Source organism: Acinonyx jubatus, chromosome C1, assembly GCF_027475565.1.
Source record: "Acinonyx jubatus isolate Ajub_Pintada_27869175 chromosome C1, VMU_Ajub_asm_v1.0, whole genome shotgun sequence".
Classification (NCBI taxonomy): Eukaryota; Metazoa; Chordata; class Mammalia; order Carnivora; family Felidae; genus Acinonyx; species Acinonyx jubatus.
Genome location: NC_069381.1, coordinates 147,775,902 through 148,060,728, shown reverse-complemented (window position 1 = coordinate 148,060,728; position 284,827 = coordinate 147,775,902). Strand labels below are relative to the sequence as shown.

Here is a 284,827-nt window from a genome sequence, read left to right as displayed (position 1 = left end):
TTAAATAGCAACACCCATTTAATGGAAAGGACGTTGTTTTGCTGATACTAAATCAAATTTACAACATGAATTTGGAACTGACAATTATGACCCAGGTTCTTTCTAGATTGGTAAGATTACATATCTTGGAGTGGGGTAGTCTGGGAGCAGGGTTAATTTAGTTTTTCTACCACTTTTCTGTTTGAATCATTGTTTGTGCCAGGACAAGGATACTGTCTTTCCTTGACCCCTTCTTTCTTTACTTCTTTTATTCCTGGATCCAGAAGAAAGGCATAGTGATGGAAAGAGACCAAAAGCTGTAGGAGAAAAGAGAGAAGACCAGAGGGCCACAGTCCCAGGTGTCTACCTCGGCGGGCTGGTGTGGACTGAGAGTGACTCAATGGAGAAAAGCATGGATGTGTTATATGCTATTCTCTGCATTCTTCTGATGGGTCTTGAATTAGTCTTTTAAGGTACATACCCTCTCTCCCCAGTCTGAGTTTGGGTAATTAGGGCTTACACTTCCATGAACAGAATTCCATACTTTTTTTTCACCTGCTCTCAGCCCCAGTGTACATTCACACTGCTCTCATCCTACCCCTTTAGACTTTGATGATTAGAGGATTGTGCTATGACACTCCCATGATGGAAAACACAAACATGGCAAGGAAATCACATGGTGGTTGGTCACCCAGATGACCGAGAATGTGTTTATATTCATTATGTCTTTTATTTATTTATTTTTTTAATTGAAGTATAATTAACAAATAATAAACTATTAGTTTCAGGTATGCATCATAGTGATTTGATAGTTTTATATATTATGAAATAATCTCAGTAAATCTAGTTACTATCTGTGACCATACAAAGTTATTACAGTGTAATTAACTATATTCCCTACGTTGCACATTATGATGCATATAAATCATTACATGATTTGTTTATATTATAACTGGAAGTTTGAACTTCTTAATTCCCTTCACCAATTTTGCCTCCTCCAACTTCTCCTCCCTCTGGTAACCGATTGTTTCCTGTGTCTGTGTGTCTGCTTCTGTTTCATTTTGTTTGTTCATTTGTTTTGTTTCTTAGAGTCCACATGTAAGTGAAATCATATAGTATTTGTTTTTTTTTTCTGTTTTTCTATCTCACTCACTTTGCTTAGCATAAAACCTTCTAGTTCCATCCATGTTATTGTAAATGGCAAGATTTCATTTTAAATGGCTGAGTAATATTCCATTGTATGTGTGTGTGTGTGTGTGTGTGTGTGTGTGTGTGTGTATCTTATATCTTCTTTATCCATTCATCTGTCAGTGGACACTTTGGGCGCTTCTGAAGTGCTGTATTGAACATAGGGATACACTTATGTCTTCAAATTGACATTTTTGTTTTGTTTGCATTAATACCCAGGAGAGGAATTGCTGGATTATATAGTAGTTGTATTTTTTATTTTTTGTAGAACCACCATACTGTTTTTCACACTGGCTACACCAATTTACATTATCACCAACAGTGCACAAGAGTTCCCTTTTATCCATGTCCTTGTCTACACTACTTACTCTTTTTCTCTTTTTGTTAATAGCCAGTCTAACAGCTTTGAGGTGATATCTCATTGTGGTTCTGGTTTACATTTTCCTGAACTTGAGCATCTTTTCATGTGCCTATTGGTCATCTGTATGTCTTCTTTGAAAAATGCCCATTTAGAAAAATCAGGCTGTTTGCTTTTTTGATATTAAGTTGTGTAAATTCTTCATATATTTTGGATATTAACCCCATATCTGATGTATGATGTGCAAATATATTCTCCCATCCAGTAGGTTGCTGTTTCATTTAGTTGATGATTTCCTTCACTGTGCAAAAGCTTTTTAGTTTGATATAGTCCTATTTGTTTATTTTAGCTTTTGTTGCCCTTGCCCATGGAGACTGGTCCAAAAAAGTATTGATAAGACCAATGTCAAAAAGTTTACTGCTTATGTTTTCTTCAAGGAGTTTTCTTCAAAGGGTTTCATTCTTTTGCATGTAGTTCTCCAGTTTTCCCAGAACCATATATTAAAAAGACTGTCTTTCCCTGTTGTATATACTTTCCCCCTTTGTCCTAGATGAGTTGGCCACATATATGTGAGTTTATTTCTGGGCTTTCTATTCTATTCTATTGATTTATGTGTCTGTTTTTGTGCCAGTACCATACAGTTTTGACTACTATAGCTTTGTAGTATAATTTGAAACCAAGGAGGGTGATACCTCTAACATTTTTGTTCTTTCTCAAGATCACTTTGGATATTTGGGGTCTTTTGTGGCTCGCTACAAATTTTAGGATTATTTGTTCTAGTTTTATGAAAAATTTCATTGTTATTTTGATAAGGATTGAATTTGTAGATTAATTACTTTGGATAGTATGAAAATTTTAATGATATTAATTCTTTCAATCCTTGAGCATGGTATAGTTTCCCATTTATTTATGTCATCTTCAATTTCTTTTATTAATGTCTTATAATTTTCAGAGTAATGTCTTTGACCTCCTTGGTTAAATGTAAGTATTCTTTTTTTGATGTAAGTGCAAATGGGGTTGTTTTCTTAATTTCTCTTTCCTTTTTTTGTTAATTTGTTTTTCTGATAGCTCATTATTAATAAGTGTACAGAAAGGCATCCGACCTACAGTTTCTTTTTAAGTTTGTTCTAATTGGTTTCTCTCCATTGTACATGCTCCTAGACAGAGCTAATCCTTATGAATAAGGTGTTACCTTCATGGTAGGATGTAATGTTATTGGGAGAGTCCTATCTCTTCCAAAATATTTTAGTTTCTTATTTTATCAGTCTCTATGGCTTAACTCTTCAGAATTGATTTCTTTAGGTCTTCAGAAATGTCCCACTGAAATGTAAATATACTGGGGAAGGTAACATCTTGAGCTTCCAACAGTGGAAACCAGGGTGGGTGGGTAGGGTGAACTTACCTCAGTGGGATAAAACCTGCTTAAATGTAATATATGCTAAGTGTGAGGATAGAAGGGACAACAATGTCCCAAGAAGATAGCTGGTCAGGGAGGTGAGAACTTGTTTTGAAGACAGGGGGAGTTGTAAAACTTGCTATGTAGAGAACTAGTCAGCAGTTCAATATGGCTTCCATTCTAGAATAGAAGCACACACTTGCTGCTTAACATGATTGCTTTGGGGAGCAGGTTGAAGAATTTTCATGTTGTTCACCATCTTACTGAAAGTCATATACAAACAGGCTTACTTTCTATTTTAAAACAAAGAAAACAGAGGGTTGTGACAGAAGCACACTGTACTTGCGACCATGTGTGAAACCCAAATATAGGCCAAAATAACATTTCTACCTGCCCCTGCAGGAGTTAAGACATTTGTTGAACTGCTTTCTAACATGAAAAATAAATTATAAAAAGTTCAGAAAATATAAAGACAAAAATTACATGTAGTTTCATCTTCTGAATATAATTGAGGTAATATTTTAGAATATTTATTTCTAGTTTTTTTCTTTTAAATTAGTAATGCTTTTTATTACTTTATGAAGGAAATAGCCATTGCAGAAAGTTTAGACAATTCAGAAAGTGTAAAGAGAAACATCGACATAAACCCTGCTGGTTAGAAATGGCTACTGTGAACATTTGGGTATATTTCCTCCCTACGTTAAAAAAAAAATTTTTTTTTCAAAGGTCTGTAATGTGATATGGTATGCTACTGGTTGACCTCAAAATTTATTCTGCTCTTCTTCCTGGATACATGACCATTCAACTAAAATCCACATTTCCCAGGTTCCCTTGAGGCTGGGTGTGGCCATGTGGCAAATTTCCTACCAACTACACATGAACAGAAGTCATATGTGCAATTTCTGGTAATTTTCTGTAAGGTGGTTGCAGGGGATTTGTTCCTCTGTTTCCTTCCCATTCACAGGGCCTGATTGCTAAGAGAGCAGAAGTTCCCGGTTGAGCAGGAAATGACACATGCACTCATGCCAGCTTGAATCCTGCCTGTGCTCTTCATCTTAGAGAACCCATGTGCCCTTTGGGGACTTCTGAAGGGGTATTCAGCAGAAGGAAGACTGAGACCTTGTGGCTTTGAAGTTTATAACTAATGATTATTCAGATTTACTGGCCTTTATTAGAAACAAGTTATGGGACCTAGAGGAAATTTGGATTTATATATTCATATTTTTATGAATATTTTATACCTTTATAAATACCCCCCAATTTTTATTTGAAAAAAGTTTTTAACATTTATTTTATTTTTGAGAGACAGCATGAGCAGGGGAGGGACAGAGGGAGAGGAGACAGAGAATCCAAAGCAGGCTCCAGGCTCTGAGCTGTCAGCACAGAGCCTGATGCGGAGCTTGAACCCATGAACTGTGAGATCATGACCTGAGCCGAAGTCGGACGCTCAACCAACTGAACCACTGAGGTGCCCCTCTAAATATTTTAATAAGTACTTCACATTAGTGTTGGTATATGTTTCTATATCACTATTATTTGAAAATATGCTCTTTAATATTTATATAATAATTTATCATGGGGTAAACATTTATTGGACATTTTAGTTTTCAATTTTTATTATTAGAGATAGTTTTTGATATGTAATTTTTTTACTTTCACTCACTGATTTTATACTTTGGATAAAATAGAGGAAGTAGAATTACTAGGTCAAAGGGCATGTGCATTTTAAAGACTCTTGACGTATTTTGGTGTTAATCAACTGTGACCACAACGTGAGGTACTAGGGATGGATCTGTGAGTCTCTTCATAAAAGATAAATTTTACATATGGCAGCAAGGGAAGGGATCATGTAATGTTTGTACGAGGACGATAAAAAGTCCCTCATTATCAAGAAATTATGCTTGTTTACTCTCTAATGTTTCCATTTGAGAATACAGCGGGACTTGCCTATCAGTGCATTGAATAAATAAATGAAGAAATTTGAGATTGATATCACCATGGATCTTGGTTTAAACGATGTAAGACCCCTGGAATCTTCCAACTGACAAAAGGGGAAAGAATCTTTCCCCCACTTGAAGCAATTGTCCACTTACCATCTTGGAGTTTGGCTGGAGTCTGATATCAAATGATTTCCTGGCAGCCATTTCTAAAACCAAGAGTAGTGGCTCAGAAGGAATCTTAGACTCAAAGTGTCCCACCTTCAAAAGAAGCTTAGAAGTTGTGTGATATTATTTGAATGCTGTTTATTGTTGTATGGATGTAGGGATGTAGGGAATAAAGAGAGAATCGAAGCATTTGATTTAAAACTGTTCACTGTGATGAGAAAGCCTAAGTAAAACTTAGCTCCGTGGGGGAAGCAATCGCAGTTCTGATAGCTTATACAACATTAGTGACTGTTTGGAGGTTTCAGGTTTACAGATGAAACCTAAAGCTTGGGGAAGGCATAACTGCTTCCGTTACACAGATGCGCCACTTGCTCCTACTCTGAATTGTCTCCCTATTTTAGATTGCAGTTTGCAGAATGACCTTCAATGCAGATTTCACAATGAGGTTTTTCAAACATACCTCACACAAAAAAGTTTTATATTTTTATTTTTTCTAACAAAAGATCTGGTTAGTAAGACTGTAATATTCCAACTAATGTTGTAACTATTGTTCCAACTATTCCAACTAATGTTCCAACTAGTGCTATCCATACCAGAAAGGAGATACCTTTCTAGCAGGATTTCAAGCCCTGTGAAGTGTACACCAGACCCACATAGTCATGCGAAAGTCAAATTCTCACATCCTCCGCTCCAGCTTGGCTTATACCTTCTGAATCCATAGGCTAGCTTATCCATTTGCAATGACCTTGGTTTCTTGCATTGGAGGTATGACGAGGAACGTATTTTCTTTTTGCCCTATGTTTTTTTAATGGCAAATATAATGATCATTGCCTGTTCCCTCTCTTATCCCATAGTATTACCTACCAGCATTGCAGTGGCAGGAGCAATATACTTAGATTTCCCTGCTGCCTATAGTTTATCTAAGAACTGATTTCAATATAGCCTCCCTGTTTGCTAGCAATTGGAGGAACAATTATATGACATGCTTGGACAGGCCAGTGAATAATTGGCCATGTCCTGTTTTAAGTGCCAGCCAACTATAAGATAAATAAAATTAATTAGAGTTCATGGGTCAAGTCTACAGTCTGTATGACCTCACTATCAAGCACTGACCTCTCATTTTCCATTTCTTGCTGCATTCCTGAGGTCAGACATCATGCAAAATGCTAGTAAAAGTTTGCCTTGGAATAGGGGTAGGGAAGGAACCAGGAAAACTGTAAAACAAAAAAGTAGTAATGGGGGTGGAGCCAGGAGTGAGGAACAGTTCACCAAAAAACATGATAAGGTTATAGCCATTTAAAAACTTTGAAACTAAACAGACCAATGGATAGAAATGGGAGTTCAGAAATGGACCCAAATTTGTCAAGGATTTAATATGCTGGCATTTCAAATTAGAGGAGCAAATACCCATTTTCAGCAAAAATGTTGGGGCTCTGGTTAGCCATCTGAAAAATATAAAGTTGTATCACTTACTCTATAGCTGAAGGAAACTGCAGACAAATAAAATATTCAATGTGAAAAATAAACTTGTAGAAACACTGGACAAAAACATGGGCAATTAAAAGAGTCTTGGAGCAGAGAAGGCTTTTTTCAGCATGGCACAAAATCTAGAAATAATAAAGGAAAATACTTATACATTTGACTAGTAAAAATTTAAGACTTCTGAATAGAAAAAAAGCACACTATTAATAAAGTTAAGAGACAAATACTGGGAAAAAATAACTTCAACAAATATGGCAAATAAAGAATTGGTTCCTTTAATATACAAAGAACACTTACAAATCAATAAGAAAAAGATGAATAACTCAATAGTAGGCAATGGACACGAGCTGCTGAAAGTCACCTGGGATGGTTGAAATGTGAGAAGAGTGGGTGGAAAAGTCTTTTGAAATAGATGGTAGGACCCAAGGTGAGGCTACTGGCCATGCAAGAATCATATGGAGGATAGCAGAGTCACCATCTTCAGACAGCTAAATACTGCCAGTCTCAGGCAGCAGGGACTCCCATGGGAGCCCAGCCAGTTCAGACCATCTGTCACCATCCAGAGAACACCACCCATAGCCTGTGCTGAGAGACTGTTTGGCTGTTTCTGTATTATCGCTCTGGTGAGTGTCTTGCACAGAAAGTTGCCTGCACATGGCTTGTGGATTGTTTAACAGATGTGACCCCCCCCCCAGTTGTGATTTGGCACTTTGTCCAGATCCATTTTATTGTCCAGTGTGGTTTCTTCCCTCCTAGAAATGTAGTGCAAGGTCTTTGACATCCGGGGCACTGAGAGTCAGGAAGGAAAAACCCAGCATGTGTACTTAGGCAGGTCTGGACAATGATACAGCACAGCCTTTTTACATATATGCTTGTTTATACAAATACACTTTCTGGAAGGATACACATAAGGGGCACTAAAGTCGAGGAGTTTTATAACAGTGAATTTATAATGATAAATGTACATTATTTTATAATAAAAATTGTTGAATTAACAAGGAAACTCCCCTGTCACCAATTCCATTGAATACAGTTTAGGAACTGTCATAGAAATGAAAATTACCTGTAATTAGATGGACTTAATTTTTCAGATGTCTTGAAGGTTTGGAGATACTTCAAGGGTCTCAAGGTTGAAGCCACCACACATATTCATAAGATTTAAGCCTCTAAATGTTCTTTACAAAGTTGAAGCCACCATGCATTCTTCAAGATCAGCTACATGGTCAATAGAAGCACCTACTTTGAGTGCCTTGCTTGTGGTCTACCTCCTACTAGTTAAATGATTCTGAAACCTAACCTAACCTTTTGTCAGCCTCAGCTTCCTCATCTGTTAAGGGAGAATAATAATATTAATACTTCTTTCTCTGGACTAAAACGAGGGCTAAAAGAGATAATACATGAAAGCATTCTATAAACTGTGAAGTATACTTAACTACTAATCATTAATAATGGCAAGGCCTTAGGAATCACACAAATGGAAATTTTTGTTATTATTCAAGGTATTAGTATAGGACGTTGTACTCTGGCTCATTATGCAATTTATTGTAAGAATTATTTGAGAGGGAAAAAAAGTTCTCCCTACAAGTGAATGCCTAGTATGAGCCAAGTCATAGCTCTCTAGAGAAATCCCATTGGGTCCAGGTTGAGGTTATGAAATCAAGGATTTGAGGACCAAGATAAGAAACCAGCAAAGTGAAAGCAGATCCTAAGGCAAAGCAGTGGGAGAAGAGGATGGGAGAAGTTTTCTTTCATCAGCAGGAAATTTCCACTGCTAGTCCCAATGGCATAAGACAAAAGCTGCTTCTAAAGGGACTGACTTACACAACCAGAAACTGGTGTCCGAGGCATTTGTGTCTTTAGATCTTTAGGTGTCTTTAGGAGCATGGTGGTGTCAAACCAGGGACTCATGCTGAATGGGCAGTTTGCTAAGCTGAGAGTTTGTATGGATTACGAGTCTTCTAGGTAAAAGGTACCTAAGGAGTACTCACTAGATCCTAAGTGAGGCATTTTATTTTTAGTGATGGCTTGAATGTGCAAACATCAGAGGATGAACCAGTAGAATGATTTGAGGACTCCTGCACCTTTTTTAACTTGAAAAATTGAAATACAATATTAGTTTCATTGGTTCTCAAAAAAAAAAAAAAATCCTGGGTCTGGGTAGCATTTGTTGATTCCATGGTATAAATACTCCTACCACAGGCAAATTCAATGTGACATTACTAAATGTAGGGTTGGGAAGAGATGCATGCAATCGGCTGTTGTGTTTTGAACTATTGCAGACGAACTTTAGCAATCTCTGGACAGATCTTAAGACCGTTATGTTGAGCAAAAGAAGCCAGAGTATACACTGTATTATTCCATTAGATGAAATTCAAGATATCATGTTGCACATAACGGAGGTGTGTTCCTTTCAATCGCTGAGTAATATTTCTTTCTTTCTTTTTTTTTTTTCAGGGATATGTAATTTATTTTTATTTTTTATTTTTTTATGAAATTTATTGTCAAATTGGTTTCCATACAACACCCAGTGCTTATCCCAACAGGTGCCCTCCTCAGTACCCATCACACACCCTCCCCTCCCTCCCACCCCCATCAACCCTCAGTTTGTTCTCAGTTTTTAAGAGTCTCTTATACTTTGGCTCTCTCCCTCTCTAACCTCTTTTTTTTTCTTTCCCTCCCCCATGGGCTTCTGTTAAGGTTCTCAGGATCCACATAAGAGTGAAAACATATGGTATCTGTCTTTCTCTGTATGGCTTATTTCACTTAGCATCACACTCTCCAGTTCCATCCACGTTGCTACAAAAGGCCATATTTCGTTCTTTCTCATTGCCACGTAGTATCCCATTGTGTATATAAACCACAATTTCTTTATCCATTCATCAGTTAGTGGACATTTAGGCTCTTTCCATAATTTGGCTATTGTTGAGAGTGCTGCTATAAACATTGGGGTACAAGTGCCCCTATGCATCAGCACTCCTGTATCCCTTGGGTCAATTCCTAGCAGTACTATTGCTGGGTCATAGGGTAGATCTATTTTTAATTTTTTGAGGAACCTCCACACTGTTTTCCAGAGTGGCTGCACCAGTTTGCATTCCCACCAACAGTGCAAGAGGGTTCCCGTTTCTCCACATCCTCTCCAGCATCTATAGTCTCCTGATTTGTTCATTTTGGCCACTCTGACTGGCATGAGGTGGTATCTCAGTGTGGTTTTGATTTGTATTTCCCTGATGAGGAGTGACATAGAGCATCTTTTCATGTGCCTGTTGGCCATCTGGATGTCTTCTTTAGAGAAGTGTCTATTCATGTTTTCTGCCCATTTCTTCACTGGATTATTTGTTTTTCAGGTGGGGAGTTTGGTGAGCTCTTTATAGATTTTGGATACTAGCCTTTTGTCCAGTATGTCATTTGCAAATATCTTTTCCCATTCTGTCAGTTGCCTTTTAGTTTTGTTGATTGTTTCCTTTGCAGTGCAGAAGCTTTTTATCTTCATGAGGTCCCAATAGTTCATTTTTGCTTTTAATTCCTTTGCCTTTGGGAATGTGTCAAGTAAGAAATTGCTGCAGCTGAGTTCAGAGAGGTTTTTTCCTGCTTTCTCCTCTAGGATTTTGATGGTTTCCTGTTTCACATTCAGGTCCTTTATCCATTTTGAGTTTGTTTTTGTGAATGGTGTAAGAAAGTGGTCTAGTTTCAACCTTCTGCATGTTGCTGTCTAGTTCTCCCAGCACCATTTGTTAAAGAGACTGTCTTTTTTCCATTGGATATTCTTTCCTGCTTTGTCAAACATTAGTTGACAAATGTTTGACCCAAACATTTGGAGTCTAATTTGTGGAGTCTAATTTGTGGGTCTAATTCTGGAGTTTCTATTCTATTCCATTGGTCTATGTGTCTGTTTTTGTGCCAGAGTAATATTTCTTTATACAGATATAGCACCATATGTTTATCCATTTACCTGCTAATGAACATTTGCCTTGTTTTCAGTTTTTGGCTATTTTAAATAAAGTTTCTATGAACATTCTTGCACAAAAACTACTATTAAAATTCTTGTACAAGTCTTTTTATGGACATATATTTTTGTTTATCTCGGATAAATACCTAGGAGTGGAATTGTTGGGCCACACGTATGTATACATTTCACTTAACAAAAAACTTCACATTGTTTTTGAGGCATTAGGTATCCAAACTGAAAAAAGGAAATGTGACACCAAGGATGTTCGGTGTCTTTTTTTTAGATTCTAGTTTCAATGCTACTGGTACACCCTCTACTCGAGATTAGAAGAGAGAAAGTCATGACTGTTTGTTTATTCAATTATTAGTTAGTCCATTAAAAAATATTATTGAACACCTATTATATGCCAGGCACTATGGTATGCATAGAGAATATAATGGAAAATAGCTTCTGGTTCCTGCCCTTAAAAGACTTACAGTCTAGGGAGAATCAAATCTCCTCCGACCTCTTGATTTATACCACATTTTTCATCTATAAAAGGGACAGTTATAAGGCCACTCTATTGGTTAATGGGACTGCATGTTTCATGAAGAGTGACTCCTGACCACAAAATCCAGCCAGGTTTAAACCAATTTGACAAGCCAAATTGTCAAGAATGTTGACTGGGCTTGCCTAAGGGTACTTTTGCTTTGTATTATTATACAACCAGCAAAAAGATGTGTATCTGAAGTTTGGTGGTCTCAGCAGTATGGGCAGAGTGAAGTAGCTAGTTCTTTGCCCTAACTTTAAATCACATTGAAGGATGACTTCAAGGGAGTGTTTATGGTTCCACTCTACTCCCATAGTAAACAAGTCTTGTTCTGCCATAGTTACCTACTTCTGTGTTTTATTTCCTATTTTGTCACTGTGCTTACCGAAATTTTCCAGGAGAAAAATTTCCAGGAGAACCTGTATGCTATTGTTAAATTTTCCAACACAAAGATAATATTTGTTCTTCCAACATTCAACCTCTTGTTGGAGAGAGAGAGTATGGTGGGTGTTATATGCTTCTGCTGGACAGAGGCAAATAAATGGTGAGAAAATATCCTCCAAATACTCATGATGCTGCTACAAAATTATCATCTCCATTTTGAAGATGAGGAAACTGAAGCTGAGACTTATTTGTGCTATATAAATTGAACTTGGGTCTTTATGGTTTCAAGGTTATATACCTTTCTGACTCCTTGTTGGGTAACATGAGAGCTAAGGAGATGGGGAGCTTTATGCTTTATGGGAAACCCAATGGCTAAATGTTAAGTGTTTGCCCCTTTGGAATTCTTGTAACATTAGGCTAAAGTGACTAGATGTGGAGTTAGCCCCCAGAAGTTTTTGTGTCATTAAGGGGCCATTTGCTGAAGGTTTCCCTTTTTCTTTTCTTTTCTTTTCTTTTCTTTTCTTTTCTTTTCTTTTCTTTTCTTTTCTTTTCCCTGTTGTTTTGATCTTCTTTTTTTGTTTTTTAATGTTTATTTATTTTTGAGAGACAGAGAGAGAGAGCCAGCTGGGGAGGGGCAGAGAGAGAGGGAGATAGCGGATCTGAAGCAGGCTTCGTGCTGTCAGCACAGAGCCTAATGTGGGACTCCATTTCATGAACTGTGACATCATGAGCTGAGCTGGAGTCAGAGGCCTAACCAACTAAACCACCCAGGCACCACCACCCCTTCTTTTTTTTTTCTCTCATTTTAGTTCTGCCAGCAAAACAGAGACAAAGCCTGCTTATTTGCCTACTTTACAAAGTTGCTGACAACTGTCCCTTGTTGAGGACTGTCCCTTGTTACGCACTGCCATTTCAGATCCCAACTGATGGGGATACCAAGTTATAAATGGTTGTTAGTTACAAATTAGTCATAAATGGTTATGAATGGTAAACACATTGCCTGGATTTTCTTCTGGAGGAAGCTCTGTGTGGATGTCTGTGTTTGAAGAGAGACTTGAGTAATGTGTACTTGGATAGTGCGTGGAGGAAGGTGCCTTGGTATGAAAACTCTGCTTGGAGGCATAGCTCACCGTGCCAGAGTTTCCTGCCAATGTGTTGCGGAAAAAAGCTGTGTGGTTTCTTTTCTTTCCCCCCTTAAACAAAGCTTCATCTGTAATTACAAACCAGCTGGAGGAAAGAAAAAACCCTGTAGAATTGAACTCAAACACCAGCAGTTATTTTGAAGACAAATGATTGACTGAACTTAAGATTTTCCCCAGCAACAAGTTTTAGTGTGAAGATGGAACCTTAGAGAAGAGACGCAAGTTCAAGCAAAGTAAAGGAGAAAGAAGGCGTACTTTTATTTGGTCAGTTGTCATCGCTCAGTTCAGGTTGCTCTTGTACACAGATTTTTTTGATTCAATATCTTACTTTACATTTAAGGTTACTGTAACCAAAACAAGGATGTGAGGCAGTTTGGAGCTAAAATATGAAATGTGTCAATCTGCATATATAGCCACTGCTAGAAAATGGCTTTTTCTGGCTTTCACCTTTTCTGTGCAGATTCAACTGAACAAGAAAACACAAGGGATGGATTCACCACGTTTAGTCCCATTGCACAAAAGCACCTTCCCTGTTTACTTAGTAGGTCTGCAGCAGTTTCCTGTTTTCCTGACTCATTTCTTCCCTGGTAATTAGCGTATTTTTTTCTTAGAGGAGCATATGGCATCCTTACTTGTAAACAAACCCTGCGAACCTCTTTCCATGTTGTGGAGATCTGAACTGAGCTGTAATTATATTGAGTCATAATCATGGAAGCACAATGCAGTCCCAGAGATAACAAAATGTAACACGTAGGCATAATAGGTAAATTGGGTTTCGTATTGCCAGATGATTCAGAGTATGTACAATGTGTACAATGAACAAACGAAGTGAGGAGATTTAATTGCAGCAACATGAGCCTGCAGACAAAGCTAGGAAAAAGGAAAATGATAGAAATAAAGAGCTGCTGTGTTTGAACTACAAATCTGGGCTCAGTGACTCTCCAAGGAAACTGAAGTTGTTCTTCAAGAAAAACAGATTTTTGCTAGGAAGATTCCTATGGTCTGAGATAAAGACACAAGACTAAACATGATTTTTAACTACCTGCTTTGTCATGACTCAGTAGGAAAGGGGCGGCTATGTATGGTTACACTTTGTAGTCTGTTGTCTGGAATTTCACCTGGAAATTTTCCTTGACAATCATTGTATTCAATATGCTCATCACAATGGCAGCACACAAGCAACATTTACCTTCCTAATGTGTAGGTGTAAATATAGTCATTCTAAGTTAAAACAAAACAAAACGAAAACTACAACACTTCAAAATTCTGGCCTTGAGGTTGGAAGGCCAGTTGCTTAGAAATCATAGTGGATATTCATAAATTGGTCATGAGAAAAATCCTAACAGGATAATTCAAATATATCATTTTTTGTACTGTGACACCTATGGACACCCAAGGAGAAAGCATAGACGACTAAGTGGAGATGTTGAATGGGTGCTTGTCTTTTTGCCAAGGGAATCATTCTAGCACTTTGAAGCTGTGTTCTTATGATACCCTATGTAAGACATATAAGACACGGAAAAAATGTGAATTGTCCATATCAAAGAATAGAGGGAAGAGAGAAGTTGAAATTCAGGAGGATCCAGAGATTTTCCCTTATCCTCCTCTCTTCCCCAATCATCCCTCGAAGCTGGCATGTTCTAGACTTTTTTTTTAATGTTCTAGACTTTTCTAAAGTCTTCATAGAACTAACAGAGCCCAGAAGATTCACATTAATTTACATTCAATCGCCTTAGCTGATTGGGGAGAGCTAATGGGGAGAGAATTCCTTTCAGGAATTCTGAGCTAAGTGGTTTCAGAGTAGGCTGAGAAAAAACCCCAAAATATGTTATGAGGTGTGTTAGAATCCCTGGGGGTAATCTCGGGAATCCCAAGCTGGGGATTGAGGATTCAGGTAGGGATATGTCAAACACCACAGCTGGTACCCCACAAGAAGAGAAGAGCCAAAAGTAGTTGGGTCTCTGGGGTGGGTGGTCTGTGAAAGATTCATTGCATTAATTGTTCTCATATATTCTGGCTCTGTGTTACTCAAACATAATAAGCTCAAGTGTATATAATAATTACCTGAGGTAAATCTTGTGTTGAGGGTCTTAGCCTTGTATTGAGGTTTTTATCTGAGGTAAATTTAGCTGAGGTAAATCTTGTATTGAGAGTACATATTGGAATCACCTGGGAAGCCCTAAAAATATACTCATCCTTGGGTCCTACTTTTAAAAATATTGATTTAATTGGTTATGGGTTTTGGAAATACTTTTCTAGGTCCAAGATGGAGCTGCTCTTGCCCAGGGTGCTATGTGAGTCAGATAACATTTAGATAACTTTCATGTCCCTGGAAATGCTCTTCTTGGCCAGAAACACAGAATACCCAGTCAGCCAATTCCCAAATGCCAAACCATCCTGGGCCTTCTCATTCCAAATAAGGTTGACTGTGTGCCCCCAGCCAATCTGAGATTTAAAAAATTTTCTCTCCCTTGTTTTTTATTCTTTATCCTAAAAAAAGCTGCCTCTAGCCAGTTTTCAGTTCTCTGAAAGGAGACAGTCAGCTTCATGAAGTATTAGATAAAGTTTCTATCACTTAAATATATGTGTGAGTGTACGTATAACGTGCGTATTTTATATTTAGATGAAAACTACTGCCTATAAACTTCATTGATTCTATTTAGGTGAAAACATTGAAATTTACCTTCTCTAAGAAGGTAAAAAAATCAAATTTAATTTTGCACTAGTATTTCAGGCTTCAGTGGGCTACCAAGGTTTAAGAGTTGAGCAGTGTGCATTTGAGACCTGTTTAACAACCAAGGTCAGGTTCCCCCTGAGGTCCATTCTAGGCAGCCTTGGCATGATCACACTTGCTGCCCTTTACTCCAAAGCCTTGCTGTAATCCTGTGTTCTCTCATTGGAGTAACAAGACACTTGGCAATTGCATATCTGTTCAACAAATATAATGTCTCTTAGGATTTAGATATGGATGAACTAAAAGCTTGGAAAATCTGGAAAGAAATGAAATGGCTGGAGAACACTTTTGGTTGCCCCTGGGTAATGGTGAAACAAAGGCAAAGTGACTTTTGGTTGTACTATCAAATTTTCTTCAATGTTTATAGACATTGTCTTGTGATGATTTCTGAAGGATTGTAGTGTGGTTTTATATCATTGGCCCTCACTAGTTTAAATGGCCCCAGGATGCCTACTCCCAGTAGAGGCCTAGCCTCCTAAAGGCTGTGATTATGAGTTTGCTCTTAAGATTATTTATATTATTTATAGATATGAGGAGTAAAGCTGTAATGGTGGAATAAATGAGGTTGGGTGGAGATTTTGGGTTCTATCTATATCCTGAAGGTGGCTGACCAGCCCACTACTTCTGAGTTTGGTCCTATCTAAGCTTCAGAATCTGCTTGCAGAGGAAGGATACTAACTTGTCAAAGAAAGACACATTTACTTAGAGAAGACCATAACGCTATATTCTTAGATTAGATCCTATAACATTATGTACTGAGAACATCAGACTGTTTGCAAAATTCTTGTTGTTTTACCTATAAAATTTGTTAGTGTTATTTTTATTTATTTTTATCCTTTTTATTTTAGAGAGAGAGGGAGAGTGTGAGCAGGGAAGAGGGGCAGAGGGAGAGAGAGAATACCAAGCAGGCTCCATACCCAGTGTGGAGCCCAATGCAGCACTCGATCCCATGACCCCGGGATCATGACCTGAGCCAAAATCAAGAGTTGGATGCTCAACCAAATGAGCCACCCAGGTGCACCATGTTGTTGTTATTATTCTTCCTACGGAAAGGAACTATGGAGATCTTTAATACAGTCTTGTCATTTGGACAGAGAAAACTAAGACCCGAGGAAGTTAGATTGTCAGACTCAACACTGAGTATAGTATGTAAAAGGGCTAAGACTACAGTCTGGTTCTCCAGCCCCAAATCAATGGCTCTTTCCTTCTCCCAGGTGGTTGTAGCTTCAGAGGAAACCTCACTGGTGAACCTCGGAGTATAAGAATGTGGATTAGGAACTATGAAAACATTAAAGAATAGTTGTTCCAATGGTGTTTAGTAGAGAAGGAAACCACAAGTCATTTACTCCGAACTAAATCGTATATAAATGAGTGATGAGAGTATAGATTTGTACAGACTTCCTGAAAATAAGCATTTGACAAAATGCACCAAAAGCTTTAAAAATGGTCTCACTGTTACCTCTGGGTGGTACTACTATGATTCAGTTTTACTTACTCTTCTTTTTTATTAGACAGAGAGAGAGGCAGAGAGAGAGAGAGAGAGAGAGAGAGAGAATCTTAAGCAGGCTTCAAGCCCCGTGCAGAGCCTGATGTAGGGCTTGATCTCACAACCTTGAGATCATGACCTTAGCTGAAATCAAGAGTTGAATCAATGCTTAACCAACTGAGTCACCCAGGTACCCCCAGTTTTACTTTCTTTATACATTTCTCTATTTTTCAAATTTCTACCAAGAAACTGCATAACATGAAATAAGCAAAATTCTACAAAACAAAAATATTATTGAAAATATAGCTTGGATGACTCTTTGAAAGGATTTATGTCCACTTTTTCTTTTACGATAAAAGACCATTTGTTCATGGGGAACAAGACCTAGACTTGCTGCACTGCCGAGACACTTGAAAAGAGGGACAAAGGGCTTTGTTATAAGGGACAAACATGCCAGAAATACTCTGAACCCAATGTAAGTGAGGCTTTTAGGGCCTAACATAGAAGAGTGAACATTTTAAAAGTGCGTAGGGGTAGAAACATCTGAGCCCAATACAGAAAGCAAAGTTGAAAAGGCATTAAGTTTAGATGCTAAGCATTATTTCTAAACTACTAGCCTTGGTGTCTAAGGCTACACGTTTCTGAAGTTTACAGAAAGCCTTTAAATGTCAGCATCATTTTTAGCCCAGAGCTCTTTTCTTACACAACATCTAAAAATATCTATTAGTTTAAATTGTCAGCATGCAAAACATTTGCTATGACTTTTCTCATCATATCACTCAAATCATGTCAGAGCTAGAAATGAAAGAAAATGCCTGAATAATCTGGCAACTACTAATATTATTTGATGAGATTTTCATGGGGGATATTTAATAGCAGTTTAATAATGTCGTATAATGTGTAATCTTAAGAAGCCTAACCAAAGAGTACTATCTACTGCACATTTCCACTTAGATGTCCCATAAGAATTTAAAACTCATAATGTCTGAAATAAACTCATAATCTTTTCCTGCACTTGTTTTACCCTCTTGAGTTTCCTATCTCTGTCTCTAGTAGCAGCATCGATTTAGTTGCCTAAACCAGAAACTCAAATCATCCTCTAATTTCTGGATTTCTGGGCTGGATTACTACAAAAGCATCTAGATGATCTCTAAACATAGGCTTGACTCTTTTCAGTCTATTCTCCACATTGCAGATGAAGTATATGCTCTGAAAGGAGATCAGATTACGTTATTTCTTGTTTTTAATATTTTACTGGCTTCCCAATTTCTGCAGAATCAAATGTAAGCTTCTTAGCATGGCCTTCAAGGCCCTACCTGATCTAGTCTTACATCTTTAGCCTCAACACTTTCTGGTTCCCCAAATATGCCAACCTCTTGATTGCCACAGGACTTCCTCTTCTCCAAATTTAGAATATACTTGGATATTGCCTTCTTAGGCACTTAGGGCTGATGAAGTACACCATCCAAGGAGCTTTTTGGACTCCATGATGTAGCACCCTGTTTTAGTTGCCTGTTTACTTGTGTATCTTCTTTGTTAAAACTGTAAGCTCCTGGAGGAGAAAGTTTAGGTCCTATCTGCTGTTAGAACTTTAGCATCTATCACAATGTCTCTTACTATCTTTAGTTAAAAAAGAATCCTCCCTCATCTCATGTCATTATCAGCAATGGAGGCTTGGAGCATAAAAGATTGCCTACTCAACATTCATGCCACACACTCTACCCTCATCCCACCCCTGTTCCTGCCTCCACTCCGATCTTCCTTTTCCACAGCAGAACCCAGATTGTGTATACATATCCTGTCTTCCTATATTGCCTATGATAATTATGTTAATCCCTTTGCCCTTGCATTAGTTTAAAATTGGCCACATGGCCCAGTTCTGGCCAAGGAAGTTTGAGTAGTGTAATGAGAGCTTCTGTGAAAGGTTTCCTTGCTTCTAAGAAAGAGACATAGGAAGAGGTGGCCTATGTTACTCCTCTTGACATTTTTATGACTAAAGCCATTGTAGCTTTCTTGTTCCCATGAAGGGAACCAGCCTGGGAACTGATACGGTAACAATGCCTGAGTGGAGAAGTGGAATGGGCTTGGGCCCTTTTGATATAACTGAACCACGGATCAGACCACTTCCAGTCCACCTAAACTCCAGACTTATATGGGGTCATACATTTCCTCATTGCTCAAATAAATTTGAGTTAGGAATGTCTATTATGTATAGAAAAATACATATGAAGATGATTCAAAGACAAATTATAAATAAGCCTTTTTCTACTTAGAATTATTATCCTGGTATTAAAAAAAAAATATAGGCTTGGGGCGCCTGGCTGGCTCAGTTGGTTAAGCACCTGATTCTTGATCTCAGTTCAGGTCTTGATCTCAGGGTTGTGAGTTCCAGCCCTCTGTTGAGCTCTGTGCTGGGTACTAAATCTACTTAAAAAAAAAAAAAAAAAATAGGATTTTTCTACTGAGAAGTGTAAAACTAGACTTAATATAATTGTATAACAGATCTGGAACAACAAATTAATATCTTCTTACATTGGCCTATGTATTATTTATATGTTCTTGTCGGGTTTGGTGGTTCATGCAGTAACCAAAAGAAAACATGGCATTGAGTTTTTGGAATTGTGAGCAACAGAGAAATAAGACTGCATTTTAAGTGGCTGAAGTCAGTACCAACAGAGTTGAATAAGCCATAACCTCACTACTAAAATAAAATAAAATAAAATAACCAGATTTTAAAATATTTTATGTATCCCATTCTTTCTTTTATTGAGGTAGAGGTAGACATTACATCTCTTAGATGACAACAGTTACAGGAAAATTGGGAAATACAAAAAAATGTATAAAAGAAAGTAAAAAGTAACATAATTATATTATACACAGTTAACTAATTTTAATACTTTGATGTAATTCCTTTAAATCTTTAAAAAAAATCCAATGTGCGTAATATAAATGAATATGTATTTTTTGTTTATATACACTTAAATATAAGATATATATAAATATATATAAATAGCCTTGGATCATGTGTTTTTCACTGAATATTTTTTCATGAACATTTTCCCGTGCAATTATTTATTTGTTAAAACTATGCTTTTAAATGGTTATGTAATACTTCATCACCTAAAGAGATATGCCATCACTCTTCAATCAGCCTCTTTGGTTGACTATTTTAGGGGTTTCTTACGATTTTTGCTATTTAACAAAGTATTAAAACAAATAATTGGGTACAAATCTTGGATTCTGTCTTTAGGATAAATTTTAACTTATGCTGGTCTGTCTTTGGGCCATGTCTTTTTTTTTTTTTTTCTCTGCCTATTCTTACATTAGTCAGTATCATCTTTTAAAAATTATTGTGGTTTTATAATATATTTCAGTTTCTAGTAGAGCAAGTTACCCAACACCAATCTTTAAAAAGATTTTTTTTTTTTCAATATTTATTTTTGAAGGAGAGAAGACAGGGCGTGAGCAGGGGAGGGGCAGAGAGATAGGGAGACACAAAGTCTGAAGCAGGCTCCAGGCTCTGAGCTGCCAGCACAGAGCCCAATGCAGGGCTTGAACTCACAGCCATGAAATCATGACCTGAGCCAAAGCCAGATGCTTAACTAACTGGCTGAGCCACCCAGGCGCCCCACCTAACACCAATCTTTTAAATGTATCTTGGGGCGCCTGGGTGGCTCAGTCGTTTGGGCTCCGACTTCGGCTCAGGTCGTGGTCTTGCGGTTTGTGAGTTCGAGCCCCGTGGCGAGCGCCGCGTGGGGCTCTGTGCTGACAGCTCGGAGCCTGGAGCCTGCTTCCAATTCCGTGTCTCCCTCTTTCTCTGCCCCTCCCCCTGTTCACACTCTGTCTCTCAATAATAAATAAACGTTAAAAAAAAAATTAAATGTATCTCTTATTCTCGGGGTGCCTGGGTGGATCAGTCGGTGAAGCGTCAGACTCTTGGTGTTGGCTCAGGTCATGATCTCTCTCCGGTTCCTGAGTTTGAGCCCTGCATCCCTGCATTGGGCTTCCTGCCTGCTTGATTCTGTCTCTCCTTCTCTCTCTGCCCCTCCCCTGCTCTCTCTCTCCGTATCTCTTTCAAAATAAATAAATAATTTAAAAAAAAAAAACTAAAAATATGTATCTCTTATCCCCGTTTTTCTTCTAGTTAATTTCTTTAAAAATTGATCCAAATTCCAAAAATCTGATTCAACTTTTAATTATGTTATTTTAAGCATATGTATTGACTTGGTAATGATTAACATCTCTACAATATTAAATCTTCTCATGTCATTTTGTCTCCATTTATTGAGGCTTCTTTTATGTCTCTCAGAAATATTTGAAGTTTTTTCCTGCTTGTTGCTTTTTAAAGCATTTTCCTCTGTTTTTCTATAAAAGTTTTTTGTTGTTGTTGCTGTTACAGCTATGTGGGAAAAATTCTTAAAAATATGTTACTGAAAGATTGGCTCTTATATTGCCAGGCTATTTCTCTCAGGATGTTGGCTTTGGCATTTTCTGGTAACAAAATATAATTTCTACCAAGTATGAGGCTGGAATAGTAGCATGTGCTGAGACCTAATTCTGTCACTAATGTAACACAAAGTGAATTGCTTCTTATCTGAAGCAATTTTATCTTATTTTACATATCTGAGAATAAATATTTAATATGCCTTGAACATATGCCATTTAAAAACTCCAATCATTGTTTTTAAAAAATTAAAATTAAAAAATTAAAACTATACTCTAAAAGAGGTTAAGCTATGAAAGATAATTTTTTTCTATTCTCCTTTATATATTAAGCGATATAAGACAAGTTGCATTTGATTTTAGGGACTTGATGGCTCACATAATTATGTAGAACTAATTAATTCAAAATCTGTTTATCAACAGTAGTCTGTAGCTACAGCATTTTCTCCCAGAGGCATTAACAAAGGCTTATCACCTGCTTTCTTGTTGCAGTTTGTCTCAAAGGCAAATCAATATGAAAAATATAAAAATGCTATTCCCAGAACTAACACTTCCAACAATTTACAAGAACTTTTAGTATCTGATACCAATTAGTTTTCTTAGCTTAAATTAAAACAGTTTTATTTAGCAATGAAACATGTCAAAATAATAAGGATTTTAAAAGCATAATAAGGTTTTCCCCAGGAATTTTTGAAAAATTTAGTAAATACATATATATATACATACATACACACACACACACACACACATATGTATATTTATTCATTTTAATAATGAAATTTTTAATTATTGTGTTTTTTAGGAAAAATAACTGTAACAGATGGTTAAGGACAAAAGGATATAAAAGAAACCTATTTTATGCTTTATAGATTAAATACTATAATGTTCTTTGCACATATTCACATATACTACATGCATACAGAAATAAAAGTATCTACATCATGGGCAATATCTTCCTTTGTGTAAGATCAATAAACAGCAGAAATAAGTTATCAATAAATGTATGTGTCTGATTTTTGATAGGGTTTTCTTTTTTTTTAATTTAAAGTATAATTGACTTATAATATCCTATTAGTTTCAGGTGTATATTTTTATATATGATGACATGATCCCCACAATACATCTAGTTACCATCTGTCACTATCCAAAGTTATTATAATATTATTGACTATATTTCCTATGCTGTACATGACATTCTAATGGCTTATTTATAACTGGAAGTTTGTACCTCTTAATATCCTTCATCTATTTTGTATCCCCCACATCTGCCTGCTCTGGTAACAAACAGTTTGTTTCCTATATCCAGGAGTATGTTTGTTTTGTTTTGTTTTATTCTTTACATTTCACATATAAGTGATACCATGTGATATTCGTCTTTCTCTGTGTGACTTATTTTACTCAGCATAATACCCTCTAGGTCCATCCGTGTTACCACAAATGGCAAGACTTCATTTTTTAATGGTTGAGTAATATTCCATTTTATATATACACACACAAACATCACATCTTTAACCATTCATCTATCAACTTAGGTTGCCTCCATATCTTGGCTGTTGTAAATAATACTGCAATGGATAGAGGGGTGCATGTATCTCTTTGAATTGGTGTTTTTTTATGTTTTTTTTTTCCAGATAAATACCTAGAAGTGGAATTGCTAGATCATATGGTAATTGTATTTTTAATTTTTCGAGTAACCTCTTGATAGGGCTTTCTGATCAATTGGATTCCCCCAAACTTTACTCCAATTACTGTTTCTGGATGTTCTTGTTTGAACACTAGTTAGAGTTAAACTTGTTTTGGGTTAGAGAGCCAATATTTATTTATTTTCAACCTCCGACTTTGATCAGGTCATGATCTGGTGGTTCATGGGTTTGAGCCCCACATCAGGCTCTGTGCTGACAGCTGGGTGCCTGGTGCCTGCTTGGGATTCTGTGTTTCTCACACTCTCTGCCCCTCCCATGCTTGCGCTCTGTCTCTCTCCCTCTTAAAAATAAATAAACGTTAAAAATAAAAAAGGAATTTCAGGAATTGAAATCCTTCTCTTACCCCCCCCCCCCTTTTTTAAAGATGCATTGGTCTTTTGAACAATGAAAAACGCTCCTTATACAGTAAGTGAACTTTTAGGTAATGGAAACTTGTTTTTGTAGTTGGCTTTGCAGGCTCAAGGAAAGGTTCATATCAGGTTCTGGCTCGTTAGCCTCAGTGCGCCTGAGGATTTGATGCTTGATCTTTTCTTTCCTGAAACACAACTAAAGGAACTATTAGGAATTTCCCTATGCCAGATCCAAAATAAATGAGAATCCTATAACATATTCCAAAACAAGTATCTACACCTATGGTTGAGAGAATGGTCATTAATCCTGAACCCCAGAGGCGATTGCATAATTAGCTAAGTATAAAAGCTGAAGGTACCCCCGAAATGATGCTGTCCTTGAGCTGAGAGGGCCTCTGTCCACTCAACATCATTTGTCGTCCTGACTTTGCACTGGACATTGGGAGATGTGCTTGGGAGTTATGACACCTTGACTATACAAAATGTTATTTGTATTTGTTTACTTGTGAATTGTATACTGTGCTGTAACTTGTTCTGATTCTTTCTTAAAACACTTTGGAGATAAAGTCTCTTGTGTCTCATGAATTTGATTATTAGTCTGAACCCAAGTCCAGGAGAGTGGGTGTTGCAAAGGCAAATTTCCATAGCCAGAAATTACTCCCTATATTCTGCTTAGATCCTTCTATTCCCAATCTCTAAAGCCCAAATACAAAGAGGTAAACCTACTTAATTAATGAGTAGGTGGACTCTCATTATGATTTGGTGTTTGTCCCTCCCGACATTAGCTCAGCATCTCAAACACCAAATTAATCAATGACTCTGGTGATTTTCCAAGATGATAGAAAGTTAAGAAGAGGCTAGACCCTCCCCACCACGGTAAACATTCTATAATAAAAAAGCATTCAAATACTAGCCGCTGATTCAGTTTCTCCCAATCTCAGACTACAATGTCTATGAGACATTGACAAAAGACAAAATCTCACATTACCTCATGTTAAAAATAAAAACTGACAGATAATCTATTGCTAAAACCTGTGAACAATTTACCCATTACCACAAGCCAAATGAAAGTAGAATGAGCAAGACAATTTGTGACCTAACCAATTTTTGCCTCCTGAAATAGAATAAGCCAGTTAAGCTGAAAGGAGGTAAAAAGCCATGTATTTCTCCATTGACCCTGGTAAATTGACCCCTTGGGGGGAAAAAAAAGGACAGCATAGGAAGTACCTTTTGAGACATACTGTTTTCCTTTATTCTCACTTTTCATAAACATTCTGGCAGGAATCAATTCATAAACATCTCGAAAGAAATGAGATTGGTGGAATGACATTGCATCTGGGCACATTTGGTCCTCACAAATAAAGTTTTGTAGTTGAGCTGAGTAGTTAAGAGCCAGACAGACTTGTCACTTACCGGCAGGGTGACTCTGGGTAGATTATTTAACATCTCTTTTCTCAATTTCCTCATCTGGGCTTGCTATAATTTTTTTAATGTGTTTTTTTTTTTTTTTTTTTTTTTTTTTGAGAGAGAGACAGTGGGGCTCATTACTAGTGAGTAATGATGGGGCTCCATCGCATGAATTGTGAGATCACAATCTGAGCTGAAGTCACGAGTTAGACGCCCAACTGACTGAGCCACCCAGGTGCTCCTGGGATTGCTGTAAGTGTTAAATGAGATAATAAATATACAGCTCAGTTCACAGACCTGGGTACAATGGGTACAATAAAAGGTGGATATTACTTTTATTATGACAAAGAGTAGAAGATGAGAAAGTTCTAACAGTTCTAGTAGTGTGTGTGTTGTAGAGTCAGCTTTATTTCATGCCCTTCAGAGTATTGGAGAATCGAGCCAGGGGATGAGAGTGGCTTCGCCTTCAGTCTTGCACTGTTACACAAGATGGGTGTCTGTCAGATATAGGGCATGGCCAGGAACTCTGCACATCAACCAGGTCTCCTGCTGCACAGTCAGTGAGAGGATCACACCAATGCCCAAGAGGACGGGATTGTGCCAGCCATACATCCTGTCTTTTGGTAAAAGACAAAAACCAAGACTGTGGCAAAAAACTAAAATGGGTTATGTGTCTCTGAAAAAAAATACTGCACAAAGAAAATGGGTTTCAAATCCTAATATGCAAGCAGACTAGCCTCCATGAAAGGGCAGAAAACTGATTAGTTAGTCCTTCAATCACTAAAGAGTTTAATGTCTCATTCATCCTCTTCATCTCTATCTTGCTTTCTACCATCATTCTGAGTGTCTTCAGCCTCTTTGTGGGTGACCCATCAGTTATGGGCTGAACTGTGTCTTCCCCAAATTCTTATGCTGAAGTCTAAACCTCAAGTCTCACAATATGACTGTAAAATAAGATGATTGAGATGGGCCCTAGTCCAATATGACTGGTATGCTTCCAAGAAGACAGTAGGATCTAGACACAGAAGAAAGACCATGTGAAGGCACAGGAAGAAGCCTGCCAGGTATGGGTTGAGGAGAGACGCCTCAGAAGAAATCAACCCTAATGACACTTGATCTCACATTTCTAGCCTCCAAAATGATGAGGAAATGAATTTCTGTCGTTTAAGCTACCCAGTCTGTAGTGCTTTCTTACGGCAACCTTAGTAACTTGCACACCATCCAATTGCCTGGACTCTCAGGTTCTTTATTTCTCATCTCTAGGGACCTTCACTTTCATTTCCCTCCAATCCTCCTTCTTGCCTCCCTGGGGGGTGCCCTGAAGTTGTCATAATCCAGACCTGCTAACTTTTCAAATACATTCAAATCTGTACTGACCGTAGTTATACTGCCTCGCAACCTTCACACTAGTCTACTCCCAACTTCTTTGCTCTTAATCTCATTTTTCCTGAGACAAACCCCACTTCCTCTCTTCCTATTCTTTTGTCTTCTTCCTTCTCAACTTAATCTAGCTGCTATGATTTATCAGTTCATCCTACATCTTGTCAATATCTTGAAACTTCTATTTTCTTTCCAATGCAACAGCTTTGCAAAAGCCCTGCCCGGGCTGTCTGTCTTCCCTGTGCCCAGGCAGCATTTCTGAGCATGGCTGAAGGAAACCACGCAACCACACCACAGCTGCGGGGCCAGAGTAAAGTTATATAGGCCCTCAGCACTGCCCGTCATGTCCCCTTCTCCACAACTACCATCTCAAACTTCCTCTCTTTTCTTTTTCAAAACCCAGACCTCACTACTTCTGCATCCTCACTCCTGGCAGGTGACTCTCACTTCCTATTTTTGTAGGGAAAAGTGAGGTCACCAGAGAGAAGTTTCCCCACATTCCAGCAACAAACTTGCAAACTTCTCGGTATTCCCAACCCTCACGGCTTTCTCAGATCTGTCACACTGCAGATGAGGATGTGCTCATCTGCCTTCCTACAGTTAATCCTTTAATGGCTGCTTGGAATTCTTTCCTCCAGGGCTTTGCTGTTTTTATCTTTCTTCATTCTTTTTCGCTTTACCCTCTCACTCCCCTCAAGTGTTCTTTCTGCTTATCACTTAGGTAGTCTCAAAACATCTCCATAGCTCCAGGCACTGCTGGGAGTTCCCCTGGTGCCTCAGGGTGCTGGGGAAGGAAAAGGTGGAGATGGGCGCCACTGGTAGGCAAAATTCCCAGGCACAGATGTCCAGTGACCCGACCACTTACATTGAGCTGAATTTTCATTCATGAGTGAAAGAAATGAGATTTTTCTCATGTGTTAGGAGGCTCAGAAAATACATCACGCATAAGAATCATAGTAACAGGGGCCCCTCGCTGGCTCAGTTGGTGGAGCCTGGGACTCTTGATCTCAGGGCTGTGAGTTCGAGCCCCCCACGTTGGGTATATAGATTATTTAAAAATAAAATCTTAAAAAAAAAAGAACAAACAGTGATGATGATATAATAAACAAACAGCATTTTCTCTGTGTAGGGCATTGTTTCACATGCCCATGTTTCAACTCATCTAATACTCAACAAACTTCTGAGGAAGGTACTATTTGTATCCTTATTGGAGAGCTCAGAAAATGGACCATACGTAACAACACCACCAACAAAAGCAAATATTTGCATGGCACTTACTATTATGAGCAATTTACATTAATAAGTCATTTATTCCTTATACTAACCCTGTGAGGTCTGTACTCTGACCATCTCTGCTTTGCAAGTGTGACTTCCAAGGCCATGCGGTTGGTAGGTCGTAGAGCTAGGATTTCAACTTAAGCGAGCTGAACCCTCTCCACATCCTCCTCCCCATGTACTTTTTGAAAAATTGCTTTAAGCAATTAAGAAGCAAATACAAATTAAGAACTGAAGAGGGAGGAAGTCATGGAATAAAAGGATTATGAGTAACTTTTGTTCTATGAGTGAAGACTCTGGACGCAGGCTTTCTTATTCTAAGTACCAGCTCCACCTTACCAGTTTTGTGATCTGAAGCTGATTACTTAGCCTTTGTGTGTCTCAATTTTCTCACTTATAAGAGGGGGAACCATGAGATTATTTACCTCGTTGGTTGTATGATAATGTATGTAGAATGCTTGTATCTATGCTTGAGAATATAAGTGCTAAAGATTACTAGTACTATTTTACTTTCCTTACGTATCTTTAACCATGAACAATTGATGACGAGCTAAAGTGAAAGGGGTCTGGCAAAATATCTTCTGAAGAATTTCCAGAAGTAGGTTAAACCCTTTGGACTGTCCCTCAGCATCACTGCAATGGATCTTTGGCAATACATCTCTTAGCCCAGGCAAAAGGGGCCTCTGACCAGGCCCCACACTTTGAGGGCCCCATGTTTTACACATAAAATAAAGTCATCAAGGAACACACGGGTGCCCCTATCACTTGGTGATTCATTCTTTTTTTTTCTTTTTTAATGTTTATTTATTTTTGAGAGACAGAGAGAGAGAGAAAGAGAGAGAGAGAGAGACAGAGCACAGGTGGGGGAGGAGCAGAGAGAAAGGGAGACACAGGATCCGAAGCAGGCTCCAGGTTCTGAGCTGTCAGCCTGATGCGGGGCTTCAACCCGCGAACTGTGAGATCATGATCTGAGCCGAAGCCGGATGCTTAACTGACTGAGCCATCCAGGTGCCCCAAAATGGATTCTTAAATGATGAGGTATCTCAGTAGTGCCAAATGTCTATTTTCTTGCTTCATTCTTGTTCCAGTTTATGGTTCCAGAAGTGCTCATAAATTAGCAGTATTTGAAAGAGTTGCACTAGGCTGCAGAAATTCTGCAATATTTATATATTTAAATAATTTATATTATGCAAATTTGTATATATGTAGGTATAAACTTAAAATTCACGAAGCATGTAAAGAATATGGATTCTTCACGTTACTGAATGGATCTATGTAGTGCTTCGGGAGAAAATAAAATTTGTAATATACGTGCTAACTATGCATGCAGTAGAAGTCAGAACATTTTGTAACATTTTTTATAACAGTAATTTATCTTAGGTGACTCCATTACAATGTCTGAGCAAGATAAGTATATATTATTCATTATTTATTCCATTGGTAATTTGAAAATTCCTGTTGTGATTACCTCAGCAGAGTAAAGTTTCTTCAGACAGGAACAAACAGAAATCTGCTTCAAAACAAGTGACTCAGGACAGATGATCTCATTTGGCATTACTGTCAATAAAGCATAAATAATGTGAAAACCTTGATTATAACGATAGTATTAGTGATTCTACTGAAATTAAAACAAGTGAGAAATATTTTATAGAACACATACATGATAATTTATGAATTATACATATTTTCATTATATTTCTCACCCAAACATCACAGACCTACCAACAGCACACATGATAAAAGTTAAATTCCATTGTTCCTGGTATTTTCCAAATGTGTTATAAAAAGTCATAGCTTGACATATACTTTAAGCATTTTTGATTGTTACGAAGATGTATTTGTTAAGGTAGAAGAAGAGAACATATTTTAGCTAACTGCTTGTTAGCTTGCTCTCTACTCTAAAATAACTGACAGCACATTATAACTGACACCATGCTGTGGTGTGTGGGCTCCCAAAATGGGTCCTATGATTGTTGGGAGTAAGCTTGGGGGTCATGGTTTGGGATTATGATTTCAGGAATTAAATGTGCATTCTCTTAAGAATAAGAGTTCATTGTACATCTAAAAATAACATCTTTACTTATTCAATACATTTGTTTATTCATTTAACAAACATTAAGCTCCACACTGAAGATAATCACTAATTAGTGGGAAAACCAACACCTGGCAGTGCAGTGACAGGCATGTGCACAGGTATCACTTCTTCCAGGAAGCTTTCCCTGACCATAGGCTGAGATTTCTCTGGGCTTTTTCTCTCCATTTTCCCTATTTCTGCAAGCAGAGTAAAGCAGTGAGAGAATTCCTTGGACTCAGAAAATCTGATTTTGAATCTTGACTCTGAGATCTTGGACAAGTTAATCACTTAGGTAGGCTTGCTGAGCTTCAATTTCCATGACAATAATGCAGAATTAAGAGAACATGTCCTAGAAAATTCAGTGTTGTTGGGTGGACATACACATACAAAGAGAAGACACGTGCAAGATGAAGAAAGCCTGAGAAAGGTCATATAGAAGAAAAGACTTTTCAGATTGTAAAGTGCTATCTATACAGATGTGGGATGCTGATCTTAGATTTGAGTTCTTTTTTTTTTTTTCTTAAGTTATTTATTTATCTTGAGAGACACAGAGTCAGTGTGAGTTGGGGAGGGGCAGAGAGAGGGAGAAAGAGAATCCCAAGCAGGCTTCGTGCTGTCAGCGCAGAGCCTGTGGGGCTCGAACTTATAAAACTGTGAGATCATGACCTGAGCCAAAACCAAGAGTCAGATGCTTAACCAACTGAGCCATCCAGGCGCCTAGAGTTCTGCTTTTTCCAAGACTTTCTCTGCCTGTAATAATTTATTCCAGGGCTGTGTGACCTCTTCTCCTCCACTGGGTCAATTTGTCAAACTAAAGAATTTAGAGTGCCCTGAAATTATGCCAACTTTCCCCATGAATAGGCCATTTTTTTACACAGCACTTTAATAAAAATATATTCCTAGGCTATCCACTTTTCTTTTCTTTTTCTTTCAAGGAGAATTCCTCATCAAACTATGGGAGGGAAGGAGAGAGAGAGAGAGAGAGGGAAAGAAACACTGTGTTTCATTTCCTCAGTTTCCAAATTGAGTAATTCTAACGTTCCAGGGATGTAGTCAAAATTTGTGTTTGGAAAAGGACCTTAGTGAGTGAGTAAAAAGTGTTTAATAAAATTAAAGGGAAGAAAAAAATCAAACTTATCATTTGATAACTCAGCATAATTACTACCTAGCAAACCTAAAGACTATTATTCTGAGTCAGTTAGGTCTGGTTGCAGTGTCTCCCATATGTATCAGTAAGGAGAGGCTGAAGTATATTGTGATAACAAATAACTCCAATTAGTGGCTTAAAATAACAAGGGTTTATTTCTTGCTCACATAGGTTTGTTTCCTTCTCCAGGACCTAGGTGACTGAGCTTCTGTTATTTGGAGGGTTGCTGACCTCCATGACAGAGGGCAACTTAGCTCTGCAGAGTCTCACATTGGCCCAGAGTGTCACACCTCACCTCTTCTCATATCACAATAGTCAGGAATGGTTACATGGTGCCACCTATCAAAGGAGCCAGGAAATAGAATCCCACCTTGGGCCAGAAAGAAGCTTATCAGGAATGTTTGGTGAGCATTATTAATGACCAGTGTGGCATTGCTACCTGCATGAAGTGGTAATGTGAACCCTTACAGCCAATCAAGCATTGGCCAAGAAGGCCAATGGGTGTGAGTGTTAGTCTCAGGCTATCCACCTTCACTCATCCTCCTCAATCTGTTCCACTAAAGCCTGCCACCCCTTCACCAGAACTTACTACTTGAGCCAATTCCAAATAATTTTGTACTTTCTTTTAAAATGCAAATAAACATTAAGTATACTGTAATTTTAGTGTGTTTATCTGATGGTTTTGGAGAGCTGCTTGCTGCTGGGCTCTTGAGGGTGGAAAAGTTGTTTTTGAAAGACTAAAAGCCCTCTCCATGAATGAGAAAGAATGTCTGAAGGTAAGTCATCTGCTTCACTATATTGTCCAGAGTGGATCCTGATCACTTGTGTGGGGATTTATAGGGATGAACACCATGCACGGCTTGGTAGTTGTAAGCCCTGGAACAGTCGTGGTACCTATTCTTGTCCATATGAGGAAATAGGTCTCAGGAATCCCAGTTCGGGGATGCATTCGGCCCCAAATGACAAGGTTCATGGTGAACTATGATGCCCAGTAGAGATAGAATCCTACTTTTCTCTTCTGATAGGTGTCCAGAAGCTAAAACATCTTTTCTCTTAAACATTTAAAAATGCTTCTCATTATCTTTAAAAACATCTTAGAAAAGCGTATTCTAGGTTGCTTTCTAATTATGCAACAAAATCACTCCTAGTTCTGGTATGTTGGTTAAAAGTCAAAACAGCTTGTATTTGAATACAGCTATACACATTCAACATTCAAAAGCTGTTTTCGCCATCATAATTAGACATTAAATTGTGATTTATATTGTTAAATACTGATTTGGAGTTAGCTAAGTAACAGTCTGGAAACTTACGAGTACTTTAGGATATTATGTTACATTAAAGTATGCCCATAGTGCATCACATTTTTTTCTCCCAAATTTAATGGATTATTTTAATTTGCAACTGAAAATATTTTGAATTGGTAAGATGTATATGCAATACAAATAGCTGAAGCTATAAAAGCATTTAAAGTTTTTTTTTTTAATGTTTATTTTTGAGAGAGCGAGACAGAGCACGAGTGGGAGAGGGGTAGAGAGACACAGAACCCCCAATGGGGTTGGGGGGTGGGGGGAGACACAGAATCCGAAGCAGCTCCAGGCTCTAGCTGTCAGCACGGATGTGGGGCTCAAACTCAGGAACTGTGAGATCATGACCCAAGCCGAAATTGAACACTTAACTGACTGAGCCACCCAGACGCCCCACAAAAGTGTTTTTTAATGAACCATAAGTGTTCCTCCGACCCCTGTCTTCTTATCTTTGCATTTCTCCCTCCCCCAGAGTTAACCAGTATTGTCCCTTTATTGTGTTTCCTTCCAAAGATATTCTGTATTGCTATAAATTTTCAAATGGTGTGTGTGCTTACTAATTTGCTTTTACATCTTTTTTGCTTAACATGATATCTTAGTGATAACTTCATAATACTATACACATACCTGCTTTATTCACTTAACGACTTCATAATATTCTTTTGTATTGGTTTGTCATAATTTATTTACCTGGTTCTCTATAAATGGACATTTATGTTGTTTCATATCTTTAGCTCTATGAACAATACTGAAAATGACATTCTTGTACGTAAGTCTTTATATATGTGTGTGACTTTACTGTAGGACATAATTCTAGAAGTGGGATCGCTAGATCAAAGGCAGATTTTCTTAATAGAAATGTCATTAACATGAATTAAATTTTAAACTGGTTACAGCATAAAATTAATTTTTGTTTTTAACCAACTCTGGACTTATGGTCAAATAAGACACGTTCCACCTCAAGGTACTTAAATACTATAGATAAAATGGCAGCTATTTATAAATTATGTATCTTGAAAACCACTCTCACATTATCTTTATAAGATTTGTTTACCAACCATAAGATTGAATCTAAGAAGTATTTAAATGTTCCTATGTACATGCCTGGACTATGAAAATTCCTTAGCTGTGGAGAATTTTTATAGTATTTTCTCCTTAAAAGTAAATGCATTTTCAAATAGATGTTCTTGCAAAATTTTAATCAGGAATAATAATATCAAAGCTGTTAAAAATTTCATAAACAGTTGATAAAGTCAAAACAGTAATGTGTTTCTTTAAGGACCTTACAGAACTTTTAACTAGAAAATTCCCTGCTTTATACTTCCAAGAAGGTACCCAGACTCTTTAGAAAACCTTGCATGATTAAGGTTGATTAAAGAAATCATAAGTAATTTCTCAGGAAAATAATCAAGATCCACTTCCAAATAAGAAGGGTGTGGTTGCCCAGAGCAGCACAAGAAGGGTTAAACTATCATTCTTTCCTGATTATTTCATATCACTTGTATAAGATTGCTAAATGTCAAAAAGTGTTTATTTTTTTGCTAACAGTATAAAACTGAACATACTGTGAGACATAAGGTAGCAGGTGTCTTGGCTCTAAACTATCAAGTCTGTGGGCATTCTGTTATAACAGGTGCTCCAAAAAATTTGAACAGATTTTAACAAGAGCTGTATGGGCTTTTTAATTAGCCTGGTTATTCAGCATGTGTAAAAAGCATTAGGTATATGCTTAAAACATCATAGGGTCTAAAAAACAAATGCTTCACATAGTCACTCTCTCTTTCTGGCTCCACTTAGCTTTCTGCTACTACATTTGACGTATGTGTTTCTTTTATCACAGAATCTCCCCTAGCCCAGGCAGGAGGCCACAAAGAGCGATCATCAGTAATAGTGATAGAATGGGGGATCAAAACACTGTTCCGACTGTTACTCAGATACTCGGTACACTTTTAATAGAATTCAAATTTGACACATATTAAAAAGCAGCCTAACCCTCTTGCAGGAGCCTCTTTTAAAAAAATGTATATGCCTCACAAATGGACTATTTCCAGAAGGATTTTTCACCAATCTCTACAATATGAAAAGATGAGCTGTTACTTGGGATTCATGTTTAGGATTTTAGGAATAAATAATGACAAAAACAAACTCAAGTCTATCTATATTTTAGTTACTTGTCTAGGTCATTATGTTGAACACAGATATTGAGATACCTATTTCTTTTTACTTTTAAGTACTCGTGTTACTTTTAATCTCTGGGATCCAAATGTACAGCATTAGTTTGTTTATCAAATAACAGTTTACTGAAAATTATGTTGAGTTTGTGTGTATGTGTGTGTGTTGCACAGACGAATGGAACAGACTTCCTGTCCTTAAGGCACTTAAAAATCTATATAAATCAGGGGTGCCTGGGTGGCTCAGTCTGTTGGGCGTCTGACTTCGGCTCAGGTCATGATCTCGCGGTCCGTGGGTTCGAGCCCCGCATCGGGCTCTGTGCTGACAGCCTGGAGCTTGCTCCGGATTCTGTGTCTCCCTCTCTCTCTGACCCTCCCCTGTTCATGCTCTGTCTCTCTCTGTCTCAAAAATAAACATTTAAAAAAATCTATATAAATCATAAAGGAGAATGTGGTTGATAGCCAATGGTGTTATAAACAAGTATAGTATGGGACTTGAGAGAATGGGAAGATTTACATTTGGTGCAACTGGGGAAGGTTTCAGGTGACATGTGATGGTGGCCTTGCAGTTGGGTAGAATTTTGAAGTCAGCATTTTGGGTAGGCTACAGTGCCAGCACAAATGAAAGGTCATCAAATCATCATTTACGATTACTGCGCATGTTACTGTCATCAGTGTTTTATTTTTTAGATATAGAGGTAAGGTTTAGATTTGTTTTAAATCAGGCACATGAAAAGGTGCCAATGATTGATTGCTTACAGCGTGCCAGGTGCAGTGCCAAAGGCTTCACCCACTTTGCCTTAGTTGATGTTAGTTGCCTTAGTTGCCCCATACGAGGTGTCATTACACCTGTTTTACACATGGGTGTAAGTGAAATAACTTATTCAGTGTCCTATGATAAGCAAGTAGTGGTGTCAGAATTGGACTCAAACCCATCTAGTGCTTAGGTATATGCATTTCTACAGCATGTTCCACTCCCTCAGTTTTAAAACTAGAAGGAAACTTGTGGATTCTCCTTGGGGATATAATTCATTTATTCTCAGTGGAGGCACAAATTTGATTCTTGGCGGTTGTATTAGTCAGTGTTCCCCAAAGAAAGAGATCCAAATAGGATGGATGGATGGATAGATAAATAGATACTATAAAAAGAGATATAAAAATTGGCTCACATGGTTATGAAGGTCAAGTAGTGTTACAATCGCCTGTTTGTAAGTGGGATAAACAGGAAAGTTAGTGATGCAATTCAGTCTGATTTTGAAGTTTTGAGAACCATGGAGGCTGATGTATGAGGCAGGAGAAAATGGATGTCTCAGCTCAAGTAAAGAACACATTCACACTTTGTTTTTTCCCCCTAGTTAGGTCCTCAGCAAGTTGGATGATGCCCACCCGTACTGGTGAGGACAATCTTCTTTACTTAGTCTGCATATTCCCATGCTAATCTCTTCCAGAAACAGCCTCACAGAGATACCACAAAATAACATTTTACCAGCTATCTGGGCATTCCTTAGCCCAGTCAAGTTGACACATAAAATTAACCATCACAGGGAGCAAAAAAAAAAAAAAAAAAAAGTACTCTTTATGTATAAAGATATACATACAGTTACATACAACATATGCAGTGTGTTTAATTGTAACATTTTATGGTACCCCTTGATAGGGAAGAAGGATCTAAAAAGGCTCCTTGGGGGGGGGTGTGATAATGAAAAAAAGTTTAAGACACATGGCTCTAACTCCGTTTTTTAGGGGACAGATTAGGAAAATCAGAGAGTGAAAATCCTGCCCAGTCCCATAGCTAGTTAGTGCTGTATATGCATCCTGTTAGTGCTGTATATTTCCCCCTGTTTTCAGGGGGAAAAAGGCACAAGAACCATTCATCACATTGCCGAGTTCAGCAATCTCCTTATAAGGTCCTCTTTAACTTGATTTCTCTCTGGGTTTGTAGGTAGGGGTATGTATGTGATCTCACTCTTAAGCCATAAATAACAAATTCCAACTTCATGAAGGTCAACAAGAAAGAGTGAACTGGTCCTGGGGTTAAATCTTGACCCTAGATGGTACATCATTCAAGCTCCTGTGTTTTTGGGGTACTTCATGAGCTGTCTACTTGGGCGCTCTTAGAATAGCACCTAACAGGTAGTAGGGCTCATGATTGTGAATTAATGTGTGAGTACTGGCAGCAGCAGGAGGAAAAGGGCTCTGAAAGACTGAGAATGTTATTTAAAATAACTTAAATAATTTAAGTATTAAGCTCATTTCATATGGAAATGAGTGACACTGACTCATTTGCCTGTTGTTGGACATCTGCTTATGCTAAAAGTGGTTGGAGGTCTTAGAGAAAAAGTTGGCCCTCAGCAGAACTCTTATCTTGGGGTCAGGGGCTCAAATCGGGGTCTCAAATTCTGTTCCTGTTCATGTACGGAGAAGCGGCACCTTAGCTTGTTTGGGATCAGACAAAGGGTCTGTCAGCAGGAAGGAAGTATACGCGCCCCTTAAACAGTTTTACTTACACTCTTCCCACACATCAACATACAATTTATTAAATTTGTTGAAGATAAAAGAAGGGATTTTTTCCCCCTACCCTATTGACATAAATGATTCTATTCCACTTAATTTTTGTATATGTGATAATTTCATATGCACTACCCCCATATGAATACAAGTAAATGTTTTCTTTCCATAATCTGCCTTTTCCATTATCCAATGTTATTACTTTTTTGTGTATTCTCTCGAGTTTCTTTATATTTATAAAGCAAAAATAAAAAAATATTTTCTGTAACAATAAAATGGCATATTATGCACACTTCTGCACCCCTTTTATCTTGGATATTGTTTTATATTGGTATATAGAGAGCTTCCAACTTTTTTAACAGCTGCATAGTGTTTCATTATATGAATATATTTTTGTTTGTTTAACTGTACTCTTTTTTGAGTTTTTAAGATATGTATTGTATATAATATATAATATTGTATCTTCTTTATCCATTTACCATCATTGGGCCCTTAGATTGTTCCCATATCTTGGCTATTGTAAATAATGCTGCAAGGAACGTGGTGGTACAGATGTATTTTCAAGGTAGTATTGTTGTTTTCTTCCAATAAATACCCGGAAGTGGAATTGCTGGATCATATGTTACTTGTATTTTTAATTTGTGGGTGAGTTTCCATATTGTTTTCCATAGTGGCTGCACCAATTTACATTCCCACCAGTGGTGCACAAGAGTTCCCTTTGCTCCACATCTCCACCAACATTTACTTCTTGTCTTTTTGATAATAGCCATTTTAACAAGTGTGAGGTAGTGTCTGTGGTGTTGATTTGTATTTGCCTAATGACTAGCGATATAACTATTCTTCTTAGTTGACTTCTGGTTGTTTGTAATTTTGTACGATCATAAGTACTTCTGCAATTAATAACCTTTTATGTACATTGTGTTATATGTGTGAAAGCATATCTGTAGGCTATATTACCAGACACAAAATTTGCCACAGCCTGGGATATATATATTTGTGATGTTGATAGTTTTTGCTAAATTGTCCTTTGTAGAAAGAGTGCCCCAATTTATACTTATACCAGAAATGTTATAAGAGTGCCAGTTTCTTCACAACCTTGTCTAGAGTATGTTAACAAAGTTTTTAGCTTTTGACAATCTGAGAGGTGAAACTGATATCGTGATGTAGGTTTAATTTTCATTGCTTTGAGTGACATTGAGATTCTTTACATGTGTGTAACACATTTTATTTATTTATTTTTTTCAGTATATGAAATTTATTGTCAAATTGGTTTCCATACAACACCCAGTGCTCATCCCAAAAGGTGCCCTCCTCAATACCCATCACCCACCCTCCTCTCCCTCCCACCCCCTATCAACCCTCAGTTTGTTCTCAGTTTTTAAGAGTCTCTTATGCTTTGGCTCTCTCCCACTCTAACCTCTTTTTTTTTTTTCCTTCCCCTCCCCCATGGGTTTCTGTTAAGTTTCTCAGGATCCACATAAGAGTGAAAACATATGGTATCTGTCTTTCTCTGTATGGCTTATTTCACTTAGCATCACACTCTCCAGTTCCATCCACGTTGCTACAAAGGGCCATATTTCGTTCTTTCTCATTGCCATGTAGTACTTCATTGTGTATATAAACCACAATTTCTTTATCCATTCATCAGTTGATGGACATTTAGGCTCTTTCCATAATTTGGCTATTGTTGAGAGTGCTGCTATAAACATTGGGGTACAAGTGCCCCGATGCATCAGCACTCCTGTATCCCTTGGGTCAATTCCTAGCAGTGCTATTGCTGGGTCATAGGGTAGGTCTATTTTTAATTTTCTGAGGAACCTCCACACTGTTTTCCAGAGTGGCTGCACCAGTTTGCATTCCCACCAACAGTGCAAGAGGGTTCTCATTTCTCCACATCCTCTCCAGCATCGATAGTCTCCTGATTTGTTCATTTTGGCCACTCTGACTGGCGTGAGGTGATATCTGAGTGCGGTTTTGATTTGTATTTCCCTGATGAGGAGCGACGTTGAGCATCTTTTCATGTGCCTGTTGGCCATCCGGATGTCTTCTTTAGAGAAGTGTTTATTCATGTTTTCTGCCCATGTCTTTACTGGGTTATTTGTTTTTCGGGTGTGGAGTTTGGTGAGCTCTTTATAGATTTTGGATACTAGCCCTTTGTCCGATATGTCATTTGCAAATATCTTTTCCCATTCCGTTGGTTGCCTTTTAGTTTCATGTGTATAACACATTTTTAAAAAAATGTGTAAATTGTCTGATCACATTCTTTGCCATACTGAGTTGTTGATTTTTTTTCTCATTGATTTCTGGGACCTCTTTATTTATTATAAAAAGTCTCCAATATGAGGTGACAGAGGCTTATTCCCATTTGACATCAATGTTTTTTAATATTGAATAATTAAACATAACATTTTATTTAAAAATTTTGTTAGCATGATGAATTGCCATTATTGGAAAAGATTCCTTAACATAATTTATCACGCATTACTTAATTTCTCATATTAAAAACAAATAAATGTCGCACTTACAAAAATAATCACATCTATGAGAGAACCCTGACGCCCTATTTAGCATTACTCTGTTTGCTTTGCCTAAGATAAAGAAGCCTGTTCAGAGTACCAGCTACTTGTGCTGGGCTAGAGGTAACTTTGTCACTTATTTGGCAAATGCTCCATAACAAATAAATGACTGATCTAGGAAAGTCCAACTTTCTATGCCTGCTCTTTATAATCAACTTCCAATTGACAAGAAACAGAAGGTTAAGTTCAGGGCTTGCAAAGTACATAGCATTTGGGGCTTGAAAACTATTTATTTGTTGTGTTTAAAGCTCCTCACTGTAGTTACTAGAATAGAAGGATTTCCATCGTTGGCTGGTATTCATAGGGCTCAGCTAAAACCATAGGAGCTGGTAAAAGTTTCCCTGCCTGGCTTATCTTTACATATGACTTTGAACTGTATGAAACTGTCACTTTTACAGGTCAAAAGTAGTTGACTGTCAACAATTCATATGGTTCAATCTACATCTGAAAGCTGGCTGCAGTTATAGAGGATTTAGCTCTCACAGCAAAAGCTTAAAGCTTTTTTTTCCAACTCTGGGCGCACTGGTGTTCCTAGGTTAGTTCACAGCGCTCCGGCGGGAAGCGAGAACTGCAGTATTCAGTAGTGACCACGAGAGGGGGCATTTCTCTTGGAAATGCGAAGATTCTGACCAGTTTTCAGAGTAAGGCAGAGGCAGGCTGAGGAGTGCTGGCAGGGCAGCAATAAACATCGTACGTGAGCAATAAACACTGTACGTGAGGAGGAGGCAGTGACTGCACGTGAGGTCGTTGTCCAGCTTAGAGGAAACCCCAGCAGTTTTCTCTCTGGCAACCTAGAGTTCGTAATGTTGAGAACTGGCGAGCGAAAATGAAGGGGGACCACAGCAAGAGCAGGTCCTGTTCTTCAGTGGCCTAATTGCTGATTTGGTAGCTAGAATCAAAACATCAAAAGTGACAAGCAGAAGGAGTTGAAGGTATATCCCTCACACAATATGAAATACTAGCCGCTTGCAAAAAGCTCCGATGTCATAAGAAATGTGTTGCCTTTGCCTGTTGCACAGCACCTTCCTGTCCGAAAGTCTCGTCGTCTTGCTAAAAAGGCAGTACACGCTGGCGATGGCTTCCCAGGCACTGATGTTACAGACGTCCTGACATTAGGCAGAAGATGCCAAAAAAACCCCATTTTCTTTTGCATTTGCATAGCTGTTAGTATCTTTAACTCAAAAGTTGGAGGGGCCCTCAGTAACAGGAAGCTTGTCCTTCACTGGTCTCAGGAAATTTGCTCTAAATGAGACAGACATTGGGGCACCTGGGTGGCTCTGTGGGTCGAACGTCCGACCTCGGCTCAGGTCAGGATCTCCCGGGTTTGTGAATTCCGGCCCCACATCAGGCTCGCCGCTGTCACCACAGGGCCCGCTTTCAGAGCCTCTGTCCCTCTCTTTCTCTGCCCTTCCCCCACTCACACTTTCTCTCTCAAAAATAAATTCACATTAAAAAACTTAAATGAGAGAGACACTATGCTCATTTTCTTGGGTAATGCCACGTGGCAAATACGTGCAGAATAAGGGGAGTCCCACCTTCCAGGGCTGGCTGTTATAATCCAATTTGCAGTTGTGGAGGAAACTGCAACAGCCAAGCCCCCTGAATGAGAACATTAAGTGACCCTGAAGAAGTTGCTTAACTGGAGGCATCTTTCTTCTTCTTCTTCTTCTTCTTCTTCTTCTTCTTCTTCTTCTTCTTCTTCTTCTTCTTCTCCTCCTCCTCCTCCCCCCCCCCCCCGTCCCCTCCTTCTTCTCCTCCTTCTTCTGCCATTCTTATTAGAAAACTAAGAAACAGGAAAAAGAGAACAAATTTATACAACAAATGATGGCATATTCTTCTGACACTCTGCCTGATGACAGTGCTGTCCAGCCTTCACTGCCCAGCGTTTAGAATTCAGGGTTCTTGCTTTCTGCTAGTGAACTGTTGTAATTTGATAGGGAGATAATAAACAGGAAATGATTTCTTTTCTGTACTTCCTTCTGCCCTAGTCTGCCCAAATATCCATGCTAACTGCGGTGCTTTTTTTCGGTGGTTTGTGGGGATTCTCTCTCCTCCGGCTCAAAAATAAGCCGCTGTGTCTTTCATTTGTTATTCTGAGAGAAGAAACCACGGTTGTTATATTTAAAAATGTGAGCGTCTGCTTATTACTGTGGCCAGGCAGGGAGATGGCTGTATGATCCATCGCAGGAAGTGCAAGCTGCCCTCTCTCATGCTAAAAGGAAGCAATTTACCAGTAACACTGGTGCCAGATTAAGATTCTCGGTGCATCGCAAGTGAATTACCATGTCTATAATTTTCAAGAAGAAAAGAAAACAGCAACACACACACACACACACACACACAAAACAAAGCCAAGAAATGTAAGAAGGGGGATATTGAGCCAAGCTTTGGTAAAAGGCACATAATTCACTTCAGAGATAATGGCTGGCTAGACTGCCCTGTTTCATGTCTAAAACAAAAAGATTTTGCAGGTAAGCTTGTGCGCAAGGAATTGGTGATTGCCCTTGGGGCTGTTTTGAGTTCTTATAGCCCAGAGATGAGTAATATTCAGATAGTGGGTCTTGCATATTTGTCTGTATGTTTTACAAAACCCTACGTGGAGAGAAACATTGTAATGTATTGATTTGGCATAATAAAAACTCCAAAAATGTTTTGTAAAATAATGAATTAAAGGGAATAGTTCTTAGGGAATTCTACTATATGTAGCACGTGAAGTACATCACAGGTAATAAATGCAATTAACAGGGATTGAGATATATAGATGGAAAGAGATGGCCTCTGTTGGACAAAAGTGGGTGGAAAGCAGCTGGTGTGTTTTTCCAGCTCAGAGCCCTTGAAATATGAGCTGTGGCCCCCCCTCACCACAAGTCCCACTTAAATTCCTAGAGCAAAGCAAGGGTGGGGGGGGGGGAAGATAAGGATTGGAAGAAGTGGAAAGGAGAATTTATTAGGGTACAGAGGTGGGGTGGGGGAAGGCAAGGACACCCTTGGAATGGGCCAGAGACTTCGATTTTAATCCTTTTTTGGATATTACTCTGACCACATCTGTTCATGATGCTGCTCTATTAGCGAAGGGGAAGAACCAGTGCTCCTGTGATGGAGGCCCACCTGGGGCCAGAGTGCATGTGAGTTAGAGCACAGGTGGTTTGCATTAACAGGTGTGTTCCCGTTATTGTAATGCAGACCTCACCTGGAGTCAGCACTAGCAAGACGTTCACTACTAGCATGGGGTTGGGGGAGGGGGGGAGGATAGAACATCTGGGCTGCTATTTGTTTTTCCTATCTTGCTCTTACATTTCAAAGTGACCCTTTGTTCCAGTTCCCTTTAAATGGAAACAAATTTGAGTTCAGGGCATTTCTCTATAGTTATTTGTATTTCACAGGAATGTGGGCTTTCTGACAAGGAACTCAACAGTTTTAGAAATTCTAGATCTTCCTGATGAGGATCAGCCCTCTGTGACATTACATGCATTTCCCGAGAGGCCTGGGTTCAGAAAAGGGGAGATGGGTGTGTTCTTCCAGATCATATAACTCATTGTTGGATCACCATAAAACTCAAATTCTTATTAATTTTCTAGGTGGGAGGTGGGAAGTGGGAGGCAGCTCAGGCTGTTTAGCATCTTGTTCATTTATTCTGTAGGGGAGGCAATGATTCTCTTGGATGCTTCTGAAAAATACAGAGGCACTGGATAGAAATGGCATACAGGCCCTAGATAACGTGAAATGTTTGTTTGTTTGTTTTTTAATCTCTAAGAGAATTCCAAGGCCTAACAGTGAATCATGTGGTACCACAGAGCTATCCTTAATGCAATGCTTAGAAACACTAGGCTTCATCCTCAAGGGTCAGGGCAGTGGACTTTCTTCCTGTGGATCTGCACCACTGAGACTGTGCTTGTGTTTTAGGGCTGGATCCTAAAATGAGGACACGCCATCGTGTTATGGTGTCACAGCCACACATGCACGTTGATGGCTGCTGTAGAGAGGACTCTTAGATGGTCAAGAGAGCTCTACTTTCGATCTTTCCCAAACATTCTCATGTTTATCCTGTCAATTGCTTTGCATCAATAAGCCAGGTTTTCAGCATCCTTCCACCATGCACTTTCTAAATACTATTCTAGCCTGAGGTTAAGTTCCTGCCCCAGGAAGAGGAGAGATGGTGGAAAATTTGATTACTCATAAAATTTCTAAGGATGGTGAGATACATGAAGATAAAGTTCTTCTTGAGGCTTTAGTAAGGCTAGAAGATTGTTTTCTCTATTGAGGGGAACCACAGACTCATGGGACAAGAGGATGTTTTCCAATGTCCTAGGGACTATACCTCAAATTCAAAGACTGTAGAACCCTCTAGAGAGTTCCAGGAGGAATCTGAGCTGATGAAACTTCCAGGTCACCTTCTCCAATGAACACCTAGAATAAGAAAAGGATTCTCTCTGCCTGGAGCCCTCCCTGCCTGATGGTCAGTGTCTAAGCTCTGGTTTCTGTCTGCTCTGCCATCAGGTGACTGTAACCTGTGTCTTGCTTGGCCTGGCTAACTCCAGGGCAACTACTTGTCCCAAACTGTGTCTAACTTTTCCTGACCTCTGCTCACCCCCTGTGCCACCCATAGCCAGCCTTGATTACTATCCAACTCCACTGCCTGCCTCAGGCAAGGCTAGCAGCTTGCTTCCCTAAAACATGCTTTTACTTCTTTTGCTGTAGTGCAAACACACATTGTTCAATGTTAGGAAAGATAATACTTGAAAATGGAAATGTAAGGGGCACCTGGGTGGCTCAGTCGGTTAAGCATCCGACTTGGCTCAGGTCATGATCTCAGGGTTTGTGAGTTTGAGCCCTGCGTTGGGCTCTGTGCTGAAAGTTTGGAGTCTGGAGCCTGCTTCAGATTCTGTGTGTGTGTGTGTCTCTCTGCCCCTCCCCCATTCATGTTGAGTCTGTCTGTCTCTCTCTCAAAAATGAGTAAACATTAAAAAAAATTAAAAAAAAGAAAATAGAAACCTAAAATCTGATGGACTAGGCAATGATTCTTGCTTTAGATGGGAGCAATAAGTTTACCAGACCAGTTGAGAATTCAAGGCTTGCAGCAGTCGCCTAATGCTGGAGGCTGGGATGGCAGATGGAGTCAGTATTGGTCACAGTTCAATGCTGACACTGGTCGGAGGGAGCAAGAGTCCTAACAGTCTCAGGGGGGATTGCTGGGAGTTAGGACTTTATCTGGAGTCTGAAGTAGCAGTTGTCCTTTATTCCTGATCACCAGGGTCTCCTCTGGCTTATCCCGAAGGCCTGAGAGAGTCACCAGAACACGCGTACTTCCTTGGGAGAAGGAATCCCCTAGAGCCAAGATTTCTTGGTTTCTGTGTCTAAATAGGGGTCAAGTTTGTTAGCCCTTAGCTGTGCGGAGCTTGTGTGGAGTCTGGTTCCTCTCAGGAGAGTGCCCACACCCTGACCCCTCCTGACAGAGCAGCTAGCGCTTATCCAACCCCGACTAGGATCCAGTCATTTTTGGGTATTTTATATGGGCTGCCCCATTACTTACTTTCAATTCTACAACATTCCATGAGTACGTGTTAGCATCACCATTTACTGCTAAGGAAATTGACACCCCATCGGGTAAAACAACTCACCCAAGATCACATATACAAATAAGTGGAGCTTGGTTTGCATCCAGGTCTGTTGGCCTCCTGTGACTACTCTATAGAACAGGAAGAGAAACGCCTGCATTTGATTTGATATTGATCAGGTAGGATTATTTACACAAGAAAGGGTTTTTTTTTTCCTCATGTACACATCCATTAAACACTGAGTTTTCCTAAATAGTGAAATGTTGTAAATTTCAAGCATGTTTTCCTAAATAGTGAAATGTAAATTTCAAGCATTTCGCTTTGAAAAGCTCAAGGTATGCCACTCTACCGGGAAGTGCCCTATTGCATAAAGTCAGCTGCTACAGCCTGCAACTTTTGTGTCTGTTTTCTTCACAATGCTAAAAAGTGCTTTTTTCTCCGGGGCACCTGGGTGGCTCAGTTGGTTAAGCATCTGACTCCTGATCTCAGCTCAGGTCATGATCTCATGGTTGGTGAGTTCAAGTTCACATTGGGCTGTGCTCTGATAGTGCAGAGCCTGCTTGGAATTCTTTCTCTCCCCTCTCTCTGCCCCTTTCTCCACTTGCACTCTTCTCTCTCTCTCAAAATAAATAAACTTGAAAAGAAAAGAATAGTTTTTCTTCACTTAATGATTTCCTGTCCTTTTATTTGAGTTGCTTTATTCTTCACTTCCTCACATGACCATTTTAAAACCTTTTTTTTTTAGGCAAACAAAACAAGAGAGTTTATTGGCAGAGGACCTACTTCACAAAGAAGTTAAATAAGCTCCCTCAGTCCATGGAATATTATATAGGCTAAGACCTCAGACTTACACAAAGAAATGGGGAATATTTAAAAAATATAACAAATAAAAGGAAAATATAATATTTTAAAAAAGTTTACCTGCTCTAAAATTTCTTTTTAAAGCAATAATAGTAACAGTGTGTTCTCTCACACTACCATCTTAATTAAGCTTTTCAAATGTGATAATTCCTTTTCCTAAGTTCTCAGGAATATGCCGTTTTCACCACTACGATATTTTGTTCTAGAAACACAGAGATAACACAACCAATTTTGGATTCAGGAAGAGACTGAAATACTGGAAAGTGAAAGCCAGGACTCCAAACTGACGCCCCTACAAGCCTCACCCCTCCCCTCCGCTCCCACTCCACAGCAGCCTTTTGTGCTGGTGGCCTTGCTGGCAGGAGCTGGCGCTCCCTGCACCCCCTCGTCTACCCCTCCTCTACTGTGGACCCTAATCGCATTAAGCCCATTAATGATCCATTTGTTTTTTTTTTCCCTCCTGCTTCCACAAAAGGAAATGCATTATTCATTGATAACCTTTCTCCTCCTTTTGTGTTTTATCAATAGTGTAGACCGAGTTTCATGTTGTTGCACAGACTGTGATAGTGGCTCTTTTGGTGGCTCTGATGTGAAATCACTCCATTGTCAGCAGATATTAACAGGACTCAAGACTGCGTCTGGGTAGAAGCTCTTGCTTCTCTTAGAACTCCAGCTGTTGTTTCTTAATGGCTCTCAACTGACCCACTTACGCAGGAAGCTGGCGAACCTCTGTTCCGTTCACTTGGAGATATGCCACTTTCCTCTTGTTTATCTAACAGATATCCTACCAGATACTAAAACCTCCTTTGAAATTACGGGGGGTGTGAGCATGTCTCTTCTCCGTACTGTCTTTGATCATCAGCACCAACAAAGCTGAGTCTTAGGAGCTACAACAGTATCTTTAATTGGCTGGGCCTATTCTACAGTATTTCAGGACCAGGGTCCCTAGGGGATAGGACGCAGCATCTTTTTTGCACCAATGAAACCCTGTTTAAAATGGTTGCTCCTTCCTCTGCAGAGCCACATGCGGCTCTTTGCATTTAAATGAGCAAAAACCCAAAGCCATAATTCCAGTGCTCAATGGCCAGATGTGGCTAGTGACTACTGTGTTGGACAGCATAGTGAATATTTCCATCACCTCAGAAAGTTCTAGGAGGTAGCACTGGTCTAGCTAGTAATAGTAAGAGCTAACATTTTTGAGTATGTATTATGTGCCCGGCACTGTTCTCAGCACTTTACAGGTGTTAATTCTTTTATTCCTCACCATAAACCTGTGAGTTAGGTACTATTACTGGTCCCATTTATAGATGAGCAAACATAGGCACAGGGAGAGTATTTATATTATAAAGCCACTTGCATCACACAGCTACTATGAGGAATAGACAGGACAAACATCAGACACAGTCAGCCTGGCTCCAGAGTGCAAGCCCTGCCCCTTCACACTGAATTGCTTCTCACACAAGATGCATTAGGAAGAGACTGAGCCCCAAATCATCTTCAATTTGAATACATGTTTTTATTTAAAAAGAATGAAAGCCTATTAACCTAGTAATCATCACTTTTCTGCCCTTCCCAGCCCCACCCTGCTCTTGGCAGGTGGTTGACCTGCATTGCCCCAAAAGGAACGAGGCAGAACCCCTGGGTCCCTCAGTCTCTTTCCTTAACCGCCTTCCTTGGCCCTGTTTCTTTATCAGTTTCTGCCTCCTTTTTCTTGTCTCCTCCCGGCAAAGGCAAATTCCTTTGCTGGTCTGTTCACTCTCATCCTTTCCTACCTCATGCAGAACTAAGCTGCTATTATTTACCTTCTGTCTTTCTTATCAACTCCTGTTTTTTTCCCTCCTGTATGATTCTTTGTTTTTGAAGAAAACACAGGCAGTCCTTCTCTCCCCTGCTTTTTATTAAATATGTCAGTCTAAGTCCTTGTCCTTTAAGACTCAATGGGCAGCACCTGCCCAGGAGGTCCCAGGGCACCATCACCTTTCCTTGCCTCAGACCGGCCTAGTGCCCCTCTTTGGGGCCCCCACTGCCTTCTGCCTACCATAATTGCAGTACTTAGCACACTGTGTTGAGCAATGCATTTACATTTCTATTTTATCCAATTTTACTGTTTGTGAGTAAGAATCACACTCTGAATATCTTCAGAGCTCACCAAGTAGCACAATGGCACAATGTAGGCACTAGATGAACATTAATTAGAATATAAGCATTTATTCTAAAAAGAAAAAAAAAAACCACAAACACCTAAACATGTCAACTTTCTTTTGACCTTGTTTTTTCCTTTAATAATGGTTTCTGGTATTTTATCTTTAAACTTCTTTCTTTTCCTTTTCCTTTTCTTTCTTTCTTTCTTTCTTTCTTTCTTTCTTTCTTTCTTTCTTTCTTTTTCTTCCTCTTTTTTTTTTTTTTGAGAGAGAGAGAGGTGGGGGGTGGGGGGGAGAAGGACAGAGGGAGAAAGAGAATCTTAAGCAGGCTCCATGCTCAGCACAGAGCTCAATGTGGAGCTGGATCCCACGACCCTGAGATCACCCTGAGCCGAAATGAACAGTGGGATGCTCAACGGAGTGAACCACCCAGGTGCCCCTATCTTTAAACTTCTTGAAAAATTTATCTGCAATCTTTATTCATTACCAATTAGTCTTTATTCTCTTGCAATTTGGACTCGCTAGCCATCGAACAAAAGACATCCTACACACAAATGCAATGTCTGTGCCTTAATAATACATTTTTGAAATTTTCAGTACTTGATATTCATGACTGGTCTCTGAAATGCTCTTCTACCTTGAATTCTTTTCTCTTCTGCAGTTGGACTCTCATTACTTCTTTGGTGGAACCATTTCTTTTTGGTCTTGTCCATCTTGGCTAGCTTCTGCTCTTCTACTATTCATTAATTATGGACATTCTTTAAGCTTTAGGATATTTTCTTTCTCCCTTTGTAGTGTTATAAATTTCTGACTTCAGTTATGTTCAGATGGGTTTTGCATTTATATTCCAATCATGTCATTGCTTGGCATCTTTGCCTTATGACCTGCCAGTTCTTAAAATTTAACACTTGTAAACTAAGTTAATAATTTTTGCTGTTAAGCTGGTTCCTCTTCCTGACTTTTCAAATTCTTCCACTGACATCGCCATTTTGAATGACTATATTCAGTCTCAAGCTCTATATGCCTCCTATATCTCCAATCACATGTTCCCAATAAGTCATTATGTCCTATTGAGTTTTCCTTTGAAATTGCTCTCACTTCTTCTGTTCCTTTCACAGGGCTGCCTTCCTAATTAAGACCCTTATTTAGCTCTTGGCTGTAGTATTGCAAATATCTTTGAGCATCTCGCCTCCCCCTCCTTCCACATCCTTCACACCACTGCCAGAGTAATCTTCCCAAACAACTCTGATTATGTCTGATTATGTCTTTTCCTTATTCAAAATATCTCTAATGACAGCTCCTTGCCTATTTAATAAAGTCCATATCATTTGCTTGACAGTCAAGGACCACATATAACGAATTTTCTTTTCATTTTTATCTCCTCTTGTTTTACCTCCTGCATATACCCTGAATTTCTTGTTGTTTCCCAATACACTTCAGAGTCTTTTGCCTCCATGCTTTTGTATATATTCTCCCTTCTGCTTAAGTTGCCCTTGCACACTTTATGACCTTCTCCAGCTCCCTTTCTACTGAGTGAAGTATTTTCTTTTCAGTGCCCTATTCTAATGCCATCTGCTTCATGGAGCCTCCCCTGCTGACTTCAGCCAGGAGTGATCTCTCTTGCTCTAAACTTCCACAGCATTCTATCTGGGCTACACATTACCTGTACTTGTCACCTGATCATTTGTCTTCTACAACATGGTAGCTCCTTGAGCTTGAATGCCTGCTTAATTCGTCTTCAACATTCCTCAAAATATTTCACTAAGGGCAGATTCTAAGTAGATATTTGTTGATGATGGAAAGTACCTAGCCTCCCTGGCTGCACTCCTTTTGTCCAGTGTATAGCATTAGCATCTATGCCGTGAAAACTTCAGCTGGAATAAAACAAAGGCAAATTAAAAACTATCACTTAAATAATGGCAAGAAGCTCTGTGGTGTGTCTGTCATTTAATCCCTCTTAAATCCATTTTGGATGGTAAGAGAGTATAGATAATAAATGAAGACTTGAGGAGAGGAGAGTTAAATTTTGATCTTGACCTTTCTGTAATACACACCTATCCATTCCATTCCTCAGTTTCTTCTTTAATGGGATCAGCATCACTGTGCTACCTTAGAGGAACCATGGTGAGAACAGAAAATTACCTTGACACTTTGAAGTGTTAAGGCCATGTGGCCATTACTCCAACCTGTTGTGCACTCTTTCTTCTGAAATTCTATGACTCTTCTTGGGTGATACCCCACTAACTTACACCTATTGTAATGGGAAGGTGGCTCCAAAAACATACGTCCACCTCCTAATCCCTGAAACCTATGGGTATTATGCTATATGATAAAGAGTAAATATTACCTTATATGGCAAATGGTGTGATTAAGTTAAGGACCTTGAGAGAAGAGTTTATCCTGGATTATGCTGGTAGGCCCTCAATTCAAGCACACGTATCCTCATAAGACAAATGCACAGAGAAGACATATTCAGAGGGGAAGACAATGTGACCACGTGGGTGGAGATTGGAGTGATATGGCTACAAGTCAAGGAACACTAAGGATTGCCAGCAAACATCAGAAGCCAGGAGAGAGTCATGGAAAGAATTTCGACTCCAGAGTCCTGAGAGGGAGTGTGGGCCAGTGCCTCGATTTTGGACTTCTGGTCTCCAGAACTGTGAGAGAATACATTTCTGTTCTAAGTCACCACATTTGTGGTAATTTTTATGACAGCTCTAGGAAGCTAATATACTTATCCCATCCTATTCTTATTATGATGTTTAATATTTGCATCCGTGTTTTGGCTTTCTTATGAGCTACTTAAAGAGTTGTTAACAACCACTGTATTTGAAACTTTTTCATTCATCATTTATTTATTGAGAACTTACTATGTGTCAGGTACTTTTGAGGTCCCAAGACTAAAAAAATGATTAAGACTCCATTCCTCCCCTCAAGAAAGCTGTAGTCTTTTGGGATATAGGAACATCTAAGTGAAAGGAGGGGTAAGGAAGACTTCCTGGAGGTGGTGGCATGTAACTGAATTCTATAGTTTGAATTGGGGTTAATTAGGCTGGGAGCTTACGAGATAAAACAATTTTAGGCAAAAGGGACAGCATGAACAAGGCCACAAAGGCCAGACGTCATGATATATATTCATGTGTAAGAATCTACAGAGAGCTGTTGGAGACCCTGGGGTCAGAGAATGATGGGAACCAAAGCTGGAAAGTTAGGGAGGAACCAGATAAAAGAGTGCTTCATATGCTAAAATGAAAGGGAAAACAGTTTTTTGATTTTTTTTTAAAGTTAATTTATTTTGAGAGAGAGAGAGAGAGAGAGAGAGAGAGAGAGAATGAGTGGGGGAGGGGCAGAGAGAGAGAGAGAGGGAGAGAGAGAATCCCAAGCAGGATTCATGCTGTCAGCATGGAGCCTGACGTGGGGCACAAACCCACAGACCATAGATCATGACTTGAGCCGAAACCAAGAGTCAGATGCTTAACCAAGTGAGCCACCCAGACGCCCTGAAAGGCAAAACAGTTTTAATCCCTTAGTCAACCACACACAGTGGGTGGGAGGTTTTAACCACATAGTAGGTAACTCTAAGTCTTCCCTGAATGACTGTGTTAAAATGGGCACAATTTATAATAAAAGCTATTAGCATTAAAGAAAAGAAAAGAAAAGAAAAGAAAAAAAAAGCTGTTGGCATTGTTATGAAAAAAATCATGTTTTCTTACCGAATGGAGGTATGAACTTGGTGGTTATCATCTGAGACTGTGATGATGCTATATGTGAGGTAAACAAAATTTACAGACACATGTTTTTAAGCATGGGATAGTATAATAAATATTTTACAACTTGCTTGCCTTTCAGATTGCTTTTATGAGATTTATAGAGCAAGTCTGAGCGATGTATGTGTACTAATTGAAAACTTCTTAGTATCGAGACACTATCTTCCAATTCTTTTTATTATGAAAAGTGAGAACTTATTCTTGAGAGGAAAGGAGGAGTCATTGTTTCTCTGGTCTATCTACCACAATAGGAGTCAGAGATGTTGTTTAGGCGATGAGACACAATACCGCTCTCACTAAGGTCCCCACATGGTACGATTATGGCTTTCATGCTGTTAGAGCTAAATTCCTTGGAAGCAGGGTGGAGTGGAAAAGTAAGCATCAGGTGAGAACTCTGTCCTGGCAAGGAACATCCAGCTGATAGAAATAAGTGAAAGTAACTGCTTCCTGTCATTGGATTAAATCTGTTAGGATGCTGCATATCTGATCTGTGATACAAGCTGCAATCAACTATGTTGCAAAAAGACAAATATTTTCTAATTCTCTCATGTTAGCAGATTTGAGAATGCACTACAAGTAAAAATCTCCAAGTGGGTATTTTAAAGTGAAGTGAGCAAGTTTCTAGGAAATGTTTACTGTGCATCCATTGTTCTGTGCCTTGCCAGACACAAAGGAGATACGATTTCAGCTTATGAAAGGCTCAGTTTTGTTGGGAAAGAAAATGATAAGACACTTGACAAAATTACATAATTCTATAAAGCATAGTGTGATACTTGGAAGTCCCTAAGTGGAAGGTCCTGTTGGGCAACCAGATTAAAAGGTGAAAGAGGTGGGGTGTGGGTCTGACTCAGGCTTGGAGGACTGGCTTTGAGCTGGCGTGGCAGGAGAAAAGCTTGAATGCAGACAGAGTGTGGGATTAATAACAAACGAGCATGTTTATGGGCTGAAAGGAGACCAGGGTGACTGGAGCAGTGGATTGATTCATGGTTCAGAGCAATGTGATGTTTTGGGTATACAACTTGGATTCAGTTTGCTAAAGGTCTTGAATTAGCTTCCTGTTGTTGCCATAACAAATTACCACAACTTTAGCAGTTTAAACAATCCAAAGTTACCTTACGGTTCTGTAGGTCAGAAATCCAGTGGGCTCGACTGGTTTCTCCGCTTCAAGTTCATAAGGCCAAGGTTAAGGTGTTGGTACAGCTGGGCTCTGGGGTGGAATCCACTTCCAGGCTTATTCAGGTTGTGGCAGAGTTGGCAATGTGGTTATACGACTGAGGTTTCTGTCTCCTTGCTGGCTGTTGGAAGGAGGTAGTTCTCAGCTTCTAGAGGCTGCCTGCATTCTTTGCTTATGGTCCCTTCCCCCAACTTCAAAGCCAACAAATGGCACTTTGAGTCTTTGTTACATCTTGAATCACTCCAAGGCTTCCCTCTTCTGCCATATCTCTCTCATTCTTCTGCTTTTCTCTTCTACTTTTGAGGACTTGTGTGATTACCTTGGGCCCAACTGAAGAATCTCCTGAACTCTCTATTTTAAGGTCTGTAATCTTAATTCTATATGCAAAGTCCTTTGTGCCATGTAAAGTAATATACTTGGCTTCTAGGGGTTGCATGCCAAGGCTGGGGAGTTTGAATGGGACCCAAAAAGTAACTGAGAAGCTCTGCAGGTCCTTGAACAGAGGAGAGGTATGTGGATACACAGAGAAGACTGACGACAGCACTATTTAACTGTTCATGCAACACTGATTCAGAAGAGAGGCTGAGCATGACATGGGGAAGGGAGGGAAGGGAAAACCACTGGTGGCTATTTTGGGCCTTAGTTAGACTCAGGCAATTCTGCTTTGACCCAATGGTGTGAACTCTACTCAGTAGAAGAAAAGCCCTATAGCTAATTGTATTTATCCTTCATAGGGGGTAGTTCATCTAATACCTCCATGTGGGGAGGCTCATCCTTCCTCTGCCCCATGTGGTTCATCAAAGTAATCCTAAACATTGGAAAGATTTCTCATGAGAATTCTAAAATGAATACTCTCCATTGCATTACCATTCCAATGATGTTTGTGTCCCCTTTTATAGACTGACAACTTAGGCAGCCACCCCACCCTTTCCCAGCCCTGAATTGGTTCTGGCGACATTCATTCGTTCATTCATTCATTCATTCATTCATTCATCAGTGCTCGCTTTGTGTGAGTACCACTTTTGGCACTGGGGTTGCTGCAACGAATAAAGGATTAAGAGAAGAAAGTCAAGATCAAATAAATAAATATCACAAGATTCCAATATGTAGAAAATAAATTAAGTGGGTTAGGAGGATAGAGGATGATTTGTGAAGACATAAGGTAACAACATTTGGGCAGACACTTGAGAGAGGTCAGGGTTTAAGTCATGTGGCTATCTGGGGCAGAGGAAAGAGTAAGTGCAATGATCCTAAGACCGAGCAAGAGGGAGCATACTTGGGAAAGTTGTGGAAAGTAAGAGGTTCTGCCTGGCTGGAGCAGTGAGAGGAAGAGTTGGGTTAGAGGTGTGTGGGCAGTGCTGTAATGAAATTAACCTGTCACCAATCTGCACTAAGTGACATTCTGCAATTGGGCCTGTAAGCTCTTATACACTGTTTGCTCCAAGATTTTAGTATGATTACTATACAGAAGGATTTATTTGTCTCAAGAAATTTGGACCAAAGAATAAAATAACATGTTTCAAGCTCTGGGTATGGATTGCTGTGAAAAATTAACTTGTTATATGCATTTATTGACTATTGTTTATGACATAAACAAAGCTGCTCTCCTTCTATAATAAGAAGAGTTGGTAATATTGTACCTTTCTTCCTTTCCATCCTCGACATTATTATACAATAAAGAGCTGAATATATAATATTCTGCCGAGAGGGTAACGAGCAGGATTCAATCACACATTTAAATGAATTAAAAAAAAAAATCTGAATCCTGTCCAAGTTCTTCCATCTAAGCATCACTTAAGAATCTGTTTGTTCAGTTGAGTTGCATGTCTGCAGCTGCCAAGCCACTTTGGTTCTGCCAGCTCGACTCTCTGATTGCAAAATAAAGGGTGGTCACTTAACAGTGGATGTGAAAAATAAGAGTGTTTTGTGAGAAGAACGACATTACAAGAAATCCTGATAATGGAAAGCAGGAGGCTTCCCGCTTGAGCACCCCCTTAGCCTGAGGGCAGTTAATTTTGAAGGGGTGTTCTCACCTTCCCCACATCTAAGCCGTCTTTGGCGGGGTGCATGTGCTTTTGGAGGATGGATGCACTTTGCTGCAGCTTACATTCATAAATATTTTTGTAGTATGATAGGCTGTCAAAACAAATCTGTGTTTTCCATTTTTGTGTGCGTGAGTGTGTCAGGATGCCTCTTAATCTTTTTGTCCACCCAGGGGTAGAGCACAAATAATTTGCTTTCCTCCTTGTGGCTTTCTCCTTACGGTATAGATTTGTGCAGAAGTGAGTCACGAGGAACAGGTAAGTAGGTGGCCACATGATCTGTGGTTACAGCCCCTTTATTTAGTGGTTCTGTGTTTCCGCTGAAAACCTGTAGTGGCTTTTAAGCATTTTCAGTGGAAAATTCCATCTGAAGTTTGGCATTAACTACATCATTGAACTGTGGAGGGACAGTTGAGGAGGTCTTACTGACAACACAACTGTGCGTGCGGGAATGTGGCATTGTGTTTAGAGCACAGGAGCCGTTGCATGGCTTTAGAGTCAGAGAACACGCAGAACTGAGGCGATGTCCCCCCAGCCTCATTACTTGTTAGTGGTGTGACCTTAGACGAGTTCCTTAATGTCACTGAGCCTCAATATCCTGTTCTGTAAAATGAGGGAGGGAATGCCTATTTCCTAAGGTGGCTGTGAGAATTACATGAGATAATATAAGTCTAGTGTCTGCACCTGCTAAGTGCTCTATAGATAGTAGTCATTTTTACTATCATCATTTTTCTTTGCCTTATTTCATTTTGATAGCACAGCAGGTAGACTTGGCATAAAGCAGCAGTCTTTCTGGTGCATGGAAATATAGGCCCCTAGAGGATAGCACATAAAACCCTGAAACCCAACATATACCTTCCTTTGCATATTCACAATATTTTTCTCCCTTCAAGTAAACCTGGAGAAAACATTTTGTTGCTTGCTGCCTGAATTGGCCAGCAATTCTAGTTTCCAAGGAGATTGTAAATGGATGTATTTGTGTATGCTGATTTGCCTCAACTTTAGAAGAATTCCTCAGGGAATTCTTCAAAAGAAACAGAACATAATGGAAATGGTTTTTTTTTTCTTTTTTCATAAGCCATAGAAGTGTGTGTGTGTGTGTGTGTGTGTGTGTGTGTGTGTGTCCTTAGTGATCTAAAAGTTACTTAGAAGTGGTCAGGCAAAATGGAAAGATTTGCTAATGAAATATTTATCTCCCTATGACTGCAATTTTATATGTCCCTTCAAATTAATTTATCTGGGATTTTGCTATTTAGAAAAGCATTTAGTGCAATTTGGAATCGTAATTAGGATATTCTATACCAACTGCAGTGCTTGATGTAATCCTCTAACTTCACTATGGTTACATCACAAGGGAGGGTAGAACTGAAGTCTGTTTTTCTACTCTAGAAAACCCAAAAGCACCTGTTCAGTGTCTATCCTAGAGAGGTATTCAATATTGAGTAAGTGATAATAAAGTTTTTTTCCTGGTGCACAGTTTCATTACTTCTTGGGGAAAAGAATTGTACATTAGTATTTGAAAAAAGTATGGATTACCGAGCAGAGAATGCAACTTTCAAAGACTCGTGGTTCTAATTCTAGATTGACAACAACAGCCCATACGACATTGGCCTCTTTAGTCTGTTTCCATTCAGTCCGTTGCCAGATGGGCTAATAAACTGATATGCCTTCTAGTCTCATAAGGAGAATTGTTGCTGTGCAGTGTTTTACATATTTAAGTGATGAAAATATTCATTTAGACCCAATGTGGGGCGCCTGGGTGGCTCAGGTGCGTAAGCGTCTGACTTCTGCTCAGGTCATGATCTCACAGTCCAAGAGTTCAAGCCCCACGTCTGGCTCTGTCCTGACAGCTCAGAGCCTGGAGCCCACTTCAGATTCTGTGTGTGTCTCTCTCTCTGCCCCTCACCTGCTCACATTCTGTCTCTCTCTCTCAAAAAATAAATAAACATTAAAAAAAATTTAGAACCCAACGTTGTTTTTTCACCCCAGAACTCTCCTATTTTTCAGATCTGTGGTTAAGTGACCACCGTTTATTTTGCAATCAGAGTTGACTGGCAGCACTGAAGTGCGTTGAGTCCAGGACTCACTCACTCACTCACTCACTCATTCATTGATTCATTCATTCATCACTCATCATGCATTTGTTCAGCATTGAGTGGCATGATGCAGTATAAAGAATATATGGTTAAGTTGTAGTGAGACCACAAAAGCTAAATCTCTCATGGCTATTTGCTACCAAGGGGATTTCGTTTAGCTATATGTTAGTCGTGTTGGAATAAGTATTGGTAAAAAGTTTCTTATCTACTCCTAAATAGATTAAATGGCACAATATGTGCTTCTACTTCCATTATCTTTAATATTTCCAGTTCAAAATATATGCAATGGGTTGAGAGTGCTGGGGGATGCACCCAGCCCCCACAAGCAGATTCATTACCACCCCATCTGTCACCCCAAATGCTAAATCCCAGGAACACCACTGTTTTGCAGTATGTTATATTTTACAAGACTTTGAGGAAAGAGAAACACAGAAAGATAGTGACAATCACTGCAGGGCTAGAGAGACAGAGAGCATAAGGTTAGAGCTAAAACTTCTAAAATGCAACTGGAGTGTTGGAAAAAAGGAACAGAGGGAAGAATTGAATACATTTACCAGGGAATTAATGAACAGGCAAAGGTATTTATGTAGGCAGAGAGCATATGGAAAAGGGGGAAATGAATCGTGGAAGAAGGCAGCCACTGTTATTACCATACAATTTATTTTATCCTGAGATGTGTGTTGTGTGTGTGTGTGTATGTGGTGCGCACACACACACACACACGTTCACACTCACAAGTAGTTTTTCATATACACATAATTGGAGGAAGAAAAAGTTATCAAGTCCAGTCCGTACTATATGAGAGAGGAAAACGGCGTCTGCCATGACAGTGTCATGATGGTTAATAAGTTCTGCAGTGCCTTATCTAACCCATATCTTGTAGGGGAATTCTTTAGTAATTATAAAGAGAAAACCATAGAGCAAGGAGAACGGGTGCAGAGAGCTGAGATCTATTTGAATACGTCAACCTCTTTTACTTCCTGGCACTTTTATCGTCCCCCATCCCCACTTCTGGAATTCAAGACCCACTGTCCTGCCAAATGATCAGTGTTGCCCAAGCCCAAGTAGCTTCTGGTGGGGGTGTCTCTTGCAAGGGAGGGGAAGTAGAGGGTAAATGACAGGATTGGGGGGATTGAAGGTTTTTGAAAGAGTGCAGTGTGGCAAGTTTGGAAGCCTCTGCAACTTGGGGCTCTAGAGGAAGGGAGGGGAAAACGAACCTCTTCCTAAATGTTTCTGATAACAAATATCTTTTGTCACTAATGTAATTGTAATGTTGAGAACAGAGCTAAGGGGAACATGTGGAACAAGTGAGGATGGGAAGAGATAAAGAGCACAAGAAGAGCCTGAGAATGAAGGCGACGAAAAAAGTCCCAGGAAGGGCCCAGAACAGTTGAATAAAGGCTAAGCCTGGAAGCTATAAGAAGAGGCTCCGAGAAGGTGGGCCTGCATGAGGCCAGAGGTTGGCTAGGGGCGGAACTGCCCTGATAGCCTACAAATGGAAATCTCTAGAAGCTGGAGCTTAGCAGCCAACACCAGCCCAGGAGTCAGAGCAGTGACACCTGTATTAAGCCTAAGGGCTATAACTGTGCTGTTGCTGCAGGAACAAGTTCTGAAATGGTCCCTTCTGGCAGGGTGTTCTCTGCACAGATATCTGAGCTAGATGTATACCAGCACTGTGTCCCACACAAACTTCGTATATGGAAATCACAATCCAGCACAAAGCCTTGAAAATTCCCCTGGCCATAATGAGTTCATAGCTAAAAAGCTCCAAATATAAAGGGAAAATGCATTAAAAGAAAGAGTTTACATTTGAGTGAGTAAAGAAAATGTAGCAGTTTTACATGATTAAAGATGTAAATATAATTTGATAGCATCAAAGAGATAATAAAGGAGTGCAAGTCTATAAAACAAGAACAGAGCTTACCAAATAAGAGTAAGATGTCATGAATCAAGAATGGGATAGTATAAAAGAGAACCAATTAATGAAAAATATCCTTGTTGAAATAACAAAACTAAACATAATGGACTGGGTATAACAGAAGAGTGAATTAGTGAGGCATAAAATTGACTTGAAGGAATACTAAAATTTTCTAACATTTAAATGAGTGCTTGCTATGGGCTGGTCATTATTCAATCAATTAACGTGTATTTTCTCATTTAATCCTTACAAGAACCATATATATCCCCATTTTATTGATTCAGAAACTAAGGCAAAGAAAGGATAAGTAATTTGTCAGAAGTCACACAACTGGTCTTGAATTCAGGAAAAGCCCTTGTATTTGGCCACTGCACTATAATACTGACTCCCAGCATTCCTCACATTCCTCAAAATGCAGCACAAAGAGATCCAGAGATGGAAGAAATGTTGAGATGTAATAAGTCCCAGACTTCATGAATAAGAATCTGCATTTTGACAAATCCCACGGCGATTCTTATGCACCATAAAGCTTGAGATGAGTCCTTAGAAATTAGTCCAAAGCAGGGATGCTGAAATCAACATACTTGGACTGAGAAAAAAAAATTTTCTTTGTGAAGTTTTAAGAAGTCCAGGAGAAAAATCTGGAAACTGGAGAGCCAAGTGGAACTCTTTACCAAATCATGTGTTAATGTGTTAATCCCTCGTTTCCATATATTCTAGTCAGCCCGAGGTCATGGGGCCTCTTGTTCAGTTAGCTGGTAGCTTTCCGAAGCTAGACTAATACTTGTTGGCAAATAAGAGGGAAGGATGAGGTGCCTCAGGCAGTCCGCTGAGAATGTGTGGAAGTGTGTGTGTGTCTGCATGTGTATGTAAGTCAGGAGATAAGGCTGTGTCTCCTTTTGGCCTTGCTGATTGAGATGTAGCTATCAGAGAATGCATCATGATTTACTGGTCTCTATCTCTTTTTAGACTGTGAGCACATTGAGAGTAAGAACTATGTCTTCCTCTTCTTTTTACCTGTAAAGAATAGCACAGTGTCTGGCATATGGAAGCACACAATATATTTTTGTTGTTGAACGCTTAAATTACTTTCAAGTCTTTTTTCTTATGGTAGTAATGAACAAGGCTCTTCTTTCATCCTCTGTTGGATGTTTCTTTGGATAATGACTCCGATTCTGGGAGGATGGAGACACAAAACCATTTGACGGGGAGATTGGAAACACTGTCCGGTGGCCCCTGGGATAATTTGACAAAACTGATGTCCTTTTGAATGCCAATTCCAAATGATTGGTGGTGGCTGTCCAGAGCTATGCTGAGAAGGATTCTGAGGCTTCCTACAATCAATTGGTGCTGTGTGCCAGGGCGAGGGAGCTGGAGGTAGCATCAAGTGGCCATATATTTGCCCTGGAGAGAACCCCATCCGCCAGCCCCCTCTGGAAGCCAATCAAGGATGGGTTAGAGGGACATGGGTGGTCAGTGAGGGCCAGTCCTCTCACAGACATCTTAAATTCTGGGTGACCAAACCTTCGGAAGAGTACCTTGTCTTGAGATGACACGAGAAAATCATGCTTGTACCAGCATGGACTTGGGACCTTCTTAAACTGAACCCAGTCTGTTTATTCCAGATCCTAGCAATCAAGGGAGCCATGGTGGGATGAGCTGATCAGAGGAACCTGCACCAGTTTATGTGAACTTGATTTCTAAGCTCCCGAGATCTCTGTTGGCAAGACAGGATCTCTGAGAGTTCGCCACCATTCCTTCTAGTGTGTAGAGTGGAGGACTGCTACCTGTGTCAGGGCTCCATATCCCTGCTCACTTCTTCATTTCTTCCCTGCTCTCATCATACAGCCCCCAGCATCTGTGGCTGAGACAGCTTTCATGAAACTGTCCCCAGGGCCTATCACCCTTGTCAGGCCATTGCATGTTGTTCCTTCAAAGATTTTACTTGGCCAGTTATTTTATTGTTTTGTTTGTTTTTCTTTTTGTGTTCTTCTAAAGTCCTTTTAATTCCCAAGATATTTAAAAACCTCTAATGTTTTCTAGTAAGGCAAATATTGGTTTATTGGCAAAGAATTAGAGGGTCTGATGGTGATAGACGAGGAGTGTAAGGAATTGTAAAATAGGCGTTTAATGAAATGATAACATGGCTCTCTTTGGGTAAATTGTTATACTAAAAAAATCATGAATTTTGACTTTCTATTCTAATCTATGAATTTGAGAAAGTCATTGTTTCCTCATCTGTAAAATGGGTACATCCATACCTCCCTCATGGTGCCCAGTGTATACGTGTGTGACAGATTAATAACATCTCAACAGAAAATGTGAGTTTCTCTTTCCTCTATAGTCTGGTTTCATTGCACATGAGGTGATTATTATCAATCTTAATTTTAAAGGAGTCCAGAGGAATACTTTGCCAATGTTTTCATTTTCAAACTCCCAGTTAGGAAACTCTTCCTTACTCTAACTTACTATCTAACCCAAATCTCTCTGGTTTTAATTTATTCTGTAACATGTGAAAAAAACTCACCATCATGCTGATCAGGCTGCCCCCCCCGCCAACCAAAGGCCTAGATGTGGCGACTGGGAGCCTGAGAGTCATAAAGAGAGCAGAGGGCGGCATTTACTTGGTGTACTTTCTTTGCCAGCAAGATAGACTGCACTTGCCTGCAGGGCTGGAGGAGGGAGGAGAATTACTCCTGATCACTCTGTCCTGATTCTGAACCCAGCTGAAACTCCTTCACAAGAAGGGAGTATCGCTAGTGAGGAGAAAATGCACTTGCTGCCATGAACTCAAAGACCAATGTCCTGTATAAAGGATTCTTGCATCTGTAGACACTGTGAAGTTTCTAAGGTAAGATCTTTTCCAGTCTATTTGCCCTGTGAGGAGGTGATGGAAGAAACTGAGGCACACTCAGCTTGTCAGACACGGGCCCAGGAGTTTCTGTGGCTTCCTCTTTCCAAGTCACACCAATCAGTTTGCTTCTTGGTCCCTTCTGACACACCAGTTCAAAGGATTTAGGGGCAAAAACAACAATTCGTGTGGTTTTTTCCAAGGCATCTGGCATGGTACCTGCATCTAGAAAGTGCCATGATGACTGATTCTCATCTCAGAGATTACTGTCTCCCCGCCACCAGTCATCACAATTCAGGGATGTTTGGACTTCAGGTAGAAGTCTGCTTTTCCCTTCTCTCTTGAATTCAGTCTGGTCAATATGAAAGGAAACCTGAGTGTGACGCCTGGTTTAGGAAATGTTCCATAAAAAGACATGCCATGCAGCCTTCAGAGCATGATGGAAATTATTATAGAGGTATCTTCACAAAGTTTATAATAGTTAAGGATACGGGAACTTGCAGAAGGGATAATTGGAGCCAGTTGTTAAGTGTTGAGAATCATTTTGTTTTTGGTGACAGCAAAAGTGCTAGCAGGACTGAGACCAAAGCAGTCACAACTCTTTATGCCAATGGGGTGACGACACAGGCATTTCTATGTCTACTACATTCCAGCAAGTAGCTTAGTGACATTATGGAGACCTAGGAACAAACTCCAGCCTGAGGTCACGGTACATGTTAACAGCTGGTTCATGGTCATGATATCAAAGAAAGAAAATATGTGAAATCAAGAGAGGAGTCTCCATTAGATTAGTGAATGAGGACTATGAACTTCTTTGGGGACCAAAAACAAACAATAAACAAAACAAAACAAAACAAAAACAGGAAAAACACCAGGCCCAGAGAGTAGAAAAAAAACCCAAAAATTAGCATGAGTGTATCAAGGGTATATGAAGCTCTGAAGCTTCCTGGGAAGGAAATGATGTGGAATATTACCAGCTAATTACTGGGCAGAATCTTTTGCCAGAGTTGGAAAGAACAGAACCAAAGGGGAATCAACCTCCCCCTTCGTGAAGTACTCATTTCAAAGCCCAATTAAGCCTCTGTGGCTCTGATTTCTTGGCTGTGGACAAGGTGTGTGGTGTTCTCATGTTTTCCCATGCTGCTGCCAAGCTTACCCCACACTGTGTCCTTGGGTGTCACCTGACGACATCATGAAGCTGAGACACCTGAGTTCATACCTGCTCGGGCAGGACTATAGCCAAATCAGCTCAATTTCAGATTGAATTTTCAATTCTCACTTCAGAGCCTCAGTCCCCTGGATGAGAGGCTGGCAATCTGTGCACCCCTCCCAACTGTCTCGGAACTTCTGTGCTGAGGGGCTTTTATACAACAGTGTGTCTGTCAGTGTCTCTGCTAAGCTAAGCAGTTGTCTCTGCAAGATACCAGGTCAGTCTCTCAGAGTCCCTGTGATCACCCTCCTCCCCAAACATTTGCACCTCAGTGCCACGCCACCACGTGCCAAGATCAAATGGCCTTTCTCCATATTTAGGTATAAAGACACAAGTGGTGTTTATGTGGACAGGAAAGGACAGGAAAGATTCCTTTTCCTTAAGTGTCTCATGATTATGGAGGATTCACACAGGTTCTGGAGTCAGGAAGTCTGCATTCTAGTTCTGGCATTGCTGCTCACTTAGTTGAAAGCTTCCCTTTGTTTAAGTGCAAAGAAGAGGGGGTTGTCCTGGGTAAGTAATAGGATCTGGTCTAGCCTTACCGCTCTTTAATAACCTGTGAAAATGACTTTCAGTTGTGAAGGAGGCTTTGGAATTGTGTTCTGTCCTGCCATTTGCCTTTCTTGAGTCCCTTGTTCTTTCCCTGCACTGAATCCTCATGCACTTGGTGCAGCCCTTAGGGCATCTATTATGTTCTATCTATCTACAGCAGTTTGAATTCTTGATGTCTCATTTCCTATAGATTATAAGTCTGGGGGGCATTAGGGATGACATTTTATGTACTTTGATTTGTCATCAAAGTACCAAGAAAAGTGCCTGGCATGTAAGTGTTTGGTGAGTTCTCAGAGTCTAGCATGGGAACCATGAAAGGCAGGTGCCTGGTGTCTGGGAATGATTCCCAACCGCTTATTAAGTCACATGTCTCAGTTAGTATTACAGCCTTGGCTGGTATGATGAGTGACAGTTGAAATCTTTCATTTCAAGTTGTTCGGGGTCAACTTGTATGTTTTGTATTCTTCAGCTTTTCTTTGGATTATGATCCTTGGGATTTTTTATGATCGTTTCTGTTGTGTTTTTTGCTCAGCACTGATACTAAAGATGGCATACCCTGATGCCTGTTGCTTCAGTAGTCTTGAATCAGGAGGATCTGGTGGGAAAGATTTGAGGTTTAATTGAACATGACTATTAAGGTGTCAAGTGTTCTACTGGGAAGCAGTCATTTAATTAATGGATACAGAGACACATTTTCCCTTCTATTACTTTTTTCTTACTTTGCTTTAAAGGAAAGAGACCAAAGCAATTTACAGTAGGTATAGTTATCTCCTTTTTTCTGAGTTTATCAGGAAATTTGTAGACTACTTTGAACTTCTGTATTGCTAGAGGCAATTAATTAATTAATTAATTAAATTGGTCCCCATGGCATCACATTCGTAATTTATAATGTCAGTGATAATTTATGATGTCAGCAACTTCAGGGTTTGATGGTGCTCAGTTCTGAGAAGGATATGAAAGAAATGCAAGCCATAGCTATAGAAGACATTTGTCATGATTTTTGAGTGTCCAGTGCTTAACTCTCTACCTATGTGTGGGGAGTTTTCATCTTATGAAGCAACATCTTCCTATCGCCAAAGAATGTGAAGATGCCAATTGCTTGTTTTCCTGGCCTTTTCTACAACTGGAGCATGGGCATATGACTTGGTGCTATGGACTGAACAATTGGGTCTCCTCAAAATTCATATATTGAAGCCCTAACCCCCAATGTAATGATATTTGGAGGTGGGGCCTTTGGGAGATAATTAGGTTTGGAAGAGGTCATGAAGGTGGGAACCCATGATGGGCTTAGTGTCTTTGTAAGAGACCAGAGAGCTTGTTCTCTCTCTCTCTTGCTCTCTCTCTCTCCCTCTCTCTCTGCCATGTGATCACACAGCAAGAAGGGAGCTCTCTGCAAGCTAGGAAGAGGGCTGTCACCAGAAACCAAATCTGCTAGTTCCTAGACCTGCGAGAAGTAAATGTTTGATGTTTAAGCCACCCAGTCCACGGTATTTTCTTACAGCAGCCCGAGCAGACCAAGATCTCTCGATTCTACCATCTGGGCGCAGTGACCCCTTTTTTGGAAGCCAGTTGAAACAAAGAAACCTAGAACACTTGAATTTTACCCTAGGGAGGGTGGTGGTCACAGCGGCTGCAACACAGAGGTTTCTGAGGTGGTTGTGGCAACAGTTCTATTTGCAGTGTCCAGTGTCCAGCAATGGGGCTGTTGGAGGTGTGCATTGGGAGGGCTGTGTCCATTGATGCTGGGAATTTGTCTTCACAAGACCGACCAGTTCTGTGGTGGGATCTGTGGCCTCATTTTTGGCTGTATAGCCTCTAAGCCTAATTTTCCAGACCTCCTGAAGATTCTGTGCCCTACATAATACATTTTAATAAGTTCCTTTTTCTGCTTTAATTAGTCAGAGTTGGTTCCTATTGCTTCTATCTGAGAACTGTGATTGATCCATTTGCCTGTGACCTCGGAGTTCAGAGTATTGCATTGGAGGTGACTAACATATAGGAAACATCTGGAATCTATATTTAGTGCATACATTTTGTCTAATACATTGTGCTTCTTACTAAAAATGCTACTGGAATAGGGAATAGGAAGAGCAAGTTAGTGTAAATAAAGTAAATAAATGCAAAAAGGGGAGGTTTGGGAAAAATTAAACAAGATGATGTTTATAAAGCACAGCACATTGTTGATAGTAAATGCACAGAAATGGATAACAGCAACAATCAGGGCTAAACCAATATAAATAGCTAGTACTTACTCAGCGCTTACTGTGAGCCAGACTCTGTTCTGGTGCTTTATTTTTAGGTGACTATACGGCCAGTTTACCTGAAGGGAGCCCTGGGGTATTCTGGTCAGTGTAGCATTGATCTCGGATTTTTCATCTTTTAACAGTATTTTTATTGATAGCTGCATTAACATAAGTCAGAATAACTTTCTAGCATTGCTTTGCTAACCTATGACAGAATCAACCAATGATGATCCCATCTCGTTTTTTCCAGCATCTTCCAGACACCACATAAGTAGCGCTTACTTTTCATGGTCTGCGTTCAGAACGCTCACTGTTAAAATGAAGTGCTCCCAGGCAGGAGCACGTAGGGACAGCTGACTCTTTCCAGGCTGGGTGGAGTTAGGGGACAGGATACCATTTGTTGTTCCTACTGGCCGCTTGGTGACTAGGCAGACATGCCAAGACCTGGGAGAGAAGCTACTAGCCTACGGGGACTGGCGACAAATATGGTTAAGAAACTGTTTAAAATACGTGACTCTGTGCCAGGAATGAGTATTCTGCTTCTATCATTTTTCTAAATGTTCAGAAAATCGACATAAAGAAGTTCAAAAAAATGTTTTTTGGTTTTAATGTGTACAGATATGTGTTATTTTATTTTCTTTGAAAAAATTTATTTCTGAAATCATTTTGAATAGCACTATTTTATAGATCCACCACTAAATAAAAAAAGGTTGTTGATCAGTAAATAAATATTTCAGAAATAACATGTATTTTACTTATTTTTAGTGCTCCTTTTCACTTTTGGAAGTATTTTATTTTAGACAATGTATTATAAGGTCACCTTATTTATTTTTATTTACTCAATTAATCCTCACAACAACCCTGTCAACCAGATTTTTCTTTTCAAATTTCTATTTACAGTTCAGGAGACTGAGGGCTGGTGATGTATAAAATATGCTGCTTAAAACACTCAGGTAGTCAATAGCAAGCTAAGATTTCAAACTTGATAATTTGGCTTCAGAGTCTTTGTTCACAACGATTACTCAAAAGTAGGTTTCACATGGGGCACCTGGGTGGCTCAGTTAGTTAAGCAACTGACTGGCTCAGATCATGATCTCACGGTCCGGGAGTTAGAGCCCCGTGTCAGGCTCTGTGCTGACAGCTCAGAGCCTGGAGCCTGCTTCAGATTCTGTGTCTCCTATTCTCTCTGCCCCTCCCCTGCCCATATTCTGTCTCTCTCTCGCTCTCTCAAAAATAAATAAGCATTAAAAAAATTTTTTTAAAAGTAGGTTTCATAGAAGATATAGGACTCTCACCCAAAGACCTGTCCTCCCTGACCAGTGACTTACTAGCACATAACCCAGGGCAATTCACTTCCCCTTCCTGAGCTTCTGATTCTTTATAAATGGGGATGCTACTGCCTATCTCATAGAGTTGCTGGAAAGATTCAATGAATTAACATATCAGAAAGTGCTTTTGTAAGCTGAAGATACTGTATATATTTAACACCACCATATGTAGAATTTTCCCATAAATCTAAGGCAATGTTGTGTGGGCTGATGCCCCAAACTGAAATCAGGGATAGGCAATGACTCTTCATTGCTCCTGTTTCTATTTCCAGTTGAATAAATTGGAGGATAACTCTTCAGATGCTTGTAAAGAAACACACTGTATCCTTAAATATAAGGACCCTTATACTGGTAACAGGAAGCATAAGCATGTGTGGTTGAGTTGTCCTGAATCCATATAGAGTCATAGAGTCAAGGCAGCTGATGGATTTGAAATCTGGCCTATTCCTTTAGAGGTGTCTGCCAGCAAAGAACCATTCCTGACTTGTATCTCTGATATCTTAGACTCCTGCTGCCTAAAATCTAGGTGGAAACTGGAAAAAAAAATCCATGTCATTGTGGCTGGCTGATAGATTTTTTAATGATTCCATGAAGGGAAGATGATTTCCTGTCCTCATGGCCATTGCTCAGGTCTAACCACTATCCCTTGGACAACTATAGGAGCTCTAATTGCCTTGAATTTGAATTCCTCTGACCCATTTGCTTTATAGTGCTACATAGATTTTTCTGAAATGAAAACCTCATCGTTCCACTGTCCTGTTTGCAATCCTTCAGTGACTGCCCTTGTCCTTAGGATAAAGTTTAAAGTCCTTTGCATGGTCAGCTAAACACCTATGATTTTTTCATGCCCCACTCTCAATCCACATAGTTTGGATGGATTTGACTAAATTCCATGTAACTGAGTGGGCATCTGACCCAGGCCTGACCAGTAATACTATTAGAGATTAGTTGAGGGATGGGCATAAGATCTAAGCCAACGGGAGTTAGGTTGGGAGTTGAAAAGAGATTCCTTATGAGTCCTGTAACCAGCTGTACTGGAAAAATAATTTACCTCTTGAACTCCCTAGTAACTGGCGTCACTGCATTCCAAATTTTGTTATTTAAGCTATTTGAATTGTTTTTCCTAAGACCTAAAACCAAAAGATTCTTGACTCACACACTAATATACAGAGTTATTCATGCTCTGGCAAGGCTTACCTCTATCTCCTTGTTTTCCTGATATGCTATGTTGAGTTTCCTAATGCACCATGCTGCTTTCTGCCTTTGGGCCTTTGCACAGCCTGTTCTCTCTACCTAGAAGACCCTTTACTGTCCTGCTCTTCTTCTTCATCCTCCAAACTTATCTATTCACCCTTCAAAATATCACTTGAGAAGGATGTCTACCAGAAGACTTCCCTGGAACCTCGGTGTGATCGAGTTTCCCCTTCCTGTGTTTGCTTTCGGAGAACACTTACCACTCCACAATGTAACCACTAGTCTATTTCTCTGTCTTCCCTTTTATATTATAAATTCCTTGGGAAAAATGGCTGTATCTTATTTTACTGTGCATCTCTACCCTTTAGGAGACAATGTTATGAAGCTCAATAGATGCTTGTTGAATGGAGATATAGTTCATACTCGGCTAGAATTTTCTCTAGTCCAGATAATTTTTGGCACACTAAAGAAACTTATCTGACTTAACAAGAGTTCTGTATCCTTTCAAGTTGGATTCTATTTAGACTAAATTACTATTTACAGCAAATGTCACTTCATACTCTAATATATTAAAATTACTCCCTCTCCAAGAGAGAGACAGTCTTCTGCTCAGTGAGACTTGGAATGGGAGTCTCCTTTAACCTCCAAACAAGCCTAGGCTAGGCAGGACTCAGAATGAGTTGCTGGCAAGAAATCTCAGAATGGACCCTGACCAGTGACTTGTGAGTGATTGGATGTGATGAGCTCAGGAAGATGGTGTTGTAACTGTCAAAGTACTTCTAAAGAGTTACTCACCTTCCACTCATTTCTCAGTTCACCCTTCCTGGCTCCTGCCACTTCCACAGAAACAGCTCTTGCTCAAGCTCTTGCTCAGTACACGATTGTCACAAATCCGTTGACGCATTTTGGTCCTTGTTTGACTTGAATTCTCATCAGCATTTCAATGCGCACCATGCTGCTTATCTCAAACACTGGCTTCTCTGCTTCTGTGACTCCAGCTTTACACTTATCTTTCCAGGTGCCTTGTTTCAGTCTCTCTTTCAGGCTCATCTTCCTCCCCACAGACAACTGGACCCTTAAGCTTCAGTCCTGGCTTTCCTCTGCTGACATTCTCCATTCTCTTCCTACAAGATCTCATCCACATCCAAGGCTTCAATTTTCCCCACCATGTACATGATTCACAAATTTGTATCCCTAGCCTAACTTTTCACTTACGCATCAGACTTGTATGTGTAATTGCCCCTGAACAGCTCCACTTAGAGGACACTTCACACTCAACATATCTAAAACCAAACTCTAGATCTTTGGTCCCAAATGTAGTGCTCAATCTGTGTTTCCAGTCTCAATAGAGGAGCAACATCTTATATCCATTTACTCAAGTTAGAAACCCAGGTGTCATCTGTGGTATCTTGTTTCTCCTTTTATTCAATCCATCTCTAAGGCCAGGTGAATTTATGGAAACACCTTTTGAATACTTTCACCTATCCATATTTACCACCACTGCCAAATCAAAGTTTCTGCTCCATTACAATAATCTCCTGAATGATTTTCCACCTTATACTCTTTCCCTCCTTCAATATATTTTCAAGCCTGTAATGATAATCATCTTTTTAAAACATACATTTGTTTTGTGTCACCACACTGTTTAAAAACCTTAATGGTATCCCACTGCTCTTGGACAAAGATAAATTCCTTCTCTTGACCTTCAAGGCCCTACATGGTCTAGTCTCCACTTATATTTCCTGCCTCATCTTTTACCTGTATCTTTGGTTTCTTTAGCATTGTCTTCTTCGGGTCACACTGGCTCTCATTCAACCCTTCCTTTTGCCATACTCCCTCCCAGTATTTTTACATGTTCCTTTCATTCCCTTCTTGATCTGGTTAAGTCCTACTCATTCTTTAGATCTTAGTCCAATGGTCATTTCTTCAGAAGAACCTTCCATGACATTCCACTTCAGGTCTCCTGTGTGCTCTCAGCCTGCTGAAGACCTCTCCTTCATAGCACTAACCAAAGTTTTGGCTATGCCTTCATTTGTATAATTATTCGGTTTATAGTCTGTCACTATTACTAGACTGTTTGCCTCATGAGGGCATGGCATTCTGATTTTGCTTACCTGTTTCCCCCCCCCCCCATTAGTTAGGTAATGCTACATAATAAACCACTCTAAAATTTCACTGTCATATGAGGAGATGGTCAATATTTTTAGCCATTAGGGAGATAAAAATCAAGATCATAATGAAGTACCACTTCATACCCATTAGCATGGCTATGATAATAATAATAAAAAGGAAAACAGGTGTTGGCAAGCATGTGGAAAAACTGGAATGTTCATACATTGTTTGTGGGAATGTAAAGCAGTTCAGCTGCTGTGAGGAGCAGTCTGATGTCTCCTCAAAAAGTTAAGCATAGAATATAGATGATCTTACAATTCCACTCCTAGGAATATACCCCAAGTAACAGGAACAGGTACTCAAACAAGTGTATGGACATGCACATTCAAAGGTGGAAACATCCCATATGTCCAACAGCTGGATAATGGGTAAAAAAAAAATTGTGGTATATACATACAATGGAGTAATATTCAGCCACAAGGAAGAATGAAGTATGGATATGGGCTACAATGTGGATGAGCCCCCAAAATACTATGCTAGGTATAAAATGGCACATACTGTATGATCCCATTTATGTGAAATACCCAGGAGAGGTAAATCCATAGAGATGGAATGCAGATTAGTGATTGCCAGGGGCTACAAGGAGGGGAAAAATGGGGGAGAAAATGCTCAATGGATGCAGAGTTTCCTTTTGGGTGGCAAAAATGCTTTGGAACTAGATAGAGGTGATAGAACATTGTGAATGTTCTAAATACTACTGAATTGTTCATTTTAAAACAGTTACTTTTGAATTATGTAAATTTCACCTCAATAAATTATTTAAAGGAACAACATTTATCATTTATGATTTCACAAGAATCTCCAAGATTGGCCAGACTCAGTTCTGTTGTTCTGGGTGAAGCTCATTGATCTCAGATGGGCTTATTCTTATGTTTTCAGTTAGCTCTAGGGTTGATTGGGGGTTGGACAATCTAGAATAAATTTGGCTTGGATGACTTGGCTGTGTGCATTCTGTATCTCAAGGCAAAGACAAGGGTGAGGGGGATAAGACCTCTTGAGACTAAGTTCAGACTTAGCATACTCATTTCCTCTGTATTCAGTTGGCCAAAGCAAATTTCAAGACTAGATCAGATTCAAGGGGTGGAGAAATAAACTTTGCCCCCTTGTAGAGAGACTGAAAAGTCAAATTACAAAGGGTTTGGATATAGGGGGAGCGGAGAATTGGGGCTCTTTTGCAAATGATACACTATAGTTTTTACCCTCATGCCTGGCATGTGGTGAGCACTCAACAAATATTTGTTCAGTTAAAAAACAAGCCATTAAATTTAGGCCCGAAGGGAGGCTGGGTTCTCAATTCAACATTTGAAATTATGAGCTCTTGTGGACTGAAAGAGAAAGAAAACCAGGATTCTTGGGATATTTGAGAACTTTCTAGATGATTTTAACTTCCCCAGTGATAAATCAGAAGACTTTTCATCACTTGTAAGGAGGGTGGGAAGGCCCTTCATCTTCATCGTCTCTGGTCCAGTTTTACCCTTCTTTTACCCCTTGTTTTGGTCAGGGTTCGGAGGACTGTCTCATGTTAGAATTCTGAGGTAACACAAGTTTAGTAGTTATATAAGCCAGTGGCGTGCCAGAAAAATGGCTGTCTTCAGAAAAAGAAAAAAGGCTGATTTGTGCTGCTTTCCCTTCCACCAGGGCCAATTTCAAGCTGCCAGCTCAAAGTCACTGAATGCAGAGTTGGGAAAAGGTACACTCAGGTGGCTCCCAAGGGTCAGTGGGAGGCAGCTCCAGTATAGCTCTCGTGCATCTCTGTCGCTCAGGGCTCAGCAACACCTTGCCGGCTTTACCTCCAGCTCTTCTGGAACTGTCAGAGTCAATGATCCACTGTGGTTTGTTGCCCTGCCATTTAAGTGGTTCCTTTCATTCATTCACTTAACAGGAAATTTTTGAGCAACTCCTATGTACTATTTTTTTTAAATTTAAATTCAAGTTAGTTAACATACAGTGTAGTCTTGGTGTTAGGAGTAGAACCCAGTGATTCATCTCCTACATATGACATCCAGTGCTCATCCTGAAAAAGAGCCCTTCTTAATGCCCATCACCTACTTAATCCTATAAACTATTATGTTAGACTCTGGGGATAAAATGACGAACAACACAAACATGGTTTTCACCTTCCTAGAGCTCCCATTCCCCCTAAGAGAAATAATACTTCCAGGTCTTTTCAAGGGACTTTTATACCTCTGACATTTTGCTCAGAGATGCCCTGAGAGGGTGTTAGTGTGTTACATCTCTGCCTAGAGGAATAAGATCCCAAATTTCTCTTTACTCACACACAATTGTCATTTAGAGCTGTCTTTCTGGACTACTTCTTTCTAGGCTGGAACCAAATATTCAATTATAGCTCAACTATATAATTCAATTTTAATAACATTGCTTCATCACAATCTGAAAACTGAGAGGTTATTTTAGAACCAAAGAGAACCAGAAGAAACCAGAATGCATTTAATGGTTACTGTATCACATAATATTCAACATAATGTAATCAATACATAGTACTCTGTATAAATAAACCATTTAGATTCTCACACATCTGAAGGAGAAAGAGGGCACCATTCCCAGAAGTTCTTTCCTTTTGTTAAACCATAGTTCACACCTTTGGGGAATCAAATATTCATTTAAAGCCAAATACCAAGGCTTGTGTTATCTTTTTTTTCTTCCTTTTCAGATGTACATAGTTCTCTTTTGGTATACCATTAACCATGAACATCTGTTTTTCATTTTACTATGTTACTGACACAGTGTCTTATTTTTCTTCTAAGGCAGGGGAGGGTTGTGTTGGTGGGGATAATCAATATATAAAATATAACAGCTATTGCAATATGTATATATATTTTTAGATGATTGACTGAAATTCCTAACACAGATTATGCCTTAGTGAACAAAAGAAAAATTTGTGATTTATTTAGTGTCTAGGACCCAAGCATAAAGCTTAGTACAATCAGTCATCTATAACACTCGTGGCTTTAATATTAATTGCACTTAGAAAAGCAGCGGGATAGCAATCTTTGGATGAGACAGAGCAGCCAGGAAGTGTATTTTCAGAATACAAAGCTGCTGGTTACCCTTGATGCATGTCGGGAGATGGAGCTGAGAAATAGGAACTCATCTCAGGAAAAGAATGCACTTCATCCACCAGCCAAAGTCACAAAGTCGGGAATCCTGGAAAAGAGGAAAAAGAGACTACCGCTGGGGCAATTTGGTTTAACAGACTGTTATTTCCTCATGCAAAATACATTGCCTTCCTGCCAATTCTCATGAGTATTTAAAGAAAAATAACCACTTGCACAATTACTTTGGGCACCAATATCATTGTGGGCTGTGAATGATGGGTTGTAGCAAAGTCCTGTGGAGGCCCCCCCCCTCAGAGATGCAGAGTAGAAAGACCTGCTGAATTTCATCAGATCTGGTGTGTGTCTTCAAACCAGCCCGGTGGCCAGAGGATGAAGAGGATTATGGAGAAGTGATTGAATGTTTCTATTTGACCTGTAACTGAAGGTTGGAAATTTCAACGTTAACTCGTAGTATCAGAATGAATTTGTCTTTGCTCTTTGTTTCCATGCCACAGATTCCACATTTAGTGGAGCATACCTTCCATCCAAACTGAACTGAGGTCCCTCGAGAGTAGAGACCATCCTGGTTCATCTTAATATTCTCTCTGTTCTTGATAAGTATGGGGTGAATATCTGTTCAATGAACGTCAGAGGGAATTAAGTTATTTCACAAACTTCAGCCTCCCCAGTTGATCACACATTTTCTGTTGCATTAATGGAGACTTGGTGGATCTACTCTCTTGGCCACCCCTGGTACAGTCGTGCCTCCTAGGTCTTGGTCTCTCTTTCTGTATGGGAATAATCAAACCTTATCTATTTGACAGGGGGTTCTGTGACATCAAACGTGTAGAATTCTGAAGATTCGGCAAAGGACTTCCAGCACTTGTCTTAATCTCCCCTCGAGCTGAAGCCGCTACATCATTTCTATCCAGTGGTCATTTGGCTTCTACTTAGAGGCTGTTATTGACTCCAGTAGCTAAGATGTTTCAAAGCCATATAAGTAGGTCTGCAAACAATATAGTTTTCTTTGTTTCTCAACAACTGGACAGGACTGTCTCTCTTTTGTTGCCATTATACCTAGTGACAGAAAAGTTAATCTGGTCAATTCCAGGCTTCTTAATTATTTCAGGTTGTAAACTCAGCATTTCAGTCAAATCCATCTCTCTGGTGGCAGGTTTTAATGCCATGCATGTTTACATAGTATCAGGGCATCTGAGAGACATCTGGTCCTGGAGAATGTAGTATGTTGGCACTCACTGCAATACACAATCCTGCCTGGTTCCTGGGCATAGAGTCTTCTCATATTGGGAACGACTACACCATCCGAGTCCCCATTTATCTCAAATTATTGACCTGGACTAGCCATTCTCAAACAGGAACCATTGGTCTCAGAAGTCATTTATACACTTAAAAGTTATTAAAGGCCCAATAGTTTTGTTTCTGTGGATTATGCCTATCAATATTTATCATATTGGTTACTGGGATGAGCACTGGGTGTTGTATGGAGACCAATTTGACAATAAATTTCATGTTAAAAAAAAAGCAACTACTACATAAAAATTAGAGGTAAATATAGGGAGAAGAGGATACTTTCAATAAAGGCATACATAACTTCAAAAAATAAAAAATAAACAACACTGGGAGTGTATGGTGAGGAAGAATACAAAGACAACTAAGATTAGTTTGGTGTTAAGGCACCAGCAATTCACTCACTACTGCTTTTTCATCATTAGTGCAAATGTCAACACAGTAAAAAGGCAAACAATACCTTGGTATTATTATGAAAATAGTTTTAACCTCATGGATGCCCAGAAAGGGCCTCAGTGACCTCCAGGAATCTGTGGGCCACAGCTTGACACACAGGCTCTGAATACAGAGTTTCTTCACTTTAACTGTAAGGCTCCTATGGTTTTTCCAGCCCTCACTGAGCTGTGTTCAAACAGTTGTCCTTAAGGGAAAGCATTCGTTTGTTCCCCATGTTTTGAGGGGTCACTAGGAATCTGTAAGGCTGCCCCAGGCCCCTCGTGGTGCTGTTGCAGTGCAGGGGGTCCGTGAAGGTAAGTGATCGAAAGGCAGTTTTATCTGCTCAGATCCCCAGCTTTGTATTCGAGTCGGTTTTTTTTTAAAAATAATTTTCAATTTTTGAACATCAATTTCAGAGCTTGGTGGGCACAGTGTACCCTCTCAGGGACACTCATCAACATTCTTTTAACATTGAACCCAGGTCTGCCTCTTCTTATATTCACACATTGGTTATAAATCCCATCTTTTGGACTTACAAAGAACAATTCTATTCTCTTTTCTACATGATAATCCTTTAGATTTTTTCAAAAAGGGTATCAAAACCTCCCTGTCATTTCTATTCTCTAACAGTGATGTAATGGAAATGACCTGGGTATAAGATAAACCTGGGTATAAGAGTTTTCACTGTCACTTATGAAGTGTGACCTTGGGCAAGTCATGTCATTTCTTTGATTTCAGGTTCATCATCTGTAAAATGGGAATAATAATTCAAACTTTATAAAGTGTTATGGTGATTTAAATGAGATAAGTGTTTAAGGACTCAAATTCAGTGCTGGTCCATGGTAGGCATGCAATTAATGTTATGTTTCTTCCCTTCTTGGGAATGTAATAATTGAAAAAAAATATAAATGTGATTTGAAAATGTAATAATATTAAGGTATTCTTAGTCATAATGGCACATGATGCCAGTAATCTTACTAAGAATCGTTGCTATCCTTCCACCTTGGTTTTTAAAATCTGTGAATTTGATCCTCTGGACTACCAATTGTGGCTGCAGAATGGTGAACTGTTGTGATATCTATAATAATAACTGTCAGTTTGGGGCTCTTTTTTTTTTCTTTTGAATGAGAGAATAAGGAGTTGGAAAAATAAATGTTCAAGGATCTGACATTGAAAACTCAATATCTACTCATAAAGTAGAGGTTTCCATAAGCAAAAGCAAGATGGATGCCTCATATTTCACAGAGGAAATTTAAGTTAAGGGGCAGATGTGGGAAAAAAATCCCTTATTGTATTACCAAAAAGAATAAAATGGATCCAATGGCTTTCTATTTTTCTAACAAGCAATGGACCAGTGACATGAAAGTATAGAACAATGATCTAATTATTGAGCTCTTGTAAACTTGAAGTTCATAAAAATGAAGTTGAGAGATGTGGAATATCACATGAAGTCCTAGGAGATGTAAAGATCATTAATCTCTTCCAGGGCCAGTCTATGCTGTAATAGGGTGGTAATTGGCAAAGACCTATTTATAGCTTTATGAATTCCAGGATGCCTCATTTATCTGGAATTATGTTTCACAAGAATAAAAAAAATTCTGATAATTAAATTACACCCCTCCTGGAAGTAAAATTGTTTTTTTTTTAAATCTTAAAATAGTGGTTTAAATCCCAGTGTTCATGAATCAATTCTAGGGACTGAACAACCTAAAATTATATGGAAGATTTTGTGGTGTTTCCTCACATGCATTTTCTTCCAAAGAGAGAATCCATATTTTTTACAGGTGTTTCAAAATGGACTATACTCCAAAAACCCTAAGAACAACTATTTAAGCAATTTTCGAAGTAAATTTTTTTGGAATTGATTGAACTCCTCTATTTTATTTATTTCTTATTGGGAAAATGACACACTTAGGGATTTTTATCTTCCTATTAATTTGTCCTAGCTTCCTATGATTTTGAAACCTTGTGTTACCTTTTTATGGTATTTCTGTCTCCTCCTTCTGTGATGCAGTTACCTTTTACCTTGTTACCAGCAAGTTTACATCTAGCAATTTCGCCTTGCCTACTGTAAAGTAGCTGGGAAATGAGATAACAGGGCCTGTTAGGATAATAGTAAATAGGCTTTTACTGGGACTCTGTCCTATGAATAAGCATGAAGGTGTCAGTGAACAGATAGGGCCAGGGGATTGAGCACAGAAATGTGATGTCTCTCACTGCGTAGGCTTGCACCTGGCATATTCTGACACCCACCTTCCTCTGGCCATAGCAAATCACATGGTCAAGGAAAACCACCAGGAAGGGAAGTAAGGATGTTTCTCCCAAAGACAGCAAGTAAATATTTGCTGAACAATTACTTCATTGACCACTGTCTGCTTCTTCGCATAACTGAATTCATATTTTTTAAAAAGAAAAATAACTGTGGATCACCTGGCTATGACTTTTTAAAAGGCAGATTAAACATTCTTATAAGATTCAGAAACTTCCAGAAGCAACAATTATTTGTTGTTGTTCATCCTGAGTGTAGGTAATGGACCAAAACAAAACAAAAGAAAGCAAAAAAAAAAAAAAAAAAAAACAACACCCAAAATACAAAAAAACCAAAAAAAGAAAAAACAAACAAAAAACAACAAAAGAACAAAAAGGCAAAAAAGAAAACAAAGAAAAACCAACTACTCAGTTTAATAACCGAAGGAAAAAATATTGCCAATATTCCCTCAGCCGTGAAATTTCAAATCCAATTCTGAATCACAATTTATGGATATTGTTGTTTGAGCAGCTCTTTGAGCTCCCATGATACAATAATCCCACAAGGGGCAGTTTGTTTGTTGTTTCAGATAATGCCATCTGCTCTTAGCAATGTCTATCTGAAGCCCCCTTCTTTTGCATTATGACAATGTCTTTGTGTAAGTAGAGAAATTTCACCTTCATAACTTATTCACGACTGGGGAAAAGGGTGCAGCCTCAATGAGACTCCCTGAAGAGAGGCATTACCAATACTTCTCACTTGCTTAGGGACAGCTCCCATTCATTCTTCCCCCAAATCAACAAGAGTAGCTTTTCTTAATTTAGAACATCTGACTGACCTTAACAGAGAAATGCTGACATTTGTGTGCACCTCCTGGCTTTTTAGCCTTCCTTGATGTAATTTTCTCTCTTAAGTAAGGACAGTATGGCCTATGCCTTTAAGATTTAGTAAACAACAAGCCGAAGCAGGATGTAGAACAATCTTGATGAGAAAGAGCACAGGGCTTGGCCTCAACTGGTTAGGGTTTGAATTCTGATGGCTATTAATGAGCTGTGTATCCTTGGGAAAGTGACCCAACTTCTCTGAGCCAAGTCTCATTAACTCTAAAGAGAGTATACTGATACCTCTGCCATAGCATTGTTGTGAGTTTCACCCAAATTAGTCCTCACCACCTACAAAATGGAGGATATTCATCAGTGTACATGAGTAGAAGAAACTAAAAGAACTTTGATTCTAAAGAGCTTAAAATCCATGGAAGAATCACCAAAATAAAATGAAGAACACCCTTTGATTCTAATCTTGGATGGCATCTGTACAAAATTAGACAGCAGAAGAGCAAAGCAGAGTGTTTCCAAACACCCAGATGTTATAACAATTGTTCACAGTCACTGATTTTTTTAATCTTTAAGTCTTAAAAGTTTCAAAAAGGTTAGTTCAGGCAACATAGTATCGTTTCTACTGATGTTAGATAGATGGGAGTACTGGGAGAGGGGGAAACAATAACAAAGAAGGTCAAATTGGCCACTTTTTTAAAGTTTCTCAACACTAGCTTTTAATGGAGAGTCTATGTTTAACCTTGTCATGAAAACTATTTCATCTCTGTACAGCAATGTAGAAATAATCCATAAACAAAACATTAACCGTATTCTTGTTTAGCATTCAAAGTAACTTTTGTCTTAACTGGATAATTTTGTAGTAACGAGTTAAGGCTTGTAAGGCACTATGTAGAATGCTTCATCTGAATTATTTCCAAGACCTGCATGAGGACAAATGTTAGACTTCAATTAAAAATAGAGGTGGGGCGCCTGGGTGGCTCAGTCAGTTAAGTGTCCGACTCTTGACTTTGGCTCAGGTCATGATCTCATGGCTCGGTTTGTGAGTTCAAGCCCTGAATCCAGCTCTGTGCTGACAGCTCAGAGCCTGGAGACTGCTTCGGATTCCGTGTCTCCCTTTCTCTCTGCCCCTCCCCTGCTCGTGCTCTGTCTCTCTGTCTCTCAAAAATAAATAAACATTGAAAAATTAAAAAAAAATAGAGGCATTGACCACTAAAGTATTTAGAATATGGATACAGTCACCTTCTAAAGGCAAAAATCATTTACTTTACGTAGCTACCCTCGATTGGAAAGAATACCATGAGATAGCCAAATGAAATAAGTAGAAATGGAAATACACATACAGCTCACTGTCAAAACAACAAGGAAAGGGCACTGGTCATCATCTTTCACTTTGTTTCATGAAGATGTTTTTGTTTATATTTCAGAATGTTTTATTTATATTATGTTTTTGTATTTATCTTGTATGTATATTTTAAAATCAGAGACATCTTGAAATATCAAAGAAAACTTTACAGAACACCGAGACGTACCAAAAATAGGCTGGGGAAGTTGAAAGGAAAGCAACATCTGATTGATGGTTAAATTACACAACGCTGTCACATCCCTGGCAACTGAAGGACATTTCTCCTTTGTGTCAAGAAACCTCTGCAGTGTTTGCAACAATAAATTTGTAGGCTGAATGTGTAGCTGAAAATTTTCACTAGGGGGCAGCCTCTCACCGAAATGTGAGAGGATACTTTCTGCATCATCTGATTTCAATAAGAAACTGGCCCAGGGAGGTGCACATTCTCGGCACAGCTTCTAAAGGAAAATTTATGCATCTATAAAATGTTGAATCAGCATGGTCACTAAGTGGTGAATAAAGGAAGGAAAAGTCTTGCATAACATTAAAAGCCCAGCATAAATAGATGGTCAGCCATACGAATGTTGTGTGCTTTGAACACAAAACCTTTGCAGTGTGTATGCTGGGCTCTGAAACACTGCTCTGTCGAGATTTTTTTTTAAGAGAGTCATAGTTTAGCCTCTTTTATAGACACACACACACGGACACACACACACATACACACACACACACACACATGCTGAATTAAAAGCCACTGTGCAAGTAAACATTGTATAGTTGGGAAGGGATTCAAACAAATAAGAATTAATTCCTTAGGTTCTTAAACCCTAGGTTCAAAGTGAGCAGAACGCTGTGCTGGGCTCTTCCTCCTCTGCTCTGTGACTTTTGTGTGACCCTATCTATCCACCTATTGTTTTTCCTTTTTGCCACTCTTTCTCTTGCGTTTTATATTCCTCAAGTGATCTCACCTAACAAAATCAACAGCCCCAGCCTCGAGGAGAGTTGTGACTGTGTTTTTTTAACCGGGCTCTGAATGGTCTCAAAGCATTAGGCAGAGGCAAGACTTGAAATATGATACTACCCAGTTCTCCTGCCAGCAGGCAGGGCTGTCGGGTCCTATTGTGTCTGTGATTGTAACCGAGAGCTCCAACATCCCGGAGCAACTGGTGTGACCTTGTGTGGTCTGGGAACCCGGGTAGAGCCGAGTGAGCGAGCGAGCGTGGCTGGGTGTACTGTCACCTGGGATTCATCTGCAGTGCAAGGTGGCAGTAGGATGCCGGTGGAAACTTGGGGGGAGGGCTAGTCCCAGCAGCCTGTCGTGTAAATCGAGCTTTAAAAGAGGAAAGAAAAGAAATCCATTAGACTGGAGAGGCGCATCCACGGAAACTCAGGCCCTCCTGATCACTAATTCCTCAGTAAGGCAGAGTCCAGAACTTGTGATAGTAGAGAGCCTGATGGATGTGGGCTCTCTGGGCAGGCTGGAACTTGAATCCTGGCTCTCTCTACTTACTGCTGGTTGGCTGGCTTTGGAAAGGCTACTAAGCTTTTTTGGGCCTCAGGTTCCTCTTCTCTAAAACGAGTGCTTTGAATAGTACCTGGCACATAACGAGTTCAATTAAAGTTAGCTATTATTATTATTATTATTATTATTATTACTACTACTACTGCTTTTGCTATTATTGTTATTAAGGATGTGGAAATGAGGGGAAAGGAGTTCATGGGAAGTCTCAGTTTCCTCATCTGTAAAATGAAGGTAATAGTAGAACCCACTTTAGCTATAGAGGTGTTGTAAGATATAAATGAGCTTCTCTATGCGAAGTGCTTAGAATAAATTTGGCAAATAGTAAATGCTCGATAAATTATTGTTATTAGGAACATAAATAGCGATAATGCTACTTTCCACTGTAAGGAGCTGAAGAGTTGTTGTGAGAAATGAATATGTGTTCACTGCATCATAATCACCCAGGATGCTCAATAAATGTTGATTCATTTTATTAGCTTGAGAATTCTGTTGCTTAGGTTGCTTTGTATCCATGCATGTATTGATTCCATGGGGAAACTAATTTCAACAATGGGGACCTAGGGTTTACATATAATCAGTTCCATAAAGCAGTGGGTTGACTATTTTATGTCTTGGAGCTCCTTTGATAATCTGAAGATATCTATGGAATCTTACCCCAGAAAAAAACATACCCTTGCATACAATTCTGCGTATATGTTCAGGGGATTTTGTCTTGAAGTCCATCCAGGGGTTTTGTAGAAATCCAAGGGCCTTGGGGCTAGTAATTCCTGCAACATAGAAAACAACGTAACTAGCAGGGAGGATTCTTTTTTTTTTTTTTTTTTGAGAAACAGAGAGAGGGCGCAAGTGAACAAGGGGCAGAGAGAGAGAGAGAGAATCCCAGGAAGGGCAGAGGGAGAGAGAGAGAGAAAGGGAGAGAAGTGGGGTTCACCTGAAGCAGGGCTCATGTTTTACCCAAAGCAGGGCTCATGTTTTACCCAATGTGGGGCTCATGCTCACCAGATGTGGGACTCAAAATCATGAACCATGAGATCACAATTTGAGCCAAAGTCAGATGCTTACCAACTGAGCCACCCAGGTGCCCCCGAGCCAGGATGATTCTTAATATAGATTTAATTGGTAAGAATAAGGTTAGGAAGATGCCAAAAAAAATAAACAAAGCCCCTTAACACAGGTTATCAAACTGTTGGTGGTAGAGGCATAACAACCTGAGATACTTATTAAAATTAAGATTCTTGAGCTATTCTACCAGTTTAGTAGGTCTTAGAGGTTAGTACAGTCCAGAAAACTTAATTTTAACATGTACCTAGTTGATTTTGATGTAAGAGACCCTTAAAATATGCTTTGAAAACTATTTCCTTAGGTCTGGAGGAACTTGCATTGGATTGTGAGTAAGGTAGAATTAGTTTTTTAAAAAGATAGAAATCATGTCCATCTTAAAGCTCCATAAGCCATTTCTGTAAACTGAGCATCCCAGACAGCTTAGTTCCTCCTGAAGAAAAGGAGTAAAATTGCAGCTCTGGAGGGATCTGGTAGGACAGTTGGGATTTGCCTGAGAGACAGGTTATACTACCAAACAGCTAGATGGGAAGCATTTTGATCATCTCAAGCTCATTCTTGTTACTGACACGGTTGTCTACCTTAGCTCCAAAGGAGTCTACCCCTACTCCAAACAATCAACCTGTTTGGGCATGAACTTATTTCTCCTCAACCATATTAATCTGATTATGATTGCTTTTCCCAGCCAGGTAGTAATCTTAAGATCAGGAATGATATTTGATATTTTTTTTTTAAGTTTATTTATTTATTTTTGAGAGAAAGAGAGGGAAAGAGAGAGAATCCCAAATAGGCTCCACAGTCAGCATAAGCCTGATGTGGGGCTCAAACTCATGAACCATGAGATCAGGACCTGAGCCAAAATCAAGAGTCAGAAGCTTAACCGACTAAGCCACCCAGGGGCCCCTCCATCCCTGCCCCCCCCCCATATTTGATTATCTGTATTCCTGTAAGCCTCTATGCAGGTATCTGGTAGAGTGCTTGGTAGATACAGTTTTATAGGTTCGATAACTGCTTAATTAGCTTAAATATAATGTGCTCAAAAGGCAATGATATGGACTCCAGTGACTAATTAACATGCTTCTAGCCATGACAATGTAGAAGGGCTTTGTGGTAAAGTGAATTCAAATTCATTTTGATCAGCCCTTCTCCTAAACATACAGTACAGAGGGTCAAAATAAACTTCTTTAGGCTGCATTCCTGTTTGGCCATTCTAATAGTGCTGGGGAACATTCTCTTCATATGGACCTAGCTTTAGTGGGCTTACTTTGCCTGGTGGGCTTACTTTGCCTGGTGTGCTTGGGCTTCTTAGATGTCCCCAAGGGCAGGGGTGTTGCTCTTTCTTCCTTCCCTCTTGTTATGCTAACGAGTTTAATGGCAAATTCTAGACAGAACAAAGGGTAAGTTAATATTGTCTTCTGACCCTCTGAGGTGGGTGGGGGACATTAGCCTCCACGAATGCCATAGAAACCCAGAAAATACCTGCTGACTGAAAGCCATCAGACTCTAAAAAATCAGGTTTTCAGGGACCCACCACTGAGAATAACTATTCATCTCAATAACACCAGGGTCTGTGTCTCTGAATACGGCTGATGTTGTAGATATTATTTATATACGAAACAGTTGTTTTAATACAATGAGAAGGGTATTTATACGAAGCAATTCTCAGGCATATAGTACTGGGCCATGTTTGGGATTCCTGTAAGCATCCTTACTTATGAGCCTCAAATTAAATTCTTCGCTCCTACCTGAATGCAATTGCCGAAGGACTTAAATTTTTTGTTGTTGTTGTTGGTGGTGGTGATTTTTAAAATGGGCTTTAGAATGTCTGGAGTCTTAAGAACATTGCACAGAAATGTAGGCAAATAGAAAGCCAAAGTTACATAATATTTTAGGCAAATATATGGTAACATAAGGAAAGCTTAAAAATGAACATTGGTGCTACCCGACAATGCACATTCTGTGTTCCATTAAACCGCAAACATCTGAAAAACAATTTTTGGCATTCATCATCTTTAACTCCCAGAAGAGTCTGCCTTTCTAGAGAAAAGCACTTGGAAGTATCACTTAGAAGTGACAGACAACACCATCCTTATGCCTGAGGGATCTACTCTAAGCATCCAGCACCTGGAAAGGGAGGGGTGCAAGTAATGATGAAACTCAATCCATTTTGAAAAATGGTCAGAGAACAGGTGAGCTGCTTTTCTGTCAAGAATTAAAGAATCTTTTTGAAAATGTGGTTCTGCATCAGTAATAATCCCAAGGGAATCCAAAGTGTTATTAAACAAAAGAACACAAGTAAAATCTGACACAGATAACACATGGCCACAAGAACCTTCCTAGATATTCACTCTCTCTCTTTTTTTTTTTTTTTTATTGACACTGAGGAACCAGTAAGGATGCTTACAGCAGGTTTACTGAAGTGAAAGGAAGTGAGCCATGGTTGTGCATGAAGAGGTCAGTTGTGGCAGTAAGGAGAGGTGCAGCTTCAGACATTTGTCCCTGGTGGGGTCAGATTGTCCGTGTTCAAAACAGTTGCCAGGAGGAACTATCTATTGTTCTACCAAAGCTTGTGATCTTTCTGAAATGGGCAAAAATCAATGGGCTTATACACATGTTTTTCCAGTTGTGGGCAGGCGACTATTCTATCAGTCAGGCTTTCTCCAGGAAACAGAAGGCAGCACCACCAGGAAAAGGATTACAAGTCTGGGGAGAGCTAGGGCGTGGAAGAGGAGCTGTCATGGAGCCCCTAAGGCAGGGGAAATAGACTGCAGTCTCTCTCTGCTCTGTGATCTTGGCTGGTGATTCCCAGAGGGCAATGATGCATCAATCCTGGGCAGCCTCCTAGGACAGAGAGCAAGACACAGAAGGGTAGGAAATGGATAAGGAGTGGCAAGGAAAAAACTAAGCCATGCAACCTGGCTTCCAGGCACAACAGAACATGCTAGAAGAGCGCAGTGTATATATGCTATCATAAACCCAAACTTGTAACAAATCAGATATTTATTTCCTCCCTTCTCTATCCATCCTCATAATACACCTTCACCAGAAAGTCTGCTGAAAAATCTTAAAGCATGCAGGGTAGTATTTATTTTGTGTAGTTGTCTTATCTTTCTTCTACCACCGTGGGTAGAGCAGAGCATACGTGAACTTATATTTAGATGTCTTGGTCTACTTTTTGGTCTTTGATATAAATTCACTGGTAGCCAAGACTGTAAGGTCGTACATTCTGGCTTTTGTTAGGCAACCTGCATGTTCCCCATGACCACAATTAATGATGCTGTTAAGATCTTGCAGCCAAAACTTAGTTCCCTATGTTAGTATCTCAAAGAGGATTATAATCTGGGACCTTGTGTAAGGAAATAAGACCTGAGATTTCAAGGCTATGGTGGAGGTAGATAGCTGGCTGGTGAGAGGGGGAATGGGAGATTCACTAACTGTTCAAAAAACATTTATGAGCCTCTGCTCAATGCTGGACAGTTTGCTGAGTTCAAGGAACACAAAGCTATAAGACATGGGAAACAGGCAAGTATGCCAAGATTTTGCAATTCAATGTGGTAAGTGCTTTAATAGGGAAATGAACAAAGATCTATGACACCAGGAAGTGGAGCATCTGGGGAATGAAAGGATTCACAGAAGAGATGGTAAGTGAACTGAGTCCTGAAGAAAGAGTAGGAATTTGCTAGGGATATGGCCTGGGTAAAGACATGTTTCAGGCCAGTGTGGCTGTGATTGGTTGGGTTGGTTGGGTTGGGATGTTAACTTCCAATCTCTCCTCATGCAGGAAATCTACATCTTTCATCTCCTTCGGTCATTCTACTCCATCGTTCTTCCCTGCTCTGTGCCAGGTTGCATAAGAATTTACTATTAATTTTGTGGACAGTTGGTAATGGCTCAATGTTTAGAGTTGGATCTAAACTTAGACTTAGCCTTCATGCATCATCTGTCCCTCGCTCAGGCTATCACTGTCCTTAATTTACTCTTGCACGGATTCAAGCACAACTACAATTTAAGAAACTTGGCTTTACTTCAGAATCTTCTGTGCAGATTGTAAAGTGCTGTTGCCCAGGAAAGAGTTGTGTCTAGGTGTTTTTCACTTTCTTCTCTCTAGTTATGCTTTGCTTTGTTGGTAAGGACAGTCTGAGGGAAGAGGGAAGCAATAAAAGCAGCTCTTAATTTTGATGGAAAAGAGAACAGCTTTCAGACTATTGCGAATTGAAAGTAGAAGACAATATTTCTGCTATTTGAAGAAGTGGTCATCCCCTACTTTATCAAGTTTTTGTGACTCACGTGGCCTGAAACTTTTTCCTAGACCATTTCATGCCCCTAAAATTGGTTATGACAAGAATAACTTTATTTACATTGGATTTGTTATTTATTTCATAGCAAGCAAATACAAAAGGAGCCTAAAGTAACCACTTAATGATTGCCTTTATTTATCCATTTTACTATTGTTATGGGCTAGCCATTAACAGCAAAGAAAAAAATTGTAGACGATGGCTGAGAAAGGTGGTCAATCTTAATTGACTCTAGGTTTTTATGATGAATAGACAGGTTAAAATGACCCTTAAGTCATCACTAGTGGGAGTCCTGAAATGGGGTCATGAATATATCAGGGCAAGAATGACATTTTTAAAAACATAGCTCATTGGAAAGTATAAGGCAATCTTTCCTCAATAAAGCTTAAAATCAACTTCATTCTCTAAAGAATTTACTCCAGTCTCAAGCTAGGGAGTGATTTATTGTGGATTTTGGTTATACTGTCAGATCTGGGTAGGAGTTTAAACAGCTTTCATTGTGTCATGAACATGGGCGTAACTGCCCCTCAGCATCCTGTTTCCTAACATGCAGTCACAGATCAGGTACCAGGATAGCAGGATCAGGCAGACCCTCCAGCTTATCCCTATTACCTACGTTATTCATGTATGTGGGACAGAAACTCCCCAGGACATGACTATTTCTAAGAATAAGTCTCAAGAATGCTATTTTAGAGACAAGGAAGATGAATACATAATCATTTGTATTTCTTTACTGTGTTAGAATTTTTATTTAGTTATATGTATTCAATAAAAAATTGCTGACCCTGACTGGGAAGGTGGTCAATTTTGGTTGACTCTAAATTCCTCTTATGAATGGACTTGAAAAGTGTTGAGGGCTATAAAATTTAGAAAATAGAATCTATGCGAATACATTGATTTCATTTTAATCCTCAAGTGATTCTGTGAATAAGACAGGGCAGTTATTTTTAATCCCCATTTTATAGATGAGGAAAATGAATCGCATAGGGCATAGGTGACCTGGCCAAGGTTGTACAAGTGAATGGTGCAACAAGAACTTGGATTTTATGCCTTTGACTTCAAGGTCCTCGTGTCCTTCCCCTTGTGTTCATTGAATAAAGATGGCATTACTGATCCACCAGAAAAAGGGCATGAATGCTGGGATGTTTCTTCAGAGGTCATGTGTCTATGAGGATCTACACTCTCTGAGGCTCCTGGTGACCAGTGGCCCACGATGGTGAGGACACTTGACTGTATTAGACTATAGTCTAAGGTGAAGAAACAGAAGTTAGGTTCAAAAAGCATGCCAGAGAAAATTGATCAATTCAACACTTCACGAGCATGTGCTGTGTGCCAGGACTACTGCCAGGAGATATTTCTGGCACAATTTCTGCTCTTGAGAACCTCACAGTTTGGAGGAGGAGATAATTAGAAGACAGTGTGACAACTGTAGTGTGCAAAGGGTGTTGTAGGATCCTACTGTTAAAGCTATACTCCAGCTGGAGCTAGGGAGTAAGATTGGGGGGGCGGGGGGCAGGGAATGCTCTCCAGAGAGGGTAAATCTGAGCAGAACCTTGAAGAAGTAGGAGTTAGTCAAGCAAAGTAGGGAGGAGAAAGAAAGGATATTTCATGTGCAATGGTGTGGAGGTGAGTGAGGGCATAAAAGATTCACACATTTGCCAGTACATCTCTGATGAGTTTGGGATATGGAAGGAGACAAAGCTGGAAAGAGACAGAGTGAGATAATGGAAAGTGTAGAATGCCAGAGTAAGTGAAGAGTTTGTACTTTATTGTGTAGACAAGGGAAAGGGGCTTCAGGTTTTGCTTTTTTAAATTGTGGTAAAATTCACATAACATAAAATTAACAATTTTAAAATGAACAATTCAGGGGCACTTACAATTTTGTGCAGCTATCACCTCTATCTGGTTCCAAAATATGTCATCACCTAAAAAGAACCCCTGTGCCCATTGAACGGTCACTCATTACTCTGCTTCCCCACTAGTCGCTGGCAGCAACTGAATCTACTGTCTGTCTCTAAGGATTTACCTATTCTGGATATTTCATTTAATGGAATCATACAACCTGTGACCTTATGTGTCCGGCTTCTTTCACCGACTGTAATGATTTTGATGCTTATCCATGTCGTATGTAGGATGTATCAGTATTTCATTCCTTCTCATGGTTGAGTAATATTCCAGTGTTTGGATATACCAACATTCTTATCCATTCATGATTTCATGGACATTTGGGTTATTTCCACCTTTTGGCTAGTGTCGTGTGAATAATTCTGTGATGAACATTTATGTACAAGATTTTGAGTGCCTCTTTTCAATTCTTTGAGGATATAATTAAGATTGGAAGTGTTGGGTCATATGGTAATTTTATACTTAATTTTTTGAGAAACTGTCAAACTGTTTTCCACAACAACTGCACTATTTTACATTCCCACTAGTAAAGTACTTGAATTCCAATTTGTCTACAGTCACGCTAACACTTACTATTTCCATTAGAAAAAATTATAACCCTTTTAGTGAGTATAAAGTGGAATGTCATTGTGGTTTTGATTTGCATTTCCCTAATTTTTAGTAATGTTGAACATATTTTCATGTGCTTGTTGGCCATTGGTATATTTTCTTTGGAAGAATGCCTATTTAAGTCCTTTATCCATTTTATTTTATTTTATTTTACTGTCTTCCTGGGGTTGGTGTCAGAGTTCTTTACATATTCTGGATGCTGGATTCTAATCAGAGATATAATGTGCAAATATTTTCTCCCATTCTCTGGTTATATTTTCACTCTTTTGACAGTGTCCTTTGGTGCACAAACATTTTTCATTTTGATTAATTCCAATTTATCTTTTTTATTGTTGTTGTTCCTTGCACTTTTGGTGTCATGTCTAAGATCCACTGCCAAATCATGGTCACTGAGATTTTCCTCAACGTTTTCTTCAAAGAATTGTACAGGTTTAACACTTAAATTTTGGTCTTCAATCCATGTTGGGTGGATTTTTTGTGGTGGGAAGTAGGGTCCAACATCATCGTTTTGCATGGGGACATCCAGTTCTGCCAGCATCATATGTTGAAGAGACTATTCTTTCTCCACTGGATGATTTTTGCAGCCTTGTTGGAAATTTTTCTTTTTTCAAGATGATTTGGCTATTGCAAACCTATATGGATTTTAGGATCAACTTTTCCATGTCTGTAAAAAATACTGTTGGGGTTTTGATAAGGATGGCACTGAATGCGTAGATCATTTTTGTGAGACATCACTCTCTTGGTTTCCTTTGATTCTGTCTGTGGTGTCCTTAATCTCTTATAGCATCTTTAAGACAGTTGATATAAAGTCTTTGTCTAGTAAATCCAATGCCTGTGTTTCCTCGGGGACAGTTTCCATTACTTTCTTTTTCTCTTCCTGTCAGTGAACCATACTTTCCTGTTTCCTTGTATAACTCACAATATTTTGTTGAAAACTGAACATTTTTAATATTATAATGTGCAGCTTTGAAGATCAGATTCTCTCCACTTCCTGAGTTTTGTTAATGAGGCTTCTTTTGAGTTGTTGCTGGCTTGTTTAGTGGCCTTTCTAAACAATTTTAATAAAATCTGTATTCTTTGTTGTGTGTGGCTACAGAAATCTGTGTTCTATTAGCTTAATGGTCATCTAGTATTTTGACAGAATTTCCTTAAATGCCTAAAGGCAAAAAAGAAAAATGAAAAACACTCTTCCAAGTCTGAAAATTGGCTCTGTGTGGGAATACTTCTTAAACAGTTAGGCAGGCCATTTACAACTCTGCCTTTTCCTGTTTGCTCAGAGCCTGAAGGTCAGTCGGGAGTAAAAGCTTCAAGTCTTTTCAGGACTTTTCTGACCATATATCCAGCTCTGGGAATGTTCCTGGTCTTATCAATTCCCTAGTACTGTGTAGGAGCTTTTAAAAGCCCTATCCTCCATGTATCACTTTTCCCTATGTTTTTTTTTTTCCCCTTGGGGTTTTCTCATTTGTCTATTGCTTGTCCTGACTGCTATCCCTTGCTCCAGGTTCCCATGGCCAATGCTTGTGCTTTTAAATACTTTCTGCAAATGCTGCCTGGGAAGTCACCCCAGACCTGGGAATGCTCGGAGTCAAGCAAAACAAAGACAGGCCCTTGGCTGGTCCTTTAGGGAGCTACCAAAGAAGTTGAAACACACTACCACAGTTTTTTTGAGACTCATATCCATATCACTCCCTCCAACACTGCCAACCTATACCAGGAATGCATGCTACTAACGTCTTAGGCATTACTACTCTGGGGATGGGCCACAGTAGATGGGCAACCTGAAATACCACAACGCTTTTACTAAAGTGTGGTAGCTTCTGTCATCATTAGGTTTTCCCTGGTTGCTGTTAATTTTTGACTAGATTCCAGAGTTCTGCAAAAGTTGATTGACAATTTTGTTAAGCAATTTTATTAAGTTGATTTTGTCTCATGCATAATTCAATTTTTTTCTTATAGTAAATGTATATAAATGCACATAAAATTTGACATTTTAACAATTTTTAGTAGTTCAGTGACATTAATTACATTCACACTGTTGTGCAACCATCACCACTCTTAATTGCTTTTATGAAGGGATGAAGCCATAGAATTTCCTTCTCTGCCATTTTCCATATCACTTCTGACTTCAGCTTTTTGAAGAGGGAAATAATGTGGCATGATGTGTGTTAGAAAAGTTAGAGACTTTCTTTGCTACTTTTTGTGAACCTACAATTATGTCAAAGTAAAAAGTTAAAAATATATAGTGGATAATGTATTTTAGGATCTTTCAACAATTTTTTTTAATGTTTATTTTTGAGAGACAGAGACAGAGCATCAGTGGGGGAGGGACAGAGAATCCGAAGCAGGCTCCAGGCTCTGAGCCGTCAGCACAGAGCCCAATGCAGGGCTCGAACCCACAGAGCAGGAGATCATGACCTGAACTGAAGTTGAACGTTCAACTGACTGAGCCACAAGGTACCCCCCTGTTTTTCAGGATCTTATATATATATTAATTCAGATATCTGAAGGAGAAAAGTCTGAACTCAAAATAGCAGATCAAACCAGAGGCAAAGAAATGCAGAAAGAAACATTGTAAATAGTTTCCAAAGAAAATCCCTAGGTCATTATGTGCCATGGCACAGAGATAATCACACTGAGTGCTGAATAAGTTTGGAAGAACATTTGACTTGATTCAAAGGGAAAAAAAAGGAAAAACAAGTCCTTGCAATGGGTATTATAAAAGGTCTCATAGGACCAATTTGATTACATTTTTCACTTGTCAAACCAGGTTTGCATCATGTAAACAACTTATACATGGACAAATAAAACTTAGCAAGAACCAGGAAAGAAGAAACTAGAACCTGAAAATAAATTAGGCTAGAAGAAAGAGATCAAAAACGACTCCAGGTATTGTAGGGTTAAAAAAACCCAACTTTTTCCTGTATCTTGTAACAGTTCATTGACCGAAATCCTGCAAATTAAACTGACAAAAGACAGGCAAAAAGGCACATAAATTTTATTTGATGTTAGTATTAATTTTTTTAAATTTTATGTATTTATTTTTGAGAGAGAGAGGGAGAGACTGAGACACACACACACACACACACACACACACACACACACAGTGAGAGAGAGAGAGAGAGAGTGAGAGAGAATCCTAAGCAAGCTCCATGCCATCAGTACAGAGCCCAACGTGGGGGCTCAATCCCATGAACCGTGAGATCATGATCCAAGCTGAGGTTAAGAGTTGGACGCTTAACCAACTGAGCCAACCAGGTGCCCCTTGATGTTAATATTTTAATTTTTATGTGTATATGGGGGGTCTCACAGAAAAGGAAGTGAAAACCCAAAGATATGTTTAGGCCTGAGAGCTTACATACCATTTTAACAATAAAGTGATAAATCTGTGAAGTGGTAAGACAAAGACAAAGTTTTTGGGCTTCTAGGGGTGGCAATTTGTGGGAAAGTGAATATATGAGGGGAGACTAATGGAAGTTAAGGTTATTTTAGTAAGACTTGTTTTTGTAGACTCAAGTTGGTGTTGCATTTGACAGCCTCAAAGAGTTGTCTCTTTTTCCTGGTATTGGAGAGGGGGGAGGAGACACCTTCTCAAAGGGAAATTTATACCCTGCTTTTAAGCATAAGGGAAGAGAGTAGAGAGTTTTTCTGTGTCTGCTATTTCTCAATTGCCTTCCATTCAAAATAATGCTTATGCTAACATAGAATATTTTGGGGTAAAATATTTTGATCCCCTTCAGTAGTTTAAGGAAAAAGGAATTCAATACAGGGAGCTGGTTACTCACAAAACCATTAGGAGAATGGAGAATCAGGCTATAACAGGAGACAAGCAATGCTTGTAGAACATCACGGATATGACCTTCTCAAGGTGCTATAATCTCAATCACAAAATATAAGATGGGTGCTAAGAAAGCCAGGCCTGGGAAGCCACGAACACTGCTTTCACAAATGTTTCTTGACAACCCTCAGTGGAAGGTAGTGATTAGGTCTAGAGCATGGAGTGCGACATCTACCCCCCTTACAGCTGCCTCCTGCTCCAGGAAGCTGGAGACAGGATACTAGCCGCTCCACGAGATTGTTTCCCAACAGCAACCAAAAGCACCAAGATAGTTCCTCTTTCATTTCCACCTTTAAAATCTCATGCAAATGCATCTAGCTGTCCTCATTTGTATCCAGGACCCTAGCTGCGAGACTGGATAATGTAATTTTTAGTTTTGCAGCCTCTGCAGTACAGAAATGCACACTGGAAGGAAGTGGGAATGAATGTTAAGTGCCGACTGAGTATATTCAGCCCTGTGGCTGTTTAGATATTTCCTCGATTTTTATCTGTTCCATTGACTGGCAATTCTAGCACCCCAAGATCGGAATAAGAAAAAAAAACCCTTAGAGATCATTTTGTGCTAACCCTATAATTCTGCAGATGAGAAAACTGAGACTCAGAACTTTTGAGTGACCTGTTCCAGATTCTACAGGTAACAGTGGCACATCTTAGTTCCTGGGTCTAGGATCCTTTCCAGACATTTAATTTCTTTATATATACCCTGCTTTGTTCCAAAGAGAATTTAAAGTGGCTTACTGACATAAAAACAATACAGCAGAATAAAATTCTTAAAAAATAACTATGTAATATGAGACACACAGGAAGTGAGGGGCATCATTTGAAGGAGCCAGGACTCCAGCATGTAGGAGTAGGTAATTCAGCGTTCTGAAGAGTAAGCAAAGATGCAATCTGCGATTGAATCTAATTTTTAGGCACTTGATTAATGAATTTGACCTCAGGTTTGGTATGTGAAAAAGAGTTCTTTTAGGGGTGCCTGGGTGGTTTAGTCCATTAAGTGTCTGATTCTTGATTTTGGCTCAGGTCATGATCTCACGGTCGAGAGATGGAGCCACACATGGGGCTCTGCGCTAGGCGTGGAGCCTGCGTTAAGATTCCCTGTCTCTCCCTCTCCCTCTGCCCCTCCTCCACTCACATTCTCCCTCTCTCTCTCAAAAATAAGTATTTTTAAAAGGGTTCCTTTATAGTTTACTACACAAAAAAAGAAGTTTCTTACTCAAAAATGCCTTAAAAAGAATAGTGATTTCTTAAAAAGCTATTTCTTTAAAACAGAGAAAGCCTAAAAGGCTGAAGAGGCCCCACAGAAAGTTTAGGTGGCTAAGACAGCAGTGATTTGTTTTGCAGAAGGGCTAACAGCGTCCTAAAGGGTCAGAAAGGGGCTGTCAACGTCTTAGCGTAGGTGAGCAGGTCACAGTCAGGAGCTATCTGCGCATGTCAGAACTGTCAGCTGGAGGCAGCCGAGATGATTTGGGGAAGAAGCAGACATGCCAAGCAACAGTTTAATTTAATAATTAATTTGGAAAGAGGTAAATAAAATTGCCTGTCAAGAGCCAAATAACAAAAATAGAAAGAACTCTAAGTGTAAGTTATTAGCTTTGTGTTTATGTTAAATGTATTTTTGACATTAATAATTTCTTCCTTCTTACCACCTAGCTCCTTTCCTCCACATTAAAAATTTTTTTTTCCCAGAATGCATTTTGATGTTCTCTCCAACCTGTTCCTCTAATTGCAATTAAACCCTGAGGGAGTAATTTTTCCAAATGCCAGAAAATAAGTTAGTGCCCAAGGGAATGGCAAAGCTAGAAATGTGATGTGAGTAATCACCAGACCCGCTTTTTCTGCTTTAGAACAAAAGAAGGGCTGGGAAGAAGGGATCACCCACAATTCTCAAATAGGAAGCCCTGGTGTTCATTTCCCCCAAGAAAATCATTGTTCTGCAATCTTAGGATCATCTGACAAACTGCTTCCTGGTGTATTGATTTGCTGCCACACTAAAAAAGTAATAAATCAATAACCAGCTTTGTTGAGAAAGGAGGGAAAAGTAGTGTTAGCTTGAGGAACCAGAGAAGACTTCAGAAAAAGAATTACGTTTTTGAGGGAAAAACAGTAATGCATTTGGGAGGAATTTTGAGGACCTAAGAGATGGCCACACAATAGCAATTTGAGAGGAACTTGTGTATGGTTAGTCCCATGCCAGTCTCACTTTGCGTAGGTTAGTACTGCAGGCAGGAAGCTGAGTCATGGGTTACACAGGAGCAATGGTGCATGAATCAGATAAGATGGTCAGGCATGGGTGCCCTGGTGGGAATGACACCATGGCATAAAGACAGAAGTTGCACTGGCATCAGAGAGACCTGAATTTGAACTCCAGCTGGCACTAGCTGAGCTTGCCTGGGCACGTTACTTGAATTCCTAAGCTTTAGTTTCCTCATCTGTAAAACTGGAAGAACAGTTTTTCCCCCATGGTGAGGATAAGTTATAACATCTCAGAAGGGGTTAGTACGTTGTAGTTGACAAATAGTTGCTATTATTGTTAACTAGAAGACTTTGGGGCTATGGAGAATAGATTAGGAAGCAAGAACATCAGGAAGTTGGTTTAGAATTTTTTAAGTCGATAGAATGGTTTCTAAATTACAGAGAGACCGGCAAGTTAGGAAAAGCACATGATAAGTAGCAAGAGTCATTGAAAGGAATTTGATGCTATGTCATTGGAGGGAAGTCAATGATTTATTTGAGGAAAATGGTATCCAATTTATCAGTAGAAAGCTATTTGACATTTGTGGGAAATGGGAGAAAAGTCAGGTCAAAATATAAAAATGCGGAAACCATTAACTGGATGAAATGGAATGCTTGGTGATATGTGAGGGAGGGGCCGGTGTGAAACAAGTGGTCTTGAGATAATTGGAGAAAGATGGGTAACAAATGGTGTATCTAGACTGGAGTTCAGGGAATTCTATCAGTCTTTGTGAGGGAAAAATGCCATTAGAAATGACATCAAAATTTTTCTATGCAAGTATTCTCTGTGTAATCTCTGCCAGCATAAATTCCATAATTATAATTTTTTTTTAATAATAAAAAAGTAGAAAAAAAGTGCCTGACCAGGGTACTGACAATCAGTTTCCCAGTGAAACTGGTGAAGTTGAAATGTTAGGTCGGGTAAGAAATTAAAAATTTCAATTATCTACCTGTCAGTTGTCAGGCTACCTAATTCAAGATGAAATAAAGAGATGAGATTTTAGGATGAGACAAATGACTAATTCTAGCAAGGTAGAATGGCCCCACATGGCATAGAGTGTGTGTAGAATGAACAGAAACTGGTTTAGTCAGGGGTGTATGAGTGATCTTTTGGATAATCATGGCACAATCAAACCTGACATTTTATTAGGTGGGGTAAAGCCAAGAACACCCATTTAGATAAAATTCAAACACTGATCCCAGACAAACTTGGCCAAAATAGATTTTAAAACAACTTTTTAAAAAGTCTGAAGGCTAACTAAAGACATTGTTGTAAATAAGCGAACACTGTTTGCCACAGATAAATCAAAATGTCCACGTATGAAGGATAAATAGAAATCAAATGACTAAATAATCCTAGAAGCACATTACAAGATTTTCTGAAATTATTGATGACAAGATTGCTTTTAAGTACATCAAATCAGCAAGCTATGTAGATATGGAAAAGTGATGCATGTAGATGCAAAGGAAATATAAAATCCAATGAATTCATTTATTCTTCTTTCCTGAGTAGAAATGTGAACAGCCTCTAAAAAGGAAAAACAAACAAACAAACAAACAAAACAACCACAATTAACTTAGGAAAGACAGATTAAAAACAAAAAAAAGAAAAGACATATTTTCTTCCTTCGATGTCTGACTTTTTATTACCTGAAAATATCAGAAAGATTCCAAATTTTTGATGAAATCCAGTTTTAGGGAAAACTACTTGAAAAAAGTTCTGTAGCCTTTTTTATTTCAAAGAAAGCTCTTATGGAAGGATGTTAAGGCTGAATTCATTTCCAAATTAGCTTTGGAAGCAGACAGTTGAGATTTACAAAGGAAAAAGTCAGGGTACAGCAAAATTACTGGGAGTGGCTGATCCCCACCCAGAGTCTGAATGCACTTCATATATGGATGTTGCTTAAGATATATTATCAGCTGTTAATTGAGCTGGGACATTGACCTTGTGATACTAAATGCCATGGGGCAATCATTGGAACCCCCTGGGAAGCCTGTGGAATCTGTGAAGAAAGGCAGAATTCTAAACACCTCAGAGGCATAGCCTTCTTGAGGTTAAAGAAAACAGAGTTAATATAAAGAAAATTGTCTTTGATTAATCTGGTAATTGTTTCTAGAACTAGTCTTATTGGATTTTTTTTCAATCATAAAAGCGATACACTCTAACTGAAAAAAAAACCCTAGAAAATGCAGAAAAGAAGAAAATATAAATCAATTATCACCCCACACTCAACAAACCTATGATAATATCTTAAAATGTACTTTATGCATTTTTCTGCCATATATATGGTTTCTGTCTTTTTGTAAATTTTGTATAAAATGAGATAGTACTATTTTGTAGTCTGCAGTTTTTACTTAGAAACGTATGAAATGTAAGTCTTTTATGTCAATAAATACTGATACATTTTCTTAAAAGTTTATTTTATTTTTGAGACAGAGGGAGACAGAGCATGAATGAGGGAGGGTTATAGAGAGAAGGAGACACAGAATCTGAAACAGGCTCCAGGCTCTGAGCTGTCAGCACAGAGCCTGACGTGGGGCTCGAACTCGCTGGCTGTGAGATCATGACCTGAGCCAAAGTCGGACGCTTAACTGACTGAGCCACCCAGGCGCCCCCAGATACATTTTTTAAAATGTCTGGACATTACGTAGTTTACTTTTTTGATATATAGATAAGTTACATAATTTAAATAAATAATTTATTTACTTTTAAAAAAATGTTTATTTTTGAGACAGTGTGCAGGCACAGTGGGGAGGGGCAGAGGGAGAAGGGAACGGAAGATCAGATACTGTCTCTGTGCTGAAAGCAGCGAACTCTGATGTGTGGCTCTAATTCAGGACCCCTGAGATCATGATCTGAGCCAAAGTCTGTCGCTCAACCGACTTAACCACCCAGGCGTCTCTATTTACTTTTAAAATCAATTCATTATTTGGCTCTCAGTATGTTCTTTATGCACATTAATCCATGTATATTTCTGATCATATTATACTCTCAGACTGTAATATTATGCTCTGTGCAGCATCTAGCACAGCAGAGAATGACAAAGTATCTTTACCCATTCACTGGAAAGGATTTTAGAGCCCTGGCACTCGATATTTCACTATTAACACAATGCTAAGCTGAGCATCCTTGCTTGATTCTTTCTTAGGATGAATTCCAAGAAGTTGAATTGCTATCCCAGAGGTGATGCTCATTTTTTTGGTATATATATTTATTTATTTTGGGGACTGCACAAGCAGGAGAAGGGCAGAGACAGGGGAACAGAGGGTTGGGAGCGGGATCTATGCTGACAGGCTGTGCACAGCGATAGAAAAGTGGTAACTAACCATCAAAGTTCACTGGTAAAGTATTATAGTAGTGGCTGGGACACATTTACTTTACTAATCAGACTTTCAAAAACTTTTCACTTCTGCTCTAAGTTTAAAAATGAGCTAACCATTTAATGTTTTAAAGGTTGGGGTTTAAAAAAAATAATTAGCACACAGTAATATTATTGACTTTTTGGGTGTGTGATTCTATGAATTTTAACACATGGGTAGATTTGTATATCCACCACCACAATCAGAATGTGGACCGGTTATAGTCCTACGAGTTTAGTAGTCTTAGTACTACTGGTTAAGTATAGTACTAAACATCTTTGTACTACCCCCATGTACTCAAACCCTGGCCACCACTGATTTGCTGTCACTTTAGTTTCTGTCTTTTTAAAGTGTCGTATAAATGCAATCATACAGCATGAAATTTTTGAGACTGGCTTCTTTCACTCAGCATGATGCCTTTCAGATTCATCCAAATTGTTGTATATTTCAGTAGTTTGCTCCTTTTTATTTCTGAGTAAATTTCATTGGGTGGATGTACCACCCAATGTTTGTTTACTCACTTATTGAAAGGTATTTGCGCTGTTTCTAATTTCTGACAATTATGAATAGAGCTGCTATATAAGCACTCTTGTACAGATTATTGTATGGATGTAAGTTTTTGTTTCTCTAGGGTAAATATATAGAAGTGGAATTGCTAAGGCATATGGTAAATGTATGTTTAACTTTATAAGAAACTGCCAAAAACAGTTTTCTGAAGTCTGTATCATTTTTATATTTCGACCAGCAAATATACGAATGATTCAGTTTCTTCACATCTTTGTTAGCACTTGGTGTTTTCGGTATTTTTTATTTTAGCCATTGTAATAGGTGTGTGGTGCTATCGCGGGTTTAACCTGCATTTCACTAGGAGCTAATGTTGAACATCTTTTGATTTGCTTACTTGCCATCCATGTCTCCTCTCTGGCTAGGTTACCTGCTAGTCTTTTGCCTGCTTTAAATTTTGTTTGTTTGTTTTTACCATTGACTTTTGAGAATCCTTTATATATTGTGGGTACAAGTCCTTTGTCATACACATGGTTTGCAAATATTTTCTCCTAGTCTTTAGCTTGTCTTTTCATTGTCTTGACAATGTCTTTCACAGAGAAAGAGATTTTAATACTGGTGAAGTCTCGGGATCGGTCTTTTTTTTTTTTTTTAATTTTTAAAAATGTTTTTATTTATTTTTGAGACAGAGAGAGACAGAGCATGAGCAGGGGAGGGGCAGAGAGAGAGGGAGACACAGATTCTGAAGCAGGCTCCAGGCTCTGAGCTGTCAGCACAGAGCCCAACACGGGGGCTCAAACTCACGGAGTGTGAGATCATGACCTGAGCCAAAGTCAGAGGCTTAACCGACTGAGCCACCCAGGCATCCTATCTTGGGGTCAGTCTTGAATACTCTATGTGGATGCTGGTTGATTGCCCAATCTCCCAACCTCCCTTTCATCTAATTCCCACATATTTGGTCTCCATGTCCAATTCCCAGGTCTGTCCCCTCACCGCACCTACTCACAAAAGTCAATTCAATTAAATATGTTATATATGTGTATGTATAAATATAAATTATATAATGTAAATAAATACTTGATTTGCTTTTAAAATCAATTCAACATTTGGCGTGTTTGTTATGCATTTTTATCCACACACATTGCCGAGTCATATGGCCCTGGAAGGTAAGCACTTGTCCTTTTCTTACCTTGTTTTGACCTGCACCTCGCATATGAGAAGATGATAGAATATCATCATTGGAAGGGATATTTTGTCCCGATAGTAAATGTGTGGTCTGTGCCTCAGCACCATCAGCATTACGTGGGAGTCTGTAAGAAATTCAGACTCTCAGACCCTAACCCAGGCCTGTGAGTTAGAATCTACATTCTAATGAGACCTCCAGGTGCACATTAAAGTTTTTGAAGCACAACTGTCTAGTCATCAGGCTCTCTCTCTCTTTTTTAAAAATGTTTATTTTTGAGGGGGGGGAGGGGCAGAGAGAGAGGCAGATACAGAATCCAAAGCAACTCCAGGCTTTGAGCTGTCAGCACAGAGCCCCACATGGGGCTTAAGCTTACCAACTGCGAGATTACTTGAGCTGAAGTTGGGTACTTAACCAACTAAGCCACCCAGGTGCCCAGGCTCTCACTCTTATTTTCCAAACAAAGAAACTGAGGTTGGGAGGGAGCAAAGATGGCCTCAAGGCTGGAGGCAGCTAATGCTAGAGCCAGGTGGAGAACCTGGCCTTCTCACTCCAAGGCCAGTGTGTTCAGCCAGCTGCCACCTGCCTCCAGCGTTTTGGATGACAATGACGATGTCAACTTCTCCAATCTCATACCAGGCCATGCATGGAGCATCAGCACTTGTCCTGATGTGGTCTTTTTCCAAAAAGACTCCCCTCACTCCTTATTCCCAATATCCTCTAGGGATATCAAACTTTGAAAATGCAGGCTTTCAAATTTTCCTAATGAAGTGAACTACATACTCTTCGGGGAATAAAGTGATTTTTTTCCCCTTGCATTTGTTTACTTCTCTGTAAGCTCCTGAGATGGCTAACATACTAGTTGTTAATCACACCATCTGCTCAAACAGCACTTCTAAATCATTTGATTCATACTTTTCTTTTTAAGGAATTTTTTTTGCAGAACAATATGTTTGTGTCTGTGTTACTCCCATCATTTGGCAATGCAGTATGAGCTATTTAAACTTTCCTATTTATTGTAAATGGCTTTTCAATCAGCAAATATTTTTTTAAATGTGCATACACCACAAAAAAGCTGTGTCTACTGACTTTTCAAACATTGGAAACAGTAGAAAAATCTGTTCCAGTCTGTCTGCTGTCAAATTTTTAACCATCTGATTATATTTAAATGAAGCGTTTAGGAAGATGATTTATCTGACTGACCCTGAGAAAATGTTCTCCACTGGTCCTGGAGATGGCGGTGCTGTGCAATTTAGTACAACCCTTCCTCCACTACACCCCCATCCCACCCCCGCAAAAGGAATTTCTGGAATGGCAGAAACTGGGAGAGGATTCGCTACATGTGAACCTTCTAACACTTAGCATAAACCTCTTCTGAACCCTGGAACAATTTGGTTTATCTTTGGGTTCTTTTGTTTTTGTTTAAAGCTGTACCCCATGCGCTTCCTGTTTCCAGCTGGGATCTGAAATGGAAATAGTTTAAAGGTTATTCTCATATCATGGGTAACCAGGAAGTGCCTATATAGTTTACTAAGAAGCTGGTTTTCACAAGACTGCTTGGCTTTAAAAAAAAAAAAAAATCCTAACAAAGGCTCAACCAAGATAAGTGGAGCTAAGAATACTAGAAGTTTTGAATGCCTACTGGGACCACATCTCTGGGAGCTGCCTCTCCGGGTTTCCTTTCCTTAACAACAGAGGCCTGCTGCCTGACATTCTTTAAATTTCATTAGCAGGATCTGGAACAGTGGGTTTAAAGCGAAACGTGCTCAAGCCCTAGGCAGTATAACCCAGAGGACAATTTCTTGGTCCTGTCATTGCTAAGGTGTAGGCAGGGAAACAGGGGAGATGGGGCGGGCGGGGGGGGGGGGGGGTAGGGGTGGATACAGATACACAATCTTTATTTTTGAGATTGTCAAAACTTGGTGACAATTCAGCTAGCCAGAAAACATTTATTGAAGGTTTCATTATGTGAAAGGCATTATATCAAGCATTGTTACAAATAATAACCGGCACTATTTATGTGCTGTGAGCCAGCCCCTTGCCAAATGCTTCAGCAACATTTCATTTAATCTTCACCAGAACTGTGTGAGGTAGGCACTGTACCCCCCACCCCCCACCCTTTTTAAGTGGGCTTCACGCCCAGTACAGAGCCTAACGTGGGGCTTAAACTCATAACCCTGAGATCAAGACCTGAGCTGAGATCAAGAGTCAGACGCTCAACCAACTGAGCCATCCAAGTACCTGCCATTTTTTTTTAACATAAGGAAAATGGAGGGCAGAGAGGTTATGAAATGTGCCTAAGATCGTGCAACTCATAAGTGCAATTGTTGAGATTCTAAGTCAAGCCTTGTAACCCTAGAGCCTGCTCAGTCAGTTGTTGCCTTGTGTTTTGATTCATAGATGAGATAGCACGGATATCAAACTCTCAAGTCGGAATTAGACATATTTGGTGCCCATTTAAGAATGACAGAGACCCAGAGACTTAGATCTCAGTACTTTCCTTCTGCTAAGTGTTATCTAGTTGGAAAGAAGCCAGGCCCTCAGTGAACATGCATGTCATTTGGGCTGGGGAATTCCACTTGGAATAGCACACCTAAGTGACCTAAGATGTCTTTCTCCAATGTGATCTCATCAGAGAATTTCTGGGACTAAGATTTGCTAATGAAGTTAGGGACACCAAGGATATCCAGTTGAGGCTGTAGTTTTGGATACCTAGGGGTAAAACACACCAACATTTTCAAACTGTTTTTTCCAGTGTATTGTACTATTGCCCAAACTCAGAGAGTATCTCAAACTGATTCTGTTTAATTCCTCAAATTTGAATGTGGGGTCTTCTTTTTCATCTTTGTCACTAAAATAAAGATATATAGAATCCCATTTCTTCTCTTTGCTTATGAATGCCTTACAACATTGCCTAGGGCAGTGATTCTCAAAGTGTGGTCTCCAGACTTATGGCATCAGCATCAGTTGGGAACTTGATACAAATTCTCAGTTTAGAAACCTCTTTCATTCTGCCTCGTTTGATTTTCTGTTTCAAGTCAGAATACTTCACTTGGAGACACATTTTTGTCTCCTCTAAAACATACTCCTGCAGGGGATGGGAGCCACTTCTATTTGTGAGGAAACTGCTTCCTCTGCATCCCTTCACTGTTACGGGAATGCTGAGGCTATTATTTTGTAGGAGGATGGCATTTTACCGTGGTCCTATATTTGGTTCAGGCCACACCCACAACAGGGACCTAGTTGCAGCTGAAAGGTAAGCTCACAGCCAGTGTCTGTCCCTTGTGGAAGGAACATGTAGTAGACCAGCACTGACGGTGCAGGAGAAGAACGGGGTGCTATCATGGTCTTGATGTTGAAGGAGGGGTTGGGATGTTAGAAATGTGTGTGTGTTTTGGCGGGGGTGTTGCGATCACAAGGTGTGTGAAGGATGTGATTCTGTCACATGAAAGTGTCTACTTAAGGTTGTTTTTGAATGATGGTCAGAGACTTCTTAAGGTTCCAGAGAGGAGCCTTCACGTCAGTAGCAGTACGAGCCAGGAGGACTGTCCCTCCTCTGTACTTACTAAAGCAGCTCCAGGGGTCTCTGTGTTATCTATTAGGGCTTTGTATAAGATTCTGTTTGAAATATAGGATTTCCTGATGGAAAAATATTAGGGGGGAAAATCCATCTTGTTTGTGGTATAGGTTATTTTGATCACTACATTTTCAATGTTTCTTTCTCTTTATTGATTCTTGGGATCTTGCAAAACTTGGTTGAAAATATCTCAGCTGATCTATGGGAAAAGGTTTTCTTACATTGAGATCTCCTCCAGAGATGACCATGGGAGTAATGGAGAAAACCAGAGGAAGTGGCCTCTGAGGTGAAGGTAAAACCTGAGAGAGGGGGCAGAAATCAGGTCACCAAGCTCCTTCTCCCCACCGTTCTCCTTGTCCCGATTTCTTATTCCACTGGTAAAGGGAGTTTATTATAAAGATGCTTTTTTTTCCTTTTTTAAAAGTGAATTCTCTTCTTTAAATATCTAGTGCAGTGCTGGGCACTCAGGAGGTGCTTAATAAATACTTCTTGAATTAAATTAAGAACCTTAGAGCTGTTAAAGAGATGCTGCACATTGGGGGGAGAATACAAAAAAGGAAAGATTGTGGAAGATGAACTTGTCTTTCTTTACAGATGGTTTCAAGGAACTACCAAGGTCAGAAATGAAAACCTATCCTCCCCCAGCTGGCTACATATGGCATTCGACTTATTAAGACTGTTATTTTCTAGAATCATAACACAAAAGCTGACAGTGTCTCAACAACCCAGGGCAGCCCACATATGATGCCAAACTGGGTCCCTGAATTCTGATTTTTGGCTCATTTTCAGGGAGTCAATGGGTGTGTGTGATTTCATTTCAGACTCTTTGATTGTCTCTCAGACTGTTCTAGAAAACAGCCTTTGGGCTGTAATTTTATTTTATTTCTTTATGCTTTAGGAAAATCTCCCTGGCTTTTCTCAGTAAAGAAAAGGAAAAAAAAAATGATAGGAAAGGCACTTTGCAGCCAGGGCAGGAGCAGTGGTGGTGGCGGTGGCAGCAGCCACTGCCCCAGCTGCCGCCATGCTTCATAAAACCATCCCAAATGGGATGAGCGCATTTAGCAGAATGATCAATCCACTGCTGCCATATCACTTCTATTTATAATCTTGGCAGAGCTACAAATTTCAAGGGTTTTCGGAGACGGGGGAACTCTGTTACATGAAGTGATTTTAGCTCTCATCTTTTTCAGAGCTTGAATTCAAGGGAGTGGAGATCTTCCAGCCTTTAAAGGAATTGATGTTCCCACAGAACCCAACTAGCTGCCTGCTCACAGGTGATGGCTTTTAATACAGGCAAGGAAAAGGCTCAGAAGGGTCTTTTTTTCTAAGGCATCTTTTTTATTTTTTAAGGAGTTTATAAGATAGAAACCTATTTCATGTATTTTTTGTGTTTATCTGCAGATAATAGCCTTAAATCACCTAAGGGTTTACTCACACATCTCTGCCTCGCCTCAAATTATTCATTTCCAATACTGGCCTCTCTGTTAATTAAATGGTATGTCTATGGGGGCATTTCCACTTGAATGATAATTAATGTGTTTTTTCCCAATCCAGCTGCCCATGAACTCTTGGTAGATAAATTGTTTTGTAGCACATATTTGCGGCTGGGCTTGGATAATGATTTCCTGCTCAGTTGAAAAAAAAAAAAGTAAACATCTTCCAAAGCACAATATCTCTTCCTTACCTTTTTACAGCTTGGGAACGTGGGGAGAGGAAGAAAGGTACCCCCTAATTTGCAAATAAGATGACCAAAGTAACACAGTAACTGTGGTGGAAGCTACACTGACCTTTCGGTTAATTTTCATAATTATTTGATATCCTTGCCTGTGTCCCTGGTGGTTCATAAGGCATATGGTTTCTGAGACATGTATAAATTAAGGTTACTTAAATGTTTTTGATTCCAGAGATATGTTAAAATGTGACTAAGTTGCTTTTTAATGCACAAAGTCTTCTTTTTCGTTTTGGTATGCTACTAACAGTGTTCTGTGAGAGGCAGAATGTCGTAATGGTTCCAGGCATAGGCTCTGGAACGAGAGCTGCATTTGAATCCTGATTTCACCATTTGGCAACTATGAGACCATAGGCAAGTTCTTAGCCTCTTTATATCTTACTTTGCTCATCTATGAAGTGGCAATAATACTAATGAATATCCTCCTCTTAGGGCTATTGTGTGGATTAATAGCATTTTTTTAAATGTAAAACAAAACAGAATGGTGTCTGGCACACACTGATTGTTGTATTAACTATTAATCAATATTTTAAAAATATTTTGGGGCGCCTGGGTGTCTCAGTCGGTTGAGTGTCCGACTTCAGCTCGGGTCATGATCTCGCGGTCTGTGAGTTCGAGCCCCGTGTCGGGCTCTGTGCTGACTGCTCAGAGCCTGGGGCCTGCTTCAGATTCTGTGTCTCCCTCTCTCTCTGCCCCTCCCCCCGTTCATGCTCTGTCTCTCTCTGTCCCAAAAATAAATAAACGTTAAAAAAAGTAAAAAAAAAATACTTTAACATTAAAGTAGATTTACTGGAAAAATTGTAAAAATTTGTCTGCTTTTATACCACACTCTTAATTAATTGACAAAAGTCTCTGAAAGTGCAATTCTAGCTCCAGAATACTAAAACGTCAGCAGAAGGATAGTGTGGGCATGAAATTTATAGTTTTGATGAATGTGAGCCTCAAAAAGAGGAGGTATAGACTGGAATATCAAGATGGGGAGAATTTTCTACCCAGAAAGGTGAATGTCTAGAGGTGAACAGCACTCTCACAGAAAAGGGAGGAGGAGGAAATGCCTTGGGCTGAAACTCCTATCTAAGCATCTTGCTTACATAAACCCAGTTATTTCATTTGTTCAGTCCAGACTTGGCCTTCCTTACCCTGAGCAAAAGTGTTATTAAAAAACCATATAGTCAGGAAAAAGAATATTAAAAAATCTTCGGCCTCGCAATGCCTCCTCCTGATTCAGAATGAAAAGATTAGGGCAAGTGGCATATCAGAACTGGGTCACTCCACCAGCTGATGTCAATTACGTGTAGAGCACTCTAATCTGACTTGGTTCTTGGTAATAGGATCTGAGCAGGGAGTTGTCCAACCAAAACGTTAGCACAGTTGCATAGTAAGTGTCTAGAATGGAAGTCGACATCATCACATGTCAATGCTCCCAAATTTGTCTGGAGGAATTAGGAACCTACAGATGACCCAACTGTGATGTTTATGAAATACTTCTGAGTTCTGGGCACTGTGTTAAGCACCCTGTATGTGACTTTGTGCAATCCTGTTTGCAACTTTAATATTTTTCCATACTTTCCTAGTGGAGGAAGCTGAGGTTCAGACATACAGCTGGTAGACAGTAAAGCTGGGATTCAAATCCAGGTAGTCTGGCTTCAGTCCATGTGCTGCTAGTTTTGTCTGTTTGTTTGTTTGTTTTGATGCTGTTAGTTGTAACCACTAAATTCCCTTCTATGATCCCACAAAAAGTGTTAAAAATGCAAGAGTTGAGAAGTATCAGTATAGCTTCATCATATCAATTCTAAGACCTAAAAAATAATTACCCTGTGAGGTTTCCATACATATTAACAATGGTGCTGACAATTAGACTAAAATGTCAAACAGCAAATATTGCAGTGTTGGAAAATAATGGTCTCCTTCCACAATTACTGAGATCACTTTTTTTTTTCTGTTGAAGAAATGAACACATCCCACAGACAAAGCTGGGCCTACACGGAGGCATTTCATTGATATGATGGCTCAATAGTAGCACCTGGAGAAATATCACAGTGAAACCACTGTCGATGCTGGGCATTGCACTGACCTGATATCTGAAACGGTGAGCTTCACATTCTGCCTAATAATTAAAGCAATTTATCTTCAGACGGATCTAGGCCATTTTGTTGTTCAACATGAAACTCTTGGGGGATGAAGATGACTGTAGGCAATCTCTGTTGTGCAAATACTAATATGAAAAGTACACGGGTAACTCGTTGAGATGCCATCACCTATGTGGTCATCTCAACTTTGACTGCTAGATTGATGCCACTACACATGGCTAGAAGAGACTTACTCAGAAATGAGCAGTAAAATAACTGAAGCGTTACCACCATCTTGCGTGACCTAAAATGCAGACCAAATGACAATGCTTAAACAAGTCTTTATCCTGTCCCAAAGGCCAAATTAAGAAACAAATATGAGAAAAGAATGCCTGCAAAGGCCAAAGAACTCTGATATTATATGGCATGCCATTTGAGTACAGGTTTGTCCTGCCTGCTTCAATAGCCATTGGACAGTAGTGTGTGGCTACTGAGCAACTGATGTGTGGCTAGTCTGAATTGACACGTGCTGCAGGTATAAAATAAGACCCAGATTTAAAGACTTAGTATGGAGAGAGAATGTAATCCATCTCAATAATTTTCAAAGAGTGATTACATGTTGCAATGATAGTTCTGATACATATGCTTAGGTAAAATATATTTTAATATTAATTTTGCCTGTTTCTTGTTACTTTTTAAAATGTGGCTACCATAAAATTTAAATTGCAAATGTGGCTTACATTGTGTGTCTATCAGGGAGTTCTGGTAGGTACTCTATACGCAGCCGAGGAATGAGACAGCTTGGTTTTCATTGTGGATGCTGAGGGACTACGTAGGGGCCAAATGGAATATTTTTGATGGCCTCGTCATCTCCAGTGATTTTTGTTTGTTTGTGTCCAAGTTAATTGCTTTCTGCTCTTTGTTACATCCTTTCTTATATTTTCTTTGGGTGTTCTTCTCGCCCCCCTCCCCCCATTCTTCAATACAATCTGTAGCTCATTTATTTTTAGGATTTCTTGTTTCTCAGTAAGTTAACTCTAAAGTATTTATTGATTTAGAAACGTCCCCAAATTTTGGCATATGACACTTATTGTTGTGTAGTTTAAATTTTTTTATAATATCCTCTTGTGGTTTCCTCTTTGGCTACTAGGTTATTTTTATGATACAGATATGTGATATAGATTCTTTGGCATGTCTTGAAATTTCCTCTGTGACTTGCTATGTAGTTTCTCTGACAGTTCTGTTTGTGCTTGAAAAGAATGTGTATTTTATGCTTTTTACTCATTATGTGCAGGCTTCTACATTATAGTCTTTTGGGTTAGGTCTTTGTGTTGTTCAAATATATATTATAATTATAAATCCTTAAATTACAAGAATTATAACATTATAATTATAAATCTTTAATACTATTTCTCTCTGCCTCATGTATTGGTTTGAGAGAGGTGTATGAAAATTTCCCACTGTGATTATAGATTTGTCAATTCCTCCTTACAATTCTCTTATTACTTTATGTATTTTGAGGCTCTATTGCTAAGTACATAAAATTTCATGATGATTTTATTTTCCTGTTGAGTTGTTCTTTTTATCTTACTTATCTATGATTCTATCAGTGCTTCTCGGCTTAAAATTCTATGTTGTTTGATTTGAATGTAGTAATACCAACCATCTCTTGATCGGTATTTGCCTGGCTCATATTTGTCCATCTCCTTCTGTATCAACATGTTTTTGTGTATTACTCTTAAAAAAATAGCTGGATGGTATTCTTTTTTTTTTTTGAAAATTTAATTAGAGGCGATTAAAATTTTTTTGTATTTAATATGATTACTAATACATTAATTCCTATTTACACTATCTGGTTTTATGTTTTTGTGTTTTTCCCCCCTCTTTTCTGGGTTTTTATTGAATTGACCATATGTTCTTTATTCTCTTTATATCCTCTCAACTCATTTGGTAATTATACATTTGATATTTATTCCTTTTACAGGTTTTCCTTCTGACTTAATGAATTGTGGAGTTAACCAAATCCTTATCTCCCTCCTGAACAGTATAAGAAGTTAGAATGACTATTCCTTCCTGTATTCCAAATTATCATGTACGATTTTAGTTTTTTCTTTCATCTAAGCCACAAAATTAGTTAATGTTATTATTATTTTGCATCTGAAGTTCAGTTAGATCTATCAGCATGCTTACCTAAAGCTTCTTCATCTCATTATTTCCTCCACTCTTATTTCATTATTTCATTATTCATTATTCCCGTGGATTTCATTATTCATTATTTCCATCTCATTATTTCATCCACTCTTCCTCCAGATTTACCATTATTCTTGCTGAATGATGTTATTTAGTAATTTTTTTTTCAGTAAACTGCTATAAATAGTAGACCCTTTCAGTCTTTTTATTTATTTACCTTCCCTTGATATAGTTTAACTGGTGGATAGTAACTTTGCTTAACCACATTGAAAATTTACTCTATTGCATTCTGGCATCTTTTGTTACCAATGGAGGGTATGTTTTCTGTCAGTCTATTTTGTGTCTCTGCACGCAGAGAATGACATATTTTAAAAACATTTATTTATCTTTGAGAGCGCAAGCCGGGGAGGGACAAAGAGAGGGAGACAGAGGATTCGAAGCAAGCTCTGTACTGACAGGCTGATAGCAGTTATCCTGATGTAGGGTTTGAAATCACGAATCAAGAGATCATAACTGGAGTTGAAGTCAGATGCTCAACTGACTGAGCCACCCAGGGACCCTGGGAATGACATGTTGAAACCCTCTGTTTGTGATGGCTCCAAAGCCCCTATTAAGTTCTATACCCATTAAAGGTGTAAACTATGAACTGATTTGGTTTAAGCTCCTGTTCACTTTTCTGATTTTGGCTCCATTTTTCACTCAGGGATTTCACATTCTGCATTTGAAATTTGCTAGGTATCCAAATTCTGTTTCTGTAGAGTTTAATTTTTTTTTCCAGGAGAGAGAGTCATTCCCTGTCAGTTCAGTCTGCAATATTGACTTGACATTCTCAATGGTCTCATTACTGCTACATCCCACAGTCTCTGGAGGTGCCAATATGACAGTATGGTCTTGACTCTAATGTCTGCAAGTTAGAGTCATGGAGCATTTATGATAAAGTTTTAAGACTCTTAGCACATTTACTTGCTGAGACCCCCCGCCCCCCACCCCATGACATCCCCACATTCTGCTCTCACCTCTACTCCTGTGGTCCCTTCACCTTGGCAGTCTGCTCTCCTAGGCAGAATTCCATTGCGCATGCCCTCTGCCTGTCATTCCTATCATGGCTCTACAGCTGGTCCCTGGGATATGCCTCTTTGACTTGACATGGGAGAGAAGTACATTTACATCTCGGCTGCAACCCTTTCTGTGTCCCATGGGTTACTTGAAGTTTATCAGGTGAGTCTGGTTCTAGTCCACCAAGCCTTTCAAATTCAGGGAACATACATCCCCCTCCTCCCCCCCTCCCTGGCTCTAGTCTGGGAGAGAAGAGTCAGCAACCCCCTCTGTTGGGGAAGGGGAGAAGGATGGGGATACAAGGCTCAGCCTGTGCCAGAGAAAACCCCCTCACACGCTTCCCTCTCTCAACTCTTCGCCCTCTCATAATGCCCTTCCTACAGATCAATAATTGAAACTTTCCACAGCACAAATTTTAACATTTTTCATGATTTCATTTCTTTATTCTCTTTACTTATACTAACCAACACTTTGGTATTTATATCTGAACTCAGACATGTATCAGATTTTGATGCCTATTTACTCTAGTAGTGGCAACTAGTGAGTTATTAAGGATTTCTAAAGTGTATTATTTTTTTCTTGAGATTTTTCTTCAGTCTTTGTTATTATGGGACTTTTTTTTCTCTTCTGAAAAGGGGTCTGCGATCTGTAGTCACCTATGTTAGCTATGATTAAAAAGTTTGAGTGAGGAGTCTTCTGTGAATGCAAGTTACTTTAGTAATGGTTAAAAGTATTAATCCTAACTTTGATGGATTATCTTTCACATAGTAGGCATTATGTAAATATTATTGAATACATGAGTGAGAAAGAAGCAATCCAAAATCCATAACACCTGTTCTTAAATTATAGAAGTACTGGAAGGTGTTGAAGGAATTGTTTTCTCAAATTTCAAAGAAGAACAAGAATTTTGGTGCGCCTTTTCTGATTCCAGACACGTTCCCTTTGGCGTATTTAAAACATTTAACCTATAGTTGCCGTGGTGGTGTGTCTGCCATTAGCCTTCCTGAATTTGTGATATTATCTTACTTTAATAAAATGCTTTTCAAGGATTCTTGCAGGTTACTTCATAACATGGGATGGGGAGTGGGACTAGATGAAATTTAAGGTCTTTTCCAATCTAAGATTCTGTGATTCCCTTCAGAAAAATCTGGCATCGTCTCTTCTCTTCCCACTAGTGGTCCAGCAGAAGTGAGTTATGCAGGGCAGAGCTTGGGAGCCTGTGGAACAATTACTTTTCCAAATGTCTTCATTGGCAATAGTATGCTGCCATATGGCTAAGTATAGCATGCAGGTGTCACAGATGAAATCTTCCAGAAGCTTTCATGGCCTTACAAAGCCAAACAACTTGCTTTGGGAACACTATGTACTTAATAAGGAAAGTTAGATTTTGGTCCACATGTGTCTTAAGGAGCATGAGTTATTTAGAATGAAAAAGGATATATCTACATAAAGGAACATTTTGTTTTCTTTTTAGCATTAAGCACAGCTGTATATGGAACAAAGTATCAGATGTAGGCTTTTACCTTTTAAAAATTATTCTCCTTGAAAGTTCACATTTTTGACCCACGTTTGCTATAGCTTTCCATGGTCTACTATGGAGAAAACGTATAACAGTAATAGGACTTTTGAGTTCTACCTGTTATCTTATCAATGACTGTATAACAACTTGCTTGAGTTCTTTGTGACTCATTTTCTCCATAAGAAGGGGATACTTTCTGTTCCAAAAAGCTCTAAGTATATTTGGTGATGAAATGGATTCTAGAAGGACCAGGTGTTTAAGAATTCTAAAAGGTATTATTTTCTCCCTTAGTTTCTATACATGTTTAAATTCCTGTGATTGAATTTAGTAAATAGGAAACAGGAACATGTACACCCACAATCTAAATGACTGAGAAAGAAGTTGATAAACAAGACCATATTTAGCAAGCATTTTAATTTGGGGAAGAGACTGGACAAAGAGAAGAAAAAGAACATCAATAACGCTGAACTTCAGTGAACTGTATTTATTAGCATCCATATTGTTCTCTAGTTAATAGACATATAACATTTTGTATTCTACAGAATAACTGTCATCTATGTTCCCATTTATGAAAACATTCTAAAAATAGCACTCTGAATTCTTCAAAGCAGAGACCATTGGTGCCAGATAATTGAGTGCACTAATTTTAGCGGATCCGTATGTATGTATGCACATATATGTATGAATGTACATAGTGGTAGCATCTCTAGAGCTTTTTGTTTGCTGGGGGTCAACAGTGAGTTGTAAACACATACACATTTGAGTGTAACTACTAGAAATAAGATGGTTTGAAGCAAAAACTATTAAAAAAGGAAGTCTCCTGAAATGAATTATGCTGTGTAGTCCCACAGAGGCAATTGAATGGATTGTGGCTTCTGAGGACAATACGACAGAAAAATTTCAAGGAAATCTCACCAAAAGTATTTTAGTGACTTATGGCATGGAACAGCTCATCATAGACAGAACTTCAAGTAGTCTCTTCAACTTATGGTTCACATTTTCGTAAGAAAGAACCGGCTAGCTAGTCAAGAAAGGGTGGCAGTAATTGCTTTCTCAGTCAGTGGGAAAATAAGAAAATGAAAAACAGGATAACTTAAGAAAGGCAAACTCATTTTGTACCTTCTGGAACCTCTCAGTTTGAAGTCAAAACTAAACATCATGTTTCCTTCAGAAGCAACAAACAAATTGTTTTCTTCATAATGGAGCATTATCTCCTATAAAGAAAAATAAAACAATGTTATTTACATGTTTAATGTTTAAAAAAGAAATAAAGACTAGCAGTCGCCAGAGTGATGGGACAATGGATAAAGAACAGACCCAAAGATTCTCTTCCCTCTTCCAAACCTCCACCCTGCAAGGCCCCCCAGAGAGGAGAATGCAGAAGCAGATCAGAGCTGGGAGGCTAGAGCTCTTGGAAACTTAATCTCCCACTCTTTCAGAGTTTGAATCCTGGGAGGTTGACTGGCAGCCTCACTCTGGCCTTCTGGCTATTTCTGGAAAGACTCAAAGAACTTCTTTAAGTCATATGATTTGGCTGTTAAAGATCTTGACACAAAATCCTTCTTTGACCTGGGACAAGGTGAAGAATCAAGGAATGAATTATCTAAAGGAGCATGAACATTTCTGCTTGCCCCAGTGTCCTTTTCCTGAGAGGTGCTGTGCTTGGAATCTCAGGTGCATTTTTGGGCCAAACCTGGTGATTCACCTTCACTACCTCTGTGGAAGAACATAGCCTAGTCTCCTCCCATCTCTGCCTGTTCATTCCAAGCAGAGCCACTATGTAGGGCCCGGTTCAGCCAACCTTCCCTTTGTACAAATCTACAAATTTGTTCTGTTTTGAGTAAGACATTCTAGGCAGGCAATGGACAAGAAAAATCACTGTGGTGCTTGCTTCTCTGTCTCTGCATGAGACTAAATTCTTTAACTGGCTTCTGGAGAAGTACAGCTCTCTGCCCAAAGGGTTTGCTCAGGTTGATTATCATACACCTTGTTGAGAAATAAAATCATCAGGTTGATTATCATATACCTGGATGAGAAATAAAATCATCTTGAATGGTTTAAAAATTGCAATAAACTTTGTTATTTAAATATTAACAATGTTACTTCATCTTTATCTAAGTAGAGTGACTGTAGCTGGGATTGTTAACTATCCCCATAAATACAGGGCTTAAGTATCTATCTTGGATGGATGAGGAAGGAAATGGGTTTCAATTCCCAGGGGGAAGACAGAGATATAGTGTGGGGCAGTATGAACAGCAATGGCCTTGAAGATTAACTGGTTCAAGTTGAGGACAGACTCAGTCACACCTGGGCTGTTTGACTTTGGCTAACTTACTTTCTGAGAAAACTTTTTGAACTTCCATCCCTTCCTCTATAAACTGGGGATAATAATACCAGTGCCATTGGGTTGTTGTGAGACTTGAGTAAATAAATCAACTAGAACAAGACCTGGTACATGGTAAATGATCAAGAAATGGTGACTATATTTATAGTATTAAGATGGAAGACATAAAACCATTAAAAATAGAAAGATTTAAATATCAGCAAGTGTTATCAGGGCTATGAGATTATGGGAAACTTTATTTTCTCCTTCATTTTTCTTTTTATTAAATAACAAGCATGATGAGTGAAGTTTATGATTGATTTTCTATATATTGCATGTCTGTATTTCTATCTATCCCTCTATGTCCTTCCTATGCATACATATAGAGATTTGAATGCATGCAGTATTTTGGGCTGAAATGAGTGCTTGCTCTGGAGAAAAAACTAAGACCCCAGCAATGACACTCTGGAGTGGGGTGGAGACTCTGGTACGGGCTTCAGAGATCTTGAGGCTAGTTCAGTATTTCCTCCAAGTTAACCGGGGAGCTTTTGCCTTAGCTCCATTTTTTTTCCTTCATAAAATGCGATCAGAGGGTGTGATTATGAAAGTCTCTTTGTGCTCTGAAGTGACACAATTCTATGTGGATCACAAAGAGAGAAAACAACCATTTCTACCTCTCCAAGTCTTACTTGGGAATCCCTAAATGGAAGGTAGAATGTATACGTTGAATTGAGTTTCACATGGAGAAGATTATTCCCAATAAATTTCCTATCTCCAGGCTTATGGGAAGAGAAGAGGAAGATCTTGTGGTGTTATTCTGAAGTTTCTGATTCTCTTGGTCATTCATAATCACATAGATGTAACTATAGGCTTTTTTTTTTTTTGGTCAGAGTCTCCACATAGACATCCACCTAGTGAAGGTCGGTTCTGCCCGCTTTGTTAAGTGGGTGCCTGGTCTGCTCTGCTCTATTTCACTGAACTAATAAATCATGAATATTTTTCTTAGCCATTTAAAAGTCATTTCCTCTCATTTTCCCTGGGCACCAGAGGCAATCTTATACATAAAGGCTGGTGTGTGTGTGTGTGTGTGTGTGTGTGTGTGTTGTGTTGTGTTTGTATGTTTTGATTGCTGCCTTCAAAAATAGTATACAATAGCAAACAACTGCATAGAGATTTTTCAAACCAAAATTTATCAATGACCTAAACTCTAGCAGTGTATTCATCAAAAAGCAAAGATATATGACTTGTATTACTTAACCTTTCCACACCACCTGCTTCTTATTATATTTTTTATTTCATATTCAACTTCTTATTTGAAATTCAAACAACTTATTATAATCATGTGTCCGCTTTCTGAACAGAGGTGGAACGTTCTAAAATCCGGTGTTTTATGTATAGAAATTGCTTTTAGGGATGCCTGGGTGGCTCAGTTGGTTAAGTATCCAACTCCTGATTTTGACTCAGGTCATGATCTTGTGGTTTGTGAAATTGAGCCCCACATTGAGCTCCACACTGAGCATGGGGACTGCTTGGGATTCTTTCTCTCCCTCTCTCTCTCTGTCCCTCCCCTGCTCACACATTTTCTCTCTCTCTATTGAAAATAAAAAGTTAAAAAATGCCTTTACAGTAATTCATCTATTCAACAATAAGTAAATATTTATTTATTGAATGCCAATATTTCTACAGATTTCTAGATATCAGGGATATGTCAGTGAGCAGAGGAGAGTGTAATGTCTTCCTTCATGGAGCTTAGACTTCTAGTATGTCTGGGGGTGGGGAGGAAGAGACACAGGCAGCAAATACTAATATTGTATATTAGACTGTGAGGAGTGGTGTAGAGAAGAAGCAGAGCAGGAAGATAGCAAGTTCCAAGAGTGTGTGTGTGTGTGTGTGTGTGTGTGTGTGTGCTGTAGGCAAGGGGGGAGGAGTTCAAATTTAAATAAGAGTATGGGGAAAGACTCTGCTGTCAAGGTGACTTTGGAACAAAGATCTGCAGGAGGTAAGGGAGAGGGTGGGGGTGGAGGGTGGGTAACTAGTGGGAAAGCCTCCTGCTGAGAAGCGACAGTCGAGTGCAAAGGCCCCAAGGCAGGAGCTGCCTGGCCTGTTTGGGGAACAATGAAGAGGTCCATGTGGCTGGAATGGAGTAAGGGAGGTAGGAGATAAAAGTAGAAGAGAAAAGGTGCCCAGATCAGAAATACAGAAGTATTTAGGGGTGCCTGGGTGGCTCAATTGGTGAAGCATCCAACTTCAGCTCAGGTCATGATCTCACGGTTTGTGAGTTTGAGCCCCGCGTCACGCTCTGTGCTGACAGCTCAGAGCCTGAAGCCTGCTTTGGATTCCATGTCTCTCTCTCTCTGCCCCTCCCCTGCTCGTACTCTGTCTCTCTCTCTGTCTCAAAAAAAAAAAAAAAAAAAAGAAATATGAAACTCCACACCCGAAAAACAAATAACCCAGTGACGAAATGGGCAGAAAACATGAATAGACACTTCTCTAAAGAAGACATCCAGATGACCAACAGGCACATGAAAAGATGCTCAACGTCGCTCCTTATCAGGGAAATACAAATCAAAACCACACTCAGATATCACCTCACACCAGAGTGGCCAAAATGAACAAATCAGGAGACTATAGATGCTGGAGAGGATGTGGAGAAACGGGAACCCTCTTGCACTGTTGGTAGGAATGCAAACTGGTACAGCCACTCTGGAAAACAGTGTGGAGGTTCCTCAGAAAATTAAAAATAGACCTACCCCATGACCCAGCAATAGCACTGCTAGGAATTGACCCAAGGGATACAGGAGTACTGATGCATAGGGGCACCTGTACCCCAATGTTTATAGCAGCACTCTCAACAATAGCCAAATTATGGAAAGAGCCTAAATGTCCATCAACTGATGAATGGATAAAGAAATTGTGGTTTATATACACGATGGAGTACTACATGGCAATAAAAAGAACGAAATATGGCCCTTTGTAGCAACGTGGATGGAACTGGAGAGTGTGATGCTAAGTGAAATAAGCCATACAGAGAAAGACAGATACCATATGTTTTCACTCTTATGTGGATCCTGAGAAATTTAACAGAAACCCATGGGGGAGGGGAAGGAAAAAAAAAAAAGAGGTTAGAGTGGGAGAGAGCCAAAGCATAAGAGACTCTTAAAAACTGAGAACAAACTGAGGGTTGATGGGGGGTGGGAGGGAGGGGAGGGTGGGTGATGGGTATTGAGGAGGGCACCTTTTGGGATGAGCACTGGGTGTTGTATGGAAACCAATTTGACAATAAATTTCATATATTGAAAAAAAAAAAGAAAAAGAAATGACCAATTAGTATAATTACTAGACACAGGGGCAATATCCATAAACAAAACAGATGAAAAACTCCTATTCCTGGAGTTGATATTCTTTTTGTTTTAATTTTTCAATGTTTATTTTTTTCTTTTTCTTTAAAAAAATATTTTTTAATGTTTATTTATTTTTGACAGAGAGAGACAGAGCATGAGTGGGGGAGGGGCAGAGAGAGAGGGAGACACAGAATCCAAAGCAGGCTCCAGGCTCTGAGCTGTCAGCACAGAGCCTGACGCAGGGCTCAAACTCACAGACTGCGAGATCATGACCTGAGCCGAAGTCGGATTTTCAACCGACTGTGCCAACCAGGTGCCCTTATTTTTTCTTTTTCTAAATATAATTTGTCAAGTTAGGTAACATACAATGTATACAGTGTACTCTTGGCTTGGGGGAATAGATTCCCATGATTCATCGCTTACATACAACACCCAGTGCTCATCCCAACAAGTGTCATCCTCAATGCCCATCACCCATTTTCCCCTCCCTCCCACTTCCTCATCAACCCTCAGTTTGTTCTCTGTATTTAGGAGTCTTTTATGGTTTGCCTCCCTCTCTGTTTGAAACTGTTTTTTCCCCTTCTCTTTCCCCCATGGGCACTATCAGCAATAGCCAAATTATGGAAAGAGCCCAAATGTCCATCAACTGATGAATGGATAAAAAAGATGTGGTTTACATATACAGTAGAATACTACGTGGCAATGAGAAAGAATGAAATCTTGCCATTTGCAACAATGTGGATAGAACTGGAGGGTATTATGCTAAGTGAAATAAGTCAGTCAGAGAAAGACAGATATCATATGTTTTCATTCATATGTGGAATTTTTAATGTTTATTTTTGAGAGAGAAAGAGAGAAAGAGCATGCGAGCACAAACAGGGGAGGGGCAAAGAGAAAGGAAGACAGAATCTGAAGCAGGCTGCAAGTTCTGAGCTGTCAGCAGAGAGCCTGACTTGGGGTTTGAACTCACAAGTGAGATCATGACCTGAGCCGAAATCAGAGGTTCAACCGACTGAGCCACCCAGGAACCCCTAGAGTTGATATTCTAATGAGGGGAGACAGTAAACAAAACAAAACCCAAAAAGTGACAGTATAATATGCCAGGAGGGATAAATGCAAAGGGAGAGAAATAGAGGATGCTGGGGCAGGGTGTGTGGGTGCTTAGTAGTTCACTGTTACCTAGAATGATCTTGGAAGAAAACTTCCTGAGACTAAAGCCTAAACTCTTGGTTCCTTATGTATTATTCAGTTCTTAGCATCAGTATGAGTAACTAATATTAAATCGTTGAAAATGATCTGGCTAAATATTCTTTCAACAAATATGTTTTATTTATGTTTTGCGTACCAAGGACTGTAATAGTTGAAATCTGTCTAAACGGTAATAGCTTCTAGGGTGTAGTTTGAACCGTATACAAAAGAGGATGTTCTAATCTAAAGCCGAGTGTGCTCAACGCATGATGGGCAAAAGGCCATGGTATCTTGGGTGTTCTTTAGGTTGAGGCTTTGCATAGATTCTGGGATGGAGGTAAGATATTAGTCTATGTTCTAATTTTTTTTTTTTTTATGAGACCAGCAAGTCTGACTCCAACTCAATAACTCACTTTAGATAAACCTATTTTCAGCTTTGTTTGGAAGATGTAAGTCTTGGTCATTCTTTACTGTCCATTACTTTAGATGACTAGTGGTATGGTCCAACAATTGAACCAGAGATATATATATATTCAGTCACTAGCAGCAGTTGACGTATATTTCTGCATTATGCCTGTCCTTGGCAAAGGATGCTTCAGATGCTCCCTTTGCTGCCGTGGTGTCAATTTGATAAACGGACAGGCTTCCTTCCCAGCAGGGCTGGTGTGGCTCCAGGTTGCAGCACTGCCCACTTCAGTAGTCTGCAGGCCGTTCGTTGTTCCTGCCTCCTGTGAGCGCACAGAATCCATTCCGAGTGCACCAGGGCATTCCAAAAGATGCTCAGGCTGACAGCATCACACCAGTACAAGGAGAAAATAAAGTTTTGTTCTGTTCTGTTAAACGTCTCTGCAGGCTCTACAGAGACATATTGCCAGAAGAGTAAAAGGAAAGTTAATTCTGTCCATGGCAGAGTTATCTTGAAAATTTACTGCCAGCACCTTGCAACAGATATATTTGTATAGTTTAGCTTTTCTTTCAAGCAATATTTCGGACTCAGTGGTCATTCATTCCTGTGTTGGATGTTTAAAAGGGAGAAACAAGGAAAATAGTGTATTAATGAGCACAGTTTTTAAAGGTAAAGAGAGTGAAAGAGGACATGCCAAATCATGGAGACTAAAGGAAGGGTAGCCAGAGAAAACCAGTTGGTTGAGCATCTGACTTTGGCTCAGGTCAAGATCTTATGGTTTGTGAGTTCAAGCCCCGCATCAGGCTCCGTGTTGACAGCTCGGAGCCCGGAGCCTGCTTCGGCTTCTGTGTCTCCCTCTCTCTCTCTGTCCCTCCTCTGCTCTTGCTTTGTCTCTCGCTCTCTCTCTCACTCTCTGTCAAAAATAAACATTACAAAATTAAAAAAATTTTTTTCTTAAATATTATAAAAATTAATGAACATCATCATTATACTAGACTTACCTATGCATTTTACTGGTTTTAATATTTACCACTGTGTTTTGTATACCATGTATTCCATCACCTTGAGTTCTTTTTGCAGTTTCCTCTGATTAGAGAGTTCCTCAAGCAATGCTACTGGACAGTCTATGCTGTTGTGGGACTTTTGGAAATCCTTACATACCTGAAAATGTCTGTCACTTGCTGTCACACCAGGGTAGTTTGGCTACAGACTCATAGAGTCACATTCTTCTCGCTTGCGTCCTTTGCAAACAGTACTGTTTTCTAGTTTTTAGTGTAACAGATGAGATTTTTCAGTGCTGGCCTGATTTTTTTTCCTTTCCAGGTGAACTGCTATTATTATTATAGTTATTTTCTGCTTGGAAGCTTGAAGGGTTTTATCTTTATCCCTGAGACTCAGAAATTTTACCAGGATGCATTTAAATACTTGTACTTTTTTTTCAGTATTCTACCCCAGCTGTAGGCTATTTCGTCAGATAGTCTCAATACTACTTTTGGAGATGTCTTAGCTTAGGTTCTTTCAAAAAAGCAGAGCCTGAGACATTGACTTGGTGTCATTTATTTTGGGGAAATTATCACAGAGAATAAGATGAGGGGACTTGGAAGAGTAAAATGTTCCTTCCCTGGAAGGAAAGCCAGTCTCAGTGTGCCTTATTAGTTGGATACCAACAGGGCAACTAGGGCTTAATCCCCCTGAGGCTGTGCCTCAGAATTATCCACCTAAGGTAGGAGAAGAAAAGTATTTATCCACCAGTTTCCATGCCCCCATTGGCCAAAGGTTGCGTCATATTGTCCTCATACGTCTGGGTTTGCACATTTATCCCCAGGCTTTGGGTCTCTTAGTTAGTTGTTTTACCTTCGTTAGGCCGTGCTTGCTGAAATTGCATGAAAGCACTGACAGAAGCCCCGGTGACTTTTGTGGGTTTAGAGCTTTATTCCTTCAAACCACTACTGTGTAGCAAATACTTAATTTCTGAATGCTCATCAGGGTCAGTGTGTCAACTCCCTTCTTAGTTGGTGCATCTATTTGAGAAGCCCTAAATGACAAAATAGTAGTCATAGCTTTAAATTCCGTGGAATTTAAAGTGGAAGCCCTTCTGCCTTTCTGTGTTCTCTGGTGGAATCCTCCTCCCCTACCCTCCATCTTCACCCCCAGTACCAGGACTCAGAACTTTTAACCCAGCAGAGCCTAAGGCTATAGGGATGGGAAGCCCACATTCTGAAAGTGGGTCACTAGGAATGATGACGAGACGAGCTAATATTACTTCCATCCCTTGGTTTTTGGACTCATGTACTCTAGTTACGCTTCACCATGTATTGGCTAGAGGTTCACTAAATATACAGAGTCCTGGAGGACAGAATTCAATCTTCCCTAATGTGGTCCCCGAGGAGGCTCCTTCACTGGGCTTAACATAGGGATATTTCATCATTCTGCTAGGCTGGCTTCTTCCTGGTGATGTGGTGTAAGGTGGGATCTGAGGATTCTCTAGTCATGCACTCTTTTCATTTGCTTTTGCTATAAAATATGTCCCTTGGTCTGAGTCAATTTTGTTGGGATCCTAAGATGGTATATCATATACTCTTCAAGCCTCAGATGATGCTAGCTGAGGCAGCAGGGATAGGAAACACAAAGTCATGATGAAAGTAGGTGTAAACTCTGGCAAGGATATATTGCTGCCCTTCTAAGATGTCAATTATTTGTCACCCAAGTGATTGGCCATCTTGAGGGATGTTTCTATATTGAGGCACCATATTGTATCTCTGCTGCAGAAATTCAGCGATAGCTCTCTCTTAGTGAGAGAGAGCCCATGCTGTGACCTATGCATGGCCTCCATTTCTGTCATCAAGGCTGCTTCATTCATAAGACTATAGTGCAACCACTGGGGTGTCTAGTCAGAGGCTGACTGATAGCCACTGGACAAGTCAGCCTATTCTCCTAATTTCCCAGTACCTCTATGAATGCTCTGGAATGCTCTCCAGTAGGCATTAACATAAGACACAAATACCCATACATGCTTTGGGCCTTCTGCCAAAGAATCATCCACAAGCCTGTTCCTCAGACTTCCTTGTGTGTTTTCAAGCCTCTGATTGTGTTTCTTTCAAAGTCCTGACCAATCAGCAAAGCCCTCTGACAGCCCCAAGGTCTGTGTGTATCTGTGCTTTAGGCAGTTTCTCCCTGCAGACAGGTGTATAGCCAAGCGTGTGGCTTAGAGTTATACCAATTGGGAAAACTTGTCTTTTTTGCTGCCTTTCAGGGCACCTTTGACTGGGGTTTGATTGTGGTGGCAGTCTATTATCACTTATCGTAAGTATTTTGGGCTAATCCATCTGTGTACCAGGCTCAAATATTTTCTCCTTTATGAATTAGTCATAGGGAAGCCTCCATGACAGCATGTAAAGTCACATGACAGTTGAAGCCACCTGCTTATGCAACTTCGTTGTGCTCTCTGGCCCTGCTCAGCACAATCCTCAATGTATTACTTACAATATACAGTGATTGTTTCTGTCCCTGGATGACCTGATGACTGTGGGTCTCATAATCCCAACTTCTCATAGGCAGCTCCAGCTGCATAGTCACATTGGATGTCCTAGCCTCTACTAGGGCCCAAAAGCATGCCAGGTAAGTAGTTCTCTCCCTTTGAATGTTTGGCTTTGCTCATTAACAGAGATTCTGCACAGCATCCTAGGATACCTCTAGCACCATCCATCTTCTAGGTCATACTGTCTGAGCATCAGGGCAGCTTGTACTATGGTCTGGACCTGCTACAGGATCTTCTCTTGCTCTGGGCAGTATATATCACACCTAAAAATGGCAGCTTTCCAAGACACCAATAAATGGTCCACAGTGTATTACCATGTGTGGTATGAGCTGACACTGGCATCTGAACAAGTTTACTGTGCAGTGCCTCTTTCTTAGTGGTGGGAGGTATAGGTGCACCAATTTGTCATTTGTATTAAACAAGATTTTTCTCACATGTTCCGATTCACTGGATCTTCAAAAACATCACCCATGTAGTAGGTCCTCGAAACCTTGAAGGCTTTATTATCTAAGCTATGGCACGTACATGTCTGACCACGGCACCCTAAATACTTACCACTTCCGCCTCACCAGGTCCGATTACTGTGATACCACCAGTGTGGTCACCCAGAATCATGCTGATTCTGTGGAATATCAAGGCCATTAAGGTCCTTGTGGACTATATTGTGACAGACAGCAGGAGATTTAACCTAGTCCTAAGGTAAGATAGCAGTGTACTCTACTGTCTTTTTGACATGACCACAAAGTGCTTTTGTTCCTTATTATTCATGGGGATTGAGAAAATGCATTCGTCTGCTCAAAAGCTGTGTGTTACGTGCCAAAGTTGTGATAATCAGTTGTAGTAAAGACCATATCTACTATAGCACTTGTGATTGTAGCCACCACCTGGTTTTATTTTGGGCCAGTCATTCACCATGATCCTTCTAGCTTTTGAAGAGGCCAAATAGGTGGGTTGAATGGTAACATGCCTTCATCCTTCGAATCTTTGTTAGTGGTGCTAATTTCTGGAGTTCCACCTGTGATGTAGCACTGCGGTTTTAGGGACTTTTCCTTATCCTTTTCAAACACAGTAGCTTTTATTCCATTGGCCAAGGAACTAATCTTGATTACACTATGGTAATGGGCAATAACTGCACAGATGGTCTGTGGACCCATGGGGCCACTAGGAGATGGATGTGGGCCAGGATTCCATTCATTGTCTGGCTTATATAAGCCTTGCTCTAATGAAGGGCAATGGCACTTCAGATTCCTTGCTATCAGAGTCAGCTCAGACCCTGTGCCCAATAGCCCTTGAATAGTCTGAGTATTCTTTCCCCAGTACATACTTATTCTGATAACTAGTTTCAGGTCCTTTGGGGAAACATTAGGGGATATTTATTGTATACATTTGCAGTGGTGGTGCAGGCTACTTCCTCAAGGGGACCCAGCCTCTTTATTAGTCAATGAGCTCTGGATCTGAGACTGAGCTCTGAGTCTGAGAATTGACTTAGATCTAGAGAATGAGTGAGTGAGTGTGATTTTCCATTTGGTGGCTGATACCAGTTTTTTGTTTTTTGTTTTTTTTGCTTGCCAGATTGCACCTTCTGGTTATACAGCTAAAACTCTAGTTGGCTGCCCTTCCCTCTTGGTTCCATGATCTATTAATAATTGCCACAGATCCCTATGGGTCAAGGCACTCTGTCCCTCTGACCATCCTGCCCATTTCAATAATTATATCCACTCTCTTTCTGCAAAGACAAAACAGCCTCAGCCATTTTAGAATTCTACCAATTCTAGCAATACCAGGGAAACCAGTTCCAATGCAGTACCTTCTAGAGTCAACAGCTACAACCAAGCTTCTCTACAATGTTGGCACTTCCCTTCATCATGCGCTCTTTATTGACTGAGTGGAAGAGTGTCCTTTGTACCTCCTCAGGGAGCATAGTCAGGTGGTGGTTTCTTTGTCTAACATTAATACACTACAACATTTCCTGAGCCTTTCAGTCTCTTCCCCAATTCTTTGCCTAAGCAGTGCTACACCTGATTTACTTTTGTAAGGTCCAAGCTTCAAGGAACAATTCCAGCAGTGTATCAGAACCAACTTTTTTCTTGCTAAGACATTGAACACTGTATCACAGAAGAATGTTCCAATGTCGGTAAACTCTCCCCTTCGTCTGCCTTAGACTCTAACCTCATATATGAGCACCCTCAAAATCTGTCACCGTATTGGTTCCCCTGATTTCTGCCTTGCAATTCTTTAGCTGTGCTGTTTTCTGGCAGAGCGGAGAGTATATATCCCCTGTGTTGGTGCTATGACCTAAACATTCCTATCATACATTCCTATCATTATAGCTCTTACTCCACAGGATAGGAACCAAGGCATGCTTCTGCTAGCTGTTTAGTATATAGCACTTAGAGAGTGGAGGAATACACTTCAGATGAGTCCAGTTTGGAGCTGTGAAAGCGATGTGTTTGAATACAAGAAGAAGAGCATATCTTATGAGGTGTTATCCTCAGATAAAGCTTTTGCAGTGTCTCTTCATCAGGGTTTCTCAACAGCAGCACTATTGGCATTTAGGCTGGATAATTCTTTATTTGGGGGGCCATCCTGTGTATTGTAAGATGTTAGCAGCCTGACCTCTATCTGCCAGATGCCAATAACACTTCTCTCCCTCAGTTGTGATAACCAAATCTCCTTGGTGAGAATCGCCGCTTGGGTGACAGGATCCAGGTTCCGTGAGGTGATGGCAGGATTCTTCAGGGTGCTGCTAAGGTGAAGTGTCATCAGGCATTCCTGTGCACATGGGGTAGCTACAGCAATGGCTGCAGAAAAAAAAAGGGGGTAGGCTAAGAAGATATGAGCCAGGGCATAAAATGTGTGTGATACAGAGGTAGACAATATGCACTCATTGCACTGAAGGGAACACTGAGCCTCAGGGAGGTTAAACAACTTAAGTTGATGCATTTAAGTTGGGTGCACTGGGCATGAAGATGAATAAGACACAATACCTCCCCTCAGGGAATTTTCAGTCCAGCAAAATGTGAAGTATTATATAATAAATAATTGCACATAGGTGTTGATGAAGTCATACAACCAGCAAACGACAGAGCTAAAAATGGAATGAGATTTATTTGACTTCCAAATGTATATTCATTTTAGCACATAGCTAATGCCTCAAGATTTTATTATGTTTATGGCATGCTAGAACTTTGGCTAAATTATTTGCATACCTGGTGTCATTTAACGTTCCTAGAAATCTAATTAAGTAGGCAGTCTCATCTCCATTTTTCAGATAACGGGGTGGCCCTTTCTTGTACACCTTCATATGACCTACACACATTATGCTTAAAGAGATGCTGCTTTGTGGAGGAGGATGACCTCAGACTGATGAAACCACTGTGCGCAAGCATGGAGACGCAGGCACAAGACAGCGGGATACGTGGCTACCCACCACAGAGCCCAGTGACCACCCGCATAGGCTCTATTTTCATCCCTCCACAGTGCAACTGATTAAGACATGGGCTGGTACCGACCGGCTCAACTCTTTTTAACAGTGGCTTGTGGAACTGTGGAAACTATCTAAAAATATATAACGAATGTGAGAGAAGTAATGTTGTTGCAAGGGAATTGATAACCGAGGATAATGGGAAGGGGAAGAAATAGCAAGTTGGAGCTAATTACCAGGGAAGCCCCCTGACACTGAGAATGGTGAGCCAGGGTAATGGTCTCCTGAGGGGAGTGGCAGAATCACCATCAGCTAGTACATTTAAAAATAGGCAACAGAGCACTGGAAACAGGACTAGTGGGAATAATCTTGCATTAGGCAGGAAAGGAGGTAATTGACTAAGTGACCTAATATTAAGAGCTTTTGCTCATGAATTTCTAAAATTCTAAAAAAATAAAACCTGATAGGCTGTATACAGAAATATGGGTACCTAATGACTGGAGATGCCTAAATATAGCCCCAAATTATTCATAAATGGAAAATGAGAGCAGCCGTGCCCCAGATGGAGCATAATATGAGGGTCAGAGGAAATGCAGGAGATGGACAGGGGAAGCGGAAGTTCTGTCAGGAGTCAGATTTCTCTGATGCAGGCAGATGGGGCTGTGCCCAAGTGTACTTGAGCTGGAAGAAGCCTGTGTTAGCTGATTGCCTAGGACTCTCTTTTTCTTTCCTCCTTTAGCTCTCCTCTACCACATGTAAGGCAGGGTTTACAAAGACCATCTTTTGTGGACTCCTACATCATCCCTGTCTTCCAAGTTTGCGCTCTCCTTTTTTAAAATTGCCGCGTGACATGATCTTGCAGTACTGCTTCCTAGTTCCTGTCCAAAGCTTGATCCAGAGCCCCAGGAAGCTTGTTAACAATGCAGGTTGCAGGATCCCACTGCATAACCATGGGATCTGGATATCTCAATATCAGATCTACGCATCTGCAATTTTAAGAAATTCCTGAGTAAGTCTGACGCACACCAGTAAGTTGGAGAAACTCTGCCTGGGGAAAAGCAAGCTGGCTAAACCAAATGAAAGCACAGGGGAGAGGAGTGCAACCCAACCCTCCTCCCCTCCTTCCTCATTTGCTCCCCCTAATTTTCCTTTACCCCTAACCAAATGAGATGTCCTTTCACTTGCACATCCCTCTTGCACATAGAAGTATGTATACACACATACTTTCATAAAGATTCTAATTTTCTCATATGTCGAGTATGCTAGCAATTAGTCCTCTTCTCTGTGTTTGTAGGTCAGGGGTTAGGTAATTACCATGTTTCTATCCTTCAGAATTGTGTGGTAAAGAATGGATTTTGTTTTTGACTATGAGTTAAGTCAAGTGTATAAAAAGTAATAAAAACAAGGCATGCAATAGAAACTTAGGTTTGTCAGCTTTGCCAGAGTGAGAAAGCACAGTCTGGAAGCAGAACGTTGAGCTTGGTGTCAAGACCTGGCTTTTGTTTCCAGCTCTACCAATAATCACATAGGAGACTTTCAGCAAGTCATGTGGCCTCCAGTTTATCTCCCCGTAAGCAGGGATAACAATCGCTTTCTTACTTCTCTCACAAAGCAGCTGAGAGAGTAAGCATGATAATATCACTCTTTAATATCAGTTTTCACTTAGGAAAGCTAAAAATGACATCAACCCTATCAACATCATCATTTCACAATCTACAAACCATTGAACAGGAGTTCAGTCTGGATTCCCCAGAGATAATTATTTTTCCTCCCACCAGGACATACAAGAAAAGATAAACCAGGGAAAAACAAAGATGCTAGGAATTAGGGCTAGTTAAAATGTATATCCGTAGTCGGTCTTCTAATTCCCCAGATAATGCTAGATCTCAAGATCAGGAAAATAACTGGCATTCTTTAGTTTTTGACATGCTACCTAATGAACAGCTAAACCATTTTCATAGAAGGCAAAATTAGAGTGCTGCTGCAGGAACGTGGCTTCTATATCTAAAGTTAATTGGATTTTCCATTGTGATGAGGCTTGTTTTCAGAATTTAATCTCTTAGTCTCCCGATTGCTCTGGGTTGATGGTAAGACAGAAGATAAATAGGGCATGTGGAGTGAATCATGGGTTGGGGAGGAGCCTATTAGGTCAAAGGATCTGCAGGTATATTGAGACATTACAATGTGCAAGCAGGAACTAGGATTTGGGTAGAATACGTGTCTTCTCAAAATGGAGTTTTTCAGAAGGGAAAACTGACTTCATGTTATTGTAGTTTCTCTCTCTCTCTCTCTCCACCTGTCTCTCTCCTAGACAATAATGTGCTCTACTTCCATTAGGATGTTGAGGGTGATCCGTGCAGACTGGAACAAAATAGCAGTACTAACTTTTTTTTTTTTTCCCAGTCAGACAGATTGCTCTAGAGTCTACCCAATTTAGCAACAGTTTGCACTCGCTGGTGTTTTGAACATGAAAAGAGCTTTCAAAGTGAAAGAACCAATTTGAAAAGAGCTTCAGCATCGCTGATGGGCCAGGAGAAAATGGGACTTTCCCAGTTGTGGAATGGCAACGCGCTCCATCGCCTTGAGGGCAGCAATGAACAAGGTATGGCTGCACATGTGCCTGGCACCCTTGCTGGCCCAGCTAGCGGGTGCCTGGGGGGGGCGAGCTGCCAGACCAGTGAGCTCAGGACTCACTGGAGGGAAGGGGGTCAGGACTGCTGCTTGGCCTTGGTTTCCACACAGGGGGAGAATGCCAGAGTTTTGACATTCTCTGTGAGAAAAGAATATTCATGAAGTACTTTGTGGTTGTATGACCCTATCAACACTTGCGTGCAACGATTTCTCATATAACATTTCACAGTTTGCTGGACTGAGAATTCCTTGAGGAGGAGTATCGTGTCTTATTCATCTTTATGCCCAGTGTATCAAATTTAAATGCATCAACTTAAGTTGTTGATGGATCTATTCATGTGTTCTGAGGGAATTCATTTAAGTGTAAACACATAAAATATGCCATAATTTTGTTAAACCTATTATGGTACTCCTTAATTTTATAAGTCTGTAAGAATCTAAAAATAAAGTGGCCACGGGCCTCTCTAGACTTCTAACGGCCTTGACCATGCATGGAGCCTGCTGGCGCAACTCAAATCAGTGAGGAGTGTTTCTCTAAGCCTCCTTGGAGATGTGAGAGGAAGCTGAGGGTGACAAATAGGGGGACAGCTGGGGAGAGCCATGGAATTAGCCAGATACCAAAATCTGTTAAAAGTATTTCCCCAAATATCTGCCCTTTAATGCCCTACAAACAAAAATATTGTCTCTGTCTGTGTCAGCTTTTATGTTAAACTTAGTCAAGGATCCGTGCTAACCCACTGAATAAAGAACACAAGAATATTGCCCGGCACTTGGATGGTTTAAAACAATTAAATAGCAAATTGATGACACTGTAAACCTAATTGAAAGTGGGCTCTAGACACGGAGAAGTGTGGCACAATCACACTTCTATGTTCATTGCAAGCTCAGTTTAACCATGCAATAGCCACAAAACTTATGTTTAGACAGCACTTTACAGTTTGTGAAGCACACTCACATATATTATCTCAAGTACTTCCAAGAGAAGAATATTTCATAATGCCTAGAATGACCTATGTGGGCTTTGTTTTAAAGGGCAAAATTGTCTTAGCCATATCTTTGGAGATTATTTCATACCATAGATGGAAATCTGAAGGTAGAGACCAGAACTCCAAATCCTGTGGAATCTGGAAAAACAGCAAGCTGAGTTTACAGATGTCAAGGTATACTCTGGTACTGGGTGTGTATGCACACATCTAATCCCAGGGAGTCCAAATAACAATTTGCTAGGGGCTGCCTGCATTCTGTAACTGTAATCAAGAAGTCAAACTCAAAGCAAGGGAGGCAGGTTTTCACTCTCCCCACGTATCTCTCAGGTAGGGGGAGCCATGACGTACCACACCGTGTGCCCTCTCCTCCCCACTTCAGGGTCCATTGCCCACCACACAATTACAAAGCCTTCTTGTCAACTTTTAGAGAAACCAAATAGTTTAGCCTTTTCTGCATTGGCAACACACTACTAGAAAAATGTTTGCTGTTGCTTACAGTCTAGCAAGTTAAAAGATACTCCCTCACCCTCTAGCATTGCATGTTGGGAAACTTTCTCACTTCCGATTTGGAAAATGACCAGGAGACCTCAATTGTTTCCCAAAGTCTCAACAATAAGTTGTTGCAGCATTAGGGCCTCCATGTTGTCTTCTGCACTGTTAGAGGCACAGCTACCAAAAAGGACGTAATGATTGTATCTTAATACTCTGTTCCTTTTGGTCTCTAACAGGAAATTAACTTAAGGATATTTATCACCTCCAAGTGCTCAAAATTCTGAGAAGTAAATTCAAGATGGTAGCATTAATGAGGATTGCCTTTCTCAGCCCTACTTCTACTTCTAGGTCATCAGACTCTCTCAAATCTCATTAAAATGGCATTAATAATTTAACCACTTCCAGAAAGCCTTTCAGCTAATCAAAGGGGAGTTATTTTGCTCAAACCACACACTTTAACAAATATGCACCTACCACTTTTCTTGTCTACTTTGTTTTGGTGTCATGGAAATATTTGTGCATAGAAGTTTCGTTCAATTACCACGGCTTTTCCCACATTCAGTTGGTCTACAATGAAGTAAACAACTTTTTGCTGTTTTCCTGAGGGAATCTTAGTCTTCCGGTAAAATATTCAACTTCTTATTCAAACCCCTAGATAACCACCATGTCATGACAGGCAATGTGTGGTGATTCACTGTCAATACATATCAAATATAATTATCATACATACTTGTTAGCAACCCTCTACATTGCACAAGCGTCATGTAGCATTCTTATCCATGCCTAAACCAATCTCAGCTAACAGTAATATGTGGTGACCAAAAGCAAGGTCCCAAACCAGTCTTCTCAAGTGTTTGCCACTCAACACAATTCCCACTCAACAAAACTACAGAAGACAATACGAAAGTGATATAACAAGAGCTCAAGTGAATAGTCAGAAAATAGTTTGGTAGAGAGAAATGCTTTAAAAATACTTGGAAATAAGGGAAGGGAAGCAAAAATAATATAAAAACAGGGAGGGGGACAAAACACAAGTCTCTTAAATACAGAGAACAAACTGAGGGTTGCTGGAGGGGTTGTGGGTGGGGGGATGGCTAAATGGGCAAGGGGCATTAAGGAGGACACTTGATGGAATGAGCACTGGGTGTTACATGTAGGGGATGAATCACTGGCATCTACTCCTGAAATCATTATTGCACTACATGCTAACTAACTTGGATGTAAATTAAAAAAAATACTTGGGGACAAGCATTAATTGATGTGACATGGATATTTCATTACCTCGACCTGCCAACGTTTATTGAGCACCCAGGGATAAAGGTGAAAATGGTAAAATTCCTGCCCTCGAGGATATCATATTTTAATGGAGAAAACTGACATTGGAAACAGATATCTAGAAACTTCTAAGGCATTTCAGAAAACTATCGTTCTTATTTTGCCTGGAAAGAAACCAGCTAAATCTTAGAAAGAGTAAAAAAGACTGTCCAGGGTTACAAGACTAAAAATGGCAAGCTGGTCAAGATCCACACTAAAAGAAGAGAGAGGGAGGGGAAGTGGTTTTCGAAGTACTTAACAAGGAGAAATTAGTCACAGACTTCCTTTTATTCACAGAAGCTTCTCACAAGTTCTGGCAATATTTTTTTAATAAAGTTGAATTTTGGTCAGACAAGTGAAAAATAATAATTTCTTCTTGACCAGCTGAGTATTTTCCCTGAAAAATTAATATGGAGGGAACATAACACAGTCCCCAATCATGAAAGTGGTGATAAAAAACTAAAGGCAGGTGTGGTGGTGGTTTGTGTATGTGTGCCTGTGCCGGTGTGCACGCAGATGTGATCAATCCACATTCCATCTGTTCTGAACATATTTCCATCTTGTCCCTATATCACATGTCATAGAAACTCAGACTCTTGGTCAAAGGTCTTGGTTTAACAAGATAGTTAAACATAAAGAACTCAACATAAGTGCAACAAAAAAGCATCATTTTTTTTTTTTTTTCCGGAACACAACTTGATACTCCCTGGAGAAATGCATAGTCCCCAGGTGAGGCTCTCTGCTTTCTCAGGAGATTTCTCTAAATCAAAGACTTATTTATCAAAAAAACAGTATGTTGGCACATTCTAGAATTAGGGGTTTAAGTACACCAGCATGAAAGCATTTGCACTTAATGTACTAAATTAAATAGATTATAAGCTTAGAATACTGTTTTTCTTCCTTTATTTTCCAGTTCTTCCCCTTGAGCACAGTTAGCATTCGCTTAGTCTTATGAATGACAATGCCTAGCAGTGTGTGGCAAAGATTGAATGTGATATCATGTAAACAAGAGTCATATGTCATGCCTACAATATATACACTGTTTACCTGATGAAGTCATGTCTTGCCTGGAATATGTATTTGGAGAAAATCACCAGTACTCATCCTCCTCCTCCACATGTATCACCATTCATTCATTGGCTTACTCCCTCTTTCAAATATTTATTGAATTCCTACTATGTTCCAGATACTCTTTCTGCCTACCCAACAATAACTTTCTCCTCCTTCCATGTGGCATAGCCCAAATTGAATTCTCGCATCTACTCTGGCTCCATATGGCTCAGCTAAAACCCAATTGGTTTAAACCAGTCTTGATTTCATATTCCTTGCAAGGGACTGATTTCATGAAGAGTGTGAGTCCCAGAACTGGCCAACGGAGATTGAGAAGAAGTATGTTGAGGTGCTTCAGGGAAAGACTCCTTTGCTCTTAAGAGTTGCCCTTAAGAGTTGCTGAAAAAGTTGATCTTTGGGTCTTAAGAGCAAACTGTTTCCCTGAGGAAGAAGAAATTCTGCCTCAAGACTGCACTACCAGCTTCTGTCCAAGGTTTCCTGCCTGTTGTCCTTTCCCACAGATTTTTAAAATTTATTTTTATTTATTTTATTTATTTTTTTCAATATATGAAATTTATTGTCAAATTGGTTTCCATACAACACCCAGTGCTCATCCCAAAAGGTGCCCTCCTCAATACCCATCACCCACCCTCCCCTCCCTCCCACCCCCCATCAACCCTCAGTTTGTTCTCAGTTTTTAAGAGTCTCTTATGCTTTCCCACAGATTTTAGATTCACCAGCTTCCACCCACAACTACATAGGCCAATTACTTGAAATTTCCCTAGATAAGTCATTAGATAGATTGATAGATTGATCAATAGGTCAAAGAATAGATAGATAGGTAGATAGATAGATAGATAGATAGATAGATAGATAGCTATCCTTCTTGTTCTTTTTCTCAGACAATCCTAACTGATTCACTGCTTTCTTTTTTTGGTATGGAAATTTAGATGAATGAGTAAAAACATGGAAAGAACCTGGGTCTTTGAGAATGTGATTAAACTTCTGAATTAGTCAGTTCTGGAGCCTCCCTTATTTGGAATTCCTTGTAATGAGAGACAATAAATCCTTTTATTCTTTAAGCCATTTTAAACTGGGTCTTCTGTTACTTGAAGCTGAAAACAACCATAACATTAAAAAAGTCAGAAAACAGTACCATAAATAATCACAATTAGTCAACCACAAAAGGTTTAAGATGATGACAGATTGGTATTTTGATCATTTTCTTTCAGATAACAAAGAACTTATTTTCACTGGCTAGAAGGTCCAACTAAATGAGTACATTTAAGACTTTAGACACTACTTATTATCTCTCTATAGGATTGATATACAAATAGGAAAAGAGGAGCCATAAAGAGATCTCCTGTGGTGATAGCCTGTTTCATTTTATGGAAGGAAATCTTGAAAATCTTATTAATATTCAGAAAATAGTGAAACTATGCTCAATATTTTTGTAAATTATTGAATAACTATCTTTTTCTTTATTTTGCACTTTTGAGGCTCTACCAACAAAGGATCATCTGCATGGTTCTTTTTTTTAATGTCTCATAACTGACTATTTTAGTTCTGTTTCACACTCTGGATTAGAGTTACAGTTAAATTAAAAACAGCTGTGATTCCTGCCCCAACAATGTATGTAGGTGTGCACAAAATGTTTAATATCTTCTGCAGGGAACAGGTGTTGTATGGGCAGTGTGTGCTGAGAAAAAAAAAATTCATTTTAGGCTGAAGCTGTGTAATCTAGTTGTGAGGATTTTTTTTTTTTTTGAGTTACACATGTAGGAAAACAGATACATGACAAAACGTTGAATGACTCTTAAAAAGAGAAACCTGCATTTCTACTGTGGCATTATCTTCACAAGTTTATCATTTATAAAAAAAATTTGAGAGTAGTGGACACATAATGTGACGTTAGTTTCAGGTGTACAATATAGCAATTCAGTAAGTGCAATGCTATGCTCACCACAAATGTAGCTACCACCCATCTCCATACAATGCTACTACCCAGGAAAATGAAAACATTTGCAATGGCCGGATAGGGAAGCAGCCCAAGTGTCTGTTGATAAATGAATGGATAAAAAAGATGCGATACATATATGTACAATGGAATATTACTTAGCCATAAAAAGAACAAGATCTTGCCATTTGCAAAAAGTTTATACTTTCTAAAAAATTTCAATTACTTTGAATAACAACAAAACAGAAGTGCAAAAACAGTAGGTGGGAGCCTAAGAGGATGGAAGACTGCAATTTTCAGGGTTCTCTTTCCCAGGGGCTCACTCAGTATGCTTGATGAACACTGCAATTGCATATGATCTTAAAAACTTGTTTGAATTTTGTTGGATTTGGTTTAAAAAATTTTTTTTTTACATTTATTCATTTTTGAGAGACAGAGAGAGACAGAGCGTGAGCAGGGGAGGGACAGAGAGAGAGGGAGACACAGATTCTGAATCAGGCTTCAGGCTCTGAGCTGTCAGCAGAGACCTGAACGCAGGACTCGAACTCACGAACCGTTGAGATCATGACCTGAGCCAAAGTCAGACGCTTAACCAACTGAGCCACCCAAGCACCCCTGTTGGATTTGGTTTTAAATGAAAGTTCCAAAGAAAGTCTTTTTTTTTGTTTTTGTTTTTGTTTTTGTTTTTGTTTTTTGCTTTTTAAAAGAAACACATAATAGAATTTACAACATCCATTTAAACTGCATTCAGTTTTCCTTTGTGTCCAGTAATGAAATGGTGGCTTTTGATGTGCTTATGATCCACTCAGTGTACCAGTAGTGGGGATACAAATAGTAAACACAGTGAGTTCCAGTGTGATAGGGTGTTGTAAAAAATTAAAAACTCTTCCCTGTGGGAGTGACATTCTATACAATTGGTTTAAACAAATGCATGAGGAAACAGTATTGTGGCCAGAGTCTCTTTGGGCTGATTTGGGTCCTACTAGCAGCAAAGGAAGGTGTTAGAACCATGCTAGGTGGTAAGTCCTAGCAAAATCTTAAAACCCCATGGCTCACACACCAGTCTCCAATACTAGTCATTTGGGAAGAGGAGCACATGCCTTCTTTCCTGGTGGGTTAGTCTGACCTTACTCCTAAGATACCCCCATGATAAAGGGAAAAGAACTTGATTAAAAATGACTTATTAACCTATCTACTTCAGTGTTCTCAAAATGCGACCATCGACCATGTGCGTGAGAATCTTTGGGCTGCTCAGTGAACACCACATTACTGGGTGCATAGCACTTTCATTTCTAACAAGCTCCCACTGATGATCCTTATATCCATTGAAGATTAATAGATAATTACTGATGTTGGGTCAGATATCTTCTCCACTCAACTCACTGACCCCACAGCCTGACCTAGACAGATTACAGATCTCTGCCTTCTGGTTGGCTCTGACCAGTGGGCCCTGGAAGCTGATTAGAGGAAAGGAAGAGCATGACAGAGGTATTTATAATCTGGGCTTCCTCTTTCCTATGCTGCCCGCGGACGGACTTCTCTGATTGATACCACTTTTTCTTTCCCTATTCCTACAAGGACTCAGCCTCTCAGCCCTTTAGTCCCAGATGTGGTAACAGCTGCTTTGATGTACCTGCGCTGGAGTACTTACTATTCCCAGAACCCCGCCTATACTTTGTAAGCAGTCTCTTTGTCAAACTCTCCTTTAATGTAATGTGAGTGTGTCATTTGCTTTCAGTGGGAATCTGAAAGAACTATATGTAGCAATATTTTATAACTAATAATATTTTATGTTTTGTCAATTGCTTTTATATGTATTTTTTGACCTTTATAATACAATGTGATATAAGTAAAGCGGCTTTTTTTTTAAAGGAAATCACCATTTTATGAATAAGAAAACTGAGGCCAAGAGAAGTTTTTATACGTGTTCAAGTTCACCCTGTTGGTCAGTGGGAGAGCCAGAAAACAAGTCCGGTCTAATGACTGAATTTAGAGCTCTTTGCACTGCATCAGCCTGCCAGTCGTCTTAATTCCCTACCACATGCGACATCACCTGATACTGTTACCTAACACAAGTGCAATAGAAATGACATTTTTTTTGGATAACAATGAACAATAAAAGAAAGAATTTAGTGTAATCTTTGTATTTATTTCAATTGAAGCTGAGACGCAGGCACCCACGGAGCTGGAAAGGAATGTTCTCAGGGGAGGCGGACTTCTCTGCAGTTGCGCATACGATCATATGCAGCCGGCCTTACACAATCTGGTTTCTGAGAACCTTTCCATCCAACAGTGACTTAACCAACCCTTCCTGGGGCTCCTTCTGTATTCTGAGCCAGCTTCTTTCATAGTATCTCCAACACCTTTTCCATGTATCTAGCTCTTTTGGGTTGGCAGCTCCCTCATGGCAGGAGTCTTTTTTTTTTTTTTTTTTTCATTTGCTACTGTATTTCCAGTTTTTTGCCTAGCACTGGTCACACAGTAAGTGCTCAAGAAGTATTTGTTGATGGATAAAAAAAGCAGCTGTCTGTCTGGTGCATCTTTATACCAACGTTATTATGAAAACTTGGAGTCATTTTCTCCCCTTCTAATCCAGTCAGTTGCCAATCTCTGTTGATTCTACATTTGGACTCTTTGATATGTTTCATCCTTCTCCTTCCCACAGTCATTGCTCTAGTTCAGGTTCTTGATGATTATTATTTTTTTTTCCCTTGGAGTTGGTTGTAATGGTTTCCTAAAACTTCTTGCTTCTTGTTTTCACCTATACCAATGCCAGCTTACTCTTCTAGAGTCCAGCTCTGATCATCTGACTCCTCATCACAAGCTTTAAATGGTTTCAAAACCACGGTTTATACACCTTAGCATATCATTCCACTGCTGTGCACCAGGCTCCATAGTTATTTTCCCAAATATCCTTTTCTACCCTCCATGTTCTAGCCAGCCTAAATTTTGTCCTGTCTGTTAATCCTGGTTTCCTTCCCACTCCATGCTTTTGCTGGTATAGGCTTAACACCTGAAATACCTTTCTATATCTGAAATATCTGTCTACAGGCTACACTAAGAAGCTACCTCTACCATGAAATCTTCCTGATTTTGCTCATGTTCTTCTTTTTTGGAACTAATTTTCCCTGATTTTGAACTACCATATCACCTTGTCAGTATCATTCTAGTTTCATTTAATATTCTCTGTGTATTAGAATGATTTATGTTTTCCCTCTGCATCTTACTGCTCTACAGATGGTAAGGTCCTCAAGTTCAGGATGCGTATTGCAATTATTTTTGTACTTTCCTTATTATATATGGTACTTTGTACATAAAAGATTATCAATAAATATTTATTGAATTAATGTGTGTAATGGCACAAGGAAAGCATGGACAAGAAATGGGGCATTAGGCTCCGTTTAGGTTTAGTAGATGAAGTGATCCTGAATACATGAGAAAAGTTTTAGAGGGATGTGTGATTGTAGCAAAGACATAAAGGTGAAAGAAAGACACGTGGGCTACTGGATGGTTTGCTTGTCTGAGTAAGAGACGAGAAAAGCAATAGTAGACATCAGGGGAGCAGACCCTGAAACTTCAGGGAAAAAGTGACTTGGACCAGAGGGTGATGGGCAGGCAGTAAAGGTATTTTTCCTGCTAAGACAACAGAAATTTTTTCAGGAGATCAAAGGACAGACATGAAGGAAAGGAGTGTTGAAGAAGTAGTTTACAAAGTACTATAGTTGGGTCTGGAATAAGACCGAAAAGGGATGTGTCAACAAAAACTGGCTAGACTTGGGGGCCAACAACGAGCTGACATGTTAGAATATTGGTGGGCTGTGGAAAGAGAGGAATCAGAGGCAGACAGAGTTACATCAAAGTCAGATCACTAGGCTGACCTTGGGGAGAAGGCTTTGATATCCAAGGTGCTTTCAGGCCATTCACATTGGATGTTTAGTAGCAGCACTGACTTGGGGGGTTGAGGTTACCTCAGAACTAGAGAAGAGGTCAGGGCAGATGTTCAGTTCTGTGCAAGGATTCTGAAAACACTCAGGGACTTCCCAGAAGCCTCTCCTTATAGATGTGACATGTATTGGCCAGCTGTTCCAAATGTGGAAGGGTGATACTCTGAGTAATTGTCTAGGTTAGCTTTCTAGTCGTATCTGGGTCACAGATGCTGTTCCCTATATATGTTGCATATCTGATTCCATATCTGAGAGTACTTCAACATGGAGAATGAGGCACTGGGAATTCCTGGATTCTTTCTCTAGACTTTTACATGCTTTACTGAATAAGTCCAATTGCTCAATTTCTCTGCTGGAGTCTCAGCACTAGTTAAATGAATTCAGTAGTATTCACTTCAAAGTGATATTGTGAAACTTCATTAATGAATGTCTTATTTATAAATCCTTACAAAGAATTATTTTACTTCAAACCTTCAGGATGAAACCAAATTGAACTTGAGTGTTTTTCTGCCAATGGCTTTTCAAAGAAATAGTCTCTTTTTCTCCCTGTGGGGAAATCAGCATAAATACTATTGAAATTTATCTAAACAAAAGAATGGGGTATTTTCATCATTCCACAATAAAATGGCATTTTTGTTTGTGGAAAGGAGGTCCTTTTCTATTCAGTGTTGATTTTACCTTTTCCCACTTCTTGTCAATTACCTAGGACTAGGGAACACTTAGATTTAAGTGGTGAGCAGAGCTTATCTAGGGAGACAGAATCAGGGCAAAATTGCATATTACATTCATCTTTAAATTTCTGCACCCTTGGCTGTCTGTGGCTTGTAACTATAGCTACATGGTCAAATATTGTTTTTTCATATTTACCTCTCATGGGGTATGTGGATAAATGCCAAAGAGCAAAATAGCTGGAGTAATAGTTCTGAGAAATCTCTCCACATTTTTAAAACTCATTCATTGTATGGGAGAGATGACAAATCTATGTAGAAACCTTGTTTGGTGCCCATACAAAAATAACCCCACAGTTCTCTGTGGTATTTGGACATCTCCCGTTTTTTGTTGTGGGGTGAAACAGGGTTACACAAATCACAAGTGCCATTCTACTGGTGTCAACATTACAGCAAAGAAAGAAAAAAATTGGTAAGGGTTGAGGTCAGTAGAAAACAGAAAGTTTGGTGAGCTTTAAAAATGGTAGCTCGGTTTTGGCAAAATTCGGAAGCAGATAAATACTGACTTCATTATTCTCCCCGTTTTCATTTCCCCACACATCTGTGCTTCCTTCTCTACCTACACCCCATTCTCCATACAGTCATCTGGGCTTCTGTGTCCTTAGGCTTCAATGGAACCTGAAGTTCTGTTGCTGAAGTGTTGGCTGATGCTTGAGAGGGAGGTGTGGGGGTAACAATGGCCTTGGCCCATACAGAGTCAACTCTGAGGTCCCTTATATAAGTAAAAAGGGAGAAATAGCTTTGGCCCAGTGACAACAGAGTTGGGTGGGGGTAGAGATCCTTACTGGAAGTGGGATGAAGAATGACTTTAATGCTTCTATGGTAAAACTTACAGGCACTGTACAAACTATAAAAGACCTGCCTTTGAACCCCTTAAATCACAGGTTGTAGAGTTGCCTCTCCTACTTCTGAAGGCACAGAACAAAAGATTACTATTGCTGGGAGGAAAGTATCACTTGGTTGACTCTACCAATGGCCTTTGTAGCCAGCCCCCAGACACTACATTTGATTTTCAGAATTAAACCACATGTTTTTTGGGATTCAGAATCAACCTCATGTTTTCCATATCTAATTTCCAGCTGGAACAAGATTCAAAGTACCAGAATTCTCATAAGAAAACTACATTTTACACATATCCAACCCAATTCTGCAGATGCCAAAAGTTTGGATGACTATTATTAATAGTCTTGATAAACTTTGTAAAAGCATCCATCCACAATTTTGGCTTCGTGTCCTGTTAGAATTATAACTCCTTTTTATTTTCTATCTCTAGAACTTTTTAAAAGAATAATAGAGTGGAAAATGTTTTTAAATTAAACTACTTACATTCCATAAACTTATTCTGTGTGTAACTTATTGGCTCATTTTGTAAGGAAAAAAAGCTTTTTATTTCTTTTTCAGAGGACATATGTGGCCATGTCATTATCACACTGTGAAGAATCATAGATTGAGAAAAGCTTGAAAGAAAATAAGAAAAAATAAATTTCTGTTTTTATCTTACAGGGCAAATAAATATTGGATTTCTCACAGGAGGCCTATGAAGTATTTTACAAGCAATAAATCCTTAATCTCTTGAGGAGGCAGCATGCTATGTTAGAATAAGAATCAGAGAGCAGTGTTTCCTCTAACTAGCTCTGTAATATTAGGTAAGTGTGGCAAACACTGCAGTTTGTCTATCCAATGCCACTCTTCCAGGCTAATAGCTCCCCTCTTCCACATGTTGACAGACCTCCACTTCCAGGGAAGCTGGGGTGTTCCTTATCCCCAGGGATAGAATCATAATTCACCTAAGCCAGTGAGAGGACACACTTCTCCTTTGTCAATGAGTGGGTTAGTGGTGACCATGTTATCTGTTCTGGCCAATGAGATGAGAGGGGGAGTCAGCTGGGGCCTCTCTCGAAAACATTTCTTGGCACTTAAAAAAAGAACACCATAACCAAGTGATCCAACCCAGCATCACCAAAAAAGGAGCAAAGTGATATCATGAGTCTCCTGATGTACTCCAATGTGAAGTACATAATTAGTGACTGGGAAGTGTTCTTGATAAAAATAGGTAACTCGAATCTATTGATGAAGAAGCAATCAAACGCAGGTTATGGGACATTTTATCAGGCAGCTGGCCTGCACTCTTCAAGAATAGCAATTTCATAAAAGACATTTCAAGAAAAGGTAAAGCAGCTATTTTAGACTATCGGGTAGCAGAGATGCATAATCCTTGATTGAATCCTAGATCAAAATGGAAGAAACTGCTCTGAAAGATATTTTTTGAGACAAATGAGGAAATTTTAATACGGACTATATTTTAGATGAGGCCGTTTTTATAAATTAAGTTTCTGGCATATATAATAGTATCCTGATTTTATGGAAGAATGTTCTTTTTCTTAGCAGAGTTATGTCGAAGGACCTAGTGGTAAACTATCATGATGTGTACAACTTGTTTTTTTTTTTTATCTTCATTTTTTTTAATATATGAAATTTATTGTCAAATTGGTTTCCATACAACACCCAGTGCTCATCCCAAAAGGTGCCCTCCTCAATACCCATCACCCACCCTCCCCTCCCTCCCACCCCCCATACAACTTGTTTTTAAGTGACTTAAGATAACGAGAGAGAGGGAGAGCATGAGAAAGAGAGTGAGCAAATGGTAAGGATTAGTTTAGTGGTCCACAGCCACAGAGACATCCATCACCCGGGAACTTTTTAGAAATGCAAACTCAGGTACCAGCACAAAACTACTGAATTTGAATCTGTCTTATAAAAAAATGTTCATGTGATTTCCGTGTATATTAAAGCTTAAGAAGCAGTCTGTAGGGCTTATAGTCTGGCTGAACAGCCATATTGTTTTATGTACCTGAACAAATGCATGAGCTTGGTCTACAGACAGAAAGAGGAGAATAAAGCAGATGTGCAGAGCTCTAGACAAACAGAGAGATTAGTTCAATTACTATTGCTGCATGGGGGTGTAAAAGCAACAATAATCAATTATTAATGTCTCTCTTTGTTCTGGATTTAGTTCCACAGGGAATCCCTCATGTGGTTGCAGTCAGACTGTATCCTTGGAAACATTTTGAGGGCTTCCTTACTCACATCTTTGGTTCCTGGAGTAGGGAGACTCAAATAGCTAGGTAGGGACTGGAACACATTGGGCTCTTTGGGCATTTCTTTCTATCTCCATGTGGCCTTTCCAAGTGGTCTCTCCCACATGGCAGTTCTGGAAAGCTGGACTTCTGACATTGAGGCTCAGGATTATAGGGGAACATTCTAAGAGAGAGAGCCAGGTGGAAGCCGTGTCACCTTTTATGGCATAGTTTTGCTTCACAAGTCATGTAGCACTCTTCCATCATGGTCTTCTATTAGATGAGGTAGTCACAAAGACCTGCACATTTTCAAGAGAGGGGGGCATAGACGCCCAACTCTTGGAGTAAGAGTGGCAAAGTCCAGAAGGAGCATTTGTGGCCATTTGCTACAAAATATTGTTATGGCCATTTTGAGATAATACAATCTGCTAGATAAATGACTTCAATTCTGGACCATTAGGAGATGAGATCCAACTGTACTTCCTTCCCTTATATTTTATTAGGTATCTTTTTATCTTTCTAGAAAACTTGTCTTTTCATTTTGTGTGTTTGTGTGTGTGAGCACACGTGCTAGAGAGGGCTTCTGTTACTTAACATCACAATAGCCTTGACTAATGGGTATAAATAATGATTGCAGACATTCTTCTCCAAACTTGACATCTGTCTCAAAGTGAATCCATTTCAATCTTTATCTTACTCTAGTAGGTCATAATTAGATTGCTGGGAAGCACACACAATCTTTTTGTCTGATACATAGAAAAAAATAAGTACAATGTGATTGCTTGGTTGGTAGGATCCTTGCTAGATAGAGCAAGACAACTAGCAAGGCTGGCCAGACTCAATGTTGTATACTCTGTAGGAAACACTATTACCGATTCTACAGCTAATCACCTGCTGCAGCAACCCTCTCGAGCAGTGTTTTCTAGGTGTGCTTCAAGAATTGCATGTATCCAAATGACATGGGGGAGCTTATTAAAATGTAGATTCTGGGGCTGTATCAGAATGTCCAGTGTATGGAGCCCAGGAAACTCCATTTTAAAAGATCCCTTTACAAAGCTCTTCCCTAAACCTGTGCTTCTCATTTAATGTAAATGTGAGGTGAGGTATGAGATTTTGCATTTTTAAGATGATGCGGTATGGATGGCCAGCAGATCACACTTTGACTGGCAAGACCTTTAAACAAGACCTCAAAGTGTGGTCCCTGCATCAGAAGCATCAGTAGCCCCTGGAAACTTGTCAGGAATGAAAATTCTTGGGCCCCACTCTAGACCTACTGAATCAGAAATTTCGGGGGTGAGACTCAGCGATCTATCCAGGTGGTTCTGACACACACTCCAGTTTGAGACCCACTGCTCGAGGGATTGACAGAGAGTGGGGACTCCCAAACCGCTGATCAGAATCAGAGGGTGAGCATGAGCTTCCTATGGAGTTTTAGACCCACTCAGAAGCTTCTAATTCCATAGAATTAGAATTAGGCTCGTCTCAGTGATTCTGAAGTCAGCTGTGGTAGGGAGCCTCTGGACTAGAGTGATTGGGAGGACAGTGGTCCTGAGGACAGGCTGATGCAGTCTGGGAGAGAAAGCTAGAAAGGAAGAAAAAGAGGGATCAGTCTGTGGGATTCACAGTTACGTAAGTAATTACTGTGTGACCAACCCTGGGTGATGGATTTTATACAATGTCACTTAATTCCCTAGACTACCCTATTGCTATGACTTACCTCCATTTGATAAATCAAAGATTAAAGATAAAAATCGGTAAATAATTTGTCTGAAGTCACACAGCTAGTAGTGGAACAGAAAATTAAAATCAAACCTCTTTTACTTTAAATGTTTTTTCCATTTTACTCTCTAATTAAAAAAAGACTTTGTAAGGTGGCTGAAAGGAAATCTGGAGATTGTGAAGAGGGGGTGAAAAGAAACCACCATGGACAGTGCAGTATTGAATTAATGGCCTACCTGGCAATTTCCCCACCTAGACAGTGAAAATATGGAATGTTGTCATTTCTTTAATCCATCTATCACCTTAAATATTTATTGGGACTCAGCAATGTACTCGATACTATCCTAGGTGCTGAGGGTAGATACAGTAGTAAAAAAAAAATGCCTCCTGGGAGGTAATAGTCTTAATTTGTTTTTGTTTCTCAGTACCTACTAAAGCAGATGTCACACAATAAATGGTCTCTAATTATTGCCTTATGCATTATCTGTAGATGGGTAATCTAGAATTAACTGTAGAATTAGTCATAGCCGAGCTATTTAGCCAATGTATTAGCTAGAGTCTAATTACATAAGGCTCTACTTTCTCTTCCTATTCTGTTTTATTATTTTTTTGGGTGGGGGGATACTGTTGATAATTAATACCATACCTAGCAGACTAAGAAAGGAAGTGTGTTACTTAGCAGCTGTGAGAAAAGTTTTCTAGGAAGAAAGTTGAAGTGAAGTCAACTAACTTGCTGTAAATGTGTCATGGGAATCAACTCAAATGTCATTGATCTGAGTTTTCTTATTGTCTCTAGTTATGTGGATAATAGATTGCTGAACATCTTTCAAGTGTTTCCCTCAAATGTGCTTTCCTGAAACTCTTCAGAAAATGTTTAATTGCTCCTAGAGTGAAAATACACATAGTAGTCAAGAACTTTTAAAATGAAGATGTAATTAGGAGTCATGAAATAATAAACATATTAAATACATTTAATTTTTAAAATAATCCATGAAAAATTTCATTTGCCTTACTAATGTTATCAGTGGAGTGCCTAAAGAATACTATTGGTTACAAAAATATACATTGTCAGTTAATACTTGTTGATGTGGTTATGGATAATGTTAAGATTCTCTTTATTTGAAGAATGGTAAACAATTGATATTTCAGGTGGATGTTTTTTAGTGTCACTCAATGCCTCCCTCAGGAAGCTCTTGAAAAAGAAATAGTGTTGCTCCTCTTTACATTTGAGAAGATTAAGAGGCAAACTATGAGCAATCTAAGAATCTTCACTGCATTTGCTTTCATGTGAAGGTTACCAACCATTCTAATGGTTAAGTAGGTTATTTACAAACACCTCAATATGCCAAGTGTATCTTCAAGTGGGGTATGGTAAAAGTGGGGATGGCATTCATGGACACTTGACATATACTATCTCCATTTGATGGTTAAGGGACCACCACATATAATAAATATTGTTCTTAAGGCCCCTCAACTAATAAGCATCAGTCTACAGTTGCCTGACTCTTTAGTATGAGGCTTATCTCACAATATCTGAAAGAAGATTTCTTCAACAAAAGAACTTGTTACATTTGAATGAGATACATAGGGAGATTATGGTAGTTTCTATTATTCACAACTAGAAGAGATTCTAATATATCTGGAGTAATCCTTCCTTTCCAACGTGTCAATCTATCCCTCTTCCTGAAAATGAAGGAAATGTTAGAGATCAGACATTGGCATTGTTTTCTTTGATATTTGGGATTGTAGAATGCAAAGTCTGCTTTGCCAAGATCATCTTCTATGTCAAAACTTTCCTAATTTCTCTCTGGGTGATCAGTGTGCTCTCTTCACAATACTCTTGTACATATGCTTTTCTCCTTAAACTGTGGCTTTCCGGGAGTGGGACGGTACTTCCTTTATTCCTGTGTCCCTGGCTGTTGGAAGAATGAATCAATAGTATGTTTTTTGGGGGTACTTTGATGATTAAAAAGCTCAACCTTCTGGTGGCAGACTAGCAATTTTTTCAACAAAATTTATTGGGCACCTAATATATAATGGTAGGCAGTGCGTTAGGCACAAAAGACAGATCATCCCCAGCTTTTTTGCTGGGGAATTGGGGCACACCAATTCCACCCTAAGTCCATGTGCTCAGTACAGCCTGGACTTGGGCCACACAGCCTGCATGGCCATCCATGGGGGCCCTCATGTGCCCCTTAGCTCAAACTGCCACAAATCATGACTTTATGTACCACAATAAATAAATGTGCTGTGTCTATGTGTGCAACTTGAAGGGTGGGCATGTGTTTGACATTACCCCATCCATCTATCTGTAGATTCTGAGCCATCTGACTTGACAAAATGCAGTGGAGAGTTTAGTGGAGACATAGGGGAAGGACAGGAGGACACGTCCTTTCAAAGACTCACATTCAACCCCTCCCCCACCCAAAACATTGTCATCTCAGACAGGATAACTCGGTAACTTTGTAATATCTAAACTTGCAGCTGTTTGTGCATAGTTTTTCTTCTTTCTCCACACTATTCTAGAAAAAAGAGGACACATTGCACAGACCCCATGTCCATGGTGATGCTGGCTGACTGCTGGAGACCTGCGCACCTTACCCTGCTCTTCCTTCTCATTCTTGTTTGCTGTTCCTTTCAATAATCTCTCGCAAATTGTTTTGAACAACATTGTAGGAGGCTCCTAGTGGATCCATATACTGGTGCTTTCAAAACAACATTTTATCTCCCTGACTCACAGGCAGAATGGAAAAAAAAAACATACCAAAACAAACCCCTACACATTCGAAATAATCCACAAGGAAAGCCTGCATTGGAAATCATATTGCCATATAATTATCCTGTTTACAATCTCTCGTGCATCTTTTCTCATAGAAAAACGCAGATTTGGAAACAAAGAAGGAAAAAGATGCCAGAAAACCCTGGCAAGGCTCTGACCATCGCTTGCTTAGGAATGGCCACAGGAGAGAAATGTGTTTGCAATTAGGACTGCCCAGAGCAGGTCAGATTACATCTGCACGTAGCCAAACTGAAGAGATTTCCAGAGTGAACTTGTGGTGTGGGCCTAAGTGGATAAAAGGCAACTTAGGCTGGAGCCATTACGAGGAAATAAATGGGGCCTCCCACCTCCCACTCTGCTTGTTACCCTTTCCTGGGCTTATTCCCACCTCTTGAATGAAGAGGAACAAAATCACCATCATTTTAGATCCTCTCATGTTATAGTTCACAAGGTTTTCTTGCATTTTTTTAGCAATAGGCACAAAAGGAGAAATAAAACGGCTATTGTAAAGTGGTTTCCACGATAGTTGTGATTTACAGAATGACTAGGGGATGTGAAAGAGATCCCAGCAAGACTCTGAAACAGGCTCACCATCTCACCTCTCTGCTTCCAGGAGCAGCGTTCCTGCTTGCTTCTGGGCTCTGAAGCACCACCATTGACTCTTCGATCCCACATTGATCTGGTAGTTTAGCTGTCTGATCTGCTATCAGTTTAGCCCACTCTCCAGGGCAAAGCAGAACATCCTTTGCAAAGAACGAAAAGCTGTTAAGGTTTCTCCCCTTGCCACAATTTTCATAATGTCCCACTAAACCTGCTGCCACCCCCTCAATTAAAAAACAAAGACACTAAACAAAATGTTTACTTTCTCATTGTTCCCTGATACACCTGTGGGGTTTTGGTTAATTGTGGGTGTATGTATATGCCCGGGTGTTCGGTCCCACACAGAGCAGTTCTATATTCTCTGTCAGACAGAAGAGATGTCTGACAGCCATTTACAAACTTACCTCCTCCCCCCATTTCGCTGACTAGCTCTTTGCTTGGGAATTTTTCAAATGAACTTATATTATTGCTTTTTAATTCTTTTTAATCAATTGTGACAAGTTGTAATAATACTACCTTGCATGAAATCTTTACTTATAGGGCCTTAAGGCCTTTCAAGAGGCGTTAATAATTACACACACACACACACACACACACACACACACACCGCCACATGCACACATGCTCATACCACACCTCCCCCCACTACTACCATTACTGCCCACACAAAGATGAAGAAATTAAGATAGAACTTTTAAAAGGGTCAACATTTCTCTAATACCCTACGTTTTATTACCAATTTATGAGAGCTGATTCTTTACTGAAGAGAACCTATTTTAGCTATCTATATTTTTTGCTTACATTTTTTTCAGCCAGAAGGTAATTTTTGTAAATGGCGTCTCTAATAGCATGCCCAGATAATATAGAACCCAAATTGGATATTTAAGGGTAATGAGGCACTATTTACAATTATTCTAGGATATAAGCTATAAATTGGCACTGTCCTGGGCAGATCAGTTTGTATGTTCTCCATATTCTTTTTTTTTTTTCTTTTAGTTTCTTTATTTATTTTGAGAGAGAGAATGAGCAAGGGAGGGGCAGAGAGACAAAGAGAGACAGAGAGGGAGGGAGAGAGAGAAAGAGAGAGAGAGAGAGAGAGAGAGAGAGAGAGAATCCTGAGCAGGCTTTGTGCTATCAGCTTGGAGCCTGACTCAGGGCTTGAACTCACAAACCACGAGATCATGACCTGAGCCAAAGTCAGACACTTAACCAATGAGCCATCCAGGCTAGCCCTGTTCTCCTTATTCTTAAGTGACCTGTCTGCTTTTGTGGATTCATGGTCAACAGAGCTCTCTGAATTTGCAAACCCTATTTTTTACATAGCCTTGCCTTCCCCTTTTATTCCCTATCTGACATGGTTGCCCAAAGCTTTTGCCCAAACCTGCAAGAAGGCCATGAAAAAGAGGGGCCCTGAGATTTGGGGCCTGAAGCCCCTGTATTTGTTTGAAGTGCCCTCATGGTTCATGGTGGTCTGGAGAGGGTATCCCGGATAGTCCAGAAAAAATAATGACATGTTGACGCTATGAGAGTTTTGTTATATTCTCATTACAACGGGGATGTTTACAGGGTAGCAAAAACCCTTTGTAAGTTACCTTTGGCCCTTCCTGGAGCCTCATCCAGGAGTCTATCTTAAATGGGAAGACAAAGGACTATTCTTCTTTGCTGTGGACTAATCCAGGCTGCCTGGCTTGCCAATTAAATACTCGAGGTCCTTTACTTGTGGTGATTCTTAGGAAGTCAGTCCTGTAGACTGAACTCTCCTGACCTGCAGACCAGCTGGCTCAGATGCCATGGCCTGGTTTCTCCCTGGACATTTGGTCTCCATCCCCCCTTTTATTTGAGTTGTCAGCACAAATCCTCTCCCTATACAGCCGAACATGTGGCAATTTTTCTCTCAATCATTTATTCTTTAAACATAATTAACCATCTTTGAGGCTAGTTTCATTCTCATACAAATTCTGAATTCTACCAGTGTTGATTTTGCTGGAATTCAGATTAATTTTTTTTCCCTGAATTTATAATTCATATACCATTGGTTTAAAAATTGTCTTCCCTGGAAGTGGGATTATTTGAGAGAATCTCCATTCTCCCTGCCCCAATAAAAGATTTCAAGATAGTTTTTGTCCATCATTTAGTCCTTTTTTTATGTTTTTGCAAATGAAATGATCTGCAAGACCTTATATCTTGATTTTGGCAGACACATTTTGCTGATGGAATGAGAATTCCCAGTAGTATAGCTGAGGGACGGGGATTACTGTGCCCCTCTATATTTCTTGAGTACTATTACAGCAATGCTGGTAATAACGAAGAATGCTGCCTCTTGCTGATGATTTTCAGGGACTGATTAAATATTTGCATGATGTGGCCGTAGTCCTGAATAACGCCTAGGAGGTCAATGAAAAGCAACCCAGCCCTCTCCCTTGCTTTCTGTGGCTGATGAAAAGATATTCAGCATTAAGCTCAGTAACACTGTAATACCAAGACACACTATCTTTGCTCAAGTGACTCATTGCTATCTATTTTAAAATGTAAGTACATTTATATAAAATGATAATGCCACGATGTACCTAGGCTTTTCACATGATTGCTTCCTTTTCTCTTGTCACATTGCCATGCATTAATTTTTAATGGAGATTTAAAAATCAAAACATCACCAATTTAATTGCCCTGGGGTAGCTCTGGATATTTGATTCAGCTCTTGCAGCAATTGTAAAGAAGGCAGAACAAGAAGGTCTTCTGGAATGCTAGCAGAAGTGTGATGAAATGTGGTGGGTCCAACTCTCTTTGATGTTATGCATCATTGCTTCTTGTAATGACACATCATTTGGTTGACATTGCTGGGGAATGAAGTGTTCCACGTAAACACGTTTTCCAGATAACTGGAGCCAACTCGTTTTCATGCCAACACTTTTACATTTTAAGGTAAAAGTGTAGATGAAAATCTTTCTAAAATATACAATAGTTTCTTGCCTTCTTAAGTACAGCAAAGAAAGTACAAGGAATATTTTCTTTTTGATCCAGGGATATCTAATCATGCTGTCAGTCCTAGAGCAGGAGGGTTTTGGTTGTTTGTTTGTTTGTTTTTAAGTTTGTGTTATTTATAATTTATATCTTAGTTACTGCTGACAAGAACTCAAAGTAAAATACAATAAAATGACACACAATGGGCCAGGTAAAGCTCTCTGACAAGTGTCTAGAGTGTAGATATATTTTGTATTGAAGCCATATACATGTACTTTCAATATCAGGCAGCAAAAGGGACACCTTGTTTTGAAAACCAAAGAAGTTGGCTTGATTTTTCTCCCTCAACTGGAGTTCTGTCTCACATCAGTATGAAGGTGGCCTAGGAGAAAGTTTGCTATAGCTGTGAAATGATCTGTGGCTCATTCTATTTGGAACACCAGTGTCAGCCAATCCCAAACCCTCCTTGCTAACAACAGGTCACAGCCCAGAATTCCCTGTCCCCATCACTGACTGTGCCTCCCATCTTCCTCTCAACACTTGGCCTCTCTCATTCATCTTCCTCAGTCTCCAAACCCTTCTATTCTTATTACCTCTTCCGTGCTTGCAGCCTTTCCCCCATTTTCCTAAAGCATTCTTTGGGTAAACACCTCTACTCCCTCAATCTTTTCTTCTGCTCAGAAGCTGTATAACCAAATGCATTCTTGCTTCTAATAAATAAGAGGACTAGAGACAAGTTATTGAAAAGATTTGATTTAGTTAAATAGATTAGTGGATTAGTTGAGTGGATTTAGTCAAATTAATGGGTCATAATACACAAGAGAAAGAAAGTATTGGTGCAGCTCATGGGTTTTAAGGTTTATTTAGTAGTCTCTTTTGACAAGAAAAAAATTAACTGTTGATTATCCTAATTATCTGAGAGAGAATATGTACATCACAGGTTTGCATAATGGTGAAGGGTCTTTATCACACCCACCTGTTGTCAGAAAGTATGTGAAGCCCCCAAACAACAATAGCAAAAACAACAAAATGGAAGATGGAGATTCATCCATGAGTAGTTAAAGCAAAAAAGGGTAATTTTCCATTCACAGTTGCTTAACCCTCTCTCTGGATATTATAATGTTTGTTGGTTTGGTTCCCTTCAAGTGGGTCACTCTCCTGTTTGTTTTAGAGTGACTCTAAAATTAAGTTTTCTAGTTCAGTTATGACTATTTAATGCTTATTACTAAGAACAACAACTTGCTTGAATTAGCCCATACATAAAGCGGCATATACTTCTGAGAAAGGTGTTTTGCATGACTCAAATCTTGTGTCAAGAATATTTTCAAGCTTGTCTGTATAACTTTGGGAAATTCCATGAGGATTGTGAAGGCTTTCAGAGATCCATGCCATCTTGCTTCTGGGGCCTCCCTTCTTTTTGTGAAGTCAGAAGTAGGAAAGTAAGCTCCCAGCTCAGTGCTTGGGTCCTAAATAATTGAAAACACTTCAGGGAAATGACAAAGTATTATTTTTCAGGAAAATCCTGGAGATTCCTGATATATGAGATATTTACATACTCTGTTCCTTATTATTTACTCAATCTCCACAATGGCTAGTTGAAAAGTAAGGCATTCTATAAATTAGAATAGTGTTGTGTGGTGGGAGGGAACTGGGGAGCAGGGGGAGTATCAAGAGGGGGCCTTAACCCTCACACTTCAGTCTTTCTAATATTCATTAGATTAAATCATTCAAACAACATAGCACTTTCCCTCTGATGATGATTAATACAGCTGATGTAATTGCTTGAGTGAAGTCTTTTAAAACTAGGTTATCATTTCATTACTATTTTATTAGGTGCTAGTGCCATTGATTGATGGATGTAAACAACATTAATTGAATCTTGTGCTCTATGCTAGGCCAGGGCTTACAAAGATGAAAAAACCATACAGGTCTTGCTGTCAGGTTGCTTATGGTCTAGCGAGAAGGTATGTGGCCAGGCAGACATTGAAACAGTAGGATAGTTGCTGTTAAGGGCCCTTGGTGTTTGCAAGACCCTGGATAACTTACCTCTTCTTCTCTCTGAATTTGTGGTAGATGAGTAAATAAAAGAGGTCAGACAGGAATAAAAAATAGGCTTTCTCGCCAGTAATGGACTGGAGAATGTGACTCAAACATGAAGCCATGTTACCTCCCCCCGAATTGACCGTGTCTGCTGGTGGGCAGAGCGGCAGCTCTGGTTAGCGTCGACAAGGAAGCAGGAAGCAAAAGGGAGAATGTGGGTTGTGTGTGGGCAGTCAGGTCCAGAAAACTTCAAACAGGCTGGATCTCTAGTAAGCAGTATGGCCTTGTTTCCAATCTCACCAATCGGCTAAGTTGCTCCTCTTCCCTTGGGAGTAGAGAGAAGGGATGGAAGCCATTTCCCCTAGAACTATTCCCAAGGTTTTAAAATTCCCTTTGATTTGAAAAGCTTGCCTTTTGGGTGGTAGGTGAATAGTTCTTTGCTTACTGAGTGCGAAGGAGGGGCAGAGAAGCTGGTGTGCAGGAAATACAAAGGCAGAGGAAGAGTCCTTGCAAGTATCTCCCAGCTGATGCTCACTAAGCCTTGGGAGAGCAGTTGCGGGATGAAGTGGGTACCTGATGCATTTTCCAAATAGAAACCTCTATAAATTCTAGGCCCCGAGTTGTACAGCAAATAGGAAGCATTTGTTTGCCTATACCCTCAGTGGATGTTGCTCTGCATCTGTGCCCTCAAATAAAGAAAGCATGCATACTATTATCATAGCAGTGACTCCAATAACTGATCGCACATTTATGCACACACAGTGTGATGCTTATTTCCTTTGTGGGGAACCCTCATGATCCTTTTGTGATAACTGTGTAAAGAATTTTCTTCTAAAGAATGAAATCCTTTTTATGTAATTTTAGATTGAAATGCAGTAATTTATCTGCAAAAGACTTTTGCATATGTGATAGAGGCTGCTCCAAAATAAGTAACAGATGTGTAGGGCTCCATTGAAACACAAATATGTGCCAGGCATTCTTTAAATATGAAAATTTGCCATTATAAGAGATGTGTCAGGAATTTAGCCTTTTATGTCTGTCTAGTTTTATTTAGTCATGAGCAAAATATGATAGAGAAAGCCCCAACGAATGCCTCAGCTCAAGTTTGGAGGGCAGTGGTCCAGATTGTCTTTTGGAAAATGCCAAATGTGAACTCCAAAGCAAATGTAGGCTAGAAATAAATGATGATGGCCAAATACTAAGTAAAATACTGCCCCCGATGCCCATGACCCATTCTTATTCTCTGCTGCCTGGTCACTGAGATTGTTTAGTAGTGTTAGGAACTTGGGATGCTTACGTGCTGAAGTCGTGAATGTACAGTCCCAATGCATATTGGCAAGAACAAATATAACTGGTGTTAGAATCAGACCTCCAAACACAGACCAATCTTGGAAATAAGATTGTTAGAAATGTTTAATACAGACCCATTCCATAACCTAGAAACAAGACTTTAGAACCCTTTGCCTTTATAAAACTAAGTTTCTTTAATTTGCCATTTCCAAAATTGTATAATGTATTGGTACATCTACTTTTGAACACAAGCATATTTAGAGAGTATGAAAATCTTACTATATTTTATTGAAACAACCATTTAGTTTGCACAGATGTGCACTCGAATTAGTACTTTTCAAAATGAATCGAGAAAGCACAGTTTTTGGAAGGAGTCAGCAAAACTTTGTTTGCTCAAAATACCTGTAATAGGCATTTTACTTCCTCATTAAAATGTCTCTCCTCAGTCTTGTTTCATGAAATGATCTACTATATCGCCTGCCCTGAAAAACTGAATGATAAATAAGCAAATTAGAATTGTTTTTCCTTGTTTATGTGAGAAAGAAACATCGGCGGCACCTCCACTAAAAGTCATCCGGAAAAGTAAGAGAAAGTTTGAGAGATGTGGCAGTGGCAGAATTAATTGTGTAATGTCTTTTCACTAAATCTTCAGACTGTTCCTGCTTCCACTGTGGGTCAATTTAGCGGCAATGCGACTCAGATGATAAGGCTTAATTTTTTGTGACCTATTTTCTTTAACCTTTATATGACCCTAAAGCTTTTCTTTTTCTGTTTTTCCTCCTTCCTGCTTTCTTTCTTTCTTTCTTTCTTTCTTTCTTTCTTTCTTTCATTCTCGTTCTTTCGTTCTTTCTCTCTTGTCTATCTTTTCCCCTTATGCTGCCTGCCTTCTACCTTGCCCAGCCATGGGTAACTTCAAAGCACTTCTGTCGGATGCTAGGTTTTATTGCATGGCGATTCATTCCACTACATAAAACACCACTTGCTTATAAACGTTCTGCCCAAAAATAGGGGCAACAAAAGTCATTAAAATTTTCTTCCCATGTTTTTCTTAGCAGGGAAGTGTTTGGAAGAGGAAAAATGTGGATTCTTTACATGCAGTGGCATATTTTCTCTTGGCTATTTATAATTCACATTTCTCCCCATGTACTTGAGGTAAAAGTCACTTTTAAAAATAGAAGCTATCATTTTTAAAACTGAAATCAATCGTCAGAAATACCTGCAAAGAAATTAGTGCAGACATTTCATTGCTCCTTGTTCAAATTCTCTCTCCGTGACCCTTTTTTTATTTTTAATGAGTGCTCCAGGATACTTTTCACAAGTCTTTCATTCTTTCAGAGATTATTCTTTTTAACACTATACGCGTGTCCACTGTAAGTGTAATGATGACACACACATAATCTACACACAGGTCATACGAACAAGCCCTACCAACATGCTTAAAGGTAACTTTAAATTAAATACCTACATACTTGTAGGTTAGTATGTTGAAAAAAGAATGGAGCACTTATAAACACTGAAAATAACACAAAGACATAGCCAGACTGAATTTTGGACATGGATAATCAGAACAATCTGTAGCCCGTCTGTGGCTAATGGGATGTTTCTCCCAGCTTTGTCACCATGGCAAATACTTCATAATACACAAACATTTGTAGCGCTAAAAATCCACCCACTCTTGTTGAAAGATGGCCAGGTTTTGTAAAATTACATTCCAGCTAGTGCTACCCTGCTGATTTTTCAGATAAGTTCTTTCTGTTTGCCATTCATGTGCTTGACAAGGGATCGAAGGGGGAAAATATGTAGAGTTTGTAAACAGTCTTTGCATTTTCCTAGTTCAAGCACCTTATAAACACATGTCGCTAAATTTTTGTGCAGGCCAAATCTGGGGTTGAGGGAATCTATTTTGCAGTGGTGGGGTGGAGAGGGGAAACCTCTAGGTCTTTAACTCCCCCTCCCCCCACAAACCTCATCATTCTTCTAAATAAACATACAATCAAAGTAAAAAAGCCCACTTGTGGAACAAATACAACTTCAAGGCAAGTCCCTTTGTCCCCTCAACAATTAAATTGCTGCCCTTAAGCACTTATGGAGAGTTTGGGGTGCGTGTCTTTATAATGAATGCCACCAGGGCCAGTATTCCATTGAAGTGGTAGCCTAGTCCAACTTCCTATTTAGCTTCTGGAAGCAAGGCCGGGAGTGCCACATGCCTGGGTAAAGAACATCCTGGTTCCTTTCTGACCCTCCTGCTCTCTTGCCAACACAGCAAAGTATAGCACACACTCCAACTCATTCCTCTACTTAGAGGGAGGGGGGAAGGAAGCCTTGGTAACACTCCATTGCAGAGCCAAATTAGAGCAAACTGTTGTGCGGCAATGCCAAAAAAATTCAGAATACGTGTGACTGGGGGGAAAATGTAGGCAAAACAGTCTTTTCCACAAGTGGGTGGAAGAGGACGAGTCACAGTTTTAAAAGCATAACATAGGTGTATAGTGCCAGAAAGGGCCAGTCCAAATATTTACATGCAATAGTGATATATGAGGAAAAGCTTAACAGAATGCTTGTGGGGGGGGCGGGGGGAAGAGAGAACATGAGTGTTACTGGAAGCTCTAGGCACAACACCGGTCTGTTGGCGACCTGTTTGAGTTTTACAAGCCTGTTTATACTGTCTGTTACCCCAGCATCATCTTGCTACATCATATGGTCTTTCCCAGAATCTCATAGCATCAGGCAGGAAGGCAGGAGAAGACATGGGCACCAATACACCACAATTATGAATGCCTCCTCAAGGAGATTATTCCTCCTAACAATTGTTGTTAATTTTAATGATTATTAACCTTCAATAGGACCATGAACATTTATTTTTAAAACTCAGGCTTTGTGGAAACAAAAGATGCCTTTAGATGTGGCAATTCAGAGCAGCAATTATTTGCTTTAGTTTTACTTTGGAAAGCATTTGGATGCTAATTCAGAATTTGCATTATTCAGTCATTGCTACTGCTTAAGAGAGTGGATGCAAAAGACTACCAACCAAACTTGCAATCACGTTTTCCCTGTATAAAATGCTGCATGTAAAATATCAACCCCAAAGGGTTTTGACTGGCAGTAGCTTTTTAACAAAAGAAGAAAATTACCTTATTTGATTTCACACTTATGGGCAAAGTTTTATACTAATAGTCATTAGCATAATGAAGACTTCTTAGGAGAGATGATTCAGGAGCTGGGTTTTTTTTTTCTTTTTTTCTGTTTTCTTTCCAGAAAAGATATTACAGTAAAATAGGAAGTAAGTCTTGGTAAATAGCAAGCATTTTGCTGTGAGTTTAAATATTTATTTTATTGCCCAGGGCAAAATATCTATGATCTTGATATTTCTAATAAGTTAAACACATACCCAAACTAGGTTCTATGCAAGCAACACCTGGCGGTTGACGTTGCCTTTTTAAATAGCAATTTTAACAACTCTTAAACACAGATAGAAATACTACCTTCTATTTTGTTTAAAGTTCATTTCCTGTCTCTAGGATATTCACTGACCTTTCAATGTTGGCTATTTTGCTTTTTCACTTTTTCCTGTGAGTCTTATTCCCCTTCTCATTGGCTTCATTCCATTCCTGACCTCTCTTCCCCTCAAGAAAATTAAATGCAGCCCAAAACATATTGGACCCCAATTAGTTTTACAGCTCCTCTTAGCTTCCTTCTACTTCATTCTTTAGTTTGTTCCAAGTCATTTGGCCGAACACATTCAGGCTTCACAGACCTGCGCATTCACATAGGAAACAACCTCTATCTTTCATAGATTGATTTTTCTACATTTCCTATTTACAAAATTTGAAATCCCCGTAAGCTCGTATCAGAAATTTCTTGGTAACCCTTAATTATATCAGTTTTATTCAATATCATTCAGTTCCTGGAAGCAATATCTGTTCTTATGGATATTTTTCTATCTATCACATTTTTATTAAAACCCACAATAGACTCTATTTTATCTTCTCCTTAGATAAGTGCATTAAAGAAAAATAATGCAAGTAAAAGGATAGCTTTATGGGACATGTCCTGGGATCACACGGTGAATGACTATAAATAAATCACAGATGATTCTGTTTCACCTAAAGTGTTGAAGAGGACAGAGCACTCTAATCTGTATGATGAGATAATTTGTAATCTTCTCTTCTTCCTTAGGGCAACTAAGTGCATGTGTAAGCTTGTTTGTGCTTCTAGAAATGTCTTTAATATTTCCCTGAACTCCACCACAACATTTTCAGTGAAAAATGGCTCTGCAGTTTGTTTCATCATGCTAATTGAAATGAATTATTATGCCATACAGAAAAAACCTTCTTCTCTTCCAAATTCGACTTTGCAGATATCTCTGATTTACCTGCAATTGGATTACAAGAGCAAACTAATGCTTCGGAATTATCTAGTTAGAAAAGGACTATGCATCTTAGCAAAAAAGAAGTGAATGAAGAAAGGAAGCCTTACGAAGATGGTATAAGTTCACTCTTACATTTGGACAGATCAATTAGGTATTAATTTGAAACAATTGTATGATTCATATTTTCAGCATTTGGTGACATTGAGGTAGTAGTTGATGAAATTAAGATACATCCCTCACGCATTCTACATTCACAAGCCTCTGGCCAAGGAATAAGCCTTTCCTTCCTCTGTATTTTTCTTTTGATTTATATTACCCCGAGAAAAATGAGGCTGTACAGTTCTGTGGTTGGCACAGTACTGCTGCTCTGTTATAATGCCCGACAAGTTAAATACATAAAATTGCCTCCTGGATTCCTTCAGTCTGAATTTGGGGCTAATAATCATGGCAAGTCCTGACCCCCTTCTCCCAGGCTTGCCTTTGTTTAAGTATTTCCCACTCTGGATGCTCTAGAGCCCCCGAAGATTCTCTCTCTCTCTCCAAACATCTTCAAATCCTCTTGGGCTCTGTGTTTACACTGCATTACCACAGATTTTAAAAAACACATTCAAATGAAAACAAAAACAAAACTCTTAATGGGCTCCACTCTGAAAGGCTGGAAGTGTCAAGAGACAAAAATTTGGACCGCCAGTGGATACTGGTGTTTCTTATTTCCCCTGCATTTGTGGGCTACCCCCTCGCACTGTGATACTTTATCTGTGTCCCCCTCCACCTAACAGGCCCCTCAGAAAACCTCTTCCCAGTCTCCTCCTTTCCTCTTCACATTCCACTCATGCTCTAGATTCACAGGAAGTTGCAAAGAAATTCACAGAGAGGCCCCACGGACCCTTTACGGTGTTTAATGCTGACATCTCGCGTGACTAGTACAATGTCAAAACCAGGGTCTTGACATAGGACAATGTTCAGAGTTATTCAGATTGCGTGACATTACAGATTTTACAATACATGAACCTATTTGAATGTGTATATGTATAGATGTATGCAATTTTATCGCATTGTGTAGGTTCATGTAACCACCGACTAAACCAGGGGTATTTCCAGAAATAAAATTAGTTTCACAAATGTCACAGCTAGTAAAGGTAAGAATTGTTCCACAAAGCTGCTGTTTCTGTTTTTCATCCATTTATATCCATTTTCAGACTATAACATGCATGTATATAAAGTTATGGCATAAGATGCATAAATATAATGTATAACATAAAACATATTTCTTACTGTTGGTCATGATCAAAAAATTTTAAGAGCCACTGTCCTAGACTCTTGCTGCTCAAGGTATGGTCTATGCCCTAACAGCATCAGCTTTCTGGTATCTTGGTAGACATGCAAAATTTCAGGTCCATCCCCCAAGCCTATTGAACCAGAATCTGTATTTTTAAGCAGGATCCGCAAATGATTTAATGTGTACATTGAGGCCTGAGAAGCACTTTCCTGGCAGACGGCTTCACTGAATCTGCAAGAGGATAAAATACAATCTCTGCATTTCATTGAGAGCCGGAATGAGGGCAATGACCTTTGCAAAGTTTGAATAGAGACCTGGCATCACGATTGTTTTTCCTTGCCTGCTTTAATAAGAGGTGACCCTTGTCAGAGTCCATAGGGCATGGCTGCTGCGGAAACGGTGATAGAGTTTACATCGGCAAGTTCTTTATTCTTTCAGGATTTTGTAATGTTTTCCATCAGCAGCCAGGGTACAAAAAAATGTGTGGTCCTTTCTAGTTTCCACAAAATTGTGATGTCTGGGGAGTGAGTTTAGCCCACAGTATTTTCTGCTTCAATAAAGTTGGTTGAAATCTCACTGTCCCCAGCCTGCTTGGTGCTATCACCACACAGAGTGTTATTTTTTCTTCCCTTTTCCAGGTAGGTGACCCTGAGAATACACATGGGGAGAAAATAAGAGAACAGTGTGGCCTTGCTCATTAAGATTAGAATCCTGTATAATGTGTCCATGATTCCTGAGGAGCTCTCATCCTGTGAGCTTCATCATTCTTTATGAGATTAATAAAATTATTGAATATTGTTCCTGTAGTGTCTGCGCTTTCAACTCAAAAATAACACGCATGAGAGCCATTCCAAGTGAGTAGGGCTTTCCAATATCCTGGTGATTTTGTAGGGAAAGCTGGGGCAGGGTGGGAGTAGGGGAACGGGGAAAGGAGGTTTTCGAATGACAGTGATCCAGCTTAGACTCATTCCACCAACTCCTAGCTACTGTTCTTGAAGTAAGGCTAATTAATGTAATTAACACACTTCAGGCAAAATAACCCACCCAAATATTAACAGAATGTCTTTCATAAGAAAAAACACAAAATGTGGTTCTGTCGTTTTATTTCTGCTTGAGGAGGCAATATTGTGAAGGAATGTGAAATCCTTTAATTAGACACAATTTAAAACCCAGACAGAAAATTGAGATGCTGAGAATTCTACCTTGAGAAGCAATATTCATACTCAGGAGCATCAGACAATGCACCACACACAGATGTTTTACAGTGAATTAAGGTGATCTCATCACACCAGAATATTACTCCGTTATAATAACCACATTAAGATAAACTTCGATCACAGCCAGTTATGGCTTCATAATGAGATTAAAAGTCTACCCAGGTAGATGCCTGAAGACAGATTTAGAGAAGAAATTCTGATTCCTCTCCCCGCCCCCCTCTAGGTACTTCTTTTATGCATATACATTTTCCAGTTAGGAGAGAAATCAGGAGGAAGATACTGGCACTGGACTCCGGGAGTGCTCTGAACAGGAAGCTGCACGTGCTTCCATCCCTATTGTGCATGACTGGGAAGAACACAGGCCTTGGAACCACCAGCTAGTCTCTAGGCCTGACCCTGCAGTACTACCAAAGGTGCCCTGGGTTAGTTGGTTCACATTCTTGGCCCTGGTCTCTTTATTTCAAAATGAAAAGGTTGGACCCTACAGGCTCCAAATCTCTTTCCACCGTTCATATGTTGTTATTTTAGGATTCTGCATTGTTCCAAATAATGAAAAGAATATAGAATTTTAGGATTTCAAGGTCATCTAGGACTCAAAGACCCTCAGACCATGCCATCCTTCAGTGCTGCTTGAAGACATCAAGCACTCACACCCTGATTACCAGCCCATCAATGAACAGAACTCCTATCCTGCAAAACCACACCCTGCTGAGGCCCACATTTAAGGCCTGGACCCCCCCCCCCCCCCCAGTTAATGATTCAAAAGACTTCCTATAGCCTTGGTAAATATCAAATCAACCTCTTGAGTGTCTACTTGTCTGCACTGTACCCCCCCCCCACCCCCCGCCAAGCGTACAAGTTACCTGGAGGTACTTAAACCCTGGTCCTTTTCCTCATCTCCCATGTTAAAAAGACTTATTAAGTAAAATGGCTTTAGGCTTTAAACCTTTAACTGCTGGGGCACTTGGGCGGCTCAGTCATTATAGGTCAGACTCTCGATTTCAGCTCAGGTGATAATCTCACAGTTCATGGGATTGAGCCCCATGTAGGATTTGCCTACTTGGGATTCTCTCTCTCTCTCTCTCTCTCTCTCTCTACCCCTCCCCTACATGTGCACACATGTGTGCTTGCTCTCTCTGTCTCTCAAAATAAAAAGTAAGCTTTAAAAAACAAATTAAAAAAATAAACCTGTAACTGCTGGCAGAATTAACCAATTTCTAACTAGTCTCAAATGAAAGTTTAATAACCCTTTAAAAGTAAATGTGGAACTTGATTTATTCTCAACTGTTGATTTCTTCTTTTTAGGCAGATTTTTTCATGTTGTCCCCACCACATTCTCACCCCCTCCAAACACATATACTACACCTACAAATTAAGGTAGAATTTATGAGATTTCACTTGACTTAAAAGTGGCATCCTTACGGGGAACCTGGGTGGCTCAGTTGACTAAGTGGTTAAGTGACTGACTCTTGATTTCAGCTCAGGTCATGATTTCACAGTTCATGAGTTCAAGCCCTGTATCAGGCTCTGCACTGACAGTGGGGAGCCTGCTTGAGATTCTCTCTCTCCTTCTCTCTCTGCCCTTCCACTGCTCTCTTTCTCTCAAATAATAAATAAACTATTAAAAAAAGTGGCACCCACTTTTCCCTAAGAGACTGCATCTTGTAAATCACCCTTTAAAAGCTGACAGGATTTATTGTCTTTTGCCTAAGACCCTGTGCTAGGCTCTATTGTACAATATTATGAACTCTGGGTGTTCAATAAATAGCTGACAATGATGAATGAGAATGAGTCCATGAAATAGTTGGTGGCATCTTCAAGTGCCAATTATTACACTTTCATAAGGCTGGGACCTTAACTCACATTCAAGGAAAACCTGTTATACCAGATATTTATAGCCCATTTAAAAAACTACAGATTATTCCCCAAGATAATTATGTGGTTACCAAAGAAACTCACAAGTAAGCAGGATATAACGGGACTCAATGTACCTACGGTGTAATTTATGAACTAGCAAAGAAAGATGACAAAAATATCTGGTTACTAACATAAAAGAGTGAGCTGGGAAAACAAAAGTCAGTGTTGCTGGCCATTCTGGAAGTTGGGGAAAATGTAAATATTAAAATGCTTCCTGCCTTCCCATCCTAAACATACATACTCACCCCACAATGTTGTGCAGGATAAGGAAGAGGGGCATCCGAAGGGAAGAAGAAAGAGAAGCAAAAGAGAGCAACAAACCAGAGGGCAGATGGCAGGAAGGAGGATTTTTCCATTTTAAAGAGCAAAGGCCACAGTGTGTGTCTTAAAGGGAGAGAAAGAATGAAGCATTCCTTTTCCCCACTGTACCTCAACTCTCTTCTCTTAGTCGGCCTGGGCTGCTACAACAAAATACTACAGTCTGCCTGCCTTATTTCTCACAGTTCCGGAGTCTGGGAAGCTCCAAATCAAGGTGTTGGCTGATCTGTTCTTGGTGAGGGCCTGCTTCCTGCCGGGCAGGTGGCTGCCTCCTTCCTGTGCGTGTATGATCTCTTCTTTGTGCTCACACGGGAAGAGAGAGAGAGAGAGAGAGCTCTCTTCCTCTTCTTCTGAGGGCACTAATTCAATCATGGTGTCCCCACCATCATGACCTCATTAAACCTACTTACCTCTCAAAGGTCCCTCACGGGGGTTAGGGCTTCAACATATGAATCTTGGGGGAGCACAAACATTCAGCCTGTAATAGCCCTTTCTCTCCCCAGGTAAACAGCTCCATCCAGGGGAACACAGCACATTTGTGGGAAAAAAGATGCCAGTTATATGGAACTCAAAGTTAGAAATAATTATTGTGATTTTCTGATATGTCCATTAAAAGAAAAAGTGAAATTGGGAAGAATATTAGTTTCTTATGAATGGCTGTGATACTGATTATAAGGATGAATCATTTTGCTTTGTTACTAATAGTTTCTACTTAGCTATTTGATCAAAATGTGTTTGACTGAACACTGAAATATTTATAAGTATAAAATATTCCAAGTATACAAGCATATTGAAAAGCAGAGAAAATAATTTAATGGACTCCAATGAGTCTTGATTTCAGTAATGAAATGAGTCAATCAGTAAATCTAAGAGCAGTTTGCCTTAGTTTGCCTTTGTTAGCAGTTTGCCTTTGTTAGCAGTTTGCCATATTTGCTCTAGATCACTTTCTAGTCTTTTCTTTCTTTAAAAGAAATGTCCAATTAATGTTCCACATCTCTCCATCCCTTTTCCTACAGCTCAAGGTAAACACTAACCAGAAGCTGATGTGTGCGGTGAACACTGTGATACCTAATCCAGATGCAATACCCCATTCTGATCAGGAAGGGATTTGTCTCCAAGCTGTTGAAAAGTCGGTGGAAGAAGCCTCCCAACTGACAGCCTTCCTTGGGGAGAGACGACACTGGGAGGTAGGCAGATCATGTAGGGTCTTGGAGGCTATGGTAAGAAGTTTGGATTTTTTTTACCGATTGCGTTAATCATATCCTGTTGTTTTATTAAGGGACTTGTTTTAGTTGTGAAACTCACTTGAAAATTTCATATGCTCACTCGCAGAATAAAGTCTCACCTTTTAGCTTGAAATATGGAGCCCTTTTTGAGTCGTACACTCTTAACCTTTCCTACCCTACACTCGCTATTCCTCCCTTTCTTGCCCCACACATATATCTGTCAGACTGATCTGCTGATTTTCCTCAGAAGACAACATTTTCATCCTGCCTTTGTCCCCAACTTTCCCCCTCTATTTCCCATGGCCTGGAATGCCCTCCCCTTGCCTGTCAAAACCACTTACCCATACAAGACCCAACCGAAACCTCCATTCCATGAAGCCTTCTCGGACTACCCAGCTCTCAGCAATTTTCCCTCTTCTGGATCAACATTCTTATTTTCTATCTGTCCTATTGATTCTTAGTAATTTCTAGTCCCCATGGAATGAGGAAGGGACTAGATTCTCCAAAAGAGTCCAAGTGGAAGCAGCTTGGGCAGACATGCCCCTTGTAGTAAGTGACTTCTATCACTGCTGGAGAAACTGGTAGCTGTAAAAATGAGGTGGATTGAGACAGGTCAAGGTAAGGACAGAGGCAGATAAGGCTTTATATCCTTAGAATGTAGGAGCAGTATTTGGTGTTCCTTCTTTGAGGAGATTATCTGCTAAGAGAGTGTTAAAGGTGGAAAAACTAACACAGAATCCAGTTGGAACCATTAGAGCTCAGGATAACTGGATGTTGTGCTGTAGCTGGGGCTGCCCTTCCTGACAGGGGATGCCTCATCTACAGTGTATAGTTGCCTGGCTGGACACTGAAACCACTGATGTTGCTGATGCCAAGTGCCAGTGTTGGGCCATGACATCAGGAACCTCAAACAAATAGAAAGAAGGAAGTCCCTTTCTCTGCTTTCCTTTTCCTGCTTTCCAATCTCCCTCTGGTGCAGTAGATCTGATACCTGTTGGGGTGTTAGAATGACCTGTGAAAGAGGTTAAATGGTGATAGCTAGGCTCCCCAGACCACTTGAAAACTATTGTCAAGGTATGGGCCCAGTCATCTATAGCTTGCAAAGGTTCCCAAGGTATTCTGACACAGACTGATGGTTGCAATCCACTGCTTAGTGCCTCTTGTTGGCAAAACTAGGTGGCAAAGTTGTTTGGGGAAAGTGTTTTTCTGAATCAGAATCCCAGCATCCCAAAGAAGAATGCAGAAGAATGGATTTGAATCTGAGAGACAGTAGTTAAATACATGGCACAATATCCTTCTAGATATGAATAAGGTTATGTTTTAGTGAAAAACCCAACTTCCACTAAGATCTGGAAGATCTGGAATTAGGGGCAGTGGATATGACACTGAAAGAGAACCTAGGTTCCCATGAGAGGAAGGGAGCATTGAAGGAACCTTTCTCTAGGCTTCACTCATAAGAGAATTATGTGTTACTTAAAAGAACACATGCTAGAATCACATGGCTTTCCATGTCAGCCCCATCCACTTATTATTCTGAGCTCTTGACATTATTTAACCTCCCCCCCGCCCCCACTTTCCTTATCAGTAAAGGAAATCAACAATAGAAACAATTTCAAAGGGGTTGTGAGACTCCAATGAGATGCAGAATGGACAGCATTTAGCCTAGTTTACAGCATCCAGGAGAGTACCAGCCTCTCACTAAATTTTACAGAAGGGTCAGTCTTTGAGAGGAAAGCAACTGCCTGATGGGCACACTTCTGTGCTCCTAACCTGGGGCAACTCTTCCACTTCCTGTTGGAAAACTTCATCTGTGGGTGGATTCTGTGACTGGGAGGGTAGGTGTCATGGAAAAGATTCCTGGAAGCCGGTGGAGCACTAATGAGCTTTGGCTGGAGACAGTGCTGGGTGCTGGGTGCATGTAGAGGAATGGTGGTGCATGTAGAGGAATGGTAGTGCAGTCAGAGGCATTTTAGAAGGCTGCTTCCATCCCAGGCCTTGGTGCTACCCAATCTCTCATCTGAGATACATTTCCATGGATGTCTCCTCACCATTCACATGGCACCAGCTTAAGGAGGACTCTCTAACCACCTTATTTAGTGTTATTCTTTATTTTATTCCACGTGTTATTCTCTATCCTTTCTAAGTTTTTTTCATGGGATTTGTCATTAACTGATATTATCTTATCTAATTATCCCACTACACAAGATTGCAAATGCCTTAGAAACAGCCTAGAACAGTGCCTGGCACCCAGATGGCACTCAATAAAAAACTTACACTAGGAGAAACCAATGCCTTCAGGAAGGTGAGGGAGAATAGCAAGTACTCAAGAGTGGTATGACTTGCACCTCAATGGGAATGATAGCAACAATTATGTCCCAACTACCCATACACACACACACACACACACACACACATACATATACTCCTTATGGGAGGGTGCCTTACTCACTGCTGCCAAGGCCAACACTGAAATTTCAGAATGACTCAACTATAGCAGTAGAAGTTTAGCCAGAGTCCAGAATGTTCCTACAGCCTTACTCATGAATCACTTAGTTGTGCTAACTCACCCCAACCAATTGGTCCTCCAGGATTCTCTGTGGCTTTCCTAGAACAATACTATCAATCCAAGATCCTTCTGGTCCTGGTCCTGGTCTAGTAATGAGGGATCAATGATGGGTTACTTGTTCCTGGAAGAGTAGGTGTATGGTGAAGTTTACTTTATCACTAAGAATGAGGCTACCAAACATGTAGCCTAAGAAAGGTAAGGAATTTAGAATAATCTCTCTTGAGAAACAAGCTACCCCTTGGGCCGTATGTTCAGGCTCATTCATTCATTCATTCATTCATTCAGCTGGCGCTTGTTAAGTACCTACCGTGACCCAGCCACTATACTAGGTTTTAGGAACCAAGAGGAATATTATAATTCCATGCACTTCCTGAACTGAAGATTATTGTTAAAAGGGCTATTCTTTCTTCAAACATTCTGCAAATGTGTCTGTACATATGCTGCTGGGACTCAGGTCTAGCCTCTCTTTCTGCTTGAGAGATTCTGTCTTTGGCAACATCTATTTTGCTGTGCTGAGCTTTCCGTGGTCCTGGGCAAGTTGCCTTTTTGCTCTAAACTTAAGTTAGTCCCTTTACTCTGGCTGCCACTGTGGAAAAATTGTATAAATCCTTTCCTTTTCACAGAAAAAATAGCTTCCACTTTGGGATATAAAATGAAAAGTGGGCCTTCCTCTTTTCTACTGGGCAGACATGATTATCATGATACTTCTTTGTAATGCTATCAAACACCACCTGCTCAGTGAGTGCATTAGCATTTTAAGTATATTTTCTGTTAGAAGGATATTAAGTCTGAGCTATGATACAGATTTTTGTTTCAGTTATCTCTAGCACATTTAGATAGCCCTTAATTGTAATCATAAAGAAGAAAAACTTTATACTTAAAAAAATCATACTCCACAAAACTGGACCATCAAAAGGATGAATTCTCACTCATAGAACCTTCTAGAAACTGATGAAAACTAAATGACAAAGTATTTCATTGAGAGTATCAGCGGGAACAGTAATTTCATTACTTCCATTTAGGGTAAGTAGAATGAAGCAGTTTCAGCCTGAAGAGGAAGAATATGGGCTCTCTGATCACAAGGAAATGCCTCCTAGAAAAAGGTACTGGGAAAAACAAAGAAAAAACTTACTTTGACATTCAAAATATACAGACCTGCACTATTTACTGTCATGCCGAGTGGTCTTGGTTATATACAACCAGCAATGCACAGAACAGATATAGAACTGTGTTCATGGGGAGAAAAAATTTAAAAACAGAGAAGTAGCAAAAGCATGCAGCCCTGACCTCTCAATTATTCCACAGAACATTCCTGGCATAAATATTCTGTATCTACCATGGACAAGATCCCAGCAGAGAAGGGCCTGCCTTGGCTGGCAGTCAAAAAGCACTCTAAGAACAATAATGAGTCCTATCCCCACACCATAGTACCTACTTGTAAGTTAGCCTAGGAAGGGTTGGGAACATCTAAGTTCTCTAAGTTGCAGTAAATGTATCTTTCAAGGAACCTCTAGGAACAAAAAAAGCTCTAGGGAGTGTGCATATTGGACACTAGGAACAACCTTGTCTACCAAGAATGTTGACATCAACCAAAGGCTTTGCTATCCTTCTGATGGCTCAGTCCGGCTAGGCCAGCTCTCAGCTAAGCTATTGAAAGAAATCAGATGAACCTCCAAAGGCCACCTACATTCATTGCACATCAGTGGGGAAAAGGATTAGGAAAACTAACTGGAGAAAAACAAATCTTTATTTATGATTTTTATAAAGATCTCTAGCATCTTACAGATGATTATTTTGCTAACTGAACTGAAATCTCAGTAATTAATAATTAATAATTAATAATCACTCTGAGGAAATCAGGAAACATCATTGCATTTAAAGTTTGAAAGACAAACATGACTTGGAAGTAACAGACAGTGTATTGCTCTGGAGAAATTATAGACTCGCCTCCACTGGCACCATTTTTTTTAAAAAACTTTTCTTGGCACCATTTTTTTTTTTAAACTCCAGGATAGTGAAGAAAAGGTAGAGACCTTTCTCTCTCCTCTCCAGAGAAGATTTGTTTACATTCCAGAGTAAAGGTCTCACTCCCTCTCTGGAGGGGAAGTGAACAAATGTGTGAGCAACCTATGAAAGCTCCGAGTTTCATAATTTAAGGGTTCCTTTCCTGTGATGAAATTCCGCTGCATGTTCGGGGTGATATCAGGCCCGCATTGAATTGCTCAATGGGGATTGAAGCTCATGGCTGAGATGCTCAGTGAATGATAAATGGTTTGTTCTCGGATCCAGAGATCTTGTGTTTCCTGTAAAAAACTGTAGCTATGTATATGTGCATTATGTTATGTATTATAGGCACATAACCTTGTATGCATACAAGCACATATTACCCAAATAGGACGTCACCACCAGCTCTTAGATTGGAAAGAATAACAATTCTCACAGATAAAGTGCCTCATGAATTAAAATGAGCAGCTGGCCTATTCCTTGTCGTGATAGTTAATTGTATGTTTCATCTGGACTGGTCCATAGGGAGCCCAGATATTTGGTCAAACATTCTGGGTATTACTGTAAGGATGTTTTTGGATGAGATTAACATTTAAATCAGTAGACTGAGTAAAACAAATTGCTCTTCCTGATACGAGTGGGCTCTATCCAATCAGTGGAAGGCTTGAATAGAATAAATAGACTGATCTCCAAGCAAGAGAGAATTCTTCCTGCCTATTGGCCTTCAAACGGGAACATTGGCTTTCTTTCTGTCTCTGTACTCAAACTGAAACATTTGTTCTTTTTGGGTCTTGAGTTTGCCAGTCTTTGGACTGGAACTACACTACTGATTCTCCAAGTTCTCAGGCCCTTGGACTCAGACTGGAACAAAAGCATAAAGTGACTCCAACCTGCAGACTCACCCAGCAGATCTTGGGATTTGTCAGCCTCCATAACTGTGTGAGCTCATTCCTAATAATAAATCTCTCCATATACATACATATCCTATTGGTTCTGTTTCTCTAGAGAACCCTGACTAATAAAACTGCCTTGATATAAAAGAAATCCAGTCAACAGAAGGCTTACTTGTTCTATGTTTATGATGTCCCTGTTTCCACATACATCTAGGAATACAAATACTATAATCCTGACAAAAGTTGCCTGTTCCCCTAAACCTGTCCACACCTCTGTGAATAGTCCTTCATTAAAGTCTCTTTATTTAAACCATTTGGGATAAACTCATTTGGACCATGATACATATTATTCTAGAATTCAATGCCACAATGAAAAAGAATAATATGTATATGAATGTTCTACCCAATTCTCAGTTTTACATTTAACATGTAAAAGTCACAAGAAAATTTCACTTCCTGCCTAGCAATGAATAAAAGCCTAAAAAGGTCAAATGATCTATTCAATCATAACGTTTCTAGAAGCTATCACAGGGCTGAAGTCTCAGAGGCAGCACACATGAATACACATGAATTATTTCACCTTTGGCAGAATGTGGGAGGAAGAAGTAGCCACCAGAGAAGAGAAGAAGGAAAAATTGGCTACAATTTTTACAAATTCCTAAAGGCAAATGTAGGACGACAGATCAATTTAAAATACCTGGAAGGCCCAGACATAAGAGGAGTTCACACTCGGTTTCAAGGTCTTTCCCCCAGGTCTCTTCTAGGAGCTCATGAGAAAAACCAAGGGTAGGGAAAGAAACTGGAGAGATTCCCCCCTCGGGGGCATCAATTTGCAGGATGTGATTGGTTACCAGCTGTGCAGCACTGCTCATTTTCCTGTGCCCTCTTTCATGTGAAACAAAAGCCTAAGTTGCTGGGTATAGACAGTGAAACTTCTCACCTCTAAGGCCTCTGGGGGACAGATAACAAAGAAAAGCCATTTGCTTCTGGACAACGTGTCTTCGAGTGAAGAAAACTTGAACAATACAATAATGTTTCCGTGAAAAAAGAAAATCCAGCACAATCCCAGAGCAAAACTATATTTCTGTAGGTCTTTCTATATGTATATAATATGCACACAAATGGAAGTGGCAATTATAGTTACCTTGATGGAGGAATGTGGAATTGGTAGTGAAAGGGGACTTGAGTTGTACCAGTGAAAGCCAAATAAAGTCTGTAGTTTGGTAAATAACATTTTACCAATGTTAATTTCTTGTTTTTGACAAATGGAACATGTTTATATAAGATGGGAAACTGGGTGAAGGGTGTATGAGATCTGTACTAGCTTTGCAACTATCCTGCAAATCAAAAATTATTCCAAACTAAAAACTTAATTTAAAAGAAAAAACTGAGAAAGTACAGATGTTGAATGGAATTTTTAAAAAGTGAGTTTGAAGTGATAATTATGATAATCTGTGATTATGTTCCTAGTTATTGCAAAACCTTTATCTACCAAAATGAAACAACTTTCTGGAAAGCTTATAAATCAGGGCATTGAAGTTACAACAATAATTAATGAAACATTAACTGTTTCTTATAGAACTATTTTAAAAACATACTTAAAATGTAAAAATTTGAGGCTGTGAGACTCAGCCCCATGGGCAATAACCTTAATATTAAGAAAAAATCTCGGGGTGCCTGGATGGCTCAGTTGGTTAAGTGTCAGACTGTTGGTTTTAGCTCAGGTCATGATCTAATTGTTTACGAGTTCGAGCCCCACATCAGGCTCTGTGCTGCCAGTATGGAGCCTGCTTGGGATTCTCTCTCTCCCTCTCTCTCTCTCTCTCTCTCAATCTGTCTCTGCCCCCTCTCTGTCTCAAAATAAATAACTAAACTTTAAAAAAATACAAAGAAAAAATCTCTTTTTTCCTGAGACTTAATGGCAATCTACTTAATGGAGAAGCCATTGGAGGAGTTTGATGAAGTTTTTTAAGTCAAATTATGGCTCAGCTGAGGTTGTCATATAGCTAGTGACAGCCACGGTCAAGCAAGCAAGCTCACGGTTTGTGAGTTTGAGCCCCGTGTAGGGCTCCTTGCTGACACCATAGAGCTTGCTTGGGATTCTCTCTCTTTCTCAAAATAAATAAATAAACTTAAAAAATTAGTTTTACTGTAAATATGGCAACATTTGAAAAAAATAAGTGGGATTCTCTTTTTAATTGTATTATTTTTATATTATAGAGCTGGTTTCTAAGTATTTTGAATATCAACTCTGTTTACAACCTTTACATCCATTTATCTCTAAGACAGTTGGAAATTGGATTTCTAACCCTGACCACATGACACCTTTGTTTGGCCCCCGAACCTCAAGGGCTGCACGGAAAATTGCAAAAATATTCTTTTTAAAAAAAATTTTTTTAATGTTTATTTATTTTTGAGAGAGAGAGAGAGAGAGAGAGAGAGCATGCAAGCATGAGCAGGAGAGGGGCAGAGAGAGAAGGAGACACAGAATCCGAAGCAGGCTCCAGGCTCTGAGCTGTTGGCCCAGAGCCTTACTCAGGGCTCTAACTCATGAGCAGTGAGATCATGACCTGAGCCAAAGTCAGACACTTAACCAACTTAATCCAGGCACCCCTGCAAAAATATTCTGATATAAAAATTGATTAAAAACTTAAACCTGTATTAGACAGCAATTTTAGCAAGGGCAACTACCATAAAGTAAAATAATAAGTATTAGAATCAACTTCCAAACTTTGGAAATTGGAGATTAAGAGAGAGAGTGGAAGCTCTTTGGTAAGCATTGCACAGCAGGAGAAATTCTTCAGCTCTAAGACCAAAGGAAGGAAGCATACGGAAATAATAACTATAGTGTGGCAAAACCAATTTAAATTTCTTTAAATAAAAGTTTGTACCACTTCACGGCCAGCCTTTAGAAATGGCTCTGGAAAATTCCAAGATAACAAAGCAACGTGAAAAAAGTATATAATTCAACTAAGACATTGTTTTTCAGCAAGAAGCAGATTCCAAGAATGCAATAAAAAAAAAAAAAGTCAAGGAAGAAAAATACTGGAAAAATCTGAAATTATTACGCTGTAACTTACCAGTCTTTTTGAATGGAAAGAAAGGAACACTCTGGTTGGCTGGAGTTGTCTACAGGAGACCATCTTCTTTATACAAACTCCAAAATAGTAACTTCCGTTTTTGTAGGAACTCTACAGACCCTTAGAACTGATTTGAGAAATTAGTTAATTGTACAAGGCGTCATAGCTAACAAATACAGAGCCTTGGGTTTCAGGTCAACTTGGGAAGACTCAAAAGTTTGTGTTCCTTCCTCTACCCAATGTTTTCAAACCGGCTTCTTGTTAAATCAGACAATTCCTAAAACATACTGATGTTCATGCTTTATCTCAAGGTTCTAATTCCAATCTAAATTGGTCTGGGAGGGGTGCCTTTTCTTATTTGTTTTTGTTTTATTTATTCTTTTTAATTTTTTTTAATGTTTATTTTTGAGAGAGATAGAGACAGAGCATGAGTGGGGGAAGGGCAGAGAGAGAGAGGGAGACACAAAATCCGAAGCAGGCTCCAGGCTCTGAGCGGTCAGCACAGAGCCTGATGCGGGGCTTGAACTCATGAACCATGAGATCATGACCTGAGCCAAAGTCGGACGCTCAACTGACCGAGCCACTCAGGTGCCCCTGTTTTTACTTTTTTAAAAAGCCCTGCAGATGATGCTTCTGTCCAGCCAGGGTAAGAGCCACTGTGCTACATGTGCTGAGTCTTGAAACCCAAGAGCTGTCAAAAAATTCACAGTAATATTATGATCATGCAGAATTTATGTTTGGATATAGTGTTATTGAAGAATCAATGAAATAGCTCATTTTGATCAATACAAATATCTATATTGAGTTGAAGGATTTTCTTCATTTAGAGCTCATTCATTAGAGAAGGTTTTTCTTGTTAGTAATTATGGGCTTGTAGCTTAACTAGCAGAAAGTGTAATCATTGGACTAGAATGGCTTTTTTGCCCTAATAGGATGATAATGATTAGGGCCAGTCTAACACTTGCTCTGGATTTTTTATCAGAGGTTGTCAATGAATACCATTAAGTCCACAATGAGAACAGGCTTCTTGTGTAATAATCAGTTCAGATTAAGAATTTGACCCTCACAAAAGTTTTTTATAACACGTAGGCACTATTTACTGAGATCTTACTCTATGGCAGACACGATATTAAAAATTTTAGACATTACTTGTTTACTCCTGCCCACATCCCTGTGAAGTGGTATTAATACCTTTGTTTCACAAATGAGGGACTTGAATTCAGGGAGTTCACACAACTCAAAGTCTCACAGTTGGAAGGTGTAGCCAGGATTCAAAGCTGGGTCAGTTTGACTTGAAAGCCAGTGCTTTTAATCTTGATTTTTTTTTTTTTTTTACTGGTGAAATATCAAACACGATATGAGCATAATAATAATAATCCCTCACTGAAATTTAAAATGTGAGAACACAATAAAGGGTAACTATAGCTTTTAGGTGTTTCTTGTGGGGGGAGGCATCCAGCCTTAGTTTCCTTAACTCTGACAAACTCTGATGACCCCTCTCTCCCACAGGTCTGTTAGAAAATCCCAGCATGGGGGTGCCTGGGTGGCTCAGTTAGTTAAGCCTCCAACTCAAGATATGGGCTCAGGTCATGATGTCACAGTTCATGGGATCAGGCCTCACGTCACGCTCTGTGCTGACAGCTTGGAACCAGCGTGGAATTCTCTCTCTCTCTCCCCTCTCTCTCTCTCTCTCTCTTTCTCTCTCTCTCTCCCTCTGCCCCTCGCCCCCACACATTCTTTCTCTATTTCAAAATAAATAAACATTAAAAAAATAAAGAAAATCCCAGCATGTTTAGGTTTGGCAGAGAAAATAGAAGTTGCCTAGTTAAATTTGAATTTCACATAAACAGAATGATTTTTTTAGTTTAAGTATGTCCCAAATGTTGCATGGGACACACCTGTACTAAAAATTATTTATTTACCTGATGTTCTAGTTGAGCTGGGTGTCCTGTATGTTTATTTGCTAAATCTGGCCACCTGAGTGCATGTGGTCACCAAGATTAGGCAGGTACGAGCCAAGGTGGGAAAAAGGAGATGAAAAATCCATTCTTGTCATAGCAGAACACATACAGTAAAGGTTTTAACACAAAACTTGACTCTAAGAGAGTTTTCTTATTTCAGTGGCAAACTTTTATAAGCATCAGTGAAAATTGGCTTAATTATCTTGAAGTGATAAAACATGCCACAATTTGTCTCTCTCCTTTGTACCTTGATGACACTCATAGAAAAATTGCTTTACTACGTCTAAAATGCTTTTCTTGTGCTTTTCTCTCTGACTGCAACCTCAGATGAGTTTTTCTTTTCTTTTCTTTTTTTAAATGCCTACATACCTAAAACGAGAGGGTAAAGAATAAAAGTCCCTGACAGTGCTGTTACCAAAATAAAACATAGAATTTATGATAATGTAAAAATAATAGTGGTGGAATTTGTTGTCTAGAAGTGCTAAGGAATTTTAGAGTAGTTTACCAATTCTTGCAACATTCCTTTGAAGGGATTATCATTGTCTGGATGTTCCAGATAGAAAAATATAAGTAGAGATAATTACCTTCTTTGTCCAAACAAGAAATTGGGGACACCATGTGTTAGCCATAAACTCACTGAGACCTCCTCTGTCCCAGTGACTTAACTCATGGCTTCCCAGCCACCTGAATCCTTGTCCAATTGTCTAGAATTACTAAATAGCTAATGTAGCAAGAAATTAAAAACAAACAAAAATTCTAGTAAATGATTTTAGAAACATGTCAAGGAATATCACAACTATTTTGTAACTCATCAAGTTCCCAAGGGGAGGAGGGAGAGAGTGAGAAGAGCAAATTCAGCACTTCCTTGAAGCTCAAATATAAAATGTGTCTTGCCCTCAAGTGACTCGTGACAAATAAAATTAAATCTGATATATGTAAACTAGCACTGGATTTTCAGGCTGGATAAATTGTGACTTGTTTTTCCTGACACTGTTTCTCTAGGTTATATAGTGCTTGGCCTTCATTCTGCTTGGCTAGGTGACAAGTGGTTTGAGCATCCACACTGTGTTTGATAATGTGGTCATGTGACTCTTTCTACTGTTCTAAAGTGCAAATGTCCAAGTCCATAAGTGGCACATAATGTTTCACAGTGAATCGGGGCTTTCATCAAGGAGCAAATGACCCAGATTGGCGTGTTTGTGACCATATTCCATCTACACAAGCCCTTTGATAAAGGAAGCCTTTGGAGGTGCTGGGAGAGGATGGTTGATGGTGCAGGAAAGAAGTACACCACAGACAATTTACTGGGTAAGCAGGAGCCTTTTCAGCAGGATTCCTGCACGAGAATTACCCTTAGACTGAGTAAATCTAGAGATTAGTCTGTGGTGTCTTTTGTGTACGAAAATGCAGCACATTTTTTCCATGCCTAAGCCCTTTCCTGAAAATGGGTTTCTAATATTATGTCTAAATTCCTTGTTCACTGAACCTACAAGGAACTTATGGAGCAATGGAATTAAAAGATTAAACCTCGAGCCACTTGTGCTAAGTCTTTAAATGCCTTATGGAGCACAGTTTACATAGCAACCCAGTCCACAATGGAAGTTGCACGACTCAATTGCTTTTGGAGAGTCTTAGAGACTCAGGTGTTAGGGGAATTTTTCCTTCACTGTTTTCCTACTGCAGCAACAGGCCCAGTGGCATTACGATTCTTCCGTGTGCACGCCGTTAAGTTTTCACATATGGTTGCATATACTGAAGGTGTGTATGGGTTTCATTTTAAATATTACCCAGTGACCACATGTGATCTCGGCGTGGAGATTAGGTCCTCGTCAGACATCATGTACAGCTTCTTGAGTAATTTCATCTCACAGCCTGTTAGAACTGAGTAGCCCTTTAGAAATATATGCCAGCTTCTTTTTATAGATGAGAAAAATGAGACGTAGAAAAATTAATGATAATAAAAACAACAACAACAATAATGATAAATAGCAGTAATGGCTAACATTTGTCCAGCGTTTTCTACATGCTGGAAACCACTATTCTTCATGAATTATTTCTTTTACTCCTTGCTGCAGGCCTGTGAGTTCTGGGCTAATATTTTCCTTAATATGTGCTTTCATATGATAGTCTTCCCTTCTAATATCATCAATTATTAGTTGTCTATTAGATCACGCCCATTAGAAGGCACACATGCTGTTAGTTCTTCCCTTTTAAAGGACAAACCAGGAGCACCTGGGTGGCTCAGTCAGTTGAGTGCCTGGCTCCATTTAGGCTCAGGTCATGATCCCAGGGTAGTGGGATGGAGCCCTGCCTTGGGCTCTGCACTGAGATTGGAGTCTGCTTGAGAGTCTTTGTTTCTCTGTCTCTCTACCTCTGCCCCTCCCCTGCTCACACGTGCTCTCTCTCTTAAAAAAAAAAAGTAAAAGACAAAACAACAACAAAAAAACAAAGCCTTCTCCTTATCCTACTTCCCTTACTGCCTGCCATTCTTTCTCGTATTCCATTTTTGCAGAAAAAAATACCTTGAGTTGGCATTCAGCTCAGCCGATTCATCTCAACCCATTTCTCCCAGCCAGTTGTTTGCCACCACTCCTCTAAACAAACTGCTCCTGTGTAGGTGACCACTGGCCTCCATGCTGCCAAGTCCACTGACCAAATTTCAGTCCTCATCTTCCCTGACAATACCAGTAGCTTTTGACAAAATTGTTGCCTCCTGCCTGAATCATTGCTTTACCAGATGGGTATATTGCCCCTATTCAAAACAGAGCTTGGCTCCTGGTATCAACCCAAAAAATATTTGTTATAGCAGCCTCCCACAAATTCTGACATGTTTTGGTTTCGTTTTCATTCAATTCAAAATATTTCCTAATTTTCGCTGTGTCTTTTTCTTTGACCTGGAGTTGTGTACAAGTGTATAGTGTTAATTTCCAAGTATTTAGGGATTTCTAGATAGCTTTCTGTTGTTGATTTCCAATTAAATTCTGTTGGGGTCAGAGAATATACTGGGTATAATTCTAATTCTTTTCCTTTTTTTCGAGATTTGTTTTATGGCCCAGGTATGGTCTGTCTTGGTGAATGTTCCATGTGCACTTGAAATGAATGTGTATTCTGCTGTTATTAGGTGGAGGGTCTTATAAATAGCAATTATGTTGAGCTGATTGATACTGTTGTTCTAGATCTTTATTGATTTTTTTAATCTGTTTGTTTTATTGATTACTGAGAGAGGAGTGTTAAAGTCTCCAATTATCATTGTTTATTTGTTTATTTTTCCTTTCAATTCTATCTGTTATTGCCTCATGTATTTTGGCTCTTTGTTGATACATACACAAATATTTAGAGGTTATGGCTTCTTGATAATTGACCCCTTCATCATCATATACTGTCCCTCAACCTTGATAGTATTACTTGTTCTAAAATTGACCTTGTCTGATATTAATATAGCCAGTTCAGTGTTTAAAAAATTAGATTTGCATAGTATATCTTTTTTCATTATACTTTTAACCTACCTATGTCTTTATATTTAATGTGAATTTCTTATATAACATATAGCATATAAATGGATACTGCTAATTTAATTTAATGATCTTTGCCTCTTAATAGTTAAGGGCATTTAGACAATTCATATTTAATATAATTATTGACATTATTGTAATTAAATCTGCAATCTTTTCATTTCTTTATCTGTTCTTTGTTCTTTTTTAATATTTAAATATTTTTTCATAATTTCATTTTGTATTCATTTTCAAATATTTTCTGTGATTGCTTTAGGGTTTACAATATACATCTTTAACTTATCATAGTCTACCTTCCATCATTATACAACTTTTTTTTAAGTTTATTTATTAGTTTTTTGAGAAAGAGAGAAAGAGAGAGAGAGTGGGGGAAGGGCAGAGAGAGAAGAAGAGACAGAATCCCGAGCAGGCTCCACACTGGCAGCTCAGAGCCCAATGCGGGACTCTAACTCACGAACGGTGAGATCAGGACCTGAGCCAAAACTAAGAGTCCGATGCTTAATGGGACTGATCCACCCTGGTGCCCCCATTATACAACTTCTAAAGTGGAAGAGCCTCACAACATTGTATATCCTTTTCTCCCTCTCATCTATTTCATCCTCTCATATTATTGTTGCCATACATTGTACTTCTACACATGACTCACTATAGTTACTATTTTGATTTCTCTCAGGGGGACAGCAAAATATGGTCTGCAGTCCAAATCCTGCCCATGGCCTGGTTTTATACAGCTTGTGAGTTAAGAATGGTTTTTATATTTGTAGTGGGTTATGCAAATGATAACAACCAGAAAGTGGGTTATGTAACAGAAAACCTATATGGTCTGCAAGCCTAAAGTACTATTTTGTCTTTCACAGAAAAAAAATTGCCCATTCTTGTTTTAATTACCTTTTAAAATATTAAAATTAAGGAAAATATTTTTTATGTATACTCTTATTTTTACTATTTATGATTCTCTTCTTTTTGGGGGCAGGTGGTTTGGTAGATCTAAATTTCCATTTGATATCATTTTTCCTTGCATGTGAAGAACTTTCTGTAATGTTTCTTTTTGTACAGATATGCTGACAGTGAATTCTTTCAGCCTTTGCTTATTTGAAAAAAATACCTTCAGCTCACTCTCATTGTTGAAAGGTATTTTCAGTGGGTATAGATTTCTGGGTCAGCAATTTCTTTTTCTTTTATCATGGTGCATTGTTCTCTAACTTGAAGTTTCTAATGAGTAGTGTCCTATCATTCTTTGTTCTTCTGTGTGTAATGTTTCTTTTTACTTTTGTTGCCTACAAAATTTTCTCTCTGTCTTTGGTTCATAGCAGTTTGATTAGTGGTGTGAACATTTTGTGTTTGTTGGTGTTCACCCTGCTTGTGGTTCTCTGGGCATCTTAGATCTATGACCTGTTGTCTTTTACAAATTTTAGAAAATTTGAAGTAATTTCTTCAAATATTTCTTCTGCTCCATTTTGTTTCCTCTTTCTGGGACTCCATTTTCATGTATGTTAGAAATTTAATATTGTGTTCAGCTTTTGGATGCTCTGTTCTTTTTTTTATTATTATTATTCTTTTTTCCTCTTTGTGTTTAATTTTGAGTAATTTCTATTGATCTACCTTTAAGTTTACTGATTTCTTATTTCTTTCCAGACTGCTGATAAGCCTGTCATTGGAATTCTCTATCTTTGATATTTTTTTATTTGTAGCATTTTAATTTGTATATATTTTTTAGTAATTTCTGTCCCCCTGTTTGAATTCCTTGTATGTTCATGAAAGTTGCTACCTATTCCATCAGATCCTTTAGCATATTAATTATAGTTATTTCAATGTTTTTGGCTGATGGTTTCAAAATTTGGGTCATCTCTGAATCTGGTTGTATTGACTGCTTTATCCCTTAATTTTCCTTCTTTCTTTTTCTTTTTAAAAATTAATTACCAGGTATTGTGTATATAATAGAAGAGATTGAGTTAAATAGTATCCACACCCAGAAATTTGCTTGCCTCTTTTGTCAGGCCCATAGTGTGTGGGATTAAGTCAACTAGTCAGGAGTCAAACTGGGTTTGGGTTTTTTTGTTGCTATTTTCACCTGTTCACCACAGGCTTCAAATTTCTCCAGAGTTTAGTTGCTCCTATTTTGTACTCAGAGTAGAGCCTAGTGTACTCCAGGGTTTTCCTCTGTGTTCCTGCTCCATCTTCAGCTTTAGCAATCCCTTTGCCTGTGCCAAAGATGGCGTCTTTCGCCATGCTCTTGCATGTGGTTGACTGCTTTTGCTTGCTACTCCCGGCTAGTATCGTAGCAGATATGGAAATCTGAATCAAGATTTGAAGCAGATATGGAAAGCCTGAATCAAGCAGGCTTTTTATACCTTGTCTGCTTTTTCAACATTCCTGCCTGCCTTCCCTCTTGCTCCCAAGCTCTGCCTTGTATCTGTGCTTGGTCGTGGGTGGGGTGGAGTTTTCTGCCCCACCCTCATGGTAGCTAGTTTCTGCTTAATGGTGCAGGATCCTGCACCCAAGATGTTTTTCCTGCCCTACTCTCAGGAGCAGAGGGTTTTTACTGATATACTTCCTCTAGGAGCAAATTGATCTGTGCCTGTGTTCCACACCCCAGGCAGACACAGGTTTTGTTTCTACTTTCCCCCAGAAGCAATGGTCTTTTACTTGGGCCCCAGGGATGAGAAGATTTGCTGTCCTCACTCAAAGGCTTAAGCTGTTTTCTTCATAGAAAGACGCTGAGGAGCAAAAGATAGTGTTATTTATCTACCAATTACTATGATTTGTTGAGATTTCTATTCCAGAGAGCATTAACTCCTTGGTAATTTTGGCCTACCCCAAATGTGAGTCAAGTATCTGCCTGAGGTTGAAGAGAGCCATCTGGGAGACAGTTCCACGTATTTTCAGTAGGAGTCATCAGAGTGTAAGGAACAGTGAGTGCTCAAATGATATGGTGAAGGCACACACACACACACACACACACACACACACACACACAAGACATTGACTACTACACAAGATTCACCAGGTGACAGAAATTCCCGTTCTGTTTGCCTCTCCCAAACCTCAACTCTTGGTCTGGGAATCTGTGAATTATATGTGATCATGGTTTGCTCAAGTGGCCCAAGTGAACTAAAGTGAGCCAAAATAAAAAATTATGGGCAGAAAAAACACTCTAAGATGAAAGGCCATCAAGCATCAAAGCCTTCCTGACAGAAAACAATAAGAAACTATGACATTTTTTCCCTTTGATCAGGCCTCAGAGGATGAGATTGAGAAATAGTTCAAGTTTTTCTAGAGAAAAACTGGAGCCACTAATAGAAAAATATCAGTTTTCATCCCATAGTAGGGAACATGTTGTTGGTTTGTAGGAGGGCTATAAAACCACACCTGCAAAGGAATGGCTAATACTGCTTATAACACCAACTTCTAATTCTAAAAATGAATTAAAGAGTAGACATGGGAAGGGGAAAATGTGGCTGGCATCAAGGAAGGTTTACCAGCATTCCTAGGGCAGGTAAACTATAGTATATCCTGACACTATGGTGAGTGAGTTACAGGTGGACATAAGAAAGGCATAGAAGAAGCATGGCTACCTCCCTCTCTATAGAAAAGTACTGGTTATGAGCCAGGGATGGAGGTCTGGAAAAGCAGCCTAGTTTAAGGGAAATGCACTGTAGGAAAGGTAGATGTCTGTTCTTTTTGCTTTCCTATGTCCATTCAGTCAGCTCCTTGTAACAATGCTTGCCTTTCCCTTTGAGAAACAACTATCAGCTCATGAACATCCAGGGGAGTTAACTCTGCTCTCACTTGAGGAGTGGACTTGTGTCTCAAGTCTGATAATCAAAACATTGCATTTTCTAGTTATAGTGAATTAAATTTGCTCCAACTTTTGGAAAGAGGGACATAGTCTCTTTTCTGGTGAACTTGAATCCAGAGGGTGTAAACCCAGGGTTTCAAAGAGTCATGATAAAGGGCTCCAGGATGCAGCCACAGAGCAAAATGCAGGGCTAAGCGATTAGGAAAAACTAGTGACAATACTCCTTTTTTCTCTAGAGCCAGTAGAACCATGGATTTTCACTTGTATGAACTGAGAAATTCCCATTTTTGTTTGTGGATTGAAATTGAAATTTCTGTCACTTGCAGCCAAAAGATTCCTTTCTGACTGAAATATTGACTCAGGACAGACCCTCTTAGGGCTACAAGGTAGTACAAAACAAAAGTCTTCACCTGGAACTTTGTTAGATGTCCAAAGCATATTAATAAGTTGCTTGACTGAAGAAGCTGAATTAGGCAGGATATCCAGGAAGTTAATTTTATCACAATTAAAAAAATTTTGTTTTACTTTAAATAATTTTTTTATTTTCAAGTAATTACATATTTACAAAAAATTACAAAGACATTATAGAGAATTCCCATATTTTTTTGCCTGTTTTCTTCTACTATTAATGTCTCACACAACCATGGCACATTTGCCAAAATAGTGATACATTGTTATTACCTAAACTATAGAGTTTATTTGAATTTCACATGTGTTCCTACTAATGTCCTTTTTCTGTTCCAGGATCCCATCTAGGATACCACATTGCATTTAGTTGTCATATTTTCTTAATCTCCTCTGGCCTATGGCAGTGTTTCCATTTACCCTTGGTTTTCATGACCTCAACAGTTTCAAGGAATACTGGTTTTATATTTTGTGGAATGTCCTTCAGTTTGAGTTTTCTGACATTTTTTTCATGATTAGAATAAGATGATGGATTTGGGGGGAAAATACCAGAGAGGTGAAGTTGGGTAAAATCCTAACAGAGTTGATTAGATGATGAGAAAGTGAATGTACTGTGCATACCATTGAGTCAAGGAGGCCTCTGAGTATGAAATATGGTGATCCTCCCAGGGTTGACTGTCATTCAGAATCATATTGCATTGAATACTAAGCATGGAGCTCTTTGTATTTCAAGGAGACAAAAGTGCATAGTGATTTTCTGGGAGTTTTTTTATAATCATGGTAAATGTGAGTGAGTTTTTACTTTCTGGAAATTTAAGATACAGAGTTACTAATTCCTTTCAATAAGTAAAAAGCCCTGTCTTTCCAAACCAAAACTGGAAGGAAAGGCCCGTTACTAACTATGAGAAAGGCACCTTCATTTTGCAGAGACCTCTCTGCTACAAGAGTTCTCTGAGTGGATTTATGCCTGTGCCTCCAAATGATTTTCATAAAATGGTTCAATAGTGCTACAGACTGAATGTTTGTCTGCCCCCCCTACCCCCACCAATTCATATGTTGAAATCCCAACCTCTAAGGAGATAGCAGTTGGAGGTGGAAACTTTGGGATGTGATTAGGTCATAAGGTGGAGCCCTCATGAATGGCATTAGTACCCTTAAAAGAGGCCTCAGAGAGCTCATTGCTTTTCATTGTGTCAGGACACAAAGAGAAGGTGATCATCTATGAATCTGGAAGCAGGTTTTCACCAGACACTATCTGCCAGCACTTTGATTTTGGACTTCCCAGCCTCCAAACTTGTGAGAAATAAATTTCTGTTGTTTATAAGGCACCTAGTCTAAGGTAGTTAGACTGAACAGCAGCCCAAACAGACCAAGACAAGTAGTCTTGACCAAATATTTTCATACATAGACACACACACACAGACACACACACACCCACACACACACACACACACACACACCACACACACAATTATCAAGGGCTATATAGTTTCAAACAGAAGTGTATTATTGAATTATCTTGCTGTAATACCAGGAAATAGTAAGTGGATCATCTACTTCCTTCTTTTTATGAATCAGTCGATTATTGGAATAGTTATCAAACTCACTGGGCAAACCACTAGGAAAAAATCAGTAGAAGAGAAACCAAAGATTCAGTGCTAATCCAAATGCCTTATGTTCTAACACAGATATTTATCATTCACATGTCCAAATTAGGTCATGTATATGAAGCATTGTAAAAGTAATGTAACAATATTGAATATTGTACTTTCAATGAGTTCTCCTGCTGAAGACACATTAGAAAAAAAAAGAAACTGATTTTCTGCATCTTTTCACCCACTGTTGTTTCTGAAGTGTGGTCAATTTCCCCTAACTCCAGTTAGGAGTAATTACCTTTTGTTTTTAAATTCTAGGATTAGAGGGGCACCTAGGTGGCTCAGTTGGTTAAGCGTCTGACTTCAGCTCAGGTCATGATCTCATGGTTCATGAGTTCGAGCCCTGCATCAGGCTCTGTGCTGACAGTTCAGAGCCTGGAGTCTGCTTTGAATTCTGTGACTCCCTCTCTCTGTCCCTCCCCTGCTCTTGCTCTCTTTCTCAAAAATAAATAAACATTAGAAAAAAAGTTAAATTCTAGGATTAGGAAGTAGAATCTTCCAGAAAGAATTTGTGTTTACTAAACAAATATGTGAATTCAGAAGATCTTTTTAAAAGGTTTCAAAATCATTGCCCATTGATTACAGATTTTTCTTTTGGTTTGGTATGAAAGGCATTTTAAATTATTTTAAAATAGTCACTAACTTTTGAAACTTGAGAGAATTCTCCTAAGAGATGTCTTCTTGGTTTCTCTTGTTGAACCAAAAGACTTGGTATGGTTGGGTATGCTGTACCCTATAGACAGGGTATGTGGTCCCTACCTTGTCAGCCTTATACCTGGACAGCTTTACTCACTTGCTTTCAAATTCTGGTCCACAGAAGTTAGAATTCCTGGTCTACATCTATCCAAATAATCTAGACAATTATCTGGAAGGGCAAAGGGAACAGAAGTTTGTACTTTGAAGATAAAGAAAGGAATAATTTAACTTCAATGGAGTTGCATATCCCAGGAATGGAAAAGAGACAAGAGAGATGGTGGTAAAGAGCCTTCTGGCAGGTACTTGACTGAAATGTCCAGATGCAGAAGAGGCAGGAGCCTTTGAATCCTGTGAACCAACTTCTCTGCCTTGGTAAAGGTCTCTAGTAACTGAGTTTGCCACAAAGGACTAGAGCCGCTGAATAGCTGTCATCTTTTTTCAGCCTCCAAGGGCATCTGCAAAGCCCAATGGCAGCAGTAATCTCAAAACCCAAGAGCTGGCTTTACTCCCGTTTTGTAGGACCTAATATGCCCCAGAGAGAGAGAGAGAGAGAGAGAGAGAGAGAGAATCCCAAAAAACCACTGACACTGGAACCGAACTGCCAATTTCAGTGGGCAGAGAATTAGAGTTAGATTTTATTAGATTTAGAAAAATAAAGAAATGTAATGTTACCTTCATCCCAGGGTTTAGAACAACTTATTCCTGTGAATCACAATAAGTGTTGTTTTTTTTAAAAAAAGAACTTACTTTTTAAAAATAAGAAACAAGAAAGCATAGTAAAATAATAGCAATTAAATTGATTAGGTTCAACTGCATCCACAATTAAGTTCATATTCAAGAATAAGTGATTGGTCTCCAAACTCTTTCTTGATTCTAAAACACAAAGTATTGGTAATCTAAGGGAATATTCAGAATATAGTTGATAAATAGAGGTTGAATTATCCAGGCTGGCAGGTAGAATAATTTAACAACCAGATATACAAGGATGGTGATGCAGATATCTATCTTCATTTTGAAGCCACTGTCACTCAACAGACAAATACATTGCATGCAAAAATTTAAATTTAATGGAAATGATGGCTCTTAAACCAAAGTTGACAGTCTAACAAGTTAGAATTTACTATAGGTCACTTTACAACTGTGAGAAATTGTATTTCTTTCTGTCCTGATAAAGAGGTTTTAGTTTTGAGCTCAGGACTTAGGTGTACAACTGCCTTCTAGACATTTCCCCTGATAAGTGCCACAGACACTCCAGGCTCATGTAATCACAATGTTCCAAAATCTCTGGTCCTCCCAAAGTGCCCCTCTGCTCCATTTCCATTTACTAAGTTATCCGAACTAGACACCGGGGAGCTACAATACATCATCAATATCCCATATCCAATTAGTGGCAAGATCCTGTGGACTCTATGTCCTTAACTCTCCAAGGCCATGACACTGCCCTCTATTGTCCCAGCTGCTCTTTTCCCAGACATTCATTATCTCTGGCCAGAACCATTGTAGCAGTCTCTTGACTAAATTTAACATCCAACTTTTAATCCTATTAACACCTGCATGCTGCCACCAGAATGAGCTCTTCATAATTCATTGAAAAATGCATAGAAGCATAGACACTTTGGAAGACAGTTTAGCTGTTTCTTACAAAACTAAATACAGTCTTACCACACAAGCCAGAAATGATGCAATTAGGTGTTTACCCAGCTGATTTGAAATTTTATGTCAACATAAAAATCTGCAAAAGAATGTTTACGACACCCATATTTATGATTAGCAAAAAAATTGGAAGAAATCAAGATGTCCCTCAACAGGTGAATAGATAAACAAACTGTGGTACATCCATACAATGGAACACTAGTCAGAGATAAAAGGGAATGAGTTTTCTAACCTTGCAAAGACATGGATGAATCTTAGATGTGTTTGCTAAGTGAAAAAAAGCTACTCTAAAAAAAAGCTATTTTGAAAAAGCTAACTAAAAAGGTTACATAGTAAATTATTTCATTTATATGACATTCTGGGAAAGGCAAAACTATAGAGATGATAGTGTTTGTTGGGAGTTCAAAAGTTGGGAAGAAGGAAGAGTTGAACAGGCAAAGCACAGAAGATATTTTAGGATGGTGAAACCATTTTGTTCAATAACATAATGGTGGACACATGACATCATGCATTTGCCAAAACCCATAGAACTTTACAGTGAGTAACTATTAATGGATGCAAATTTTAAAATCCTTCAGGAGGTCAGGGAGGTCCCAGGGTGAATGCAGACTATGGCAAAAGAATCCAACTTACAAATAAATGAAACAGCCTCACTAAAGCAGGTGAAGGAAAAGGTGCTGACAATCATTTTGGAAATGATTGGAATCTGTAAGATTAAGGGAACTGTATATAAGCACTGTAATGTAGTTAATGAAGTTGTTCCCCATGAGTCAATGGGTTAACAATTCTGAAACCACTATACATGTATGATGGTACTGAACAGCTAAGAGAATGTATGGCAGATGGAGTGACCTGGGTTTCTCACTGTTGCAGTGGGAAGTTACAGAAAACAAGGGTGGAAGGAGACTAGAACAATTCTGTGGTAATGGATCAGAGTTGGAAATATGACTTTTAACTCATGTTTAACTCCATATGGATACATATGGTCACACATAGAAATATTCATGGAAATACATATAAAAGTGGGTTAGTATACAAATGTACTTCCTTGCTCTGTCAGTTGAGAGGGCCTAGAAGCAATGACCCCCTGGTAGTGATGAGCATACCTAGTGCCAAGACCTTAGTTTCTAACCTGGTTCTTCAATAAAAGGAACCAGGGCTCTTTGGAACATGGCCAATTCTAGGACTGGGGCAGGATATATACATCATGAACTTCAAGCATCTTTTCATGCCAGAAAGTAACTAAAAAGGTTTCCAATGGCCAAAGCTGAAACAATTTGAACAAAAAGATAAATAAAGTAGTATCGGATTATAGCACAAAGTGTAAAATAAGCAATCCTGAATCAATACTGATATAAATGATTGAATAAATAAATAAACAGATGAGATTAGACAAGTTTCTCATGCAACAAAAAAAATCCATATAATTTGTGTAGGTACTCCAGCTTCAAGAAGGTAAAGCATAAATCGCTACTCCTTATATGTTGGCTGTTCATAGTGACTTCATTCCAAAAATATAATATGCACAGGGTGAAAAAAGAGAATAACTTTACAGTTGAGAAACCTACAAACACTACCTTAGTTAGGTGATCAAGGTTAATATCAGTAGTGGTAAGTCATGTATGCACCTTTGAAATGATGTGATAAAAATGACACTTTACTTTTGTGGTCTTCCTCCCCCAAACCCATAACCCCAGTTTAATCATGGGGATAAGATCAGGCAAATCCCATTGAGAGATATTTTATAAAATATTTGACAAGTACTCCTCAAAACTCTCAAGATTATTCACTGGAAGACAAGTCTGAGAAATAGTCACAGCCAAAAGGAGACTAAGGAGACATGATAACAAAATGTAATGTGATATCCTAGATGGGATCCTGAAATAGAAAAACAGCAGTATATAAAAATGGAAAATTTGAATAAAGTATGGGCTTTAGTTAATAATAGTGTATCAATATTTATTCAATTATTGTGAGAAATGAGCCATACAAATGTTAAGGTATTAATAATAGAAGAAACTGGCTATTGGGTATATGATAAATTTATCTTCATAATTTTTCTGTAAACTAAAACTTTTAAAATAAAAAAAATTATTTTAAAAAACTCAGTGTCTACTATGTGCCAAGAATTGAGCTAGACATTGGCAATAGAAATAATAGCTCCCGCACCCATGGAAATTAGTGACTGGTCAGTGAGAGAGGCGTTAGTAAATAATCACATAAATAACTATAGAATACGTATAGAGTGTAGAAGAAAATTAATGAATGATATTATATTGTAATGAAAGATTTATTCTAGTTTGAGGATCATATAAATACTCCCAATAAAGTAACATTCAAACCAAGAAAGAGTTATCCAGGTGTGTGTGGAGAAGGGGCTGGGAGAAGGAAAACACCAAAAAACCCCAAAAGGAATAGCATATGGCAAGAACCCAAGGCAGGAGGAAATTCACATTTTGATAGAACAGAGAAAAGGCCATTATTTTTGGAGTTTTGAGCTCAAGATGGAGGGGGAGAGAGAGCAAGAGTGAGAGAGAGAAACAGAACCCAGATCCTTGGTTGGTTTGTAACCTGGGATCCATGGATTCCCAATGGGCTGATGAGTAGAACTTTTTATTTAAATAAAACTCATTATCTTTGGAACCTTATGTACTTTATGTATTTAAAATTGTTATTCTGAGAAGGGGTGTATGGGCTTTAACAGACTGCCAAAGGGGACCAATATGGCACCATGTTAAGGATTTTAAACTTTATCCCAAGTACAAAGATAATACATTGAAGCATTTTAACGTTGCTTAAAATGCTTCATTGGTTAAACTTGCCTATAAGACAAAGTCTAAACTCCTTAGCAAATCCTACAAGACTCTCCATGAAATGGTCACCACCGGCTTTTTCAGAATTTTTATTGTTCAGCACTTGCTCCCCAGTTTTACCTATCTTGTTCCACATTCAAATCCTAACAAGCCTCTTGAAGTCATCAGACAGGATCTGCTCTTTCCTGTCTTCTTACTTATGCTCATGTTGTTTCCTGTGCCAATAAAAGTCTTTCTTTTTTTAAAAAAATGTTTATTTATTTATTTTTGAGAGAGAGGGAGAGAGGGAGAGAGAGAGAACGCAAACAGGGGGAGGGACAGATTGAGATGGAGACAGAAAATCCCACGCAGACCCCGTGCTGTCAATGCAGAGCCCCACTCCGAATCCAACAAGAACTGTGAGATCATCACCTGAGCTGATATTGAGCTGACACTTAACCAACTGAGCCACCCAGGCACCCAAAGTCTTTCTTTTTGTATCTGCTCATGTTCCTAGACTTAGGTCAACAATAATCTCTATAAACCTTTTCCTGTGTGCCCAGATTGAAATGAAGTGTCCTTCTTCTGTGGCACATTATACCTAGGTATGGTAAAAAGAATAAGTGCCCCCCAACCCCCACATCAGTGCCCACAGCCTAATCTTGGGACCTTTGAAATACGTTACTTTATATGGTGAAATGCGACTTTGCAGATGCGATTAATTAAAAATTTTTGAAATAGCAAGACTATCTTGAATTATCTGGTATGCTCAGTGTAAACATAAGAGGTCATTAAAACAAGGAAGCAGGAGTGTCAAAGTGGGAGAGGGAGAGGAGGAAAATGTGGAACTGCAAGGAGGAGGAGGGAGAAGAGATTTGAAATTGCTACACTGCTGGCTTTGAAGATGAAGGAAGGGGCCACAAGCAAAGAATGTGGGTGGCCTCTAGAGGCTGAGAAAGGCAAGGAAACATTGTCCTTTAGAGCCTCCAGAAAGAATCCCTGTCAACACCTTGATTTCAGGACTTCTGAGCTCCAGAACTGTAAGGCAACAAATTTGTGTTGTTTTAAGCCACTAACTTTGTGGTAATTTGTCATACCAGCAATACTAAACTGATATAGTAGATACACCTCTATTTGGTTTCTCTTATAGGTTACTGTATTTACTTATGCCCCCCAGTTAGGTGTTATGTATTATATTACCAATTCAACAACACCACGTATGTATTGAGAGTCTTGTCTGGGCTTGGTACTGTTCACCATGCTGGAAATTCAATGGTGGACAAAAGACATGAAGTCTCTGATCTTATGAAAAATACAACCCAATGTCTGGCACAAAATGGGTTTTTAAAAACTTTTTTTGAGCAATTCAATCAAGGTGGTTTTATTATTATGACCATTATTTGTATCACTTTTATTCAAATAACAATTCTACAAAAAATTGGTGTTAAAGTTCATCAGAGATGGTAAGGCCACACCCAAATTTTACACCAAAATAAATCTTATACTGTTATTTCTGAACAAGGAGAAATTCATAGAGAGTTGGAATTCTTATTATTAGTTGTTGAGGGTTTTTTTTGTTTTTTGTTTTTTGGTTTTTTTTTTTTTAGCTTCTGAAAAACCAAATGTACACATTAGGGTGAACACTATATGTTTTACACATGCATTTGATCCAAGGTGATGATACTTGGGCTGATGAGATAGAACTTTGTACTATTAGGTTAACTTTATACACCAGTAATAACTTGAAAACAAATTCTAAACAAGTAAACAGTTGGGTGAGCCCTCACAGATTTTTATAAGCCTGTTTAGGGGTTGACACATTTCATAGAGGCCAAGAAATAAAACCAGTGTTACAGTAAACACAAAAAATTAATGTCGTTTCTTTTCAATTTTCAGTGAAAAACCTACGAACTTTTCAGATACCATCCAGAATCGCTTCTGAGCTTCAGAATGACCTTCCCCTTTCTTCTCAATGTTGTGTCTTCCAAAGGCTAAAAATCTAACTAATGACTAATTGCTTAGTAGACATTGATCTTCTGGTTTTCTGCAAGGGTCAGGCTCCCAAAGCTGAGATTTAGAGGTGTCTGTTTCTATTTTAAGGTAAAGATCAGCCTGTATGAGCTGTAGGCAATTTGTTGTAAAGCAGATACAGTAAGAGGACAAACCACCATGGGAAATGAGCAGGGAAATAACATAGATCTGGCCATGGAGGGTATATCTGATTACTGAATGAGAGACTCTTAAAAGAGTGAAGAACCAGTCTATGGACTTCTTAGATTTTCAAGCAGAAATTTCTATTGGGAAAGACTGAGTCAAACACCATTTAGCACAAATTCTTCTGTGACCAGAATGAAGAAGAAAACATGGCTTTGGAAACTTAGAAAGCTACTCGGACTCAAGGAGAAAGATTTTTAGGGCCCAGGTAAAGGTAATTTCCTTTCCTTTCCATGCCTCTGTAAAATGATAAAAAAATAAGAAAAGCATGAATCCATAAGAACAAGAGAAAGGAAGGCGTAACATTAGAAAATATATGTTTTTTGTGTTTTTTAATGTTTATTTATTTCTGAGAGACAGAGAGACAGAAAGTGAGTAGAGGAGGGGCAGGAAGAGGGAGACACAGAATCCGAAGCAGGCTCCAGGCCCTGAGCTGTCAGCACAGAGCCCGACGTGAGGCTCTAACTCACGAACTGCAAGGTCATGACCTGAACTAAAGTCAGATGGTTAACTTACTGAGCTAGCCAGGCGCCCCTAGAAGGTTTTTGTGTTTTTAATTTACTTTGCAATGGGAATGGGCTTAGTATTTGGGATACTACATTCCATCACTCTCTTTCCTCTAGTTCACATACACTCACCTAATTCATATGTCTATTCATAATGGAACAAAAATGCTGACTCCAAATGTTAAGCTATAAACAATTCTGCTTGGTCATACTGGAATCAAAAGTCCTATTAGAACAACATATCATCTGCTGAGGCATCCAGGGTGCCTGTGAGATTTAAAACAGTCGAAGAGCAGATGGAGCTGTGTGGTAACTGAGCAGGTGAAGCGGCCATGATTTATAGTGCTTACAGAGAGAAAGGCTGGCCGAAGAGAACGGATTAGCACAGCAGAACCAGTGGGAAGCTCAGCATTTGGAGGCAGAGGTGAAGCCCTAGATGAAGCAAATGGGAGCTGAGTTAAAGACTATATAAGAAAACTGTTACCCCCAACACCAGCCCTTCCACACAGAGCACCAGACTGATGCTCACCTCCTACACACTCCTACCCTCTCCACACAGGAAGAAGCCAGAGCTTTATTCTATAGAGCAAAGGCAGATTTGCTGGGCAGGTAATAAAGCTTTAACTTCAAAGTCCCTCATCGGACCCCTTTAAGAGAGAGAGAGCCCGGGACAGGACTGACAATATATTCATATGGCCATAGACGGTTTTTAAACGTTGCAAAAGCAAATATTTTAACTATAATTATTTAAGACTGCTATCTCTTTCCAATTCAAGTTCCTTTCCATCATATTCCCTCTCCTTTCAGATATCTTTGGAGTGGCTATGTGCATTTTATAATATGTCTATGGGAAAGTTGAACTGGAGATGCATTTACTGTGGACTTACTAGGATATGTTTATGTGGTTTGCAGGCACTTCTGTGTATAATGTTGTTAGCCATCCCAATGCAGAAGGGGTTAACTGTTGTATCAACTATCCCTCATTCTATAAACTAAGTCTGCACTATGGCCCAAAGGTGCAGAGATAAAAGTCAAACAATAGCATGAATGTGTCCTATGGTGGTGCCCAGCTCAGGGAAAAAGTAGATAATGGAAAACAAACAAGCTAGTCCATGAAAAATTCTACCAATCATTAGATTTATGAATATGAAGCAAAGGGTTTCATTCCCATCAATATCTAGTTAACATGAAAATTCTCTCTTGTCAGAAACATACTTGATATGTAGTGTGTACAATTATTGCACCATACAATATTTTTTTATTGGGAATTGCACAAAATAGAATAAGCCAGAATTTCTCTGTGTAGGAACACAAACACATACATACAAATGTGTATGTGTGAAAACATATGATTTAGGTATCCTAATGAACCAGATTATCTTCAAGGCAAATGTCCTAAAACAGTAAGGTGGTTCTAGTGTCAAAACTCTTGGACTGCCTGGGTGGCTCAGTCAGTTAAGCATTTGACTTTGGCTCAGGTCATGATCTCACATTTTGTGAGTTCGAGCCCCGCGTTGGGTGCTGTGCTGACAGCTCAGAGTCTCGAGCCTGCTTCAGATTCTGTGTCTCCCTCTCTCTCTGCCCCTCCCCTGCTCATGCTCTGTCTCTCTTTCTTTCAAAAATAAATAAATATTAAAAAACTCTTATATATATTGGGCTTCAGTGTGGAGCCCAATACAGTGCTTGAACTCATGACCCTGAGGTCAGGACATGAGCTGAGATTAAGAGTTGGATACTTAACTGACTGAGCTACCCAGATACTCCAAAACTGGCATATATTAAAGAATAAAACAAAATATATAATATAAGTGTTCTTTAGATAAACATTTAAAAGAATATGAAACTAGAGTGATCACAGTGAAATTGGTAGAAATTATTCTGAGATGAAGAAACAACTCCAAAGAAGCAATTTTCAGTTTAGACTAAGGCAACGATTCATTAAGAGAGAAAATTTTTAAATAGAAATAATAGTTTTTGGATAATTGATAACCCAATTAATGAAAACATGAGAATCATGTGAACACATTGACAAAAAAATTGTTTTCTGGCTGTTTTACATGAAATATTGACATTGTAAAGATAACATGAAACTCACAATATACTACCACGATGAAGACATGATGACAAGCTGGTTAATGAATGTCATCAATTTAAAGATTTTTTAAGGTTAGTCATCACACAAGGCATCTTGAAATGCCCTGAAATCTCTCAGCTTGTAATGGAAGAAATATAATACATGGTTCTCCAAACTGGGCAGCAATCTTAATTTATATGACATTACCAATGAATTGTGAAACTCAAAGAAACACCTCCAAATTACCAACATTTGTTTTAAATCAATAAAGCTGGAGGAATTATTTTCCTAGTTTCTGTACAGAAATGACAATAAACTATTGTTATATAAATAGGCCAAGACCCTATAGAAAAAAAATTGAATAAAAAGTATCATACAGTGAATTAATAAAAACTGTTATTTTCCTGGATTTTGTGACATTTGTGGAATTTGGCAGCTTTTTAGAATGTGCTATTTGTTGTAACCTTTCTTTTTTATTATAAATAGTCACTTTTGTACTAAATTTGGATTCATGGTTTGGTATCATTTTCATTTATGACAGTCCCATATTGTAAAACTTCAGGTTCCACGAAACCTGTATCTGTCCCTACTCAAGCCATCCTGAAAGGGACAGACTTGGGGCTCACGAGGGGATGCCAGCCTGGGCAGAGGATCAGCTGAAGCCTGCAGACCTGCCTGTGCAGTCACCCAACTGGGAAGTTACTAGTCTGTAGGCCTTATCCACAAACGTGGAGCTCTACTGAGGTCTTTAGTATCATGATTAAAAAGGGAAAAAGTGAAATATGTCAGAGAACTGCAGAGAATACTGTGAACACATGCAACCCAGACTCTCTTCGGATATGTTTTTTAAAGAAATAAAAGATCATACTTACCATTGAGGGCCCCCCCTTGAAATCCTTCTTTTTCCCTCATATACTGCAGGCTAATTTTAGGAGTTCTTGTTGGATTTGTTTCTCAAATATATGCCAGATCCGCTCACTGCTCATACCTCCCCAGCTACCACCACCGCCCAGGCCACCGTCACCTGTCATGGAGACTAGAACAACAACTACCCTCAAAACTGGCCCCATTCCTTCTACTCTTACAGTCAGTTTTCCACACAGCGTGATCTTTCGAAAACTTACATCAGATTGTTTCATTACCTCGTTTAAAACCTCCCGGCGGCTTTCTGTTTTAATGAAGAAGAGCATCCATGTTCTGTAAAAATCAACTCCCCTCTCATCGCTGCTCCACTAGGCTCCAGTCACACGGCTGCTTCAGACAAGCCGAGAGAATTCCACCACTGACCCCCCACACCTTGTGCTGCTTTTCCCTCCAGATCACCCCCGCCCCGGATCCTTTGGGCATTGTCCAGGTTTGGGCATCAATGACACATCCCTAGCACAATCTGCCCTGACCACTGTCCTAAAGCAGCACCTTCAAACCCACCCCTTTACATTGTTTTATTTTCTTCACGGACTTTTTGTAATCTGTAATTATCTCATTTATTTATTACTTGTTTTTTCTTTTCTGTCTGTTTTCAATATTGAAAATGCAAACTCCATGAAGGTGGGAGATATGCTACTTTTTATATTGCTATATTTTGAGCAGTGCCTATTACATTGCAGGCAGTCAATACATCTTTGTGGAATAAATTCATATTAGACTCTTCAACACCACCACTGGATGTTAGCCAATAATGGAGAAATGACTTCAAAAATCTGAGAGAACATGATTTTCAACTTGGAATATAATAGGCAGCCAAATTATTAATCAAGTGTGAGGGCTGAAAAGGACATTTATTAACATGTTGGGAGTCAGAAAGTTTACATCCCATACTCTTCTCTTGCGAAGCTGGATAGGTTCCAATGAAAAGAAGTACTAAACTAGGCAAGAGGTAGACATGGGATCCAGAAAGCAATGTATCAAACCCAAAGCACAGGAAAGAGATGTCTCAGGATACCAGCTAAACAACAGGCTTACTGAGCAATTGGTCCAGAGGACAGAGGATGCTAGGAGGAGGCCACCGGGAAAAGGACCATCTGATAAAAAAGGTCGCTTGGAAAAACAAAAGAAAACAAAGCAAAAACAAGGTCAGTGGTTGGAAGATATTATGGTGCTTTGGGGAAAAAATTAAGAAATAATATTTGCATAGTCATAAAATGTAAACTGAAAATAGCTCTATCATTTTTATTTAGGAAATAAGAGAGTTAAATCCTATTTATAATAGGAGGAAGTTAATGTCTAAAATCAACAAATTGAGGAATATGCAATTATTTGGAAATAAGAAGGTAACTTCCTGATGGAGTAGCCAAGAGAATAAAAAGTAGCTGTCACTGGTAAATAAGCTGGGAAGTTAGGAAGTGTGGGGACTGCAAGGGAACATTGTCTTCCTTGTCAGTCTTTTAGTGCTACCTGACATATGACTTCGGTAAAAATTAAAATATCTAAAAATTTGAGAACTATAACTTCTTATAATAACAACAATGATGACCACAGAAAAAGCAAATAAACAATTCAGGCTTATACCAGCCATTGTCTATGAATTTGGAAAAGATGTATACTGTCCTGAAAATCCTTCTGTCACACTTGTGAACTATATCCATTCACTGCTTTGGGTAAGACAACCTTACACATTTTAAAACCAAATTGTGCAAAGCATTTTTCAATGCTGTATAGTTTCTAAACTATATAGCTATGTCAGGTGTCTGTGTGTGTGTGTGTGTATGTGTGTGTGTGATGTTTTTGAGAAATGTCAGTAGATACAGCCCAGAACAAGAGAAACTTGAATTCTTCCAATAGAATTCCCAATTGGCCTGCAGTGGTAATGCTTATGGGAAGATCAAAACTGTGCATGTGGTAATGTCTAAGACTTTGGAAAAAACCTTTTAAATATTAGACAAACTCTTTGAAGTGAATTCAAAATACCGAAAAATAATTTACAAAGAATGTTTTTTGGGAAGTGAGGGGTTGGACAAGAGCAGGAATGGCTTTCATTTTCATGACTGTTTTTGGAGATAAATAAGCAGATTTTACAATAAAACACAGAAAGATTATAGTTGGAGTTTTTGTGCATCTAATAGTAATGGGGAATACAATAAAACTTTTTAAAAAGTGGCAACTTTCAACTTGACTTTTGTCCAAACCAAATAGAACCTAAAATGTAAACGTTTTGACATTTGTAAAATGAAAAGTCTTTATACTTTTGCATGGTCCTGAATAGTTCCCCATTCGTAACTCAATAGTTGTTAGTAACAGAATATGAGCTTGCATCATTTTCACTGGTATTGGGCAATGCAGCCTGGGTACATTCAACTATTTGTTGACTAGTTTTCACCCACAGGGGTAGATTGAACTACCCCTTGGTGGGGGAGGGAACCTGACAAAAAATACCAAAAAACAAAAACAAAAACAAAAACAAAAACAGGCAGCCTCTGCCAAGGGTCACTTCCTTTCTGAGTCATTTTGTATGCAAATATCCTTGGCTTCATTGGATGAAGAGAGTATGAGAAATCTATTTGGGAGATGAAACATTGCAACCACTATTTTGTAATAAGATGGGAAAATTGAGCATTACCTTAGTTTTCTGGCTTTTTGGGTGAGGAAAAGAGAATGAGAAAAGAGTTCTAGATGGGCAGGGAGGTGATTTCAAGGGCTCTATTGGCAGTGTTACCTACTTCATAAGGCTGTTCTGGAAAAGGAATCCATGTCTGGTCCCACAGCCAGTAAAAGCAAAACAAAACAAAACAAAACAAAACAAAACAAAACAAAACAAATCACAACAGTTTTTATATCTTACAAGAGTTTGAGATTCAGGCTGGTACAAGACAATATCCTGAAGTAGAAAATTCATTGTATATGGCTCTTCACTTGGACTCACTCTCCCCTTACTTCTACCTTCTTGGGTATACAGTGTAGAATTTTCAGGTACTACTCTGCCAATCACAGTGAACCTGCTCACTCATTAGAATTAGCCTGGAATCCAAGCTGGGTTTTGGGGGATTTTTTTGATCTGGAGTTATGGAAAAACTCCCTTTTTTCTTTGGCTATGAAACCTTAAGCTAGAGCTGACTGGGACCATTGTTCTGCCTCTTGGGGACAGCCAGTTTGAGAAAATTAAGCCAAATAAGAACATTCCAGAAATTTAAAGAAGAAGGTGAGAGAGAGCAAGCAATGGGAGAGTTAGGGGAGAATGAGTCAGTAAGTGTCTGCAATCGAATGCATGGGTGTGCTACTGAGGTTATTTCCAGGTAAAATCCCTCTTGTAATTTAACTTAATTCAAGTTGGGTTTCAATTTGAGGCTAAAAGATGCAAACGGCAGTCCTGTTTTGAATGACAGTAATGATCTCAAAGGGAATGAAAAAATCAATGGTGGGTTTTTAGATATTATAACACTTGGACAGAGGACATCTTGATCGGGGACACTTCATCTTCCCCCCTTCGATATTACTGATGCTACTGAAGAGAGAAAAGTAGCAGTGGCTAGATATTTTAAAATACATTTTTGAGACATAATTGATGTAAAATAACCTCCATACACTTAAATGTACAATTTGATGAATTTTGATATAATATACACCTGTGAAACCATTAACAACATAAAAATTATGAATCCATTGCTCTCAGAAGTTTGTATGTGGATGCTTTGTAATCTCTCCATTCACCTCCTAACCTTTTACCCTCATCCCAGCGAAACAATGACTTGCTTTCATATAAAAGGAGTTATACTCTTTGTACTCTTTTATTATTAATTAATTAATTAATTTATTTATTTTGAGTCTGGAATCTTTCACTCAGTATAATTATTTTGTGATTTATCCAGGTTGTTGTGTGCTTCCATAGGCATTTCTTTCGTTTTCACTGCTGAGAGTATTCCATTGTATGGATGTACCACAAACAAACACCTGTTCCCATGAGAATCAGATCATTGGACCATAACACTCTTTACCAAACTCTTCATTTCTGTATCCTTCTATATCCTTATCCATTGAATACCCAGGAATCAGTCTGCCTCTCCTCAGAGATTCCCTTCATATAGGCAACCCACTCAACTGCCTTGCTTCCTAATACCTTGAACTCCTCATCTCCAATGCTTGTCTCCTCCACTCCACTCCAGCCAACTTTTTCTAAGTCATACTTTGAAACTTGTCACCACTACTGCTCCACCTCTGAGATTACTGATTTGAACACTTTCCTTTCTGACAACAACTTCCTAAATTTCCAACTTGTTTGGTAAAGTGCCCCCTCTGGAAGATTCTTTTATCTCATCAGGACTTCCAAACATTGATAACTGGACTCTTAATCTATCAAACTCCTCTTGTCTTCACTTCCCTCTTTACTGCTCAGAATCCATGTTCCATTTCAAACACTCTTTTTTATGTACTATAATTCCCCATACTTTGTCCTTCCTTCACACTCACCTTTAAAAAGAAAGCAATTTGAGAACTCCACCATACATTCTCTTCACACATATGCACAGGCAACTGAGGGCACAGGTCTCACTGTGTATTCATCACCTCTCACCTAAACTGGGAGCCCAGTTTAGTGCCTGGCAACACTTCTCACTACTCTCTTTAGCAATCACCTGAAAGCTTTTCTACTGCCCTCAAACCTTTGACCACTCCCCAACATGTGCTTCCCTACTGTCACCCTGTGACTTTGCCTCCTGGATCATAGAGAAAGTAGAAGCCTTTAGATACTGAGTTGTTGAATTTTCTATCTTCCATGTTTACAGCAACACCTGTAAGGTTTTTTCATCCCTTGTCTTCCCTTCTATTACAATGCAAGAAACATCCTTTCTTTTGTATTTCTTTGTGTTTTCTGGACCTTACACGTGGCCACTTTCTCAGGAACTTTTTTTTTCTTAAGTAGGTTTCATGTCCAGTGTGGAGCCCAGCATGGGGCTTGAACTCATGACCCTGAGATCAAGACCTGAGCTGAGATCAAGAGTCAGATGCTTAACTGACTGAGCCACCCAGATGCCCCTCAGGAACTCTTAATTTGTCCTATTTTTCACTTGTGTTTTTTTATCTTTAAATTTTTCTTTTTACTGGATTCTTCCCAGTATCACTTAAAAATATTGTATACTCTTCAATATTAAGGGAAATTGTCTGTCTTTTATCCCCTTAACAAAAACCTTTCTATAAACCTCCCTGGACCCCACATCCTCCTCCAACTGCTGACCTCTCTCTTCCTTTATCTTCAGAGCCAACGTCTTTAAAGAGCTGGCTGTCTTTAATTGTATATTCTAGCTTCTGTACCTCACCATGTCACTAAAACTGAGTTTACTAAGGTCACTAAGAAACTCCTCATGGCTAAATATAATGGATCCTTGAAGCCTTTTCTTATTTGACCATTTAATTCATTTGATGTGTTGTTCATACCCTCATTCTTGAAACAAATTAGGCTGGCCAAGAGACAGAGTGCATAGCAAAGAAATTCATTACAATTGGGCAACTGGAGACCTAGGTTCTAGGTATCTTTCTCTGACATCGACCTTTCTGCTATCAGGTCTCTTATACTCTGGGCTTTAGGTGCTTCATTTTTAAACTGAAGAGAAGACTTCAAGTACGTGAAATTGGAAGTCAGGGAGACCAAATGGCTTCTTGAGATTCTTTTTAGCCCCTGGAATCTATGGTTGCTGATTCTGAGTGACACACGAGTTAGCAGTCACATTTGTACGCATGGCTCAGCATTCCCATCTTTGAAGTGAGACATTTTCTCTTGCTGCCTAAATTACTTCTAGGTTATAAATTCACCTTTGGAAGCAATATTAACTCTTTCAGGTCTCCAACCTGCTTTTTACTAATGACTAGATTTTTTAGAGAGGAGTAACTAGTCAATTGAAATATCAAGTTGGCTATTTCAGTATGCTAAGAATCCTAAGCCTTTTAAATTCGTAGAAACAAAAGTTTGGTCATTGGTCAAAGCACTAGGGGGTAACATTTTTTCTGCCCCACAGATTAGAGCTATCAGGAAGATCTATACAACGTTTATACCAGCCTCGGTACTGCGATCACTATTTTTTTTTTTTGACATTCAATGTGGTGTGGTAGAAAGACAATGGACCAACAGCTAGAACTGCATTTAGACTTGGTACAATCAACAGTGTGCTCTGTAAAAGTGGGCAAGCCATCCCAAGTTGCTCGTCTATTAAAATGGGGAAGTAACATACTTATTGAATGCTCCAGCATGACTGTGAAAATCAAGTGCGCCAAGGAATAGAAAATACTTTAAAGAGTAGAAAGAGCTTTATAACTCAAGACATTTACTAACAGAGAAATAACAATATCCTAGTAAGAAAAGTCTATTGGAAGAAGGAATCTCTGAATCTATTTGTAGTAGATAGGGCATTGATTAATACTTCAGTATTCCTAGGTAGCAGAATATTGATTGGGGCAGTTTTTGTCAGGGAGAAGCACCTGAGAATTGTTGGTTCTAATGTTGATCTTTTAGCTTACAGAAGTTGAGCTATACACCTGAGGAAATGACTTTATGACTTTTCAGCTATAGAGATTTCATTTCCAGAGGTTTTTCAAAAAGGATTATTGCTTGAAAAAGAACAGCTCAGAAAGAACTACAGGTCTTAATGGAGCAAAAAATAGGTAATTTAGATATGTTAATTTCTTCAGAGGTTTGTTTAATGATTTGGCAGAATATGGGCCTGTGTTTCACTAATGATTGTCAGGGAAAATGTTCTTTTCTCCATACCTTAAGTTTCTCTCCCTGGAAGATACAATGTAGAAAGAGGTACAAGATCTCTCAGTCTTTCTTATTTGGACTCATCTCAAATATACTAATGTGAAAGACAGCCGAGGTACATTAGATTGTGTGAATTTTCCACTTTCTTTTCATGTGTTTGTCCCTTGTCATAGAGTTCCACACAAGTATAGTTGTAATCTTACCTTTTCTTTATAAATTTAACAAGGAAAACCCAATAGCTGAATTATTTTGTACATAGAAATTTACCTTTAATTTACCTTTCTCCCTCCACTATCTATGATTTTGAAGAGGGCCACATACAGGATTTTTTTTTAACATGTTTTCCTCCCCACTCCCTTTCATTTTCGTAAACTTGCTACTTACTCCATAGATGGTTAAAGTTCACCATCAGTTCACAAGTGGCTTTATGAAAAAATTATTTAATGATTTCATGAGTCATCTCTATTCCATCCAATTGAAGGAATTATCTAGTAATATTTGGTCTCAAGGATTAATATGCTTTTCGGCATTATAGAGTAGAAGAAGAGAAAGCTTTTTATAAATTCACGGGATATGCGACTCTACTTACTTATATCTGCAAGATTCTTACTTGCAATAACAGAATCCATTATAGCTGGTTTAAGCAGAAGGGATCAATTAAGGATTATCAGATCACTGATAGAATTCTCTGGGATAGTCAAAGAGAGAACCATTTTAGCAAAACAACCGCAGTAGGCAAAAATCTACCATTTGGCGCTTTCAAAGCTGGTGGTTTGTGTGGGGGAGCTGACGTCTCACTACAATCAGTACTCTTTTTGTCTGGTATTCTTTGAAAATGTGGAGGAGGAACACAAAATGGATTTATGTCTTTTTTTTTTATTCCAGTATACTTAACATACAGTGTAATATTAGCTTCAGGGGTGCAGTAAGAGTGATTCAACAATTCTACACATTACTCAGAGCTCATCAGGATGAGTGTACTCTTCATCCCCTTCACCTGTTTCACCCATTCCCCCTCCCCCCTCCCCTCTGATAATCATCAACTTGTTCTCTATCATTAAGAGTCTGTTTTCTGCTTTGTCTCTTTTTCCCTTTGTTTGTTTTCTTTCTGGGTGAAAGAATATAGTATTTGTCTTTCTTTCACTGACTTACGTCACTTAGCAGTATACTCTCTGGATTCATCATATTGTTGCAAGTGGCAAGGTTTCATTTTTTTATGGCTGAGTAATATTGCTTTATATTCAGATACCACATCTTCCTGATCCATTCACCTGTCAGTGGACACTTGGGCTGCTTCCATAAGTTGACTACTGTAAATGACGCTGCGACAAATACGGGGGGTGCATACATCTTCTTGAATTCGTGTTTTTGTATTCTTGGGGTAAATTCCCAAAAGTGGAGTTACTGGATCACACGGTGATTCTATTTTTAATTTTTTGAGAACCTCCATACTGCTCTCCGCAGGGGCTACACCAGTTTGCAGTCCCACCAATTGTACACAAGGGTTCCTTTTCCTCCACGTCCTCGCCAACACTTGTTTCTCATGGGTTTTTTTTTGGTTGTTGTTGTTTTTTAAATTTTAGACATTCTGACAGGTGTGAGGTGATATCTCACTGCGGTTTTGATTTGCATTTCCCTGATGATGACTGATGTTGAGCATCTTTTTGTGTGTCTGTTGGTCATCTGTATGTCTTCTTTAGAGAAATATCTGTTCATGTCTTTGGCCCACTTTTAATTGGACTATTTGTGGTGGGTTTTTTTTGGGGGGGTTGAGTTGTATAAGTTCTTTATATATTTTGGATACTAACCCTTTCATGGATATGTCATTGGCAAATATCTTCTCCCATTCATCAGGTCGTCTTTCTGTCTTTTAGATTGTTTCCTTTGCTGTGCACAAGCTTTTAATTTTGATGTAGTCCCAGTAGTTCACTTTTTCTTTTGTTTCCCTTGCCTCAGGAGACATATCTAGAAAAATGTTGCTATGGCCAATGTCAGAGGAATTACTGCCTGTGCTCTCTTCTAGAATTTTTATGGTTTCAGGTATGACATCTAAGACTTTAATCCATTTGAGATTATTTTTGTGTATGGTGTAAGAAAGTGGCCCAGTTTCATTCTTTTGCATTAGCTGTCCAAGTTTCCGAGCACCGTTTGTTGAAGAGACTGTCTTTTTCCCATTGCATATTCTTGCTTCCTCTGTTAAAGATTAATTGGCCACACAATTGTGGGTTTATTTCTGGCCTCTGTATTCTGGTCTATTGATCTATGTGTCTACTTCTGTGCCGGTACCATACTGTTTTGATTTCTTCAGCTTTGTAGTGTACCTTGACATCAGGGATTGTGATTCCTCCAGTTTTGTTCTTCTTTGCCAGGATTTCTTTGGCTATTCAGGGTCTTTAGTGGTCCCATACAAAGTTTAGGACTATGTGCTCTAGTTCTGTGGAAAATGCTCTTGGTTATTTTGATAGGGTTTGCATTCAACCTGTAGACTGCTTTGGGTAGTACAGAATGGACATTTTAACAACATTTCTTCTTCTAATCCGTGAGCATGAGATCTCTTTCCATTTGTTTGTGTCATCCTCAATTTCTTTCACTGAGGTTTTATAGTCGTCAGAGTGTAGGTCTTTCGCCTCCTTGGTTACGTTTATTCCTAGGTATTTTACTATTTTGGGCACAATTGTAAATGGCATTGTTTTCTTAACTCCTCTTTGGGCCACTTCCTTATTAGTGTATAGAAATGCAATGGAGTTCTGTATATCGACTTTGTATCTAGTGATCTTACTGAATTCATTTATCAGTTCAAGTACATGTTTGGTAGAGCTGTTAGGGTTTTCTATATCTAGTATCATATCATCTTCAAATAGTGATAGTTGAGCTCCTTCCTTGCCAATTGGGGTGCCCTTTATTTCTTTTTCTTGTCTGATTGCTGTGGCTAGGACTTCCAGTACCATGTTGAGTAAAAGTGGTGAGAGTGGACATCTTCGTCTTGTTCCTGATCTTAGGGGAAAAGCTCTCAGTTTTCCCCATTAAGTAGGAGGCTCGCTGTGGGATTTTCAGGTAAGTTGAGGTAAGTTCCCTCTAAACCTGCTTTGCTCAGGGTTTTCATCATGAACGGATGTGGTACTTTGTCAAGTGCATTTTCTGCATCTATTGAAATGATTGTGTGGTTTTTATCCTTCCTCTCGTTGATGCAATGTATCACGTTGATTGATTTGCAAATAATGAACCACGCTTGCATCCTGGGGATAAATCCCTTGTTGAGGATTTTTGCATCCGTGTTCATCAGAGATATTGGCCTGTAGTTCTCTTTTTGGTGGCGTCTTTATCTGGTTTTTGTATCAGGGTAATGCTGGCCTCATGGAATGAATTTGGGAGTTTTCCTTCCTCCGCAATTTTTTGTAACAGTTGGAGAAGAATAGGTGTTAACTTTTCTCTAAACGTTTGGTAGAATTCACCCAGATTTGGGGGGTTTTCAGCGGGGCTCACAGTGCCAGTAAGGTCTGAGCTGGTCCACTGCAGGGGGGGACTTGCAGGAGCCTGGGATGCCTCCCGCTGAGGCCTGCCAACATTGAGGGGGCAGAGCCACAGAACTGCCTGAAGGCGGGGCGCTCTGTTAGCAAGCTAGATGGAGAGTGTTTTGCTGTGCTGGTTCCCACAGGTGTCCATATAGCTAGGCTGAGGGGTGGGGGAAGGAAGTGGCACCTGCCAGCTCTTTGGTTTGGAGAGGTCTCCCAGAGATCCCTGCCTCTCCAACCCAGGGTCGGAGATTAGTAAATAAATCTCCTTCCCATATAGCCCACGCGATTTTTAAACCGCTGTTTGTGTGCTGTATCTTAGTGAAGCTGCCTGTTGTGCTGGCCCTTTAAGGGTAGGTATTAGGCATTCATTTTACAGATGAGAAAGTTCAGAATAGGAGAAATTATGTGACTGGTATAAATTAAATAGCATACTGTGGTTGCAGTCAATTATTGAGCATCGATTTAAAATTTCAAAGCCACATTTTATCACATCTCTGATAAAATGATAGCTAGGAAGGTATACACCAAGATTTTGACTCCATTTCTGATTTGGTAGCACCTTTTAATACATTGCAGGTTACCTCAGGTAGACAGACATCAGTTTGTTGCTGCTATGTATGTAAAATTGATTCTTGAGAGATCCTTTTGAATTTGTTCACTTTTGCCACTATGGAGTATAGTTATCACCTAAGTCCTTTTGGTGACAAAGGAGCTGAATGAGAGGGCACAACAATGAAAATAATCTTCACTAGTGGAAAACAAAAGTGTAAGTAAGAGCTATGTCTTTTTTTCTTTTTTCTTTTTTGTCCCCCTCTGGTAGCAGAGCCAGAGAGCCCCTTAGGAGTATTGATTTAGGAATAGTTGTGCACACAGGAGTCAAGAGACTAGACATCAGAACAAGGATCAGAGTAAGAGTAACCTTACCCCAAATTATTATTATCTCGCAAGGCACCATGCCATGCAGTCTCTCTGACAAAGCCAGGTTGGTATACAAAACTGAGCTTACCTTCTCTTGATAAATGCAGATCTGGCAGTCTCAAAATGTGAAATTATGTTATTTTTCTGGCATTTCTGGATTAAGAAATAATCTGTTTCATTTGAAAATAACTCCTCAGAACAGATTCAAGATCAGACCATGAATCAGTGGGGAAAACAAATAAGAGGAGCACCTGGGTGGCTCGGTTGGTTGAGAGACCGACTTCATTTCAGGTCATGATCCCATGGTTCGTGAGTTCGAGCCCCACGTCTGGCTCTGTGCTGACACCTCAGAGCCTGTAGCCTGCTTCGGATTCTGTGTCTCCCTCTCTCTCTGCCCCTCCCCTGCTCACACTCTGTCTCTCTCTCTCTCTCAAAATTAAAACTAAAAAAATTAATAAAAAAAATAAACTTTAAAAAATAATAAACTTAAAAATGTTTTTAAAAAAGAAATAAATTTAGAAGCTTGAAGACCTTGACCTCTTGCATCTGCAGTCTTGGGCACTGCCACATCTTCCTTCTCTACACATGTAGTCATTATGGTCTGGACTTTGTTTACTCAATAATTACATTCACTTGCTTTCCTAAGTGACAGCAGTACCTTATTATGCTATTTATCGCCATGTATACAAAGTTCATTTTTCAGTTAATGGATTTTTTTCAATCCTTAAAATGAAATTGTGATTGTGTTTGTGTCACATGTTTCTTGAGCAATTCAATACCAACTCACGCCATGCATGGGGTGTCATGGGGTGACTGTGCAGTTGTATGAAAGTATTGGTCATGACAATTCCACATGGAAGTTCCAAAAGATGAAAGTCTGAAAGCCACAAGATGTCATCAGTATAAGTAGTTACAATTACCTGCAAGGGTAAAGATTAAATCTATTTTTGACCACCATATCTGTACTTTCTGGATTGCCTTTTCTGTAATTTGTGATCTGATTTCTTGACAAATTAGACACATAAACAGGAAATGATTCTACTGAAAAACAGTGGTAATGTATTTGCCCAAAACTGTCTGAGATTGTTTAAAATGTAAGATGTCTCTCTATGAGGAACACATGGTTGTGGTAGTGGGCTAGGATTCCCATGAAATGATTAATCTACTAAGGAAGCTAAGACATTTGGTAAATACGGGGGTTTCAATGTTAAGAGTAAGGAGAGGTGGCAAGTCGCCAAGGAGAGATGGAACAGGTTCATAGAGATGTTTGTTGCACGCATCTTGATTTGTGGCAAACTCATTTGCCTCAGGAAATCTCTGACAGTGGGGGAGGGAATGGAGTAGACTCTGAAGCCACGTCCAGCACTGATTTAGACAAAGCCATAATCAAAATCCTGGCCATTTACGGTGCACCTAGCTGACACTCAAAATATCTTAAAGAAGGCAGAATATTAATTTCCCAAGCAAGGAAATAGAAAACTGCAATGTCTGAATGTTTTGATCTAAGCTCATATTGGAGCAGTAATGGCATTAAAATAGAATGGGTTTAATAATAAATCTTGGCAATATAACTGTGATCTACAGAGTAGTAAATTTTTCAAGTTCATTTGCTCTACCTCTTTTTCAGCAGTATACAAGTGTACTATGTATGCATATACAATGATGCCATTATATTGTGGCAGTAGTGGAAGAAATGGCTATGGCATGATTAATTGTAGAACAGAATTCCTTGACAGGAGTGCTGTCAAATATCAAAACACTTGCCAGGATTTTAAATTGAACAAGTTGAGGAATGTATATTGTTGTTGCTATAAGAGGAATCAACCCGCAATCTGAGTAAAAATTAACTCTTTATAGCGCTTTCCTCCTTATCTGCGCGGCATCAAAAAAAATGCCTACATGTAGACAGGCATTCAAGATTAATGACTGATAAAAAAAAATAAAGGAGCAGCGTTTGTAAGGCCCTTTGAAGTTTGCAAAGAGCTTTCATGTATATCATTTGTTTAATCCTCGTAACAACACTATGAGATTGATTGGGCAGGCCTTTCAATTCAATTTTCAGTGAAGCCTACTCTGGGTCAGGTTTTATGCCAGACACTTAAGATAAAAAGATAGATGAAATCCCTGTAGCCACGAAATTTAACAAATAAACAAATAAGGAAATAAGTCTCAGAGGTAGAGATGGTCTAGGAGGTTTTTACTTGAAACCCCCCAAATCTGTATCTTTGTGTTCAAAATCTTATGATTTTATTCTTTTATCACGTGCCTCTAAACATAATGGAGCCAAATTAGTCAAGAGAAACACATTTTTATTGAGAGCTGGTTTCCAAGGCACTCTAAATTTCATACAGTGAAACAAGCTTAGCAGAAAATTCACTTCAAAGATTACTTGCCTGTTAAAGCAAAGGTTTTAGACCACTAATTTTATTTCCTTTAGGATCATTGCTGAATAAACTTGCATAAAAACAGAGTGAACTCTTCAGCTTTGACATGTAAAGACTTTGGAAGACATCACTCCTAGCCTTACAATAAGAAAAATTAAATAAACTGAAAAAAGGAATGACTTTTCTTGAACCCATCAGAGATCTAAGTCACCCTGAAACTTGGAGAGGCAGGTGAATCCAGAAAGAGGGAGTCATGATTTACTTACCTGGAGCTGAAGCCACAGAACCATAAACTAGTAGAAACACTTAATGGTGTGGACCAACCAGACTTAAAACTCCTGGAATCCCAGTATTAGGATTGGAGGGAACCACACTTTCACGGGTTTTACCTCTAGGAAACCCAGCAGATTCTCTATGAAGATTAGAGAACAATCCCTTTGAGTTTGGGGCAAGGGGAAGGCAAATGTAACCACCTGGAAATATACCAAGGAGAAGTCACCGTATGTCATGTTGTTAATATTTAGCCTTGATATGGTGTGACGAGAGTGGCACTTCGCCCCTGTGCTTTTCCTCCACAAAACCCATAACCCCAGTCTAATCTTGAGAAAAACAAACACTAGATAGACCCCAATTGAGAGACATCTACAAAATACCTGACCAGTACTCCTCAAAACAAAGTCATCAAAACAAACAAAGCCTGAGAAACTGTCACAGTCGAAAGGAGCCTAAGGAATATGATGACTCACTGTAATGTGGCATCCTGGATGGGATGCTGGAACAGAAAAAATTACTAGGTAAATGCTAAGGAATCTGAATAAACTATAAACTATGGTTAATAGTGATGCATCAATATCGGTTTATTTTTTGGATAATAAGTACCTTACTAACTCTAGGAGAAATTAAGTGTGAGGTATATGGGACTTTTTGGGGTGGCTATATTTGCCACTTTTCTGATCATCTAAAACTGTTTTAAAACATGGAGGAATGATACAAACAAACAGAATGAACTGAGTTTTGAAATACCTTCTTAAGCTCCTTAAGAAATAGCTATGTCAGGAAATAGAGTTGGCTATGACCATAGTACAGTCTAGAAAAGCCTCCTGATTTCTGTTTTGGGTAAGACACATGGGGAGTTGTGAGGGAGAAAGTGGAACCCACTTAGTCAACTGGATTGATGAATTGCTCCTTCGTCTCCTGGAGTGACAGATTTTGAAGGAGAAAATGACTATTGGTAATAAAATTTCTCACAAAGGAAACCAACTTCTCTCAACTTATAGAATATGAACACCCGAAAGAAGTTCAAAGGCACTCAAGTTCAGTTCTCTCCCTTAACAGATGAATATATTGAGAAGCAGGAGGGGAACTCCATGTTGCATCCAGGATTCGAATTCAGTTTCCTTTGCCACTGATGCAAATTTCAAACATAATAGACCAATGGTGCAATGAACACTCTATACCCATCAATATTTAAAGATTACATTTTGTTGAAGGTGGCAGAATAGAGGGAAGAAATGACAGAGTAGGAGATCCTAAACTCACCTTATGCCATGGATACAACAGAAAACACCCATATCAGTGTAAAAAAAACCCCACAAAATGACCCAAAGTCTGGCAGAACAGGATCTCAACAGCTAAATGTAGAGAAGCCACCTTCAAGAGGGTAGGAAGGGCAATGACACAATCGGGAGCCAAATGGATCTATGGGACTGAACACCAGTCCACAGGAGGGAGGGAGGCTACAGACATGGACAGGGGAGAGAAACAGACACCAACACCAGGAACCCTAGGCAGTGGGACTAACACTGGGAAGATTAATCACCATAACAACTGGATTTGAAAAACACAGGGCCAACCTTCAGGAGTTCTTACAATCACTGGGGCTTAACACCTGAAACTTTAAAAATGTGCAGACTCAGCTATGGGAGAGCTGGAGGGTGAAAGGAAACCAAGTACCAACCCATAAAGAATCAGCACAACAGGCAGCTTCACTAAGATACAGGACATAAACAGCAGTTTAAAAATCGCGTGGGCTATATGGGAAGGAGATTTATTTACTAATCTCCGACCCTGGGTTGGAGAGGCAGGGATCTCTGGGAGACCTCTCCAAACCAAAGAGCTGGCAGGTGCCACTTCCTTCCCCCACCCCTCAGCCTAGCTATATGGACACCTGTGGGAACCAGCACAGCAAAACACTCTCCATCTAGCTTGCTAACAGAGCGCCCCGCCTTCAGGCAGTTCTGTGGCTCTGCCCCCTCAATGTTGGCAGGCCTCAGCGGGAGGCATCCCAGGCTCCTGCAAGTCCCCCCCTGCAGTGGACCAGCTCAGACCTTACTGGCACTGTGAGCCCCGCTGAAAACCCCCCAAATCTGGGTGAATTCTACCAAACGTTTAGAGAAAAGTTAACACCTATTCTTCTCCAACTGTTACAAAAAATTGCGGAGGAAGGAAAACTCCCAAATTCATTCCATGAGGCCAGCATTACCCTGATACAAAAACCAGATAAAGACGCCACCAAAAAGAGAACTACAGGCCAATATCTCTGATGAACACGGATGCAAAAATCCTCAACAAGGGATTTATTCCCAGGATGCAAGCGTGGTTCATTATTTGCAAATCAATCAACGTGATACATTGCATCAACGAGAGGAAGGATAAAAACCACACAATCATTTCAATAGATGCAGAAAATGCACTTGACAAAGTACCACATCCGTTCATGATGAAAACCCTGAGCAAAGCAGGTTTAGAGGGAACTTACCTCAACTTACCTGAAAATCCCACAGCGAGCCTCCTACTTAATGGGGAAAACTGAGAGCTTTTCCCCTAAGATCAGGAACAAGACGAAGATGTCCACTCTCACCACTTTTACTCAACATGGTACTGGAAGTCCTAGCCACAGCAATCAGACAAGAAAAAGAAATAAAGGGCACCCCAATTGGCAAGGAAGGAGCTCAACTATCACTATTTGAAGATGATATGATACTAGATATAGAAAACCCTAACAGCTCTACCAAACATGTACTTGAACTGATAAATGAATTCAGTAAGATCACTAGATACAAAGTCGATATACAGAACTCCATTGCATTTCTATACACTAATAAGGAAGTGGCCCAAAGAGGAGTTAAGAAAACAATGCCATTTACAATTGTGCCCAAAATAGTAAAATACCTAGGAATAAACGTAACCAAGGAGGCGAAAGACCTACACTCTGACGACTATAAAACCTCAGTGAAAGAAATTGAGGATGACACAAACAAATGGAAAGAGATCTCATGCTCACGGATTAGAAGAAGAAATGTTGTTAAAATGTCCATTCTGTACTACCCAAAGCAGTCTACAGGTTGAATGCAAACCCTATCAAAATAACCAAGAGCATTTTCCACAGAACTAGAGCACATAGTCCTAAACTTTGTATGGGACCACTAAAGACCCTGAATAGCCAAAGAAATCCTGGCAAAGAAGAACAAAACTGGAGGAATCACAATCCCTGATGTCAAGGTACACTACAAAGCTGAAGAAATCAAAACAGTATGGTACCGGCACAGAAGTAGACACATAGATCAATAGACCAGAATACAGAGGCCAGAAATAAACCCACAATTGTGTGGCCAATTAATCTTTAACAGAGGAAGCAAGAATATGCAATGGGAAAAAGACAGTCTCTTCAACAAACGGTGCTCGGAAACTTGGACAGCTAATGCAAAAGAATGAAACTGGGCCACTTTCTTACACCATACACAAAAATAATCTCAAATGGATTAAAGTCTTAGATGTCATACCTGAAACCATAAAAATTCTAGAAGAGAGCACAGGCAGTAATTCCTCTGACATTGGCCATAGCAACATTTTTCTAGATATGTCTCCTGAGGCAAGGGAAACAAAAGAAAAAGTGAACTACTGGGACTACATCAAAATTAAAAGCTTGTGCACAGCAAAGGAAACAATCTAAAAGACAGAAAGACGACCTGATGAATGGGAGAAGATATTTGCCAATGACATATCCATGAAAGGGTTAGTATCCAAAATATATAAAGAACTTATACAACTCAACCCCCCCCAAAAAAAACCCACCACAAATAGTCCAATTAAAAGTGGGCCAAAGACATGAACAGATATTTCTCTAAAGAAGACATACAGATGACCAACAGACACACAAAAAGATGCTCAACATCAGTCATCATCAGGGAAATGCAAATCAAAACCGCAGTGAGATATCACCTCACACCTGTCAGAATGTCTAAAATTTAAAAAACAACAACAACCAAAAAAAAACCCATGAGAAACAAGTGTTGGCGAGGACGTGGAGGAAAAGGAACCCTTGTGTACAATTGGTGGGACTGCAAACTGGTGTAGCCCCTGCGGAGAGCAGTATGGAGGTTCTCAAAAAATTAAAAATAGAATCACCGTGTGATCCAGTAACTCCACTTTTGGGAATTTACCCCAAGAATACAAAAACACGAATTCAAGAAGATGTATGCACCCCCCGTATTTGTCGCAGCGTCATTTACAGTAGTCAACTTATGGAAGCAGCCCAAGTGTCCACTGACAGGTGAATGGATCAGGAAGATGTGGTATCTGAATATAAAGCAATATTACTCAGCCATAAAAAAATGAAACCTTGCCACTTGCAACAATATGATGAATCCAGAGAGTATACTGCTAAGTGACGTAAGTCAGTGAAAGAAAGACAAATACTATATTCTTTCACCCAGAAAGAAAACAAACAAAGGGAAAAAGAGACAAAGCAGAAAACAGACTCTTAATGATAGAGAACAAGTTGATGATTATCAGAGGGGAGGGGGGAGGGGGGATGGGTGAAACAGGTGAAGGGGATGAAGAGTACACTTATCTTTTTATTTTTTATTTTTTATTTTTTTAATTTACACCCAACTTAGCACATAGTCAACAATGATTTCAGGAGTAGATTCCTTAGTGCCCCTTATCCATTTAGCCCATCCCCCCTCCCACAACCCCTCCAGTAACCTTCTGTTTGTTCTCCATTCTTAAGAGCAAGAGTACACTTATCTTGATGAGCATTGAGTAGTGTGTAGAACTGTAGAATCACTCTATTGCACACCTGAAACTAATGTCTTCTGTGATATATACCAGAATTTTTAAAAAATAGTAATTAAAGTAAACATTTTTTCATAATTGCTTCCTATATTTGCATACCATGTAAAGTAATTTTTATGCTTATAACACTTCATCTCTAAATATTTCAGTACATATTTCCTAAGTGTAAAGAGTTTTCTGCATATCTACAATATCATATTAATAATAATTAGAAATAATTTCTTAATATATTTAATAGCTGCCTCACTTTCTTATTTTTCCAGGTGTCTCCAAAATGTCTTTTATAAATTTGTTTTCCAAATCAAGATGCAATCAAGGTAGCTTATGCATTTGGTTTTATGGGTTTAATTCGTATAATTTCTTTCATCTGGAATGTTACCCAAACATTTCTTTTCTTGACTTTTTGTAAAATGCCCCACAATCTGGAGATACCTGATTATTTTCTCTTTGAGTCTTTTAATTTGTTTCTTTTCCACTATATTTTTTATAAAAAAAATTTTTGGGTGTGAAGGTTTAACTAGACTCACATAAAATTGTTTTGGTGAAAATGCTTTATACTTGATGCTGTGTCCTTACTGCATCATCAGAAAGCTCATCCTGTGAGACTCTTTCCCTCTGAATAATGGGACGTTTGATGACTGAGTTAAGGTGGTGACCTGAGGCTCTCCCCAGTGTTAGAAACATTGTATTTTCCCATGGTCTAGCAAGGAATGTGTGGGGTATTTCTTGGAACTAAGCGCATATCCTGTTTCTTAACAACCTGACACCTAATGGTTTTAACATCCAATGATATTCCTTACTTGAATCCATTATCCCACTGCAGTTGCAAAATAGTGATATTTCTAGTTTATCATTCCTTCTACATGTGTGTGCTGAGATTCTTCAGTACCTAAGAGCTTTTCTTAATCAACTGTGGGTGAATGACTGTTAATACTGCAAAAAAAAAAAAAAGGCCTGACAAAGGTTTAATTCCTTTTAGTTACTAAGTAAATTTTGAGTAATAAGTTGATATAAAATTATATCCAAAAACGGCAAAAGAATGAAAAAAATTCTCTCTCTTCTGTATTTCTTTTTTTTAAAATTTTAATGTTTATTTTTGAAAGAGAGAGAAAGAGTGCGAGAAGGGGAGAGGCAGAGAGAGAGAGAGAGAGAGAGAGAGAGAGAGAAACAGAATCTGAGGCAGGCTCCAGGCTCTGAGCTGTCAGCACCAAGCCTGGCGTGGGGCTCAAACTCACAAGCCGTGAGATCATGACCTGAGCTGAAGTTGGAGGCTTATCCAACTGAGCCACCCAGGCACCCCTCTCTTCTTTATTTCTCTATCTAGTTCTCAATCTCTCTGTTTTGGTGAGTCACTGGAGAGTCATAGGTTGTTATATGTTTTCATTCTTCTTTCTATGACTCCCCAGTGATCAAATTTGGTCAGTGGAAGTTTCTTCAAGTTGTCCTATTGTCATGTCCCCACTAGTATGTTAAAGCCTCCTCATTTTCTAGCAAAATATATCCCAGGATCATTTATATCTTGTCTCTGACCTCTTTCTCCATGGGCTTGGATACTTTTTGAGGGAAATGATATTTAGAAACTGAAGCCTGGACACTAAGGTGTGCTCATTTCTGGAGTCCTTTCAGTGAATAAACAGGAACTATATTTTATAAAAGGGCTTATTTGAAGGTGAGCTGAGAATACCTATGTAGGCTCAGAGCACAGTAGACAATGCATTGTGACATAGTATCATTATCATTTTCCAGATGAAAAAATGAGGCTCAGAGAAGATCATTTTCTTCAGCTTACATAGCTCATAAGTAACCAAGCTGGGTTTTGTACCTGTCTGTAATTCTAACGCTGTCTCTAAAGGAGCATTATATCATGTTTATGTCCATCCAGAGTCCTTACATATTTTGGAATTTTCCATATTTTGTTTCCCATTTCCCCAACTCTGGAGCAAGGTTATACTTTTTCGTTCTCCCTTTCAGCGAGGGTGAAGGTACTGCTAATTAAACGCATGCACTAAGATTTCCATTTGATGAATAGTGTGAATTTTCAGGTACTACACACAACCCATTTTGGTAAAGGTGGTAGAGAAGGCGTCTGGTTTTGGTGGCTTCAGGGGAAGAGTTACTGGCATCTACGGTCCAGTGTCCAGGGTACAAGCAGTATGATCCCTCAGTGGCAAAAAGAGTGGGATCTTTGTGAGAGCAACCCTGTAGCATAGCTTGGCCATCATGCCTGGTTGTTGCACTTCTGGAATTTCAATAAATTCAATTTCTGCTTAAACTAGCTATGGTGAGTTCTGTTTAAAACTAAAACCCTTGACTATGCACTATGCCACTTTCCCAAACAGTGTGCCATAGCTGGTGAAGATGAGCAACAGGTGTGTTATGAGTTTGCATTTTTTTTTCTGAAACAGCTCACATCTCATGATCCAAATGCCCCTACCCTAAGTGGGTTGCTCTCCTCATTCTGAACCCTGGTATCTTACCTTCATACTCAAATTAGATCTGACCTTGACCTTCCTTTAATAATATCAAGGAGAGTGATGCCAGAGGGACAGTACAACAAGAGAGGAGATTTCAGACACCATCAGGAAGTCACTGTTGCCCAGTGGTGGAGACAAAGATGCATTGATCCCAGATGAAGATGTTCCCATTTGAGCATTGTTGACCACTTGCAGCTACATACACTTTCTTAATCTTCCCAACCATTCTGTGAGGTGGTTTTTAAATAACCATTTTATGGCTAAACAGTTGAGAGTTCAGAGAGAATAAGTGACATACTGAAGGATAAATTACTTAGTCACTTATTTTATTTTACTTATTTTTATTTTTTTAATGTTTATATATTTTTGAGAGAGAGACAGACAGACAGAAAGAGACAGAGAACAAGCAAGGAAGGAGCAGAGAGAAAGACACAGAATCTGAAGTGGACCCTAGGCTCCAAGCTGACAGCACAGAGCCTGATGCGGGGCTCGAACTCACAAACCACAAGATCGTGACCTGAGCCGAAGTCAGATGCTTAACTGACTGAGCCACCCAAGTGCCCCGAACTTAGTCATTTATTTTAAATATGGATGTTGCATGATGTGGTTTGTTGTTGAGCAAATACCTTGGCAGCGATGAAGATAATGGAGATGCATCTAGTTATAAGGCTACTGCAAAGCTCCAGGGAAGAAGAGACTAACGCTAATAAGCTCCCAGCCTATAATTCTCTTATGGATTTAAATGTGTCTTTTAAAGAACTAAGGATTTCTGCTACACTGGCCTTCCAATTTCAGAAGACCATTAGTTACCGTACATTTTAGACATACCCCTATCTGTGCTGTAGTGATGTCCAACTAATGTTGCAGTGGGTGACTTCACAACCTCCTCTTCTGTTGGCAATAGGATCACATGTTTATCTCAGCCAACAGTTGGATAGCAGGAGCAATTTCCATTCATTCAACAAATCCTTATTAATGCCTACAATGTACCATGTGCTAGGAAAAGGGTGATAAAACAAGAACAGCCTCTGTCCTCAGAGACAGATAGACACAGACAGACAGAAACCTAAACACATGCACATAGGCAGAAAAGAAATGATAACATAGCACATTTTTGTCCCTGAAAATAAGTATCACGTTAGACATAAATTCCTAAGTCCCATTCTAAACTCACTGACGATGAATCTCTAGAGAGTTTTGAGAGCCTGAGTGTTTAATAAATGCCCCAGGTGAGTCTTATCACCAGGGAAGTTTATGTGCATTAGGTAAAGTGGAAGGTGCTGTGGGAACTCCTAGAAGGGGCATTCAGCAAGCTTGCTTGTTTATTTTTATTTATTTATTTACTTATTTATTTATTTATGAAGTATAATTAACATACAGTGTTATAATAATATACTATTATATTACTAATATATATACTACTATTATATTGCTATTATACCTTAAAAGGGAAGGAAATTCTGACACATTCAACGACATTGATGAATCTTGAAGATACTATGCTAAATGAAATAACCCAGTCAACAAAAGGACATGTGTTGTATGATTCCACTTATATGAAGATATGAAGTACCTGGAGCGGTGAAATTATATAGCTAGAAAATGGAATGGTGGTTGCCAAAGGCTGTGGGGAAGGGAGAACAGGGACTTAGTGTCTAATGGGGATAGAGTGTTAACTGGGGAAGATGAAAAAGTTCTGGAGATGGATCGTGTTGATGGTTGCACAACAATGTGAATGTACTTAATGTCATAGAACTGTGCCCTTAAAAATTGTCAAAATGGTAAATTTTATGTGATGTATATTTTACCTCAATAAAGAAGCATTAAAGTAATCACGAGGAAGAAATCAGAAATGTGTTGGACTTCCTGACACTTATTTTATATTGTGGTATTATTTTCACATATTTTCTTTATCCATTCTTCCATTGTTGGAATTTGGGTTGTTTCTAGCTCCCATATTATGAGTAATGCTGCTATGAAAATTAGTGTATAAATATCTTTTCAAGCACCTGCTTTCAATAGTTTTGGGTATATACCCAGAGGTGGAATTGCTGGATACTATGATAATTCTATGTTCAATTTTTTGAGAAACCACCATACCATTTCCATAGCAGCTACACCATTTTACATTCCCACAAGTAATGCGCAAGAGGTCAAATTTCTCTACATCTTTATTACACTTGTTATTTCTGTCTTTTATAATAGCCATCCTAATGGATATGAAGTGGTATCTCGTGTGTGTGTGTGTGTGGGTGTGTGTGTGTTTAATAGACTTTATTTTATAGAGCAGTTTTAAATTCAAAGCAAAATTGAGCAAAAAGCACCAAAAGTTTCCTTATGTCCGCTGCTCCCACACACGCATACCCTCCCCACTACTAACATATTAACTATTAGCATCCCTCACTAGAGGGTACATTTATTAACATTGATGAACCTACACTGACACATCAATACCACCCAAAGTCCATAGTTTACCTCAGGTTTCATACTTGGAATTGTATATTCTAAGGGTTTTGACAAATGTATAATGTCATGTATTCACCATTATGATACCATATGGAATAGTTTCACTGCTCTAAAAATCCTCTGTGAAATATCTCTCCAGCTATTTATTCTTTTCTTTCATTCATCAGAGTTTTACAGTTTTCCTCATACAGTCGTATACAGTTTTTGTTAGATTTATACCTAAGTATTTCATTTTGGGGTGCTTACGTAAATGGTATTGTGTTTTTAACTTCAAATTCTGCTTATTCATCACTGATTATAAGAAAGAATTGACTTTTGTATATTAACTTTGTAATCTGCAACCTCGCTATAATCTCTTATTAGTTCCAGATGTTTTTGTTTTTTATTTCAGATTTCCAACATAGATAATCATGTTGTCTGTGAACAAAGACAGTTTTATTTCTTCTTTCAAATTTTTTATACGTTTTATTTCCTTTTCTTGTTTTACTGCATTAGCGAGAGCTTCCAGTACAATGTTGAAAAGAAGTGGTGAGAGGCGACATCCTTACCTTATACCCGATCTTAATAGAAAAAGCTCAAATTTCCTGCCATTAAGAATTATTTTAACTGTAGGGTTTTTTTGTATATATTCTTTATCAAGTTGATGAAGTTCCATTTTGTTCCTAGTTTTTTGAAACTTTTAAAAATGATTGGGTGCTGGATTTTGTCAAATGCTTTTCTGCATCTGTTGAGATAATCGTATGATTTTTCTTCTTTAGCCTGTTGGTATGATAGGTTGGTTTTTAATTGCTTTATGAATGTTTAATTAGCCTTGCATACCTAGAATAAACACCACCTGGTCGTGGTATATGATTCTTCTCATGCGTTACTGAATTTGGTTTGCTAACTTTTTGGAGGATTTTTGCATGTATGTTCATGGGAGATGTAGGTTTATAGTTTTCTTGTAATGGCTTCGTCTGTTTGATAATTCCAGCCTCATAGAATGATTTAGGAAGTGTTCCTTCTGCTTCTTTCCTGTGAAAGATATGCCATAGAATTAGTGCAATTTATTCATTAAATGTTTGGTAATAATCACTAATGAACCCATCTCTGCCTGGTGATTTCTGTTTTGGAAGGCTATCAATTATTGATTCAATTTCTTTAATAGAGGCAGGCCTCTTCAGATTGTTTATTTCTTTTTGTGTAAGTTTTGTCAGATTGTGTCTTTCAAGGAATTTGTCCATTTCATTTAGGCCATTAAATTTGACAGTATAGGGGTTTCTAGTATTTTTTCATTATCTTTTCATGTTCATGGGATCTGTAGGATTTCATTGTGGTTTTGATATTCATATCTCTAGTAATTAGTGATGTTAAGCATTTTTTCATGTGTTTATTGGCCTTTAATGCTTTTAAAATTATATCAAATACCTGAATCTGGCCAAGAATATTGCTCTTGCTATTGTGTGACTGAAACACATCTTTATTGTTTTCTTGAGGCCATCCAACATTGATTTTACTTCTAGGGAAGGGAGAGAAATGGACACATTACCATACTGGCAAATACTTTACTTCCATAGTCCGGGTACTTACCATTTCATGATGATGACTGACCTATTGGGTTTAAATACCTCTTTGAAGATAAATGTTTAATAAATTAAAAACAATGCAAACATTATATTAATAAATTTTGCTGTCACACTGAAGAAAGACTTGGAAAGTGCATCAGGTTAGTCCATCACCAGAAAGAACGTCTTTGCTGGAGCTGATAATGAATATATTCTGAGTCTATACAGTGATTAAGAACAGTTCTTCCTACTAACCTCAAGTAGTCTTTTCGTCACCAGAAAAATCCATGTGCTTCTTTATTTCAGGGGGTTATTCATCTTTAATCTTCACCTGTGACTTGTGGTCAAGTCAGCAGGTCCCCCTATGCCCCAATCTCTCCTCTCCTCTCTTCCTCTTCTCCCTTATTCCCTCTCTCTTGCTCTGTTTTTCCTCTCAATCAAATCCATTCATTGCTGCAGGCTATTACTCTCAAAGCTAAAAGAGAATAGACAAAAAAACCCACCTGGCCACATTTAACTTATTTTAAAATAAATGTGCTCAGAAGAGAATAAGGGAGAAAATTTTCTTGCGATATTGATTCTGGGTTTCAGAGAACTACTTTTCCCCCATAGAACTATATTTAAATAACTAGAATTATGCAATAAAAGAAAGGCACTCCCCATCCTGGATATACGCAAAGTTTAAGGAACATCATCTATGAAATGACTGCTTTTGCAAAAAATTGCATTTAAAAGATGAGATTGAGGGAAGACAGCTAAAATTTTTTCTCCTCCCACTTCATCCACATATAGAGCTTCAAGTGTTCCTAGATTCATGTGCAAAAAAGGACATGTTCTTTCCTGTTTATTCACAAGGCAGAGAACCTATACTCTGATAAGAGCTGCCCCTCCTGTTACTAATGTGTCTTTTACTTCCTTCAGAAGCCTCACAACTAAGGAGATGATTGTTTTCTAGCATGGCCTCATATTTGACATATGACTTTACATCAAGTGATTCTAACTCAGCTCAAAGTCAATGAATATTTACCTTCTTTGAACCCATAATCTTTATTCAAAATCTTCCAACATCCTACAATAATTTGTAAACATCTGCAAAAATACAAGAAAAGATGAGACGGTTACCCAAAAGCCGAGCATACAGTTTAACACAGAGGTTTCTGGAAACTGCTGGCTTCAGATGAGATGACAACAATGGATTTTTTTTTGTATTATGTTGCAGGGTAAACCTGGTTTCAGAAGCAGCAAAGGGAAATGGGAGAAAATCTAGAGAGGGCTCATAACATCTGTCTGAGTCCCTTGGCAGCTATTGGTCTTGGTCACGTGACTTAACTAACTTGGTCTTAACTAACTTCTCTGAGTCTGAGTTTCCTCAACCGAATTGGAGATAGCATGGGTTAAATGACATGATTTACATTATAGTGATTATGTTTTAAGTTCCACAGTGCTACATGAATACGAAACAAAGGTTGGGTTAATATATGTTGTCATTTCCCCCACTTTCTCCTCTCTTCCTGCTTCACTATAATTCTACAAATTAGTAAATTTGTAGTAAATTCTACTAATTTGTAGAATTGAAAAGACATTTCTACAACAGCCTGTAAGAATGTCATTCCCTACCCTGTTAGTTTGCTCATTGGCTTGTTTTTTCTATTTGATAATTATGAGGATTGTATTAGTACATACATACCTACTTGCTCTTTATAACACTGGCTCACATGTGTTAAATAAATAGCTGATGCTCATGTGTTAGATATAGGCTCATCAAGGGAGAGAGGTCTCAGGCTTGTCTTTATTAATAGTGTTCTGTGTTAGCCTAGCTACATTCCTGCTAGTGTACCAGTCAAATCAGCTGTTTTATTAAGATGCTGAGGTTCACAAAAACATCATTTTTCTCTTTGATTGCACTTTTCTTGTACTGTGTAGACAATGACAATGGGAACAAGGAGTCAGATAATACTCATCATGTTTCTCCAACAGAAGCAGCCAAATGGAGCCGGCTTGTCTTGTAGTGCCTTGGTGCTCAGACAAGTCTACCATTTTAGCACAAAATAGCAAGGCACAATATCGCCTTTGTGCTCAAATCTAGTGTGCTCTGGGTCCAAACCTTTGAAAATGCATACAATATTCTCAAGGCTGTTGAAAAGCCCCCCACAAAGAGATGGCTCTTATATATTGTTATGAATGGCTTGGTGTATACAACTGTCCTGAAAAGCCAATGGAAATTCTGAGCCTCTAATTCCTGGCTGAGAAAAGCCTTCATCCAGTCTGAGACTGTTTGTTAAATATGACTAAAACGTGGATTGTGAAGCACTTTATCAAGCACTCAGAAATCACATATGCAAGAACTTGACAAAATAGTTCAGTACCTATGCTATGTAACGTGTTTGTGTGTGTGTGTGTGTGTTTGTATGAGTGTGTGTGTGAATCATGACCTCTGGGGTCTTATTTTGTACAAGGGGAGAAAAATATTTTTCTCTTTTGCCTACTGGTAGGGAAGGAGTCCTGCCTACAAGTTCAATTATATTAGAATAGAAACTGAAATTTCAATATTTCTGCTGGTTCTTTAGGCTGATGAAGGCTACAAATGATCACTCTGTGTTTACTAGAGTTTTCCAAAAGTTTTTGGAGATGTAAAAGTATACTGAAAACATATTGGAGGTGGAATGAGCATAGAGATAGTTAAATTCCTCTGTTCAAAATATAAGTATATAGGAAAACTATGAGCTAGCAGCTGGAATATCTCAGTAGGAAAAATGGAGACCAGAAAAGGAGACAAGCTCTGGACTAATAAATTCTGGCTAGGAAGGAATTCCTTTGGCAGGAAAAGATGCTGACATTTTATGACAGTGATGTCTAATATTAATTTTTACGTTATTGCTTGGAATATGCTACACTATTTCCCTTAAACTTTAGTAAAAACTGGTTTACATACAAGTCTGTGCTAGTAGTTCCCTAGATAAATTAAAAATTCTGGGCCATACCAACAAAAGAAGGGGTGTGTGGGGTTAAAGGAGAGAGGACAAGGGATTCAAAAGGTGGGTTTGAAACCAGAGATCAAAATGCAACACGACCAATTAAAATCAGTTAATCAGGAAAAACATCAGGCACCCAAGAATCCTTAAAGATATGGGGGGGGGGGGAAGGAGGCTATTTGAACCACTTTGAGTATTAAAGATAAAAATGACTGCTAAAGGTGAGGAACTTGGGGATACCCACGTAGTTACCTCTGGGAGATACTCTGAACACTGAACACTGAAATACATACATTCATAAACATTTTTCCCTATACATTTTTGCATCTGAAACAAAATATATGAGGTAAAAATCTGATCATATCCAACCCTATCAGTACCCTCTGATTTGTGATGTTATACCCAAGGAAGAGCCAACATACTTCCGAGAGAGCATTTCCAGATCCTCTGGCCTATTCTTCAAACATTTTCTGCCCTGAATCAGATCATTTAAGGAATGTGATATTAAATTATGTGGTTGCTGTAGTATGTTTCTGCCAGTGGGTCATGTTTCATGTTCTGTAGCAATGGGTCCCACAGAGATAACACTTGAAAACATAGTGGGCATTGGAATAAGACCATTTCAGTTTCCAAAGAATTCACAGTGTAGTGGGAGGGAAAGCCAAACACATACTTTATCACAATAAAGTGTGATATTATAATAGAGATATATATTAGGTGCTGTGGGTATACAGAGAACGTAGTTTTTTCCTTTGCCTGGGGAGGGCATGGGAAGGCACACTGTAGGAAGCATTCTTCCACAAGGTAATGTTTGAGCTGTGATTTGAGAGCATTCTACTCAGAAGAAAAGGAGGAGGGAGGCATCCAAGGCTGAAGGAACAGTATGTACAAGGACTCAAGAGGGAAAGAGCTTGAGGACACATAGCCTGCACGGGATAGCTGAGAGGGGAAAATGGTGGAAAATAGGTAGCAATCATCTCATAAAATAGGTAGTAATTATATCACAAAATATTAGTCGTGACAGGTTAAGAATTTGGACTTTAAATAAAACCAATTTTATTATGTCAAGACATCCACAGGGACTGGGGACAATAACCAGGGTCCTGTTTTGAGAGAGGAGGAGGGAGGACAGGTCTGTAATAGCTGGAAGGCTGCTGTCAGCCTATATTACTTCCAAACTTCACCTTGATTTTTTGCCTTCTGACAGCATGTTAACCTTGACTGTAATTCTTTTTTACATCACCAATACTACTAATTGATGTTTTAAGCTCTACATTTATCTTGATCCATAACTTTTAACCAGATACCATCTGGGTAAAAATGTTACTTCAGGCAAGGACATGTAAACAGAATGGCTTGTTCTAGAACCTTCTACTCACTCCAAACTACATTCATTCTCACCACCATTTTTTGAAAATTTAATTTTGTTAGAGAAGTGTTAGATTTGCAGAAAAATTGAACAGAAGATATAGATATTTCCCATGTACCTCCTGCCTCAAGGAGGTATTCCAATACAACACATACATATCAAACTCCCTCACCAAAGGGTATTTTGTTATAATTGATGAATCTACATTGACATGGCTCAATAACCCAAATTCCATAGTTTACGACGGGGCTCATTCCTGGTGTTGTACCTTCTACTCATTTAGACAAATGTGTAATGATATGCATCCATCATTATAGTATCATACAGAGTATTTTCACTCCCCTAAAAATCCTCTGTGTTCTGCCTAATCATTCTTCCCCACTTTCTCCAACTCCTGGCAACCATTGATCTTTTTATTGTCTCTATAATTTTTCCTTTTCCAAGATGTCATATAGTTGGAATCATACAGTACATAGCCTTTTCAGATTGACTTCTTCCACATAATAATATGCATTTAAAATTTCTCCATGCCTTTTATGGATTGGTAACTCATGTCTTCTTTTTTTTAAGTTTATTTATTTATTTTGAGAGAGATAGAAAGTAAGGAAGGGGCAAAGAGAGAGGGAGAGAGAGAATCCTAAGTAGGCTCCACACTGTCAGCACAGAGACCCATGTGGGGCTTGAACTCACAAACTGTGAGATCATGACCTGAGCCAAAACCAAGAATTGGACACTTAACTGACTGAGCCACCCAGGCACCCAAACTCATGTCTTTTTAGTGTTGAAGAATATTTCATTGTTTAATGGTTCAATATCTACAAATCAATGTGATATACCATATAAACAGAATGAAGGATAAAAATCATATCAGAAAAAGCAGTTGGCAAAATTCAACATCCTTTCATATTAAAAACCCTAAGCAAATGGATATAGAAGGAAGTACCTCAACATAACAAATGCCATATATGACACGCCTAGATCTAGCATCATACTTGATGTCAAAAAACTGAGAGCTTTTCCTCTAAGATCAAGAATGGGACATGATTACCCACTCTCATTACTTTTATTCAACATAGTACAGAAAGTTTTAGCTGGAACAATTTGGCAAGAAAAAGAAATACAAGGCATCCAAATCAGAAAGAAGAATGTAAAACTGCCATTATTTGTAGATGACATGATATTATATACAGAAAAACTCTAAAAACTCCACCAAAAAAACTGTTAGAACTAATACACTAATAAAGTTACAGGATACAAAATCAGTATATAAGTATCTGTTGTGTTTCTATATGCTAACAACAAACTATTAGAAAGGCAAAGTGGGAAAACGGTTACATTTACAATATCATCAAAAAATAATAATGAAGTGTTTAGGGATATATTTAACCAAGGAGTTGAAAGATATTTTCACTGAAAACTATAAAATATTGATAAATGAAAATGAAGAAGACACAAAGAAATGAGAAGATATTTTGTGCTTATAGATTGGAAAAATTAATACTGTTCAAATTTCCATACTATCCAAAGCAATCTACAGATTTAATAAAATCCCTATGAAAATTCCAATGACATTTGTCACAGAAATTGAAAAAACAATTCTAAAAATTTGTATGATATCCTTGACATTCGTTCTGGCAAAGAATTTTGGGATTTGACACCAAAAGCAAAGTCAATAAAAGCAAAAATAAACAAATGAGACTACATCAAACTACATCAAACTAAAAAGTTTCTGAACAGCAAAGAAAACCATCAACAAAATTAAAAAACAAGCTATGGAATGGGAGAAAATATCTTTAAATTGTATATCTGATATGGGGTTAATATAAAATATATAACTAGCTCACACAACTCAATAGCAAAAAACAAACCATTCAATTAAAAAGTGGTCAGAGAAACTGAGTAGATATTTTTCCAAAGAGAAGATTCAAATGGTCAAGAGATACATAAAAAAAGTGCTCACCATCACTAATAATCAGGGAAATGCAAATCAAAATCACAATGAGACATCAATTCACACCTGATATGATATCTATTATCAAAAGTCAAGAGATAACAAATGCTGGTGAGGATGTGGAGAAAAAGGAATCCTTGTACACTGTTGGTGGGAATATAAAATGGTGCAGTCATTATGGAAAACAGTATGAAGTGTCCTCAGTAAATTGAACATAGAACTACCATATGACCCAGCAATCCCACTTCTGAGTATATAGCCAAAGGAAGCAAAATCATTATCTTGAAGGGGTATCTATACTTCCATGTTCATTGCAGCATTATTCACAAGAGTAAGGTATGGAAACAACCTTAGTGTCTGTTGATGGATGAATGGATAAAGAAAATATAGTATATTATTCAGCCTTAAAAAAAGAAGGGAGTTCTGTCCCTTGCAACAACATAGATGAACCCGGAGGACATTATGCTAAGTAAAATAAACCAGAGAAAGACAAATACTGCATAGTATCACTTATTTGTGAAATCTGAAAAAAAATCAAGCTCATAACAACTGAAACGGTCTTTTGCCTCTCCATATAAACTTTAGAATGAATTTGTTGATATTTATAAGATAACTTGCTGAGATTTTGATTGGGACAGAATTAAATCTATAAATTGAATTGGGAAAAATAGACATCTTGATGATATTGGGTCTACCTATCCATGAGCATGAAATATCTTTCCATTTACTTAAGTTTTTGGTTTTATTCTTCAGAGTTTTATAGTTTTCCCCATTATAGATATTGTACATATTTTGTCAGATTATACCTAAGTATTTCTCTCCTTACATATGTACATACACAGACATATGCTATATGCTTAAGCATACATAGTTGAATACACAGTTGCTTTTATTAGTTTGAAAAAACTGTTATCTGTTAGATCAATTAAGAATAAGAAAAAGAAGTCTTTATTTTACCTTCATTTATTCCTTCCTTGATGCTCTTCCTTTCTTTATATATAACCAAGTTTCTGACCTATCATTTCCTTTCTCTTTAAAGAACTTCTTTTAGCATTTTCTGTAAGGCAGGTCTACTGGCAAAAAATTCCCTCAATATTTGTTTGTCTGAGAAAATATTTATCCTTTACTTTTGAAGGATAAGTTTGCTGGATACAAAATTCTAAGCTGGTGATTTTTTTCTCTAAATATGTTAAATATTTCACTCCACTCTCTTGCTTGATTTTGAGAAGGTGAATGTGATTTTCATATTTGTTCTGTTGTAGGTAAAGTGTTTTTCCTCTAGCTTCTTGCAGGAATGTTTTTTATCTTTGATTTTTTGTAGTTTGAAAATGATTTGGCTAGGTGTAGTTTTTTGTCATTTATCTTGCTTGGTGCTTTCTGGTCTACCTGGATTCGTGGTTTGTTGTCTAAAATTAATTTGGGGGAATTCTCAGACATTATTGTTTCAAATATTTCCTTTGCTCCTTTCTCTTTCTTCTCCTTCTGGTATTTCCTTTACATGTATGTTACACTTTTTATAGTTGTCCCACAGGCCTTGGATATTCTGTTCTATTTTTCTTTCTTTCTTTTTTTTTTTTTAGTCTTTGTTCCCTTTGCTTTTCAGTTTTGGAGGTTTCTATTAAGATATCCTGAAACTCAGAGATTCCTTCCTCAGCTACGTCCCATCTACTGAGAAGCCCATCAATGGCATTCTACATTTCTGTTGTGGTGTCCTTTATCTCTAGCATTTCTTTTTGGTGATTTCTTAGGATTTCCATTTTTCTGCTTACCTTGCTCATCTGTTCTGGCATGCCTTCTACTTTATCCATTAGAGTCCCTGGTATATTAGTTATAGTTCTTTTAAATTCCTAGTATGATGATTCCAGCATCCCTGCCACGTCTGGTTCTGATGCTTGCTCTGTCTCTTCAAATTATGTTCTTTGCCTTTGATATGCCTCATAACTTTTTTTCTTGATAGCCAGGCATGACGTATCAAACAAAAAGAGCTGCTGTAAAGTTTTGTAATGTGGTGTTGAAATGTGGGAAGACAGAAGTGTTCTATAGTCCTAGGACTAGCTCTCAGTCTTTTAGTGACCTACGCCTCTAGACTGCGAACTTCATCTATTTTTCAGTTTTTTTTAATTTTTTTTTATTTTTTAAAATTTACATCCAAATTAGTTAGCATGTAGTGCAACAATGATTTCAGGAGTAGATTCCTTAGTGCCCCTTACCCATTTATCCCATCCCCCCCTCCCACAACCCCTCAAGTAACCCTCAGATCGTTCTCCATATTTAAGAGTCTCTTCTGTTTTGTCCCCTCCCTGTTTTTATATTATTTTTGTTTCCCTTCCCTTATGTTCATCTGTTTTGTCTGTTAGAGTCCTTATATGAGTGAAGTCATATGATTTTTGTCTTTCTCTGATTAATTTCACTTAGCATAATACCCTCCAGTTCCATCCACGTAGTTGCAAATGGCAAGATTTCATTCTTTTTGATTGCCTAGTAATACTCCCTTGTATATATACACCACACCTTCTCTATCCATTCATCCATCAATGGACATTTGGGCTCTTTCCATACTTTGACTATTGTTGATAGTGCTGCTATAAACATGGGGGCACATGTGTCCCTTGAAAACGGCACACCTGTATCCCTTGGATAAATGCCTGGTAGTGCAACTGCTGGGTTGTAGGGTAGTTCTATCTTTAGTTTTTTGAGGAACCTCCATACTGTTTTTCAGAGTGGCTGCACTAGCTTGCATTCCTATTTTTTTCAGTTTTTTATTTTCTTCCATCTCAATTGTAAGGGGATAGCTAGAGTGGACTACAGTGGGCTGGAGTTGAGTATTTCCCTTCTTCAAGTTCTACTTGACTCTGATAACATCCAGCAGGTTAGGCTTTGGTTAGCTAGTTTCTCATGAAGGAAAACTTTTTAACAAAAATAGCATAATATGGCACATTTCAAAATGGTTTCTTTTCCTCTCCCCCTGCTAGAAGATCAAGGGGATTTTTCTCTGGTATTTACTGTGGGAACCCATTAAAAATTCTTGAGATAAATCTCATAATGTTGTGTGACTCCCCCTATGACTGGGACCTCAGAGTATTTAACTCTTAGAGTTGTCCACACTGAGTCTCCAGCAATTTATCAATTACAGTTCAGGGTAGCTTTTCTACCCTGGCACTGATAGCCACAATGATTTCTGGTGTGCTTCTGTCCTGTTAAGCTGTGACTCTCTGTATTTACCTTTCTCTTCAACATCAGGAAAAGCAGTTTGTCCTGTGTCCTCGCATCTTTTATGGATTTAAGAAGGGTTGTTGACTTTTCAACCTGTTCAGCTTTTTTACTTGATATTATGATGCAGTGGTGACTTCCATGCTTTTTACATATAGGATTGGAAACCACACCATCATTTTTGGAATGTTTCAAAAAATAATACAGGCACAGAATTGAACTACAAAGTTAGGGTTAGGTATTATTAGATCCATAATGATCACAGGTACCAGTGTGGTCATCCTTAAATTGATAGTGACATTTCAGAAAATGGAAGAATTGATTATGTGTCAAGATTATTTTGAGGGTGAAAATTCATATACAAATACATTTGGATTACAGGATGCACAAATTTTCTTTTTGGTGCATGAAGATAAAAAAGACTGACATTTGAAATATTTGTTGACCTTTTTACTTGCAAATTACAGTAATTGAAATACATAATTGTTATAATAAATACCTTTGAGAGAAATATTTCTAATAAAGATGAGTAATACTAAATACACTAGTTAGAAGTAGGTTTGGCTGCAAGTAACAAGCACCCAAAAAACAGTAGTTGAAACAATGTAGAAGTTGATTTTTCTTTATGTAGAATTCCAGAAGAAGGCAGTTCAAAGAAGAAATCTTCAGGGAAACAGGTACCATTACCAATCTTTTTTCTTGGCTGTATCAGGTCCAACCATCACATCTGCATTCTATCCAGAAGATAGTAACAGATAACAAAGAGCAAAACGTGCACATTAGCTTCTTTTAAGGAAGATTCTCAGATGCTGCCACATAACATTTATACATACCTCTCACTGACCAGAATGTAGTTACACAGCCACATTAAAAATTTTTTTAATGTTTATTTATTTTTGAGAGATAGAGAGACAGAGACAGAGAGACAGAGACACAGTATGAGCAGGGGAAGGGCAGAGAGAGAGGGAAACACAGAATCCAAAGCAGGCTCCAGGCTCCAAGCTGTCAGCACAGAGCCCGAGGTGGGGCTCGAACTCACAAACTGTGAGATCATGACCTGAGCCGAAGTTGGACACTTAACAAACTGAGCCACCCAGGTGCCCTGACACAGCCATATTTAGATGAAAGCAAGTCTGGGGAAGTATTTATTCTGAGTAACCGTGTTCTTAGATTAAAACCAAAGACTCTGCTACCATGGAAAAAGAGGAAATTTTGTATTGGTGGAACATTAACTGCCTTTGATACACTGTTCTATGCTTTAGACTATATTTTCTTCTGGAACTCCTACCAATTCTGTGGGTTTGCTTGTTTGTGTTCCTATATTGGAAGAAAGGGGAGTAGGAATGGAAAAAAAAAAGTCTTGAAAGGAGGATATAGGAATAAAAAAATGGTGTGATTATTAGGGTCTTACTTTGACAGTCTCTCTTTTTTCTCCTAAAAACCTTTTAACGCAAGAATGCCATTTTATTGGTTTTTGTGAAGAGTGCTAAAAGTCTGGGTTTGAGAAGGACCGACACAAGAAAATGTATCAATCTTACAAATATGCATTTTGGGATACCCATCACTCTTAAAAAGAGGAGAGCATACGAAAGGAATATAAAGGCTTTTATTAAGATCTCGGTCAGTGAAGCCCTTAAAGGCAAATGGTAACCCAATCATCGCTACTGTCGTAGCTCTAAAAAAAGAACTCATTGGCTCCCTCAACTTTGTGGTGTATCATTGACCAGCTGCTTCTTTCTTAGGTCTTGAGTTCTGAGCTAGCAAAATATGCTGTGAAAGTAAGTTCCAAGGGTCCCTCCAAATCAGACTTAAACTCACTAAAACTATATGTGGGTATTCAAAAATAATGTAAATTCTATTGTCCAACATGGTAGAATGCAAGAAAATGCCACTGGTGGCATAGTCACTGCACTACTCTTTTATGCACAGAAACATGATTACATTTCAGCCAGGGTGATAAGCTTTCATTTTTCAATGGCTCCATCCTCTCCTAGAGAGAACCTAATCTCTTCAAAAGCATAATAATATTTAATCTGTTCAATGTGCAATGATTTTCAGCCTATCAGGACTAAAGTAATTATGAAGATATTCTAGAATCTAAGGAATATAAAACTGGAACCACCTAAAAGTTGAAATCCTGTTTAAGCTAATCTGTAGCATATATAACCATGATTGAGATCAATCAAATCTAATGAAGTGTAAAACACCATTTTTTCGTAGAATTATGCTCTCTTTACAAATCAGATTTAGTGACTGTGAGGTTAACTGAATTTTATGGCGCTGATATTAAGCCAATCCAACTCATTACAGTTCAGTCAACTTTAAAATATTCTGGAAAATATATTTGAAAACAATATATACCCTTTTTCAAAAGCTTTTGCAATTGGCTGCCGCTTTAGTAAATTAAAATACTAAGACACAAAGAGATTAAGCAAATGCCCAAAGTCAAGTTGGAAAACCTAAGCAAAATGAAAGTAAGATTATACAGCTCTGAAATGTCTGCAACTAAAAAAATTCTTTTACACTAGAACCATAATCTTTCTTTATCAGATTCTGTTATTAAATGATACAGAATACATGCAATTATAGATAAAATTCTGTGAAACAAGCAGCCATTAGGGAATGGAAGAAAGCCCTCAGGTGGTTCCCTTGGTAATATTATATCTGATCTGTCCCAACCAAGAATGGCAAAAGGGAGATTTTTTTTCTTCAAAAGATGCATTGCTGGCTTGTTGCAGTGCTGGAGCAGGAGAACTATTCTTAGAGTAATCTGCACCCTGTCCAAATGTGTGTTCCCTACACTGCTTCCTGGACCAAAATAGTGAGATACCAGCCAAAACTGTATGTCAGTACAGTTTCTAGAGTTCAGTATCCTAACCCCATACAGACACTAAGCATAAGAAAGTTGATAGGGAAAGGAAAAAAAAAGCTGATGGGGCTATATTAATATCAGGCAAAAGTCATCTTCAATATAAGGCATATTAGCAGAGATAAAGAGATATATTTCATAATGATAAAATGGCCAATTCCAAACAAAAGATATAACATTCCTAAAGGTATATGTATTTAATAATAGAACTCCCAAATATATGATGTAAAAAGTAACAGAATTAATGGAGAATATGGACATATCTACAATCATAAGCAGATATTTGACTCCACCTTATCAGTAATTGAGCATGTATGTTGACAAAAAAAATCTGTAAGGATACAGAAGATTTTAATAACTTTCAACCAATATGTCCTCACTGACATTTATAAAATACAATACCCAATCATTGTTGAACATAGATTCTTCTCAAACGTTTATGGGATTATCACCAAAATAGACTTCATAAATCAGCAAAAGAGTATAAGAGGCCAACAAGTATATGAAACTGTACTTCAGAGAAATGCAAAAAAAAAAAAAAACCCATAAGATACCACATCACACCTATTAGGATGGCAAAAATAAGAAAGGCTGACAATATCAGATGCTGGTGAGGAGGAACTGAAACCCTCATATGTTGTCGGTGGGAAGCAGTTTGGCAGTCTGTTTTAATTGTAATCGTGACCCTAAGAGAAATAAAAACATTTTTTCAAAAAGTCCTGTACAAGAATGTTCACAGTAGATTTTTAGAAAAAATTCCCCAAACAGGAAACAGTCTATTGAGCATCAAACTGAGAATGGATAAGCAAATTGTGGTATATTTAATCAATGAAATTCACTCAACAGCAACAGCAAAAAAGTGAATTTCTGATCCTGTAACGACATAGATGAATCACAAAAACATTACATTGGGCAAAAGCCAATCAGTAAAAGAGTATATATTGTATCATCACATCCATATAAAGTTCTGAATAAACAACAAAAAATTATGATCCGAACAATGGTTGCCTCTTGGAAAAGTATTGAACTGGAAAGGAGTATGAGGTAACTTTCTGGGTTATGGATTGCACAGGTGTGATGATTTCAAATATAATTTAATTAGACACTTAAAAGCTGTGCTTTGTATTACATGTAGATCATATCTCAATAAAAAGGAATATGAATGAGAGGAAAAGATTTTCTCACTTTACTAGAAAAGAAAAATGCACCCCCCCATTATCCCAACAGTTTGACAAAAAGCTTAAGCCATTTTCAAGTACTTTGTTTTGTTTTTTTACTTTGTTTTTTTACAGAAAAGAAATTAGAACAAATTATCTGACGGATACAGTGTTGAGAGGGTTTTTGTTGATGCTGATATCAAGTTAGGACTTTGAAAATAAAATGCTCAAAGAAATTGATTTGAGAATTTGATCTCAATTCACATGAAGATGCAGCTTTGAATTTTTAAAAAGAAAAAAAAAGGATGGAGCATAAATATTTTCTATACATATTGCAAAAATACAGATAGACAGCATTATTTCATGAAAGTGCTCTTAATTTCCAGCTTAATTTCTGCTCCTAACTTCTTATGCCTTTGATTTTTCTTGGAAAACCTATTGAGAAAGGAATTCTAAGTCAAATTCCCCTATCCAGTGGAATGTTAAGAAAATTCTTGGCTTGGCACAGGGCAACCAATCTAGAAAAAAGAAAGCGGGATTCCTGCTATTGATTATAAACCTCCCCCTTGGCCTTTAATCTTGTTCTAACTCATTTGTTCATTCATTCATTCATTCATCCATCCATGCATTCATTCAAGTTCAAGAGGCTTTTACCCAAAATCCTTTTACTAAATCATACATCAATTAATTCAGCAAACATTTTTATCTAATACCAAGGAAAAGTAATTATTTTTGAAACATGCTATTTCAATCAAATTCCTCGAACCTGGAAAATCTGACAGCCATGTTTTAGAGAATTTGATGACTCTTTTAAAATCCTTTAGAAAGGAGGCTGCCAGATGTATTGCTGTGTTCACATATGTCCATGCATGAGTGAATAAAGTAATTAAATGATCCTTAGGTAGTTTGCTAAACCCTCACAGAGAGACTTTGTTAGGAAACTTGGCATCTTCACCTAGGCTACTGATCTTGTTTCCCTGTTTGCACCAAAGCATTTCATTTCTAAAAATTATGCTTAGGAATTAATTTACCTTATGCCAACTGATGAGTGAGATTTATCTTAATTTGAATAAACCATAAATGTCCATTCATCAGTTACGATCCTTCTTAAGGCAGACTGCCAAGAAACGCCAGGTGTCTGGGCCAGAGTTTACTCAAATATAAGATGAACCCTTTTGCTATGTTTGAAAGCTATGAATCCTCCATTTGACTTTGGTCCAAATATTTAATGGCTCTAAGTCTTGGTTTTCTTGTCTGTGAAGTAAAAAAAGTTGATTATATGGGATGTAAGTTTCAGTTCTACAATTCTGTGAACATAAGATTGATAGCAAAGGTAGGGGTTATTGATACCATTAGCACAGAACCTGACTCAAAACTCGGTGAACACATAAAGTTAAAGCCCAACTACGCCTTGATGATGTATCGGAGTCTGACGTTATACTAAAGAAGTACTAAAGAAAGTGGTCCTTATCTTCAAGAAACTTATCTTCTAGTTTGGGCCCTAAGACAAACATAAAATAACAAAAACAAATGGCAATATATAATGAAGTGTAAGAATAAAATTCACTAAATTCTAAGGGTCAGAAGAGTGCACTCAGATTGTAACTGACAGCTAACAGTTACAACTAACAATGCCATCATGTGCCCTATGTCTCTTTCTTTTTCCATAAGACTTTGGTATAATGTGAACAACAGAATCTCAGTAACTAAGTAGGATTATGGCGAGTAGAAAATATTGCGACCTAGTATTCAATGATGATTCAAACTTTAGTGTATTAGAAGGAAAAACAGTGGAAAATAAGGAAGGATTATATTATGTAATACCAATATTTTCTTTTTTTCCTCCACGTAGTTTTCATACATTAAAAATTATGGCTTATAAACACTGCTTTACCTTGTTGGCTTTGTTCTACAGCTGAGTGAAAAGAGAAGCCATTAAAACATATTTGGTATAATATGACATATTTATGACCTGTGTGATTATGTGGCACAAGTAGCTGATGGCTTTTACAGAAGGCTCACAATCCTAGTGAAGAAGGGTGCCTTAATTCTACTACTGGTGTCCTTTTGGTTAGTATAGGTCATAAAAATGCTTTCCTTCTTTTTGTTAATGTAAAACAACAGGAAGCATCCTCGTTTTCAGTCACTTCAGAAAACTCCTTTGTCCAACGTATCCTATATTTTGCTGCTCTTTTGCGGGCATTTTTTAAAATGATTTCCTTTGACCTTTTTACTAGCATGTGTGTACTGAAATAACTGCCTCTTGCTACACTTTAAAAAAACATTTTATTTGATCATCTTTTAAAATTTGTTAAATTTGGAGTGCATGCTAGTATACTTCAAATAGATCTTCATCCATCATGAAAATCACCAAAAGAAAACAAAGAAGTCAAAAGTATCTTTCTGATTTGTGCTTGGAGTAGATTCTGCCTATACAATTTATGCTTTCTGAATCTTTAGCTTTATATTTAAGATATTTTTCTTTTCAAGTTGATTTGAATTACTAGGCTAGTGGTCAAAACATGAGAGAAGGCAAATTGAAAAAAAAAAGCAAAGGTAAATAGAAAAAAAGAAAACTCACAAGTGTCTTGGTTCTCTGGAAAAGCAAGTTCAAAAAGTGAAGGCGTCATTTGTCTTATTTTTTTCTTTTTTAAAATTTAGTGCAGTACCCAAAGTCTAGCACTATTTTTGATCTTGCACTGTATTAAGAATGCACTTAGCTCAGAAGTACCTCTAATACAATAGATCCCAAATGCTTTCTTTTAAAATTCAGCCCAGGTTTTCTGAAATTGAAATGCACATGCAACTCATTTGTAGGATTGAACATACATCTTACAGTACATACTGGCATTAAATTGAAACCTGAACGATGAGAAGTCATTTGTGTGGGCAGGATGCCAAATCGTTCCTGGAGTTCTACATGCGGGCAATAATTTACATCGACAGGTAGAAAACATGTTATGTGCTTTTGGTACGATGATGCCGAAGAGCTTGGCAATGACTCATAACTCAGCTATCATTTTAAAATGCTCAAAAACATTGGAGAATGAATGAAAACTTGTTCCTGTCTAGCCAAAGGCAAAGGAGTCCTTGGGATCTGACAAGGTAAATCATGAAACAGGACCAAAATAAATAGATGATAGATAGATAGGTAGGTAGGTAGGCAGGTAGATAGATTGATGGATGGATGAATGGATAGATAGATAGATAGATATGGATAGATATACAGACATACAATATTATGTCTTGAGTTTCATCTCCCTCTTATTTCTTATAACCATGAAGGAGCTGAAAGGAGAGTTAGTAACATCTGTTTTTTCTACTATTTTCTCATTTAAGATAAATTGACTATCTACCCTTCTCATTTTTATCATTGTAATTATCTCCATTATTTTCCATTATCTCCTCCCTTTTTCCCCATGGAATTGTCAATCATGAACTTAAAGAATATAAGCCATTTCTCTTAAAATTACTTATATTTATGTTTTATGAACCAGCTAGTGGGAGCAGGATAGACAGATTGAATAAAGGAACAAACCCCATCTGTGGCTCCTCCTATGCCAGAACAGTCAGAATTCCAAAGGCAGTCCGCATGCCATGATCACTGTAGATTTATGGTGAATTCCACTTTTCTAGGGTCAAACTACCAAATTTTCCTGAATAACAGGGAGTGGCCATTGTACTTTTTCCTTGAACTTGTCTTGCCCAGAAAATGTCCTATACACATAACTCTTTTTTAAAGAAAAAGATATTTCAACCCTCACTGTAGTTAACCAACTAGCTAGGAACTGAACAAAAGCAATCAGTGAAAGCATCTAGAATGACCACATCTAACAGTGGCTTCAAATCTGACAGCTGTTTCCCATCCAAGCACCCTGCAAGGTTGCCGCCATTACTCCCAAGTAACTCTGCACGTTAAACAGTCATCCTGCCGGGGTTTGGGTTCCAGGGTACACTGTAAAGTGAAATCAGGCACGTTCCATCTGGTTGACACAACGTTCCTCAGCTGCTGGTGTGGAAAGCTGTTCTCCCTGAAGCTCCCAGAAATGTCTGGCTTACAGGGACAGAGGATCTTGTCATTATTTTCTTGGCAGTGCTCACAACAGCTCTCATGCGACTAGAGGAAAGTTTAAATCTTGAATTCTGAAGCATCCCAAGCAATAGTATTACAAGTTTCAACAGGTGGTACTGTTCAGATATTCACACAAAGTGCTTCCTTTGTCATTAAAACCTAACCTGTAATCTCTCTGCAGTAAAATGGTATATTTTTTTTAATACGAGATTTATTGTCAAATTGGTTTCCATACAACACCCAGTGCTCATCCCAACAGGTGCCCTCCTCAATGCCCATCACCCACTTTCCCCTCCCTCCCACCCCCCATGAACCCTCAGTTTGTTCTCAGTTTTTAAGAGTCTCTTATGGTTTGGCTCCTTCCCTCTCTAATCTCTTTTTTTTTTCCTTCCCCTCCCCCATGGTCTTCTGTTAAGTTTCTCAGGATCCACATAAGAGTGAAAACATATGGTATCTGTCTTTCTCTGTATGACTTATTTCACTTAGCATAACACTCTCCAGTTCCATCCACGTTGCTACAAAAGGCCATTTTCGTTCTTTCTCATTGCCACATAGTATTCCATTGTATATATAAACCACAACTTCTTTATCAAAATGGTGTATTGTTTTTAAAATGCTAGAGCAAATCACTATTTTAACTAGGACAAAGAGTGTTTTAGTCAGGTTGGGCATGGGATGGTCATTGAATAAATTTGGTAAACAGTGACTTGTGAATAAGTAAACACATGAACAACAGATGTTACTGAATTTGCATTGCTAGGTGAGTTTAGCTGTCCCCTAAAAGGTGTCTGCGAATGGGAAAAGTGCAAAGAGAAAATTAGAGTAAAACCTTGGTTTGTGAGCATAATTCATTTCAGAAACATGCTTGTAATCCAAAGCACTTGTATATCAAAGCAAATTTCCCCATAAGAAATAATGGAAACACAGATTATTTTTTTAAACATTTATTTATTATTAAGAGACAGAGAGAGATAGAGCATGAGCATGGGAGGGGCAGATAGAGGAGGAGACACAGAATCCGAAGCAGGCTCCAGGCTCTGAGCTGTCATCACAGAGTCCGACACGGGGCTCGAACTCACAAACCGCGAGATCATGACCTGAGCCAAAGTCGGATGCTTAATCGACTGAGCCACCCAGGTGCCCTGAAACTCATGATTTGTTCCACAACCCAAAAATATTCATGTAAAAATGATTATACTACTGTAATGTAATACAAAATAATAAAGAAAATACAAAGTATAAAGAAAAGTAAACAAATTAACCTGCACTTGCCTTTGAAAACCCTTGTGGCTGGTTTGAGGGAGACCAGAGAAAGGAGGGTTATTGTGTAGGATGACTTTCACTATCACTAACAGAATCACTGCTATCTGTTGGCTCAATGGAATCTTTTTCTTTTCCCGCAACTTTAACAATGAATCTACCCAATGACCTAGGATGAAGCAAAGCATTCCTAAGCTTACTCTTGTGTGGAAAAGCAAAGGACTGACCATAGGTGCTTTGAAGTGACCAAAAATACACTAATGCCACTTGTGGACACCTTCCAACGTTCTGAAAAATTATTGATTTCTGCCAAACACCACGGCCTGAGACCAAGCATCTGAGCATGGGAGATGATCACCTACAATCCTGCAGCAAGAGCGAGAGAGAGAGACAGACAGACAGTGAGTGAGAGAGAGAGAGAGAAAAGAACCGTTGACTCAGTTGTGATCATGTGACATTCAGCATCACATACTACTTGTATTGCAAGACATTGCTCGTTTATCAAGTTAAAATTTATTAGAAATGTTTGTTCATCTTGCAGAACACTTGCAGTATATGTTATTTGCAATTCAAGGTTTTACTGTATTTTCATCATCTGGCATGCATGAAAGTCAATGAACCATATTTCTGTTTCAGTATATCTCTCGGGGCCTAGACTCTTTCCAGATACAGAACAGGCTCTCGAATATTTGGTAAAAAAACAGATGAAGTGCAGAATGAATCCTTTTGTGCTAGAATCAGAGCTCTTAGATATTAAGTATTCTGGTAACATGTATTAGTTCTCTGAAAGTTATACAAGCCCTTACTTCATTCACAAATGCAGTATACCAAGAAACAAGACCTGGGGACTTCCTTAATCTCACCTATCAAAGGAAATATTTCACAATGTGTCTGAAACTGCCTTCTAAAGCAAGAAACTCACTTGTTATTGTCTACTTATGTTGCCAAGTAGTTAAAAATGAGATTGATCACATTTACAACAGTGTTTTAGGTAAATTTATTTTAAAGTGACACTCTTGCACTTGCATAACAATATACATTCCCTTCTTTTCCCTTCTCTTCCTTGAACCCTGGAATTTCAGTTTACGCTTTTTTCATGATTTTACATTAACATTTATGATAATAGTTCTAGTCGTATTATCACATTATTGATATTCTGTTTTATAATAAATATATATTTTTTAATTTTGTTGTTATAAGGTAAGATAATTAAAGCAACAGACTTACCTCAGCGTCTTTTTGATTGGTATTCCTAGCTAATTCACTTTGTAAGACCACTCTAACTAGTCACTTTCCAGACAGCAAAATTAACTTGCTTGATTTGAACCCTACACAGCAATAAAACTCATCAGTTGGGGTTGTAGGAAAAAGGGAGTCGAGAGAAGGTAAAAACCCTCTTTGTAAATCTTAAGGTTGAGCCCTATGCATAGCTTTTGCTTACATCTGTCCCCTGCCTCATCTGCCACCAAAGAGCTACCAGGAGACCCAAGAAGAAAGTGTACCTTGGAGAATAGCTGGTAAATAGCCTTACTGACACTTTCACAGCCCTTTGTATGTTCCATTGAGGGCTATATACACTAAAAATACCATTTTCTCTTCTACGTCAAGTCTCTCAAAACATATTATCTAGGTATCTATACCCAAGATTAGTGACGAGTTGTAGGGGTATAGGAAGACACTGAGTCCATCTTTAAGACACTGTCAACAATCAAGGTGAGGAAATAAGAGTAGTGAACAAAAGATTGGAGAAAATAGTTTCAAAGCAGAGATGATGCAGTGTAATCCAATGATGTAATTAGGGTAACCTAAATCATTTGTTGGGTCCAGTGCAAAATGAAAATAAAAGTCCCCTGTTAAAAAATTAACAATTCCAGGGCACCTGGGTGGCTCAGTCGAAGTCGACCTCACAGTTTATGAGTTGAAGCCCTGAATCAGGCTGTTTGGGATTCTCTCTCTCCCTCTGTCTTTGCCCCTCTCTTGCTTTCTCTCTTTCTCAAAATAAATACACTTAAAAAAAAATTAAGAATACCAAGATGGCTACATCTCGAATGTAGCAGAGCATTAAGTCAAGTCACTTGGAGAGGGGCATGGGAGGGGGACAATGGGTGGTGGGCATTGAGGAGGGCGCTTGTTAGGATGAGCACTGGGTGTTGTATGTAAGCGACGAATCACAGGAATCTACCCCCAAAACCAAGAACACAGTGTATATACACTGTATGTTAGCTAAATTGACAATAAATAATATAAAAAAATAAAAAAGTAAAAAAATAAAAAGTAAAAAAAAATCAAGTCACTCAGTGGTGTTCAACTGGAGAATGAACCTGTCTGGAAAGCCAAAGAATCCTTCACTCACTTGTCTGGTGCCTTGGTGGGATGGTTGGAAAACTGGGCTCAGCTAGGTCTGTAATCTAGAGCACCTATTCAGGGCATCTCCAGCATGACAACCCAGGGTAGATGATCTTCTACATGGTGCCTCGTGGCTCTAAGAGGAAGGAAGCTGTATGTCATTTCATTAGCAATGGGGCCATTTGGAAGAATGACAATAAATTCTCAATGAAGCACTGTTTAGTTCAAGATGCGTCTTGAATGCCGGGTGTTAAAAAAGAGTACTTTGGATTAATAAAGCACCACTTTGGAAAGAATGCAAGAGCTAATACATTGCCAAGGATAGAAAATGGCCTAAACAATTCATTTTCTTTGGATTTTTCTGGGCCCTGGGCACCCAAATACCAATGAGGCACAGCCTTACTTTCACAGAGAACACAGACAACAATGAAATAGACTCCCAAACACTAACTTAATACTATGTGATGGACATATATGAGTGCTATTAAGAGGGAGCATTGCATAGCGGTACAGGTGCAACCTCCTGGATCCATACTGCTGCCTTGGCACTTTACTCACTGTGTGAGCCTGGACAACATATATAACCTCTCCGTACCTCATTTTCCTCATATGTAAAATGGACATAATAGCAACACCTGCCCCATATAGTTTTGTGAGCATTAAATTACTTACTTCTTAAAACAGTTTTTGGCACATAGAAGGTACTGGGCAACTGTGAACTATTATTAGAAATATTATTATTATAAACACAAAGCTGAAGGAGGAATTAATCCTCCTGCATAGAGGCAAAGGAGAAAATCAGGGCAAGTGACAAAAACCTGAGCCTTGAAGGTTGATTAGAAGTTTGCCACATGGACAAAGGTCTTATTTAGGAACAGAACAGAACTGTCATAACTGAAACTTTACGGACCTAATTTATTCAAAGGAACTTTGTAAGTGACGTATAAACACGTTCATATAGTTTTTATATGTTATGTTATAGATAAAAACTTCAAATTAATTCCAAAGTCAAAAAATTTTTAGAGAAAGCACTTCATTACCTTTTATGAGCTGTGGCTTTATGATATGCAAAATGTTGAGCCTTTCAAGAGGCAAGAACCATGTATTGGTCATCTTTATTTTCACCTATACCTGTTGAATAAAAGCAATGTGAACTTCACATTCATATTGTTTTTTTAACTTTTTTAGTGTTTATTTATTTTTGAGAGAGAGAGAGAGAGAGCCAGTGGGAGAGGGGCAGAGAGAGGGACACACAGAATCCAAAGCAGGCTCTAGGCTCTGAGCCGTCAGCACAGAGCCTGACGCAGGGTTTGAACCCATGAACTGTAAGATCATGACATGAGCTGAAGTTGGACACCTAACCAACTGAGCCACCCAGGGACCCCTCATGTTCATATTGTTGTAGCCATTTTTCCACAACATGCTTTCTTTATTTTTTTTATAATTTTTAAAAAATGTTTATTTGTTATTGAGAAACAGAGAGAGACAGAGCATGAGCATGGGAGGAGCAGAGAGAAGGGGAGACACAGAATCCGAAGCAGACTCCAGGCTCCGAGCTGTCAGCACAGAGCCTGACACGGGGCTCCAACTCACAAACCGTGAGATCATGACCTGAGCCGAACTGAGCCACCCAGGAGCCCCTCCACCACATGCTTTCTGCCAGAAGCAAGCAGGAACCACCTGCTTGCAGCTGGAGACACAATTCATCTTTCCGTAACTCTCTACTTCTTATCTAATAATCCCAAATGAACGTGTTGGGACAATCATTCACTGTTGTTCAGGGAACAATCTCTACACTCTTATTTACTGCACAATCCTGACTGATGACATTTTTGACTGAGTCAGGCAAATCTGCATATTCAAGGGAATGGACTCAGGAAGCTACAGGGGAAATTCTTTAGAGGCTAGAAATTGGCTGGCTTTGTAAAGCACTGTGCAATACAGGAATTTACCATAAGTTACAAGCATTTCTTTTGCCCAAATAGCCAGAACCAAGGCATATTTCATTATTCCAAAGGGGATTTTTGGCCTTAAAAAGATGAGTTTATAAAATCAAACTTTACTTGGTGGGCAGCACACTCTCATACAGTGAATACCATGAGATAATGGATTATGACACATTCACTTGCTTCTGCTTCAGCATTTAGCTCTTCCCAGCCTCCCAACTATCTTGTCATACGGGGGTTGGTATACTAGGATAAATGCAGAGAAGTTTCACACACTCCAAGTCTGAAAACAACTCAATTCATTTTAGGTGCTAGAAGTTTTCTTAATAATGTATCCATTCAAATATTAGAAAATCACTTCTCTAATATCATGGAACCTCTTTGAAGTATTTTTGAAATATTAGCACTTTTGTTAATCCTAATCTGTCTGAGAGCAAAGTTGAATTTTTAAATTGTCATAAATCATCTTTATACCTCGTATTTAAAGTTTTAAAACAATTTCTGATGTCTACAAGAGACTTTTCTAGAAGTCAACACATTGACTCCAAGGAATTAAAGTGGTTGAGAAAAATAAAGCTGAGAAGGAATCTGTTTCTTTCATATAACTCCTCGATGGCTACTCATTTAATAAGTATGTACCACTGGGGAGAAATTGACCTTTATGGGATCTTAAGTAATAGATATCTAAGTAATAGAGTCTTCTCTTTTAACTAATAATGAGTCACAGATAAACACTCTTCGGGTGTGTCCTATAAGAACGTGTGTGTCCTTTGTATTTCTTATCCCTCTCATGACAACACTAAGACCCAAATCGAATTTTCTTTGTTGAAATAATTCAAGGCAGAGAAAACAAAAACCAAGGCAAGATCTAAAGAAAAGAAACCTCCAGCGGTCAAAAACAGCCAGATGCTAGATAAAAAACCAACACATATGTCTCTGTAAATTTATTTAAATTTAAAAATCAGGAGATTTCATACAGGAATCTGGATTTCTGTTTCATCTCATTCAATTCTAAAGGCAGAGCAACAATGAGCCTGCAGTCCTAACTTTAAACCATCAGAAGGGACTGAGTTTTGCTGCTCCCTTTTGGATAGAACATGGGATTGCCTAGTTCCTACTATTCAGAGGATGTGTGAAAATTTGGTTACACCTGGCTCTGCTTCCCTGGTAAACATTCACTTCTCCACATCACCAATTATTTGACTGGGACACGGAATCAAAATTAAAAGTTCTATAGCTAGTGAGGCCATCAATTTACTATGTGCTATTAGGCATTTTGCTGCCTAGATTTTAGATTCCTCATGTGAAATATCCCTGGTTATAAAGATTCTCTCCAAATTTCCTTCCTGCCCTAACATTCTATAATTCTGTGACCACCCATTTCCAGTGTGTCCTCTCATTCAAAGGTTTTGTAGTTTCTATTGAAGGAAATAAAGTAGGTGCAATTTTTAGTCTACAGACTATAATTCTGTCTGGTTAGGCTATTTGATGATTTTTATTCTCTAATTTCCCTTGTTTATATCAAAACAATTATTTTCAGTCTTGAGATAAAAAATTATGATGACATCTGACACTTAACTTCAAAGAAAGTGGACTTTTTCAATTTGTGTCCTAAATGCAAAAGGTAATATCCATTGCTTTTTAAAAAACAGCTATGAGATACAGTAAATTTATACATTTAAAGTATACAACTCAGTGGATTTTACTATATTCACAGGTATATGCATCTATCACCATGGTCAATTTTAGAAAATTTTCATCACTTCGAAAAGAAAAACTTCAGGGGAGCCTGGGTGGCTCAGTCGGTTGAGCGTCCGACCGGCTCAGGTCATGATCTCACGGTCTGTGAGTTCAAGCCCCGCATCAGGCTCTGTGCTGACAGCTCAGAGCCTGGAGCCTGCTTTGGATTCTGTGTCTCCCTCTTTCTCTGCCCCTCCCCCACTCATGCTCTGTCTCTCTGTCAAAAATAAAACAAACATTAAAAAAATTTTTTTTAATAAAAAAAAATAAAAACTTCAGCCTCTAGCTATCACCCACCTGTCTTCCCATCCCCACCCCAGTCCTAAGCGCTAACTAATCTACTTTCTGTCTCTATAGATTTGCCTATTCTGCACATTTCACATAAATGGGATAATACACAATGTGGCCTTTTGTAACTGACTTTTTCCACTTAGTATAATGTTTGGAAGGTTCATCCATTTTTTGGCATGTGTCAGTTCTTCATTCCTTTTTATGACTAAATAATATTCCACTGCGTAGATATACCATATCGGTTTATCCATTCATCAAGTGATGGACATTTGGGATATTTCCACCTTTGAGCCATTATAAATAGTGCTGTTATCAACGTTCATGTACAAGTGTTTGTATGGATATATGTTTTCATTTCTCTTGCGTATGTACTAAGGTGTGAAATTACTGGGTCATGCTGTAACTCTTTATTTAACCACTGGAGGTACTGTCCTGTTTTCCAAAGTGGATGCACCATTTTACAATCCTATCAATAGTGTATGGGGGTTCTGGTTTTTCCATATTTGTGCAACACTTGCTATTAGCTGACTTTTTGACTCTGGCCATCCTAGTGTGTGTGAAGTGGTATCTCATTGTGGTTTTGATTTGCATTTCTCTGATAATAATGTTGAACATTTTTCAAGTGACTTTTCTGGCCATTTGTATATCTTCTTTGGAGAAAAGTCTACTCAGATCATTTGCCTATTTTTTAATTGAGTTGTCTTTTTATTATTGCAGTTGTAAGAGTTCTTTATGTATCCTAAGATACAGTGCCTTATCAAGATATATGACTGGGAAATACTTTCTTCCATTCTTGGGTTCTGGTGATTTATCTTGTTCTTTTATTTGAAACATATTTCCCTGTTTCTTAATTTTCCTTGATTCTCTATGTCAGTGTCTGCACATTAAACAAAACACTCCCCTTTCCTAGTCCACACCTATCACATCCAGATTTTACTGATTTTTCTCTGGTTTGAAAAAACTCCCTGGGGAAAAAATTGCCTCACACCCTACACCAATAAAATCTGAGCTTCTTTGAAGAGATTGTTCCTGAGTCAGTGTTTGAGATTTGGAGTTCAGACCCCAGACAACTCCCTCCAGCTGTCTCTTTCCCCACTTACATTAGGCAAACTAACTGGACTATAGTTAATCTATATATGTCCAATAAATATGCCAATTTCCTTTTAATTTCTTTTTACCACAACCTCCACTGTTTTTAAGAGTATCCTTAGGCTTGAGCTTCTTCATACTCTATTTCAAATGGAGGTCAATTCCTTATGAAAGAACTTGAGAACTATCTCTTTTACAGCTTCTTCTCTATCCAGGCAAAATTTTGGCACTAGGGATGAGGACAATAGAATGTTTCTCCGTGAGTCAGCTTTAGTAGCTGAAAGCTAGGTGTAAGGGGTCAAGGAGCTCATATCTTCCTAGCTTACCTGTCCCAACACAGAATCACCACTTCATGAGCTGCGCCAAGGATAATTGGGGTCCCAGAATTCTCAACAGTACCATGCCCAAGCTAGAGCATGGTATTAGCAGGGGCTGGACTGAAAAAGGAAGTCCCATCTCTCACCATGTTCACCCTGAATTTAGCCTCAGCAACATGTATCTGGGGGCAGAATGAGCACTAGAAATGTAAGGGACGATATAGTAGAGATGATCTGATTGTGATGATCAAAAGAAAGTGGCTTTAGATGAGTTCCTTGTAAGTAGAAAATTATAAATAAAAACAACTATTTAAAATATTAGACATTACGTCTAATATTAGACATTAATGTCTTGCCTTCTTGGAAGATCATCCTCTAAATGGTAGTTAGTGGTAGAAAAAGCCCAGATCCAGTTTGAAGTGGAGTTTCTATCTTGTTGAGTTAGGAGGTGAGAGGTAGTGTGCAGGTCTCGTTTTTGCTGAATTTTAGATTTTGTTGAATCAATGTTTTGTCATCTAGTGTATGTTCTTGGGTCCATCTTGAGATATTTTAAATAGTTGTTTTTATTTATAAATTTCTACTTACAAGGAACTCATCTAAAGCCACTTTCTTTTGATCATCACTATTAGATCATCTCTACTATACCGTCCCTTACATTTCTCTAGCTAGTATGCTAATATAATGGAAGATAGTAACACACATCTCTCTCCACTTTTCTAGACTGTTACCTACTAGTATCTACAGAAGTGTGTATGTGAAAAAAATATTATTTTGAACAATTTATATGTGTCATTGGGTTTTTACTCATCATATAGGAAAATCGTCTCAATTATGAAATACATCTATCATTTGATCTTTCCTAGATCTCTCCTTATTCTTTCCCTTTGCATATATGGCTTTGTAGTTCAGGTCTGACACTCACATTTAATATAACCTTTTGCTATTTCTAAATATAACAGTGCAGTTTAAAAGCATGAGATTAACTGATAGCATCGGCAAACCATTTAATAACGAGTTTCAGAAACTTCAAAGCATGGAAAACTTGTTGCAACAATATGGCCTAAGTAAGCAATCAGAACTTTTGCCTTCCACCTATCGAGGTGATATGTAGTACAATCAACCTCTAATTATCTAAGCATTTTCCACATGAAAATTTGAATGTCATAGTCCAGTGCATCCTCTCTTGCCCCTAATTTAAAAAAATATAAATTTTGATAATAATCTTAAAATATAAAATTCTGATGATTTGTTCTCCCATTCCTGAAATAGTCCATAATACATTGCATAAACATATCAAAACAGTTTTTGGATTAGAGCTTATCATTTAAAAACTATACTGCTATACTTGCTACCGATTGGGGTCATGAGAGTGTATGTCTGTCAATGTAATGTGAAAAAAAAAGACTGGTCAAATATTTGTAGAACATGAAGATATTTTTACAACCCACAAATTAAAATTTATAAAGTTTATTGTTATATATTCCAGATTTATATATTCTGGATATAGACCCTTGGATAGATACCTACATTTCAGAGATATCCTCCAAATCTTTGGCTTACCTTTTCATATGGTTAGTGCTTGTGTCCTAATACATCTTTGCCTACCCCATAGTCACAGAGATATTTTATGCTTTTTTTTAAAGAAATGATACCGTGTTAGCATTTATATTGGTTTTTTTATCATCTTAAATTAATTTGATGGTATATTATTAGATCATGTTCCTTAGGAAACTGACTCTGAAATGGAGATTTCCATGTAAAAGGCTTCTCAGCGTGTGAATATTTCAGCAAGCTATATAGTCTACCTCTTATAGAGCTTGGATCCACTGACTTCATATAATAAGGAATAACAGTTGTAACCCTTTGGATACTGGTGCCTGCATATAAGAAGGACAAATCTAGGAATATCAATTTGTCGCCAAGTGGCTGTTCAGTCTTCTCAAGAGATAGTGTTATATCAGGGGCTCAGTACTGGTTTCTGTTGCTGAAAGGTGGATATTCTATAGTGGCAGGGGCTATATTGGCCTTGGTAAGTGGGGGCTCATGTACTTGATACAAAGATCTTTATACTTTATACCCACTTTCAGAAGTCTATACACAAGTCTCTTTCCCAGAATTCCTTATCCCCAAGTTTCTAACCTTCCTAGTTTCCAGCAATTGACAAACTAAACAAGACATTCACGTTGGCACATCAGTTTATACATATTCTTACCTTGGCCACTTCTCCTTTCTCACAAAGCAATTGTCCAGGTTCACTACCCAAACTTTACCCACTGGGAAGATTTCCCTTCATTGCTGTCCACCCCTCATCTTGAATAGAGCTGAAGTTGAGCTCTTGTTCACCTTTGGTTTATATCTATATACCAAGCTGATCTACTTACAAACCAAGCTTGGTGTTTTTCTTCATTTGTCTGCTGGTCATAAGGAATCCCCAAAATAGTTAGAGGTGTGAGCAGAGGGGAAAATGACAATATGACATCATGACCTGTCCCAAATGTTTGTGCAGCTAACATGTGCTGCACTGATTCTACTTGTGCTCAATGCCAATGTTCCACTTGCCTCTACAATGGATTACTGTGGGACCTACCCAATCTAATGACTTGGAGACTCTGACAGAACCCAGCACAGGGTGGGTAGTTCTGACTACGTAGTCACTCAATATTTCATGATCAAGTGTCCCATTTCTAGCAAACCCCAATCAATAACATGCAAGGAACTATTTTTGTAATGGTATAAACTTACCTACTGTATATGGGATAACTTTAGACATATAAGTGTCTACATCTGTGATTCTCAATAGGGGTCTTGCCATAAACTCTTCATGATGCTTTTTCCCATAATAGACAATTCCAGTACTATATGATTTGCTTGCACTGCAGCCTAAACCTACTGCAGGAATTTTTTGTTTTTGTTTTTGTTTTTCTGTGAGCCCCATTCAAAGCTACTAATTTTCCAAGTCACTGAGTTGAGTTGGAGGAGTAGTCTCAAGCATAGAATATGCTGCCTCCAGACATCTGAGAGGGCTAGTAGGTGTCACACTTTCTTCTTAGTGGTACTAGAGACAAGATACAATAATTTGTTCTTTATTTGGAAAGAATCTCATAATATACCACAAACCACAGGAGCCCTAAAAATGTCATCGATGTGGTGGTCAAAGTGGTGGTCACTTGAAATCATATAAAGTTTATAATCAATCATTTGCAGCACATGGGAATTACCATGGCCTCCAATATACTTGCCACTTCTCGTTCATTTGGTCTGATTAATGTGATATAATCCACATAGTAAATCAACGTGATATTCTGCAGAAAGTCCAGATGGTCCAGAACCTTTAGTACTATAATATGACAGATGGCAGGAGAGTTAAAATAGCCCTGGAGAAAGTCTGTGAAGAATACTGTTGTCCACCCTACAAGAATGCCAACTGTTTCTGGTCTTCCTTGTGATAGGAATGGAAAACTATGTATTTGCCAAACCAATGGTTCCATGAAATGTACGTGAGTCCATAGTAACCTTTTCTAGAAAGTAACTTTATCTAGTACGGCAACGGCAATTGAGGCTATTACTTGATGAAGTTTGTTTAATCCACTCTTATCTTCCGGTTTCATCTGATTTGGGTAGGGGCAAGATTGCTGAGCTAAATGGAAGTAGAATGGGACTACTGCATGCTCCTGAATTAGTTAAGTCTTTCATGTGGCACTGATGTCTGCCATTATCCCTGTGAGATAGATATATATAGATATATAGATAGATAGATAGATATATAAATATATATATATATAAATTTACTATTTTGGTAGCTTCAGTGGTTTCCTCTTGGCTTCCTGCACTACTATAGTTCATACTCAACAAACCAAGGAATTAACATGGTGTTCAGTCAACTACCAAAGGTCTTCATTTCAATTATACAGGCTAGGACAGAGGCCTGTGGACCCAGAAGATCCACTGCGACCCAGACCTGGATCATGGTTCCTATTTCTCACCCACGTGTCTTCACTATAACAGGACTATGATGATGCTTTGAGCGCTGAGTATCGCTGTCAACTAAAACTCTGTGTCTCATAACCTTGAAAATGTCAGGAATGTATGATTATCCCCCTTTCCCTAATACAGTTACTGGAGGAAATGGTCCTCTGGGAAAGAATTAGGGAAATCATTATTTTATACGTTGTTTTGATGTTGCTGAGCCCTTCCTTCCAGAGACATAATCCCTCCTTTACTCAATAGAATCTGGATCTAAAGCTGGCTAAGATCAGGAAAGGAATTGTAATGTTAAAAAAATTGGAAGAGCTATCTTAGCTGTTAAAAATGTTTTATATCTAGGGGCACCTGGGTGGCTCAGTTGGTTAAGCGTCCTACTTCTGCTTGGATCATGATCTTGCAGTTGGTGGGTTCGACCCGCGTCGGGCTCTGTGCTGACAGCTCAAAGCCTGGACCCTGCTTCGGATTCTGTGTCTCCCTCTCTCTCTGCCCCTCCCTTGCTAACACTCTATCTTTCTCTCTCTCCCTCTCTCTCTCTCTCTCTCTCAAAAATAAGTAAACATCAAAAAATGTTTTATATCTATACTGTCCAATATAGCTCATTAACCACATGCAGTCACTGATACTTAAAATGTGGATAGTGAACTGAGGAACTAATTTTTTAATTTTATTTAAGTTTAATAGATTTAAATTCAAATAGCCATGCGACTAGTGGTTATTGTATTGGACAGTGTAGGTATAGGCTTGAGCAATATCCTTATTGCCTGGCTATCTATCTCACCCTTTGGTGCACCATATTCTATTAAATATTTCCATAATTGTCACTACAATAATTATGCCTACTTTGTTTCTGAAGTTTAAATGCCACTATCTTGGCTTTATTTTTTCTGAATCCTATCTTCCTTGCTGATATCAAGAATTCTATTTCTATAACATTATTTCCTTGGTTAGCCCTGGCCAACAGAGAGTAGCTACCACTGACTTTCTCAATGATGCTGGTATCTCTTTAGGTAAATGGAGTGTCTTCCTCTGACCTAGCAGTCAGATGGCAGTTTCATGGCCCGAAATAGAGTATTTCCATTTTAGCATGCTTACTTCTCTAAGCCTTTTGATCCCTTCCCCACCATCTGCCAAAGTAGTTCTGGCATTTCTATATTACTTAATGTCCTACATCACTTTTTTTAAGCTTCTAAGAGCTGACCTATAATAGCACTGTCTTCCAGGATCTTGCCAAGATGTCAAATACTGTATCATGAGAAAGTGCTCCCATGTCAATAAACTCTTCCTTTTCAAAATTTATATTGTCTCCCTTGATCCAACACATTTAGGGCCAGTCCCATTCATACTCTCCATGTTCATGCTGGTACATGTGGGCTAAATGTTGCAATCACTTCAACATATTGTCTCCCTCCTTTCTTAGTGGATTCAACACTTTCTTAGCTGGGTTATGTTGCTAATAACTCTAGTTATTAGCCTCTGAACCAGGAGAGAAGATGGGAAGTAACTGGGGAGGCAAAGTATCTTATCTTACAAAAGAGAGGCTCTTGCATTGCCCAGAGCCAAGTACAGAGCACCAACCTCTAATAAGATGGAGGATCCCCTTTTGCAGACCCAGAGAGTTTGGGGAACCTAGTGATCCAAGGTGCTTGAGTATATTGAGCTGAATGTTGTATTCCAAGTCTCAAAGTTCCACTCCTTCTCAACAATAATTCCATGAGCTTAACAAAACAGTCCTGTCTGGGCTGAGAAGTCAATGTTCTCTATAATTCCGTCCTGGCCTGTTCCTCAACATTTCTGATCTCCGGTGCAGGAAAATAAGAGTTTTTTTTACATGCTTCCAAGTAGGCCTTCCGTTTTTTAAATTAGTGATTAATGGCACTCAACCATTCATTCTCTTTCTGCAGTGCATTAATAGTCTACAGCAACATCCATCAAACCCTATTGTCCTTATAATTACTACTTCCCTCCAACCTCTCAAATGCCTAAAATATTATACCCCTGCTCCCTGCCCAGTGCATTCCTTTCTAATAGTATCACAGTGCAATTTACAACCAGAAGTAGAATTGCACTGCTGCAGGATGCCAAGGTACATCCATACTTCATCTATGATTAGTACTGGGCTATTCATGACCATTCTGCTGGTGGGTGGCCCAGCTTCAAAATTCCATTTTAGGATTCACTTAAACTAGTGACATTCAAACCACTTTGAGATGGAGAATTCCAAATGGAAACGTGGGGACAAGGCTTGTACTGTCACACCATCCAGCCCTTGGAAGTAGGCTGCTTTCTGAGCAGGAACATAAACTTAAGTGGGGAAGTAACTCTTCAACTGAATGCAATTTCTGGGGATGAGCTTAGCTGTAAACCATCAATAGGCAACTAATAAACTAATAACAAAGTACTACAGTACTATTTTTTTTTCATTTAGTCTGTTAAACACTCTAAGAGCTCCAGTATAAAGCTGGATAGAAATGGTGAGAGAAGATACTCTTACATCGTTTCTGATATTAAGGAAGAAATGTTCAATTCTTTTATCATTGCATATAATGTTAAGTGTAGCTTTTTTGTAGATGCCTTTTATCAGATTGATGACATTCCTTTCAATTCCCAGTTTTCTGAGCTTTTATTAGGAATGGATGTTGAATTTTTAAAAATGTCTTCTTTTCATGTTTATTAAAATGATCATATGTTTCATAGTCATATTTTTTCTGTACATGTGGTAAATTACACTGACTGATTGTCAAATGTTATACCAACCTTGCATTCCTGGAATAAAGTCCACTTGATCATGATGTATTATCTTTTAAAATTATTACTGTATTTAATTTGCAGATATTTTACAAAGGTTAATACATGTGTGTTCATAAGGGATATTAGTTTGTAGATTTCTTGTAATTACTTATTAGGTTTTGATATCAGTGTTATTCTGACCTTATAAAACAAATTGGGAAGTTTCCCTACACCTCTCTTGTATGAAAGAGCTTGTGTCAGATTTATTAAATTGATGGTTTGCAAACATTTTGCCTTCAAATCTATTTAAATTTCTAAAAATCCCCGAGTCCCCAAAGAGCTTTTGTTTATGTGAGTTACATATATCTAGAAGCTGCATTCAAAATTAAAAAAAAAGTTTTATGAGCTTATTCCAAAATAATAAATTATAATAACATATTTTTATGAAAAATACTTTCAAAAACATTTTGGGGGGAGAGAAACATTGTTTTACATTTTCACTAGTCTTTTTAATGTATAGCTTAACAGACTCCCCCTAGTTCACACATCTGCTTCCATGTTCAGTCTATTGCAATATCATGCATTATGTAGCCTATGGAAAAGTCTACTTGTGAGAGACTAAAAGTGGAAAAGGCTAAGAAGTTTCTAGTACTATTATAGAAATAATTTTGCCTTTGTTTCTTCTTATGTCCATCTTTGTAAGTTGTGTTATTTAAAAATTTTTTCATTTACGTAAGTTGACAAATGTATTAGGATGAGTTTGTTTATAAAGCTCCCCAATAACCTTTCTAACATCAGTGGGATCTCTAAGTTATCTCCCATTTTATTCCTCCTATTGGTAATTTGGGTTTTTTGCTTTTTCCTAATCAGTCTTGTTAGAGGTTTATCAGCATAATTTTATTTTTAGAACATTACTTTTTTATTGGATGTTGGACATTATATATGACACATTGTAGGAACTCCAGATTGTACTGTCTTTCTTCAAGAGTATGGAGTTTTATTCCAGCAACCAATTAAATTACTTGTGGATCCTTTTGAGTCTGTCAAGCTTAATGTTATTCTTTGTTAGTTTGGATCTATTTTACTTTTGTCTTACTCCTAAGGTGTGGCTCTTACTCTAGAGTATGGTGCATGTCTGTAAGGTTTGGCCTTTTTAGGGTTTAAACTGAACATCTCAGGTATTACATGAGATCTCTCCACTTGTAGCTGGAGTGGAGCTCCAACAGTACCCAACATTTCTGGGGTCTTTCAGCTGTCTTTCATTCAGGAGCTTCTCTGGCCAGCCCTCCCCATATAGATTCTCTTATTAGGTACCCTTTTCTTGCCAGTTTCTGTCCCTTCAGCCACCCTTAATCTGATCTCCGCCTTTTCCACTCAGCAAAACTCCCCTCTCTGCTTTGACTCTGTGGCCTATGCCAGCTGGTGTCTCCAGGCAGAAAGCCAGAGCAAGCATGGGACTCAACTTATGTGTGTTCTTTCTCTCAAAGTTCACAATCCTGTGGTCCCTGTGTCCAGTTCCTTAGAACGCTTGCCTCATATAAACTGTCTTCATTGTTTATGGCAGGACATGCCTGGTACCAGTTACTCTTGCATAGCTGAAAGCAAGATGTCCTTGCACCCCTGTTTTTCAAAAAGGCCTAGTTAGCAAATTAAATATTTGGGTTTAACATCATCTTTTAATCACATGAATCAGCTTTGAAATTCCAAAAAATGAAAATTTCACTACTGAGACAGTTAAAACAAGAACACTGCTTGAGTTCTCTGACAAGATGATCAACACCAGAGAGGAGTGCCAGAGTTTTCTAATACTAAATCTTCTTGCATATGATTGAACGTCTTAGATTTTTCCAGCAATTTATGTGTATATTTTACATCTTCTCTACATTTGCTTGGTATTGTTCATGCTTGTATCATCCTAAACTTTCTGCATTTTTTTCTCTGATCATCCCTTTCTTTTGAATACCATTCCCTCCCTAAACTCACCCATAGCCTCTACTGTTGCTTACAATTCTTTAAATTATAAATATATATAGCATTCACCACATGCCAATTCCTTTTAGGTATTGTAAATAAAACAAAATATAAAAAAAAAGATAAGGTTCTTAGCTCTAATGGATCTTATATCCTATAGGAGATGTCTTAATTAAGGTTCCCCTCATAAAAGGGCATGACACAAAGTCTTGAGTACTGATTACTAATGGCAAATTTGGAGGTGATCCCAGGAAACAGGGGTCCGCAGGAGAAGAGTGTGAAATGAGATAAAAGAAACAACCAATAGTTGAGGTTGCTTCTGTGGGAACAAGGATTTGATTTCTGTCAAAATCCCTTGAGAAATCCTGGCCCACCTGAAGACTGGGTGGATACTGGAGCATTTATTCACTGACTTCCACCTTCCACTGGCTGTACTGGTGCTGGGGCACAGCAGGCACCTATGGGATCAAAGAAAGCAGAAAAGCTGAAAAACAAGTGGAGTAGGGTGAGAAGGGTTGCTGTAGGGAAGTAAATCTGAGCTTTCAGGGAATTGTCTATCACAGCTGCAGCTGAAATCAAGGTGGGCCAAGGAAATGGTACATGTGGTCCCAGAGGCAACTACCACAGGTGGATTATTAGAGTAAACACAGATAGTCTCTGAAAAATGTAAGTATCATGATAAAACCCAATAATGCAATAGAGTGGTGTGTGTGTGTGTGTGTGTGTGTGTGTGTGTGTGTGTATGCTCAGACTGGGTAGTTTGGGAAGGGATCTCTGAGGAGGTGGTCTTTGAGCTGATATCTAAGAAATAAGAAAGAGGCAAGATGTAAAGAAGGGAATTCTGGGAAGAGCTAGTGCAAAGTCCTAAGCCTACATGAGTGTGGCATGTTTGAAGAGCAAATAGCTGAGGCCTCCTGAGAGCAGAGAAGGATGGTAACAGATGAAGGCAGAAACTAGAGTGCGTGGCTATGGGAGAGTTTGGAATTTATACTAAGTCCTTTGGAAAACCATCAGCAGATTTTAGGCAGGGGAGTGATATGATCTTATTTTGTTTTAAATACTATCGGCATATAATGGTTCCTTGATTTATACATGTCAAGTATTCCTGAAGGTTTCAATGCAGTTACAGTGGTTAATGCTGGAAAAGATGTCTTAGTTTGATCTTGTCCCTGATTACACATAAATCATTGTCTTTGACTAAAATCCCAATCCCTTGCATTCTACTATAACCAATTTAATACTCGTATTTCAGAGTTCATTGAGAAAATAGCAATAGCAATCAACGGATGTCAGAATGTCCCATTACTCCTACCTAGTGAAGATTCATTCATTAAAGTAAGTCATGAAAAAAGTGTTTGTAAAAATTCCTCATTTGAATGGTAATACCTAAGTTATTTAGGGCTACATTTATTTCTAGTTGAAAGATGTTGATTTTTAGATTTTAAAAACTTTTACTAAATATCAAGACACAAAATTCTCAAATAAACTCTAGGTTAATACAATTTGCTTTTTCACAATCAAATTATTTTAATTGGTGATCTCAGAGTCTAACAAAAATACGGAACTGTGAGACGGAATGCCCAGTTTTGACATTAATTTGTTCTATGACAATGAACAATTGGTCACAAAATAATCACAAATTATTTATGAAGCATCTATTATGTATGTGCCTTCCATATTGTGCTAGAGGTGACAAGTTACAAAAATATACCGAAGTTTCAAAGAATAGAGTTGCTACCTCAAATTTCATTTTAAATGTGTAGGAAATATTGCATTGACACTCTGAAACATTATTAGTTAAAAAAAAAAGACTAGGCTTGGATGAAGTTGAAAAAATATGTCCTACATACAATCCAATATAAGAGTTAAAGTAGACTTAATATTTTTTTGAAAGCCATGAATCATATTTTCAAGGGTTAAGATTTTCCTGCTTAGTGAAATTCTCTTATTGAAGATATACTGCCCTGATCCACAGATATTCCACCACTGATAACACTTGCTTAATGGTCCATCTTTCTGAGGACAGTTATAACGCTAACACTTCCTCTAAATTGCAGGTGACAGTGAAGATGTTTTCATTTCCTGTGGTTAGTTCTCCCCTGATCAAGTGTCAAATGTAATTCTGATCTGACACATTCTCTTCCTGGGCTTGAAAAAGCATAAACTCAAGTGCCCAAAATGCCCAGATCCATGTATATCATTTTTATTCTTCTTATTTAAGTTTCAAGTGACTTTTCTTGCTTTGCAGTTTTCACTGTCTTCAAATATATATTCATGATCCATTTTGGTTCCTTTGATTTATAAGTTGCACATTTGAAAAGGTGTAACCATTAATGTGGGTGACTTTGCCAACCTCAGAAGGAAGATGACTAGAAGAAATCTATGATGAATAAGAAGTGACCCTTTGATCTTTGAATTGAAATTCCCTCTTACCAGGAAAAGTGATACATACATTTATATATGCCTACTGATCTTGATAGGTTGCAGAAAGGTTGTACTTTCTTTTATTTTGCTGTGTACTTCTCAGGACTTAGGAGATATTAGGTAACTACATCTAAATATAGATGCTGATAGTTTGGTAAGGTCATTCTACAGTTATCCATCACTACTTGGTAAATAACCTATTTTATAAAGTACCTCAAAATATCCAGCTTATACACAGTTTATTACCTACTCTTCATGTTAAGGTCAAGCTCAAACCTTTTTGTGTGCAAAAAGGGAAATAGGTGAGTGCCATCTTTTCTAGAGATAGAGCTATGGCTTGAGTTTGGGCTATAAAGAGAAATGGGAAAGTTCACTTGTAGGAAATGCATCTGGAAGCACTTGAAAAGCAGAAAAGACAAGATTAAGAAATAACTCTAATGCATTTAAAATTGATAAATTACTCGCATTTGTAACCTCTTAGCATTGTAGAGCTTGAAACCCTTTATGGTATCAGATAAGATAACATTTCAGTAGAAGGAACTAAAGATCACCTGAGAAAAATCATAGGAAAAAAAAAGTATTTTTCCCTAAGCCAGAGATCTATTACTCTACTTCCCCTCCTCCCAATGCACACCCTAAGTTAGACTAGGTTTTATGAGAAATAAAGAAGAAAATTCACTCTTAAAGCGACTCTAAGAGGAAGAAATGCTAATTAGATCAAAATGGAAAAATTGGGCCTCACCCAGTGACTACAAAAGACATGATAAAAGAGCTACCACTTTTTCTGTAAGTGTGTAGAACAGACCAAAATCTGGATTTCTGAAGGGGGTATTCCAATAATCAAGAAAACACAAAAGGATGAGGTCAGAAGAAAGGTAGAAGCTGATGGGATAAGGGTTGGAAACAAATTTGAACACGTGAGGATTGGGTCAGTCTGTTCACTATAAAAGCTAGCTATTGGCTTGACTGACTCAGATTGATTGTCTACTTTGTCCATGCCACAATCAGGCAAACATGAGTGCCTACCTATATTAACCAACTGATTCTAGCTGTTGCATGATTTTTTTAAATTTCCAGTTTGACTGAGAACAAACTGAGGGTTGATGGGGGGGTGGGAGGGCGGGGAGGGTGGGTGATGGGTATTGAGGAGGGCACCTTTTGGGATGAGCACTGGGTGTTGTATGGAAACCAATTTGACAATAAACTTCATATATTGAAAAAAAATTTTTCCAGTTTGAAATGCTTACACTTGTGATATTTATTAAATGCTATAAACTCTTTGCAGGGGATGGGAGGAAGAGACATTTTTCTGTTATATCCTCCAGGAAGACAGTAGCATCAACATTCATTTAGGCTCAGCGTTTCAGCACATGGTGCCTCCCTAGGCACAGTCCCAACCATATGAGGACAGTTGAATTCAGAAGCACTTCCTAAAAATTCTAATTTGTAGGATGATAATGAGGAGAAGATATTAAGGACCACCAGCCTTTAACTTTTATGTGTTCACAGTATATACATCATATAGGGTCCAGTCACTGGAAAGAAGCACCTAAATATGTACTTAAGCAGAAAGTTAGCTGCAATGTTCATCGTTATTTGGGGCAGAATTAGCACAACTATAGATATAATATTCAAAATCTGTTTCCAAGTAACACTAAATACTTAGATTTCTGGCAGTGTGGGTATAATTTGTGAATGTGTAGTGCCATGCATTTTCCTACAATGCAAAAATTAATTTCCAAATATACTTGCAACATGGAGTGTGCCAGCTTTCTTTTGGAATAATGGTAAACATTTCAATTATGTATCAAGAAAAAATTGTTAAATCAATCAGATTTTTTTTTGAAGAGTTGAATGGATAGCACCATTAATACTCTATATTGTGTACTGATGGGGAATAGTACCTAAGCTCAAGAATTTTTCAAATGGTCCCTTTATTGTTAAGTAACTAACAGACTTTGTGTTCAGACTCAACCCAAATTGACAAATTCTATGAAACAGCATGTAATTTGTATTCAAGAGTGAAATAATTTTTTAGGATGTCTTTTAAAAAAGACCCCAAAATAACTTTGTAATTAAAAAATACATCATAAATATACAAATCTTTGGAATGATACCATGATGTCTTAAAGAGTGGTCCAAGCAACGTGACAAAATAAATAAGTCAGAGATTTGTTGTTTAATTACAAATACATAGAAATGATGCATGTATACAATAGTATTATGTTTAATTACATACGTGAGTTCAAAAGCAAAAAGATGACAGAAATAATGGGAATACTTAAAATCAGAGTGGTAAATTCAGGACCTGGTATTCCAGCAACCAAAAGAAAAACTGCCCCAGATTGAAGTCTTCAGGTATACCTAGAAGTGCTTTAATGCCCATATAGGTACAGAAGACATGCCTCTGGGCTCCAGCAAGATGGGGGAGCTAAAGCATCACACCTATCACAAAGCTGGGATAATGGAATGGTTATTTTCTCAGTGAAAGGGGGATTAGAACAATTCTACCTACTGGCACGAGAAAGCAAGAAGGAAACTTGTCTTTGGGATTCTGAGGAGAAAAAAAAACAAAGCAACTCATGCCTAATCTGAGAAATTAACAAAACCAATCTCAGTTTGGTAGAATCCCTGGAGCACCTAGCAAAAACAAACACAAAACCACTCCAGAGTAGCATTTCTGTAAGTGCATGGACTCCAACATGAAAACCGAACAAAACACACAAAGAAAAGAACACTTTTCTGTTATAATGAGTTTTCACACCCAAATAAATAACAAGCCATGAGGGAAAATATAGAAGACATACATGAGGATTACACAAACTTCTTTCCCCTCACTCAAACACTATAATAAAAAAATGTGAAATAATCTATAAAACAAAATTATTAGAGTAAAATAGGAGAAGGAATAGAAATAAATCTCAAAGAATATGACACTCTAAAAATATATGCCAGATTTGAAAAAGAAATATATATCTTCAGAAATGAAAAAAATTCTTGAAATTAAAAATTCAATTGACATAAAGATTAATCAGTTCAAGAGGGAATTAGCGAACTGGAAAGCTGACCTAAGGAAATTACCCCAGTTGCTGCACAGAAAGATAAAGAAAAAGTACAAGGCAGAAGTAAGAAAAATGGAGGAAAGAAGATACAACATATGTTGAAATAGAAATTCCAGAAGAAGGAAAAACAAAATGGTGAAGATATTACATTTAAAGAAATATTCCTTAATAATTTTTCAGATTTGCTAAAAGATATAAATCCACAGCTTTCAGAACATCAAAGACAATAAGAAAATCCTAAAAGCAACCAGAGAGAAAAGACATTACCTACAAAGGAAGAATTAACCTCTTGGCATGGGAACAGGGAGAATAGGGTTGGGATAAGAATTTAACTTTATCTATAACATTTTATTTCTTTTACAATGATCTCAAGCAAGTATGAAAACATTAACTATTGTCAAATCTGCATGGTTAAGTATGATGATGTCAGTTATATTATTTTCTTACCTATCTACCAGTTTGACATATTTAAGAATTAAAAATTAAAATGAGAAAAATTTAAGAGGGGCACATAATATTATTTATTGATAAATAGCAGTTGTTTGTCTCAATAACTTCTTTCTCTCCATTTCCATGTACCAACACCAATCCAAGTATAAGTAGCTGTGAGAAGGCTTATCCTAGTGCTTAACTTGGAAGAAGCTTAGCAATTTCTTTAATGGTGGCAACATCATTTAGATGAGGGGTAGGCAGGACAACTCTGGGACAGCTACCTGTTTTATGAACTTTTATTATAGCACAGCCATGCTTATTTTTTTCTGCTTTGTCATAGACAAATAGGGGAGCTGTGTAGTTGCAAGTCTAAAATATTTATTATCTAGCACTTTAGGAAGAAGTTGTCTTCTTGGCTTAAGTGATGATGCTTTTTGCTATTTCCCTTTAACAAATAAGCAGTATATTTTTTTAATGAAGTTACAAATCTCATATAGATTTAAATTAATAATTAAGTTTCATGATCTTAGGTTCATAAACGGGGGAAACCTGAGATAAAAATAAATACTGAGAAATTCTAAAATATCTTTGAATGTTCATTTAGTTGGATTTTCCACCTTCACCTTTCTCCATAATCAAGGAAAACTGGTTTGGGTAACAAGAATAGTCAAATCAATCATCTGATTCTGCAATACAACCTAATTAATTTCTTGTATATAACAGGTTTCCCATCCTTAGCCAAAGTTTCATTAATTTTATGTCAGCTTAGAAAGCAGTGAAAGAAAGCATTTGTCTGGGCCTGTAGTTTTCAGAAATTCTTCTTCTATACATATTTTTGTTTCCTATGGAAGGACTGGAAATTCTGGCTCTTCGTATACTTAAGATGCCTGAAAATGATGTTATATTATTTAATATATATTATGATCTTTGGGGAAAAAAACTTATCCCTTAGTCATAGCTGTAAAAATGGCTGGATTTCTCACCTCAGTGTCTATTTAAACCTCAGGAAAGTTTTTATCTTCTAGTTGGAGAAAGTCAGATTTTGTTCATCCAACACTAGAGAGATTTTGCTGATTTAATCACACACGTCAATAGAAACTGTACTAATGGCTTCTTTGAACACACAAGTTACTACTTGCTATAGATACAGCAAGGAAAATTGTTCTGTCATGTCACTCCTTCAAGTCCCTTTGTCACCAGGTCCACCTTCCCTGTCTCTGATCATGTTTCATTCGTTGGACTTGTCTAATCCAACCACAGCCTAACCTGTCCTATACCTCTCCACCCACCCCCACACCTCTGCAGTCAGCACATGTTTAATTCCTTAAGTATCTCACTGATGCCCAGCTTCAATCTCACCATCCTCCAGCAATCATCTTGCAAATGAACATTGGATTAATTGGTCTTTGACAAACTCCTATAACCTATAATGATGATCCTGCCCTTCTCTGAATTCCTGTGGTTCTTAAAATATAAAACAAACATAAAGAGCTTCAGATTGTTTTCCATTTGTTACATGTAAATAAAATATTATCTCTTTGTTTTTAAAAATTTTTTAATGTTTATTTATTTTTGATAGAGAGAGAGAGACAGAGCATAAGCAGGGGAGGGGCAGAGAGAGAGAGGGAGACACAGAATCCAAAGCAGGCTCCAGGCTCTGAGCTGTCAGCACAGAGCCTGATGTGGAACTCGAACCCACAGACCATGAGATCATGGCCTGAGCCGAAGTCGGATGCCTAACCGACTGAGCCACCCAGGTACCCCTAAAATATTATCTCTTTAATAAGAATGTAAACTCCTTCAAGGTCTGGGACAATGTCGTGTGTGTGTGTGTGTGTGTGTGTGTGTGTGTATGTGTGTGTGTTTTAATGGCATTGAAAAGAATCAAATTAGAGAGAGAGATAGAGAAGGAAGGCCATTTTGGGCATCCAATCCAATGAGGTGAAGAACTAAGTATCTTCTTTAATACTCATTGGCTTGCCCTTATATATACATAAAATAAAAATTTATATTTCATATATTTTTTGCCAAAAGAAACAACTAGTTGTTAAATATAGTGGTGACGAAAAATCATAGGACATTAGTGAGATATACTTTGAAATCCATTAGATGAATTTGTTAGAGTCAAATAATTCTTCTTTAAACACAAGTCAAGTATAGAAAGAAGCAAAAAGCAAACAATACAGTTCTCCTCAGATTCTAAGTCCATTTTCCAAGGTGATTTATAGTTGGATTTATCTTTTAAGGGCTTATAGGAGAATTGAGCTTGAAAACAAGCAGGAGTGCATAATTGTTCTTTTTCAAGCCAGAAACTATTTTTCTTTCTCTTTGAAGGTTAAAGTCAGAATCACTAGATTTGTAACTTACAACTTAAGCCTCTTTACTATTTTCCCTTCTCTACTTTTCATTTTATCCATCAGATTTTCTGAGGTGTTCAAATGGGCAATTTCCAAAGAATGACACTGACAGTCTCCAAAGCCAGTAATAAATTAAATTGTAAAATTACCTTTTTAAAGAGAAAGCCTATAGATTTTCACAAAGCCTTCACATTGTACTTCAAGACTGTCTCCATCCCCTTTTGTTTTCCATCTCTCTTCCTCTGCCCCTGCATAGAGTTTTCAGTTCCATTTTGACCTGTAACTGCCTTACATGTAATAGCCATCAACACACATCGGCTGTGATTTCTAAATAAATGGACCTGTGTGTTTCTCAATGGTTTTTTTCCCCTTCTAGCAGAATGTCCAGAAATTTTGTTTTGCTTTTTGGACAGAATATCAAGGGAAGTGGATGGTTAAAAGTAAGCCTAGGGATGAGAAAGATAATAATACATGTGCTTACATTTTGGAATGTACTCCTATCTTCCTAGAATACAGAGAAGTACATTCAAGAGTTCTCTTTAAAGAAATACAACATGATACACCAATGGCACATCAAGTCTGCCCTCAAAGAGCAGAACTGGATGAGATGTAGGCATTTTCATGGAATGACTCACCAATGGTTCACACTGAAAGAGGTGTATTGTAGAGAGAATAACAAGCATAATTCAGACTGAGATCTCTTTGAAGATAAGAACTCTATTTTTTCATCTTTGAGTCTCCACTAATAACTTACAATATTTTTTATATAAATATTTTTTGACTCATTAAATGAGTTCTATTCCCTTGGGCTTTCCTGAGCGGCACCAAAACTGAATTCTGTGAGTATTCAAGTAACTGTATTGGAAGAGTTGTGGTGTATTGTCTCTTGGTGTGTGTGTGTGTGTGTGTGTGTGTGCACGCGTGCATGTACTTACCTGGGGTAGAATGAATGAAGGAATAAATGGATATGATAGATATGCTTTGAAGCTAAAGCAATTTGAACCAAAGAGCGCAGAAATTATTATCACTGATTATTAAGCGATGTCAGAAGATGGAACAGTACATTATTTACACAGTTGTTCAGGAAGATTAAGTATTCTTATTGTTCATTGAAGCTATTGTGTGCCTTAGCTCTGAGCTAGGTGTTGTGAATGATAAAAATGTAAGTCACATGTCTAGCTGTCCCTACAGGTGATTTCTGTGGGCATATCACATCCACCATTAGATAGCACTCAGCACCTCTGACCATCTGCAAATATATTCCTTTCCACTAAGTTCCTTAGTGAGCAATGTCAAGTTTACTGAAGACCCCACCAGGAAAGCAGAGACAGAGTTTATACTGCTCCTACCATGGCCCTCAGCTTTATATATACCCCATTTGGCATAGCTTTTCTCCCCAGTTTTTCTAGATTCCCCAGTCCTTCTAGTTCCCTCCTCCTCATCTCTTTCCATTATCCCACTGTACAGCTTTATGCCAGTCATTCCCCTTTTCCATGACTTCTCTGGATCAAACATCTTTTTTCTTATCTCATATTCCTCAGACTTTGGAGCTACAGCCTATTGGCTTGGGAGGCAGGATTCTTATGTATTTTTTTCCAGGTCTGTTTTAGTCTGGATACTTCCAGAAATAGAACCTGATTTTTAAGGATTCAGTGCTGGTAGTTTATTTGGAAGGTGAATTTAGAAACACTGGTAGGGGAGACAAGAAAGAGTAGGCATGTGCTATGGTCTAAATGGGGGGATACGATATCCCCCCCTAAATATATATATGTTGAAATTCTAACCCCTAAAGATGATGGTATTAGGAGGTGAGGCTTTGAGAACTTGCTTAGGTCATAAGGGTGGAGCGCTCACAAATGGAATTAGTGTTCTTATAAAAGAGACTTTACAGAGGTCCTTTCTGCCATTCAAGGACACAGCACAAAGCCCTTGGTTCTAAACCAGAAAGAGGGCTCCCACCAGAATTTGTCTATGCTGGCACCTTGATCTTAGACTTCACAGCCTCCAGACTGTGAAAAATAAATTTCTGTTGTTTATAAGCCACTCAGTCAATGTACTTTATTATAGCAACCTGAAATGACTGAGATAAGGGCTCTAAATGTAATTTCATCTGAGAGAGAGCTTCTGGCCCTCTCTCCTTCCTGGTCATGCTTAAGATGGGGAGGGGTGTGACACTCACATATTGCAGGAGTCTTTCTGTGACATGCCCCTTGTGAACTAAAAAGCCATGGCTTTGAACTGAAGAAACACCATTGTAGGCTTATTCCCCACCCTCTTCTCTTTATGCAGCAACTTCTAGAATGTGCTATTCCCTGACACTTATTTGGTTTTCTTTCACTGGAGCCTTCTAAAAGATAGATGATAACATTATTTCTATTCAGACTGATATCTTCACTCTGTCCTGGGAAACATATGATCCCCTACCTCACATGACCCTAGAACTTGGCCTGCCCTGATTGAAAAAAAAATACTGGGGTGTAAAGGTTCTTCTTTGCACTATAAATTAAGGAAGTTATAAATTCTGTCTGAACACAGTTTTGGGGATGCAAGGAGGCTATTACAAAGAGAGGAAGTAAGGAATTCTTCAGCATCTTTTTGATTATACATAGTAGAAATTATTTTCTGTGGATTGAAACAGCTCCCTTAGACACTTCCTGCACTTTCATCTGAATACTGATTTATTTTTCTCAAAGTGAATTTAGGTAATGAGAAAGGTGCCTACTTGACATCTCCAGAGAATAAATCCTTCTAATTATCCACTAGAGAAGAGAAGCAGAAGGGCAGTCACAAAGCAAATACCTCCTAAAATATTTTAGAAATATGTCTCAGTCTGAACTATGCAGAAAACTACTAAAAATTGCTCAGACTGAGTAAGTTAAGAAAATCCTGCCTATTCTAACAGTTGGTGGTAAATATGTCAATTACTATCACTCATGATGGTTGCTCAAGGTGGGCAGTTTTAAGAAAGTAAAGGTCTGAAGCTGAACCATCACTTTACATAGTTCAAGTCTCCAAGCAGACACCAAATAGTAAGAGATAGATACACTGCCTCCCCTCATCCAAGTTTCTCTACCTCAGCACTACTGGCAGCCAAATAAATCTCTTTTTGTGGGAGCTGTCCTGCGCGTTGCAGAATGCTTAACAGCATCCCTAGTCTCTACCGACTAGATGCCAGTAGCAACACCCCCCACTCCCCAAGTTGTGCAAGTAGAAATGTATTGAGTCACTGTCAAATACCTCCTGGGGGGGGGGGGTGGGGGGTGTGCAAAATCACTACCAGATGAGAATAGTGACCAGGAGAAACCTTCTTTTTTTTTTAATTTTTTTTAATGTTTTATTTATTTTTGAGACAGAGCGAGACAGATCATGAATGGGGGAGGGTCAGAGAGAGAGGGAGACACAGAATCCGAAGCAGGCTCCAGGCTCCGAGCTGTCAGCACAGAGCCCGACACGGGGCCCGAACTCACGGACCATGAGATCATGACCTAAGCCGAAGTCAGATGCTCAACCGACTGAGCCACCCAGGCGCCCCAGGAGAAACCTTCTTAATTCAACAAAAAAACTTTCTGACTGTCTACCATTTCCAGCAACTATATTAGGTGTTACTGAATAAGGCAAACACACATGGATGTTGCCCTCATTCAGTTTACATTTTAGTAAGGAAGATATGTAAATAAATAAAATGATTACAAATTGTAAATGAATATATATTTAAAACAATTCAGTTAATGATAAATGCAGTGAAGGAAATAAAAGAATGAGACAATGAGTAACTGGTAAGGCTGTCTTAAACAGGGCGGTCAGGGAAGACTTCTCTGAGCAGCAAACTTTCGAGCAGAGGCTTCAAGGATGAGAATGAGCTGGCTATCTGCAGAGCGAGACCATTCTAAGCAAAGGGAAAAGCAAATAGAAAGGTGCAAAGGACAGAAGTTGGTTGAGGTGATTAAGGGACACAAGGGAAGCCAGTGGCACTGGAGTACAGATGGCAAGGGGAAAACTGGAGATAATAGGCATATCATGTCAGGCAGGAACTGGAAAATACAGAACCTTATAGGACATTGTGGGGAAGAGTCTAGATTTTCATCTAAAAGCATTGGGAAGTCATATAAGCTCTCAAGGAAGGGAGTAGCATCATCTGGTTTATGATTTAAAAGGTTAGTCTGACTAAAAAAAATGAATTATTAAAAGGGAAGAATTGAATTAGAGAAACCAGCTAAGGGCCTATTTAAATCACCTAACTAGAATTTAATGACTCCAATGATGGCATTGGGGATGAAGAGAAGTGAACAAATTCAAGTACAATGATCATCTTGGTGAAGCATTGAATGGACGGTAAAGAAAAGAGGTGTGGAATGGGTGACTCCTAGATCTGGGTCCTAAACAACTAGGAGGATGAAGGTGCCATTTACTGAGATGGAGAAGACTGGGCAAAAATAAGTTTGACCAAGCTAAGCATGAAGAATGCCCTTTTGAGTACATTAAATCTATTAGATAGACAAGTAGAAATAGCAAGTTGAGGGGCACCTGGGTGGCTTTGTCAGTTAAGCATCTGACTCTTGATTTTGGCTCAGGTCATGATCTCATTGTTCGTGAGATCCAGTCCAGGGTTGGCAGTGCTGAGCCTGCTTGGAATTCTCTCTCTCCCTCTCTCTCTCTGCTCCTCCTCTGCTTGTATACACATGCTCTCCCTCTCTCTCTCAAAATAAATAAATAAACATAAAAAATGTTTAAAAGAAAGGACAAGTTGCATGTTGGATATATAATAAACCTAGAGCTTAGGGAAGAGATAGGGAGTAGGTAAATAAAATTGAAAGCCACTGGCATCTAGATGTCACTTATAGCCTTTAGAATGAAAGAGGTCATAAGGGGAAGGAGCTTAGACAGAAAGGATAATGCCCAGGACAGAGCTTGTGGGGTCCTCCAGCACTCAGAGGGGTGCAAGAGGAGGCAGAACCAGCAAAGAAGACCATGAATTGCCAGCTGGCTCGGGGAAAATGAAAAGAATGTGCTGCCATGAAAGCTGGGAGATGATTGTGTGCCAATAAAAGGGGATGACCAATGGGGGCAATGAATATATTTCTGTGCCTCTGTTCAAATCTTTTAGTAGGACAATATCCTAAACATGAAATTGCTTGATTAAAGGCTATAAATATATTAAAAATTTAGTCGATATTGCCAAGCTTTCTTCCATAAAACTTGAATTATGTGCAGATAAGATAATGGCTTTTCTAAAAATAAACTTCTTATTAAAGTATAACATAATACAGAAATGTAAATAACTCATAAACTTACAGCATTAAAATTCCACAAAGCTAACAGACCCATATATCCAGCACCAGATGAAGAAACAGTATTACTAACTCCTCAGAAGTCCTTCTCCTACTGTCTCAGTCACTACCCCCATCAAGGTAACCACTAACTTAACTTCTAACACCATAATTAGCTTTGCCACTTTTTGAGCTTTATATAAATGGAACCATACAGCATGTGACTCTTTTGTGGCTGCTTTATTAAACCTTATGCTTGTGATAGTTTCCATATTGTTGCATATAGTGACAATTTTTTTATTCTGTTGTCTTCCATTGTCTTCTGTTGTCTTCAATGTATTTGTCCACTCAAATGTGGATGATACTGCATTGTTTTCCAAATTTACGCTATTACAAATAGTGTTGCTAAGAATATTTTTGTACATCTACTTTGGTGGACATATATGCAAATTTCTTTTTGCTGGCCATAGGGTATGCTTCTTTCCAAATTTATTCGATACTACTAAATTATTTGTCTACCAACAGTTTATGAGAGTTCTAATTATCCATATCCTTGTCAACACTTGATTTCATCAGCCTTTTTCATTTTAGCCATTCCAGTAGTATGAAGCAGTTTCTCATTTTAATTGTTTTCTGTTTTGGTTTTTGGCTTTTTTTTTTTTTTGCACTTCCCTGATGACTAATGAGGTTAAATATCTTTAAAACATATATGTTTTCTAAGGAGTCTACTCCTGAAATCATTGTTGCACTATATACTAATTTGGATGTAAATTTAAAAAAGTAAAAAATTTAAATTAAAAAACCATATATATTTTAATTTTAGAGACAGAGTGTGAGACTGGGAGTGGGGGAGAGGGCCAGAGGGACAGAGAGAGTGTTTTTTTAAATGTTTTATTTGTTTATTTTTGACAGAGACACATAGAGAAGCAGAGAGAGAGGGAGAGAAAGAATCCCAAGCAATGCTTGGGAGCTGTCAGCACAGAGCTGGACACGGGGCTTGATTCCATGAACTGTGAAGTTGTGACCTAAACTGAAATCAAAAATTGGATGCTCAACTGACTGGGCCACCCATGTGCCGAGAGAGAGAGAGAGAGAGAGAGAGAGAGAGAGAATTTTAAGCAGGCTCCACACTCAGCATGGACCCTGACATGGAGTTCCATCCCACAACCCTGGGTCATGACCTGAGTTGAAATCAAGAGTTGGTCGCTCAACTGACTGAGCCACTCAGGGACCTCAAGTATCTTTATTATACTTATTGGCCATTTGTATATTTTCTTTTGGGAAGTGCCTGTGTAAGTCTCTTGTACGTTTTTCTATTGAGTTGGCTTATTATTTTTTATCATTAGTTTATTGATTTGCATATGAACTTTTTGTAAGTTTGATATGCTGAAAAAAATCTTCTCCCACTCTGTTCTTTGCTTTTTCGTTTTCTTAATAATACCTTTTGACGAAGTTTGTAATTTTAATGTAGTCAAAACTTTCAAGTATTCCTTTATTGCTAGTGCTTTCTGGGTCCTATTTAAAACATCTTTCACCCAAGTTTCTTCTAGGAATTTTTCAGTTTCAGGTCTGATGTTTAAGTTTATAATCCATTTTGAGTTGATTTGTGTGTGTATTTTTGTGTATAGTGCAAATAAAGGGTCAAGATACACTTTTTTTCTTTTATGGATACCTGATTGAACTAGTGTCATTTATTGAAAAGATCATACTTTTCCTTCTGCTCTGCAGTGTCATTTTGTCATGAATGGGGCCATTATGTATCAGGTGACATATACGTGTAGCTGTTTCTGGAACTCCATTCTGTTCTGTGACTTATTTGTTTATACTTGCTGCAGAACCACACTGTCATAATTTTGTTAGCTTTACAGTAAGTGTTGATATCTGGCAGTGGAAGTCTCCCAGCTTTGCTCTTCCTTTTAAAGACTATCAGTAATTTTTGGCTTCCTGTATTTCATACACATGTTAAAGTCAGCTTGTTATTCTCTTACACACATGCACGTCCCTGTTGGAATTTTTATTGTGATTGCACTGAGATCAATTTGGGAGAAAACTGACACCAAGTCTGCCAATCCATGACGATGGAGTAATGAATATGATAATATGATAATATGATAATATGATAATACTCAATAAAGATTTTAGTCAAGGGCAGCTTTTGTGAGAAATTGGTCAATCTTTCTTTGTGATCTTTTTTGTTTTAAGTGGAAAGAAATGTTTTTCCAAGGTTTACCTGATTACTAAGAAGGTGCAGTTGCAAAAATATTAATCCACTCATTTAAGGTTGGTCTTTAATAAACCAGTAAAAACATGGGGAATTTCACCAAAACTCAAATCATAAGGGTTAGTCTGTAGCTCTTCTTTCTGGCAATAGCTAGCCACCAGGAAGTTGCATATGAACATATTCAGAAAAAAAAGAGCTTTTGTTTTGCACCTGTACCCTCCTTCTTGCCTTCCAACTTAACACATGACTATGCTGATGGTTCTTCCCCACCATTATGCCCATACATTCAGCAGACCATAGAAAGCTTTGTGTTTTTCCAGATGATACTCTTTATTAATAATTAACAATAATGTTTCTTATGAATCATTTCACTCTTTTTAAAATGTTTCACTGACTAACAAAGTCAGCTTCTACAAGACAATTAGGTTTATACACGGTTTTATTATTCAAATGTTCTGGAAACATGTTCTCTGTGTATACTCAGTACTCACTAGATTTTTTAAACATCAAAAGGCAGGCATTCCCATTTCATACACAAGAAAAGGCTTAAGGAATTTATTATAATTTCAGTTTATAATTTTTCCTACTGTATCTGATTATATGTCTGCCTTAAAATTCACCCATGGTAAAAAAAATGATTGATAAAAATGTTGTTCATGATTAAATATTTAAAACAATTATATATAAATGCTGTCATTTATGACTGATTATCATCAGAAACTTTATCTTTGTTATTTCAAAAATCAGTTCTTAGTGTGTTTCTATTCGAGACCCAATTTAATCTAGGTAATTTACTTCAGCAATCTCAGGATAAATTCTGAAAAAGTTTAAACATTTCACATTTTTGGTCTCAAATCTTCCCAGTTTTTTCCCACATTCTCTGGGTATGCTCTAAATTTCCACTCCTTGGCTAACTCTCAAGATTTCTAACAAGGTAACAACAGAAATCCCAGAATTTGTGTACAAAACTTCATGCTTCCAAGATTTCCTACGTGGATATAAATCTTTTCTCCACAGGGTTCACAAAACTCAATAGAAATTTAATTATCCTTCACACCATAGCCATAAGGGTAAAAAATGAGATGAAGTTCAGACCCAAACAGAACAAAACAATAAAAATTAAACATAACCTTCAATACAAATATGTTCCCCAAGTGTTAAAAGAAAAGCTTTTAAGTCATGTTGGAATTAATCATTCATATTATTATGTAGCCTAAGAAATATTTGTAATGTGTATATATGTATATACTATACATATATACCATGTGTGTGTGTATATATATATATATATATGTATATACATACATATATGTGTGTGTATATATGTGTGTGTGTGTGTGTGTGTGTGTGTGTGTACAAACTACTACCCAAAAGCATATAGGACAGTCCTTAGGAAGACACCTGGCATTTAGAGAAACATACATCCTGCTTTTAAAAGGGAGTTCTAGGGGCGCCTGGGTGGCGCAGTCGGTTAAGCGTCCGACTTCAACCAGGTCACCATCTCGCGGTCCGGGAGTTCGAGCACCGCGTCAGGCTCTGGGCTGATGGCTCAGAGCCTGGAGCCTGTTTCTGATTCTGTGTCTCCCTGTCTCTCTGCTCCTTCCCCTTCACGCTCTGTCTCTCTCTGTCCCCAAAATAAATAAACGTTGAAAAAAAAATTTTAAAGGGAGTTCTAAATAGAACCAACTAGTCAAACTGTAGCACATATAATTAAAAAAGAGAAAGTATTATTTATTTTTTTTCACAAGTACAATTTTGGAGGCAGATAGAATTACTCTTTCAAGATCTTCTAATGCTCAGAGGTGGTTCTAAGTCATATCTGCACTGGTGTATCCAATGCCATTGTCAACATATATCAAGCTGCCTCATGAATCAGTTGAGACTTTTTGGTTATTTTCCATTTGACAATGCAAACTAAAATGCTGTGTGCAGCTGTTTGATCCAAGATCATCAGGAGGCCATGTGCTGTCAGAATCTGTGAACATTGGTTTCCACAGGAACCAGAACATTTTCCAACACATTGTAGGCTACCATTTTTTCCCTCAACTATAAAGAAGCAATTTTTCTAATAGGAATGTACTACATATACACATGTTACCTTTGAAACTGTCTGCTCTTTGAGAAAGAAAAATGTTTTCAGTCTTCTAAAAATTAAAAAATTTTATGATCATGGTCCATAAGCCCAGAAGCAGAAAGGAAATGCTGCAATTATTTAGTTAGTATTGACAAAACTTACTGCTTGAAATACAACTCAGAGCATTAATTTCATATCTAATAGGCTAAAAGAAACAAGCAGTGAAAATAGTAAACTGGAAAATTCTCTGTCAGAAGAAATTTGGTTCAGAAAACTTACCAAATATTAAATATGATTTTTCTTGATAACTTTTTCCAATACCCTCTTACTTTTTTATTTTACAATTTTTAAGGGTTTTAGTCATTATATTTTAAATACAGAATTAAAAAATCAGGACATTAAGACAGAACTGGTAGGTAAAAAAAATCTTTTAACTTTGAGACCATTGAGCCATGGCTGTAGAGTTGAAAGGAACTTGAATCTCCAGACTCATTTTCCTTTTTTCAAAAACGAAGAAACTGAGCTAGCCTTAAGTGGTTATTAGGGTTATTGAGTGGCTAGCCCTAAGTCACCCTGTCGTTTGATAGTATAACCAGAACAGTACAGATCCGCCTTATACATGCTTGTACACATGATCTTGGTGATGCCGGAGTGTTCCAATGGCAGCATTGGAATTCTGTTCCCCAATACCACTGTCACGGTGCCCAGTAAAATTTTCCCACAATTATGCTGAAATAGTATTCTGCTCTTTAGACAGTGTTTTTCATAAGTCAGAAATTGTGAGTTCTGCTAAATCATGTACACTTGTGTTCCAAATGTTCGTTTTTAAGTAGCTTATTGTCTTCTATGGGAAAATGAATGCCCTTACCCTCTCCTATCTCTGAGTCACTGAACATGCCCACTCAAGAATGCTCAAACCATGCCTGTCTTATTCAATACTCTAGGACTTGCTAATGACATTAAGCCCCTATAGACTAATCCTTCCTCACTCCTTCCTTCTCCTCATTCCAGTACTTCCTTCCCCATCCCTCATTTCTGTCTGTCTCTCTAAATAATATGTGTCCTTTCTTTAATGCAATTTAAAATTATTATGCCAAATTTCCATCATTTAAGATTTCTTTAGTTGCAATTAATTAAAAGCCAAACTAATGGTGACTTAAATCATAAGGACATCTAAAATTTACCTTAGACAGAAGTTGGGAGGTAGGACTGTGCCTAGGAAGCAACAGATTAAATAAAACCCAAAGTGGTTTTATGGTTTCTGGTGGCAGAAACACTTCTCATTGCTGTCAACCTAGGCTGAGTTAGTAATTAAAAACACCTAGCTGACATGGAGAACACGTGGACAGAAGACACCAGCTGGCAGATCATTTCAGATTTGGAGATGACATATACCAACCTGTTAAGTATTATAAAGGACTTTGCAACAGCTAGGTCCCGAGGAATAACAGGCAACAAATTTGTTTTCTGTGAAAAATCAGATGAAGTATTGGGCAGAAAAGGACTGCAACTTTAATGAGTTACTTTTATTCATTCGTCACACATTATATTACTACCCGCTATCTTCCAGCCAATCTAGCCACAGGAGCTCAGGATATTGACTAAAGACTATTTTTGTCCTCAAGTTCATACTCTGGTTGAAAAGGCAGACATATAAATACAATTTCAAGTGATGATTGTTCTAAGGAATATATATGCAAGTTATGAAAACCACCAGAGAGCAAGTAATTTTGCCTGAGAGTACCACTGCGGGGGTGACTTTTAAACAGGGGAAGGCCAGAAGAACACATGAGGAATATGAATACAGTGGTATGAAAGAATGCGGCATTTTCAGTGAATAATGAGAAGATTTATGTAGCTGGAATGTGTCAAACACATGGTAAGACTGGAGATGGGAAACTGAATCTAAATAAGATGGGTTAGTTCATGTATGTCTGAGGATTTTCAAGGTCAGAGTAGAAGGTGATTAAAGGATTAAGAGAATAGATAAGGATACAGGTGAGCATAATTAAACAATAACAGTGGGTACAGATATGGGGAAAGTGCCATCAAATACAGGGTGGGAAGGGTTGGGGGGACTCAAGGTCGCAGGTGTTAAGAAGTTCAAAGAGTGGTTTTGGGATAGCTAACTGTGTGAGGAGTAGTTCCCATAGATTTGTTCAAAGGGTAGAATTTCAAAGTTTGAGATTTTGAATTTGAAGCAGTCCCAGGGGATATGAGCTAGTCCATGACCTTGAAGACCAAAGTCACCGGACTACAAGAGCTTTCACATGAGACAAGGGCAATAGAGGAGTTGTCCACACAAACTTTGAAATTACTCTTTTATGTTGGGCTCCCCTTGAAGTAGATCCTGAAACAAGGATTTGAGTGCAAGAAGCTTATGTGGGAGGTGATCCCAGAAAGCAGTGGTAGGAGAATGGAAGAGTGACAGAGAAAAAGAAGAAAGCCAATATTAGTGTGTATTATTGGGCAGGTTACCGCAGTGGGCAACTGGGGCTGAATCCTTCTGGGTAATTCTGGGATAGAGCACAGAGCACCTGTCCCTCTAGTGGTAAAAAAAAAAAAAAAGTTGGGGCATTTCTCATCCAAGGTCCCTTTTGTCTTTGGTGGAGGGACTTTCCAGCACTAACTTCCTGGCATTTCTGGCTCCAGGTAAGAGTCACAGGACCTTGTAGCAAAAACATTACAGTGGAGATTAGAGCAGTGAGTGCCAAGGGATAGAGTTGTGGCACTGACAGCATCTACTGTGTTTACCTAGGATTGTTTTGGGAGTGGAGTCAGAGAGACACTGTTTAAGCTGGGCACCAGAACCCTCAGTGAAGTTGTGTGAGCAACATAGAAGCTAGGAGATGCAACAAGAGGCTGGAGAGAAAGTGTGGTTACAAAGCACCAATCCAAGAACTGCTGGCAAATATTGAAAATGCTTGGTGAGAGAGCTGGGGTCCCTACTAAAAATTCCACTTGGTCGGGGGCTTCTGGGTATGATGACAATCGAAGGTAGTACACTTTTGGATGACATGTTTTTATAAAAGCATGTCATGAAGTTGAAGGCCTACTGCTTTGCTGTCAACTGATGTTAACTGATGTTAACAAGTCAGTAGAGCCTCCTTCTCAGAGCTATCAGGAACTAACTCGAGTAGTTCTATTTTTAATTTTTTGAGGAACCTCCATACTGTTTTCCAGAGTGGCTGCACCAGTTTGCCTTCCCAACAGTGCAAGAGTCCCCTTTTTCCTCATCCTCGCCAACGTCTGTTGTTTCCTGAGTTGCTAATTTTGGCCATTCTGACAGGTGTGAGGTGGTATCTTATTGTGGTTTTGATTTGTATTTCCCTGATGATGAGCAATGTTAAGCATCATTTCATGCATCTGTTTGTCATCTAGATGTCTTCTTTGGAAAATTGTCTATTCATGACTTCTGCCCATTTGGGCTACAATGCAGCAATTGCAGTACTAGGTATTTATCCAAAGGATGCAGAACTGCTGATTTGAAGGGGCACATGCACCCAATGTTTATAACAGCTCTATCAACAATAGCTAAATTATGGAAAGAGCCCAAATGTCTATCGACAGATGAATGCATAAAGAAAATGTGGTGTATCCATACAATGGAATATTACTCAGTGATCAAAAAGAATGAAATCTTGCTATTTGCAACAACATGGACGGAACTAGAGTGTATTATGCTAAGTAAATAAGTCAGAGAAAGACAAATAATATGATTTCACTCATATGTATAATTTAAGAAACACAACAGATGAACATAGGGGAAGGGAAAGAAAAATAAGATAAAAACAGAGAGGGAGGCAAACCATAAGAGACTTAAATACAGGGAACAAACTGAGGGCTGCTGGAGGAGAGGCAGGTCGGGGATGGGCTAAATGCGTGATAAGCATTAAGGAGGGCACTGGGTGTTGTATGTAAGTGATAAATCACTGGTACTCCTGAAACCAATACTACACTGTATGTTAACTAACTTGAATTTAAATAAATAAATTTTTAAAAAGTGGTATAAAATTCCAAGCACAAAATATGTGGGTCACAGGGATAAAAAGTATAGCATAGGGAATATAGTCAGTAATACTGTAATAACTTTGTATGGTGACAGACAGTAACTACACTTATTGTGCTGAGCATTTTGTAATGTATATAATTTTCAAATTACTATCTTATACACCTGAAACTAATATAATATTATGTCAACTATACTTAAATTAAAAATATTTTTTTTTAAATTGTGAGTTTCTAAAAAAAAAAAAAAAAACAAAAGAACTAGCTTGAACAAGATGGCTTTAAGAGCATCATCTCTTAAAGCATACCCTCCAGCCCCAACTTTGCTTGATTTCTCTCCTGCTTAGAGACTCAGTCCCAGGAAGGCAGGACTTACCATCAAGGAACATCACAGGGGGCCCCCTCACGTAACCACCTCCCATATGCCTATTAGACCCTTGTTGAATTAAAAAAAGACTCCACCGTTTGCTCATGGTTGCCCTTGTGTCTGAGGAACTGAACTCTCCTTTGGTGATGGAGGAATCTTCTAGAACCTGTGCATTTGACTCATCTTTCTTTTAATGTGGGTTACTCATCCTCTTTTCTTATCATTTACAATTTTGAGCCATCAATCCCAGATCATAGCTTTTAATGGGCTAGTAGCATATTTTGGTAATCCCTGAGTTACAAAGTTGCCGTGTTCTTTAGTGGACTATGTAGAAGTTGGGATTTCATCTATCAATCCAACGTAATTCTATTTTTAAATACTGTGATTTTATCTACCAAAATTCTATCAAATTTATCTGCCCCCAAATTCCCAAACTAAGCTCCATAATTGTTTCTTCATATCCTAACATCGTATATGTGTATGCTTATTATTTAATTTTATTATTTAATAAAAATGTACAATACAATGCCACCTACTTATCTCCTACTGTGTTGATGGATGTCGGTGGCTGTACCTTTATCACTTATTTCCAAACCCTTTTCTCAACAGCAAAAGCAAACATTTAAAAAAATATTCTCTCTCTTGTGTCACAAGAAGCTTTTAGTAGGTGGTCTTTTATGTTAAGGACACAAAAGTAAGAAACATGCATTTACAATAGAAAGCTTAATAAGCGAGAGAAAGCAGAGAAGGCTGTATTATTCCAAATTCTCACTACACACAAGTGACGAAAGCTTCTGCATCTGACTAACTCCTGTTCTTTCTCAAAGATACCTATGTAACAACATACATCAGGAGCTTGGCAAGGTAATACATAACTACATATATTTCAAAAATTACATTCTAATTATAAGATGTGTATAATCTTCTGTTTTACATCAAACCACTAACTACATAACAATGATACTTTCTATTTATTTATAGAAACTTGGTGGTGGATGCAGGTGCTTATTGTGAGCTGTCTGGCAACCTAAGCGTTAGTAATATTTGCGTTAAGAAGTGAAATCAAGGAGAGAATACTTAAGCTGGAAAAGTGAAATTCTAACCTAGTCTAAAGCACAGTCACTCCTAAAAATGCAAATGATGTTCTTCATCAATTTTTATGATAAGTATTCTTAAATACCAAATAGCATATGCTTTACTAGCAATGGTGTCCCCCGAGAGCTTGTAATTTTTATTTGTGGTTCTACTTCAGGAATAAAGTTGTCTCTTTAACTCACCTACCAGTCATAATAGACACAATGTGTCACACTCTCAACTAAATCTCTGAGCAACAAAAAACTCCTTACAATAGCTCGTGAGAGTATACGGGACTGCAAACACTGGATAGGTATCTGGATCGGATGTTTAGGAGACAGAGCCCAGTTTTCTTGTGAAGTCTTGCTCAGCTTCCTTGGTACTACCAGTTCTATCTTTTTGGGCTGCAGAAGGCTGTTGGTAGCTTTATAGATCCCCTGAAGTCCACTGCTTATCTGAGCATTCAGAAAAGTATACTCTACCTACTTCTAGGTTCATCTTTGACCTATGATGTCTTGGCACTAAGAATTGTTTGCATGTATTTATTCATTAATGTTAATCCTTAATAATCGAATTGTAGCCATTATAACACATATGCCTAAAATGCTGGCATAAGAGACTCCACATCTAGTCATATGCAATAGGGTCCTCATTTTCCCTATTTTTAGAAGTAAAATCTTAGAAGTGGAGAACAATGGCTCACAATAAATTAGGAGGGTCTTAGCCAAGGTAGCATCATTTTCATTCTTGCAGTCACTAAAGGCCACTCTTGGATTCATGCAGCTTCTCGGTGTCAGTGCTATTGACATTTGGGGCCACACAATTCTTTGCTGTGGGGGCTGTCCTGGACATTGTAGGATGGTTAGCAGCATCCCTGGGTTCTACCCTGTAGATAACAGAAGCTGTCCCAAATCATGACAGAAATGTCCCCAATGGGGGACAAAATCGCCTCCAGTTAAGGACAACTGGATTAATGAGAAGGTAGAAGGATGCTACTCTTTTCACATAAGTAATAAAACACACAGAGTTCCTGCAGGAAAATAAACTCATGCGGCAGAAAGCAAATTTGGCCTTTTTATTAGTTGCCCTAAATACCCTCAGGCCATGTTCTAGATTGCTGCTTAGATGTTGACAGTGAAGTTCATTTTCTCAGTAAAAGGGGAAAAAAACCCACTGAAATGATATAGGATATGAGGCTGCCCCACTGTCAACTGTAGGAATCATTATGAATGTGGCCATATTAGTTAATAATCTACAAGATATTCTAACAATTTTGGGGGGTAGGACCCATTCAGCATTCAATATGTTTAAAAATTCTAAATAAATGCCTTGGTTTCAAATCCCTACTTGTTTAAAATAAGAGTAATTCTATAGTTTTGTTTTTCTATATAATGATCGAAATCCATCAACCATAGACCTAATCTAATTGAGTAATTTATTTTTTTTAAGCAGGAAATAGGCACTGGGTGGTTTGTTTCCTTGAACATTCCCTGCAAAGTCGTATGCTGCGGTGTCTATTGTCTCTGCCTGCAATTGTGCTGCCAGTTAAGGTCACTTCAATGTGACTAGAAATGGAGGAATTCTGCCATGGACAGTTGAAACAGTATTTTTTTCGTAGCCTTTTCCCTCCATCTCTTCCTCCCTCCCCCCAGTATTCAAACATATGCTCAGTACTTTCAGGAAGGAAGGAGAGCTACCCAGGAGGTATAAAATGAGCGTGATTCAAATGTTTTGTCAGCTGGAGTCCTAGCCAGCAACCAATTTTCACAAACCCTTGTACGTTATTCAAATTATCATAATATTATTCAAATAATCATAACACAGCATTGGGTCTTTGACCTATTAATTATCCTTTCATCCATTCCCTCCCTGCTGCCGAGTTAATTAGTCAGATGGTGGGGTCTCTGCTTTATGTACATTATCTCAACCACAGAGAGCCACAAAGTTGTGTCAGGAACTGCAGTTAGAGTCATCCTTTTCCATCCTAATAATCATGTATGCAAATTATTTTTTAATCTTTTTGCTCTTACTAATAGCCTTCCTATTCAGAGGAGAGAAGGCTTCCCTCCACTCCTTTTCCACTGTCTGTGTGTAGCTGTTTTTAAGAAGAAATGAGTGGCAGCCAGCCCCACCAGCCTAGACTACATTCTTGCCCTACTTTTTTCTCTCCTTGAAATAGAGGAAAGCACTTGTTAGACATGTGGAATTCTCTTTATCCCGTCCTTTGTGCCCCAAAGCCGTGATTGAGTGCTCTTGATTGGCACCGACGGTGGGCTACAGTCCTGTCCCCTGCCACGCCAACACCACCCAGCTCATCATTCAGAAACCTAATCCTCAGCAGTTCAGAGTGGCTTCCCGAAATTCCTTTCTTGTGTACGAGTCGAGTTGACTCCATGACATCAGTCTCAGTAAATAAACATCAAGCCACATATTTCATGTCAGAAATGCCATGAGGGTGCTAATTTTTTTTTTATGTATCTCTGAACAAACTGAATGGGTTTTCTTTTTTTATTTTTTAAGAATACAAGAGTCCCTTTCAGGTTGGTGAGGGAGATTATTTTTATAAATGCAAGATTGAAATTAGCATAGTTTTCTTTTCCATTCTATCAGTGAAAGTTGAGACAGGAAAACAGAAACTACTCTAGATATTTTCAAATAGAGGAAATTGGATGTAGTGAATGAGTGACACGGTGATGGAAAAGCTAAGAAGCCAAATAAGGAATGCAGGCGACCCAGAGATTAGCAGCAGCAGGAAGCCACAAGCACGGCTAGGAAAGAGGTGACGATACTAGAATCTAGCAGCCAGGCCTCCTGGCTGGAGCCTGAGTCCCAGAGGGGCCTGCCCAGGGGAGCTGGCACCATTGAGCGATGCGGTCGCTGCAGGGAACCACCCCATGAGGCAGAGACAGAAAGCAAGAAATACCTCAACTCCTTCCTTCTTCCTGTAGACTAATCTCTCCCCAGGCCTCCACTGATGCAACTTGGCTAGAAGCCAGGTGCAAGAAAGCCTGGAAAACATTATTTATAGGAGAAGAGTGGGAGATGAATCTGGGAGTTGCATCCATCTTCTCTTTCAGTGATAGTTGAGTGAACGCAGAGCTCATCAACATCAGTTCAGTGACAGATCCATGAGGCCCCTCTGCAGGTGCACATAGAATTAAGCCCCACTCGTCTAGAATTCATGAGAACTCACAAGAAGCTTACCCCAGTCTAAATAATTAAAGAGTAAGCTGGGGAGGTTCAAAGAATACACAAAACAACTAAGAAACCATCTATTTCAAGCATTCCAGTACCTCTGGGATGTTAGGCTGGCAGAATAATGGTCCTGAAGAAATGTCCAAGTCCTCATCTCTAGAAACTGTGGGTGTGGTACTTAACGTACTGCAAAGGGATTTTGCAGATGTGATCACAGTTAAGGCCCTTGAGATGGGGAGATCCTCCTGGACTATCTTGTTGGTCCAATCTTATCATATGAATCCTTAAAATTGGAGACTTTTTTGTGGGCACAATGAGAGAGAGATGGTGATGGGAAGAGGTGTCAGAGAGGTGTGAGAAGGACTCACCTGCTATTACTGGCTTTAAAAATGGAAGAAGGGAACCAGGAGCCAAGGAACATGCATAGCCTCTAGAAGCTAGAAATGGCAAAGCAACAGATTCTACCCACCCCACCTGCTGCTTTCCACTCCTTATTTAGTCTATCACTTCCATCCACATAAGAATGTGCTGGAATTTCTTCCATCTTATTGAAAAAAAACAAACAGCTTTATATGACCTTAATTCCTTTGCTCCTCTTTGCAGCAAGCCCCTTCAGAGAATTTGTCTACACTTGTTCTGTTGGATTCCACATTTCCTATTCTCACTCATACCCACTCCAACCAGGGGAACTTCCCACTCCCTCCAGCTCCCCCCAAGTAATGGTGGATTCTCAGTCTTCACTGTACTTGACGTAGAGGTAGCATTTGACACAGTTGATCACTTTCTTGATACATGTTTTTGCACTTGCCTACTGAAACACCCAGTTCTACTTTTCCCTCCACCTCAATGGTCACTCCTTCTGAATTTTCTTTACTGCTTGTTCCTCTTCTCCCTGACCTCCCTGACATGTTGATATGCCCCAGGATTCAGACCTTGGTCATCTTTCCTTCACTGCCTATACTCATTCCTTCGATGATCTTATCCTTTTTAATGGATTTAAATGCCATCTATACAGTGATGATTCCCAAAGGTTATCTCCAGTCTAGGATTCCTTCCAGAACTATAGACCCAGATACCAAATGTCTACTTACCATCTCCAGTAGAATGTCTAATAGGCATCTCAGTTGACAATGGCCAAACTGAATTCCAGATCCTCCCGCCAAACCTACTACATCTCAGTATTCCTGATCCCCATTCATAAGCAACTCCATCCTCCCATTAGCTCAGGTCAGAAACTTTGGGCTCATCCTTGGTTCCTTTTTTTCACTCACACCTTCATACCATACCTACAAAACATACACAGATCTCAAAGACAATAAGCATACCTAGCAACTATTTACCAATTTTTTTTATTAAAAAGAACCAGGAATCCTTAATAAATGGCTGATTCTTGAACTGGGGCTTGGAAAGTACAAAATAAGCCTGGATCACCTTATTGTACCAGAAATGAGAAAGTGCTCAAATTATGATAGGGACATGTCAAGAGGTCACAGAACCCAGTTTGAAAAGGCTCCTACTGACCAAATCACAGATAATTCAAGCATCTAAATAAATGTGAATGTGTTTTCTTATGTGGCAAAAGAAAATTAAAGCTGCAGATAGAATTTAGGTCGCTAATTAACTGACCTGAAAATACAGAGATTATCCTGTATAATCTAAGCACATGAACTCTTAAAATAGGAAAATCTTTTCTGGCCGTGGTCAGAAAGAGATGTTACAACAAATGAAGGGTTAGAGAGATGTGATATTGCTAGCTTTGAACATAGAGGAGGGGGACTATGAGCCTAGGAATGTGAGAAGCGTCTGGAATCTGGAAAAACCAAAAGAAAGGATTCTCTCCTAAAGTCTGCCGATGCCTTGGTTTTAGGATTTGATTTTAGGACTGTAGGACTTCCAATCTACAAAGCTTGTAAGAAAATAAATTAGTTATTTTAAACCAGTAAATTTGTGGTAATTTGTTAAAGCAGCAATAGAAATCTTATACATACCTAAAATTACTACCACTTCCAATTCTCTATACACCCCCTGTATTTTTCATCATAGCTCTGAATATTACCTGCTGTTTTGCTATATACTTATTTGTTATTATTTAATGTCTGTCCTCAGTAGTTACAGAAGGCAAATAATTTGTCTGCCTTATTCTCTGCTGTGTCCACAGCACTTAGAGTGGCCTGAACAGAAAGGACACTCAATAAATGTTGGTTGAACAAGTACTGAAATAGCAAGCTTATGTTAATAAGAACAGCCATTTCTTAAACTGCTTTAGTGCTATCAACCTGAAATAGCAGATTTAGAATTTGCCGTAACACTATCAGTTTACTCTTTAGATTCTGCTCTTAAACAATTTCTACAAGAGTGACTTTCATTTTCCTGCAGTAAAACTCACAGAATAGCAATAATGCATCCAAGTCTGATTTTTTTAGGATGACTCCCACTGATCAACAGGAGGAACTCCTGAACCCACTTTAATAAATGGATAACATCTCACCAATTTCATCTACTGTTTAGAGAACCTCCTCTAGTCGTAAATCAGCTCTATGACCTAGGAACTGGGCAGGGAATTGTCAAAGTCCCTCTGCTGAGTAATTCCAGAAATGCCTTAAAGCTCAACAAAGGAGAGATCTGACATCAGAAAGCTGAAATTTACAACCCAAGGAAAAGCCCCAGTAGGGCAAAACAAAACATCAGGTTGAAAGCCCCAGGAGCCCTTTTCAGTCCTTGCTTACAGAAGTCTTCATAACTCTGTAACAGACTTTCTCAATGAAGGAAATTAATCCATGAAAATTCAACCTGAATTTTAACCATGACTGTAAATCTCTACCTTTGTCATGATTCTTTCTAGAGTTACAGCAGGTGATCATATAAACAAACTGCTGTAGGTCTGTTTGGCTGGAAAAGCAATGAAAAGGCATTCTCCTGAGGACTGGACAGAAACTTTCAGATGCCAATGGTAAAGAGTTTAGGTCACTTTCTGTGACCTGCAGTGTGGCATGAACTGCCTGGGTAAACACCAGGAAAGTTGAACACACTTTTAAACATGGCAAAGTGTT

The 284,827-nt window shown here is 38.7% G+C and overlaps 1 long non-coding RNA gene across 2 annotated transcripts; it reads left to right on the top strand.

The window, feature by feature from the left end:
• The first annotated feature begins 59,419 nt into the window (after window positions 1-59,419).
• LOC128314040 (uncharacterized) lies at window positions 59,420-217,911 on the top strand. Of its 2 annotated transcripts, XR_008295383.1 has the most exons (6): window positions 59,420-61,472; window positions 104,671-104,754; window positions 107,158-107,298; window positions 128,667-128,865; window positions 163,948-164,118; window positions 217,465-217,911. It is a non-coding gene; the product is annotated as an uncharacterized LOC128314040 (long non-coding RNA). The 2 variants fall into 2 exon arrangements; XR_008295382.1 differs by lacking the exon at window positions 217,465-217,911 and having other exon boundaries at window positions 163,948-165,751.
• Window positions 217,912-284,827: the final 66,916 nt, after the last annotated feature.